Source organism: Odontesthes bonariensis, chromosome 11 (assembly GCF_027942865.1).
Source record: "Odontesthes bonariensis isolate fOdoBon6 chromosome 11, fOdoBon6.hap1, whole genome shotgun sequence".
In the NCBI taxonomy this organism is placed as follows: Eukaryota; Metazoa; Chordata; class Actinopteri; order Atheriniformes; family Atherinopsidae; genus Odontesthes; species Odontesthes bonariensis.
The window spans coordinates 22549365-22777492 of NC_134516.1; the positions used below are offsets into that span (position 1 = coordinate 22549365).

At 42.0% G+C, this 228128-nt stretch overlaps 1 protein-coding gene across 4 annotated transcripts; it reads left to right on the plus strand.

Annotated features, from left to right (window-relative positions):
- The first annotated feature begins 29716 nt into the window (after positions 1-29716).
- Positions 29717-194556, plus strand: pard3ba (par-3 family cell polarity regulator beta a). 4 transcript variants are annotated; one of them, XM_075477934.1, is made up of 24 exons: positions 29717-30153; positions 38813-38914; positions 61663-62020; positions 73993-74099; positions 78586-78668; positions 82667-82753; positions 82881-83006; positions 84813-85261; positions 87332-87471; positions 88843-88971; positions 95343-95528; positions 100751-100921; positions 102954-103040; positions 108239-108362; positions 109413-109548; positions 110834-110934; positions 114202-114246; positions 126081-126296; positions 126853-127063; positions 143731-143841; positions 144133-144423; positions 155354-155465; positions 178425-178501; positions 193292-194556. In XM_075477934.1, exons 1-24 carry the CDS (start codon positions 30037-30039, stop codon positions 193719-193721), a joined length of 3996 nt encoding a protein of 1331 aa, XP_075334049.1. In that variant the 5' UTR covers positions 29717-30036; the 3' UTR covers positions 193722-194556. The 4 variants fall into 4 exon arrangements, with proteins under 4 accessions (XP_075334049.1, XP_075334051.1, XP_075334053.1 ...); XM_075477936.1 differs by having other exon boundaries at positions 144136-144423; XM_075477938.1 differs by lacking the exon at positions 29717-30153 and adding an exon at positions 31921-31971.
- The last annotated feature ends 33572 nt before the right edge of the window (positions 194557-228128 follow it).

A 228128-nucleotide genomic window follows, 5' to 3' on the forward strand; every position in this document is an offset into this window, starting at 1 on the left:
AAAGGAGGGAAAGAAGAAAAATATGGTCGGGGTCAGAGAACTTGAGGGTGTGGGATAACAGACAGCAGCTCGGATGGTACTCTGCTCGTCCCGGTGGGAGCGATTGGAAATAACAGCACGCTGGGCTCTGATTCACGGCCCATCAGCGGCCACATCCAACACATCTTCGCACAAGGACGCTCATTCTGTTTTCACACACCCGGGAACGTGCACTAACCCCTGCACGCACAAGCACGTCCAGATACAGGAACACAGGAGACGCACATGCAGGGAGCTAATGGACTGTTATGAAAGACATGCATCACACTGTGTCACCTACGGACCCCCACACAAAGCCTCGCTCCCATCTGCACTTTGCTCGTGCACACCCGAGTGAAACAATGATCTCCCAGCACTACAATAGCAGCTGATGTATCATTTAGCAAAAAAGCCACAGTGACACAGACACACTCCTAACTCTAACAAAAAAATGCTTCATGCTGCCCACACTCCACACAAGGTTGATATATTTTTTTTATCACAACATCCATGACATTTCTCATGAATGGATCGTCGTCTTTGGCAATAACCCCTCAATGGCCCTTGTCACGCTATAAAGGTCTTCAGTGCAGTTTGATTGACACACGTCCTCATCTCGAACAGAGGAACAATGGAGCAGCAGGAGAGAGAGGAGCTGACCTTAAGCCTCAACTGTTCAACTACACCAAAGGCTCCAAAGTTTCCCTCAGGGGCGAAACTTCATTTTTCCTCTTTTCTGATTGTATTCTTTTGCTTTTGCAGAACTAATCTGATGATATTTAGCTATTTGTTGGCAGAACAAGCTTTGTTTACTTTGCTTATTGTTGTGCATCAACTCTTTTATGACTACAATTTCATACATACACATCATCAAATCAAATGTATCTTCTTTCATTTTCTTGCACGGATGCAATTTTCTACTATAAAATTTGGATCTTTATTGTATAAAAGTTCTCCTCGATCAAACATGGCTGCGTTCCGATTTCTCAGAGGTTCATTGTCAAAACTGACTGCAAAGAGTATTCAGTCGTGTGAAGTGAAAACCACGAGGAGATGGTACACGTAGTGCAAAGAGAACTTTGTAGAGAAGAACTGAACAACAGTTCAGCACATTCAATAAGTTGAACAGCAAGATTATGTAATGACTGCCGCTCGATTGAGTTTGGTTCGAGGTGAGGTCGCCTCAAAACAATGTTTAAAAGTGTATAGCCTGGTTGTGGAACTGTTAATGCTAGCTTTTGGTGCTAAACAGATATTTTAGAAAATTCACCTCCTGTCATCTTCTCCAAATTTCTTTTCCTAGACCTCGTTGAGAAACTTGTAAAGATTTCGTAAAAGGCAACTGCACTGCAATGAGAATCCAACCACAGTTTAGACTCGGCTGTGACTTGGGTCTGCGTCACTAAAACTATAGCTGCTCAATAAATATTATCCAAAAAGAGCTCATATCATGTTGTTACATGGAGTGGATGTGAGTGTGCGTGGCTGTTTGTCTCTGTGTGACCCTGTGATGGACTGGCAACCTGTCCAAGGTTTACGCTGCCTCTCGCCCAATGGCAGCTGGGATAGACTCAACCCCCCCCCCCCCGCGACCCTGAGTTGGATTAAGCGGGTATAGAAAATTACCTGGATGGATGGAGTCACAAAAGAGACGGATATTGTTGTCACAGACTGCTTACGCTCACCCTCGATACTTATCTGTGCAAATCAGTTATAGTAGGACTGTATGAAATGTATTCTAGCAGTGCTTTGAAAGGCCACAATGAATTGTGGGACAGAATTATTTCCTTTCTTTTATAAAGGATGGTCCAGTGTTGGCTGTGCTCAAGGAGAAAACAAAGGAAGCATTGAAGCTCCTCTCTTCACAGAATTTTGAACAACTCTTTTCATGGCTGCTACCTAGATTCTTCTGGCTCATTGTTTTAATTCAGGAACCCTGTTAAGCAAAAAAAAAAAGAAAGAAAAAAGACTATTCAACCAGACCTCCAAAGCGGGGAGCAGGGGCTGGGGAGTCATGTTTTTTTCCTCATCAGTCCCTCACAGTGCATAATTACAGTGTGTGTGCAAAGTCTGACACCAGAACACAGTTTTCACATTCATCTACAGCTGTAAGATTGTTTCCCTTCTCTGTTCTTTAACATATCTCGCCATGTGTCTGACTGGCCTTGTCACCATACAGTAAACACTTTACGGACCACCAGCACTGTGATTTATCACAACCAGCGATAGACACTTGCATGAGGGGTGGACAATTTATTATTTTTGGGGGGTATTTTAAATAAGACTGATTACTATCTCTCATCTGTAAGGGGGGAGTCCAGTCTCAAGTGACATTAATTTACTAAACACATCGACCGGCAGACGTAGAGTCCCCAGGAATACAAGTGTCAAAACTAAACAAGACATCCATTGAAACCTCTCAAACAGCTCCTGCACCACTGCCAAATTGTCACTCTTTCACCAAAAAAAATCACCTTGCTGGGTGGAGCTTTATGATATTTAATAAATGTGAAACCACTTTTGTAAAACTGCAGCCATCATGTGTCCACCCATCGCCCATCAGCGATCTGTTAACTATACTTGCTTTATGAAATTCAAGGTTTGAGTCTTCGAGTCCACCACAGGGCCACACAGAGACACATGAGATAAGCATGCAGCAAGAAACAGCAGTTAACCTAACATACATATTTTTGGGCGTTGTGAGGCAGCGTGGAAACGACCCACGTGTGCACAGGCAGAACATGCAAACTCCTCACAGAAACCAGGAACCCTCTTCTCTTGCTGTGATGCGACAGTGCCAACCACCACAACTGTGACGAACCCACAGCATGATTCAACCTCCACCGTGTTTTACTGTAGGTAAGCTGTTCTTTTCCTTATGGGCTTAACTTTGTTGCCTCGAAACAAAGCGATGCACAGCAACCCGAAAGAACTTTCCTCTGGTTTGATCTTTTCATATAACGAAGGAGAACAGCGTGCAAAACTCAATAAGAAGGAAAAAGGTAACGCTATTCTATAAATATTGATCTCTTCATGTAACAATTTCAACACACTTGGTTTCTCTACAAAAGTTTTTTATTTTTTATTTTTAAATAGAAGCGCATTTCTCGGCCTTCACCCATGGAGCCCTTCATGGTTCAGTTTGCAGCAAACAGTATGGATTGAAACAAGCTCTCCAGACTGCTTCAGATCAGTATAAAAGTCTTTAAAAGTTTGGAAGTTATTGTTTCTACAAGTGCAGCAATTTTTTGTAAACTTCTCTAATTTAATTTCTTCTTACAGCCACACGCTGGAAGCCATTTCTCAGTTTTATGAGTGTGAAACTTTTTGATGACATTACAACGCGTCGAAAGAGGGGAAGGATCTTCAACAATTGCTTTGTAACCTTTGGAGTTATTGTGCATTTTGAACTGTTATTTCATTTCACCTTTGTGAGAAAGAAACTGGAAACAATCAACCAGTTTTTTACGCAGGTTCCTTCTGTTCATGTGAAATCAAGCGCAGGGAAGCCTGATTTGTATTTTGTTTGAAGGATTGATTTAAATTAGTTGTGCAAGTAATTATGTGCAGATATGTTTTGTCATTTTTATTTCATTATGTGAAACTTTTAGCAAAATATAATAACAAAAAATTGAAGATACTTCAAATAACGTACTAACAGTCCGAGGCACTGATGACTCTGATGCGTATAAGGAGGTAAATGCACAACAGAGAAGTAGCTCGAACAGCTTTCTTGCAACAGATACCTGTGAGAGCCATTATTTAATATGTATTCATGCAGCTTGACATCTGCTTTATTGTAATGCCTTGTCAGAAATGGCACAGTAAATACATGCATGCTGTGCAGCATCTTGTTACACACTAAATTCTTCTGCTCGCAGAGCTCCACTTACAACTGTGCCCTTGCCTAAAAATGCCTGCTGCAAAATAACACATATGAATTATTCCTCAGTGTGACATGCTGCTTCTTGACTTTTAAATACATGAGATGACAGGGAACAAATGATATGAGCGTATTAACATAACATATGGTGGATGCTTTTAACCAAAGTGCCACAAGACCGTGGGTGGCCCCACTGGGAATCAAACACTGACAGTGTTAATAGTGTAAGGACCCAGCTCCACTCATGACCTCACTGACATTGTTTTATTCGAGTGTTTATGTCCCTGCAGAATGTCTCCAATGATTACCGTGACTCAGGCCTCCTTTGTAAAAATGGACATAAATGGTGTGTTTGCGAGAATGAGAGCAACACAAAAGCTGCCTTCCTTACATGGGTATATAACACGCACATGAAGTCACGCTCAAATAAAATTCTCGCAGCCCCCAGCTCTCCTTCCCTCTTGTGAATCTTTCTCAGTTATGCTGCAATTCAAGCCTTTTGTTTAATAAACAATTTGTCAGTGATGTATCGAACGCCAACTCTAATTTGATTGTCCGTGAAATGTGTATCGAGGTGCTGCCTGTCTGCAGATCCAGCGCTGATATTCTACCCTTTCTTTCCCCTGCAGGTGTGTATTTGTGTCTTTGTTGTGTGATGTGTGTGCATGGGAAATTTGTCTATGTGTGCAGGGATGAGGAAGGGAAGAGCAATCCTTAAGGGTTTGCAATTATATCTAAGCAGTGTAATCAGACATGATGGATGGCTGTTGCTTTTGCACAATGTCTAGACCTCTGTTCTGCTAGTGCAACAAGGTTATAAGAGATTTGGAAATGATGAAAGATTTAATAGTTTCGCTCTGCTTTGCTCCCCTTTTCTCTGTTTAATTCCCCCTTCAGGTGACCCGGGCCAACATTTGAAAAATTTTCCCACAGACAAATTGGACGGTTTTCTGGGCAAAATGGGCTAAATAACTTCATTCGGCCATTTTACAGCAAATCAGGGAAAAGATTCAGGAGGGGGATTCTTGTTTTTTATTGTTTTGTGCTATAAAACAAGAAACAGAGCAAGAATCAACTCTCTGCTGCAAACATTTTAAAGAGAAACAAAACTAATTTGGCGAGCTCAAGCTTGAAAAAGACAATACTGGACTAAAGTGACCACATTTATGCACATTTTACTGTAATTTGTTGAATTTGTTTTCAACAATAGGTGGCACTGTGGGACCAAAAGTTCATTGCACAGCACCTGTTAGATCCACACAGCAGCTTAGGTTGAAAAAGCCACAAGTAAAAACCTTAAGACGAAGGGTAAAGTCGCTCTTATAGTTTGGTTCCTTCTTGTCCATGCTCAGGGCTCGTCACCCGGAGTGACACGGTTTATTCTACACATCAGCCTTGCAAATGAATGCTGTGGAGAGGGTCAAATTGGGATCTGATGTAAAATGTTAAATGGACAGAATAATTGGGAGATTTCATTCTGACTACTTCTCGAAAGGTTCTTGCAATTATCTGCGACAATTGCGTCCTTTGACTCACCAGGTGCTTAAATTGAAATGTGAGCAGTTATAATATAAGACAGTGATTGTGAATGAAAAAAAAAAACAACTAAAAACGTTCATCTGTGAAAGGGTGGTTGATAAAAGCTTAAGATTGTTCGACAGGTTCACAGACGGATCTTGTCTGTGCTGTCGACAAGCTGAGTGGTAAATAATGAGAGAAAGGCAGCTTTGTCAGATGTACCTCTTAATCATCCAGATGGTCTAAAAAGCGGGAAGGTGCAGTGGGAAAAACAGCAGGTAAATGTGAGGCGAAGACAAGAGGCTGTCAGAGACATCTTTCCTTTCAAAGACAACAGTGAGTCGGGTCATTCAGGAGCTGCTGTCACCGGCATTGTTACCAACCACGAAGACAGGAAGGAGAGATATTTTAGATAAGCACCACCCGCACTCTTTGAATCTTTGATTATTATTCTTGTCCATTTTTGGCATTGTTACACCACCAAAGTGGAGGCGCCTGCCTAACACCCCGTGAGAGCCGTTTTGCCCACAATCCCAGAAAGCTGACCATGAATGAAATCCTTCTCTTCCTCGTCTTTCTGCTTCACCGGTCGGCCACGAGAAGCTGTCGTTTCGGAGGCATCTCACAGATGTTCAGTGAGGAGAGAAAAACAAGCAGCTCGGAAATAGACACGATCCCTGGGTGTCCTTGCTGAGGCTGCTGTTGCAGCTGTGAGACTCATTCCCTTTCTCCTCTGACCAGCAGGCCCATGGTGCAGCTGATCACACCTTACACAACTTGAAATGAGCTCTAACCCAACCTCAGAACCTGCTATGAACTATTCCTGAACACATCCTGTCCATGTTTACCACAGTCCTTTGATCAGATCTATAGCCCTCCAGACATGATTGTCATCCACCTGATTTACTCACCGCAGGGATGCAAGGCTTGTGCATGGCAGAGTGTAGATGGGAAAGATGCAGCCTCATTGCTTTGTCTTATTGTTGGAACGTATCTGCTGCGATGGCCTCAGGCAGTTGTGGCTATGTACAAAAACATCCATGAACAACATTTCACACCGCTGTAATCTTTTCCCCTGGTGCTGCTCTGATATTCACTGTATTTATCTTAAAGGTTCTCAGTGTTAAAAACGAGTGGCTCCTCGTTTTCAACCAGCCATTAAAATGCAAACACCCACGCCAATATGATCATTGAAAACACGGCAGTAACAAACGACTTTGTGAAATAGCCGCTGGCAGAGAAATCACTCTTGCCCTATAATGTCGGCAGCTCACAGTTCTGACAGAGAAAAACAGAGCCGGGAAGAAAAGTAGTTTCACCCCCTCGACTCTCCCCGTGACATTCGGAGAGATATTTACCTTGTAAAGATCTTGACATTTCACTGTGCGCTCTAATAACATCCTGAAATATGAATAAGAGCGCGGAGAGTGGAGTGGAGCCCTGCAGAGCTTTTGTTAACAGGTATTGATTGATACTGAGGGGAGAGGAAGGAAGGAGCCAGGCTATGGGAGGGTGACGGGGAGCCACTCTTTACTGATCATCTGTTAACCTTGTCATAAAAAATAAAAAATCTCACCAGCTACCTCACACTGGCCAGGAGCATCGTTGGGCTCATCACAGTGTCTCTGATTTCCTTATCAAAGTGAAAATTCAGCCTAAAGCATAATTCACATGGAAGGCCGATGATTTAAGACTGCTACGTCGATATTTGGACGCAGCAGCCGCGACATTGATGCTGCGAGACAGGAACAACTGACTTTCTTTGAGAAAAGCCAATAGCTCTCTCATCTGCACGGCTCAACCAATCTAAAGGGCATGTGATTCTTTAAACAAGACAGGACTCATTACTGGAGTAAAAAAAAGAAAAAAAGTCATTTCTTTAGCTTATAACTTATCTTCATATTGATATTATGAGACTTGATATGCAATTATCCCTCATGTGTGCTTGCTGTATGCTGTGATTTGGCATGCACATTGATTATACTTTTCATTGATGCAAATCTGTCTTCAAAGCAAACGATTTGCTTTTATTGGCTGTAACATTTAGAAGTTAAACAAGCTGAGCACATAATTGTTTTTAAATCGAGTTTATCTGAGAGTCTGTATTTACCACTGCTCCTGTGCTCCTAATTGCATCCAAACATGGATGATTGAACAGAACAAATATCAAATTTCTTTCAACTTGAAAGTAGTCATTTTTTGCTTGGTTTAGTTCAATTTTCAACATTGAAGAAGGCTACCTACACAGCTGGTGGACTTCCAGTTCGCTTTACAGTTCGGCTCCATGAAACTGAATATTGCAAAAAGTAAGGCAAACATTCATGCAACTTTTTTTTTCTTGCACAACAGATATTCTGTAATAAGCAAACATTATTAATTTGACAGTATTGTGCAAAAATCTGGAGCCACCCATCTTTTTTTTTTTTTTGCTTCCAGGCAGCCAGACTTTCGTGGCCTTGAACAATAGTTCCATTCCTGAGGACTATTAGGAAAAATGACAAGAAAGCTTGTCTAAGAAGGTTCAGACTGCGATAAACAATTGAGATACTCATACCAAATATTGACTTTCAAGCTTGTTATAATTGTACAAACTCTGTTTTTTTAGCTTATATTTTAGTTTCCATTTATATTTGCACATGTTGCAGTAAATTGCATCAACTATTCCTGTTTACCTGGAAACAAATAAAGAAGTGAAGGATGGCTTAAAGGGATAGTTCGCCTCTTTTGACATGAAGCTGTATGACATCCCATATTAGCAATATCGTTTATGAACATTGACTTACCCCCTGCGAAGTCCTGTGAGCCGAGTTCCAGCCTCGTTTGGTGTTGACGAAGGTAGTCAAGGAAGTCAGCTAGTTGGCTGGGGTTTAAAAAATAAAGCGTTTTGCTTCTCAAAATAGTATGTGTTCAAAAGAGTAATACATTTGCATCACAAAATCGTTCTCCAGGAAAAAGTCAGACCTCACAATCGAGAGGAGAGAAAATAGCGCCAAGCGTTTGTGAGGTCTTTTGCGCAGTAGTCAAGATCTGACACGTGATCCATGAAGCAATTTGATTGGTTGAACTTAGAAGTTGAACTATTCTAAACTTTCCACCACAAGCTACATTAACAAAGCCAAGCAAAGAGACAGACCCAGAATTCATTTAGGCAATGCAACGAGACACCACATTCAAAATGAATGATAATGGAGACCGCTGATGCCCATAATGCGTACATGTGAATCTTGCCTTATAATGCAGTCATATGTTGTGGGAATAACCAGAAAACTGTGGCGTCCTCAAATGGGGTTGTGTGTAGTGTGTTTATGAGACAACCAGATGTCTAGAAACACACTTTTAAATGGAACTAATTAATTTATACCACATTTTGTGGCAATAAATCCAAAAGCAGTTGAGATGTTTCAGTTTGTCACGGCACACCAACAGTCTGGCACTGTCACACTGAGAGCTACAACACTAGTGTATAGTTAACCTGGCTATTTGAATGCTTGCCAAAAGCTTGTTCGTGAATGCACAAACAGTTTACGAGCTCACTGTTCACACTTTTCATCCTGCAAACACAGACCTGAATATAAAAACAGAATGTACAGCTTCCAATTTAAACTGTGCTATCCTGCAGAGCTAAATACAAAAAGCCAATTTCTGAGTACCTGAAGGTGTTTTTTCGAATTCCATAAGAACACTTCCCCACTGAGGTGGAAGTGCAGGGCTTGAACGAAGAAGAACTGCAGCCCAACTGCAAAAGCTGATCTTTATGATTGCTGTGATCAAGGGGAACCTCAGGGAATTCAAAATGAGCGCATACATTACTGCACTTTATCCAGAACCTCCAGGAGCTCATGATGAGTGCATACATTAATATATTTTATTTTAATGACATGTAATTTGTTGCACCCAGTAGCTCTGGATAATTTCTCCTTAAACCAGTTTGAGGCAATTAGAAGAGATTGTTTCAAATGGAAGCTAAATGTCTTACTGCAGGCTGCAGCTGAATCAATACTTTACTACAGTTTGAAATGGTGCTGCATCATTTGCTGAAATTACAACCATTGATTGGGTGTTATCAGTCATTTTAATTCAATTTTAAATGACTGTAAGTAAAGATGGAGATCTGACTGGGACATTTCTCTGTTTGACAGAATATTGCTTTTTTTTTTTACGGAGGAATACGGGAGAGGAGCTACAGAAAAACAAAGTGAAATTCGCCCCTGAAGCAACAGCGAATAAACCAGAGTAATGAGTGAGCTTCAATTTTGGTTCAATAACTGTAATGTAATGACCATGGGGGTTGTTTTCCTGTTTTCTTTCGAGTCTCTTCAGTCGAGTTTGATTTGCTCTACTGAGGCTGAAAGTATCACAAACTGCCATACTTAACAGGTGAGTCTGTTCAACTGAACAATGCCTGCATTACTTGTTATTTGTCAAAAGTTCTACCACATAGGCTTCAAGCTGTGAGAGTGGGATGGTCGAGCATAAGGTCAAACACTCAAGTCAAATGCTGTGCTAATGAGCTTGAATCATGCCATTAACTACCCACGCGTTGTTGACTCTCAGGCATTGATTTTTTTTTCTTTTTTGTTTTTGGCTCGGACATGTTGTTCCTCCTCTGCCCACTCATCAACCTTCCGCATACATCTTTCTTTTGATCCTTTTGCTTTTCTTTTAAGGCTTTCACTGACATTTCGTGCCTCTGTTTCATCTTACTTTACACAAGACAGTTCTGCTCTCTTGCAGGACTTGACTTTGCGAGGAGATCAGATAAAACAAAAGGTGCTGATTCAGTCCATGGAACCAGCAGTGTGCTGAATCTGGGATCACCTGGAGGGCAGCTAGTCTTACAGCAGTACTGGTGAAGTAATCGAGCGTAGCACTGGAGTCTCAGCAACACTGTGAGCTCTGATCTCGAATGAAATATGAGAGACTACAACTTTTCCTAAAGGACCAAAGCGGATAGGGCAGCCCCTAATCATCAGTGAACATCACAAGGGGACACAGGGGGGTTTCCTGGGATAGAAGTAGTCAGTTGTTCCCTTCAACATATCATTGTTAAATCTATATCTACTATTTTACAGAAGTAAAACAAAGCCTTGTGAGTACTAAAATTATGTATAACCCCTCCTAATTCTGGCAATGGTTTGGTTATCCTCAGAGGCTCTCATGTTGCATTCAGTGTGTCTCGGAAGTGAGATGTTGGAAATAAAAGAAAAAAAATTATGTAATTTTCCACGTTCAAGGTAAGGAAATTAACATTGCTGCCTCCAGGTTTGCTCACTTGATTTAATTCCCCGCCTGAAAGAGGTTCTGGTGGGGCTCGTGCAAAAATTGCTTTAAAAACTGCCAATTAGAAGAGAGGGCTGCACAAAAGGCAAGTACAAAACAGCAAACAGATGGAAACAATAGAATGAATACTGCATAACCTTACACTTTCCTTATAGAGATAACAGGAATGTAAAAGCGATCAGTTATTTCTGAGGGTTTTATTTACCTTAAAGGCATTTACGTTGCCATAAAACTCCCTTTGATCAAATCTGCAGCAGGAATTTAGTCATGCGTGTCTCTCTTTATAGTTTTTTTCATAAATAGTTTTATGAAAAAGCAAATGGAGACATTTGTCAGTTCACCTATATGCTAATGTTACCTGTTACTTGGCCTCTTGGAAGTCGTTGTGTTTCTGTGTTTGAGGATGTGTGTGTGTGTGTGTGTGTGTGTGTGTGTGAGTGAGTGTTGCTGTGACAGCCTGATTTACAGGCCACTGGTGTGTTTAATGGAGCTGATGAAGCAATGATCGCTCATCCAATCCTTTCTCTTCCTCTACCCTTTCTGCCTGGGCCTGATACTACCAACCATTTCTTCACACACACACACACACACACACACACTCACACGTACTATGTGATGCGAGGCAGTGGTCACACACATATCCAAAAGTCTATCCGTGCACGCACAAATCCTGCTTTATAGGGGATAATCCAATGACAGCCAATTTGCTGGGGGGATATACTTTTTTATTTCATTCTTTATTTATCCATCGCTTCTGCTTTTACAAGGCAATTTGTTAGGTGGCCGGCTGGAGGAGGGAAGTATTAACCTAGACTTCCATTACCATGACACCCACCCCCCCACCACCCCCCTTCTCCACCTCCTCTCCTACTCTCCTTTCACCCGTTCATCCTTTTAAGATTAAGCCGACTCCCCCCAAAAAAGAGGGTCCAGTGTAATCACAAAAGTGTCACATTTCAGCTGAGAGAAGAAGAAATGGTGGCTTTAGGGTCACTCAGAAATTCTTCAGCGTTACTTCTGTTCTTTTTTCTTTCTCTCTGCCTCTGCCAACCAATCTCTTTATTTCCTTCCAGCTCACTCGCTCCTGTTCCTTCTTTCTTCTTTTCCCTCTGTATCGCTCCTCTTCGCCCTTTCCTACCCCTCCCCTTTCTTCTTGATTTTGTCTTCACTTTGTCTTTCCATCTTCTCTTCCTTTCCTCTCCTGCCTTGTTATGCCTCCACCTTCCTTCTCTGTGACAGTGGTTCAATAAGCAGTGCCTCCAGAGTGGTCTTGCTCAGTCAGTGGCCAATTACCCAGTCGCACTGCTTGTCCTCTGGGACCGTCAGGATTAGCAGGATCTGTCGCCTGACCAGCCACACACACACACACACACACACACACACACACACACACACACACACACACACACACTCAGCTTTGGACACCTGTCACTTAGACATGGACACACAACCTGTGGGCTCTTTTTTGTCTGTGTCTCAGGCTCCGCCATCTTTTTCTCCAACAGCCAATTTGACAGGTGAGTGGAGAGGAGCACAGGGAGAGGAGGGTATGCTGTATCAAATGCATAAAAGCACAGTCCAAGCTCCAGTGGAGCAGGTGGTCAGTGTGTGCTATGGCTGCAGAGCAGCACTGAAGGATAAAACCTCACCTGGAGCAGGTTTTTACTTGAGGACAGCTAGTCCAGGACATTTTGGGTTTACAACCCGATGACCACAGCAGTATAGCCAGTTAAAGCAGCAACAGGAACCAAACGTTGTACACTACTTCCCCTACAGCCCCAGCTTCCTCCTTGGTGTAAGCGTTTCATTTCTGCACGGTGTGTTTCAGAACTGGTTTGTCAGCTATATGTTCATGTAACACTCATATGGTTTTAGAAGCAACTATTTGAAGACGCACATTTGTCTACGTGGTTCTTTGGCAGTCTTTTGAACCACTGCACAAGACTGATATTCCAAAGAGCTCCACACACAGCATGAGGTTTTTAAAATGTCATTTATGCCTGAAAACCAGCCCGAAGGAGATTGCATTGATCGGTATCTCACACAGGAATAATGATCAAAATGCTGTGACCTGGCTTTTTACTGCCTGCAAATATTATTTTTTTGTTGTTTAAAATCTGATCAACAGAGATAACAATGCAGTGATTATGTTTTTTCTTTTCTTTTATTGACTACTATCTGATGACTCAGTCACTAATATGGTATCATTTGTGCGTGCCAACCGTTACAGCGTTAATAAATGAAACACTAAGGTTAGAGTAACATTACGTTTAGGGAAAAGTAACTTTGGGTTTTAAAAAAAGCACTAAGTTAGGGTTAAAAGAAATTCTTTTGTTATCATAATAAACATTGCAAGGTATCGTGAATTTCCATGGGATCAAAACCAAGGAAATTGGTGTTGCTACTGTATTTCCGTGCTGTGAGCAGAATTAATTAAAATCCATTCCTATGCCCTGGAGTCTGGAGAGAATCTCAGATATCCGACCTACACATTGAACCAACAAAAAAAAAGTTACAGTATCTGCATGGTTAAGCCTTTCATGCTTGGTTTCCAACAAAGCGGATAGTTTTGAACTAAAACCACATTTTTTGCAATAATCACATAAAAAAGCAAAGTGCACAGAATCTCTTCAACCCTCCGCTACTCGTGGACCTCTTGTGAAGGCCCAAATGCAGAATACAGGAGCCAGGTAGAGAAAAACAAAAGCAAGCTTTAATTAAAGCTGATGAGAAAAAGCAAACATTTCAGGAATGCACAAAAAAACACAGGCAGGTCACAAACAGGGTTGGAAATGGGACGATTCAAAGTAAAAACTCTCTGAAGCTCAACTAGAAACTAAGACTAAGAGAATAAATACAGCGGGTGACATAGCTGGACCATATGGGGAAGGTTAGCAGAGGGACTAACAAAACATACAGTAAGATACTAAGAACACACTGAGAACTAACTGGATAACAAAGCAGAGGTGAAACCACTGAGGACAGGAAAACACACGGGGACACGCAGGGACAATTAGCAGCAAAATAAGACAGAAACTATAGCAAAACCTACTTGACACAAAAGAAGAGGTTCACAAAGCAACAAGGAAGAAAGGAAGCAGTAAGCAGTAAGGAAACCAAAGAAAAGAGTAGTTTTTTTGGCTTAGGAAGGTTCCTAATTGAGTGAAATGGCCTGGACGTATCTAAAGAAAGGAGCTTCAGTGCTGCAATGGACTGGCGACCCCTCCAGGGTGTATCCCCCCTTTTGCCCAATGTCAGCTGGAACAGACTCCAGCCCACCTGAGACATCGAAGTCAAAGTTATTCCCCCTGAATTCCGGTTTCCAGTAAAAATGATTCCCACACTCTGAGCCAGAAAAGTGGCAAACCTTTGAGTTTTATTCCCATATTGAGTAGTTGCTTTTTTTAAATGCCTTATTTATAGAAACATTTTCCCCCTGAAAAACAAGACAATAATTCATTTCTTCAGGCTGCTGACAATGTTTTTTAATGTGCGGGATCATAAAAACAGATCACCTCTGTAATAGCCTTTCACTCTGACATCTCAATAAATCGAAGCAAGGATTTTGAACCTTGCTTTCTTCTCATGGGATTTCAGAAAACCTTAATGCAGGAAACCTAAACATAAAGTTCATACATATTTATAAATGACAACTATCAGTTATCTTTGTGAATGATGTTTTTGCCTTTGAGGACTTTGAAGAATAGTCTGTGTTTTTGTTGATACAACACTGAAGAAGTATCAGAAGCATCAGCCCATTATTAGTTACAGATGCAAACTCCTCTCCTGACTCCTGTACGAACCAGGCCTTTAGCCAAATATTATTCATGCACCTAAACCTCCCAACAATAACACAATATTTTACTGCTCCGCTTTTAGCTGGAAAGAGCTGCGAGCCTGGCTGTACCTTAACCTCCTCAGCCCACACAGATTCACCACAGGGAAAGCATATGGCGCACAACCCAGCTTCGTTCAAACCCACTGAACTCCATTTGAAATTCTTGTCAAGACCCTGAAGTTTCCAAAGATACCAAATGTGTCAGGCTGAATTACAATGAAATGTGTGTACAGTGATGCTCAAGGCGCAAGGAATTGACCATCTTGGAGGTTTGTCTCACAGGTTTTAATGTTTGCAGACCTGCGGGTGATACGCCGCACATACAGAATCTGTTTGTCCGACTTTGTGGGGCAACTGAAAAGCAGTTTCACTCAATTTGGAAAAAAAAGCTTTTAAATGAGTCCAGATGCAGGGAAAATGTTATGCCGCTGGATTCACGGTGACTTCTTGGCTCCCGGTGGTCAAGGCCAGATTTCCCCTCTGATCTGTGAGAATACTGCTTTGGCGCCTGTAGTTCTTGAACTATCTGCACTTTTTGTAACTACTGAGGGAGATAAGTGATGACAGAGGCATTACTAATCTTACTGCTGGGAGAGGAGAATGATTAGATGGGGAGAAAAAAGGAACACCGCAAGGAAGTTTGGACAATCATGTTCTCCAGAGGATGTTTTGTACTGACCCTGATAATCCCCTGATTTTTCCCAATGTAACCTTAATCAGGTCTTCATGGTCAATAAAAGAGCCCATAATGTGCCCTTTAACAGGATTTCAACTAAGTTTGGGGGGTTTGACGAAAAGTTTATATACTTTAATGTTCAAAGGAGGTCAAATTTTGCAAAACTTTTTGCTACTATTTGTCTGAAATGGTTCACTTTAGCTCAAGGCCCCCTCCCAAAGGATCTATTTTGCTCTGTCGGCTCATTGGTAAAAGTGGCACAGTGCACTTAGCTGAACTAACCACGAGGCAGGTATTCTCAAAACGTATTAAATTGTCATATTGTTACAGTTCTAATATTTTAAACCTTGATGGAGCTACTACAACAACTAATTACCATCTAAAGATACAACAGCACGTTGATGCTTTTTCTGCACAGCCTCCCTCCCTCTGTGTGCCTCGTGTTTCCTGCTGTCAAGCTCCTTCTTTTCTTATGTTTAGGATGCCCATGCATGCCTATTGGTAATGTTAATGGAAAGTTCTATATTTTCCTCCACTGCCTGACACACTTTCCTCATCTAAAAAGGACTCACAAAAAGAGGAATTGGATCTGATTCCACGTTGAATCAGAATCAGCAGAAGGATACGCTATGCAGCCGCAGTGCAGCCAGAGACGTGGAGCAATATGCTCACCTTGTGACCTGGTAGTTGAGAGAACTGGTAGTTTCTCTCCCCAGCTTCTTTCCCTCATGTTTGTCAAAATATTGCACGCTTGAAATATTAATTCACCAAGTGAATTTATATTTGTTTTGTATGTTTGTTATTGTTCTCTTATAGATTCTTTCCCAAACTCATGCCACTTAATCCCACTTTTGCACTCTTGTTGGGAAAAACAATCCCAGATTAGCCTTCAATCTGGATTCATCCAACATTTGTCTCCAACAAGAAAATAGAGGTTTAAAACTGGTCGTGTGAATTAAGCTAAAAGGAAGAAAAGCCTGGACTACAAAAGACATTTAAAGAGCAGTGTCTTCGACATTTGTGGGAGAGAATAATTCCTTCTGGTGTGCACTCTGATCTTTGTAACTCTGCAAAGCCTTTACATGCACAAAAGCTACCAAAGAAACAGAAAAACCCTAAAAGCATGATATCACCTCTTTAACATCTACCAGATGCTTTAAGACGAATCTGTGTCTTCGACACAGATGGATTAAATGTGACAGGGTAGGTCAGAAAGAATTACTTGTCATTCTCTCTGAGTAAAAAAAAAAAGATCTTGAAATGTAGAAATTGTGAGATTTGTCTCTCTTTGTCTGCTGCCCTCCCAGAAAAAAAGAAAACCACATGTCTGAGTCATTCGCCAACAAACCTTCCACGATTTTTTCCCCTGCTGTCTCAGCCTGTTTGCTGACACGGTGGGAAATGAGGCTGGAAATGATCTGAGGAAAAGCTGGATGTCTTCCTCTGTTTTAAAATCCCTCCGTGGGCCCTTCTGAACTTGCCCGCGTCCAAGGCCGGCTTATCCAGCCACTTCAAAGACGCTGGGGACTGCGTGTTACATCAGGGCCGCAGTGACCATTCACGCGCTCCCTACACGAGTGGAAACAGAGAGGAATGTCCTCTAATCTCAGTCCTGCAGAGAGAGGCTTTCAAGTTAGGCCTGCCATTTTTCTTCTCGGGTTGGAGTGAAAAAAAATACTTGGAGGGTTTTCAGCAGGTAAGTGGCCCCCTGCTTTTTCGTGCCACAAGAATCCTGTAGAGACATCTTACAAATCCCTGAAGTTCACCTAATATTTTGTTTTAAACACTTGAGTTTCAACAGAATCGTGTTTTCTCTTTTTTCAAAAAGTATTTTTCTGTAAAAAAAAATATCACCATTTCTAAAGTGTAAGGATGCACCAATCTCTGTCTCCTCTGTCACAATTTCACTTCAAATTTACCTTTGGAATTAAATAAATATAACGCAAATTGCACTCATTTCAAGTCTCCACAATAGCTGAGAGAAGTTAGACAGACAGAATGATGGGATCATCTGGTTCTCAATTCTAAATCGCTCTTTCACTGAGTGAAAAAGGCACAACAGACATATTTGACAACCTTTCAGCTATTATCATTTTATTGCTCTTCTTACAGCAGCGAATGGGAACCAAACTGCTTCAAAATTACTATCATTCCCTACCCTCCATCTGAAAAGCTTCTTTTGATATTGACTGAATCAAAGAGGCGTCCCTGAGTAATTAAGTGAATTATGGCTCTGTAGAATTGTAGACTTGGTTGAGAAACTACACTGTATGGATTCCTCACTAATTACAAAGGAGAGCTGGGCAGAAATAGCTCTCTCTTTCATCCGAAACCTTGGTGTAGTCTACTTAAAGCATCCGTAAACCCAGACTTAACCCAGAGATCGACCTGCGAGCCTCGAGACTGGGCCAAGAGTTTATTTCCATGCCTTGACAGCTCTTACTCCATCCATATTTATACTGCTGCTTGGGAAAGTGTAGTTTGGATTTAGAGAGGTGAGAAAGGAAGATACCGGACAGAATATGATTGAATTAATAGGCGTACATGGGCCTGATATTGGAGAAAACAAAGTAAGGTGAAGCCTCAACTTTATAAGAGGCAGGGCTCGATACAGGACTTGAAGCCACCCTGCTTGTTGAATAGTTTCAGAAACCCGATGTGCTCAAACCTTTGAGGCCTCAGGTCAGTGTGTTTCAGTGCATCCTCTGTCTTCCTCATCTTTTGGAATTGTTTAGATTTCTTACAATGTATATACTTCATCAGTTGGTGGCAAAATTCCTCATCATTTACTATTTTACTCTGGGATACATCTGACTAATAGCCCCATCTCCTAAAATGGACTCTTTTCAACAGCAGTGACAGGATATGTTATAACCATTATCTTCTCCTCACCTGATCAAAGGCTTTTGTTGACCAAACTTAACCCACACACAGAGACAGAAAGAGACATGCATTTCTGGACCCAAAGGTAGAGTTGTAACATGCAGATATAGTCATGAAGGTAAACTTTGTTTAGTTTTAAAACTACCAAATCATTACTGACAACTAAAGGGTACATCATGGGTGTCACACAGCGGTGAGGTGGTTTTATTTATTTTTTTATTTTTGTCTTGTGATTTCCTGTTTTGTTTTGAAGAGTAACTCTCCTCTCGTTTCACTTGCCCTTCCTCATGTGTCACCTGTTGGAGTGTCTTCCCTGTTTCCTGATTGTTTCCACCTGTTTCCCATTTACCCTCATGTGTCTTATAGTCTGCGTCTCCCTTTGTCTTGTTGCCAGTGTGTTTCGATCCCTTCGTTCATGCCAGGCCTTTTCCATAGCTCACAGCCACAGAAATCGTCCGCTATTGTTGTAGCTCATTGTTATAGCCTCCAGCCTTTTTTGGAGTGTTTTTGGTTCATAGCCCATTAGCCTTAGAATATAGCCTCCAGTTTTTAAGGAGAGATTTTCAGTTTAGCTTTTCTTTCAGATCGTCTTCTTCCTCCATCTGGAGCGAATTTTTGTTGTAACTTGTCATAGTCAGTTTAGTTTCCCTTTTTTGTTCTGGAGTAATTTTCATAGTCCCTTTTGTTTGTTACTTAATAAAAGCCTGTCTGAATTACGCGACCCTCTGCATCTGAGTCCTGCGATTCATTGGTCTTTGTCAATGGGACTGGAAAGCGTATTAGCTTATCTTTTCCTTTTCCAAACATTAAACTTACTGGCAAGATCAGTTTTACAGTATTTTTTTTTTTTGTTGTCATCATAGTTATTTCCTATTTGACAATTTTATTTTTTTTAATCAACATTTTGACAGTTTCATTCAATCTTTATTCATTGTGTTTCTTCATCGTTATTCCTTGTTCTCTGTATCAGTTGTACAGACTGCTTGGCGGTGTACTGGTGTGCTCTTCCACCTCACAACAAAAAGGCTGCCGTTTCAAACCTCTGTTGTGATCTTTCTGCACTCTGGCTCCCTCCTTTAGGCCTCAAACCTTCATGTTCGGTTTACTGGGGATTCTGTGAGTGTGCATGGTTGTTTGTCTCTGTGTTGACCTTGTAATGGACGCTTCCTGCCTGTTGTCCAGTGACAAATGGGATAGCTCCAGCTCCCACGTAACCCTGAACAGGATGAAGCTATAAGATGACATAGAAACTGGATGAAATAAATGTATGTTTTCTGCCTCCTACAAAGTGCAGTTTAGAACTAGAACATGGTGTGACATTTTTATCACTAGGGGGGGGAAAAATGGATTTTTCAAAAGGTACAGACGAGAAAAAGTGCAGATTTTCAAGCTACAGTGCTCATAACCCACTACAGTACAGCTGGAGTGACAAAGCATATGCACCTTTTTGGGATGATTCATGCGCCTTGACTCTCAGAGTGTGTCCCCAAAGAAACTTGTTGTGTTTTCTGTATGGTGTGAGAACATAATACATCCCTGACAGCCCAAAAAAATAGAGCTTATGTTGACGTTATCAACAGAATCATCAAACATAGTCTCGTATGTCAAAAACAAAAACAGAGTCAGTGTGTTTATTTGGGCTTCACCTCTGCTCCACAAAGGCTCTCTGTGGATGACTCTTTGGCACTGAATGATACTTTTTCCCCCCCAGAATCAAAATCTGCATGTAAATCACCTCGCTCCAAAAAGCATGGCGCCAATCAAAATTGTACGGTCTCTATAGCAACCGCTCTCCCAAATGAAACGGTAGAGCAGCTAGCTGTGTAGCTGCTGCTGGGTGGTGTCTGTCAAACCACACAGTCATTACCTGTGCCCCCCATCCTTTTGTATTGCAGGCAATCACAGCCCATTCACCGTCTGCAGAAAGCAGGACGCCTTTTCTCTCCTGGAAAGTGATCGAGTCTCGATTTTTGAAAGAAAACCCAGCATGGTGCTTTCATTGTGACAAGCGCAGACCACTTTCTTTCTGCTCGTCATTGATCAGGGCTCCTTTCACCACACTGAGCAGCACCTCGATAAAGAATCAGGTCCAGACTGGTCAAGTGAATAACAACCTCTGTCCCGCAATCATGTGCCGCGGCGAGTCTTTGTAATGAAGGGAGAGACAGCCCCATCACCAAAAAACCTTCACTTACAGTATGGAGGAAGATTCAAATTGGGGGCACTTAGGTTAAAAAAGAGAATCATCAATCCGTAGTATGTTAGTTGGAGGGACACAAAAGTAATTTCTCAACTCCCTGATCCCCTGTCTTCTCCTAAAGTATAAATCAGTGCAAAAGTTCCAATAACATGTGTAACAGAGCGATTGAACTCTTCTCGGAGTGAGACATTTTTTTCCTTTCTGATTCCTTTTTCCATTGTCAAACTGCTCCTCTCTCAGACACTTGCACCCTTTTTTCAGCTGCCAGCAACCTGCATTTCAGTCAGTGTGGCGGGAGCATCTTATGGATGCTTAAACCCAGGCTGTTCTCTGACCCAGTTCTGCATGCAAATCAAAGTTGAATCAATTTCGGGTTGTCTGATGAACTAATTATGTAGTAATTGTTCTGGTCTAGACCAGCAATCCTTTTGTATGAGGGGGACTCTTTGTGTCTTCTCCGTGCTGATTTAGAATGATAATTAGGTTTTTTGATTGGCAGGAGGACGATTTTGATCTCTCTTTTCCTTTTTGCCCCTCCCTTTCCATGCTGCCTCCCAAAAAACCCACCTCCTATTCATCCTCTATTGAGTGCCACAGATGAGTCCATCTTGCCAGCCAAACTGTAAGCTTGAAACCTTTAAACAGGTTACTCTGGGTTAAGTGATGAGGCTGCACTGTTATGCATTTGCAATTAGTATATTTGCATAACTTAATTGAGTGTTTGGTTGATGGATTGTCATTTGTGCTCTCATCACTGCTGGCACATGCTTGGAAGGGATGCGATGACGGCCACCTCACACACCTGCACCCACAAGCGAGACCCAGTGGACCTTTGTTCATGCCCCACCACAACACAGCAGCTCCATGTGTTTCCCTCTCTCTCTCTCATTTGCTGACTTAACCTCATTGTGTTCTTCTCTATATGAGCCCGGTCATAATCACCATGACCCAGAATTCCCACAATTTGACCAGGGTCACAGAGCAGCAACAAAGCGCGGTCGTGCCCCTTTGAAGCCGGGTCAGCCAAAAACAAACGCCTGACCCTGCTTGAAAGGTAATGATACTCCATAATGAGGTGGTGTTATTACAGTAAAGCCTTTCTCAACTTTCTGACTTCTTGACCTTTGACCTGTGGAGCTGCAACCAATCGGATGACCTCTCGAGCTTGTAATAAAGTCCAGGTGGTTTGCGTGTAGCGGTATCGCTGACAGAGGCTTGATGCGGGCAAATGAAGTCGCTGGCCAGGGGGAAGTGGGTCATTTTGAACAAATCACAGACGTAAATATCTTTTATTTACATTTTGTTGGTGTGTAGCCATGAAGAAAGTGTCTGCTCTAAAGTCTGGAACCTTTTTTCAATTAGTTTTTAATTAGAAGTTCAACTGAGATTAAAAAAGAAGACACAATATGGGGCTAAATTCCAGCAGGAATTTTTATTTTGTGCCTATTTCACACGTCATGAGAATATCTTGCGTATTGCTTTAAAAAAAACTAAAAAAAACAATACAGTTTAATCTTTGTTCAACTTTCAGTTTAACATAAGTTTAATATGATTGCATTTAATTTTTATTCACAGTTTATACAGCATCACTTTGCTGGAAAAACTAGTTGTATATAAACCTCAGAGGCTAAAAATCAAGTTTTTGATGTTGTTAGCTTGTCTATAAGATGTTTTTTATGTGTTCCAAAACATATCCGTCTTAGAAATCCAAAAGTCAAAGCCAGTCAGCTTACATGTCCCACATAAAAGATCAGTGGCTACTAGCAGGGTGGGGCTTTGCAACTATTTTGCATTCACTGTGATTAACAGATGAAATAAAAGGAGAGAGCCAGCAACGTAGAGAAGATAGAGGGGAGCTAGCAGCAGCTAAAGGCAAGCATCTGCACCACTCTAATATTGTGATGGAAAGTCAACACATAAAATTTTTGATACTTCCAGCTGCATGTGATCTTGCATAACTCAGCTCCCTTTTGCCTGAGAAGGCAAACGTGTCAGGCTGAATTATCCCAGTAGAAGTGCTGGCCAGTGGGCATTGTAGAGCACAGCTGAGACAGTGTTATCTGTTGTGGGTGGAGTTTTGAGTGTGCTAGATAAGCATATTCATAAGATCCCTGTGAACGAGGAAGAGGGTCTAGAGTCATGCCTCAAGCCATGGTCATTTCATTGCAAAAACTTTGAAATGTAGAATTTTGAGCAACACTGAAGCGTTTAGGTGATTGATAACTGCTAGACTGGGTTTTAAAAGCCTGAAATACATGACAAGTGTTTGTGGAAATATCCTTTATGTACTGGTGCCTGCTCGAAATACAAAGATTGATGGAGCATAGCACAAAGGCTTGTGAGGCAAAGTGGCAAAGATGACAGTAAGATTAAAAAGAATGACATTATGGAGACATTTATAAAATGCAAAGAACAAGGTGCCATTTCAAAGCCATTAAACTGTTTAGATATAGCCTCACCATGCTGCTCCCTCTCCTCTACCTTCACTTTCATTTCCCCTGTAAGCACTTAAGACCCCCTCCCCACTTCACCTTTTCTAGCCATTGCTCCTGCCTGCTTTGCTTTTGTTGCAAATATAGCCCCATAATTGTCCAAATCAATGTTCAGCAGTCTTTCTTGCTGTGATTTGGCAGAAAATGAGGTTATGTGGCAGTTGCCATGGTTTCAAAGCAGCAAATTTCTAAAGAAGATCTCCTGCAAATCCTGTGACTGGCATGGTATAATGAACTTAAATTAAAGCAACTTTTGTCTCAGCGTAGATTTTAATTACCCGGCGGCTGTCTCTGACAGAAGGAACTGCAAAGAAAATAAGAAGAAAATGGAGAGAGAGAACAAGTGAGCGCGTGAAAGAATGAGTGGAAAACAGGGTTTATGTGCCAGAGTGCTAATTTGATCCATTAGGATGTGTATGTGTGTGTGTGTGTGTGTGTGTGAGAGAGAGTGTGATATGTACCTGCCTGCTGAATATAAAGTCTCATTCTCACCCATCACTGATCGTGGTGCAGAGGGTGAGAGTCATGTCTTGTCACACTCAGGCTTCAGCTGAGAAAAATCTAATTAGCCTAATTAGGTGTATGCAACAGTCAAAGAAGGAATGACTTCTCCTTTGTGGCTTCCTTGCAGAGAAAAGTGAGAAAATATGTTTCCGCTTCGGAAATGGCGTGAAAATATGTGAAGACGGATTGGAGTAATCGACAAATCCACATCCTATATCTGATCACCTGTGGTCTGATTTCTTCCTTTTTGCACGTGCTCCATCATCATCTGTGCTGCTGCTGATCGTAAAACTCATTCTGGCTTTGTGCCAGTGGAGCATCTCCAAAAGCAAATAATTAACAAAATGCTTTAATCATCTGCTTGCACTACAAGATGCACGGAGTCAGCCAAGAAGGATTCAGTTATCACCAAACTGATCCTTCACAAGAACGTCACACACGCAGGCACCCAGACAAAGACGTTTTGAACGGCTTGTGCTGACAGTAAGTTACATCTGAGTTAAGCTACTTTTTGGGAATCAAGCAACTGCTCTTATTTTCGGTGAAATCTAGCACAAGGATCACTAGAACACAACTTCTTGGTTTAACAAAATTACAAAGGACCAATAGATTTTCTTTCACAGTAAGAGATCAGTCTCCTGGTGTTCTACACATGTTCAAAACATCTTACTTGTTCATCTGTTTTCCACAAAATAAACAAGTTTTTAAATTGATAGGTTATTCTTAGCTTCGTAATGGACAAAACAAATGCAACATACAGTAAGTCTTATGGACTAAGGCTGGACTTAAGTTAGAAGTGACTTGTTGATACACAATGAAAAGCGGAGATGCGTCCCTGGAATTATGAAGTACAAATGATTAAGTAGAAGTAACCGTATTTGAAGCTGGAGAGTGATTTTTAAAACCTGACTAGACAAAAATGTATATTTTCGATGACTCACATCTATTCAATCATGTAGTTATTGTTGGGAAACTTTACTGTCTCTGTAATTCATGATAGAAGTTGAAATCTTGACACCCTTACCTGGCCCAAATGAATCTTCTTATAGAATCATCCAGATTTTCTTTGTCTCTCCTCCAATCTTTTTTTTTTTTACGTGTTGTGCATGAAATTCTAGAGTTGTTCATATTGTCTAAATACCATAAAGTGGATCTGTGAAGACGCTGAAAATAATTTACTTTGTGCTTGTGCTTCTAAGCTAAAGGTTCAAATGAAATTAACAAACAAACAATTTACTTTTTTTGTTCAATTTTAGTAGAAAAATGTCAACTTGATATGATAAATACCTTTTTCAGGAATTTTTGTATTTTGCACATTTTTAACTTACAGTACATGATGTGAATATCTGAGTTAGTAACACAAGTGTATGTACTTTGTGTTCACCACATTGATTTACAGGACCGGAGAGGATCAGTGCCTCCAACTTCCTTTTACAGTCTGCACACTTCTCTTTGTACTGTACCTTTAGACAAACTCCAAAAAGGAAGTGGACCACCAGCAGCGCTTAACAAGGATTCTCTGAGCTCTACAGTATAATATGCATCTCCCTGAGCCATCTCATGATGGCGGATGATGGTTATTTTGCTTTGAATAACTGTGATCATTCCAGACAACAATTTGGGCAGCTTTGAAAGCTCTCATAATTCTCACACGAGTGCCTTCAGCTGTTTGATTGGAGCTTTTTTCAGCAGTTGCACACAATAGAATTGCAATTTTGCTGCATGAATATTATGCCCGCTGTCTGAAATAAAATCCGTATGCTGAACGAAAGTCATGTTTTGTGATTGCAAACACTATCTCTCCTGCCTTACTCGCTATGCACGCTCGCTGAGAGCCAGAGGCGTTTTTTATGAGTAATCCCTGATACTGATTCAGGGTCCGTAATTGTAAGCAGCGCAACAGGAAGTGAAGCAAGTCTCAGCTATTGACCAGCCTCATACTGAGCTAAAACACAGGGGTTGTGGCACTGCCGCTGAGAACATGTCAATTTTGCTCTTTAGAAAAGGGGCACTGCTTGAAGACTGAAAGCAAATCAACATGGCTATCGACCCAGACATCCCAGCCCTGTAAATTGCACTCAAAGAGACGGAGAACACAACAAAAACCATTGCTGGGCTGTTATCGACGACCAACACTTTGACTAGCACGCCTTACTTCCAAATGAGGGAGATATTGAAAAGACTAAAAAGAAATGAAAAAAAAAGACGCTTGATGGACCACTTAGAGTATTCGCTTCTGACAGCGTTTCTGCTCAAAGATGACTGTAAAACTAAGCATTTTTGATTCTTATGTGAGCAACAAAGTCTTTAAAACTCTTGGTGCTGCTGTTGCCTCATACCTGCCCGGGTGGAGGCATGCTTAAAACATACCGCTCTAATTATAGAGGAAGTGACATCACAGAGTCAACAACAGTAAAGATATGCAAAGTCTGTTGTAAGACCAGTTGAACTAGTCCAACAATGTGGTCTGGCAAGCTTCTGCTTCACTCATATTCAAGCAGATCACATTTTGTGCCTGTGTCTTCTGTTACAGCACTGCATTTATGACCTTTTTGTCATTCTGTTCTTTCACACGGGAAAGTGTGAAGATATGTTGAGGCCTCAAACACGTCTTGTTCAAATTGCTATGATGAAAATGCTTAATCTTCTCCATACAATCCAGTAATCTGAGAAACATACGGGCCTGTGTGTTTATGCAGGCATATGATATCCAGTCAGTCAAGGTTTTATGTATCAGGAAATTATAAAAAATTAAAAAAATCGTGGCCCTAAAAGGTCTTAAAATTTGGACAAATACAATCTCGGATAAACAACAACACACGATCCACACTTCAAAATGGAAAATCTTTTTTTCACATGACTCTACGTGCATGCGTGGGTGTCATTTCTCACAGTGTGCAAAATCACGAGCTTAATTTGGAAAGTTTTGATAATGGCACTTAATCATTTTAACTCTCAAAAAGAAGATTCAGCTGAGCTCAGACGCAAAGCTTTTCCGAAACACAGGGGAAACAGCAAAACATTAAAAAGGAAGTTTCTTTCTATTTTTAGCTTCAAGATATAAAAGGGTAACTGAACATTAACATTTAAAAGAAGATGTATTTTTAATGACTGTTTGCTGCAGGGGTTCTTTTTGCTGCGGAAATCAATTAAATATGTACAAACTCTGTTCGGTGAAGTGCAAAAAGTTTGCAAATGAGCACAGATCTAACGCAGAGAAGGGATCATTCTGGAGCCACTTTGAGTGATTTCTGGGTCCTCCAATCTTTCAACCTAAAATCTGTAATTACCACTTAAAGCTGTTGAGTGCAGGACAGACAAAGTGATGTCAAAAATGCACCATCGGCTCCTTTGACAAGACCTCGCATGTGTCAGTGTGATGTAGGGTGTCAGTCTCTCAACACATCAGGCTTTAAAGAACAGGACAGGCAGCTTTTTATACTAAAAACAAACAGTTCTATATCTAATTTCTCCACCTTTCACTCTCAGCTTTTAGGAGTACAGTGTGTAAATACACACATCCAGCTGCTGATTAACTAGGAGTGCGGTAGGCAGTGGAACGTGTGTGTTTCCAAGTGCTGGCAACAGTGATGAGTCAGCAACCGGGGGCACATTACCAGCCTCGTGCACTCTCAGGGGCTCTGAAAACAGCGCTAAACCAGGCCTGTGCGATAATTATGTTCCGTCAGGAAAATCAGAGCTCAGGGATCACGGACAAGGACGCAGGCATTGTCGGATTTAGTAATTAGAGATCATCTCTTTCTTTCTCTTTTCCCATTTACTTTCTGTTGTTTAGTTCTCCAGTTCCCTCTCAGCCACTCACCTTGTTTGAGACGAAACAAGAGGCGGAAGAGGCCGCCATCCCCTTTCATTGTCCCGTTCCATGCATTTCAGGTGAATTGCAGTGGCGGTGGAAATAATTGCTCGTCCCAATTATGACTCCATCCGTCGTGGTGTGCTCTGTGATTTGATAGAGAGGAAATCCCAGAGAGAAAAACCAAACAACGGGAGAAATTCAGGCGCGGGAGCGTTTCAGTGGCTGTTTATATCCATAAAGGCAATTTCACAACACACCTAATAGCATAAAATGACAGAGAATAATGGTAAGGCAATTAGTATTTGTTATGAGTGTGAAGAGCGACGAGCTGCTGGGATTAAAGTACGGTGTGAGTTGAGCAAACACATTCTCTTTAAAAACACGTGGGCTGCTTACTTCTTGGTCCGTGTGAAGAAAATACTACTTTAAACACAACAAAATCTGTCTTTTAGGAAAAGTACGTCCAACTGTGACCTCAGTAATGGGCATAACACTGAAATATTACCTTTATGACCATGAAAACAAAAACTAGAGAAAAAAAAGTAGAGTTATATTACATGGCAGATTCATGCTGTACGTGCTCGGTGTATGTTTTCATTAAAAAGTCCCTCAGAGCAGTGAAAGAAGAGAAGGGAGCTCCTCCGGAGGGATCAAACACCATCATTCCAAAAAACTTTCCAAAATCTTTCTTGGGGGTTCAAGATCCAGTCAGTGTAAAGGCCACAGCATACACCAATCAGTCGCAACATTATAACCACCCAAAAATTATTAAGCAAATCCCCTTTTGTTTTGTTTGTCAAAATATTCCCTATGCATCAAAGCATGGCCTCCACCAGGCCTCTGCAGGTGTGCTGTGTTATATCTGGCAACCAAGCCCTCAGTAGTAGATCCTCTCAGTCCTGTAAGGACTCAGGCCAGCTGGTCCAGTCCAGAGTCCAGACTGAACACGGAGAAGCAGCATTTAGCTGTTATGCTGCAAACAAGTGGAACAAACTGCCAGTGGAGATTAAACTTTCACCAAATGGAGACATTTTTAAATCCAGGTTAAAAACATTTCTTTTCTCATGTGTCTATGCATGAAATCTGCATGATATCTTTTAACTTATCTAGACTGTTGCTTGTTTTTAATCATTTTAATTATTTTCTTTCTTTCTTTTTATATTCTTTTATGTATTTCTGATGCTTCTTCCACTCCCCGCTGCAATGCTTTTATTTTATTTTATGTAAAGCACTTTGAATTGTTTTGTACACGAAATGTGCTATACAGATAAATTTGACTTTGACTTTGTAAGGTGCGAGGTCCGGCCTCCATGAATTGGACTAGTTTTTCCAGTACATTCTACAGATGCTTAACTGGACTGAGATCTGGTGAATTTGGAGGTCAAAGCAGCATCTTAACTTTGCTGTTGTGTTTCTCAAACCTTCTGAAAGAGGCCACTGCGGCTGCCATGTCCTCCTCAGGTAAGTGATGCACACAGACCCCTCCATCCAAAATGATGTCAAAGAAACACGATTTGCCAGTCCAGACCTCCTTTTCCTGTTGCTTTGTTGTCCAGTTCAAATGTTCCCATTGTGCACTTTAGGAAGAAGAGACAGGTCACCCTGACTGTTTTTTCTACTGGAGCCAGCATTACTCTTTCCAGTAATTTCCGCTACAGTAGCCATTCCATGGGAATGGACAACACGGGTCAGCTTTCACTCCCCATATACATCAATGAGCCTTGGCCACCTTGTTGCCAGTTTACTGCACTGCAGACGCATCCCACAAAAGCTGCTGTAGTAGATATATCCAATAACCCAGCTGTTTAGCCATCAAGCCACTCAAATTCTTATGCCCGCCTGTTATTCTTTACATAAAAGACTAAATGTTTACTTTCTTCTTAATATATCCCACCTCTGCTGGGTGCCATTGGATGGAGGCAATCAATGTGTTTCACTTCACCTGTCAGTGGTGATAATGTTATGGCCCATCAGTGAATGATTTATTCCCTTTTCAAACTTCATAAAGCCTTTAAGTGGACCTGCTGTAGGGATAAACGGTTTTGCTTTAATGTGTCCGCTTTTTTAGAACGCAGGTTGAATCTTTACCCTCTGAATTTCAAGGAAGTTTTGATATTAGATGGAAGCTCTAGAAAGATTGGAAGTATAGCAGCACCAAATGTCTCAAAATCTGTCGGTGGTTTGCAGCTGATTATGGCGTTTTAAGCGCAAACTGCGCGACTGAAAGGTTTCACGACGTGCCTCTTTATCAGTAATTGTTACTTTGTGCTTATTCACTAAATAAAAAAACTCTTCATGAAAAATCTGGTCTGGTCTGGTTATTTCAAACCACAGTATAGCTTAAGAGGAGACAGAGGCATATGCAGGTAGTGACAACAAATAAATAAAAAGCGTTTATTTGGATAATCATTTATGATAATTATCACTCTATATCGTCGACTTTCAACGTTACATGTAACACATGCAATTGCAAGTTCCCCCTCTGTACAGCTGTGTCATATACAATAAAAAACGAGTCACATAAAATGATTTATTATCATGCAGGTGTGGAAATGTTCCTTTCCTGGAGCGCCAGAGTCGCTGTGATTTCTTCCGGGTTCCTGTCTCACTTTGTTTTGTTTGGGTGTATCAGCGGGCAGCTCAACTCTTTCTGTGGCTGTATTTGCTGCTTTCTGCAAGCTTTCATGACGGCTCGGTTGAAAATAAGATGTCTCCTGCGGCCGGATACGTCATTTTAACTCTTTGACGTCGGAGGAGTAAAAGTTCACCGCGATTTCATCTCGACCAGAGACACCTGTTGCTCCAGTTTCGACAGACAGGTGCCTTCGCCTCAAACAAGGGAGCAGCTGCGGCTCCGCACACTTCTCAAACTTGGACTAATTTCTTAACTTTCTCTCTGTTGAGGAACATTTGGAGGTTGAACTACGATGAAAGTTACAGTAACTTTCGGGGACACCGCAGTGGTGGTGCCCTGCAAAGGTGGGTGGACGGTCCGGGATTTAGTCGAACAAGCCACGCGAAGGTACCACAAGGTTTTGGAGCAGGTAAGCACTCTTTAAAAAAAAAAAACACACAACGTAACAATACTTCTTTTAATTACCTAATACACATTTGGAAATAGTTTTAAAGCTCACTCTTCTCATTTTGTAAATGACAGCTCCCATACCTCGGCTGAGTTGTGTGGGTCACGTGACACACCTACGTCAGTGGTTATGATATCCCTATCAGAGCTAACGCTAGCTGCTAGCTTAAATCACCATGGTAACTCTGTAGAGATAAGTTGTTTATATAATTTTTTTTTTGTCTCTCTTTTCCCCAACAACCTGTCCTTGTCATTTAATTTATTTTTAGTTTGATAAGAAAATGGAAAAAAAATCCCGTCCTCTCTTGCTGAAAACACCTTGTATTGTACTGTAGAATTAACCCATAATTTACTTGTGGGAAGCTGAGCCTTTGTAATTGTGTTGCATTTGATGGGTCTGTTGTATTATTTGTGGTGCAGAATGCAGAGAATAGTTTAGGATTTACAAGACGTTTAAGAACAGTTATTTTCACAAGAGGCTGAAACCAAACACTGCAGATCATCATGGAATAAACAGTCTTTAGTCTAGCCTTTATTGAATATAGCAAAGTAACCATAACTATCTGCGTGAGAGTTAACCTAAACATGTAAAACTATACGCAAATGGATACAAAAGATACCCCAAAACAAAAATGCTCCACCCCACCACCTGGTTTCATTCCACCTGGCAAGGTAAAGTGGGGGAAAAAAAATGCTCAACTCTCTACAAAAAAATAAGATAATTCAAAGGGAGCACATTGATTATGTAAGACCAATGCTTTATTTTGCTGTAAGAAAAGTATTTTTGTTTTGCCTTGAAATTCAATGGATTCTTTCATTGTCCCTCCTCGATCATACCATTGAATCTGTCTCACCACAGATATGTTTATTCTTAACTTCTCTCAACCTCAGTTACGCTTAAGTACCAACATGACTTTGTTGGTGTCAGGTGAAGATTATTTCCCTCAAGGCATGAGTCACTTTTTCCATTAATCAAGCCTGAACAAATTCTAATATTATAACATGCAGTCTGTGTATATTGCGCTCCAGCTGCACTCCAGCTTCACTGCCTCACTTCCAGACAGGCAGCTGCTTTTTGCACCGTTAATAAAGAACCTTGATGATTACTTATTGAATGTAGAATGCAAAAAAAACAACTACTCACTGCCTCTCAGATGCATCCATTTTGTTTTTGTTTTTTTTTTTGTGCCCAGGTCTGCCGTTCCTGAAAGTCTTCTCCATTCTAGTCGTAAACATCATAAAATTTTATAACTGGTATATCAACGGGGCATTTGCCAGGTTAGTTTGTAGCGTTTCTTCTGCTGAATCATAAAGCAGATTACTGCAGCGAGTCTGTTATGAATTTTATTGGATAATTCAACTTGAAATGGGTCCCAGATTTGAAAGAAAGTTTCAGAGTTAAAGTATGTAATGAGTTTTGAGTGACATCACGCTCTGTGGGTTGAAAAATGTTCAACATGTTTTTTTTTTTATTGTCTTGCTTACAAACAAACAGTGAACCCATACAGCTGTCTCAGCTCTTCCATTGGCAGAGGAGGGAGATGACTAAATAGGCAAACAAAACCATCACGATTAACAGCTATTCAGTTTGGATATAGTGGAGGAAAATCTGCTAGGTCCTCCTAAACCCTCTTAACATTGTTTTCCTTTAAGATGAGTCATAATCTTCTACGCCCACCACTTGTGGGAGGGTTGTGAAACCTTTTTTCCATTTTTTGCAGGATGAGCTGCCGTGCGTGCCACATGGAGATGGTCACTTCCAGCGTGGAGCTGTTTTCCTGTGATTTTTCTCATTGACACTTTCCAAACATGTTCACGTACACACCCTCTGCTTTCTGCTCTCCAATGTCACAATCAGCCGAACATTAATCATTCTGCTGTGCTGACCTTTTTATTAATCAGCAGCTTATGTGCATGCTGTCCTTGCATGATAGCGTGCTCATGTGTGTCTCTTTGAGGAAGTGAGCAGTGCTGGCTGCAGCCTTGGCTGTCTACCTGTACAATGGCGCTCTGTTTAAGCTCTGGTATCTCCGCGGGCAGGTGGAAGTTTACCGTTTGATGTCTTCAATGTGGCCACATTCGGGGAAGTGCGTGCTGGACAGGAGGCTTTGTCCTGTGAGTGATTGGGGATTAGGATTGGTGACAGGCCCCGGTCTTATCGGTTGGCTGGTCCCCTCCTTTCAGCCTGCCCACACATCCTCCCTCGGGGTGAGGCAAGAAGCTGCCTTTTGGGGGTAAGAGAAGCCACGGAGGCATGGATGGAGAGTGATTTGGTGCCTGGATGGCTCGATGGATCGCTTCCCCTCAGTGGAGAGGAGCACACAAACACCTTGATGCCCACAGACGCACACACAGGGAGACTCTTCTCATGCAGCGATCCCCTGAGCTGTCAAGTATTTGCTTCACCGATAGCCGCAGCCATGCCCACTCTGCCCGGCAGCGGTCCCTGTTGATTCTCAGTGTGACACGCTGCGCTACACAAGCTGTAGGAGGCTAAATGTGACTGTGTGATTGGAATACACCCGGGCCTTGATTGCTTTTCACAAAGCATGTTAATTAGGAGCTGATGCTCGACACTGACTCAGCAGTGTGTGGCCACCTCTTAATAGAGGCAGATCATCATGCGGACAGTCCAACTTTGTAGCTGCCAGAGAGGGCCGACTAGATTTGACCAGATGAGCTGGCTGCTCCTGCCAGCAGAATCCACTTAGCACCCACATTAACTGCACATTTCTCCACTTGCCGGCCTCTCTGCTGTCAGCAGGGACGGTGTCAAAAACCCGGGTTTAATCACCGAGTGTGTGTGTGTGTGTGTGTGTGTGTGTGTGTGTGTGTGTGTGTGTGTGTGTGTGTGTGTGTGTTTATGTGCAGGATGAACTGGTTTCTGCTCAGTTTCACTCTGCATCGCAATAATAGCCCGTAGACCTTCCTAATTGGTAGTTTATTTAAATGAAATTGCAACTGTTTTTGTTCAGCTGCTTTCATCTCCACTGTTACCAAAAGAGACCTGTAACTTACTGCATGGAGAAAATGGCTGCTTATTATAGAATGTCATTTGTAAGATATGGAAGGACACGTGATGTGGATTATGATAAAATGTATAGAAGTACTGCTGTTGCTGCTTTAAATGAAGAAAGTAGAGGAATGTGGCAACACATTGCAGAAAAGGATTTTCTGTTTCCTCTAAGGCTGCAACAAACAGTTGGTTTTGATCAAATATTTAAAAAAAACATAGTGAGTTTGCTCAATAGTACCCCCAAAGGCCATCTGAAATATCTTGTTTGCTTTAGTGACAGTTCAAAACCCAAAGATATGCTTGTCAAGAGCAGCTGTTTTTCATATTAGAGACACTTGAACCAGATACTATTGTAGCTTGATAGCTTCTCCTGTAAACTGTAAAGAAAGTCCTAAGTTGCAGGAGTGAGGCGTCTTAATCGAAGCCGACTGACCTCTCTTTGGTTTAATCACTGTATTGGAATGGCTCTTTAGCCTGGTAGGATGGAGACTCTCTGTGTTGTGAATCCTCAGAGGAAACAGTCTGTACTGTAGCCGTCTCTACCTTCCTCATGGTCTGTCTGTACAGACTCAGTTCAGATTAGAGACCGTATACCGACTCTGCCCCGACAGCTCACTAAACAAGCTGAAAGCACTTTGCCCTCCTTCCTATGCATGCAGGAGGGAGGCAAATTGTCCATTGTGGGCTGGCGTGTGCGTTGCAACTCGCAGCAATATGGAAAAAGACATTTTTAAATTTTAATGCAACTGTTCCGATCCGCTGTTTCCCTTCCTCTGCATGTTTGTGACTTTGGTTTTTCGCCCCCTTCTCTGCATGTCAAAAGTGTTCATGGAGATGTGTTAATAAAACTGCTGAAGTTGTGTTTTGGAAATAAGCCCAAGGGCCTCAATACTGTTGCAGGGCAGATGGCTGGGGGCATGTGATATTAAAAATCAGATGCGATTCCTTGTAGGTTGTTAGTCACAGGTCATATATATTTTTAATCTATCTGCCACTCTTCCTTATATCAGTGAGCGCTACTTTGCAGAAGTTTGCACTTGGTATCTCTTCACAGTGAGCCTTTGAAAGCAGCATATGCACAAAAATAATAAGAATAATTGTTGAATTTGAAGGAAACACAAGCTTTAGCGAACCTTGTTATTGGTTAATGACGTATTAACATTTTTGTTAATGCTCTTCCTAAAAGATTTAATGGATCCTTGTAAAAAAAAAATGCCTAAAATAAAGTGTTTCCCATGACTTTACTCTATAGATAGACTTATTTATATATAGTTTTTATGTATTAAATGGATACACAGTCTCTATTCATTGATATAATTCCAGTGTTTTTATAATTAATTGAGCTTATTAAACCTATTATAGTTTAGGCAACTACTAAATTCTCCATTTCCGTGTGTCCTCCTCCACCAAAGAGAAAAGCCTTTTCATCTCTCTTTCCTTTTACTCGCACCATTTGATCCGACTTAAAGACGGCTCCTCGTCGACATGTTCATTAAAACATTTTTTTTAATCACAGTCTAAGCCCACACCGTGCTCACACAGCTTCGTAATGACACATTCTTCTGAGGATCAGAGTGTGAAAAAGCGCCCCCCCTCCCCTCCACCCCAACGCCGCCGCACCAGCCCCACTGAATTCAGCTTCACTAATCGCCCCACCGCTTCACCACTCTCGAGTGGTGGCGTGTTTGCTCACCAGTGTGTGGGGGAGGGCGAGGAGGGAGAGATATCACTTTAAATGATGGGGGACTTAGCAGTGTAATTTGCAGGGAATTTACTCTTCTAACTGTCACGGTAATTCTGCTCTGCTGTTGACTTACTCCCAGCTGCTTCTGTTATTTACTTCATGGGAAGAGTGAAGGTATTACCTGGGACTGAAAGTCAGGGTCTTACAGAAGATCTTCTTTTCTTTGTCGTCTTTCCTCTTTACAGATTATTTTCCCTCTGAAGGTTCATTCATCTCTCAGGGCCTATAGTATACCAGGTGTGCATACACTCTGCTGCAGAGGTGATGTTAATTAGCACTTTGGTATTCTTGTGCTTTAGTCCAGCGGTCCCGTGGCAGTGATCAATCAATCCCTCTCCCTGAAAATCACCCTCATGCCTCCAATTTCATTAAGGTGTGTCATCATCATCCCAGCAGAAGCAGTTACCCCGCCTTTCCTTTCTTTGCTGTTGCAGTCACATGCACAAACTCTCCCTGCGCGTAAACAGAGTCGTGAGAAGCAGAAGAATGCAGGGAGGCTGTCGGGTTGGACTGGCTTTTCTGGTGAGGTGTAAATGCAATGCATTGACATCTTTGCAAAAACATCTGCTCCTTTGTTTTTGTTGTTGAAGTGTTTCTGTTTTTACAACTTTACAATCTCACAGTGAATCTTCCACTTGTTTCAATGCACTGTGGGTATTTGTACATTGTATGTGGACACTTGGTCCTCGGCCGGAAAAGGGTGGAATGCTCTCACCGGGTCGGGAATGAGATCCTTCCCCAAGTGGAGGAGTTCAAGTATCTCGGGGTCTTGTTCACGAGTGAGGGATGAATGGAGCAGGAGATTGACAGACGGATCGGTGCGGCGTCTGCAGTGATGCGGGCTCTGCACCGGCCCGTCGTGGTGAAGAAGGAGCTGAGCCAGAAGGCGAAGCTCTCGATTTACCGGTCAATCTATGTTCCTACCCTCACCTATGGTCACGAGCTGTGGGTAGCGACCGAAAGAATGAGATCGCGAATACAAGCAGCCGAAATGAGTTTCCTCCGCAGGGTGTCTGGGCTCTCCCTTAGAGATAGGGTGAGAAGCTCGGTCATCCGGGAGGGGCTCGGAGTAGAACCGCTGCTCCTCCGCATCGAGAGTCAGATGAGGTGGCTCGGGCATCTGGTTAGGATGCCTCCTGGACGCCTCCCTGGTGAGGTGTTCCGGGCCCGTCCCACTGGGAGGAGGCCCCGGGGAAGACCCAGGACACGTTGGAGAGACTATGTCTCTCGGCTGGCCTGGGAACGCCTCGGGGTCCCCCCAGAAGAGCTGGATGAAGTGGCTGGGGACAGGGACATCTGGGTTTCACTGCTAAAACTGCTGCCCCCACGACCCGATCCCCGGAGCAGCGGAAGATGATGGATGGATGGATGTGGACACTTAAAAAGGCTTAATATTATAAGGTTAAAACAGGAGTTGATGAATGCAGAAGCTATAACAGTTGCAACAGTCAGACCAAATTGGATTTGAAAGCTTAAAAAGTTGAGTTTAAAGGGGGTTTCCTCGTCTATCAGATGAGAATTAAGCAGAGCCCAGAGAGAGGGGTCCGTCCAACAGTTAAAAAGTTGATTAGCAAGAATGCTTTTTTCTTAATGATTAAAAAATGTGTTAGAAAGTTAGTAAATCATAGAAAGAGCGGAAATGATAAAAAGTTTTCTGTGATGTTTTAGTGTCAAACAGTGCTGCACTGCAAGTATCTGCAGCAGTGAACTGAACCAGATTGTCATCTTCATTTTGTAAAGTACTGCAACTTCTGTAGGTGGACAGTTCCTTCGCAAGAATTTTGTCTAAAAATGTCCAAAAACCATCTTAAAACCTGAACAAATTTTCAACAAGAATGACCTACTTATGATGAGGGCCCATCCTCATTTCCTTTGTCTCTCAAATTTGTATGGTGGCACAGTGCTGTGACTCTGAGCTATGAGCTCTGCATCACTGCATTGGATGTCTGTTTGCATGGCAAACAGTATCATCGCATTGTGTGAAAGCTTCAGGGTATTTGTGTGCTTGACGTAGATGGACCCTCCACTTGTTTTCTCTCACTGGTCTGTCTTTGGTATAATTGCCTCTTCTGAAGAAAGGGTGGCTCTGGCTTTATTCCCGTGATTGAAATCCCAGGCTCTCCTGCCCATTTTAAGAGAATGGACTTGGCCAATTGTGAAAGGAAGACACCCTCTTTTTGTGCCCTGTACTTTGCATTCGGACGCAGCCGAGCAAAAAGAAGCCAAAACAGAAGACGGCCCAGTCATACAGCCGAAGCCGCTCACGGGTCTCAGCCAGTCGTTCCAACCTCCGAGACTAATAGCCCAAAGCCAGTAATTTAGCTGCTAATGTAGTCTTATTGTATTGTTCTATTTATTTGTGTGTGCCATTTTCTCACGCACATATTGTTAAGAACAACAAGGCTGTCAAACATTTATTTTCTCTTCCTACAACTTGTTTCTACTAGACAAAAATAACAGGAATCGAGCCACAAATGTTTTCTCAAAAAGACAACATTTAACCCATCCAGAGAGCTGGAATTACATGTGGTTTATTTTGTATTTATAATTTGTCCAAATTTCTCATCAGCCTCACTCTTGGCTCCACCAAGCAGCTCCACAACGGACTGTACGTGTATCCTCTGGGTCACAAAAAGGGGAAGATGGCATTGTTAATTTGCTTCTCTGTTTATTTTGTTGTGTAAACGGCAGACAGATTGTGGCTCGGTCAGAAGTTGATGTCTTTGTCTGTGAATGGGGTACAGGGCTCCGTGTAGTTCCTGTCGAGCGGGGTGTGTTCCCTCTGACCTCTTGATGGTGGTGGTAAAAGTGACCAGGAATTTGCCCACCACTTCCCATAGATCAGCAAAAAAACTGAAAAAGTTTCCTGTCCTCGCCCAACTCGCTGTCACTGTGTTGTTCAGCGAAATCTAGGTCATCTATTCCCTCTGTGCCCGACCCGTCCGGTGGACTGAATGTTGTCATATATCTGCTGTTGAAGCTATAGAGCGACTTATTTAAGCCAAGTTATTTCTCACGATATTTGAAACGGTTGCTAAACTCATGCAGATCTTTGTTTGCAGAGTTTATATCACTTTATGTCGGCGTCTCCCAGTCTTCTCTCAGTCGCCTTCAACTTGTGCAGAACGCTGCTGCCCGTCTTTTAACCAACACCAACAGACGTGTGCACATCACTCCTGTTCTTAACTCCCTCCATTGGCTTCCTGTCCTTTTATAGAATTGATTTTAAACTTTTAATGTTTGTTTTTAAAGCTCTTAAGGGCCTCGCCCCATCATTTATCTGAGCTTTTAACAGTCCGCAATCCTGGTAGAGCTCTGAGGTCAACAGATCAGTTTCTGCTGGAAGTGCCCAGGTCAGAATACAAACCCTGGGGTGACCGAGCCTTTTCCGTCGCTGCCCCCAGGCTCTGGAATAAGCTCCCCGTCCAGCTGCGTCTTATTTCTGACCTGGCCCTCTTCAAATCTAGGCTAAAAACCTACTTATTTAGGATTGCTTTTAATACCCAGTGGTATGATGACACTTTTATCTTATTCGATTTTGTTATATTTTATTGCTTTCACTGTTCTTTTATTGTTTTTACTTATTCTTCTCTTTATTTATTACCTGCTGTAAAGCACTTTGGTACACCGTAAGGATTGTCTGTAAAGGGCTGTATAAATAAAGTACATTTACATTTGCATATCAAAATGTGGCGTTGGCGGAGTTTGCAAGTGTCCTTTTCAGCTATTTAAGTGTACTGAACTCTCTTATACAGGAATCGTTAGTTTAATTATTAACTATAAAATGTAAATCTGTAAGGGGTGTTGGCTTTTCAGTCAGTGTGAATTCATAATGAACACTCACTTTGTGTCTGTATCCAGCATGGGGAGCATTCAGTGAGGATTCACCACCTGGAGTACACTGAGGGAGGCATTCTGGACATGGACGACCTGCTGACTGATCTGGTGGAGGACAGAGACAAGGTGAGGAAGGGAGGAATGTTTTCCCGTCTAAAGCCAAGCACAGTGAAAGTTAGCTTTGTTATTCATATACATGTTTTTTTATTAGTATTATGAAAACTGGAAACATTTGACAGACGGCCGTTTGTCACGGTTGGACAGCTCAGCACAACAATATTGAGCTGTTCCTGATTGTTCTCGAGCCTCTCTGTGTGTGAGGGACAGGAAATGGCTGCAGAGAATCTGTCATTCTCAGCAATGCTCAGAGTCTTGCAGATGATTTGTTTGGACTCGCTCCGAACATCTCCATTCTGACAGAATGACAGCTTGTCCATTAAGCAAGATATTCGTTAATTCACACAGCGGTTTCCATGTAAATGTTGCTCAGGAGCTGGAAGCCAGCTTAATGCAAAATGTGACGAGTTTGGACTGCATACCTGGAATGAAGGTCCCCTTTCTGATTTCCAGACTGCCTTCCCTCTGGTTCTTCAGTTAGCAAAATAAATCCTTTTTGTGACGGTGCCACACCATTAAGTCTTTCAGAAAGGGAACAACTTCAGATTTAGAAAACAGGTTATGTGTAGATGGATGTTTTTCAAATATACTTTGAATTTTTCCACATGCACAGTGGCCTGAATTTCAGTGAAAAGCAAATTTCATTCCCCTTGCTAATTTGCCATAATGCATTCCTAAGATGTGCTAATAAACTGCCCAGAATCCATATTCATAAGCCGGCGTCCAGACGAATGATGAAGTACCAACACTTAGTCAGCAGGAAGGCCAAATGAAATGGAAATGGAATATTCAGCAGATCCTGTGCCACAGTAATAACTGGTGTTTTAAGCTGCATGATCAGTTGTGTGTGTTTGTGTGTGTGTGCGTGTGTGTGTGTGTGTGTGTGTGTGTGTGTGTGTGTGTGTGCGCTCCCACCTGGCATTGTATGCATGTGGGACTGCTCGATTGGCAAAATACTCTGTGAGAAAGAGGACAGAACTGAATTATAGATGTGTAAACTCGGTGTGAATCTTCAGTTGAGAAATAACTGTATTTGCAATCGCAGAGAACAGAGGCTTCATTTTCTGGGATGATGGAGTTCTAATCATGAGATCTGCACCTTATTGGTGCATACGAGTGTGATTCGTAGATTTTAATGACACTTTTTTTTTTTTTTTTTCCCAGCCTAAACCTGCCTCGTCTCAGAGTGATGATGAAGTGTCAAAGTCAAATCTGGCTCTGGCATTTGATCATATTCTCTCGCTGCTAGGTTAACCTGATGTCGGCTCTCCTTTTCTTGCTGTGGGGCTTTTCATTTAGTGATTACAGGCTCTGCTGAACAAATGCGTCACTAGAACTTGCACAGTGCAGGAACTGTCCTATTTACCTTTTTAGTTTTATCATTGTTTTTTTTTTTTTTTACTCTTGCAGCTTTCACCCAACTCTCAGAGCGCCCTTCCCCCTTTCATCACGCTTCTCATTCTGTCCTTTTGTTTTTGCTGCTGATGAAAAGATAGCAGGCAGAATAGGATGAGTGCGTGATCTTCACAACGTGCCAGCCGTTCGACTTATCTCCGGGCTTCCAAACAGCATTGGCTCTCGTAGATTAACGAGCTGCGCCTGGCATTCTTGATTAGTCTGACTTCCTTTTGTTTGTCTACATTTTTATTACCTCGCCTCAGCCGGCAGATTCTATCTTTAGTGTTTTTTTTTTGTTTTGTTTTTTTTGTTATGTTATTGTGGCTGACGCTGTTTCACCATCAATCATACAGAAGTGGTCCTATTGTGAGGGTCCTCACGGCACAGCATGGGCCCTCTGTTAGCTGCGGATGCTAATGAGAGATAATGGTGAGCTATTTGTACGTCTAGTGGTTAGCTTAGCCACGAGTCCAGACCTCTTTATGTGGGCCAGCCCCTGACTATTATTCACCACACACACACACACACACACATACACTTGGACTCTCGCTCACACACTAATATAAGCTGTCCCTGCCGTCTGTGCCGAACCACAGGCAGGCGTGTAGCGTGGCATGTTGATGTGTACGGAAGGAGCGCCACTGGTGGTTGATGAGGGCGGAGATGAGGGGTTGGCTGTGATTTGATTACTGCTCTGCCCCCCTGCATCTGTGACACGAGCGCACTCGCATACACACCAACGTGCTCTCACACTGTTCGTTAGCCCCCCCATCTTGAGACGCAGGCCACCAACCTCCTCATGAATATTAATATCAATCTGATGAATGTGGAGAAGACCAAGGGTTGTCGGTTTTGGTGTGACCGCACATACACGGTACACACAAAGGAGCACAGTACAAAGAGACCACTCCAGGTCGTGCTTGAGTCTATTATACTCACCTCATCTTTGATGCTAAACTGTGGGTGTGTTATGTGCGCTCGTGTGGCCCGTGGGTCTCAATTGGCAGTTTGAGTTTTATTGGTTGACGCCGTCACTCCGCTATTTTGTTAATGTCGAAGAGCGGGGAAGATGTGACTTCTTACATGATATTTTTATTTTTTGCATGTAGTATTTCAATTCGTCGGGTGATGATTCTGCCAAAAGGAGATATTTCTACCAGCTTTACCTGTAAACATTTCCTGAGTAGAGTTTCCAGTGAATTTTTTCTGTCATTGAATACAAAAGCTGGGCAGATGAGAAGGAGAACACATTGTTCCATACTGTGCACGGCAGTGAATGGTTTGATTTACATACAAATTATATTGATATGCTGTGGCCCTTGCAGTTACTAGACCCTAATACCCTTGGGTTAATTAGCCACCAATACAGTACAGTGCAAATGTTTTTAGGTACAGCAAGAATAAGTGTTAATAATGTCCATATTTTGCTTCGTTGTTCCCCTGCACCGAGCTGGACCTTTCCCCTAATGTCTTCGTCTCCTCCCTCTTGTTATTCACAGTTCTTTTGGGTCTTTCATTTGTTGCAGCCATTATTCTCATATATCCCCATGGTACAGAAAAGCTTTCAGGCAAACTGTCCACTGCCAACATGCTACCCCTTTGATCCATTTTTTTGGAAATTTTGTTGGATTTGGGGTATAATACTCCACTGAAGAGTCCATAGTTCTCTTTGGCTTCTGGAGGCTATACAGGGTTCAGATATGGAGTCTTCCTTTTTATGTTTACAGTACTGTGCTAAAGCCTTTTCTCTTTATATGTTGCCAGGAAATTCTGGAAATGGGTGCAGTGATTGATTGAAACATTTATCAGCTTAGATGGAAATACAGTATTGGAATCATTGCCATGCTGAAAAATGATTATAGCAGATCAGTGCACTGGTGATCACGAGGAAGACGTGAGGAGTTTATTGGAAATGGAGCCTGAGTGTGGAACACTTCTTTTATGCAGAAAAATGAGGCCATTGCCAGCCAGATGTATTTCAAGTGGTAATGCAAGGTGGATCACAATCTGAAGTTACATTTCTGTGATCATAAACACAATTACATCAACCGCAAGAATTGGAAAAATAAATAACGATAGTGTTTTACAGAAGGTTGTAGACAGACTGATGACGATCTGAACTTTGAATTAGAGATTTAGATCAAGTTAAGACCTGGCACCTCTGATTTTTAGTCCAGTTTTTGTGTGTCATTTGGGAAACCTCAGGCTTTTCTCGCCGTCTCCCCTCCTGAAGAATGTTCTTGTGTCATTTCTTACACTGTTCATCTGCTGTTTTTTAGGCCTGCCCCCACTTTTTACTTCCACTTGTCCAGTTGGAAACGGGAACAATTTTTGTGTCTTTGTGATAGGCTGCTAATGTAAATGTAAATGTACTTTATTTATACAGCTCTTTACAGACAATCCTTACGGTGTACCAAAGTGCTTTACAGCAGGTAATAAATAAAGAGAAGAATAAGTAAAAACAATAAAAGAACAGTGAAAGCAATAAAATATAACAAAATCGATCAAGATAAAATAAGATAAAAGTGCCATCATACTACTGGGTATTAAAAGCAATCCTAAATAAGTAGGTTTTTAGCCTAGATTTGAAGAGGCCCAGGTCAGAAATAAGACGCAGCTGGACGGGGAGCTTATTCCAGAGCCTGGGGGCAGCGACGGAAAAGGCTCGGTCACCCCAGTGTTTGTATTCTGACCTGGGCACTTCCAGCAGAAACTGATCTGTTGACCTCAGAACTCTACCAGGATTGCGGACTGTTAAAAGCTCAGATAAATATGATGGGGCGAGGCTGTTAAGAGCTTTAAAAACAAACATTAAAAGTTTAAAACCAATTCTATAAAGGATAGGAATCCAATGGAGGGAGTTAAGAACAGGAGTGATGTGCAGACGTCTGTTGGTGTTGGTTAAAAGACGGGCAGCAGCGTTCTGCACAAGTTCAAGGCGACTGAGAGAAGACTGGGAGACGCCAACATAAAGCGCATTGCAATAGTCTGACCTTGGACTTATTAGGGAATGGATGGCTTTCTCAAGGTCATGACGACTTAAAAACATTTTAACTTTGGCCAGGAGACGCAACTGAAAAAAACTAGTCCTGACGACATTGTTAATTTGTTTGTCCAACCGCAGATGACTGTCAAAGGTCAAAGGTTACTCCCAGATTTCTGACGGTTGAACTAAGCTTTGAAGACGAGGTGCCAAAGCCAGCCGTCACAGTATCCCCAAACATAATGCAATAACACTAATAATTTAACACTAATAACAAAGTGCCTAATGTTTGAATTTATAATTTGCTCCTGACCAAGTCTGTTTTGTGTAGATGCAACGCTGATTCATCCCTTCAGTTAGGTTTCTCCTTTTAGCATGAATGATTCACAGGTCGGTGTTAATCATGGACTGAGTGAAAGAAAAAAAAGCAAAAGGAAAAAAAGCAGCCAATATCCAAAGAAAAACTTTGAAAGACCTTCAGAAAGCCTGAAGAACTATTGCTCAAGACCTCTTTAAAAGATCACAAGAAACTCTGGCTCCTTGGAAGCAGATTACCGGTATAAGGAAGTGAGGGGTGGCTCAAGCCTTTCGCTCTGTAATAAAACACATGCAGGATTGCTGCTGTTGGCTGTGTTTTGTTGAGATTTGCTGTCTGGTGAACATGCGACACAAGTGAAACCCTGTAAAGATGCTGCTTGATTAGAAAGCCATCTCTCTCATCATTCTTCTCCTTCACAGTCCTGCAGTTCAAATTTGAATGTTCTACATGTGTGAGCGTCCTCTCTTGTTACGCCGATTTCCTCCAGAAAAGAGATTAAACTCAGGGAGCATAACATCTCCCCATAAGTGGACTGTCACTCCTCGTTCCACGTACACACATACGCATTAATCAACACACTTTTTTTTTCTTCAAGAGAAAAGCATTTAAAAAAAAAAAACCTTAACCCTCCATGTCATGCATTCAAATAATATAAAAAAAAAATCTAATTTCATGGGAAATCTAATGGAGAAAAGAGATCTCCTCCATCTCTCTCTCTTTAATTGGCCCATTTAATCACTGCGTCTAAAAGACACCCCCAAAACCCCAGTGGCTCTGTCTGTTTGCCGGATTGTAAATGTAAAGGTGCACATCCCAGCTCACCTTCCTCTGAAATGTCAGCCGTTTGATTACGAGACCATCTTTCATCATCCGTCTCCTCTGCCTGCGTGCAACAGAACGGTGCCATGATGGAAAATTACTTGGTCGCATGATCTTTCAAGTAGGTCTGCGGTCAAGAGTGCTTATGATTTACTTTATAGAAAAAGATAACCCCACAATAACACCATGTAAGTTTGATGGATGCATATTCAATTCAATTCAATTCATTTTTATTTATATAGCGCCAAATACAACAAATGTCATCTCAAGGCACTTAGGTAATAAAGTCCAATTCAAGCCAATTGGAATTCAATTCATTGTAATCATAATTATTCATAAAAAATATATATATACATATATATAATGGTGGAAAAGTGAAGAGATTTGCTGTTACAGTGGGTCTTCTGAAACAAATTAAAGGACAGTTTTGAAAGTTTAGGAGAATAAATGTGCCATTTTATCTTTTTTTTTATTTATTTTTTTATTCATTTTTTTACGTTAGCATTTAACAGGTGTTTATGGGGATTATTCTTTAATCTGAGTCTTGATGGCACGCCTGCTTCTTTTCCCTCTGTAATTCTCTTGTGTTTTTGTTGTCAATCTACATTGAGCACAGGGATAGCACCAGACTAATGAAAAATACTATTACTGAATGCAAATACGTTCAGTCGCTATTAGCATTAAAATGCAGAACAGGATCAGCATTAAAACTGGGGTTGATTTATTTTTTTTAAATGAAAATTTAAAGGATTATATTACCAAAGAATTGTATTTCTATGGAAAGTTTTCTCATGAGGGAGCCAAAAAGAGCCTAAATATTTGGAATACTGTGTTTTTTACATTCACTGGCTTGCGGACTTCTTCTAACCCATCTTTTGTGCCACAGTGCACCTTATCTTTTCTATTTGTTGTTTTACTGCAATGTTTGATCCGGGAAATATTTGTTTTTGTTAAAAAAGAAAAGCATTACAACATAATATCCCACGATTAACTTTCAATGAGATGATACAGGCCAGTTTGGATCTAATGTATAAAGCAACACTGGGAAGTGTGAGAACCTTCAAACGATTTGAGTCTTTTTGAAGTACACTAACTGTTGTTTAACACATTCTGGGCCTGAATCTACAATAATTTAGATGAAAACCAACTTGCATAGTCACTTAAGACCAATCTCTAGCTTCTGATCTCAAAACTCACAATAAAATGAATGTTTAAAAAAAAAGAAATGTATGTTGCAAATTATGCCAGGAGATTTGCCTCATAGTTATAAATTGCATGTCAGATGTCAGCCCCCCTGACAGACTGCAATAAAACATCACTTAAGCCGTGCTAACCTGCTGGAAGAAAAGTTTAGTGAATGGGACGTGATTGCGAGGCGCAGATGTGCTGATTAGCCTTTGACGTTCTACAACATCTCGCTCTCTCACCTCCTTTCCCCTCATTCACGGCTGCGTTTGACTGGCATCTGAATAGTCCCGTATTGCTGCACGCTGCGTGAATGGCCAGTGATGAACGGGAGCTTGAGGTTCAAGTGTGCTGATTTTATATATATATATATATATATATAAAAAAAAAAAAAAAAGTGTGACACGAATGCCAGCCCAATCAGAATATATACCCGCTCCACAATTTTAATCATGATCCATATATCTTTACATGTTAAGTTGGAGTGAGCAACACAACGTCTGACTCGCACTTTGAGGTTCAGTGAGAGGTCTTGGGTGTATTCTGCCCTGATGAACTGAGTGACTCACCTGAGAACTCACCTGTCGGCAGTCATTAAGCTTCCATAGTGCATGTTTTTAAAAAAAAAAAAACTTTTATGGGGGCTAGAGAGGGAGCAGAATACAGATAAAATGTTGTGGTTCCATATTGTTTTTGTAAGCTTTGGCGGTAGGTTAAATGCTGCATATATCCAGTAAACAAACAACACATTAGAGTTGGATTATATCTGTGACAGACAGTTTCCTGCAGATCAGATCAGATTGGAGCGCTTTGCCCGACGGGATTTGGTCACTTTAGCTGATTTGATCATATCTTATCAGCCTCGACCTTGATGCAGCCCTTCCATCTGTGCACCACAACAGCTCTTCTTCTGATTATATTCAATTAACAAAACCCCCCTCCACACACTCTCACACGCTCTTTCCCCAAACCCGGTTTGATTGTAATTAGGTCGAGAGCTCAATAAAGGCTTAAGGAGAAATAATTCTTGCTTTTCCCATCTGCATGTTGTTTTTTTTTTTTTCTCACAAAGTTGCACTTTTGAATTTTAATTTCTTTACATGATCCATTGCTCTACCTTTTTGACTTTGAATAATGGAACCTCTCCAAAGTGATTTGTCAGTTCAGTGAAGCAAAAGACCGGGATTCAGTCAGGATAAGGCTATTTTCAATTTTCTCTGCATAAATTTCTATGACCCATCGAAGCTATGTTAGTCCATCGCATCCTCAGATCTTGCTCTGTGGTGCCTCTCCCTCTGTAAAACACTGACATTCTGTGTTGCCCTCTGTGTCCCAATCACACCACCCATTAGCCTCTAATGGAGCGAGACGGTCAGACAGTGACCTGACCTTCCTGCGCCTGCTGTGGTCTGGCAGGAGGAACCTGAGGGGGCGGCCTCACGTTGGGCTCACTTTCCAAATATCACATGCATGTAAGCAATGTGGAAGGAGTAGGCTGTGGAAGAGGCGCTTTGTGTCATGATCTGTTCAAGGTAATGTGTGCCGTCCAGCGCAGCAGCCATTTACCTGTGACCCAGTTGAGCTCAGTTGCAGTAATATTGTTCAGAGGCTGCAGCTTATGTTTGCTGTCAGTTTTAGCTTCGCCAGTTAGCTGTGATTTTGGCAGAGAAGCTAATCACATCGAGCTAATGATCTATTATAGATCAAATTGTTTACAGCAAATCTGCTCTCTGACCTCACCAGCCTCACGCCATCTGTTATCCTACATGGCATTGCCCCAGAGAACCATTTATATATGTATGTGTGTGTGTGTGGGGGGGGAGTGTGTGCGTTTCCCTCTGCTCGCTGAGACTCTGCTCAGTCCAACTGCTAATAACTCATATCAGCAGAAAGTCACACTCCCTGGCGCATGTGTGGGAGTGTGTGTGTGTGTGTGTGTGTGTGTGTGTGTTGCAGCGTGTAATTTCACAGCAACCAGAGGATAAACACTTGCAAATTCTATTCATTTAGGTTAAATATTTAATGATTCCTATTGAAATGACAGAGCTTAACCACATCTGTGTCCATTGTATTGGACACAAAAACACACTTTAGGTCACAAAACACACACGATCTGTTGTTGTTATCATTCAATTTCCCTGCCTCTCAACCTCATAACCCAGCTGATTGGGATAATGAATGAGTTCTCTGGACAGTGACGGCGGAATAGGCCTCTTGAATTAGTAGTGCACCTACATCTGACACGAGAAGGGACATATGGAAAGGAAATGGGATTGTTTCTATATGAAGAGTTTGCATTCTGGGGGGGGAATTTGCAGTCTACTCATAGAAGACAAAATTATTCATGACACTTCTAATAAGTGAAAATAAAGTACTTAAAAGACCCGTTTGTAAGACTCAATTTTTCAACAGTTAGTAAGCTGTCGAAACCATCAAGTTAGAATATTACCAACAAATATCTATTTATTTTAGGATCGTTTGATATTTTAAAATGTCCTTATTATCATTTTCCATTGCACCATTTTCTACTATATATCCTCCAATGGGTCGCTGGGGCAAGAGTCTAACCAGAGATCCCCAGGCCTTCCTTTTTCCAGCCATCTCCTTCATTTTGAGGAATACCTAGTTGTTTCCAGGCCAGCTGAAAGATGGTCTCTCCAGCTGGTCCTGGGTTTGCCTCAAGGCCTCCTCCTGGAGGGACATGTCCAAGACCCCTCAACTGGGAGGTGTCGGAAAGCCATCCTGACCAGATGCCCAAACCACCATCGGCCATTTTTTGACGTGCAGACGGCGATTCTACTCTGAGCCTCTCCCCCTATCTCTGAGGTCGAGCCCAGACATCCTTTGGATGAAGCTAATTTCTGCTGCTTGTGTTTGCTGTTTCACTCTTTTGGTCACTTCCCACAGCGCATGACTATAGGTGAAGGATGGGATGTAGATTAACTGGTAAATCAACTGCTTTGCCTCAGAACTCGGCTCTCGCTTCACCCCGACAGATCAGTGAAACATCTGCATCACTGCAGACACTTCCCCAAGCAACATGTCTGTGTCCCACTCATTTCTACTGTCACTCTTGAACAAAACACATACACTCCTTCACTCGAGGCAGGGACTCACCTGTTCTATCTATAAAGATTTTGAAAAGAATTTCTGACAAAAGGCGGCCCCTGCAGAGTCCAGCACAAACCGGAAATGAGTGACTTACTGCCGTCAATGTGAACCCAGCTCTCACTTCAGTTGTACAGGGACCGACTGGAATGAAGCCCGATGCCTCTGAGGACCCCACGTCGAATATGGTTGTTAGCCACATGAAGGCTGACAAAACTCTTTCCCGCCCCTCACAGTATCCCTGCAAGGCTAAAGAGCTGGTTATTGAAATGTATTTATTTTCTAAATAAAGATGGTAGTTAGTCTGCCCAATGACATCTGATTGGAGTCATTAGTCCAGTAGCCCCGAGTCAAATCATCATCATTTAACATCTTTATGTCCTTCTCTGTGCTCTTAAAACATTTTCTAAAGATTTTAGTCTCGAGGCAGAATTTTGTTTGCCAGTGTGGTGTGTAGATGAAGTTTTCTCAGGCAGGAAGACATGCTCTAAGGTGGTGAACTCAGATTTGACTTGGACAGATTTTAATATTTTAAATTTTTGCATTCATCTCGGATAGCTTGTTTTGGTTGTCTAAAAACGCCAGTTATTCCCTGTAAAGTGATAGAAATCTCCTCAACAGCAAAGCAGGAAGCTGATGTTGGAGAATTTGTTGCAGTTCGGCATTTTCAACGTCCTTTTTATCCAAGTGCAGCAGTTAGTGTCAGTGGCCAAAAGGAAAAGGAACAAATGATAAGGAAAAGGAATTGTTTATCTTTTTTTTTTTTTCTGGATGAATCATCTTATTCTTTCAGCGGTCTGACTAAAAGTCTTGTGACGGTTTAATTCTGATGAGAGGGGGAACCATGTAGTGGGCTTTTTCAGTCTGCTTAGATCTATATGTGGATGGATGGGACTGTCGTCTGGTGTGCTGTGGGGCTTGCAGTATAATGCCGCACAAATCTCACTTTTCCCCTCCAGGCTTTAATGTTGAGTCAATAACTATCTAATAAGGCCTGTTGGAGAGAACACACGTGTTGGATGGGTGTAAAAGAAGAAAACTGAAGGTGGAAGCGCTTTTTTTTTTTTTTTCTCTCTCCTCGAAACACCTTCAGGAGTGATGCTGGATCTCCATGGCGACCGCAAGTACCAAATGTCAACAATAAATGGTTCATATATATCTATGCCAGCAGGCTCGGCTGGAAACCAGAATGTTGATCTCTAAAGAAGTAATCTGAGCTGTAAAATACAGCCGAATGAGAAAAATCACACGTTTGCGTCGTGATCTGATTGGATAGCCAGCACATTATTTATAGTTTATGGTTATACCATGTCTATTCAAAGCTCTGTCTACATAAGGAGGAGAGTGAAAGGCAGAAAGAATAGGATGACATGTTGTATGAAGGTCTAATATCGAGGGAAGGCAGATGGAAAGGGGAGGAGGAGGAGGAGGAGGAGGAGGAGGGAGAAGCAGCCTGTGGAGGAGAGAGCCACAGGTGAGAGGGCGCCAGCCTCACAGCTCTGAGTTAATCACTCCTTCCATTTCTCTGTCAGATCCCGAGAGGAAGAAAGGAAGGAGGGAGGATGAGGAGGGGAGGCTGGGGGAGCAGCTGGCCGTACGATGGCCACAGGGAAAAGAAAGCTGATTATTACTCTCGGGTTGTGACTTTTGGGGAGGAGATTTGAAACATATGTTATTTTCCTTTCAGTGTTTGTGTGCATTTGTGGGAATCTTGTTGTGTGAAAGAGGTCACGACTTCCAATATGCGGAGCGACTACTTGTTCCTGTATGCGTTTGTGGACAAAGGTGTGAGTGTGTGTCATGTCCACAGATGTGGCTCGAGATTTGTGAAACCAACACTGATGTGTTTGCACTGCGGGAATGATGAACGAGCTGGTTTGATATTTGTGTTGCTGACCTGAGAAATACGAGGCCTGGAGCTTTCCTTGTCACCCACATCCCTCGCTGTCTTGCTCCCCTCCTTCCCATTACCTCCTGCTCCCTCCCTCCCTTCATCTCTCTCGCAGCCTTTCGGGGACGTGTGATTTATGAAGAGTTTACCCTCTCCCTTTATGAGTGTGCATAAATAATAATGTGGCCTGTCACTGTGCATAGCCGGCTCCGCAATACTTCAGCTGGTGTCTCGCTTTGTGTGGATGTGCGTTTATTGGGGGTGTCTGCTTTCAGTTGGCCCACACGTGCTCCATCACTATGGCCGATGTGAGTGCTTAGACGTACCGAAACGGAGAGAACTCAACCATTTACAGTTCCTACGAGAACGTTAGTCTGAACAATAAGCAGTTTTTAAAATATTCTTTTTTTCTTCCTAACCTTTCAAATCTTTATTTGTGGATATGTTGCCAAAAACAGACTTTTATTTCAAGCACAGCGCTGTAAAGAGGCTATTGATATGTAATTTTAACAAAAAGTAACAGTCTCTGTCATGTGTCTGAGTCACAATTTGAATATGTACATTTCTTCTTATCAGTTCTGCGAACTGAAAATCATTCAGTGTTGCCAACTTGGCAAAGTTCCTGCCAGATTTAGCTGAGAAGTGAGAAGCAGCAGGATTGCTGAGCATGCAAACGCAACGAAATAACAACATGAATATGCTAATCGGCGCATGACTTCATCCTTTTTTCCAACTTTTTTTTGCAGACTTTAGCTACGTTCTGCTGGACACAGTTGGCAACGCTGAAAGAAACTCTCGTGCCTTTATTGTTCCACTTGTTGCTCTCCACTCAGATTGAGTGTAAAGTCTCGTTAAACTTGTTGTGCTGCTGTAATAACTGTCGCTAAGTCGGACACATTGTCGTCGTTCAATATGTTCGTGTCCCTCGTGCTGCGATCTGAAATCTAAGGCTTTCTCCCCAACTCTGATCCTTCCATGTCTGAACAACGTGCAACTTAGAATAGATATACTCAGAACTACCGAACACGATATTCAGCACAACACCAGGACTGTGATGTTTATATGTTTGGGCTCTATACTGAAGTGAAAACTCTCCATATTTCATAAAAGTGGTACAAGATGAACAAACTTACCTGAGACTCGCTCTTGCTTTGCCTGTCTCTAAGTTGAGCTCTGTTGTCTCATAAGAACGTCACTCCTTTCTGATTTTACTGGGGGTATTTATGTTGGTGTTTTAGGTGCACTGAAAAATGAAAAGTTGTCCTAAATAGACACAAACGCATATCCAGACATTTTATACAGTAATAAGAGACGCAACACTTCTTAACTGAGCTAAAACGTCATGAAGCCAGCTGGAGCTTGTTTAATATTTCAACTAAGTGTGTGTGTGTGTGTGTGTGTGTGTGTGTGCGCTCATCCAAGCAGTTGTGTCCTGTCGAGTTGAGAGTGAAAGGTTGTCTTCGGTGTCTGACACATGTGAACAGTAAGTAACTGAGGATATAACTCATCACGAGTTGCTTTGATTTCTCAGACAAAGGACATCCTCATGTGACGGGATCATTCAGAGAACAGCACACCACCGCAGCGGCATGATGGCTAAATCATGAAATCATGTATGAGCTAAATGAATGGATGGTTTTGTTGTGCATTTCACAGCAGAGCTTTCTCTCAGGCCATTAAACGCACTCTAAGATGGACAAAGTGCAAACCCAGAAATGATTTGATCAGATAAAACTTTTTACTTTCGTAGTGCACTTGGCTTGAAAGTCGAGTCGAATCAAATTGAATATGTTAATTTGCATCAACCGACTGGATGTTGCTAAATAAACACTGAAATTTCTTTGCACTAGTGCGAAAGAATGCATGTTATGAGAGCGAAATATCCCGAAGCCTAACAACTGGCCTGGTGTTTGTGTGTGATATGTAGTGGAAATCAATATTCTCTGACAGGCATCTTAAAGAAAAAGCAGCTGATTGAAAATGCCTGCTTTCTTACTTTGTACTGAATTGCAAAATGAACTCTTCTTTACATTAATTCAGCACAGGTTTATGATATGATTGACCATCTCATCAAAGTAGGCAGTAAATTAGAATGTTCCAGAGCTGAAATGTTTCCTTTGGCTTCTTTTTGCTCCTGGCCGTGTTCCTGCTTTTCTCCACGGAAAGCCCTTCATCAACCCAACCTTTTAACGTAAATGGTTCGGCTCGGTTTTCCTGGTGCACCAGTTTGCTCATTTTATATTTCCAAACTAGTGTGGGAACTGGGTCATGGTCATGCGTTGGATTTGGATGAAGGCAGATGCTTTAGACTGCTGCACCGACTGAGCGAGGGAGTTATTTTGGTGGATTGTTATGTTTTCGATCAGTTTGTCGGAAACATCAAAGAGGATATAATGTTCAGTGTGAAAGTACCAGACACCTCTTTAAACACGAAGACGGAAAGAAACGGTCGGGTTTCCACGAGCAATGCTTCTGTATACGATTCATTATTTCTAAGCAGTCCCTCAACATAGGCTGGCAATTTTGATTATGAATTCGCTTGTGTGCTTCAGTTTGGGAGTGGAAGTCTGTGTGTTTCTTCAGCTGCCTTTGTGTCTTTGTAGTTGCACCTCTTCTTCTCTACTTTGTCTGCAATCTTTTCCGTGTGTGTGTGTGTGTGTGTGTGTGTGTGTGTGTGTGTGTGTGTGTGTGTGTGTGTGTGTGTGTGAGAGCGAGCAGGCCCAGAGCCAGGTGTGTGGGTTTCTGAGAGGTAATCCCCACATCTGGTGCGTGAGCTGTATAGATTCAGACTGGAATAGAAGCAGGATTAGCCCTGTTCTCCCCGGTAATACAACCAATTTTCTACTTGTTTAAATTACACAGGCCAAACATTCCACTCATGGCCCCCGTGCTCTGCTCTGTGTTTGTTCGGGTTGAGCGTGTACATTATGTGCTCTGTCACATGGATTCAGTTTTTTGGTGTATTTTGTGTGGTTTAATGTACTTCCTTGTGTTGAATACAGAGTTGATACATCACTGTGAGATTTGGTGCAATTTAAGTGGGAAAACCTATAATTCAGACAGTGAAAAAAGGATTGAGGGATGAGCCTTTTAATGGAAAAAAGCTGACTTTACAGTCAATCAGTCAGTCGGGTTTGTGTGCTATTTATTCTATAAGTTCTATCATTTAAACATGTACACTGGTCATTTTTTGAGGCAGGTCTCATCATGTTTAAACTAATTGTGTTTGAATTTAAAACGTTTAAGGCCAACGATAGATAATTCACTGCAGGCTTGGAGAGCATAAACATATTTGAACTTGTTTCTTTTATCCTAGTTTTTTGGAAAACTTGTGCAAATTGAATTATGCCAAGAATAAGACTGTTTTCTGAATTTAAATCAGAAATTGCATGCATCTACTGAAATGATCTCCAGCCATGTTGATGAACACAGACTACAGAGATATTTTGGTTGCCTTTCAAATTGTATCAGCTTTGATTATCTCAAATATGAACCCTGCCAATCCTCAGAATGCATCAGCGCTTCTTTTCTTATTTTAAAACTGAAGATAATAGCTCCGTGTTATTTCTTTACTTGAACTACCATCAACTACAACATTAAAACCAGCTCCAGTCATACTTGCAGTATGGTGGTGAGATTACATCGTCTGCAGAACCTCTTGAAGGAACCAGCTTCTTTTTCCACGACCCACTCCACCACAGGAATGGGGGTGATGGTTTCCCCCTGAAAATTAATTTTAGGGGCGGGACTTGAAGTTTGACGATGTCTCATTGGTCCCTTCTGTGTCAGCAGTTCCACATTGAATCTCCACCATAGCCTGTTTAGTCTGTTAACTTCAGGTTGTTTTGAGATGCTTTCATTAGGTTGTCTACTTTTAAACTTAGTCTTATCCCAACAATATGACAATTTCCCACTTCGGGCACATCGACTAAGTGTTCTCTCTCTGCCTGAAATGTCCCACCCCCTGACAGATTTTAATTGTAATGGGATAATTAATGTTATTTCCTTTACCTGTCACTGGCTATAGTGTTGTGGCTGACGGTTGTATGTGTGCTTTATAATTCAGCTAGCAACTGCAACTGAATCACTGCTCTTCACACTAAATGCTGTCACTAATTACAATTACCTGATAGTCGATTTCCAGAAGTGCAAATAACCGTCTATGCCTTGTTTCTTATTCATTGGCGTTTCTAACGCGATGTCACAGATATCACCAGCCAAATTTCTTCTCAGTCTGGGTCAGACACCTCGCCCCTCTGTGCATACGCACTGTCAATATTCATCACACTTTGCAGGCGTGGAGAATTACATTCTCTCCACATCCTGTGCTGCTCTCTGTTGAACAGCATCTAATTCGTACACAGAGGGGAAACTGCTGTTGTGGCAAACGCTCGGCTTTCAGGAGCTTTCAGGAGCTTTCACACCGCTGCCGCCTGAAATTTGGAGAACAAGAAGACGACACCAGATGCAGTTAAGAGACGGAACAGTGCTCAAATAGAAACCCCATCAGTTGACCGTGATGACAGCGATTGTATGATCACAAATAAATACACCACGTCAGATTGTCAGGAAGTGCGGCTTTCATGCTCCGCAGTCTAGTCTAGACACTGAGGATTAGGACGGTTTCTCTCTGTGGTTCATTTTGTAATGCTTTAAAAACAAACAAAAAAAAAACTGTCTTCACAACCCTGTTGTTTTGTAAAGAAAGTGTGCTTGTGTGTAAGTCAGAAGTCTTGTGTGTGTGAGGGAGATGATTGGGTTACCATACTACTGTCAGGATGCTGCGCTCCCCTTCTGAATTATGCATCTCTCGTTCAAAGAAAGAATGAAGAATAGTGTGAGGCGGAAAACGGAGGAGAGGAGGGCAGTCGTAAGATAAATGACAACAGCACAAAAGCATCTCAATAGACTGGTGCCACACACACACACACACACACACACACACACACACACTGAGGCAGAAACACACGCAGCAGTGCTAGACAGCAATGAGAGAGGAGAAGAAAAATGGGTTGATTAGTACCAGTGGATGGAATAAAGAAGTGTGTATGTTTGTTTGTGAGGTTGTGTGTGTGTGTGTGTGTGTGTGTGTGTGTGTGTGTGTGTGTGTTGGTGATGCTTATGTAAAGTTTAGAGGCTGGAGTGGTACCAGCATGCAGTAGCCTTTGGCAAAGACAAGGTGGCACTGTTCCTCCTCAGTAACCGTGTGTGTGTGTGTCTTAGACTGTGGCCACATATACATAAAGCGGTTGTGTGTTTTTGTTTTATTTTGGATTGCATCTTTTTCCGAATGGGGAGAAAAAGAAAAAAGGCTTTATATAATGTGTGCACAGCCCTAGTTTTCTCGTACACTGCAATGCATCTGTCCTCTCTTGTGTGTTCCACACAGGACCGGCTGCGTTTGAATAATTTATTCTTTGCAAGTGCATCAGTAATTAAAAGCGTTATAGTCGTCTGGTCCATCTGTGAGTTGCAGCATGTAAACTTAATCTACTCTTTACAGCAACAGGATATTTTTCATATCCTGGCTGTTAATAAATTTTGCAATAATTGTTGTGATCCGTGCAGCTTGTGAAAATGAAGAGTCGGTGATAGTCGGCATAATGATCTGCAGCTTTATTGATCCCTGTAAATAAAACCCCTGTTTGCTTTAGCCTGCCCCAAGAGGAGGGTCACAAGTCAAGCTCGGCGACCGCGGTACAGCAGCCCTTAAGCCGCTCGTGTTGATACACATAATTGCGATGAACAGTTTTATTGTCTTCCTCTGTTTATCTGATGTTACTGTTATTGTATAAACATGCAATTAATTCATACGACTCAATTAAAGACGGGTGCTTTATTGCAGTTGAATCTAAGTACAGAGATGGAATAAAAAACACAGACTGTTTGCTTTTTGGCCATGTAAACAAAAATTACACTTGGCTGTTATGCCTTGTCCACAGCTAAAGAAGAGGCACAGTGAGGAAATAAGCATAAACTCGATCTGACTGAATCAGTTTGTGATAACCAAAGTGGAATACGACATTTCTGTCGTCAAACAGGCAACTGAAGACTATTCTGCAGGCACGGTCATGATTATTTCAGAAATTTGTGGTTATATGATTGATTTTTTTTTTTTCAGAGCTAAACCATCAAAAGTATCACAGGGGGAATCATTTATTTTCTTTGTGACAGCAGAATCGCCAAATTGCGAAGTGAATTAAAAGATTAACAGTATGTACTGTGATGTTTGCTGGTGGTACCAGACGACTGACCTTTGATTCAGCTCGGAGAGAAACAGCCGTAGTGTTTCTCCTGTAATTTAATTGTGTGACAGTAAAACAATGTAATGATTCTAACAGTTTTAAAACTAGTTTAGATGATGGACATTTGTCTGTTTTTGTCCTGCAGATTTTAGATGCCTTTTTATCATTTATAACCTTATTATTGATCTTTTTTTTTCTTTTTTGAACCTCACTTTTGGTACATGGATAAAAAAAAGACTCCAGTTAAGAGAATTGTGGAACATCAGAAAGTCTTTGGGATCAGTTCTGTAAGTGCTCTAAAGCATTTTGAGCGACAGAGACACTTGTCTTCAGATTGCATTTTGCTGGCGATATTTGAGAGAACACCACCGACTATCTGTGTTCGTGTGCACTTCGCCTTCATACTAAAAGAAAGTCAGAGACGTCCTTAAAGACCTTCTGAAACTTTTTAAAACTGAAAAGCTACTAATTGAATTCATCATGTAGTGTAGTTTCATATCTATTCCAATTTCCTCAAGACACATCGGTGCAGAAAAATCTCAGTTGCAGAAGAGGACGTGATTACTGAGTGTGAAAGTTCACTGGGTGGTTTGATGAAAAGTCTCAACATCTCCTCGTACAAGCGTCATGACAGCCCGTGTGGGATCACAATCCTTTAGATACTGCCCAGTCATTCCTTCTTCTGCAGGCTTGTTGCATTCTTGGTTATTTAAATCTCCTCTCACAGAGAAAAAGGGCTATATGATTTGAAGGGGTACAATAAAGTAAGAATAAACTAACATAACAGTCTGTTAATGTAACATGGATCAGATGTCGGTGTGGGCTTACTCCTCGTTAAATCTGAGAATTAATCCCCTTTTTGCTGTACTCCAGATATATTTTCAAATCCCATAATTATTCACCTCGAGGCCGTGTGCATGGACAAGAATACACCGACAGAATGCTTATCTATGTTTATGCTTCACACCTGGAACTGAATTTGGCTTTCATGTATGTCAGGGTAATCGCCTTGGCTGTGCAACACACACAGTCCTCCCAGCGAGTGTGGTCGCGTTGGAGATGCACACCGTGTCATGGCTGCAAGAAGATCATAACATGACAGCACAAGGGCAGGATTTAGCTTTTTGTATTTGCCATGCGGTATCAGTTTGTGTTTGTGAGGGTGTTATGGAAATGAGACAAAGGGGTCACATTATTCAGCAGCAGTTGACATGCAGCCTCCCCAGGTCCATATCAATATCCCCCCGTGGACGCGGTGGGGAAAATAAGGCAATTTGTTTCTTGGAATGCTAATCGCAGTCGGGGAAAGACTAAGAAAAACTGTGTGTTGAGTAAACACACTGTGAACCAAGCAAGGCGTTTCTCTTCACACAGGGGCAGAGGGTCCTCTAAGGGAACGTGTTGGGGATGTATTTAAAGGACTCAATTTCAAGCAGCTGTGTGCTTTTGAAAACGAAGCTTTTCCCAGAGTTATTTTTACAAAATGAACGTTCTGTTTTGTATGAAAAGGCTGGCTGAGGTTTGAACATGGTCTGGAAAGATATGATTGAAGCACTGTCATGGCTTGACTGTGGCTTTGCGTAACTAAAACAAATGTGCTTTTACCTTTACTGAGCTGGTGGAACCCATCTCTTAACCTGCAAGAAAATAAACCCAAAAAATGCAGGGGTTAAAGGAATAGTTCACCTCTTTTGACATGAAGCTGTGTGACATCCCATATTAGCAATATCATTTATGAACATTGACTTACCCCCCGCTGCGTCCTGTGAGCCGAGTTCCAGCCTCGTTTTGGCGTTGACGAAGGTAGTCCGGCTAGTTTGCTGGGGCTAGAAAAATAAAGCGTCTTGCTTCTCAAAACAATATGCGTCGAAAAGAGTAGTACATTTGCATCACAAAATCGTCCCTCCAGAAAAGTCAGACCTCACAATCGCTTGGCGCTATTTCTCTCTCCCTTCGTATCACTACGGGCTGTGTAAACTGTGCAGACCGAAGTGCAGACCGAGCAGTCCCCTGCTTCCGAGCAGCAAACACCGTAACAGGTGCAGCTATCGGCAGGTGGCTGAACGCATTGATATGAAGAGGCAAAAATAGCGCCAAGCGATTGTGAGGTCTGACTTTTTCTGGATGAACGATTTTGTGATGCAAAAATGTATTACTCTTTTGAACGCATATTGTTTTGAGAAGCAAGACGCTTTATTTTTTAAACCCCAGCCAACTAGCCGGACTACCTTCGTCAACGCCAAAACGAGGCTGGAACTCTGCTCACAGGGCTCAGCAGGGGGTAAGTCGAATTTAATAAATGATATTGCTAATATGGAATGTCATACAACTTCAGGTCAAAAGAGGCGAACTATCCCTTTAAGTGAGAGTAAGGCCTGTGAGGGGGGGGGGTCGATCCTTTAAACATGTCAAAACAACAACTAAACTGACTGCTTTGGATGTAAACTCTTGCTGTCTGTTCAGTTTATAGAATGGATGTATCCATCCGCGTTTTAACCTGCTGACACACTCTCTGACTCCAGTTTGACTTCTGGCAGCACCAACAACATTCTCCCTCCCAACAGTCTGACACCTGATCAGGAGTGCTTGATGCTACATGTTGATTTTCAACATGTACGCTACTTATCTCCCTGAGCAGTGTGCAGGGTAAAGATTAATTAGCCAGACAACGTCCACTTTAGGAGGCTGGAGTTTGCAGCCCGCGCGGGGATATTATTGTCACACTGTTATGTTTCATCACCAAAATGATCACTCGGGTGAAGAAAATGCAGGGATTTGGGTTAAAAACCTCACTTTTTGCAAAAGTTAACCTATACACCGTATATACATGCGTTAAGTTCTCCATTTGGCTTTTGCAGTCTTTGTTTTGTTTTGTTTTTAAGCCAGAAGTGACCATATTTGGTCAAATGGGTGGAGCTTGAGAGTGATGAATATGTGTGTATGAAGTCTAAAATCCATTTATCATGAATTTTTATACAAGAATGCTGCTTGCACTCTGATTGTAAGGACCTATTTTAGCTAATGAATTTATTGATTTATTGACGCAGTGTTTCATAAGGGAAGTTGATGTTTATTGCGATGGAGTCAGCATCCAGGAGCCCTGATTTTTCTCTCAACAATAAGCGTCAGTGGAAAAATCCCTTATGCAGTGACAACATCACCAAGAAGATTAGGCTGTGGTGTCATATTGTCCATCTCAGAAGTCGAGCTCCTTCTGTTGGAGTCTGTTTGGCTTCCCTGCATAATGGAAACACTCAGGGTGCACTGTGTGTTTTAATGGCTTCCAGAGTGTGTGTGATCAATGGAAAGCCTTCAACATGGCTCCAATACAAAACCCCCAAATGTTAACATCCAATTGAAACATTGATTCATTTTGTTAATATTCCGTGTTTGATTGAGCGACGAGTGGAAGCAGCAGGGCGGCCCTCATCAGCATCACTCCCTGTCGGTGCCAGCCATAAAAAGAATATACTCCGGAAAAGCAAGTCATCATCTCCCCTCCACACATTGAAATAAGTTGTTCAAAACAACTAAATTGTTTTTGAGGGTAACTCGTAGCTGTGTCTTTGTGCGCGCTCGCCTTGGTGCACGCACATCACGTTATGCTCCGAGAGTACTTCTTTGATTGATGCTGTCAGCGAGTTTGGCGAAGGAGACTGAGGCTCGGGAAGGAAAGAGATAAGGGGAGAAAAAGGAAAGCAGATAAAGAGGAGAGAAAGAGAGCGCGAGAAGCATCCATCAGCTGCCGCAATCAGATTTGTTTGCTGGCATTCTGTCTTTTCTTTTCTCTCTTCTTTTCATCTGCCAGCCCTTCAGTTCCTCATCTTTCCTCTCGCACGCTCTCTGATGCTCATGCATATATATACACATGAATAAAGTTGATGGATCTCCTTTTCATGGCATTGGCCAGGTGTCATGAGGATATTGAATCATGAAAAGTTTAGGTGAGAGTTGGTGTCACAACGTGATGGATGATGCATATCTCGCCGCCGCCCCCGTGCTTATTGTTTACACTCGCACAAACGCACTCGCACAGCTACCTCGTTCCGTCGTTGTTAATTGACGTTTTCTACTCATCTGTTGTTTTATTTCCATCCCTCCTTCCACTGCGGTTATTGCTTTTCATTAAGTGGTCATTTCCGTCGCTAGCATTGTCTAATGAGAGCGTCACGCCGCCACGCGCCCATTTATCAAACCTCGCACCCGCAATGGCGTGGCCCGCAGTCAACACACACAAACGCGCTCATTCCCCTCTCCTCAATCTGCCATCGTGTCCCTGTCTCAATTAGGATTGTTTGTCATTCTGCTGCCCTCCATCCCCTGTTCATTTGGCTGCCCCATCTCTTCCCACCGTCTCATTGTGGCAGGCGTGTCATTGTGTTTGACAGCTTCTCATTCTCTTGTCAGATCTCATTTGACTGCTAATTTCATACATGCACACCTCGGCATGCGTTAATTCCTCTGAACCGGCCATCAGCAGGATCGCTGCTCGGATTTTCTACTTTGTTATCAAAGAAAAAAAGTTCCTAAATGCTCATCTGCTCGTCTGTAAATCCTGCTCCTCACACACTGTCACATCTGCACACTTGGCAGAATGAAGGAGGTTTATCCTCAATGTTGGCAAGATAAATGACACGAGAGCCTTACTGTGGTCATGGCACAGTGGCGATACGATTTAACCCAACTGTGTGTTTCCAGCTTGTCTAAACACCAGAATTTACCTTGAGGACAGCTTGTTCATTTCTGATTGTGTACACCTCATGTTTGATACTTTTAGAGCACAGTTTTGACTTTGTGTATCTCTTTCAGCTGATGGCTGTGTTTCATGAGGACCAGCGTCGGGGGACAGACAGTCCCAGAGATACCAGAGATGCCATGTCTTTGTTTCACGAGGACCAGCGTCGGGGGACAGACAGTCCCAGAGATACCAGAGATGCCATGTCTTTGTTTCACGAGGACCAGCGTCGGGGGACAGACAGTCCCAGAGACGCCATGTCTTTGTTTCACAAGGACCAGCGTCGGGAGGCAGACAGTCCCAGAGATACCATGTCTAACGGCTTCTCCAGTGCGGCTGAAAGTCCAGAATCCATGCACTACTATCCCCACCTGGAGTACGAGGATCCAGCCAGAGGAGAGATCGAAGTCAACGAGGCCATCCTCAAAGCCAGTATGTAAAATCTGCTGCACGTCGACCTCATCTCACGAAAATGCATTTTCGATTAGATTGTAAAATCCACATTTGACCTCATACAAAGCCCTCTGATGTGTGGATCAAAACAGATGTTCGTAAGGGAGGGTCACAGAAAAATCTCATAAACTAAAGCCAGGCTCAATCAACACTTTCACTTTTTGAACATGTGATGGTGTCGTGGTGTGTTTGTATGAAAGTGTATGAGTCAGACAACATTTATGGAGCAGATGTGAGCTGAACATACTGTGAAAAGAGAGAATTTATGCCGTTACTCAGCTGCGTGTGAAAACGGATCCAGTGTTGACGCAGCGTCCTCACTCAGCGCTCCTTACGCGGTTTGCTCTTGTTTTCACACGTCGCTGAGACGGAGAACCAGCTTCATGACACAGTTCACTTATCTGTATGTTGAGTGTTGAGGATTGACGAGAGTTTCACTAAAATGTAATTGGCATTGGCCCACTTACACATTTGACAGAGAGCCATCTTATATCTGGCTATGCTATCACGTTTCGGAAGGGTTCAGTCTTTTAAGATACTCGACTGAGCATCCTGATGACCAGAATAGGCCTGTGTAATTCTGTGATTTTGTCTTTGTTGAGTTTTTATTGTTCCTGTCTTTCCTTTGTGCACCATTAAAGGCGGGGTAGGGGATCTTTTTCTGGAACATTTTTTTACATATTGCTTGAAATACTCTTCACACCCCCATTGCAACCAATTAATTAAAGGTTTTGACACAAATATGAAAAGTTTTAGTGGCCTCTAGAACGTACAATCTAGGAAAAACAGTATCCAATCATTGTGAACAGACCGTTCACAATGATTGGATTCTGATGCCGTCTATCAAACTGCAATCTGCTCCTCCCTCCCCCTCCTTCCCCCTGTGCGCGTACCCTGCTCCGTGAACGAATTACACGTCCAGAAGCTTGGCAGGAAGCTAAACTAGAGCCAGCTTGGCTAGCACCTAGCATTATTAAACGTATAGTTAGCATAAACTAACTTACTAAATACGGCAACGATCGATGCTTGCTGTCAGAACAGCGCTCGTGCACCTTCGTGCTCGTGCGCGTTCATGTACTCTAGAGGCGTGCCTTCGGGGGGAAAGTGAAGAAAAGGGTTGGGACTTTTTACCTGTGTATTTTCAAAATGCAGCTTCGCTGGACTCAAAATCCAGGATCTCCTACCCTACCTTTAACTCTTTAATGTCCTGCTTTATCTTTTGGTAGGGGACATTTTTCAGTGATAGTACTGTCTTCTGTCTGTCTTATTCCAAATCTGTGTGAGTAAACCAGCCTGAGACACGTCCATTCAGTCGAATTGAGATAAGGTGATTGACTTAGCTGCTGCAGAATATCACATCTCTATGAGTTGCTTTCATGGTATGTTTAGGATCATTGTGCATCTATTCTGTGAGTTTGCTGTCCGATCAACTTTGCTGCTTTTGGATGATTGGATAGATTTTCTTTGCATGACATTGGCCAGGTGTCATTCTGAGCAAACAGTACGTCACTCTACACTTCTGTCTGTGCCCCTGGAAGTCATCAGACTTATGCCGCCAGTCTCTGTCCATCTCTGCACTCGATCATGAACGGTTCCAAACCTCCTCCACATTTTTGTCTTCTCATTCTGGCACAGATTGAAAATTCTTTGAAGAGAAAGCTGTCTGAGAGCTCGCCTCTCTATTCTCTATGTAGCATACTCCATGGAGAGTGTTGGCTGGATGTTGTGAAGGGGTTTATCATGAACATTGAAAAGCTCCTGTAATCATCCTCCACTTTTTGACTTGCAGCCGAGCCTTTTGCTGATGTCACAAACTCATTTTTACACATATTGCTCCAAAATGATCTGGCCTCTCCCATTTCTTCTTCTCAGATAGATGTTTTTTTTTTTTTTTTTTTTTTTTTGTTTTTTTTTCTAGCTTAAAGTTGCCACGTTTGGGAACATTGCTTGATCTTTTACCTGGAATATTAAAAATTTATCACTGAAACGGCATTTACCAGCTGCAACAAGGAGGGTCCTACACATCAAAGAGATGCAACTCCTAAACCCCTCCACCAGTTTGGGTGTGAATACCCTCGCATTAAAGCTGAGAATCTGCACTTTAAGACCATTTTTAATGTGAGTTTATCCTTGCTGAATGTTGTGCCGGTGTTCTCAACCCAGCTGCATTGATTCTTTAACACAGTCGTGTCTGTAAAATATCATTCGATTGGGATAGTTTCTCACACAGCTGAGAGAAAAGTCTTGTGCGTATTGATTATAAAACCTGGTTTCAGAAATCTCTGGACACAGTCCGAGAATAAGGCCACAAAAAACAAAGCTTGCTCCATTGATCTGAATTATCGTCTCTATTTAATTGTTACCATATTCATGCACATTTTTTTCATTTATAAATGCAACCTTGAATGAGTGAGTCAAATGTGACTTTTCCCTCTCTTCGGTCCTGCTCTTACAGGGATAACTGCAAAAGCAGCAATCTCTCCAAAGTTGTAAGAAGTTCGGTGACTTGATTGTTCCGCACTCTGTCAGATCCATTTCATACATACTCACCTGTTTAGAGTGGCGAGTGTGTGAAGTGTGCTTGGTATTAAAAAGCTGTAAAACGTGCCGTGCATTTTCTTTTTCTTTCTTTGAGTCAGAAAATAAAGTAAATGAGTTACAGGGTCACAGTGCATTCATAGAGGAGAATGTCATAACTGGAGTGTTCAGTCAGAGGCCTCAGGGAGCCTCTGGGGAAATATGTGCTCTGTCTGGGCTGCAGTCTGTTCTAGCTGTAGATACATTTACTGCAAGTAATCTAAAGCAGTATTTTTCTTTCTCTCTCTACATCTCTTTCATGGGCCTTGGACTGATTAGTATTTCAATAGAGCCCAAATGAAAGATAAAGAGCGAGATAAAAGATGAAATGAGCCTGGATGGGATTTAATAAGATGCTGTCTGATCACTGAGTCACCCCTCAGCCCCTTCCATTCTCCTCTCTCCATCTGTTGACCGTAGAGGAGCAGTGTGACACCCCGCGTACACGCACAACTGCCCTTGGCCATCCCTCTCCCCGGGCCCACTTTCACCCCATGTCCCATCGTCTGCCTCCTCGCCATCCAGCCATCGCTTGCCTACTCTGCTATTCAGCTCCAGCCACCTGCCGTCCAGCTCCATACCCACAGCTGTAGACCTTGACCCCACCAACTCCCAGGAAACCTTCTCTACCCCCCACTTAACACCCGACTCTGCTTCCCCTGTCTCTGTGTGGCTTCCACCTCTAACTAGATTAGCACTGTAGCCTGTTAGCATGCCCAAGGTCCAGCCAAGCATGAATGGACTAATTCCAGTCCCCCCCTCCTACACACTCGCACACGCCTGTTCCACCCTGTGTTTAACCCAGTGGGAACTCTTCCTGCTTCCACCCCCAACCTCCTCTCGAGCCCTGTTGAAGCTTGACTAACTTAGTTATGATGTGACCCTGTGACGCCCCTCATATGGACACAGACCGATGCAGTAAAGGCAGCTTCTGTCATTCAGACATGCATGCGTAGGCACACACACACACACACACACACACACACACACACACACACACACACACACACACACACGCACAGAGACACGATGACAAAAGAATCCAGATTCAACTTAAACCAAATTCCCACCCAAACCAATGAACTATGCAGTGTGGTGTGTGTGTGTGTGTGTGTGTGTGTGTGTGTGTGTGTATGTATGTGTGTTTGCTCATCTTTTTGCTACAGCAAGTTGATTTATTAACCGGGTGTTGCATCCTCCATGTGAATCAGATGCAGCAGCATCATTGTGGTTTCTGAAAATGTAGACAGACCTAGTACAGAATGTTTAATTCACAGGATTTCATTTATTTACTTTTTTTTTTTTTTACTTGAGTTGGTCACATTTTCTGCAGGTTATTAAAGTTCTCTTTATGTACGGATTAACCCTTTATTCCCTCACCCAGTGCAGAACATCTCTGAAAATCTGACCAGAAATGGGAGCAAGTTGTAGAAGTGATGAATCTTTTTTGTTTGTCTATATCTAGATCTTTTTTTATAAATGAAGGCATGGTAGAGGTACAGTGCTGTGTCTTAAGTCAACCCTCATTTATTCACAGACGGTCCAGAAAACAGGAAACTGGGATAACTGTTTCTTAAAATAATGTGCAATCTTAAAAGGAAATACAGTGTGTATATATAAGGCAAAAACTGTGTTTTTAGTATTCCAACAAGCTCAAAAGTCAGTATTTGATTCTACCACCTTTGTTGTTCATCATAGCCTGAACCCTCTCAGACAAGCTTTCTGTCCTTTCTTTAAGTAGTCTTCAGGAATAGTTCTCCAGGCTTCCTGAAGGACATCCCAAAGCTCTTCTTTGGATGTCAGCTGCCTTTTGTTCCGTTCTCTGCCAAGATGATCCCACACTGCAATAATGTTGAGGTCTGGGCTCTGGGGAGGATTCATTTGGCATCAGCCTTTTCTGGCCCGTTTCCCTTCTTTATGAATATCTGAGACCATTTCTGATGAAGCTTGGGCCAACAGATGGATCAACTGAAGGTCCAGATGCATCTCTCAGGTCTTTGCAGGATTCTTTTGTTATTTCTTCAGGGCATCTAACTGTCCCTCTGCTGTAAATAGTTTTCTCAGCCTGACAGTTCTTCTTTTGTCCTCCACTTGTCCAGGTTCTTGAAATTATTTAAGGACACACTGCACGCCATGCTGAAATATGCCAACTTTCCCACTCAGGTCTTTATGAATACCTTTTTTGGTGTAAAAATACTTTTTTTTTTTTTCCTCAGTAAAATTGTGTTAACTTTGTTTTTTTTTGTTTTTTTTCAGAGATACAACTAATTAAATTCAAACAAATAATCTTTGTGACAGGCTGCTAAAATTAGTTCTTTGCTCATAAACACATCACTGTTTCATCCCTTAAGTCAAGTGTTTTTTTTTATGCTGAAATGATTCTTAGTTCAGTGTTCCAATCCAATTTTATTTATAAAGCACTTTAAAACAACCTCAGTTGACTAAAGTGCTGTACAGAAAAATAAAAACGAATATTAAAAGAATAAAATACAAGAATGGATTAAAAGACATAAAATAGCTATATAATTTAAAACAATAATAATACTAAAATAAATAGAAATAAATCAAAATAATGATACATTCAACATCTCACATCGTGTCGAAAGCCAAGGAGAAGAGGCGTTTTAAGATGGTGGAGAGGCAGATCGTTCCACAGTTGCCACAGCAAAGGCACGGTCACCTCTGAGCTTGCACTTTGTTTTTGGTACACTCAGGAGCAGCGGATCAGCTGACCTGAGAGAGCGGGGGGTGGCTGTAGCAGCTCGGAGAGGTAGGATGGGGCAAGACCATTTAGGGATTTAAAAGTAAATAAAAATAATTTTAAAACTGATCCTAAAATGTATGGGCAGCCAGTGAAGTAAGGCTAAAATGGGGGAAATATGCTCGTATTTACGTGTGCCAGTTAAAAGACGTGCGGCAGCATTTTGCACCTTCTGAAGACGGGCGATGGAGGACCCACTAACCCCCACATGAAGTGCTTTACAATAATCCACGCCTTTGTGACCACTAGGCTGGATTACTGTTTCAAAGTATTGCTTTGAAAGAATAGGTTTTATTTTGGCAAGCTGCCTCAAGTGGAAGAAACTCGATTTAACGACCGAATTTATCTGACAGTCGAGCTTGAGATCAGTATCCACTTTCACCCCAAGGTTAGTGACAGTTGGGTTAATGAACTGGGCCAAGGAGCCCAGATCTACAAAGGGGGCCCCAGTAGTGCCACCAAGAACCATCACCTCTGTTTTTTTTCTCATTAAAATTTAAAAAGTTTATACTCATCCAGGCCTTTATGTTTTCCAGACACCTCAGTAGGGGTTTCACAGAATAAGCGTCTTTCTTTTTAAGGGGGACATAAATCTAGCTGTCATCCGCATAACAGTGGAAGGAGATACCATGCCTTCTTAGAATGGAACCAAGTGGTAGCAGGTAAAGAGAGAAGAGAAGAGGGCCTAAAACTGAGTCTTGGGGTACCCCACATGAGAGATGAGCAGAGGAGGACACAGAGTCACCAATGCTGACACAGAATATCAGTGTTGGCTGACTTGAACAAAGAACTCTTTCCTCTGAAAATGGTCGGCTATGAAAACTGGACCAAAAACTACAAAAAAACAACAACCAATGTCCAAACAAAAACTTTGAAAGACCTTCAGAAAACCTGGAGAACTGTTGCTCAAGACCACTTTAAAATATTACAAGAAAGTTAGGCTTCATGCAAGCAAAATATGAACCACAGTTGATGAATATTTCGAACCGCTCGAATGGGACACTCCTTGTTGCTTTAGATATTTATTCCTTTATTCCTTTTTAGATGTGTATATTTAGAAAAGACTAAAGAAATTTAGGTTGGGGAAAAGGTTTTAATAAATCTGTCTTTTTGCATGATCTGGCTAACACACAGGTGAACTGCAGTGATCACATGCCTCCACCTCAGCTCTGAATAAGAACAACTCTCAGGCTTATCGTGTCTCATCCACATGATTCTATTCTGCAGAATCCAACACTAACCTCTGTCATTTATCTCAGATATCTTGTGCTAAAAGGCTTATAGCTCAGGGATAATATGTGTCAGTAAGGCTTCAAAACATCTGTCCAGACCTTCAGCCATTCATCAACAAATCATGCAAACTAGGGTGAGTGAGAATTTAGGTTACTGCACACCATGTGAATGCTTAATCACACTATTACCTTAATCGTGTTATTCAAAATAATCCGGTTAAAGAGTGCATGTAATCGCTCTGAGTGGTGGTGGACAGGAAAAGAGGTAATTCAGCAATCAGCCAGGCATCGGAGTGTTTGTGTGTCGGGTTTGGATCAGGTGTTTGAACAGGGTGATTGGACTTCACACTTGCCCCAGTGGGACGATTAGACCCGCATTGATCTGCTGCAACACTTACACGCACACACTTCGAGGAAGAGAGTCCTTATCGCATCATCCCATGAGCAGCCTGAGCGGGCCCGCTCAATCGATTGAGAGAAAAACAGGACCCCCCCCCCCCGGCCTGTAACGTAGAAACACACTGGCACACACTCACAAATAGAAGTGTGCACACGAGCAAAACACTGTCTTGTAAGAAATGTAACATGCATGATATGCCTGCTTTCACATGCAAACTGTGGTATAAACAAAGTAATGTACACCGACTCGTGTACACACACGACACACAAAGTTGCACACAATCAGCCAGAAACATGATGCTTTCTTGTTTTCATCCCGCCCCGGGGGTGAGCTAATGCTGCAGCATTGTACAACTTTCACATTACCGAAAAACAAGAGGAAATGCTTGAAATAAACCAGTGTGTTTCCAGAACTGCATAAGCAGCCTAGTTAAGCAAAGAGCTGCAGATGGAGAGTCTGAGGCAGATAAACAACAAAAGCAGCAAAGTTTACAAAGCCTCGTCATGTCTGCAGTTGCACAGATTTCGATGGAAAAATAAGGGGAAGAACATAACAAGGATGTGCTTCGATCTGTCGCTGTTTGTTGGTGCTGAGATGAATTTCATGGGTGGGCTCTGCTTGCAGATTATTTTGTGTCATGGGTTCACAGCTCGGTCAAACTGTCAAACCTGAATGTTTAGAGGGAGATTTAAAGTTAAAGTGGATGAAGTGCTGGATGATTGCAGGACTCTCTACTTGATAAAGAAAAAGATCCTGACACAACATCCAGAAAAGGCCTCACAAGAACAAAGTATTCACATCAGCAAAATTCATACAAATTCTATTTGCATTGCTCGATTTGCTGAGTTGCTGCCCTGATTTTGCTTTCAGATTGACTTTCAGATCACATATTTCTCCACAAACTCCGCAGAATTTTGCCGAATGGCACTTTTTACTCAGCGATTTGAACTAAACTTCCATCTGTTATGGAAACTGATTTTAACATTTAAGTATTTCATCCATGACCATATTATAGTCATCAAGCTAATAATTCGATCTAAATGAAATAAGCAGGATAACTTGAATCCTAAAACACACCCATTGTCATCCAAGAGTCATCAGCGGGCTGACGAATTACTTCCATTTTTTTGTTTTTAATAGTTGGAGAGAAACTACTGTATGTCTTGCGTTAACAGAAGCGGGTCCTATTCTTTGCGGTTCGCCGTGTTTTCCTGGTTTGTCTCTGCTGAGCTACAGTGGAAACAGTGGCTTTTAAGAGGAGTATGAAAAAGGTGCTAATTAGTTGCTTGCAGTCTGCAACTTTGCCTTTAAATGTCACCGAATCCTCCATATCAGACTTATTAAGATGGCGGCATTGATTGTTTACCACAAGCTGCAGCAGATATCGTTTGCTTTTCGTTGACGTTTACACATTTCACTTGTCAAAACTCTTATGATCCACGCTTGGACGATCTGGAGCCGAGTTGTGGAATATGATGTTTGATTTGCCATCTGTTTGTGAGAACAGCTCATTTCTCTGGCAGAACAGGCCTCAGGTCACTAGATCCAGATGTTTCAGTTTATTTTGGTTTATGTGGAAACATGCCATTACTATTCTGGCTTGTTAGTACTCTGTATACTCCACTGTGCAACACTGAGCCCCTTTTTCTTCAAGCTCAGCCACTCTTGATAAAGAATTCCTGCGAGGTAATCCTGTTTATGGTCATTCAAATGGTTGCTGACCTGAGAGAGTCACATGTCACTCTAATCAATGTCCCCGGCTCTCCGTGGCCCTGCTTGACCCGCCTGGGGTCAGCACAGGTCAGAGGTCAATGCTCGTGACTCTCAGGTTCCTTCACATGGCTGGACTGGCGCTCTCAGAACTATTTAAGTGGTGGGAGGATTGATTGAGGCAGATTTGACTCCGTGGATAAATGGAGGAGGATTTATGGGGCTGACCGCTGGGTAATGGACCCTGACTGTGACCATGGAGCAGCCTCAGTCACTTCACAAAGTCGTGTCATTGACATTGCAGTGAGGAACAACTGCGTTCGTGGGTGGGTCACGACTGAGCTTTCTCAACGATGTCGCCTATTTGTTGAGCTCATTTAGAAAAGCCATTACAGCCACTTTGGAAATCTGTTCCTCATTCAGTATCTGAAACATCTAACTGGAGTCAGCAGTTAAATGTGCAGCGAGCCCAGCTGTCCTTGTAGCTGTAGAGCGATTTTGGCACTTAATGTTATTATTGTCCTTGCAGTTTGACTGATTTACAGGTTATTATTGTGTTAACTTTTTTTTCCCATAGAGTGGAAATATTTCTCAACCTGACCCCAATCATCTGGCTCCGAACCAGTTTGCATGTGTAATAGAGTTCTGGTATACTTTTTTAAAACCAGACAAAAGTTTTACTGTCAGATTATGTGTGTGTGTGTGTGTGTTCCTGTGCATCTGTGTACATCTGCATTTACTGCGCATGATTCCACCAGAAAGGTGGACACAGCAGGGAGAGCCAAAAACCTTAATTAGGTTTCACTTCTTTTCATACAAGGCTTTTCTAAACTTAAGACACTTCCCAAGAGCACGCGAGTGCTTTCACTGGTCTGTGTGAATGAGGTCGTCTCTCTATTACAACGTTTGCCTGAAATGATTAAAAAGGTGGAAGAATCTACCCATAAAGTTTGAAAATAATATTTAAATGACTCTTTTAGCAGCGATGTAATCCGTTTGAACTTACATTATTTGCCCAGACAGCATCCGTGTTAATTCCAGCTCTAAGTTGGACTGCTTTCGAGCCTAATCGGTCAGTCAGAGCTTTTGGACCTTTCAGATTGATCCGGAGCGACTTGCCAATTGCTAAACCAACCAAAAAAGCAAACGATCGCAATCGATAGGTGAGCCGTGGTTCAGATTGTTTGGATTGTCTGAATGTATATGACGACAATTTCAGTGTGAAACGAAAAGCTAAACCGGATCAGATGTGAAAGGTTTGACAAAAATCTAAACAATGTTTCAGACTTGGAGTTTTGAAAACATCCTGAGACACCACAGCAGCCCGCACACTCACGCTGTGTCTGCGGATGAAATATGTTTTTTATCTTGCTCAGACAGGTTTATATCTGAGGCAGCATCAACTTCTATCAAAATGTGTTTTTGCATATGAAATTCTAAAATTCACTTTGTTCAGTCAGCAACTTCACCGAGGAGCTTTCTTAATAACGATGACAAGTGTCTGCAAGTGGCTTGACCTAGTTTAGATGCGCGCCAAATTTATCAGATAATAGAAGAGAAAAATAAAGATCAGCATCTGATATTTGAGTTCTCTGATGCCTTTTGATGCCAGCTCAGAGAGATGCAGTTTGTTTCTATGTTGAATCAAAGGCTGTGTCATTATTGCAAATCATGCAGTTTTCTATGGAGCTTCTGTCTAACATTTCTGCACAATTCCTATATTTCTAAATCAAATTGGGCTACATGTTGTTTGTTTCCTAAAAGAAGCCCTTTGGACTATGAGAGCAACAACTCGAGGAAGCGTGTGTCCTGATTATAAGCAAACTATATTTTGAGACCAATTTGCATTGGCTTAGTTGTATTGATTTAAGTTTATGCCCATAAATGACAGTGACTCAGCACTATATGGTCTGATACTGACTCTATAAGAAGATGTAGAAAGCGTGTGTGACACATGGAAGGTGGGATTGGCTACCAGAGAATACCTGAAAGTTTATGACAGATGGTCAAAATGACGAGACAAACCTGAACCCAAAGCTGAATTGGCTGAACACAGGGTTTAGTTTGTTTGAGGCAGAGAGGCTATTTGTATGTGTGTCAGGAAGGTTTGGTATGATCGTTTTTCATCTGTCTTTAATCACAAACCACACACGCGCGCACACACAGGGACCCCTGCTAGTTCCTCCTCGCCCACTTGTTTTCTGCCTCTGCTCTCTTTATTCTGACCACGTCAGACCAGGACCCTGTCGCTGACCCTCCAAAGAGAGATTGATTACAGGAAAAGACGAGAATTTTGTTTGCTTTCTCTTTCTGTGTCTCAATTTTCTGGGTTTTACCCTCCTTTCCCTCTGTCACTATCTCTTGGCTCTTTTCTTAGCTTTTTGTTTATCCCACACTTTGCCTTTTTTTCTCTCGCCCATCTTTATTTTCTCCTCTGTTCCACTGAATTTGGAAACACCCCTCCTTCTCCCTTTGGGGTGCACATTAAAAGCGAGGCGCAGAGGCTCAAATTAGATTCTTTTGAATGGTTTTATTGTGGCTTCAGACCTGCACATGTTCGCTCTGCCTTTCCCAGCACTGGTTGGTTGTGGGGACGGACTGTGGTGAGGGTGCACATGTGAATGTGTACGTTTGGGGGGCGTGGAGGTAGCAGCTGGTCATATGTTGGTGTACACTGTGGGAAGTTTTGTGGTTGGGCGTGTAGCTGAATAATGGGGGAGTCGCTGGTCTTTCTCCCAGGGTGGAGCCATCCTTAAATAAATGTTAGAAAATGGGATGCCGTGTTTACTGCAGTGTTTACTTTTCTCCCTACCACACAGATTGATTTTTTTTTTTTTTTTTTTTTCTTTTTTTTTTTTTTCTCCATCAAATAACTTACCATTTTCCCAAATTTAATTGTCAGGTACCAAAAGATGCCCTGATTTCTTTGTATTTTCATTGTTTTTGTCTGATTCTTCCTGAGCGCACAGAGCGCCTCAGGGTCTGTCTCAACCTCCAGCTTTCCTGATGCTCATTTAAAAAAAACAAAACAAAAAAAAAAAAACCTGGTCAACTGCTTCATGTGAAAGTTGCCAAAAGACAAAAGGCAACACTGTTTTCCATTGTCTTTTAATGCCTTTGCTCCTCTGTCTCCACCCATTCCCATCGTTCTCTGTGGGTTTTGGATTTAATCTATTTTTATCAACAGTGAGGAATATAGAAGACGAAAAAAATAGATTGACTGGCATCCCCTCACAGCTTTTAGCTCTAACTCTGGTCTTTCTCATCTTAGATACTCCCCTGATGGTGAGAAGCAGCAGTGACTCTGCGTTGGCACCACCCCATGAGACGAAACCCACACCTCCACCTGTTGACCCAAGTGATGGGTCTCCTGAACCAGTGAGTATCGCAGTGAGAAGGAAAAAAAAAAAATGTTAATTTTCCATTGACTTTCAACCTCTTCGGTTCAAAGTAGTTGCTCATGGGGAGCAAAAAGAAAATAAATGATAAGAGAGGTGGACATAGTACATTTCCAGTTCCATCTTTGTGTTCCATTTCCACAAAACAAACAGGGAGGCCAGTGAGTGTTCCTCTTGTGGTCCAGCTCTGAGCTCCAGGCTGCACTTTAAAAGGGTCGGGCTTTCAAGTGCTCTCCTTCTTTTTGAAACAGGCCGCCATTAAGGAGGCTTTTGTTTGCTGCCTTTTCTTGTCCCTCCGTGGGTGATTGTACATGTGTGAGGGGCAGGATGGAGGCAGTACGAGGTCACACTTAGAAAGGCTGTGAGAGAAGCTCGGGTAGAGGGAGGGAGTGAAGAGAAGGAGTCCTGTTGTTTGCTCCCGCTGTGCTCAGCTCAGCGGTGACTAAGCAGAACACAGGCATCAGCGGGCGGCAAGTAAACACAATGACAGAGTCCATATTGCCTGTCCAAAAAACACTGGGACTTCATGTACTTCAAACAGTGCAGCCGGATCAGAGGGAACAGGCTCATTATATATGATTTGAGTTATCCTTACAACTGTTTACGAAATCACCGTCTCTGCCTGATAAATGAGCAGCAACTTCAGGCCCCGGTAGCCTTGTTAAACATAGACAAAATCTGTCAGTAGAGATATTGTATTTAAAAATAAATAAATAAATCACAATCTTAACTCCTGAGAGCTGTTACCAGTGTAAAAATGTGGAAGTTTGCACAAGCCTTTTTCAAAGTTTTCCTGCTTATTTGGGCTGGTTTTTCTGAGTTTATTCACATTGGGGGGATGGAAATGCCTGGCGTGAATCGTTTCTGAAGTGTCTGTTCACTCACACGACTGAGCGCATAACCTTGAATAAACATAGCCAATACTTGCAAATATAAAGGAGTAATTCCCCAAGACCTCTCTCCATTTTTCTTTTGTAAATACCAAGGCAACTGGTTTGAAAATAAAACTTAACATTAGCCCAAATAAGCAAATTTCAGTTTGGCATTTTAGAACAATTCATGCATAACACCAATCCTGTGAGAATGCATCTATCAGACTAGTGCTGAGGTTGTTTTCATCATTGTGGTGCATGTTTCTGAATAAAGCCTTGAGGAACATCCTCATAAAAGTGACCACTGTCTGAATGACAGAGTTAAGCTGCTTTGATAGATCAATGAAACCATTAATGTCAAAGATAACTGGGTAGAAACAGTTCTGGTAAACATCAGCATATCAGCAAGTCATTACATCCCTGCAAGCCACTTTACAAAAGAAGGGATACAACGGGGAGTTGACCCTTGTCATCAATTTTTAACTGCAGGAATGGTTTTAGTACACATAGGTAAGCATCATTAGTCACATTTGACTCATCACTGTGTACCTTAGCATGTCATCCTTAAGGTATCGTGTTTCTGTGCTGCCTGTTGGAAGAAGTTTACCTTCCTAATCCAACTGAACTGGATAATATCAGAAAAAAGTTTTGTTTTCTATTACTGACCCTCTGAAAATACAAGGTTTTTATTTGTACTTTTGAGCAAGGAACCGAAAACCTTAACGCCTGCTCATCCACCCGTGAACCTTTTTTAATCTTTCGCGAGATTAGAAACCTAAACATCGACAATCAATTTTTAAAGTAATTGTTTGTTCACCGCAAAAAGTAAACTGTCCTCTGTACAGTGCGATCAAAATTTGGGAAGCAGACTGTGTGATCTAAATATGAGAACAAAGAGTCTAAGTTTGTGTGTACTTGTGCGAGCGTGTATGCTTGAGAGGCTTAGAGGCCGTCACAGCTCATGGGCTTATTGAGTCGTGGACCTGATGGACTACCTAGATCAATACACTATCACTTCATCGCTCCTCCACCGCGCCAGTCGTCGGCAAACCCCAACTCCCCGTCTCCACGCTCGCACAAATAAACGCACACTTACAAATTACATACACGCACACTTTTATCCATTTCATCTTGAAGGAGGTATTGAAAGCCAGATAAAGTGTACTTCAGGCTGATACAGTGATGAATATGCGTCCTGCCCCTTTAATTGATTCCACTGCCTCCGTAGTGAAGGCCAAGGTTGGCTCTCTTCTTTCAGCACATAGTCGTCCTTGCAGAGGAGCTAACGGAACTGGCAAAGGGCTGAAGAGTGCTAAACACACAGTTGCTCTTTTCATGGACTTGGACTTGCTGCCACATTAGAGCCCAATAAATAAGCCTTTAACTTTACCAGCGTACTGCAGGAGATGCTGAATGCCTCTCTCTTGCTCCTCTCGCCTCTTCCCACTCAACTTTTTGATTTTTTTCCTCCCACATTGTAGCTGTTTTTTTTTTTTTAATACTTTCAGGTGTAATAACACTGCAGAAAGTTTGACCTGAGTGTGCTATACTGTGTGCAGTCCTGAGGCTTTCCTGAGCTGTGAAGTGTCGAGCTATAACCCCGTCCAGCTAAACCGAATTCTCTTCTATGTTCTCCTAATGCTAGCACCTGGAAGTTATGTACGACTGTGTGTCCCTCGAGGATTGCCGGGCATTTGTGTGCGACTGTGTTTTCTAACATACGTGAAAGCGTGTGAGCATGACAGCCAGTTGATGTGATGTATATGATGGGGGGTCTGGGAGCCCCGGTGTGACTGGCAGATGACTGTCGCACTCAGGAAATACACAAAGAAACACACACCTCATTACTCACCTGTCTGACGACAAAATTTCACACATGCTCACAACGTGGCAAACATCTCATCTCACATGTCGACTCGCCTCCGTGTCACTTGTACATGTCCAACACTCAAAAACAGGGATGGCTGTGTAGAACTCAGAAACAGAGCAGACGTGTTATTTGTCATCCTCATTCGTGTTTTCAGTTGTAAAACATATAACTACAATCAGTCAAACATTGTAGGAATATGAGTTGTACCGAATCGATGTTATCACCGATAATAGTAAATCAAATCAGACGGTAATGAAAAAGTTTTAAGGTTTGTGTGTTGAAAGCTGCACATGGCAGGATCTCACCATCCAAGTTTCACTTTTCCGTCATACTTTGAGTGGCTGAGACTGTACTAGTGTTTCTTTAATGTTTTTTTTTTTTTAGGGGAAAGCAGTAAGAGAGGTGAGCTGATTGGCTGAGCACGGCATGGATTCTGAGGATTGAAGCTGCTGTTTACGCACGTTGGAGATCAGACTCATGCAGGGCATTAAGGCGTAATCCCGTGATGTTAAAGCATTCATTTCAGACAGGTTTATGGTTTTCTATGAGTGTGTGTCTGCACATGCTTACACGTCGTCTCGTACATGATACATTCACTTTGTAGACGAGCGGGTATCTTACAGTGCATCATATGTGCTTTGCTGCCGTACAGTTTCACGGCACGGTTCCTGTGTTTTTTGGGTGTTCCCCAAGTCTTGGTGTCACTGCCTTATTCTGTCTGAGCCGCAGGGGCAGAAGTCACTTTCATGTGCTGTTGCTCATGGCGTTGGAGGAAGATGCACAGCGACAATAGAGCCTTCAGCTCGTCTCTCTGTCCCCCTGCCCCCCCCCCCCCCCCCCCCCCCCCCCCCCCCCCACACACACACACACACACACACATATGCACTCTATTGTGGGGTAATCTCACACTGCCCAGAAAAGTGGGTCACTATTTGTGCTCTCAGCGAATGCTTGTGTGTTCATAAATATGTCTTATTTGTATTTTTTTCAGCACTAGAGACTATATGTGGTGGTAATATTTTACAGTTAACTTATGCATGTGTGTGTGAGTTCCAAATCATGACAGTTATTGTTTGGCAGAGAGGGTTCGCTGAGGGGTTGGGCGTGGTGGGGGGTTGCTAAAGAGTTGGCTGGTGGGCGGGAGCTTGTTAGTCATTAGTACTGGTGACACAATGAAAGTGACAAGGCAGAAGGACCTAATTGCACCCTTCTTGTCTTTAGTGATTTGGGGCAGTTTCTCCGTCCCACCCCTCGCTTGTGTTTGAGCGTCTCGCAACAGTTTGACGCCATTGCCGTCTTCCCCTCTTTCCACGTTTCTCTCTCCGTCCTCCTTTTCATTCGTTTGCCCCGCGGTTGTTGATTTTGTTGACTTAAAAATAGAGCCCTGCCTAACACGGGGCAGGGATGAATGGATGGATGGAGGGAGGGAGTGAGGGTGAGGTAGATTGATGGATATGCAGTGTATAGAGTGGAAGAGGGACAGCGAGGAGTTGCAGGGTCTCGCTGCTCAGCGGTCATTCTCATCAGTATCTGCAAAGGTGATTGACGGCGGCATTGGATTGTTTTTCTAATTGGCGACGGGCCTCCTCGTGTTAGCTGCAAGCTACTGCTTGTTTGGTGTGAGTGTGTGTAAAGGTTGGAAACTATTAATGTCACCGCAGCTTTTATCAACATGTTGACTCGGCTGATCTGTTTGTGTTTCTTTTTTCTCTCCTTTTTTAAAGGAACTCAACAATGTTCTGAAAGGAGCCTTGGACAGACTGCACACAAGCAGCCCCTCAGCCAAAATGAGCCAGGTTAACTTCAGGTAAGTGTGTGTGAGCAGGTTTATGCCAGCCGACAGATCATCGTATAGCTGCATACGACGCAGTGATGGAGACGAGGATTAGCAATACAGTCTTTGTTTGACAGCCTGACAATCTGACTGGATTAAACACTCATGAGTAAGTGTGACAGTCTTTGTATGTGTGTGTCGACGTGTCACTTGTTGTTATTGGTAGAATAGTCTCTATATGAGGTTAATTCCTTCACCACTTTTATGCATGTCGGCCATAGCTTGTTATTTTTGAGAAAATCAAAGACTAAAACATTGTAAAACGGAGAGTCTCTTACAGATTTCAGGAGTCCTTCTTAAGATGGAACTTGTGATCCCAGTGACATTTGCATACACTTTAGTTTGATCAATTTCCCTTCACAGGGAGTTTAGAGGATCAAACAAAAATCAATTTATTGAAAATACAGATTTTCTCTTTTAAATTTAGCTGTGTATCAGCAGTTTTAAGTAGACCCTGGATGCTTCAGCAGCATCACTGTCCCCGTTTACTTGCTAGATTCATCTGTTAAGAATGTTTGGGCATTTCTGTGCACATTAGTACAATTGTACAGTATGTGGGCACGAACATATGTGTCACTATGGCAACCTTGACCTTTATTTTTCACCACATCACACGCAGAACTCTGCCTACATCTTTCCCTATGCTGTCAGTCACTCAGTAACCATGACAACATTGTATCCCTCCACCACAGCCCTTCACCTGTCTCTTCCGGGAAGCCCGTGAGTGCAGACCGTTTTGCGCACATCCTCCGCAGCCGAGTGATTTCCTGATTGAAAAATAGTTATTTTAAAAATAACGCCGGAGGAAATCACAGGTGCTCGGAAAAGGAGTTGGCTGAAGTGACAGATGGGGGATTTTTGGGGAGATGGGGAGTTTTACAGTACAGTGGTGTCTCGACAGCACTGTGATACAATGGCGGCATGGCTCTTACACATAGTTTGCCATGGTAACAGATGGTTGGCAGTTGAAGAAACCCCAGTAAGCGAGTGAGGGCACATTTTCCGGGGTCCCGGCCTCGAGTTTGTCAGGCGCTCCTCCTGCGTTGATGTAGAGGAAGTCAACCAGGAGTGGGAGCTCCATCTGTCTCACTCTTCGTTGCTCTTTTCATCCACCCCACTGTCCCTCGTCTCACAACCCCCCCCCCATCCCAGAGGAATAACTGTGTTTGTTTGTGTTTGTGTCAGTGGGATGCTAAAATGGGTGAGCGGAGCTATTCTGCATATTAGCGTGCAGCGCTAACAAGCCACAGTTCCCTCTGATGAGCTTGTTTGTGCCAGAGTTTGTTTTTTATGCGAATGTAAATGGGCTGAAGCTGCATGCGTGTTTGTTTTTATCACTCGCAATGTGCGAATGCGTTTCCATCATTCAGGAGTAGCTGTGTACCTGTGTGTTGTGTCATGTGCGTGCCTCCTATTCTGCCTTGATTGTTTATCATCACTAAAGTAAATTCAGACTGTTAGTGTGAGTTTGTGCATGTGCTATTCACGGGCTTTGCACATGTGTAATTTAAATGTAACTATGTTCTCTAATAGATGTAAATGTGATGCATGTGTGTATCTGAATTTTCAATTTAGAGAAATGTGACTGATGGTGTTTGTGAGCATGCAATAGATGTACCAATAAGAATGCAAATTGGATGCGTGTGCCTGTGGATGTGTGTGTACAGTATGTGTGTGACCCTGGCAGAGGTTAACGAGAGCAGCGCGACAGTGACAGAGCAGTGTGTTATAATGATCCCAGCTAGTCCTTGGGCTTGTGAACGTGTGCAAAACACATAAACCTTGAACCACAGTGTTTTTGTTCTTGGACTTTTTTTTTAACTGCCACATGCGGCTTCCTTTTGTTTGCCTTGCAGCTTTGTAACATCTCTGCAGAAAACTTTAGGGGAGAATACCGTCACGCTCCAGGCCTCTGTTTGTGATTGCTCTTTTTCGACCATTTTTTGTCATCCTCCAATGATTAAAGAATGAGAAAAACTCTCTTTCTGCTCTTCACTGGACCCACATCGTCAAGAATAGGCCGTGTTAACTCACTCTGTGACCACTGCTTTTATTGGTGACTCTTATAGTTCCTGTGTTAAACACAAAACAAACTCCTAGTTTATTTGCGAGTGTTGACCTTCTCATTAGGTCCCTGAGACATATAAATCTGAGCCTCCAAATAGTGATTTATAAAACTAATCTTTTGACAAGTTTAAACCTTTTCTTACTATTTTTCAGTAGTATTCCTTCATTCAGATGTTTAAAGTCACAAAATTCAGTCTGATCCCTCATTTATTTCTAGTTTAAAATGATAATTATACATTTTAGGATCAATTGAGCCTTTAGTGTCTTGCCAAAAAGTGTTAAAGCACATAGGTGGCTGACATCATCACTTGCTACAGCTAACTGTTTGCATTGGAGCTGCAGTGAAGCCGAGAAAATGGTTTTATGATTGATGTCATTCTCTGAAGTTGGAGCTTTAACCGTCCTAATATGGGAAGCGGGATGGAGCACACAGAGCTTCAGGACTGTGCTGGTTAACAGACTAGGTGCTTTGTACTGTACACATTCAACTCAAGGCTAACATTTCATGTGAAAAGCATTCAAACTGGAAAACAATTAGGCAGAAAAACAATATTTACTTATAGGAAAAAATAGGCAGCAGGATCCCTTGAGTGTTTGTTCGTCTAATTAACTGAAGAACAAGCCTTAATTACAGTAAGTGGAAAAGTCATTAAAACCAGCTATCAAACAGCTTTAGAAATGGTTTTTGCCTGCTCCATCTGTGAATGAGGACAAAATAACAGTCATGAATTATAACAGTGAACACTCAACCAGTCAGTGTAGCTTTATTAAAGGCTATTATTCACCTAATGACATTGCTGTGACTTGAATTAATTAGGGTTCATGAATGAAGTTGGCTCTTTTTGTATGAGAGTTTCTTTTTGGAGGGATTTTCGGCACATAGTTAGGGAGCATCACTGATACTTCAAGTCATGGTTTTTACTTCCTGTGACTAACCCACAGGCTCCACAGTTTCTTGCCCGCATTATCAAGTACCAGGACACGGAATCATCATTTAAACTTGCCACTAATACAGTTCTACCTTTCAGTCGGTATTCTGACATCATCCTACTAGGCCAATAATGTGCTTGCCTCTGATATTTAGCTAAATTTTGGCTCATTTGTTGGAAAAAGAAGCTTTTTTTTTTTATCACTGGGACAAAGCTGTATGGCTGTACACAGAGGAGGCAAAAATGATCAAGTAGATTTGATTTGACTCAATCAAATTTAACTAATTTCTTTGTATAATATATTCAAGATATGATTTTGAAGACTATAGTAAAATACTGCAAATGTCAGATTATCATTTAGAGCAGCTTCATATAATGAGTCTGACTTTCAATCGGCTGTACACATGTTATTGTAAGATGCTTAATTGTTGACAGGAAGGATCGATGAATTAACTTGTTTTATTAGACTTACAGACAGAAATGGTCCACTGTGTCCCGTAGTGCTTTTCCCAATCTCCAACTAATATCCAATGCAGCCTTCCGTCTGTTTATCTTTTGGGGTATTGTCCTTGTTTCTCTGCTGCTAAAAGCACCAGTTCAGGACTCGGCAGAGATTATTAGAGAAGCTCATTCCGTTTCATCTCGATCTGCTCTTCTGTCTGTCTCCCTTTTATCTCCTGCGCTTTTCTTTTGTCCACTGGCTAGATTGGCTAGTCGAGAAGCAGCTAGATAAGGTGAAGTAGCCACCTGAGTCCCAGTCGCGCGCACACGCACCCAAACACACACCCACGTATTGTGTTTGGCAGGACTACCTGTAAACTCATTTGTATCCCTATCTATGTAGCCTGGGGGGAAATGCTAATGGATTTGAGGAGTTTGCACATAGATCGGTTGAGAGTGATCGTGCGGTTGTGTTTTTTGGATTGTTTCTGTCATACTATTTACGTTATGATATCCTGTGTATTTTCTTGACAGTGGTCTGACGAGGAAAGTTGAGTTCCCAGGGGACCGGGGCGCCCTGGGTATCCACGTGGTCCCCTACTGCTCCTCTCTCAGTGGACGGTAAGCAAACATACAGAATGACTCGTGTTATGACCTATATAAAGATAGGCAGATGGCACTGCTAAAGAAAAACCTTGGTCTTGGAATTCAGTCATCTGCATGTTTACCTCTGAATTCATATTGCCAGAACTCTGGGCCTCCAAATTAAAGGCATCGAGGAAAACAGTCGTTCCAAGAAGGAGAATCTCTTCAGGGAGGATGAATGTATCGTCCACATCAACGACACGCCACTCCAGGACAAAACCTTCGCACAGTAAGCAGCTTGTGGTGTGGATGTTTCGGTGCATGTCTGCAAGCTGTCAACACAGAACACAAAGTCACAGAAAAGCGTTGATAAATCTAATCTGAGACAAGTGGGGTTAAGTAGTAGGTGTGAAACAATTCTCCAAGTCCAGTGTTTATTCTTCTTTTTTTGTTTTTCTTGAGCAAAAGGTAAAAACTGTGGATGCTTTGAAAGTGATTTCTTTTAATAGGATTTAATCACATCTAAATGGAAGGAAGATCACCGACAGATGACTTTAAAGAATATGTATTTATTGGCAAAAGTCAAATCAAATATGAATTTGCTGCAACGTTGAACACACAGGCTTAGCCGTTTGTGATCATGATGCCATCCGCAAAGAGAAAACACCTCACCGCAGGCGATGTACACCCAGATTTATAAATGCTTCCTCCAAAACTCAATCAAAACTACAGGAGGCAGAAGAGGGGAGGGACATGCATGGGAAAAACTCTGGCAGGGATTCAGAGTGATTAAAGATATATACCATGTGGTGGCACCAGACTACCCACAGAGAGTTCCAATATGTTGATCACTTTAAGTCTTGAATATAATGAGCAAACAGTCACTTGAACACAAATGTAAAGTGTATAAAGCCCGCTGTGCCATCTGAACAAAGTCAGCTGTGCACGACTATGCTTTCCCATGTGCCTCGTCTGTTCAGGTTTTTTAGATTTAGGCCTGAAAATAAATGTGAGAGGCGCCCCTGGATATTGAATGCGCTGAATCCTTTTGAATTCCCTATTTTTGGAGTTTTCAGCAAAGGGCTAGATTTTGATTGATAAAACCCAAAGATTTAGGAGAGAGTTTAGGTAGCTTTTCTTTGGCCTGAGAAAAGAGAAATGGGATAATTTTGAGCATGAAATCTACTTTTTTATTTTAAAACTAACAGTGCTGCCTCAATGGGGAAAAACCTTTAGGTTAGTAAGCACAGAAGTGACAGTGGCAGTTATAACCGCTGGGAGTTTATAGATGGATGGTAATGAAAAATATAATTCAGATAAGATTCTTATCCTGACATAACCCAGGAAATGAGGGTGTATACAGTTAGTTGGGGATGTGATTAGGAGCTGAAGCAAAAGCTCAGAAATATAACGTCTTGAGTGCGTGTGTGCGTGCTCGTGTGGATATTCCTGCTTATCCTGTCACCATTACAATTATTGTAAAGACACCCCACCTGTCACTCAGTTTGCTTCCTATCAAACAAGAAATTCTCTCACATTCTCTGCCCTATCCTATCTCACCACATCTCCATTTTTTTTTTTATTATCTGTTCCTAATTTCATCCTCTTTTCAAAATACACACTGCCAACTCCTGTCCCTATTCTTTCCGTTTTCTCCATCCTCCTCCCTGAGCTGGAGCTGAATAGTTCTATTTAACTGCATGCGCCCCACTGTGATGTCTGTTTTGCTGATAGTAGTCTATTAAAGCTGCAGTGGGAGCCTGCTGCAAGGTTTTTCCATCTGATAGGGACCACAGTGTCCCACACCAGCTGGAGGAGTCGCTCAGTTCTTGATCCAAACTGAAATACAGCTCCATTAGTGGCACACAAGCCTCAGTCACCTTCCTCATTCTTTGCTTTCCAACTCTGTGTGTTCTCCATCTGTGTTGTGCTCGAGCTCTGTGGTTTCTTTAATGCTCGTATAGTCACACAAAGCAGAACTGGCTGAGGAGTCAGGATGGTCAACATATATTATTCATGTCTTCTTGCAGATGGTAGAACGTATAGGTAGAAATGCTAATTTTACCTACTTAACCATTCAATTATACCCCCCCAGGTCTCAGGAGGTATTCCGACAAGCCATGATGTCATCCACTGTTTGTCTTGAGGTCCTCCCCTCAGCCAACAAGCCACGCTATGAGAAGAGCTTGATTGGTCAGCTTTTCACCGGCGACGGCAAAGACTCCCCTCCGAAAACAAGGAGTCCGATGGTGGCCCGTGCTCTCACTGACCTCCAGCCAGAGCCCAAACTAGACTTCAAACTGAACGCCAGAGCAGAAGCAAGGCGTGCCAAGACCCCAGAGCCACCGCAGGTTCAGCCTCTGTCTGGGCCAGGCTCCTTGGAAAGAGTTTCTGCTACACCTCCAGCTCGGGCAGCAAGCTCCTCCCCAACACCCAGAACCCACAGCCAGAGCCCACGGACCAGTAAGAGTCCTCCTCTGCCTGGCCTGTCCAACCTGACAAGCAGGAAGGGTGGCAAAAGGATAAAGATTGACCTTAAAAAAGGTAAATGCTCAACTGATTTCTCATGCAGTATTTCATTCACTCATAACAAAATATTAGATATATGCAAAGTGGGACAATGCTAACCCAATGGTTATTTAAATTAAACAAAACAACACCAACTAGATGTGGCTGAGAGCTGGGGATACTGTACATGGCCTGAGGGTCGCTTTGTCAAACACAATTTACTAAAGAAACATAATGCTGTGTGAAATAAATCTCAATATTAATCCCTAAGATGATTAATCAGGAATGTGTTCACTTAAGCTGAGCGGGGGTCATTTTTCTTTTCTTTTGTAATCTATACAATCAGACTGCTTTTTACAACATCCGTAGGGGCACTTCTCCATCAGCTTCATCTTCTCAGATCAGCAGGCTGTGTCCATCCTTTACATCTCGAGCTGTCTATGATTGAAGCCTGTATTTGTGAAAGGACATATTTCATCACTGGAGTGCTCTTTTAAATGTAGAACAGACGCCGCGTTGCATTTTTTCTCTTGTTCTTAAAAGAAGAGGTGTAACAGAGTAACAGAGATTGTTGCAATTTCAGTTTCCTTTGAAAGACGTCTATGCCTTCTTCTAATAAATTGACTTTTTCATACATAATAGCTGTTTAGATTTAGTCCTATTTTCAGACATTCATTCAAATGCACATTTCAAAACTTTGGCCCACTGTGGATAGTTTTCTCTGTATAGAAAGAAACTTTTCATCCTGATGATGTCTTTTTTTTTTGGATTCCTGGATATCCATACAAAAGCGGCTGTTATGCATTTCGATTTGAACCCAAACGGAATCAGTCTGGCCTTGCTGCCACCTTATCTCTTATCCTTCAGTGGTGGAGTGCTGATGTGTCGATAGCAGGGGAATAGATTCTTATGCCTGTGAATAGACTCTATTCTAGCAACCTGTAGCGTCGTGGGCCATTGAAAGGATGACTGTAATTGGGTGACATGCATACAGACACCCACACACACATGCTCACTACAGGTATAAGGCAAGGCAAGACACACTGATGAAAGGATTGAAGAAATTGAGCTCCGCACTCACCATCTTCGGCTGAAAGCCCTTTTCACCACTGCTTCATTGTTGGCTCCTTTTCATTCCTCCCATTTCTTCTCCTTTTCCCTCCATCCTTCTTTTGTTTGTTGTTTTCTCCCTCCCCTGTCTTCCTTCTATCCCTTTCACTTGATGCAAGATCAGAGCAAAGGATATTATTGGGTTTCTAACACCCTCTCCCTCGGCAACAGGCTCTTTCTCTGTGATTGACAGGCGGCGAGGTTGAGGTGCGCTAATGTAGGGCAGGCAGAGGCTTAGCTTGGAGACCAGATAGCATCGTTCACCGCCTTTAGTATGCTACGCCGGCTTTGCTTTCCCTGCACACACACACACACACACAATCTCACACAGAGCATGGCACATTTCACTCATGGCTTGGGGCTTGTGGGGCCGTGAAAAAGGGAGAGGGTGGAGGCTCTGGGGCTGACAGTTTATATGTGTGTGCGTGTGTGGCCTTTAAATCACACACACATTTGTAAACTAATGCACATAGCAAGTCAGGATAGGCTCACAAGTATAAGGAAAATCTTTATGGAATCACATCGCATCCCCAGGGACGAAAGCCAGAAAAAGGAATAATGTCTTTCAGCGTCTCTCCTTCTCTTTTCCTCCTTTCCATCTTCTCCCTCTACCTCCCTTCGTCAGCCACTGTTCAGCCTGCTCACACGTGAAATTAAAGGCAGAGTCTGTCTAATCCGGTAGGAGAGAAGCCTTTTCCCGGTGGCTCTGAGGCTGAGCCAGGCAACTAACCCCCATAGGGAAACAGGCACTTAAATAGTAGTTAATGTGGAGGATGATGCTAAAACCGCAAACTGGGTTTAGGAGGACAAAAGAGGAACTAAGAGGGGAAAAGTATGCGGGGAGCGTCTAAGAAGGAAGAAAGAAGCAAATTGACACAACAGGGAGAAGAGGAAAAATTAAATTAAAAAGTCTTCAAATTCATAATTAAGTCTCATTTTCAAGGGGCATAAATTTCCCTAATGCACACTGTGACGCAGGTTGCCTTGTTCCCCCAGGTACACAAGGTCTGGGCTTCACTGTGGTAACCAGGGACTCTACTGTCCATGGACCAGGGCCAATTTTGGTGAAAAATATCCTGCAGCGCGGTGCCGCAGTGGAGGACGGACGCCTGCAACCTGGAGATCGCATCCTGGAGGTAAGACCGACCTCAGCCAAGTGATCTCCTACAAGGTAGAAAACAAACAGTCGCAAATGTTGCCAAAAAAGCCAAATTTACTGATGAGACGTGGAGCTCTGTGCCCTCCCTGCAGGCTAAAATGAGTCACTGCTTTTCCTCGAGAAATCGCCTCCATGCAGTTCCACCTCAGGAGTACTTTTTAGACGAAGCAAGAGCTTTTATAGATGTTAATATGAAGGCAAGAACAGTGAAAGTTTGCTCACTTTAAATGCTGTAGAGCAGAGGTTTGTTTTCAGAGTGTGAGGGAGGCCTCCCCAAGGGGACTCCAAACCATTGCAGGAGGGCTGTGTGCAGAAATATTATTTTAGCTGTTGAATTAGTTATCAAAGGGAGATCACATTGAATTGCCTATGTTTGTAAGATTTTGAGAAAGAGACAGTTGATAGAAACAATTGTTTTTTGGTGGAATTTTACTCATTTTCCCAAAGCGATGCAAAACAACACAAACAGTCCAAACATCCACTGAATCGAAAGAACCTACAATAATGTAAAACAACCAGAAAGACTTGAATCGTTTCCACAGTGAAACACAAATTGACTAAGACACTCTAAGAAACTACTGATACATAAAGCAACTGTAACAAGACATAAAAAAACCCAAAAGAATTTCACAACAACCAACATAAGACACAGAATGATCACTGAAGAGTTGGAAACTAATAAAAACCTTTGGACAGACACATTGTTTCATGTTTAGTCTACTCTGAACGTAAGTCATGCAACAAATTTTGGCTTTGCTTTATGTTTTATCTATGAGATCAAATAAAATGATCTAAAGCATCCCGTCAGCATCTGGGGATTGAGCAAAATTAAAGGAGGACATCTTACTCCTGTCTCAAATTGGTTTTTTCCTCATGTTTCAAGTGTTTTCTCACTCCAGGCTTAATTTTGGCGTCTCCTCTGACACACTGGAGATCAATAGAGGTCCAGAGACAGACCAGAGGCACTTAAAGCCACATGGTCAACATCCTTCAATCCCAGGTCACCATGACAACTTTCAAATGAAAACCAAAAAGATTTTCGAGCGACGTTGTTGAACAGTTCTTTGTGGAGCTACTTTCTATCAAAGATGTATACCTTGTTAAAACAAAAAAAACAGAAGTTGAAGCAGAAATATCTGAGAAAATTAGCTGTAAAAAAGAGAAATGGGAATAAACTTTCTGTGTAGATGAGGATAGAAGTTTAGGGGAAACTGACGCCTACACAGAAGCAGCTGCATCTGATCCTCTTCGAGGTTCATTCGAGATGTGTGGTACAAAGCGCTGCCAGTGGATAATACACTCCACTTTAATCTACTCCTGTGTGCGCATCTTCTTTTTCTGTGTGTAGGTGAACGGAGTAGACATGACAGGCCGTAGCCAGGAGGAACTCGTGGCCATGCTGCGCAGCACCAAGCAGGGAGAGGGCGTGTGTGTGGTGGTGGCACGGCAGGAGGACTTCTTCCCGCCGCGGGAGCTGGTAAGAGTGTTCCAACACGCAACAACACAGCCTGCTGCACCTTCACATGGTGTCCCTTTACTCTTTTGAGTCAACTCTGTGTCTTTTGCTGATCATTTGTCGTCCAGCGTCCTCTTTTTGTGCCTCTTCTTCATCCGTGTTTGTTTTTTTAAAACATTTCCTTTGCATTTTTTTTCCTTTTTCACAAAGGATTGAACCCCTTTACGTCGATGCCCTTTAGTACCACACTTAGACCAACACACAAAAACAATCGGGGCACGCTGCGGCCTTCCTGTCCCTCTCTGGTTTGTTGACACAGTGATGCCAGAGGAAGTCACGCACGCAAGGCACAGCGGCCTCACAGGAAGCATGCGAGTGTGTCCCGCTCGTCGGCACGCCGGGGCTGTTAAGCGACCGTTTACCTGCAGCGGCTGACGGGGTCAGAAGCCGGCGTCAGGGCTGTGAAACTCACACACTTTGACCTTTCCTCACAGGGGACATTTAATCAATAAACACACACTTTAAAGCGCACATACACACAGCCAGGTGGCCTCCTGAAAATCACTGACGCTGTAAATGATGATTTCCCGTGTGCACTTCTGTTCTCACCCTTCTGTCCTCTGTGGTTACTCTGATTACTTCAAAGTGCTGAGAGAGAGAGAGAGACGTGTAGGGCTTTGTAGTGACTGATACATATTCACACCTCGAGTGGCTGTACACACATGCACAAAGTCCTAGTTCTTGATGGAAAACTTGAACACAAGTGCCCTCCATCACACACAAACACATGAAAACGCCACAAATCTTTAAACGGCTAAGTTACTGCTTCCGAAAATAGTTTGCCCTCATTAATGACCCAGCAGTCTTGGCATAACAAGTGCACTTTGAAGAGCCTCTTCAGCCTCCATCTAACACTTGCTTGTATTTGCGCATAAGTGAGAGACTTAAAGAGTTGGGGGGGAGGTATGGGAGGTGCAGTAGAAAGACGGAGAGCCTTCGCTCCTGTCTCTGTCGGGGTTGTTGAAGTTGCTGGTGCCCCATGTGATCTGGCCCTTATCTTCAGCCCAGTCCTCTACCTCAAAGATGTTTTGATGTCGCCCTAAGCACACACGGACGCACACACAAGCACCACACAACACCACGCACAGGCACTCCAGAGATTCTGTGTCGCTGAATTTACCAAAAGCAGAGGATGCGGAAAGCTCATTATTAAAAGCAGTCCAAATTATGACAAATAAGCACACACACAGCAAAGTTCCTGTCTGTGTGTCTGCAGCACCCACAACCCAGCAGAAAAAATGCATGCAGCTGACTGCTTCCCGGCCAAATAAAACGACATTTACACCTTTCCACAATCTGCTTACCGCTCTGAAGCAAGCATCTCTTTCTTTCTGTCCCTCTTTGCTTTCATCTTTGGCAGGTTTTAATAGCTTTCCCCAGTTACGAAAACTTTTTGTAGAGTTCTATAGGAGCACCTCGGTACAAGGAGGAACAGAAGATGTAATTAAGATACACTTAAGTCAGTGAGGTCATCTGCCTCTTCCATCTAAAGGAGATTGTTTTATGTAGGTGTCCCTCTACATGCCTGTGTGCACTGCGCATGTCTGACACACAAGTGTTGATGCGCCTTCTAGGAACGACCTTTATGTATCCACAGATGCGTCTGTATTTGTTTATGTAATATTCTGATGCTAATCAGTTTATTACAGCAGTTTGAAATTGAGTAGCTGTTGAGATTAATGGCTCTATCACAACAATATGTTTTCCTTGACTAACTTCACTGTCGCTGCTAAAGATAATTGATCTGCAGCGTAAGCTATAGTATCAATCAAGCCCTGATTATTATTCTTATAATTATTTTCTGCAGGCACGCATCATGTATTTGTTGTCACTAGTGTTTGTTTGTGGGGATGCTTAGCTGGACATCAGAATCATTTCTTTAAATTTGTTCTTAGAATCAAAAGCCATTTGGGAAAAGTTTGAATTTTGTTCTCGTTTAAATTCTTTGAGCAGCAGACTTGTGATGGAAGGACAACAATTAACTCTTTGCTTCTATATAACTCATCGTCTAAGTGTTGATGTGTTCTTTTATATAAGTGTAGTTCAGAAAGACTACAGATAAATTTACTCCCTGATATTTCTTTCTTTTCACATCTCTCATGAGCTGTGGTTAATACTCAGCCATTACGACGGACAAAAGCTGATGACAATCGAACGTAAAGCTCATGCTACAGGATTATTGCCAAAGACGTGCTATTTTATTTTGCAAACAGGCCTTAATGTCTCTCCCGCAATTTAGCCGCAGTCTACTGAGCAGCTGCCAAGATATTTCAAACAAAACAAAAGTTGTTGCATCAGGGGTGACCATAGACGGTCACATGTATCCTCTCAGGAATGTTTGAAATAGAAAATTTCATTGCAGTCTGTGAAGTTTTTATGTGAATATTTCAGCCTGATATATCCATCTCCAGAGCTCTGCTGCTGCTAGATTGGATGTCAGAGGCCAGCTCAGCTATAGAGCAGCTGCCCTGAAGCTGATCAGGGTTCAGCGTTTTGCCGAGCAACACTTTAACAGCGCAGGCACTTTTTGTACAGCAAGTTCAACTGTTAGTCATCCGACTAAACGGCTAGTTTTTACACCCACTGCGCCACTCTGCTGCCAACGTACAAGATTCATTTTCTCACCGCAGCACTCAGAGACTGCTTTTTTTATATCCCTTGTACAAGTAAAGTAGACTTTTAGAGGAACAAGCTGAGCTGCTGATTGATTAGTTTCATTGGACAAGGTATTGATGTGTCATGAGGAGCGCGTGGTTCTGTGAAAGTGTTTGGCTTTGCTCGGAGGCACACCGGCCTCTCTCAGACAAAAGAATAACAATAAAGCCTTTGAATTGGCCTCATAATGAGGATGCAAACAGACAGTGGTTTTCTACTCCATCTCCTGCACTCACCCACACTCCCTAAGTAATTAAAAAGTGATAACTTTCAATCAAGATTTCACTCCTGTCAGCGTTTCTGCATCTCGTCTGCTCAGTGCCCTCATTGTTTCAGGAGTGTGGGGTGGGGGGTGGGGGGGGGGGGGGTTGGATGAATACTTTTGAAGTTTTTTATTTTTCTGTTGAGTTTTGTTGAGGGCACGATATATGGGCTTTTGTCTGAGTGAAAGTGTGGGACAGGATGGTAGGGTCAATCTGCACATGGCTGACCTGTTATTGCCAGCAACCCTAGGCCAGCTCACAGGAAAAGGGGTTGTCGGGCAGAAAACAACTTTCCTGTGTTGCTGTTGCCTCTTCCATCCAACCGTCAACTGATGGTATATCCGTCCCTTCATTTTTTTGTCATTGTGTCGGTCTTTAAGCTGGCGCTTCTTCAGTATGTCCCCTTTTCCACCAGAATCGGCCCTCAATCAATCTTTTGATTTTCCTTTCTTGTCATTGTGAGGTAAAGGTGTAAAGCTGCAAAGAGGCAGACATTAAGGCGATTAATTGGCTGCTCCATCGTCGCCGTGCAGCACAGTGAGATCTCATCTTAATTGAATGTCGCTCTCACCGCTAATCCCCCCTGCTTTGAAACCCCCATTTAGAAATCCTCAGCAACAAAAGGCTCTGTGTGTAATCGCTGTGTATCACCCCCTCCTCGCCGCCCACCCCGGGGTAAGAAAAAGCTCCTTTTGTCTCCTCATTTGGGTGTTGAAGAGGGTGGTCTCTCTCCTGGCTAAAAGCTTGTTAAAGAGCCATCGCTGAGGGCTAACAGTGGAGGGAGGAGGGGTCGCAGAGTGGCGCTGAGGGGTCCCAGCCACTCCGAGGATGCAATCTGCCCCCAAGGAAAGGGCATTAGTGGGGATACGGCTGAGTGGGAGAGTGTGTCTGTGTTTGGACCACCACTGAGATTCAATTGGTTGTGTAAATAGATGCAAATCAGCAATAAAATGAAGTAAATAAACACATTTTTGAATAACTTCTCAACATCTTTGTTTCTTCCAATGCCTTGAAAGCATGCAGCACTCTGATCTGGCCTCCTTCAGTCACTGCAGCTCGATCACAGAGGTATTTAAAACCTCCCAGGTTGCTATCTGAGTCCTCAAGTGTCTCTCAAGCAGGATGAAGCAGATTGCCTTTTTAATACCTCTGGTTTTGGATAACAGCACCCTGAAATGCCTTGTTGATAAAAACAAGCATTGACTGAAAACCTGTAATTATACCAAAGTAGAAAATAGATTCTGTTTTTGAGGGACGGATTTTGCCAGATTGATCTTGTTATCATCTAATCGTAGAAATGAATGAGAACACCACCTGAAAGATGTCAGTAAAGCCAACATTTGGCTGCTGCATGTATGGTAGCAAAAATGCTAAATAATTCAATCTATTTTGGCAGCGTTTCTTTGTATTTGATTGTAACTCTATACACTTTCTTTGTTACTTAAGTTGTACGTTTGATCTTGTTCGTATGGTAGAAAATCTGTTCTGTGCTTTGTTCAGTAGGTTTACACAGGCAGGAGTTTGTTAAAAGTGTGACGCAAAAAGCGTGAACATCTTCTACAAACACACTTGGAATGAAAGAAAACAAGCGGTTAGTAATAGTTTAATCCTTGAATTAATTTGCGAATCATATTCACAGGATAACCGTTTACTTTTTACACCCCTTAGATTTGAACTCTGTGTCTTTTTTTTTTTTGCTCTATACACTATTTGAAACCATAACATCTTTTTTTTGTTGCTTTTCCTCATTGTCAAGACTCAATGGTGGAGGATCTAAATATTTCTGGAACAATATCGAAGTGCCTTTTTTTCGTAGCCCTGCCAAACTTCAGTTACTTCACACAGTCTGTCAGCCTACATTTAATAAGCATCCGAATGTCATCTGTTTTGTATAAAAGTGAAAGCACTGACTAAATGTAGTGTGTTGGATCGGCGTGTCAAAGCTCTTCAGGATTTACTTTCGCTCCATTACCTTTTTCTCACTTGAGAGCTATGACTCACGCTTTGGAGCCGAGGATCTCTCTCGGCCTGAAGGCTTCAACAGCCTGTTGTTTTAATTAAGACAAAGCAGCTCAGAGTAGAGCTGACAGAAGGGAGACTACATTTTTGGGGCTGGAGGATCATAGCAAGCTGGCGAGTGAGCTCCTGCAGTTGTGAGTTTTTACAGAATGACGCTGGAGGACGTGTTTGACTCTCTCATCCTTCAGCGTTGTGCCATGATGAGAGAGGAACGGGAATTTCTGATTCAGTGCGCCTGATGCAAGACGCTGGCAATCTTACTGTGTAGGTACTCAGATCTTTAAAGCCACGACAAGTGTTACGGGTGCTTTTAATGGATCCATATTCCTTTTGTCATAAGTCAGAGTGGAGTACGAGCGGCTGTTATCTTTATGGTATGTCACGACCTCCATATGGATACTTTCTGGCTCTATCAGAGCAAGACGAGCAGAATTTAAAAAGATGTGTACATGCATAAACGCACGAAAGTTTAGTTCCCTCAGAAAATAGGTAGATGTGAAAGCGCCTCCACTCCACAGGCCTTTGTTCTTTGGCTGACTAAAGCTGCCATTTTTTCCCTGCCGTCCTTCAATGATTGACATTTTTACTTTTCTCTCTTGTTGCCTTTTCCTTTTCCTTCCCCCTCCCCCCCCATCTAATTTTCAGAGCAGCGCTGCCACTATGGTCCTTTTCTTCCCATCAAGTATCAGACGATGAGTGTGGTGGGTGGGTGAAAGATGTCGAGAGAGGCCTGTAGGAAGCAGAGACAAAGATGGAGATGGGAGAGATGTACAGGAAAGATTGAGAGTTTAGGATGAAATGTAGAGAGAGTGTGTGTTTGTGTGCATGAATGAGAGAAGAAGTGGTTATACGTACCTCAGGGACAGGTTATTACTTTTAAATGCTCCTCCACTTTTAAATGCTCCACCATCCTCCCCTCCGCCTCTCTTTTTTTCCTCCCCCTTCATCCCCCACTGCGCTCCAGGAGTAGGTATGAAAAGGTTATTATGTTTCCTTTAGAAATGACTCACTTTCCGTCGGCGCCTTTCATCTCCAAATGGAATAACCTCTCTACAGTAGCTTTCTTCTTTTTCTCGCTGCACCTCCATCTCTCTTTCCTGTACACTTCTTTCTTCTTTTTTCCTCCCTGCAGCCACCTTCCATCTGACTATTTAATCCTACTCTCTTCTCCTTTCTTTTATTCTGGCTTTTGGTGTTGAGTATTATCAATTCAGTGTAGGCACACACCTTATCAGTAATATATGGTGCTCCCACATCACTCATCAGCTATCATGCGCAGCAGATGGGATGTTAAGTCGGCATTAGGTTATGCATTAACAGGCTTTTAGTCTCCAGATTTGTGGCTTGTTTGCATAACATTTCAGTCTCCATCCTTTTTTTTTTTTTCTTTTTCAGAAAGGTGAGGACACAAGTAGTCAGATGCTGGAGGACGGCAGGGAGCAGCTGATGTATGAGATCCCGCTGAACGAAACCGGCTCAGCCGGCCTTGGGGTCAGTCTGAAGGGGAACAAGTCCAGAGAGACTGGAGAGGACCTGGGAATTTTTATCAAGTCCATCATCCACGGAGGGGCTGCTAACAAGGTAGAGTCTATGTGTGTTGTTTGCACTGGGTGCAACAGGATCCTTCAGCAGCCATTTCTGTGGGCCTTCAGTTAAAAAAGATGATCTAATTAGAAAATATATACATTACCAAATTAAAACTATACATTGAATACACCTTACCAGCGTACCCAAGCTTTGGACTTTGGACTGGCCTCCTATAAACTAATGTGTGTTTTTTTTGTTTTTTTCGTAGAGAGAAAAATTTTAGCTTTTTCTTCACTGAATAAGGCTCTTCTTCATCTTCATCATCTTCTGAAAAAGACTCCCAAAAAGACAGAAATAATAATTGAGTCCAAGTCCAGTTTTATTCGAGATAAAGGGAAGTTCAAGCTGCATGTTTCTTTTGCTCTGAGTCACTGCAGCTCACAATAGTTTTTCTAAGGTCCTATATTAAGGCCTGTGGCATGTTAATATGTTGAGCAATGTTACTGTGTTCTGAAATCTCAATGCACAGTGTTATCACAAACAATAGGAATGATGCTCAAAGCTACAAAAAAGGAGTGAAGGTCTAATATTTCTTCTCAATTTGAATAATTTTATTTCAGCGTTGTGTCAACGATGATGAATGTTCTGGATGCACGAGAATCGCCTCTCTGGCTTCTGTGTGCTACTTTAAACCAATCAAAGTCATCTTTAGGGGTGACAGTGCCTCTGCTAAGGAATTCTTATGGAATTAACAAAGCAGTCAGTCATGCATCAAAACACAACCCTGACCATCCAGAGAACTTGACGTTTTCAACTGTTTTAGGTCAGATGTGTTTCTTGTAAAAGCGTTGAAAATAGTAAAAAGCAGAGAAACAGGCTTCTTAGGATCTTTTAAAATGGTCTCAAGCAATAGTTCTCCGAGCTTTCTGAAGGTCTTTCAAAGTTTTTCTTTGGACGTTGGCTGCTTTTTACTCATTTCATTCAGGCTTTTTTACCCGACTATATTCAGAAGAATGTTTTTTCTTAATATGTTAAGCCACTTAAAACTGACCGATGAATCATTCAAGCATAAAAAAAGCACCTAACTCCAGGGATGAACCAGTGTTGTCTACTCATAACAGACAACTTAGCAAAGAATCTTTTGGCATTTTGTTATTGACCGCCTGTCGCAAGGAAATATGATTTTCTTCCCCCATCTTTTATGTTGTATCGATAAAAAATACCAAAGATAACACAGTTTGACAGACATGAAATAGTATTTTTGCACCAACAAGCTGATTCCCAAAGAACGATTGGCGAAAACTTGGCATATCTTTGCATGGTGGGCAGTGTTTTCTGAAAATATTTTTGAGGAAAAAGTGGAGGACAGACGAAGAAGTGAAAAGCGTAAAAGATTATCTACAGCAGACAAACCGTATCCAAAAAGTGTTGTCCTTGAGAGATGGGAAAGAAATCCAACAAAGACCTGACACAGGACCTGAGAGATGCATCTGGAACTTCAGTTGATCCATCTACTGTTGGCCCAAGCATCATCAGAAATGGTCTCCATGGAAGGGAAACGGGGAGAAAAGGCTGAGCTGTGCCAAATGACACAAGAAGAGGACTGAAAATCAGTGGCAACAGGTCTGATGGAGGGATGAATCCTCCCCAGAGCCCGGAGCTCAACATTACTGAAGCAGTGTGGGATCAGAGAATGGGGGGAAAACAAGGCAGCTGACATCCAAAGAAGAGTTTTGGGATGTCCTTCAAGAAGCCTGGAGAACTATTCCTGAAGACTACTTAAAGAGATGACAGAAAGCTTCTCTAAGAGGGTTCAGGCTGTGTTGGACAATAAAGGTGCTCATGCCAAATATTGACTTTCGAATCCGCTAGAATTGTACAATCTCTGTTTTTGCTTATATACTTTATTTCTCTTTAGGTTAGGCCTTCATTTCATTAAATCATTGCCCATATTTCCTGTTTATTGGCAATATATAAAGGAATGAGGGATGGTTAAAAATCTTTTGACATTACTGTAGAATACTTGAGATTATAAGAGAATTCCTAAATCATTATTATGTGCCCCAAGTCAAATTCAAGAGCACGTTACTACTAAAACAAATTCACTTTCATACTTCATCATTTGAAATTTTGAACAAAGTTCACCGTCCCAAAATGAACTAGTTTACGTTTATTTCTCACTTTTTTTTTCTTTTTTTCCCCCCAATGACCGCCCCTGAATCGTCCTCCTTATAGGAAACATGGAGTTATGGAGTTCTATGTAGTGCAGGAACTGCACACAGCCGCCTGAGCAGATGAAAGCACATCTGTGCCTTTGTCTGTCTTTTCAACCATCAAGATGCTCAAAATCAAACTGTTTTAGTGGACAGCTTACTTTCCGTGATCATTTTCACACACCGATGACGGCATATTGGCCACCAGGTGGAGTGAAGAAAAAAAACTTTAAAAACAACCAGCAGTAACGCATAGGATGCCTAAAAGCAACTAAGAAATAAACTCATTATCCATGTGAAAAAATCTGGTGTGGGAACCCGTCAATGTGCACCACACAGGTGGGGGCACAGCTGGTGTGCGGTGCAGCTGTCTGCGTCAACGGCCAAAACAAAAGTTCAGCTTCCATTACAGGTTCTCTCCTCTGGATTTCTGCTGTCCAAAGTGGTTCTCCATGTCTCCAACTACTGTACACGTGTCTTTAGCCGTCCTAAGTGGTTGTACGTATGGTATTTAAGCCTGTGGCTGGTGTAGAAATCAGTGCAAGGTCCCTGGCTGCCTCTGGAGCACAAACCTGTGGCGTGTGTGCCGGCACATTTCATCATGACATGTTCAATGTCAACAAGAATGTTGTACAATGCCACGCGAGAGAGCTGCGCTTACTTCATTGTTCAGTTAAAAACAGCCTTGTTAAGTTCAAAATTCACCGAAAATTTAGTATTTTTATCATTTTCATGCACAACACTGTACAAGAGTGGCTTTATTCAAAGTGCACATGACAAATCCAAAACACATTTGCACAAATGATGAGAAAATATATATTTTTTTTTTCTGTCACACATTGGGTTTTTACCATCACAGAACTCAACTGGTGTTTAAAGCTCTGCTCCCATCGATCGGATCTTACAAAATCGACACGCTGCAGAACGTTTTGAGGACCTAATTATGTGGTTCATTCAGCTTTTTATGATTCATTTTCTATCATGAACTCATCAGAAATGTTTTAAACCAACAGCAGTTTCTCTGCAACAGACTTATTTCAAGCTTCATGACACCTTTTCCTTTTATTCCCTACCTAGTTTAATTTGTGTTTACTCATTCCCCTTCTATCTTACTTGTTTTTCTGTCATTTCCTCGCATCTCCTCTGCCTCATTTCCTGTCTTTCTCCAAGACTGGAACCCCTCCCTTTTTGCTTCCCTTGATCTTTGACACCCATTGACCCCAAGTGGCCTTGTCACATAAGCACTGCAGCCTTCTTATCTATATCACTCAGTACTCACTTCAAGTTGTGAGTGCATCAGGGGGAAAAAAAACACCCCGTTTCAGCACTTTGGAGATTCTACTGCTTGGCCTCGATATCTGGCCCCCCTTCACACGTCAGAACTTCTTCTGCCCCTCGCTGCCGCTTCCAGATCTGCTCTGCACCACAAGGAGCTGCAGAGATGAGTGTGCCGTTGTAGATAAATGGCTGGTCTGGGATCAGGAAGGCCAGACAGCAGCTCCCAGAAGTGCCTTCAGAAGTAGGTTTCCGACAGCTGCTGAAGCGGATAGCGCTCAGACAGAATGGCCTAGTAAGATCTCTCGCTGGCTGCAAAACAGGTCTCAGGGACAAGATACCACATAAGAGGAAGAAAGACACGAAGGAAGAGAGACAGACGGCAGCAAGCGAGGGGAGGAAGCATGCAGAAAGAAAACAGCGGGTGAACGCAAGTAAGAGGGAACAGGAGACATGAGCAGTATCTAACAGCAAAGAGATGGAGAAAGGAAAGGGGTGGAATAAGATGGGGGGGAAAAAGAAAAAGAAAATTGGAAACTCAGGAGAAATACAATACATATGGGTGCATGTGTCACTTCCATAGAGTTGATGCATGCTAAATAAAACCTGCTAAGGGGCCTGATGAGATTTTGCAAAGCCAGGGTGCCACAAAAGGAGGGAACAGGGGTGTCTCCTGAGTCTGACTGAAACACACAATCACAAAGAAGGCAATAACAGGGAGGGGATGAGGAAGAGTCGTGGAGAGATCTAACCTATTTCCATTAAAGAGATTTTGGGGCTGTTGGGCCCGAGGCCTCAATTATATTGAAAAAAAAATGCTTTTTGACTTCATCCCTGATCCTGTCATGCGATCATTTCAAAGAGCATGCTCAGAAAACAAATTAAAATGACATGTAGCGAGAATGAAGACATTGATGGGGAGAATCAGACGCCTGCTGACTTTTTTTCCGTGGACTTCAATTTTTGATGACCTCCTTGGATTTGATGCCGGCACCAGCATGCTCATGTGTGTGTGTGGTGTGTGTGTGCTCTTGGTGCCATCCCAGTATGGATTTGAGGTCAGCCCAGGCGGTGCCTTGTTAATGAGCTGGGGTCAGAGGGCAGTGCTGACCGTAATGGGATGCTCATGACTCCACACACATTCCAACAGGAACTTTAGTTGGTCTGAAAGTCTCTCTATCATTATCATTCTTTTTTTCACTTTGCCTTCCTCGTGGCTTCCCTCATCAGATCTCCTCCTCCTCCTCCTCTACTTCTCTTGCTCCATCCCTCCAGGGCAATATTCTACGTTGCCTCTCTACAAGAGGCTGCTATTTAAAACACTTAGAAGTGATTTAGTGCCCACAGAGGCTATTCCATTAGCTGCTCTATGTATTTATCATGGCCCCCCCCTCTCAGTAGATTGCTAACTCCACATTTTTCTTGCCTTCTCCCTTTTTTCATTTTCTTCTCTCTCACTAATACCAATTTCACTCCCCTTAGCTTATCTCACTTCCTTGTCCTTTCTACTTTTAAAACTCTCTAAGTGTCCAGTCTTGTTTTTTTTTATTTTTTTTGGCTCATGTAACAATAACACTTTGCATCTTCTGTACCCGAGAGATTAATATTTTTCAGACTTTAGCATAAATGGAATAAAGAAAGCTGCATTTATATCATTCTAGTTTAGATAAAATAAAGATTAATCTTCTTATGACATGGGGGGGAAAAAAAATGTTCTCCTCTTTCTGATTTATGCAGGGACCTTATTATGATGACTAAGAGTAATTCCTGCTTATTTCTTCCCAACAGGATGGCCGTTTGAGCGTAAACGACCAACTGATAGCTGTGAACGGCGAGTCGCTGATCGGACGGTCCAACCACTCTGCCATGGAGACGCTGAGGAGGTCCATGTCGTCTGAGGGAAATGCCAGAGGCACCATCCAGCTTGTAGTCCTCCGAGCTCCTAGACAGTTACAGCAGGTATCACTTTAGCTGCTTTCCGTTGACCTGAAAGCAACTGAATGTGTCGGTGTGACGTGTGATCGAGCACCGTGGTGCTTTTTTTAGGACATTTTGCGATGGCAACTGAATAACAAAAACCACACGTATTACACCTGTCCAACCTGCTGCCGTCGCATTCATTGACTGGCATGTGGTTGGTTGAATTCGCTTCTATTCAGAATAATCCGACACGTTGCTTTGTGGAAGTAGCGCCTCTGTCCAAACTTTCCAGCATTGATTATCTGTGGCACAGAGTCGTTTTTATCAGCTTCCGTGACGAGTTATGAAAACAATTGAGCTCCAGCTTCTGCTCTCTGTCTGATTACATAGTATTTTCGACTGCTTCCCATCCGCCGCCGTTTTACCACAATACAGCGTGCTTGTTAGTGTTTTTTGGCATCACAACATGTTGTTATAAGAAAGCTGTAACTCTAAAAGGGTTGACAGAGTGTTGTGTGGTGGTGCTGCTTCTAATCTCAAACTCACATGACAAAGATTGTGTCCTCGCCTGAAGTAAAAGATCGTGCATTAACATGGAGAAAAGTAATATTTTGGCTACTTTCATTCATTGCAGCTACGTTATGCAAGCGCTGCCCACTCAGCATGCTGATATGAGTAGTTATGGGGATATGATGGGTTGTGTCTGTATGAGGACTTGAGTGATTTATCTCAGTTATAACACTGCACTGGCATGTTCAAATGACACCTAGAAGACCAAAAATGCTAAATTGACCAACGTGTGAATGACCGAATGCCTTTAACACACTGATGAAGTCGTCAAAAACACAACACATCTCAAGTTTGAAAAGCGCTTATCTAGTTGAAAAGTTTTCAAGGATAAAATTTCTGTCACTATAAAGTTGCTTTTACGTGTTTCTTAATTCATAAGTTAGTTTCAGCTCATCTGGATCAGAGGAAGAAAGAGAAAAGCATCATTAGTGGGAAAGAATGACATTTCTAGGGCTTGGGAAAGCTCAGGCTTAATTTTTTAATTCTTTGGAGTCTGTAGTGGTGAAAAGGGCAGAGGGGAGCTTGCATAAGCACCTGGTTCTACTTAGAATTCTACATAAATCAAATTGGACTACAAGAATAGATCGTTATTACCAGGCTGCTGTGTTCATATCGTGCAATATAGCCTCAAGTAAGACAGAATTGTGTTTTTACATTTGTAATAATAAAAACATGTCAAATTCAATGTTAATGTCAGTCAATTCAGGAACATTTAAGTGTTTTCATATTTTTTTCTGATTCACGAGCTGCCTCCCAGTCATTTCCTCCCTTTAAACGCTTTGGTGGATGTGGAGCAACATCTTAAAATCTTTAGTTTGGTGGGATGAAGTTGATTGCATGAAACATTGAGGACTGCACATTTATTGCGAAATCCTCTGCACAGCCGTGCGATGTAACTACCTCACTTTTGGCAGCAAAATCAGCCATGTTTATGTTTTGCATCAGAATTGTTTTTCTCTCATGTTATGATCATTTGAGCCCTGCCAAAAAAAAAGAAAAATAAACCCCTCTCTCCTCTGCTTATACATTAAGCAGCTGCCCTACATATCAGTTGGCAGTCTGAAATAAAGCCCGATCTTTCCACAAAACCCATTTGAATTAATGGTGCTCTTTTTCTCTGACAAACCGAACCTCTTCCACTTTTCAGAAAGCCTTCTGCTCACTGATTGCAGCTAACGCCGTCGCTGCTTTTCTTAATATGAGCATGTTTGGATAAAGAAAATGAGGGAAAGTCTTCCTTTGTGACCGTGACAGTCATGATGGGTGATTTGTTTGGGTGTTAAGCCTGCATGGATAAAAAGTAATTTAATAGTTTTTAAATTGACAACCAAACAAGGAGAAGCAGGTAACAGTTCAGTTTTTTTTTAATCAGGAGCTCTCAGATAAGGAGTGTGACTGTTAATTAACGCGGTAATGGCTTTTGCAAAGGATGGAAATAATTTAAACGCTATACACTAGTCAAAGTGACACATTCTTTATTTGACTTCTTTTTTTTTCCCAGGGAGGTAATGCCAACTCTGGACCAAGCACAGGAACTAATTTCTCCTCCATGCATCAACACAGCATTCAAACAGAGTCCAGCAATCAGGTACGACTGGGTGACGCCTGCCACCGACTGCAGCCAGCTCTGCCTCGCCGCTCCCCCTCCCTCCTCCCCATGCTGAGGAGGCGAGCGTCTGAGCCGCTGTGTCACAGCCACAGGCAGCGTTACACACAAAGGCCTGGGGAGACGCACACCAGATACACGTATGGGTCTAACCAAACCGACAGAGGCAGCGGCTGCACAAGTGACTTTACACAGAGAAAATGTAGCGATAATGAAGGGAGGAATCCACAAAAGGCTGTACAAAGGGCATGTACAAGGTACAAGTTTGGGTTGGTGTCAAACAGTCAGACACTGAGCAGCTTGAACACGGCCGCTGAAAGTAACTTAAACAAACAAAGGTCTGAATATAGATGCACACAGGGACACACTCGCAGCCATGCGTTCGGTGACATGCAGGGTCACGTCAGACTCGCTAACACACACGGTCATTCTGTGGCCGACAGTCAGAGCAACGCGCAGTTTTACGTAGACACGCACAGACGCAATGCCAGGCACGCACGCAGCCGCACGCTGGACGACGTCCACAGACGAGACGGTTGTCAGAGCGGCAGTTACACAGCAAACATCCGAGCGATGGCAGGGCAGATGTACGGAGACGCGCCTGCACACAGCAGGATTCCTGCTCGCAGTCATGCCAACAGAAACGCACACGGATACGCCGACGCACACTCGCACAACTATGCACACGACCGGGCCCTGACAGGGCAACACCATCGGCTCTCAGATGGGCTCTGATATGGAGTGCGTGTGTGACTGAATAGTAAAGGTTGAAGGCGCGTTTTTTTTAAGTTGCGATCAGCCAAACCCAGATTTGAGACGAGTTGCATCATTTTTATTTGTTTAAATTTGTATAAGGGTTTCTGTGATGTTAATGGTGAAATATTGGCTTAAATGAAATGACCTACAGTAAATATTTAGTGATTGATCATGTGGAAGCGTACAGTATTAATCTGTCTGAAAGCTTTCCCAGTGCCAACACCACCGACAAGATTAAAAAAATAACTTGCTGCAGTGCTGAATTTTTCACTCCCTGCTCAGTCGAACCACGTTGGCGTCTAAAGACCATGAGGGCTAAATCTACTGTTTTTTCCTGCTTTGTCTATTTTTTTTGTGAAGTTTCAAAATGACATTTCCTGCTCAATTTCAGTTATTATTATTTTTTTAAAGGAATATGCTCTTGTTTTCCTGTTGCACCTGCTTGTTTCTTCTCTAAATAAAGCTAATCTAAAGTCTCCCGCATGCCTGTCTGTCTGCATTCCAGCTGCTTCCTTCTCCTTTATTTGTACTCTCTGTTTATTAAATGATTTTTGGTTTTCCATTCCGTCTATTCTGGCTTGGGTGTCTCTTTTCTTTTCTACCTTGTCTTTAGTCCTCTTTACTTTGACTTTGACTCTAACATAATAAAATTATATAAAATTTCCACCAGAAAACTCCAGCAAATCCAAACTTCTATATGAACACACTTGACATGTTGCCAGTTGATAGAATGGGGAGCGTTCTTCAAGAATATCTGATGAAAACTGTCGACTAACTACAAAAATAGGTTTTTTACCTGTTAATCTTTTATGTTTCAGCATGCTCTTCTAAAAAGTTTACACGAATAGTTTTATTCTGCTAAATTAACTTTTGCTAAAGATGTAGTTGAGCTCCTGCACGGACCAACTGAGCGGGAAGATATCGTGCATCAAAAAAGAAATGGTCACCTTTTGGTTCCATCTCTCTGCTGAACTCTGCGTTGAACCCTGAATGATTATTTCAAAAGCTTGAAAAGAGTGTGTCACGGCAGATAAAGCAGATGCTTAGTAATAATGTGTGGAAGTGAGAGGTAAAATGGGAGGGTCCCAGGGTTGACTGCAGTTGACCTGCCCCATTGTGGCATTTTACATCTCATCTATGCCTCACTCCCACTGTGTGTGTTTGCGTCTTTGTTAGTCATTCAAGCCTGTGGATAAATGCTCTCGAACGCAGTTCAAAGTTCAGCAAATATCTACATAGTCCCTCTCATCTTTAAACAACCAGTTAGGGGGACACTCTTGGACCATGAGATAAAACACACTCATGCGAAATAACCTGAACCTCTCTGCATTCCTGTTTGGAAGGAGCTTTAAGTTGGGGGGCCTTAAATCCTTATTTTTTTCATTTATTTTTCGACACATCCCTATATTCTCTTTACTTGCTAATTTAGGTTGGACTGTGGTGTTTTTAAAAAAGAGCTTTAACTAACGGACTAGTTTGTGTTGTGATTTACTGACTAACCTTCTGTACAGATGCACCAGGAGGCTGCAATATCATGTCGATTTAGGCAAATGATAAATCCATATCATTGATGTGACATTCTTCTCACATCAGAGAAATAAGCTTATGAAGTAGTTTTGGTAACATTTCCACAAACTATCTGGTGTCCCGTCACCGTTTTATTATTATTATCGCTCTTGCTGCTTCCATCTTTAATAAAAATGCATCCTGATATCAGGTATTGCTTTATTTTGCATAGAAATGACAGTAACCTAGTATTTATAGGTCTAAGTAAAAGGATAAACGGGAGACTGATGCACACACGAGTTGAAATTTTAGACAAATAAATAATATTTTTCTCCATCTTGCCCTTCATTCTGAGCAGAAGGATAAGTGGCTGACACCGTAGTCTGAGGAAGGAAATCTCCCAGAAAGAAGTGTATTGTATGCAGCTGTAGGTTAAGACCAGCTGCATGGATGGACCCCCCCCCCCCCCCCCCCCCCCTTCTCCTGGTCCACATTTATTTATTGTTGTGGGATTAAGATATCTGACTGCCTGTCTGCCACAATGCTTCAAAAGCCTCCGGCTGGGGGGTGGATGGAAAGATGGAGGAATAGATGGAGGGATGGGGGTTACAACGGGATTTATGTCACTGACGCATGCAGAAGCCCTGTCAGAAGAATGTGTGTAAAATCATTCTGCACATATATGAGCTCTCTGTGATTGACAGCAGAGTCATATGGTGGTATATTAAGACGTATGGTAGCTACTAATGATACCCCAGGGACTGTGTGACATTGTGGAAACGCCCCCACCCACTGCTTTGATATGAGGAAAATACTGGAACACCTTTTATTATTGCTGTTTTTTTTTGTTTTTTTTTGCTGCGCTCAAATAAGTGTGTATAGATGTGTTTGTGTGTGTGAGACAGCTGTAGCTCCCATCTCTTTGACCAGAGAAAGCTTCTTTCATCTTCTTGTACTGATTCCCATTAGTGCCGCTAGTCCCTATCTCCATTTGTGGGGTGGGGGGTCCTTTGTAGTGCTGCATGGCTGTTTGATAATATGCCTGTCAGTGCTCTAAGGAGTTCTCAGGTGGAATACATACATACATGTATATTTTTGGATATGTATTTTGCAGTTACACATTGTACGAATTTTTAAAAGAGCAGCAAAAACAATGACTAAATTGTTGTATGTGTGTATATGTGCATATATACATATATATATATATATATATATATATATATGTATATATATACATACACACACACACACACACACACACAGGCTCTTTAGCTGTTGGGTCATTGCTATTAGGGAAGCAGTGATCTGGCCCAGATTTATTTTGCAGCATGGCAACAACAGCATACTGCTTGCTGTCAAATATCAAAGGCAAAAACACTGCCAAATGTTGATTGATATGTTGGCATGGTCACACTCAAGTTGACGAAGGGGCATTGGGGGGGTCATTGAGGACAAAAAGTAGAGGAGTTTATTTGGTTGTTTTTTTTAAATTCATGTTGAATATAATCTCTGGTTCATCAAATCAATATTGGAGGCTGCCCGTGTGTGCAGATTCACATCATGTGAAAGTGTGTTAATCGACTAGTACAACTGTTAGCTGCCACCCACACAACACAACAACTGAAAACCATCAATACGACCCTCAATGACAGCGCTGTAAGGCTGCAGCTCATCTTAATAATCCATACACGATGGCACGCTGGGATCGTGGTTGTGGTACGTCTCAGACACCACCCACACGCTCGAGCTCCACACCGCTATGATCAAACAGCTTGATCAGCCTTTTTGTGTTTGTCCACGATCGGCTACTTCAGAGGATTATGGCTACTTTTTCAAAGTTTGTTGAATTTCCGGCACAATCTCCTTAAAAGTGCATCTACCTGAAACCTTATTGTGTTTCACGTCTTAAAAATACTAAAACCTGTCCTGAAGTACAATTCTTTTACGCAGTAAAGCTGGTTGGATTTAATCCCGATGATTCACCTTTAAACTTGTAAGGTTGCGTTTCGTTTTGATGTTTCAACTTAAAAATTCAGTATTTTTTAACTTATAACTTTTGTTTCCATTTTTGTTCTCGTCAGTCTGACTCAACAATTTGACTTTATTTTTTAATTTTGGAAAAAAGGACTCCCTTCACCGATTGTTTTTTACTCCTATTGTTTCTTCGTGTGGCTCTAATGTACAAGCCTGGGAAAGGATGGGTGACAAATATCCTCCTCAGTCATCATCAGCTTGACTATTGTGTGATCATTCTCTTCTTTTCCTGCGAGTCAGATCCTTTCATGTTCTTTTCCAAGCTCTCCTGCTGTGTTTTCCAATATTTGTTTAATCATTGATATTCATTTGCAAGAGGCGATTATACAGAACAAAATTAGATGTGAAAACAGGCCTGTTTTTGTGTTTGCCTGTTTGTCATTTTCTTTGTCACATGAAAGGAAAGATTTGAGAGTCATGGTCTGAATTTGAAAGCTTAACTAGCATTTGTCGCTTTGCAGGAGATAAACTGTGACAAGAAATAGTTTAATAATAATAATTTTCCCCGTTTGTGTGTCCATGATCGAGGTTAACATCTCTTAACTTGCATGACTTTGTTTATAATGTGAAAAAGACTAAACGGCCCAAATGAAATATTTAGTTTTCACTCTAAATTTGCACCACTTGAAACAGAAATCAGACTCTCTGAAAGAGCGATTATACAGACCTCACTTTTAAATTCTGCTGATATTTGGTGCCTCTGCAATACATAAACGGCGTCTTCTATGGAGTAAAGACACTAGTCCAATCCTTCTGGGTAATAAAAGAAATAACTTTAATCTTCTGCTGTATGAGGCTGCATCATCCATTTTTCATATGACACAATTATGAGTGGAGTTTGGCACATTTTCTTGCATATGAAGCCCTCTCGTCTTTGTTGACAGGAGCCTCGGGGCCATGATGCATACCAGAGACCTACTGGAACTCCTAATCTTGAGTTCACCGCGAATGGCCCAAGTCACACTCCAGTGACGACCAACAGTTATGCATACAGCGACTCTGGAGATGGTGAGCACACAGCTGCGCACACGCGACAACACGCCGCTGTTTGTCCATTTGAACTGGCAGATAGTCAACATTAGGCTTGGAGTGTTTGTGTTCTCCTGTTATCTGCAGCTGGATGTGTACACACAGTATGTCTGTGTCTGTTTGTATATTTTATATATATGTGTGTGTGTGTGTGTGCATGACACAGGTCACTGGAGCAGCCACCCTTTGTATTTGATGGGATTGCATTACAAAATTGTCCCATTTTTTTTTTCCCCTCGCTCCGTCTTTGTATGTCTTTTCCGTCTCACCCCTACATATTCATAGCAGGAGGAAGGGAAGTCATTAACTATGTTTTTCTAATGCTTGCTTTTCATGTGCAAAAGATCTGACCTTGGAATCATTACGCTGATGAAACGGCTCCAAAGTGGGGCAGATTTGCATTCAGGGTATTGTGCAGCATGTGTGCTGTGGTGTTAAGAAAAGAAAGAAAAAGACTGACAAACTGTTTTGAATTCATTCTTGAGCTCCCTCTCTTGTCTCCCCCTCCCTCACCCCTGGGATGCAGGGAGTTGGAAACACTTTTCTCACTAGAGGCTCTGTCAGCTCTCTTCCACACATTTTACAGAGTGTATGAAGAGTTGAAAGGACGTTAGAATCATTTGTGGAGCTGATTATTTTGTGTGTGAATTGGTTTACTTTAATGTACATTGCACACGGGCAGGATGCATTTCCCTTTGACGTGCTTTTCTCTTTGCTAAGATCTTTATTGACAGTATTGATCTTCAGTCAAAGAGCGGTTTTTCGTTGTCTGATGTGTGCATATATTTCTGAATGATAGTTTTTATGGGTCTTAATTAACTGCTTTCAGGTTTTAAAATGGGTAGCTTTATTTTTGATGTTGTTGACCGTTCAATCAAGGGGAAAAGCTGAAAGCAAACCAAAAAAAGGTGTTAAAATGAACAATAAAGTCGGCACTTTTACACGTTTTACACATCGCTCAAAACGAGAGCTTTGAGCAAAGTCTTTGTTTCTCAATTTCTGGGCTGTTTTTTTTTTTTCCCTCCTCAGCTCCTGCTGCCACCACCAACGGAAGCTACGGTCACTACAGCAACGATGATGACGAGCAAGGTTTCCCCCCGCCACCGTCCCCCGGCGCTGTGGAGGAAATGAATAGAGAATTGCCTTTTACTCCCCCGCACCGCAGGTACCTTCCCTCCTCCAAAACACAAACATAATGCACAGACCTCTGCATCATCAACACCCCATTAAACTACACACAGGACTGGATTTATTGCATTGTAATGAGCGCCTTAATTTGGCGTTCAGTGTTATGAGATAAAGAACAGTTATTTCACTAAATGTTACAGGATGCAAAGGCATTATTTAGACTATGTGGGTTAATTGCAGTGCTTAACTAATGATTGTTGTATCACATTTAAGTGAAGTCTGTTAGAGTCTGAGGGCTTTGAAAAAGCTTTATTACTCCTGCTGAATGTCCCATTGACAAGAGAAACGCCTTTGAGTTGAGACACAAATTTCCTGCAGGGTTTATTAGGTTCAGTTTGTCAACTCAGATGTCGGATGTTTTAAAGAAGAATGTTTGTCAGGAATATTTGGAGATGGCTTTAAAGGTTTTTAACATTGTATCATACTTCATCATCAGACCAACCTTTGTTTAGGGGTAAAATCTTTTGGGATGCACCATTCGTTCAGTATCTAATTCCTTGTCTGTTAGATTTGGAACAAATGCTTCCGTTCGGGAACTTGGAGCACGTTGTTTTTAGCAAAGTGGCATTTTAGAGAAAATGTGAAAGGTATTTATGGTCAATATTTGTGACTGTGTTCAAATAAAACAAAAATTACCAAAAATATTTGATGTTGGTTGAATATAGTTCTCAGAGAGAAAATCAAAATCGTCTAAAATCTGTCTAAAATCGGGGGGGGGGGGGCGCATCTCTAATGAACTCATGAAACCCATGAGGTCTTTGTACTTTAGCAAAAAGTTGATCTGTTAGCCAAAACTAACAGTTTGTCCTTTTTGCATTGTGTTGTGGAAAGTCGTCCTTGCAGACTTTGTTTACATAACTCTGTTGTCGTGGTAACCCAGACTAAACTAGTTTAGAGTTAATAAGTGTTACATTGTGGAAATGGGACACAGCTTCATGTCTTGGAAAATATTATGAATTTAGTCTTGGATCTTTATTCCACTGAAGAAACTACCAGGTAACTGTTTTAAAAAGTGTGTGTGTGTGTGTGGGTGTGTATGTGTGCAGTATCTCATTGATGCCAGAGTCAGAATCTGGCATCAGTAAACTTGCTTTCCTGTAAACTGAATGGAGACAGTACATGCTATTGTTTTACTGAATCATACCATCTGGATCGGGGGGGAATTAAATGATCTGTTCTTTGTGTGAGATTCTGTTTGCTCTTACTTGTGTGCGTGATCTAACCAACAAATGGTCTGTAAATAACTTTTTTCTGTTTCGCAGGGAGTTGGCGCATATGCCCGCAAATGTGTCCACAAACGGCCATCATGCCGACGATGAGGACAACATGCCTCGCAGCAGAGCGTCCAAGAGCATGGACCTGGGTAAGCTCACGATCACACACAGATCTCCTCATCACTTCTCAGCAGTGTGTGCGCGTTCTGCGGCAGAAAAATCCAAATCATGTTGTTGTGTCGGCCATCACAAACCAGCCTGAACTGCCAGTCTAATCATGAACCCACTCTACAAACACACACGCAGCCTCGGCAGTGATCACATGCTTCTTATCAGTACATTTCTTTGCTGTGATATGTAGCCATCTCCTATTATCCCCAGCCTAGGGAGGGGTTTGACCTCCTGAACTCATAAGTCCAGGGGCTTTCCGACAAACCGGGACAACACACTATCTGCCGTGTGCGTGTGTGTGTGTCCTCTGTTTTTGTGAGTGAATGAAGCGCATGAGGTTTGCAGTCCCGTGGCCTGCTGTGTGTGTGTGTGTGTGTGTGTGTGTGTGTGTGTGTGTGTGTGAAAGGTGAGAATGAACGGGCTGATTTCCTCATTTTAACCCCAGCTGACCTTCCTTCCCTTTTTTTTTTTTTTTTTCTCTCCATCTCTCAGATCTCTTCATCCCTCTTTGCGTCTCACTTTTCTCTTTTTGGAACTTCTCTTCAGACTTCTTGTTATCTGTTTTTTTTTTTTTTTTTCTTTGATAATATCAGTGCTCCGTTTTTTTTTTCCCTCATCCCCCATCCCTGCTCTTATTTCAGTTTTTCAGCGTTCCCTTCATCTTTGTTCATCTCCTCTCTCCTTTCAACACTTTGTTTCCCGGCAGATGAGTTCATTGCTGTCGCTCCCTTCTATCCACCTCTTTCTTCTCTGCCTCTCTCTGATTTCCAATCCCGGTTCATTAGGTTCAGTGGATTGGCTTTCTTCCTGCAGCACGCGCCTCTGCCACCCAAGCTGATTGGCTTTCATTATGGACACGGGTGGTCTGCACACGCGGTCACACACACACAAACGCACACTCTCAGCTCTATCCCACTGAGGACCCACTCCAATACCCACCACTATCTGTCGCCCCTCGATGGCTTCCATCTCCGTCTCGGCCCTTCCACCATTTCAATCTGTTTTTTTTTCTTCTCCAGTGTTATCACTCTGGTTCTATTCATCCCTTCCCTCTCCAAAGTACTCAGAGCTGAAATAAGATGGTTAGCTGATCTTTGTTGTGTGTGTGTGTGTGTGTATCTGTGATTGTGTAAGAATGGCTGTAGCTCTGAACACATACAAGGCCTCAGACACTGACCCTCTCTGGACGTGTTTTATTTAAAGAGACAAATGCGTTTTTCTCCTCCGGAGAGGTTCCCGTAGGTCAGTCTTAAGGCTCAAATGTATCTGAGCTTTATTTGCACCGCAGAGCAGGTTAGCTGTTATTAAACACCACTTGACGAAGGTGAGCAGCTTTCATTGACCCCAGATGCCTGTGCAAACAGTCTGTTGACTCAGGGCTTTCACTCAAGCACAGAAATCCTTCGGCTGCCCTTGACAAGATGAATGCTGGAGTCACTGATTCTCAGCTCAAAACTCTGAATTTTCTGAGAGGTTCACCCAAGTGGTTTGGATATGATCCAGTGTATCAGCCACTGTTTCACAAATGTCCACAAGTGCTACAAGAGGAGAGTTTGGCTCTCAATTCAACAAGGTAAAATATAAGAAAACTAATGTAAACCATTAGTTTTTCTCACTAATGGATCAGTCTGAAAAGCTATAATGTTGGATGGAAAATGGTCTACATGGATCTCCTTTTAGATGCTTAAAGTGCCCCCTCAGACCTTTCAGAACTTTGTAGTCTGTAAACAACTCTTTGAATTCTAAGTGCTTTTGTGCTCAGTGACTCATTACATTTTCAAAATCGTCTTCGTCTTTTGTCCAAGTTTTAGCTGAGTGTCTCTTCACCAAAATCTATAAAAGTTGTCCTTACAGAGCAGAGGAAAGGAAGACATTTTCCACACATCTGGGTGCAGTGGGGGTCCTGTACAGAGTTCCGTCTTTAGTCGAATTGGCCTTTTTAATGATGATGCAGAAGTCTGTATGCATAACAGTGCAAACTGGGACGAGAAGCCATACCCATACTGATGGTAATAAAGGGTAAATCGGCTTCTCACCCTGAATCCTTCGTTTATTTATTTCCCTGTGTGTCCCTTTCTCTCCCACCCGTGCAGTCTTTGATGCTTCCTTACTTTCCATGCCAGTCTCTGCCCTTCACTTTTTGCCTTTTTTTGTTTCTTTTTCTGCTTTATTCACTTCTTTTAAGCTCTTCCAAATAACTGTTAACACCGGTTATACACAGAAATACTATGCCTCTGCAAGACTGCATAACTACACTGACATTGTGTAGTTATTATCAGGTACTCCACTCAGAATAACTGTATGTAACACTATAAGGTTTCTGACTGGAGGTTAAAAGAAGGATTTTTACATTTTAGCTGGAGCAGGACAGACCAACTCGGCTGATGGCCATGCAAAATGATATCTTTCCTCCGCAGAAAAGGAATTTTTCTTTTAAATGTTCTCCCAGGGATATATGGCCTGAATTTTTTTTTTCCCCTCCTAAACTTTGAAAGTATTTTATTTTTATCCCTTCAGACGACGCATAAGCACAAGGAAGGTATTTCTCTTTCATTGTCTTGCTACAGATGAGTCGCTGCAGGGTTTTATGAATCAACTTTTTTTGGATTTGCGCTTTGCTGTCATCGTTGAGGTTTTTCTCTCCTTCTGTTTTTCCAACAGAAGCAGTCACACCGCATCTCCCCACTGCTTAGTTCACTCTCCTTTTCCGTCTTTCTAATATTCTCCCCTATCATCATTTTCTCTCTGCCTCGCCCCTCATCTGTCTGCTGGGAAAATTGACCTCATAAAAAATGAAAAGGATTATTTAAGAGAAATGGCAGCCTAATGAAAACTCATTATTGTATCCTATGGTGCACCGCCTGTGGTGGCAGCCGCTGGCCGCCGCGGTCCTAGTTAGATTAGGTGGTGTGAGTTTTTGCTTGTTTTCTTTTGTCCTTTTATTATTTGTCTCATTGTCTCATATTTATCTTTTCTCATTTTCTTGCACAATCACAATCTTTCTCCTGCTTTTCTTATACTTTCTCTTTTTCATTTCCTCTCTGTCTGTGTTGTCGCTTGTCCTGTGCTGTGTTATGCAGGGATTCATTTCCAGCATATGCCAGCACCATTATGTACAAGTAAAGCCACTTATGAAGTGGCACAAAGCGCTGGAATGACCTGTATACTGCATTGTGTTTCAGCGTATATTGCTTGTATAATACTGGTTATTTATTGTGTGTTTGTGGCTCCTTTCTGTCTCCTAGTTGCTGATGAGAGCAACGTGGGATCACTGGTCGGGCACAGGGACGGTGAGTGTTTAATAAAATCATAATGAAAATGCATAAACTTCAAGAAAATGTTCCTTTTAATTTCCTCGAGTCACCATTGTACCACATTTCATCTTGTTTATCTCATTTCAACAAATCAACTGTGTCTGAAGATTCTCATTCTGTTTTTTTTTTTTTTCCCACCTTTTTACCTAGCATTACTTTATTTTTTATTTCCCTGTTGTGGCTCCCCCTCCCTCCACTGCCCAGCTGACAAAGTTGAGTTGTGAAGCACTTAGTGTGTGAGCTCTCGCTGCTTTATAGCTGCACAGGTCAGCAAGCCCACAGCGTTCAATCCTCACCCAGTTGACAGTGGCTGTATTAAATGACAATTGCCTCAGCTTCAGTTATTTCTTCCCACTCTGTTCTGCCTTGTTTTATTTGAGAAATGTCTGTTTAAAGGTGAAAAAGAACAAAGATGTTGCGGTTTTTGCTCGCATTGCACAGTGATGATTTCAAGGAAGAATTGTCAGTCTGCTGTACTGTACAAAAACCTGAGCCACCCCTCATTTATTTACATATTCATTCCCTGGAATATGGGAATAAAGTGTTGCAGTTTATTGAAACATGTGAAAACATAAATTTAAATACAGTCTATAGGACAAAAACAGAGTTTTTACAATTATAACAAGCTTGAATGCCAGCATGACCACCTTTATTCTTTAACAGAGTCTGAACCCTCTTAGACAAGCTTTCTTTCTAAGCTTCATCCCAAAGCTCTTCTTTGGATGTGGGCTGCCTTTTGTTCCGTTCTCTGTCAACATGATCCCACACTGCTTCAATAATGTTGAGCTCCGGGCTCTGGGGAGGATTCATCCCTCCATCAGACCTGTTGCCACTGATTTTCAGCCCACTTCTTGTGTCATTTGGCATAGCTCAGCCTTTTCTCCCTGTTTCCCTTCCTTAAAAATGGCTTCCTGACAGCCACCCTTCCATAGACACCATTTCTGATGAGGCTTGTCCTTTTATTATAAACAGAAGATGGATCAATAAAAGGTCCAGATGCATCTCTCAGGTCCATAGTCCTTTGAAAATGTTCGGTCACATGGACTGGACTGAAAGTGAGTGAAAAAGCAGCAAGAAAACTTTGAAAGACCTTTGGAAAGCCTGGAGAACTATTGCTCTAGACCACTTTTAAATATTACAAGAAAGCCTGGCTCCTTGGAAGCAAAATGTAAGGACATAAGGCTCGAGACTTTGCACAGTACTATATGTTTCTGACTGCAACAGGTTCTCATACTTATTAATTCAAAGACAGACATTACAATACCATGTAGAAAAAAATTGGGCGACATGATCTCTGGCCAATGTAGCATTGAGAAACAGCAACAAACGGTGAGAAAAACTGAATATGTATCAAGTAGTTTTACTTTTATCTTGATATTGTCAGTGAGGTGATGGATTTCAAACTGAGGATAAGGTTTTGCTGGTATTTTATTCTCAATATAATATTTTTTTCAAGTGATGCTTTCAGTCAGGGTGTGACTTGCCACCTGGGCTTATTGAGACTTATAAACTCGTGTTCCAGGAGAGATTTATGCTGCGACTGCAGAGGACCGCAGTGAATTTCCACTGACTCAGATGTAACTGCTGCAGCCTCGCCTCTCAGATCTGGACAACTACTGTATGAATTTGAGTTTGCATGCTCATCTGACAGTCTTTGTAGACATTGTGATTTAAATTTGTGAGTTCAGCAGGGAAATGGCAATATTTCACCTTTAGGACACCCACCAGCATTGTAATTCTGGGTGTAAGCTGGTCTGGCTTCCCTTCTGCCTCTGTTTCTATCTATCTCTCACACACACACACACACACACACACACACACCTACACTGATCTCTTAAATCCACCTGCAACTGCCAACTAAGCCTGTTGCCAGTGGAATACAAATGGCCTAAACACTGTTTCTGACCTCAAATCCCCCACACTCAGCATTCCCACAAGTGGCTGCAGCTCTACCCTCCTTTTCCTGTCCCTGACTCCCACCCCACCCCACCCCTGTCCTATTCTGCTATGATAATTCCAGTATTTGTAAGCGCCTATAAACCTGGCCCATGATAAATAAAGTGATCCATTTCTTCACTGCAGCATTTCTTTCTTCTCGCATTTTTCTTTTTTCATCTCCTCTCCCGTTGACGTCTTGGCTAATGCGTATTGACAGGGCTTTTGCGTGCGTTTCATTTTTGCTGATGCAGCGTATTTGCCCAGCTTCCTGCGCCATACCCCACCCCACACGAGCACCGCTACCCGCCTTCTTAAATAGCCTCAGTGTTTCTTTATGGGCTTTGACATATTTCATTAGGCGGATGGTCTTAAGAGGCCTGCCTGGCTTCTTTAATCTGGCTAAAACCCTTTTCCTCTCTGGCTGAAGCTGCTCCGAGGTTCGCTTCACTCCTCTAACTCTCCCCGACTTTCTTCTCGCTCCATCTTTCTCTCTGTCACTTATTCAAGCTGTCCCATCCTTTTTCTTCTTCTGTTTTGAATCTTCAGTCCTGTGATGTTCCATTTCAACTAGAGCTTTGAGTTTTATGGGTTTTTTTTGTTGCTTTTATCTTCGCCACCATTTGTCATTTCTCACTTCTTCCCAGTGGCGTCTCTCTTCATTATTCTCTGTCTCTTGCTCTTTGTCACCAAGCTCATCCCCATTCTAGATCCCAAAACGTCATCTTTCTTTTTCCTTTTCCATTCTTCTCTCTGCCCTTCATCCAATTCCCTCTTTATTCTCGCTTTGGTCCTCTTTCTCTCAGGCTGATCCTTTTTTAGTAACTCTTTCCCTTTCTGCCGCTCAGCCGCAGCTGTGTCTGTTCCAGCCTTATGTGATTATGGTGAACACGCTCCAGTCTTGGAGTTTCCTCTACCTACTCAGCCCCAGCCCAGCTTTTTGCTGTGCGTTTTTGTGAGAATGAATACGTGTGTGTGTGTGTATGTGTGCGCCCGAACGTGCACGCGAACACCCTGCAGACAGCCAGAAGAGTAATGAACAGATATCCCTTCATTCATCCCTCCAGTTCTCCCCCTCAGAGTCTTAACATCTCCCCTGGCAGCAGGCTGCACTCTTACAACACACCTGGGAGCTCATCCAGCAGAAACACCCACTCTCTCTCTCACACACAGAGCAGCATCTCAGCCTCATGCATACTGGCTGTTTTTCTAAATCTTTTAAGTTTCATGCTTTACATGTCAGCACTTTCTAATGATCATTTGAAGACTGTAGTTCTTTGGATGTTTAGTGCTTCATGAGCAAATGGGCTGACCCTGCAGCAATGCCACCAGTCCCACGGCCCTGTGTGACCATTTGTCCTTCTGCACAATAAGACTTTAAAAATCAATCAGCGCTAAAAGCCTCTGCTTTGTTTTCATACTCTCTGTTGCTGTGACTCTTGCAGTCATTTGCAACTTACATTACTTAAGGTCTCCCTTATTCCTTCGTCTGACTTCTTTGTATCCGTTGTGTCGTTAAGTTCAAGTTCATTTATTATCTTTGTGTGCCCAGCAGGGTAAACAGTCAACGTTTAATGTCTCTGCAACCCGCAAATATGTACACACCATATCTGTGGTTCTGATCCTCTGAGATGTGCACAGATTGTCCTTTGGTGTCAGTGCTGTAACACATCAGCTTTAACAGCAACGTGTGCCTCATCAGCTGGCAGCAAAGTCCTCATTTGGAAGTTGGAGGGTCTGTGGTTTGATAACCTTTGAGACCGCAGGTTAAGTCACTTGTTAGTCCTGTATGAGACTTGTTTTTGTTATGTGCTCGTTTTCTGTTTGGTTTAGTTCAGGTTCCCAAAGCTGGGACTTTGTTAGGAAAGGTTCTACATCCCTATTCAGCCCATTCTGGACAGCATGTGATGAAGTTCTGAAATACTGACGTCATGGTCTGCAAAGTGTTTTTACGAACGACTTAATGGTTAAAAACATCCCATTTTCTTTCTTAAGTTTATGATTATAAACCTCAGATATAGAGACACCTGATATTTGTCTATGATGTGTTTCCTATTTAGTCTCTATATTAATGTATTTTCAACCCATTCTCACTCCTAACTCGGCGGACCACTGAATGTGGTACCAATTTTCTTGGTATGTTGTTGTTCTTGGCAATGCTGGAAATGCCAGCAAAGCTTTATTTATTAAAAAGTATTTTCTTTTTGTTTTAATGCCAGACCATGATATTTTCCTAACCATATCCAGGTACTTTTAATGCTGAACAAAGTAAAAATTAAGCAGAGTAAGTCAAAATAAAGACCAAAGTGAATGTTAAGGCTGGTGTTAACATGAGTCTCATGTTTAGGACACGGGTGAGTATCCCCCACCTCCACTCGGACTTTCTCACACAAGCCACGCTTGTTGTTGATAATTGAGCATTTTCGAACGAAACTTCTTGCTGGTTTTGGTGCCTTTAACTGCTGTAGAAGAGCTGGCAATATGCAGCCGTGCATCGGAAGGTGACATTTGAAGGGCATGTTGGGAATGAGGATGAGTTGGAATCTTTTCCTTTATTTGATAGCTGCTAAACAGACTCTTATCAGTGATGCTGCATTTACGTTATCAACATGTTAGATCTCTTGGCAACCGGGTGTGAACTATGCAGTAAAGGAAACGGTGCTTGAATTGCTGAAGCTTTTATATGCAGCTGACCATTAACTGGTGGAGCATCAGGGTGTTCCCAGTGTTCCCTCTCTCGTTGGTTGTGTTTAAGTGTCGTGCTTTTTGCATCTCCTCTAATTGTCTTGTTGCGACTGGGTCGCATCCTTAAAGTAGGCTTTTTCATGAGTCGCTGCAATGCCAGGTCCTTAAAAGAACCCTCATTTAGGAAGCTTCAAGACATCCTAATGCATCAAGTCTTTGTGGATGGCTTATTGGCCACTAAAGATCTTCACAGGTATGTGTTTATGTGTGTGTGTAAGGACCCTACAGTTCTCCCTTGCACAAGCATTTTTTATCAGCCACGCCTTTACAAATGGCACTTGTCCCACTCCCCACACTTCTCCTCAGCCTTCATCCATACTCTGCCACCCCCCCCCCCACTGTGGAGCTGTAATCCAGTAGAGGTAGGCAGTAATTATGAAATGGCCTTTTAAGTCCCCTCCTGTTATTAAAGCGATTCATCTAGGTCGAGGCTAAATACATATAGCCCATATGTCTCCTTTCTCTCCTAGATCTAAACAGCTAAACACAATTACTGCCAAAGCAACGCCTCAATTCAGCCTCTTCCTCCGCTTCTGATATAGCTGAGTGCATCCAGACAGTGACGGGGGGGATGCTTAATGATTGAACTGGTCTTTAAGTGGAATAGAGTTTTGATTGGCCATAACGTGAATTCGATTTGCTTTTACTTGCTGTACAGCTGTATAAAGTAATGTAATTTGAAGTCAGGTTTGTCAGATGATTAGACAACAGATGCTCTGTTGCAACATTTAGAGGATATGGCAGGTGATCTTTTGTATTTTTCTTACTGTCACTCAGTCCAAAGGAAATAAATAAATGGATAATCAAAGTTTGAAAACGGTCCTAACGTATTTTTGGCCCATTCTTCACTAGGAACTGATGAGCTTTGGACTGAGTACCTAACACATTGTTGACTTTGGGGTTTGTTTTTAGTCTAAGTGGAAAAAAAATCACCCACATTCTTTGTGTGATGAAAGCCTCATGCCGGATGCCACGTGTAATCACAGATATGCTCAAATAAAAGCTTTAAAGCTCCATATTAAGTGCATTTAATCCACAGAAGCAATGAAAATGTGATCTGTTCTTTGTTTACTACTGGGTTTAAGTTCTTCAGACTTCACATTTATTGAGCTGGGATTGTTCAAATCTATTGTAATGTAATTATTGAAAGAGTGCGGCACCAGAGGAAACCTTTCAATCCATTCCAACTCTGTATTTAATGCTTTATTCAGTAACCTTTTGTTGAGCGGGGCGATGCTGAGATCAGGCTTACTTTTACAGGTGTGTCGAGTTTATGTGTGTTTGTATGCGCTGCGTTTTTACAGCAGAGTGCAGGTCGGGGCCTGTTTTACTGGTTTCCAGAACAACGACTTCAGGTTTTATTGGCTGATCCTGAGATTAGTTCTAAGATTGAAAATTGTGTGTGTCTTACATGTGTCTTTCTTTAAGCTTTGTTGTGATTTGTGTGCGCGTGCACTTTCAGTACCTAATTTAAAAAAACATCGCCAGAAGCAGCAAGCTCCTAGTCACTGGCTTAAGTGTCTCCTTGGTAACTCAATGTCAACCATCTCTAACGCACTCTCAGACCTCGTCACCAATGCCACCTCTAGCAGTCTTAATGGAGGGGGCACTTCCCTGTAACCGTGGCAACCTTTTTGCCAGTCTGCTACAAAGCTGTGTGCTGTGGAGCACATTGTAGTCCTGTTGATGGGTAAGTGTTAAGATCCTGCTGAGACTTGGTGGGGGAGGGAGTTCAGAATTGTTCCAGGGATGTTTGCCAGTGTGTATGTGTGTGTTTTTTTTTTTTTTTGTTTGTTTTTCTTCTCCCCTTTGTTTCGACTGTACTAGAACAAAAATGTCAGCTTTAATATGAATAGGTCAACATGTGCAGTTAAGTGTGTTTGCCTGCTGAGTCAAAATGAGTCAATATTTTAATGCTTGACTGGGCGAGAGTGCTCAGCAGTTTTATATCATTATTTACAGAAAATGCACAAATATATGTTAATGTATATTTGCTTATGTATATTCCACAACAAAGCAGCATCGCAGAGTAGTGCTCGTCCTTTCAGTCCCACATGGCAAAATGACATCCAGAGGCTCCGTTCCAGGTAAAACGAGATGCACCAGCATCAACATCGTTGATGTGTGTGAGTTGGCAGGGGTTCACGTGCACACGTGTGCTACTGTGCAGGCAGGGGGGAACTTCGGTAAATGTTGATGTATGGATACTTTTATGTGTTCAGTGTAGACCACATGTACCGTTTTACTGCGATAATTGGCAGGTTCTTTGCTTTCAGCAGCGTTTTTCCCACACCGAAGCTCTTTCTCTACATTCCTAAGACGTCACATACTAATCCTGAGTTGAATAATTTGTGTTTTATTGTAAACATAACCACTGAAATGATTGTTTTAGGCTTTTTTTGCCTAAAAACAGGCTGATTATAGCCTTTCCCACATACACAGGACTAGAGTTACATCCAGCAACAATGACTACCTCCCAGAGAACATGCAATTAAAAAATACAACATGAAGAGATGGCTCTGGATCATAACTCGCAGGTTGTGTTGGGCCACAATTTTAGATAAGCACACCCTCAGAATGCAGATGTCAGCCCCACACAGCAGGATTGAGGGTGAGCAGCCAGCTGTGTTTCTGAAAAGAAAAAAGCAGCTGTGTCCATTCTTGTATCCACACGTGCAGCACCGTTATTGGAAATTAGCATGTGCTCCCACTAATGGTGATCGAAGACGGAGCCAATAAAGACCTCCGACCACTGCATTTGAAGCTGAACTAAGTGCAGATTTCACTTTGCACTCAAAAGCCAGATGTGGCTCAAATTATATTTGTGTTGTGGACCTGAGGTCCTATGAGAAACTGTACTTTCAGCTGAGAAAATTAGCCGAGGAATCAGACTTTTTCTTTCACTAGTTCTGCTGAAGATGACACCAATGAGCCACAAGCTCCGCTTTAAAGACACAAATCCAACAGTGAAAATATGTCAGCAAGGCATGATAGAACACATGTTGATCATATTACAAATAGTAATACAAGTCAAATGTTCTGCAATGTTTTGTAGTAGTTTAGTTGATGAAGCTTCCACTTTGTGCAACAACCATTAAGATGGGACCCATGTTGTTTTTGATGGTAAAGTTTGAAGCATAAATTTCTTTCACTCCAGTGAGTGACTTTGGATTTTGTGGACAAAACTTAAATGAACTCCTGGAACTTTGATATAAAAAGCAGAATTCAAGTTTTTGTATTTGTCTTCTTCTACGATGTTTTCTTTTTCTTTCTTTCTTGAAAATGTTCTGAAATGCACCTGAAGCCTTCTCCGTGCTCACAGTGTGAGATCAAAGCACCGTAACAAAGTGAAGTCGTGATGTTCTAGCTCCATCTCGGATTGAGGGGTGTTACAGCTGTGAAGGGCATTGCCCATCATCTTGGCCTTTTCGGCTGTTAGGTTGTTTGTCAAATATGTGCACCAGCTTGAATCGGTGGCAGTCAGGCGGTCGTGATGCGAACGGATCTGCGAGAGCATCTGCTGGCACAGCGGGCAGAGATATGTGATAAACGCTGATTTCACCCTCCATTGGATCGAGCTGGCGTTGATAGCCACCTCTCCCCCACTCATCCATCCTATTAAACCCTCATTATTCATTTACCTCCAGCCTCAACCGCCTGACATGCATGGAATGAGTGCTCTCACAGCACACAAAACACGCTCCGGCAAAAGTAAATTGCGCTCATATTTCTTCTCCTTTTTCATCTAAGGCGGTCAAGGACGCACACCACTATCATATCATACAGGCCGTATCATGACAAATTTTTCTCACTTGGAACAAAATTCCCTCATTTTATAATAAATGCACAAGTGCCCATGAGCTGAGACCCACACAGTTTCTCTGTATAGTGCTGCAGTGCACTGGCAAGGAGCTTAATTCTATCAGGCTGTGAGCTGGACAGCCATAATTACATTTGTGACACAAATCCTGTCTCTCAAATTGAGCGTTTTATTCCTGAGCGCTCCCCCCTCTCTATTTATAACCCCTTATTCCCCATAAATCCCACTTCCTCTCAGAAAGTCAATTTGGGACTTAAAAGGCAGCAACGCTCTGCTTACTTTTCCTCCTCTTTTGACTCTTATCACTGCTTCAGTTTCACTTCCCTTATTTTCCTACACACCACACATTTGAAGCCTCTGAAATGATATGAAAAGTAAGTCTTTAGCAGTGAGTGCGCTGAAAGTCATTCCTATAGAAAAGTTTCAGAGGGAGAAACTATAAGCTGAGATGAGTTGGTTGTTTCTGGGTGTTGAAGGAGTTTCTTCTTAAACCTTTTTGCCCGCCTGTCCTTCAGTTCCTCCCAGAGCCGGTATGTCTGAAGCCTTTCTGGCAGCAGATTATTCTTCATGACATTTACTCTCTTTTCTCCTTTGTCTATTTTTTCCCTCCTTCCTACAGCTCTGTTTCCTCCGTGTTGTCCTGGTGCCTCCTCCCCCCTGTTCTCCAATCCTCTGCTGAATCAGCTGTGGCCTTCACTGTGTTCCTGTCTTTTCTCTCCCCTTTCCATCTCCCTCCAGTTGGAGGCCAAACCCAAGCAGAGTTCAATGGCAGTTCATTTATTCCCCCTCTCTCTTGCTTATGCATCAGTTTCCATACTGCTATTGCTCACCTGTCTATTTACCACTCCACCTCATTCATTCTTTTCCCTCTCTTTCTCCTGTAGGACCAGAGCATTTCTGTCAAACCTGTTTTCCATGCTCTCTCCTCTGCGTCCCTTCTCTCATAGTCCATCTTCGTGGCTTCATATTTTTGGGTTTTAACCTTGTCGTTGTTGTAACCACAAACTGGAAAGCGTGTCTAAGCTGATACGTCAGGCTATTTCAAAGCCTGAAGAAACATCAAGGCCTTTATAGAGCAATATTCTTAACCCCTTCCCAATACGGTGAAACATTTTCCGAGAACACCCGCGGCGTATCCAAACTACCATATGAAGGGAACGCGAAATTTTGGTGTGTTTTTATAAGCCAAACTTTTTCCCACACACCAGCGTTACGAGAACTGAATAAAACATGTTTGAAAGCACTAAATATGTCCACAGATGCTTGCAGATGACACAATCGGACTGTGCCTTTCAAAACAACAGCACAAAAATGGAATGTTTTACAGCTTTTCTTTAAACATATGTCCTGAGGCTCTCTAAAGATGGCTCCATGCGGTCCACAGAACTCTTGCTGTCTTTGTCTGATATTCCTCTCCCCAGACTCATCGCTGTCAGGAAGACTGCATGTCTCCACTACGTCTTGAAGTGTAGCTTTGGTTTCGCTGTCAATTGTGCTAGATTCCAATCTCAGAAACTTAAAGAAAATATCCAGAACGCAGTTTAAACTTCTTACACATTTCTGCGCACAAATGACTCACTGCTGTACGCAGGGCTTTTCCCGTGTAAAGCACATGGAAAAATGGAAGAATTGAATGTTCTGTTTGATGCATCAGTTCTCAGCGAGCTCTCTTCCTGCTGGTTCAGTGTATGCACGGCAGCAGAATGACGAGCACTTTCTTGCAGCTGACTCTCATTGCTTATTGTAGCCTGTGGACGTGACATTGTGTTTCAGGTAGGTTAAGAAGGTTCGCTATATTTCTAAATAACCATGTGAAAATATTTATATGCTCAACGGGTTTATAGGTTAGATGATGCAATGTTTGTATCCTAGGTGGTGTTTTGTATTAATCTTTGTATTAATCACATCACAAGAAACACCAGTGATGTGTAACATGTGCTCCCACTTCTGTGCAGCACTTTTACACAGCAGAGTTGAGGCTTGGGAATCACTTTATATTTCAATCTATTTTTACATTGTATAAGTTTAGATGGATATTAGTTGATCCCATGGAGCATTGAACCAGACTCCATGTGATTTATCTTTAGGTTAATATTTTCTTTGATATCAAACCCTGCTTTGATATCGGCGTTAATGGCCTCATCTCGCAACATTAATTTATGTTTGTAGAAATTTTGATTCCATTATATTCAGTGCACATGAGCAAGATCAAAGAAATATAGATTCTGAGCACAGTACAACAAACATACACCTACCGCGTAAAGACCAGACTTTACATGGCAAAACAAGACGAATAAAGGGAAGAAGGGATTGCCCTAAATTCAGAGCTACAGTTTTGTTGCACTTCACTGGGATCCTTCTGTAGAAAAGAGGTGTTACTGTGAAATGAGAAAATCAAATTTTAAAGTTTGAAGATGTGTCGAGGGCTTGACTTTAAATAATGCAATATGAGTATTTGAGCTTGACGACAGTTGTGAACAAAATGTCATTTTTAAAGGATGTGGGGCTCAGCAATTTGCCGGAGATTAATTACACCTGCACCTTTGAGTTAATGCTGCCAGTAGACACGGTGACAACATTAAACATAAACGGCATGAATTATTAAAGTCAGAACCCCTCTTTGCTTTCTCCTCCACTCATCTGAAATTTGTTCTCCCAACTTCTTCGGTTCTTATAGAAACCAAACTTCTCCTTAATTGGATTATAGAGAGCATTATTTTCTAGAGAGTTTAATGCAGATGCCCTTTGATTGAATAAGGAAATATAACTCCAGGAGATGTGTATAATTTTAATGTTTTGTAAGCAGTGGGCTAAGTTTTGCTAAAAGCCAATGATCTCAATAAGATTATTCCGTCTCATTTTAGCAGTGGCTGCATATCTAATTTGGAGAATTACTCCCTCCCTCATCCATCAGCCAGGCTTCTTGTTGTCCCCTCTCTCTTCTTCCTTCTCCTTTTATTTAATTTTATGTGCAGAATATCTGGAAAAAAACAAGCTGAACTTTGAATGAGGGTGATGGTGGGCACCATCATGTGCTGTAAAAGCTGTATCAGAAGCAGTATTGTCCTTCCTTTTGAAGAGGAAGCAGTATTTAGGGGGTGCCTCAAGTTACGACAATCCCTTATGAATGACACAGGTAGTGAAGCTCGGCCCACGTTAACCAATCAATTTAGGTCTGTAACATGCAAATGGAGTGAAACCTCCACAACTCTCTTCTTTCTTAAAATTATCTGAAGGAAAAGTGCATCCAATGCCAGATCTTTCACCTCCTCACTCACTGTTCCTTCCTCTTGTTTCCATTATCTCACAGAGCCCTCAGCTGGAGGAGCGCTGGGTCCAACCCTGGGCCTCTCCAAGTCCAGCTCCTTGGAGAGCCTCCTGACCGCTGTTTCAGAGGCCAGGCAGAGTCACATCAAAGCTCAGGTGCCCTTCCATCGCCCACGGCCGCACATGGTCCGGGGGCGAGGATGCAACCAGAGTTTCCGCCACGCCATCGACAAATCCTATGACGGGCCTTCTGAAGATGGTGAGCCTGCTCAGATGCGTTTTAATAATGGCGATATTGAGATTCAGGTCTGAAAGAAAGTCGTGAGCTGCTACACCAACAATGTTGTTGCTGCTGCTGTAATATAGGATACTTTTGTAGACACTGTATCCATTTTAAATTAGAGAGCCCGCTGCTGATGCACATCCCTGAGGCTTTATAACACACTGGCACTCAAAAAGAGCCAGAGGCCTGCCAAGAGACAGTGCTTAGTTTAAGTACCTTAATGAAATGCTGCATGATTTTCTCCACTCAGCAATTTAGAAAGAACAACTTTATATCTTACAGCAGCATATTTTTAATGCTCCACCTTGTAACCACACATACATGTGGAAGATTTCCATGTGAGACTGGAAATGATTTGGACCGTTTGATTTTAGCATAAATTGTAGACAACCCCCCCATAATCTGTCATTTTAATACTTTAAATCAAACTTGACATACACATATGCAGTTACACTTGTGAAAAGATGTGTATGTGCGCCTTCCTTCACACCTCCATATCTACCAATGTGACCTGTTTACCTCCTACCTGCAGACGATGACATGTCAGACCAAAGCTCTGGCCACGAAACACCCGCCAGCACTTCTTCTCGCCAGGAACTGGATGAAGACGATGGAAAGAAGAAGAAGAAGAAGAAAACCAAAGCAAAGAAGAAGGACAAGAAGACCAAGGGGAAGAAGAAAACGGATGACTCTGTTGAGGACCTGGAGAAGAAGACCAAAAAGAAAGGATTTGGCCTCTTAAGGTAGGACATCATTAAAAAAAAAAGTTATTTTTTCAACATTAAGCTGCATTTTGCAGTTTTTGGTTTCTCCATTATGATGCTGTTTAAATAAAGGTACAGATCCCTACTCCCAAAATGAACAGATTTATTATTTTTTTTACAGAAGAACTTGTGTGGTTTGACCTTTTTACCGACTTTTTAAATTGAAACTGGCTAAGCTGGTTTAAGGTGAAACAAAAATATCATCCCTTCTGCAAATGTATATGTCAATGGAAATGAACAGCACCCTGTCCTACTGTCCTCCGGTTAACTTCGAAAATGACTCCACTGAGCGCAGGAGGATTATGGGACATTGAATGATTGGATATGAACACGAGCTTCTCGGTAATGGAGAGGATCCATTATTTCTCAATCTAAGCAAAGTCCCACAGACACAGTTCCAACCCAAACCGCTTGTCACTCCTTTATCAACATGTCCCCATCGTGATTTGTGGTGGTCCAATCCTGCAGCAGCAATCCTTATCTATTGGCAGTGACACGGTGTGGTCAGTGTATCACCACACTTCCAACATTTGAGATTCAATTAGGCTGTGACGAGAGATAGCGCAGGCTGAGCGTCGGACTACAGATGGCTGATAAGAATCCAATCGGCCACAGTGTCAAGGGCAGTAATGGAAGAGATGTTCACATGCTGAGGCTGGAAAGGCAGCAGCGAGAGGAGGGCAGGGATGGGAAGGGCAGCATGAAGGACACACACCCAGAGAAGCAAAGGAGGAGCTGGATTTCAGGGGAGCTAAAAATCCAGTTTGCGAAGATCTGGAATTGCCTAATACTCTGGCTTGTTGTGTCTAAAATAGTTCAATTTATTAGAAACATCAACCTTCTGCTGTTTCTCTCCAACACAAACAGGCAAATATGTAGAAGGTGACACTGCCAGCTGTGCTACAAATAGTGTGTTTATGAGTTTTGAAGGAAATCTCTGTGTCCATGCTGCAAAAGCGCTATTTTTCCCCCCCTAATTTCTCTTTTTTGTATTTATGAGTTTGGATCTTTTTTGAACTGTTCCTTTCACTGATACTCTTCACACCTACCCCTCCCAGAGTCTGCTTGTCTTGGTCATTTTCTTCCAATGTTATATATTTTAACAAAAGTGAAAGACATGTGATCAAAGCCTTGAATCAGATGGCACAGCTTCTCTGCTGCTGTCCAGTCCAGGAAAAGTACAACGGAATGTCTTTATGTGATCATTTTCCTGCTTTTTTCCCTGTTATTTGTAAACACAACACTGGCTCATCCCTTTAGTTAGGTGTCTTTTTCATGCTTGAATGATTCAGACGTCAGTATATTAAGTGGCACAACTATTTACGTAGATATGAATGCGCCAACAGCCTTCTTTGTAGTCCAGGGATGTCCAAAGTCGGTCCTCGAGGGCTGTTGTCCTGCAGGTTTCAGATGTTCCCCTGCTTCCCCTGATGCATTGATCTGAATCAGGTGTGCTGAAGCAGGGAAACATCTGAAACCTGCAGCACCGCGGCCCCAAATACACAAATTGTCTGTTCAGTTTTCTACAGTAGCCAGAAACATTCAAATCCAGCCCCCCCGCTCATACACTGACTTTGTCTCTAAGTCAACAATGGACTGAGGGCTGTAAAAGCTTCCAGATTGTTGCACCACACACTGGCCTCTCTCCGCCTGGCCTTTATCTGGCCAACCTGATTGTTATTGAACTTGAAATATGACTTAATTAGCTGGAGCATTGCTCTGTTCAATCTGATTGCCGCTCTCAAATGTTATTTTACTCCAATGGCAGCATTAGGAAAAGGGCAAATTATAAACATATGACCTCAATTTACCGCAGCAGTGAAAGTGTGTGCAATAACAGCCAGCACGGCGAATGTTGGAAGTCAGCCCTGTCATTTCAGTGGCTGCAAATATTTAGTTTATCGGCTCCACTATTTGAAGAGCCAGTTGAGTTCCAACAGCTGGGTATATGGTGACCTCTGGAAATCCCATATTTGTTGCAGGAATATTTGTTTTTCTTCTCCCAGATTCTCGTGTGAGCAACATTTCGAAGCTCTGCAATGGTTTGATTTGAAAAAATTCTTTTTACTTTCCAGTTTCAGGTAAAGAAATACGCTGTGTCGTGCTCCCTAAAACTCTCTTTCCTAGTCTGAGCCCGTTGAATCCTGGCATTGGCATCTTGGAATATGTCTACACCATCAGAAATTTAAAAAATCTATCGAATGAAAAACCATTTCATGACTAAATTTCACCGTCATTTTGTATATTCAGGTAGTCAGGTGACGTCATATTTTCAGCTCATAGCTGAGACCACCTGAGGCAACCCCAAATCACAATACTTCCCCCACAGGCTGAACATCAGGCACCAAACACAATGGGTGGAGCACTTGATCCACCACTATTCTTACCCTGATGTGCACTCCACCTAAGGACTGGCCCGTCTTTATGCTCCCTTGCAAAGTGAAGCCCTGTTTTTTACATTAGCCTCACCGATTAGTGGTTTTCTTAAAGCTACATCGCTGTTTAGCCCCAATATCTTGAGTTCTCATTCCCTTATGGGTGTGGAAATGCTGATGTGATCACTGATCAAGATCATTTAAGATTTTCTTCCAACCACATCTCATGCTTATTGATGATGTTCACCGTTATCCCTCCAGTTTTAAGAATTGGACAGTTCTTAACCCTGTTTTAGTTGTTACTGGAATCTTCTTAGCTTTGTTTGCTTGATGCAGACCAATAACTTGCCCCTTCGGAAACAGTACATGTCAGACATGTCTTTTTCAGGAATAAGAAGCTGCTCACCGCATCTGTTCAGGTTAAAGCATCTCATTGCCAGCCGAAAACTGCAGTACTTCTCCGATGGATGGCGGTCTCTTACACACTTGCTTAAATCTAGGTGGTGACTTTTTGGCCATTTTGGTCATAATTCAGATGACTCTTGGAGGTAGTGTGGGTGTTTTGTCATACAAACTGTGATTAAAAGTTCATTTGGAGGAATGCTGGTTTCTGTATAATGAAATAAAGTGTGGAAAATAAGACTGAAATTAAACACTGTGTTGCTTTTTGCCAACAACTTGCTCCAGCTTAAAATGAAATGGCACATTTCAGTCTGCTCTGAACATGTCCAGGCTGCTCTGCAGTGAGATGGCATCAGATGCGACTACTCCTTTTTTTCCATCAGCAAGCTCTCAAAGTCTCATTCCCATCCTCTCTCCCTGATTGCTAAATAAGTCAAGACAAATGGCAGCGCCCCTCAGACCTTCCTCAGCCTGTCTTGTCTGTATGCAGCAGACAGTGGAGAAGTCTTTGCCTCGAACGTCGCCTCAGGGGCCGTGCTGCTGACAGACCGTACGAAGACGAACACTGGAACTCGGGCTGCTCTTGTGTTTTCTCTTGAAGTCAGGCTGACCTGGTCAGGAGTTTCAGATGGGTATTTACATTACATGTTTGGGATGAAGTAAAGTCTTTGCCAACATGATTTTATGTTCAAAGTAAACGCCAGAGTTCCCTCTGCTTCATACCACAAAGTGATGTTTTCCTCATCCACAGCATGTTAATCGTGACATTAATTCTCGTGTGGACAGCTTATACTTGAGCTCACAGTCTCTTGTGTTTTTGTAAGGATTAAGTTTCTTTTTTAGAACATGACTTTATCAAGAGGTCAGGATTTGAAGGCTATAGCTTGTGAATAACATTCTTTGATTGTGTCATCAAATGAGTGACATTCGACATGCACTGAACGGTGAAGCTGTGTGTTTTGGTTTTTTTCTCACTGTGCTCAGCTTACAGATGCATGCGACTCCCTCTGCTTGAGTGAGTGTCTGCGATCACTGGGTGTGTCATTGCTGAACCGCTCCACCAGCTCTGCTGGGCACTGACACATCCCGTCCGTCCCGCATCTCATCACTCACTCTCTCGGCGAGGATCAATGTAGAGCTGTCGCTATTAGCGGGCGTCCCACTGCGGCAGCACAGCAACACCCTTAACCAGTTTATGGGACATGAAAGGCAACGTCCTGATCTGCTGTTTACAAATCCAAATACAACATCATACAACCCCCCCCCCCCCCCCGCTCTCTGTTTGCAGAGCTGGAGGAATCCGACAGGAAAGCAAGCCAATTAGCACCATCCGTTCCGCTCCTATCCTATCGCAGAGCAGCAGAATGTGTGGGGTTGAGAGGTTGTCACTGGTGGGCTGAACTCTGCAGAACTAAAGTCTTGATGTCAAACCAGAGGGTCCCACTGCTGGATGATTTCTGATGGATTACTGCTGTTATTGTGTGCTCCTCCTCCTCCTTCTTACTCCCTTATCTTGAGCCCTTGCTCTTCCCGTTTTAGCTTCATGATGATCCCCCCTCTCTTAATATCCTGAAATGCCTGCTTTTCCTTTCTGTTCAGCTTTCATCATGGCTGTCCTTCTCATCCTTTTTCACCTTATTTTATCTCTTCAGTGAGCGTTCCATCTGAACTGTTCCTTTCCCGCTTCATCTCTCATTCTCTCCTGTAATAAGCTCGTGATTTAACCAAGCAACATTAGGGATAAAATGCTTTCATGTCCTGCATGAATTCACGCATGATTTTCTAGTTTTACGTTTGTTAGTACGTGTCTCAAAGACCTCTTCCCAGTTAAACAAGGACAGGAAGTGTTTTTTTCCCTCGTTATGGCTTGGATTTAGGTTTTGTTGATGCTTTTTTTTCTTCATCTACAGTGTGGCATCATGGCTGATGCTGCTTGTGATACTGCAGCATACCTCATTTCTTACTTTCTATAAATTCAAACACATACACTGTCACAGATTATGATAAACGGGTAAGATCAGCAGCACGAGGAAAGGAAAGGCTGGGCACCAAGGAGGGAACGGGCCCTGGTTGTCATCTGTGTTGGAAGGCATACAAAAATCCCTCTGACATGTTTGTGTGGGCGTCTTAGCAGTGACTCTAAGCTGCGATGGGGTAAATTGGAGGTGCATTACCTAATCCCACCATTGGTTAATACACTGCAGGTGGATTTCTTTGATCTGACATTTCATTTGGCATTTAAGGGCTCTTAGCTGTGCTGATGTGAAGCGGAATTTTCGAGAGGATAGTTACTGATGTTAGTGCTCTCTTTTGTAAAATATGCATAAGGTCATTTATTTGGCCCACAGGAGAAGCCCATCTCTTGTGTTTTATCACATTACTATTCATCTCTTTAGCCTGAATAATGTATGCGAAACCACAAGATACTTTCGTTGCGACACTTGACAAAACACACGGCTACGGCTTACTAATCAGAGCTGCCTTAACGGCATCTTCCTAAAGAATGTTTACCTTGTCGCTTTCTTTATGTTTGTACATTTGTACACATGTTTTTTACTGTCCCAGTTGTTCAAAGGAATCATGGGTCTCAAAGCTATGTGCTATTATTATTTTTAAGTTTTCCATTCAGCCCCCGAGATGTACCATCATGTTGAAATAGTGTTAACAATAACCAGTGAATCAGCCTTCACAGGGGAATAAAATGACAGCTATTTCCGCTTTCTTTTCATAATTCAGATTTGTGTGCAATTTGCTCCCCGCAAGACTCCTGACGCCCTACATATGAAAAGCTGCCAAGTATTTTTATTTATTTTTTCACCTTAGCTGGAAATGAGCTTTCACACAGCCAAAGCAGCTTCCTGTACTCACTATTGAGGCACAAGTCTAATTTACAACTTTGCCGTCGAGGCAAACAGACGCAGGCGATATCACTGTCAGCAGCCACTGGAAAACAAATTAGCTTTTTTCCTCCATTTCTCCCCTCCATTCACTGCAATGAGCTGCTTTCCTGAAATGATGTGCAGGTTTATTGGGGTTGATGTGAGCTGTCAATCAAATATCAGAGCGACCCGGCATTGACAGTGGAGATGAGGAAATCCTCATGCATATATATCAGCTGATAAAGGGGGCACAGAGGCTCTGCCATTCTGTCCCTGCCCTTCCCTCTTTGGCTTTTTTTCGTCACTTTAATTCTCCTCACCGCTCCTGCCTTCCCCTTGAAATTCCTCCTTCTCGTCTCACACGAAAGGCTTTTATGTTTCTTGTCTTTCATACCCCATCCACCGGCCTTCAACCAGACTGCTTGACTCAGAGCTGCTCCCTCCGATTTACGGCTCTGGTATTCGGTGAGGAGGGGAGGATTGAGGCAGGGACTCAGCAGTTTGACCATGAAGTAGCTCCACTGGAGCAGTTGAAGAATTAATTACTTTGTTCATAGCCTGCTAACAACTTGTTTACCTTCTCCCTCTGGACGCCATAAGGCGTTTTACTCCTTGATTATATGGCCTTTTCTTCAATCACCCAAATGATTAAGGTCAATTTTTTATCAGCTCATTCTCAAACCGTTCATTACTGATTTTATTCAGAGTAAGAAGCGAACTTCAGAGTGCTAATCACTCTGTAATTTCCTCATTTTTTGTTGCTCGAGTTAATGTCATTTTCTCAAATGCCATACAGCAGTTCATTTTTATTTCTGATAGTCACATCTGACTCATCCAGCAGCGGAAAACAATCCTCCTCATTTGTGCACTCTGAATCATTGCCCATACTCTAATTACTAATTGAGACTGTGAGTCAAGGCCTCCATTTCTGTTGATCAGTTTCATGATCCATCAGTTCCTATCGAGTTATGACATTTGAATTGACCCTGAGGGATGGACCGTTTGAAGTGCAGACACATTTGTATTGGCCAGACGGCTCTGCGGCATTTCAGGGCCAACTGCTCATCACTCACCGGCCAATTAAAGGCATTCATATGGCCACAGGAAACAGTCATGACCTATTAGCATATGATTCTACCTACCCTCGGACACACGTTCACTCATGGCACAGGGCGCCAGGAAATGATTACGCTTCCGATAGCAATTGTGTCCTATCCAGTCATCTTCATGCCATTTGTGATGGATGGACTTCCTCTGTCACTTAATGTCCGCTAATGACAGACACATGCAAGAACACACGCACGCATCCCTCTCTACTTGAGTCTTTCTTTGACCCCTCATGTATCTCACAGTAACCCCCCCACCCCCCCACACAAACACACACACACATGCACACACAGTGTGACCTTTGCTGTCCAGACATAGACGATTAACTGTGCCTTGTACGAGGATGTGTGGCCTGGCCAGAGGAGCCAGGAGTCTAACCTTTCCTCGTCTGCCAGTGGCTATCTGGAGCCATGGTGACCGAGCCTTCTTCTCAGACTTTGCATGCTGTAGCTTTTTGTAGAGGTAAAAAAAAAAAAACTCTGCAAGACTCAAAGCTCAAAGTCTACACCAAAGGGAGTTCTGCTCGTTAGGCGCCTGAAATTCTGCCTTTTGTTGTTTGTGACATCACCATGAAAAATATCCCTATCATGTCTCCCTGGTTACCAGTTTGGCACGACTCAAACACGATTCAAAAGCCGTCTTGTATTCAGCCATTTTCAAACAATTAGCTGACTAATCGGAACGGCTCAGACCCTTTTGAGTGACATTGAAGCTTGTATATCTATTCTAGGAGACGCCCAAATGATGAACCTATGAGTGAACCTAATTTTGCAGCAAACAATGATGGAGCATGATACATTTTGAATGGAGGCTGTTTTATGTTTCCGTGAGGCTCTGCTGGGGATTTTAGCACAGAGGATGTGCACAAGGCGGCCGTATACCCACATGATTGTAGTGCGCTTAATATGTCTTTGTGTACATGATGATCTTCAGAAATCCAAAGAACTTCAATCACGAACATAACACCAAGATTATCTGCTTACATCAAAAATATTTGAGTGATAAAGTTAGCATTTGCTTTTATTTTGTGTGAACTGATCCTTTAAATAGAAAGCTTAGTCTTAGTTTGGTAAATTCTTTCACAAACGACTTCCAGGCTTTAAGGTTCGTCTAAATGTGCCTGTCTTTTATATGACTCCCATTTGCTCTTAGCAACTCTATGTTCACAGAGCAGAGGCAACTGCTGAAACCACTGATGTAAAGAGCAGACAGTAGAGAAGTCACTTCCAGTTTGTTTGGACTATATTTACTGTCCAGACATAGATCCAGCACATACACAACACCTTCCACAAAGGCAGAGCGAGACATGAGGCATATTGCCCAGTGGTCTCGTTAAATATTAACGGCTCCCCCGACAAAAGCTGGGAGGGAAGAGGAAACATGAGACAAATTGCAGGGAGCGACAGCTTTTATGTGGCATTTTTAGAATATGCCACATATCAGAATGCAAACAATTAAAGGGAGGCCCTATTTCACCTGACGGCCCCTGGTCGGCGCAGCACTCTCACAATTCAGACCTCTCCTCTGTTTGTGTCTTCTCTCCATCCTTTTCTTCCTTTCGCCCTTTCTTCTTACCTCATTTTTCCTCACTATTTGCTTCCTTCTTTCTCTCCAGTTTTCACATCCATTTATTCTCTTAACCTTTGCCTTGTCGCATCGATTACTTCATCACAGTCATCCTCCCTTATATCCCTCCTCTCTGCTTCGGTCCACCTTCTCCTCCATCTTTCTCTTATTTCGGCCTTTTTCGTCCCACTTGCATCCGTCTCCCTCTTCTTCCCTTTCTTTTTCTCTCTGTCTCTGCTTTCAGCTCTCTTTGTCCTTTCCTAGACCATCATTCCCTAGCACCTTATTTCCCTCCTTCCCTCTCTCCCTTTCGTCACTTTTTCTTTTGTTTGGCTGGAGTATCAGTACTCAAGAGACTGGTAAGGCTGTGATTAAGACGAGCTTTCCATAACTGCCTCTAGTTCCCCTGGGAACAACTTGCTGTGCGTTCATACCTGTCTACCTCAATCTTCTCTCCTCAAGGCGTTAAATTAGTTTTATTTAAGGACCGTTTTAAAATGATTCCTCTCCTTTCTACCATTATGTATTTGCGGTGGGGTTTCTGAGTACACCAGTGCTTCGTTGGCAAGGTGAATTGGCAAGAATTTTCATCTCCAAAAGTCTCATTATTAGGTTGAATTTCTCATTCTCTCTTAATTTTATGCTCCTCTTCTTTTCTTTTCTTTACTGTGTTGTTCAAGATCTAGATATTGAGTTCTGAACCAGAGGATATATCCTCCACTCGCATCTGCCTCCCTGCATCACTACATTATTAATACCTTCTAAGTGAATCTTTTTAAACTGCGATTAGCATCGGGTGGATCAAGCTGCAGTTTCTGTCTTTTTCATCCCACCAATGCTCATGTCTGCCATTAATATGATCTGATTCAAGCCAAATTGCTGGTATGTTTTGCTGTGCAGAAATTCCGATAAATGGATAGAAATTCTGCCCGGTTGGTTTCAAGTCGAGGGCCCGGCTGAGTGTTTTAAATGATCAAGGAAAGGTGAGAATTGTCTCTTGTTGTTGTCAGTCAAAGCCACCTTTCAGTGGCCCGTTGTGACCTTGTTGTCGGGGTGACAGTCCTCTTGTAGCCTGATCTTCACTATCACAAGGAAACCGCTCCAATTTTAAAGGGAGCTTGACGTCTATTTTTTGCCACGGATGTTATTCTGTCTATTTGAAGCCTGGAATATTTTCCGACCAGTCTCACCGTGAAGCAGCAGCACAGTGCCAGAGCAGGAGACGGCATGGTGTTACATCACAACTCTCTATGGTGTTAATCTCTGTCTCTCTTCCTGTCTGTTTCTCCATTTGTTTCTCTTCCACCCCCACCCCCCTCTCTGTCCCCCTTCTTTTCTGTCTTTACTGGAAGCTCCACTGAGATATATGTGTGCTCTTCTCCAAATACATACAGAGCAATCTAATTACTGCGATAACATTTCTGCTTGGCTGATTAACTGTTCTCCCTGTGCCTCTGAACGTAGCAGCATTCCTTCTATATATTCCTAAGCTCCTTACTCCTCCCCAGCCAGTGTGCATTTTCACAGGAGCTTTGGCTCACCAATCCATCTCTCTTCTTTTCTTTCCTATTTTTATCTTTCTCTCATTCTTCTCTTTCTTACTTTAAACTCTTTTACAGTTGTTCTCAGAGGCACATAGGCTATTTAGCCAGCTCTCACCCTTTCAGCCTTGTTCATTTAATTCCCTTTTTTCTTACTTACTCATTCTATTCTCTGCTTTTCTCCTGCTTTCTTTTTTTATTTCATTCACTCTGCTTCTTTATACTTTCATTCTCCAAGGCAAAGGATGTTTGGCCAGTTCTTTCATTTGCTCTGAGCCATCTGTGGCCTCTTCCTTTCACATAACAACAGTTAAATAACATTTGATGGGAAACATCTCGAGTTTTAGCTCAATCTTGCATTATTTTTTACCTTCTCATGCTTTCATTTTTAAAACATCTTCATAGTCTTACTTGATAGTAACACCACACGCAGACTGAATGGAGCATCCTACCAATCTTGATGTTTTTACCAACATGTAGGCAGTAAGCTGCATTGTACATGTCATAGCTCACATGCTTGTTTCTGTAGTTTGTATGCAGATAGAGGATTGGAAATATATCGGTTGGATGGTAGATCTTCTTTTGCTAAAACTGGAGTATCTTCAGAATATCCTATTTGGATCAACGTAAACATATAAGCAACAGGCGGGTTGATTATCTGGTAAAAAGATGCAGGGATGACTTTTTTTTTCTTGAAGCAGCATTTCTGAAGTTTTCATCTTTTATCAGTGGCTCACAATGTGATTTAAAATGTATGAGGAGATATTACTGGTAAACCTTAAGGCTGCCCTTGGTTTGATTTGTTAACATTTCCAAAGTTGTGATACATATGAGCCAGATTGTAGCTTTGAGTCCTCAGCTTGATGTCTTGGGGCCATTTGAGTTTTATCTTTAAATCAAAGATGGGAAGAGACGTTCAAATCAAAATGTTCTCTTTTGTTATTATGCTTGTTTTTTTTTAATTTTGTTTTCCCCTTCATTCTTTTTTCATTAATAAGTTTATAATTACAACCCTAAATTGGAAAAAGTAGGAATGCAGTGATTATTACATTTAATTTGGCTTTTATTTGATTGCTGATATGAACCCAAGATATTTCATATAATTAATCTTTTGTCTTATCAACTTAATTTGATTTATTAATATTCATCCAGGTCTCTAAGACAGAGGCAATTTGGATTTAGTGATGAGATAACCAAATTGATGATAATGCTCTGTTGAACAGGGGATTTTAATCATGATTTTGCACAAAATTGGTATCGATATCTGATTTAAGCAATCTGGAAGAATTTTGGTGCAAACAGAGCCTCACCTGAACACCCTGATCTATAATCCCTCAAACGGCACCGCATCAAGAAAGGTCATTCATCAACAGCTGAAAAAAACCCATTTGCTAGGGATTGCTGTTGGAAAACTTTTTCAAGCACTTCAGAACAGAGTTTCAGTCACAAATGCCACTTAAATAAAAAAAAATGACACCTTGTGTTAACCTTGTCCCGAGGGGGTGTTGACTTCTCTGTGCTCAAGGACATCTGAGGTGGCTTGTATCTGTGTTCTTGGCAAAGTTAATTTCCACTTCCGCAATGGCAGCATTAATGTAGAAAAGTTCAGAGAGATTTTGGAGCAACATGTGCTGCCTTCAAGACCACATAATTTCCAGGGACTTCCATGCATTTTTCAACAAGACAATGCAAAACCACATTCGGATGCGGATACAGGACTGACCTTCCTGCAGCCCTGACCCGTCCCCAGTAGAGAATGTGCGGATATTTTTAAATGATGAATGTGACGATGACGACGACCCCGAACTGTTGCACACCTTAAGATGTGTTTGCAGGAAGAAACCTAATAAAGGTTATCATGATGGCAGCAGTTTTTCTTCTCTCCTTATTTTCGGATTTACTCTTCCCCTCTTCCCTGCCTCTTTTCTTCAATTTCAACGGCTTATTTAGTGGTAGACAAGATGTTAAACCATCCCATGATGCCTTGCCATCATGTGTCACAGGCTGAATGGAGTGTTAGCTTGCCTGCGTACGCGCTTGTGCTTTTCCCCAGTCACTGCATGGCAAGGTGTTCAGGAATGTTCAGAAAAGTCTGCAAGCGCGTGAGCTCGCACAAATATTGCATACGTACACGCGAGTTATTTAATTCCTTGTCCTCCAACTGAAAAAATACCTCCTTCACACACCCACCCACACACTCACATACACACAAATACACTCCCAGCACCACCAGACCTCATTCTCACATCCTTCGTTATGCTGGCGATAACCAACAACACACTGACTCTGTTGCACCAGATAGGAAATCTTATTAAGACTGCACACAGCTGCACACCTTCAGAGCTGTTCTCACTGGTGCAGTGAACAAAGAACCCCCATTACTGCGAACAGAAGTGAGGAGAAGATTTATAAGATAGTCGCGGTGCTATTTTAGTCTCCATAGATGAGCTGATATTCAGTTTGTAGCTCAACTGTTGTTAAGAAAATGACATTTAATAGTTTGTCTAGTTTGATAGTTTAAGCTCCTCTGCTCCCTTTGGCCCTTCCTCTCCTTCCCAGAGGGCTAATTGTGCAGGTCAGGTTGGTGACATCACCACACTTGGCTCAGTGTGATCTCAGTTGCACATAGAGCCTCATTAGAGCGCGGTTAACTGTGCGCGTTTAATCCTACAGTAATGAGAGTGACAGTAGCTGTAGTTATTATCTAGTCTCACTGAAGCTGGCTTTGCAGTGAGTTTCTCGTGCAGCTGTTTGCTTATGCACAAATCAGTGTTGATTTTGGGGAGTGCATTCATCTATGATGGCTGAAGTGTCACAGGAAATTTGGTAGAAAAAGCGTTAAAGACACTTTTCCTTAAAGCGATATCACTGAGGAAAATTCAGAATTGTGTGTTAAAAGTGTGGTTATTTTAACAACCTTTATAGATTAGATCTAAACGCAAGCTTTGAAAATGGCAACAAACTTAGGATATAGCAGCACATATATCGGCAAAAGGCTCCCATGTGCATGAACAGATCAGCGCCGTCTCCCTCTCGGCCTGCTGAGGTGACGTCGGGGCGACGGTTGGAGCAGCAGACTAATGATGACAGCGGCGCGCTAATAATGGTTCCCAGTAGCTCCTGTGACAGTGGGGAGTGTATTAAATGGGACACCAGAGCAGCCTCACTCACCCGGACCCCTACTTCCCTCTAATGAGAGTTTGATAGAGTGGTTGTGTAGGTAGATAATGCTAAGTTAATGAGATGTCCTATTCCATGAGACTGTTTGCAGTTCCCTACAGAGTTACAATGTGTGTTGCAGGGGTTGATCCATATTGCTGTCTTGTTGAGTAGGTATCGCTGCTTGCCTGTGTTTGTGCGTTTTTTCCTCATAGTTTCTTGTGTTCTTGTTTTTTGTATCTTTTGTGGGTGTTGGTGCACGCAGTCTGGCACTCAACAGGATATTAAGTGTCAGATTTCTGAGTGACGGAGTGAAACGGGTCCAAAGAAAAGATGGAGTTAATAAGCTAAACAAAGAATTGTGTGAAAATAATAATAATTTATAATAAAAAAAGTGAACTTAGAAAGAGGAAATAAAGGCAGTGCGACGCGTTTAACAAACTCTGCTCACAGCAGTGGGAAAATATGTGAGCCTTTGGTGATGAATAAGGGATAAGGTAATGGGAGAGTGGGGGATAACCGCCTCTCATGGCAGGTATATGTCTCTAATTGGGCGTCCCACCCATATTCTGTCATCCCCCCTCTTTTTTCCCTTTCCATCTCCTCTTAAACAATACAGTGAGAAAAAGAGTCTTTCCTAATTAATGCAGATATAATGATGGGTCCAACTGTGGACCTCTGCCCCCTCAGAATGTTGATTAAGGCGCCATGTGTGTGTGGAGGCGGGGTGAATCTACCAGGAAACTCAGCCAGATTATCCTGGGGAATATTGGTCAATCATATCCCGTATTTTTACGTTCTATAATTATGTCTATTGTTGCGTAGGAGGTGAATAATGCTGATATGTCTTTTCCAACATTACTGATTTCTATACGGTTTTCACTGAGGTAATTGGTAGTCTGCTTTTGGCGACAGCATGATGTGGGAGTGCTTAAATCAAAATAGTTCCAAGAAAAAAGAGGGGAAAAAAAATCTGCAGGAGGAAAAGATGCTGCAGCAGCGCCCACACTGTTTCTGTGGCATGATTTTAAGGAAGTGAGGTGGAAAAACATTAAAGCAACAAGGGCTTAGCACCAGCGATATCGCTGTGAGAAAAATTAAAATAAGATGAGGATTGTACTGTTTGAAACCTCCCTAAACACCTCAAAGATCCAAGGGGAAATGTAAAAGGTCCCACTTTTGCTTAAAGGGGCACTCCACAGATTTTACATTTCAATCCCAGTTTACCAGTCATGGTTAGAGGTACTGTGCCTCTTCTTATCTGCACTGATGATGTAACTATAGTGATCTGGGTGTGCTTCTATAAAGGCCCCACACCCACAGGTACTTGCACGTTTTCAGGCTGATTAATAAATACAGAGACTCAATGAGGTCACTAGAGTTCTAGTAGGAATATTGAAGATAAAGGTGGAATTAGACTTTCCTTCATAGATGCTGATTGGTCCAAACTCCATTTGCTACCTTGCAAAGTAATCAGCTCTCTTCGTGACTTACAACCTTTATTTATTTCTCCTTATTCAGCTGGACTCCAATACTAAATAACTTCAGCATGTCTATACTTTGTTGCTGAAGTCGCTGCTGCAGTAGTTCAGTGCTTATAGTTGTATAGGTCAGTGGCGTTTCTTTAAAGTTTCCTATTAATTTGCCTGCAGGGTGCTTTGCTTCTACATTTTTATGCATTTCCACGCTGCTCTGCGGCAGGGACACTAAAGTCTGCAAAAGCATTTCATTAGACGGATAGTTAATATATGCCTGTGAAGGCAGGATGAATCTAAGTGCAGTATGAACAGCAGTATGAAAGGACCCACAGATCCCAAAATATGACTTTATTTGTTAGTGAGCTTTACACTTTGCCATAACTAAGCATAGAATTCTGCTAGTTTCCTTCAGCGAGAGCTGATTTATCATTAACAACATAATGGGAGCTCTATGGGAGGCTGAGGAAGTAGACAAGATGTTTAAGGTTGACAAAAGCAGTGATTTTCTCACTAAATGAAAGAATGATATATGAATCGGGTGGAAAATAGGACAGAGATAAATCCTGATTCCGCACCAGTGGTGAAGGAAACGGATTTTTGTGGGTGTATTGATATATATAATCTATCATACAGATGGGGTGTGTGGTGACCTGAAGGATGATAACTGCATCCCATAGAAAGAAATGCTTGCTTGGAGCTCAAAAGACTCCTAAATGCTTAATCAAAAGAGGATAATTTGATTGTCTACCCCTCTTTGCCTTCTTTTCAGGAAAACATAATCAATGGGCACGTCTGACCTGTCGTTGGCAACAATGGCCACACACAGGTAGAGATGGAGCAAGTAGATGAGTTAAAAACAACACTAATTGGTTTGCAGGATGGTGCCAGGCCAATGTGGCATCCCTGTCCAGGTTTCCACTTGTCCAGGCCAGCGGGTTGCCATTCAAGCCACGTATCTGCCTGTAGCAGTAATGAGAAGTGCCTCGCTGTTAATGAGATAAACACAGACATTAGATTGGCTCAGCAGGAGCTCCGAGGAACGAAGAGGGCGAGAAGAAAAGAGAAGTGGGTTGGAAGCTGGGACGGAGGAGGCGATGTGAAGGAAGGATGGAAGAATGGGATATTTTCAGCAGCAAAGGCTCACGTAATTTCTTAAAAATGTGAAGCAGAGTTTCATTAGAACTTGAGAAGAGGTGACGAGAATATTTCGACTGCAAAAAGAGAGAATAAGCGGCTCCAAACGATAATGATGATGACGACGGTCGTAATGGTAACATTGATCAGGAAAGCATAACACACTGTGGTGTAACAGCTATTTCACTGAAGAAAATGTTCAAATATTCATGCTCCATATGCTGTCAGACAACTGTTCCCTTTTTTCATGTCCCCCACACACACACTCATACACTCGTACTGAGGACTGTCGGTGCATGCTGTGACATTATAACCGTATCTATCATTAAGCAGTCTTTTTCCAGGCAGAGGGGCTAATGAACACACAATACTTGGGAAGAGTTTGTCTCACAGTGGGGATGTGTGCATGTGTCTGTCAACATTTGGAAAGCTGATGCAAGGTGGAGAATGTGTGTTGTTTGTATGTTGTACCAGTTAGAGAGCCTCTTTCATCAAATCATGCAAGTTCTGTCGCCCGTGTGATGTTTGTTTCATTAAAAAAAAAGTCTCCATTAAAGCACCTGACCTTTATAAATATAAGTACTTTGAGCAGATTGTGTTGTTATCTGCCTGAGGCTTTGAGATCATAAGGATGAGCATGAAGTTGCATAAAGAAGCTCACACGGGGGCTTTGTTGGCTTGTTCATTGCTGTTATGCAAAACACAACAAAGGAAAGTGAAAGAACTAATGATGTCAACAGAACACACCCTTTTTAAGGAAAAATACTAACCGCTCCGAAAAGACATTTCAGAACGCGCGACTCTTAAAAACAGAAATTATTTAAACATTTCAGAAATGTACGACCAGAAAACACATTTAGAAAACATTTCCCAAAACACAAACATTAGGTATAAGAAGATACTTGGGAAGACACGGCGATGTTTCAGAAAACTAAACACCACTTTGCTCATCATTTTGGTCATTTGAAATTCACTTTCTTGTTTGTATTTGTGTGTCTCGTCCAGGTTTGGTAAGAAGAAAGATGACAAGAGCAAAGATGCAGCAAAATCGTCCAAAAACAAGCTGGAAGCCCTGAGTGAGGAGGAGCTGGACAGGATCCCTGACAACAGAGACGGGTAAGAGAGAGTCTGTGTCGGTTTTTCACAGTTTAAAGTGTCAGAGGAGTTTGCAACACTGACTGAGGCAGAAAATTCACTGAATGGTAGAAAAGCATTTTCACAGCAGCGAAGCGCTCTGATTGACACCTTACCTGACAGGTTGTGAATCATCATGATGCAGCGACACACACCCACCTGGTTTTCCAAAACAACTCCTCACTTGAATGTTCAGAGCAACTGTTAGTAGGAATGCCTGTGCTATTTGCACCGCCCACATGTGTGACTGTCTCCTCCCCTTCTCTCCGACAGCAGAGAGCCACGTTACACCGAGGTGCGCTCTGGCCACGCCACCCCTGACCTGGCCTCTCTTCCTGATGTGGAAGACGACGACAGCGATCCCAACTACGCCCGCATCAGCAATTTCCGCCAGCCACCCTCACCGCAGTCCTTCGTCAGTCGCACGCCCTCCCCGGTAGTGCCAACCGGGGGGCCCAGCCAGCTTCGGGTGTCCTCTGAGGAGGTCGAAGGGCTCTACGCCAAAGTTAACAAGCACAGACCTGCGCCTACGTTGCAGAACCAGCACCAGACGCAGGCAGACAGGTCAGAATGGGGAACAGGGTGGGCAGATGGGCAAGATTATAAGTTTTTCTTATTACAAGGACCCAGCTGCTGGTCCTCTGTTGCTTCGGAGCTCACAAGTGTTATCATACATATGTGTTTTTTAATGGGTGTGTAGCATTTGCACCTGTGATTCTTAGTAGATGCACAACAGTTGTGTGTGTGTGTAGCGTACACACAAGGTCACCTGCTGTGGCATGACTGGCATGAGTGAGAAAGTATTACCACATATCTACATTTATGGTCTGCCAAGCTGGAGGATGCATAAAACATGAGGGCACGCTCGTATTGTGGTAACAAACTCGGACTGCGTATGCACATACACACATCCACAGTAATAGAATGCATGATTTATGCAAATCTTAAAAATAAAATCATTTCTGGGTTGTCATGAAAGTTTTCCATAATATTCAGAGCAAGAACTGGTTGGCATGAATCAGTGCATGGTGACATGCAGAAAAGGTTTAGGGCTATTTTAGTGCCACGCACAAAATGTGGACAAAAGTGTGTGTTTTTCCCTCTTTTTGAATTTTTTTACTCAGGAGCTCAGTCGGTGCATTGAGACCACGCTCTGCAACTAGAATACACCCCCCTCCCCTTCTCCCTGTCTCATTCTCTGACCCACCCACACACACCCTGCTGACACACTCACACACAAAGATACATACAGGGTACAGGTGCAGGAGTGCACATCTCTGAAAGCACAAGGTTGCCTCCACTCAGCCCCCTCTTCAGTTTAATGTTCTTTGAATTTTAAGCCACCGCAGCCCCCAACCACCAGCTGGAACTTTAATGTTCATGCTTGGTACTAAATCATGCAATCACTGTGGGCACCTCTTGATACGGATACAAATACTAAATTAATGTGACTGGAAGACCTTCAGACCATTGTAGGGATTCCTGGATGCCATGTGATGAATGGTCTACAGTGACATGCAAAGGTTTGGGCACTACATGAGCTGATCTCTGAAAAACTATTTATTTTAAATAAGATGATGATATCATTTTTATTTAGAGTAAAGATTTTTTTTAAAGGCACCTGATGAGCTTGCTTTGTCTGTCTTTTTCTATATTCTGACTCCTAAAAACTCATCCCAACAACAGCAGCCATAGGCTCATCTGAGCAGCTGCAGCACACTCTGAAAATTAAGATGATTTACGTCCACAAGGCAAAGATGAAGCTGTGAGAAGATGACATAGCTTTTTAAGTGGCTGTGCCGTCATTTTTCCACGTAATTATGAGGCTGCACTGAAACGGGACCGGCGCAGTTTGAGTTGTGGTCTGGGAAACAAACAAAACATACAAGAGCATTGTTTAAAGGACTTCCAGAAAGCCAAATCAAAACCCGTGTTTAACTGCAAAAGACCTTCAGGGACAAGCCATCAGAGGAAAACCTTCTCTTCATCCTCACTGCGAAAATCAGCGTCCAAAGTTTGCAAATGAATATCTAAACAAGTGTGATACATTTAGGAAACGAGTTCTTTGAAGTGATCTTGCATGAAATTTTAAAGAGATGTGCCATCCTTATGTCTTTTAAATCAACCCCATTTTTTGGCTGTTCACAGTGAAAAGGAATCATTTTTCTTGTTTGTGGACAATCTGGTCAGGTAACCGTGTTGTCCAGTCGAAACATTACATTTGCCTACAAAAAGCTGGTTAGAGTTGAGTTTTTACATGTAGCTTTCAAAAAGAAATCCTTAACACAACTTGAATAGACTCGTAGCTCGGTGCAAAAGAAGAATGATGGAGGTTTGAGTGGTTTAAAGTGGTTTAGTAATAAAATGTATTTGAATTAGAAAAAAAAAGCTTCATTTTTAAGTCCAACAAAAGCTTCATGCTTGCTGAAATTTACTGCTTCTCAGTGTTGTCATTCCCCAGCCATATTATATATTATTACTGCTGAAGTTTTTGAAACCTTAACTCAGCTTTTGTGTTGGAGGGAGGAAAAAAAATTAGAAAATCTAGAGAGGATTCTAATGCAAATTTATCACTTCCTTTGTGAAATAATACAGGCCACATTAAAACTTTGCTCAACTTAAACTCTGACAGAAATTACTATTGACTTGCAAATCAAACACTAAGCCCCAGACACCCAATCTCATCCAGAAATAGAGGATTCAGAGAAAGACTGAGAGAGGTTGGGCACGGAAAGGAGACAGATGGGAATGGAGAGAAGCGACAGACGGCGGGAGAGAGAGACAAGAGAACGCAGGAGAAGAGTGGAGAGAAAGAAGAAAGAGACAAAGCCAAAATATAGACAAAAAAAAACATGTAAGGCAAAGGAAATTCGAGAGAGGAGAAGTGACAGAGGAGTGGATGCAGACAAAGAGGAGGAGGGATAATTAGCCACAGTCTAACAGCCTGACAGACCACTTTAGCTCTCATCCACTAGTGGTGGGTACTTCATTACCAGCCTGTTTTCTCCCTGTCCCCCATTTCTCCCTCACTTTGTCTCTGTTTCAGCATCTCTCGCACTCATGGCGTTTCACCTGTCCATTCTATCCGCCCTATTTTACTCATAATGTGTTTAAGATCGTCTACATCGGCATGATGGATGACAAGCCCTCGCAGGCTTGTTAACTCTGCATGTAAGGGTGTCTCCAGAGACGAGCAAAGATGCATAGATGTCTAATAATGTCATTAGTGGACAGTCATACTGCACATGTTCATGGTAATTAAACTAAATTGTGGTTGCCAAAAAAGGTACAACCCATTTGTATGCAGAGTTTTTAAGTGCTTTACAATGTAAGAGATAATTATAAGATCGGGTTGACAAAAATCTAGTGTGCCCCGTGACAGTATGGCAGTTTTTCTGTTTAGTTTCAGGGATTTTATGTGACTTGCACAAAATATTCCAAATTTAAAGCATCACTAGAGAATTTGGATGTTTGTTTTTTTTTTTTCTTTGGCTTTCCTTACAGTCATGAGGGAGAACAGCACTGTCATGAAATCAAACCTCAGTCTGAACCCTGTGCATGCACAGCTATACCTGAGAACTCGTAACCATGCTTTTAAAGCTGACAAACCCCTCCAGACGCCTCCCATTATGTCAAGCAAGGGTAATATTACAGGGCCGAAGAAGAGTAAAACAGCATAGTTGTTTATGTATTAGGATAAATGATGAACTAACATGCTCACAAAAGGACCTCGACCAAGATATGATCATCTAGAGGGGATCTGCGTCATTTCACACCTCAGAGGCCCATTCCAGATTCCTCCACTTGGCCCTAACCCCTCAATTTTACAGCAGCAAAATGTCCCTTTTCTGTTGGGGATCATGGAGTAGTGGTCATCTGGCCCTTAAAGCGAGGCTTTTGGGGCAGTTGGATGAAAGACTAGGGTCAAAGGGAGGAATTAGTCTGCTGTCAGATGCCAAAACATCATCTGGTGTGGTCTAATGAGACGCCACCTCGTTATCTCTACTTGAGGTTAACTGCTGAATGCTACATTTGCTGCGATTCCATAAAAAAATAAATATCCTTATGTGTGTGTGTGTGTGTGTTGTTAGAACCCAACAGTTTAATCATCAGATGCAATCATTTATTGTTGCATTGTCTTCTCTTCAGTATTGTATCGTTATCCCGATTGTGTCGGGCTGTGTAAGAAAACTCTAATGTTGTTATCGACAAGCTGGAGTGACTGTTATGGTTTGTGTTTTAGGTGATTATAGAGCTACTAAATTCCAAGATTTTGGTGTGAAATTAGCCATACATTTTTACATAAACACTATGTTAGTCTGATACAGACCTGAGTGCTAACTGAGGCTCATCTGGGAGCCTCCCTGGACCCACCTGTATTTGTGAAGCCAGGTTTCCAAGCCGACACGTTCACTTAAGATCGCACCGATTACTACTTTCAATTAAATGTACTGTGCCATGACATCATGCAGTACAGTTTCCCTGCAGATAGTATCCCCTCAGAGTAGGCATGATCATTGTGAAGCTGCAGCGACACAAAGATGAAACGCACAACTTCCCTGTGTGTGTTTATCACATTACTTTGATTAAGCAGACACTTTTATACACAAATACCAGCCTCATTCAGTGGTTATTTAACTGAATTGTCATTTACAGTTTTAATTAGGCTGGGGTAAAAATGTCAACTTGTCCAGGAGTTTCTTAAACCTTACTCTGGTCCGGTTCTAAGGAAGGAAGGAAGGACTCGCCTTACAGTTAAGGAGTTGCTCCTGACTGAATTTGGGGAAGTTTCTGCTGTGAAAGTTTAAAAAGTGTAACACAGCGACTCCTGCAAGACTCCTTGATCCGTGTCTGACTCTGGTTACAACATTTCCTGTTGAATTGGAGGATTTTCCCAGTAGCTGAGTTAAGCCAATTGCTCTTGGGGGATTTGGAGCAAGGGATACCATATGTACTCAGTGTTGTCCCCTGTTAGCTGGGCGAGCTGACCAAGAGCAGGAAAAATACTGCAACACTGTACGGTATGAGAACAATAACATTAAGCTATTTAAAGCTACCCTAGTAGAGCATTAGATACCCGAGCTGGCTGAGTGACCTCATTGATGTACTCTATTTTTAATTCACCTTTTACCACCTGCATATTGCACAGGGGCGCTCATTCACAAAGTGAGTACATCTGTTAAAACACATGAGCTAACCATGAGGCTCAGACAGACAGTTAAACACGCGTGGTCAGAAATAGACCCACAAGGTGCCACCCACATTAAATATTTCAATGAGGAAGCCTAGCAACAATGCTGTGTGTGGTCTGGTGAGTTTTAAACTATCGCACAAAAAGTACAGGTGTACATCCTTCTGTTTGTGTGTACTGTAATTCAATAAGTTGAAGTGCAAACGGGCCTGATTTTTATTCTATGGTCCACAAAGTAGCTCTTTATAGATGTGGCATGCAAGATTTTTATTGTTTCCAAGAGAACGACATGTCTGTTTCTTTTATCTCTTACATTATACATTTTTAATGATGCTGTAACGAAATGTGCTCATTATACATGTGGGAGATGGCGTGTGTGCTTTTGAAATACTGAAGCTGGTACAGTATGTCTTTGTCCAAATATTTTTGAAGGTGTGCCTCTGCGTTGTTTGTCTGTGTTTGCATAGTTTTGCCGACTGAAACATGCAAGCCTCCCTCCCTCCCTCCCTCGCCGTCAAGGCCTTCGACAGTGGACTTCCAGCACTGTCATCCTAATTTACTGTCGGACATTTTCATTAGACCTTCAATGGCAGGTGTGTGCGGTGATGAGCGTCACATTTGATTAGATCTATGCAAGAAGCTGACCTGTGGAGAAAAAAGGTTAGCTATGCTTGTCAAATTTTATTAGCCAGAAGGCAGTCTTTGTAGCTCGAGCAAGAAACGGGGAGATGAGATGAAAGAGGAGTGAGAAAATAAGAGGCCAAAGAGCAGAGATGTGAAGACTTGTGAGAGGTGTGTTGTAAAATGCAGCACTGTACTAAAAAAAAGGGAGACAAAGGTGAGCTTGTACGCCAAGTAAATGACACTTCTGTGAGGGTGTTGTCGGAATTTTGCCATGGCTCCTGTAATGCCATTAGGATTACATGCGTCTAAGTTTATCTGACACTGCAGCAAAGTGAAATCTTAAATCACTCCAGACAGGCTTGACTAATTATTGAATTCTTCCAGGAGGATGCTGCACAATCTATTTGATCTGGATTTGTTCGGTCATTTTACACCTACTGAATGGACTCTGTTTCCCTCTGATTTTCTCCATTTTGGTGCGACTCATAAGACACATTTTGCTCCCCTGTAGACAGAAGCAGCACAAAGGAGCATCACTTATGCTTTAATGTGAAGAGAATTCCTATTGCGACAGATGCTGAAACTTTTTGAGTTACATCTTGTTTTCTGCCATGGATGTAGCTGTCAGACAGCATCTGCTTGAGGCACGTCATTAATGTAGACTGTACATTAAGCTGTGCTCGTCTTTTGTGCCTTTAAAGTGCTTTTTATTGGCACTCTGTCAAAGCAAATCAAATGTTTTTCTGTTTTTAAGCAGCTTCCAGCCTTTATTTGGTCTGTTGTCTGTTACACAGAGGAAACAGAATTTTACTGAAGGCTAGTGTCCTACAACTGAAAACAGATACATGATAAGTAATGTGTCAGAAGCAGGGATTGATAGCTATTAAATGTACATGGGCTGAGCTGCGATCAGTTTATCCATAAAGCAACAAATTCTGAGAGTTTGAGAGTGACCTAATGTTTTTGGAGCTTGACCTGCCCTGAAAACATTATGGCACTCTTCGACGAAGGTGAATGAACTTGATTTAGTTGATTCATTTAAAGATGATACATGACACAGATGACATGATGCATCTACCCACATGACACAAAATAGCAAATGAAAGGGTCCCATTGTAAAGCTTTAAGCACCCTTCATGGTGAGTGCTTGATAATATCATTTGTTGACAGCTAAGCCATCCAGTTTATGTTTGAGGGATATTCACCCATCATTATTGCAAAAGGTGTCTAGTTCAGTCATATTTTGGAGGGATTCCTGTTGCACCGATCTCTTGAGCCCTATACACAGATGTTTAGTATGGGGCATCTATGGGATGTATCTCATTATCTCGATCATTATTTTTTCCATCCTCTTTCCATCCTTCGGCTCTTTGTAGATGGTGAGACGTTTGCTTCCTAAATTTACTGATGGTAAATAGAGTCATGATTCCCTCTGACAGTGCAGTGATATTTGTCTTGTTGGTTAAAAAACGGGCCCAAACCATGGCCAGTCCACCACCGTGCTTAACAGTTGGATAGATGTTCTTTTCATGGAATTGTACTCCCATTTTTGTCCAAATATAACTATAAAAAAGTTCTGATTTAACTTTATCATTATGCAGGATTTGTTTCTGAAATCCATTAAAGATGGTGTTGAAGTGTCATCTTTAACTTCATGCACTTTGGATATCTGCATGGGCGGCGGGTAATGAAGGCTAGGGTAGGCTGTGCCTTCCCAAAAGTTATGCTGGGAATTTTGCTAATTATTATGCTAAATAACTCATTTTTACACCATTTTTGGTTTAAAAAAAACAAACAAAAAAAAATTTCGGTGCCTTGCCAAATGTCGGGCTCACCTGCCGCCTATGCAGGTGTACCTAATAAAGTGGCCTGTGAGTGTATAATGAATATATGTTTCATAAGTGCTGGGACCACTGATGAATGTCAGTGGTCCCAGCATTGAGCCCTTAGACAGTCCTACACGAATAGGTCTAAATAACGTTTAACATTGTAGGATTCACTATGTCACAAGCTTCATGTAAACCTAGAAAAAGGGCTGCAAAGTGTTGCTTGTTGTCCAAGGATTCTATTAATTCAGGCTCACCCGCTGCCTATCGATATCTGCTCATCTTCTATCTTACTCAATTATTCAAGAAAACAAAATTTTGAGTTATCATATCCAAACTTTACATTGTCGCATTACTACGGCATCTGCTGCTTCACTTATGAACATTATTTTTAATGTTTTGAGTCCTTAAATTTCTTACAAAACCCCTTTATGAAAATACCACATTCACTTTGCATTATGAGTTTAAGGTAGACCTCTAAGAAAGCAATTACCTTTATCCTTTCAAAAACAACAGGTTTCAGTGTGATTCAAAATGAACTCGTAGCAGTCAGGATTGGAAGTCATCAATAAAATCCCCATTTCCCTGTCACTCTCACTTTGGTGCTTCACTGATTTTCTCTCTGAGTCAATTCCCAATATTGCACCAGGAAACTAAACACTGACCGAGCTTTTTGATGTGTACTTACTTCCATCATACAAGCAAAGACGAATGTCAGCCTGAGCTTCTCCCCCAGTGTGTTCTGCTATAATCAGCCGGCCACAGCAAGAACAAGTCACCAAACCAGCCGGCGGCAGTGCACACTTCCTAATTAGTCTGCCCTCACACTGGCTGACACTGCAGGATAGTTGTTTGTTCTCACACATTTTCTCTGCCTCACTTTCATATAAGCAGCAGTTTTGTTCTCATTCCAGCTCCCCTGTTCTGTCTTTTACTCCTGTCCAAGTTTCCATCTTGCTCTTTACGTTGCTTTTGCTCCCATTCTGTCTTCTGTTCCCTTTTCTTTTCTTGCTCTTCTGTCTCATCATCTCCCTCTCCACCTTCCATCTCCATCTCCCGAACATCTCTCAACACACTCTTAGATCAACCGCACATTGAGGCATTGTGAAATATGGATGAAATAAGATATTTGATGAAAATTATTTGATACTTAAGTGATGTCAAATTATGTGGTTGAGTTAATGTAGCAAAATATCACTAAAAGGATAAATTGCTTTGATGTAGTCAATCGTATTTTCTTGTCAAGCACTAAAAGTGAAATGTTTTTGTGAAGAGGATGATTATGGAGTGCTGTTCCCTCATACATTCTTTTATTTTGAGAGATTTCTTTATCTTTTACAACTAAATTATAATTGATTTCTTTTTATATAACAGATCTGGCAGCCCTGTTTTTCAGCTGACACCTGCAGCTCAAACTCAGTTCTCTTGTCATTAACTGTCTCGAATCACACGAGTCAATTAAAATTGTTGTAGATCACTAAAGCGTACAACAGTTTTGTTTACACATCTGGCCTCGGGCTGGCAGACAGCAGCATTTATTAGCAGCTGATGACAACAGGGTAGCCTACCTGCCTCTACTTTAACACACATAGGACGCCCACATTCACACACACTCATTTATCCCTCTGTCAGTGTTTGGAAAGCAGCCTGCTGGATTTTCAACCCGTCAAAATGCTACTTTACAAACCTCAAGCCCACCTCATTCCGCCCCCCACTAATGTTTTATCTAGAATCAGCCTCCGTCTTCAGCCGTTAATATGATAATATTTGGCATTGTCAGTGATGGAGGCCGGGGCATAATGAGATAATTACGGTGTTGTTTCATTTGGAGAGCGACACGCACGCTCAATCAAAATGGCAGGCCTAATTACGAGCCCGGGGATTGGCTAATGGGATCGCTAGAAGAGGTTGTGTCGTTAGAAAAGGGGGAAAAAAAGTTTGCATCTGTTCTCAAAGGATGTGTCTGACTATTTGTGTGAGTGGGTGGGGGGTAAGAATGAGTAATAAAAAAAACAGGAAGAAGTAAGTCGATTAATAAATAATACAAAAGATTAAATGGGAACCTTCTTACAGCGTGGTTGTTAGCAGAATGCAGCACTGGAGGAGGTAACAGGGATTACTATTGATTAGCTGTGTGTTGACACCAGCCATTAAACCAGTCTCAGGAAGCAACAATTAGAACAATATTCCGCCTACTGCCACCACAGATATCAATCTTTGTAAAACAAAAGCATCTCTGCTGGCATTTCACTGCAACACAGAAACTTTTGGAAAGTTGTTCCCACATGGCTGAAAAATCGGGATTAAGTTTTGTGCCAACTGGTACTCTGAAGCGAGGGGTGCACGCACAGACGTTTGTGCTGTGTTGCGCAGAACACTTGGCAAACTGGCACAGAAGTTTGAGTGACTCAGCCGTCTGTCCCCAATGAGATGAATAGAAGACGGGCTGCATTAAATTGGGGGTGTCATAAAACACATTGTCACAGTGTGTCCCACATAGCAAAGTTACAAGGATTGATTGTACAGTACGCACACAGGAATGCCCTCTATCATGTAGCCCTGAGATTGAAGTCACACACACACACACACACACACACACACAGAAAGGTCTTCTGATTAAAGAAGGGATCACAGGAGAGACTTAAACATGTAGGCTGTGTACTGCACTAATGAACCTCTCTATCTGCTCTCCCCTTTTTCACTGGGGTTCGGTCAATAGCTGCCTGCAGGTCAGATTGTTAGCGCGTGAGGTACAAGGCATGCGTCACAGAGGCTGTGAGGCTGTTTATGGAGAATAATGGCCATCCTGGTCTGAAGGTGTAATGAGTGTTCTACAGATGCAGAGGGAGCATGGACGGTGTGTTTTTTGTCCATGTATCCCATTTTCTTTTTTCCTCCTTAGTTTGAATATTTCTATGCGGTGTGTATCTCCCGAGGGGGCGAAATAGCAGACGAACGTCATATCGCTATCAATATTAGATACCCGTTTCAACAGCAGCCAGTAAACACAGATAAAAGACAGCACTATGTCATACTTTGGTCGCACATCTTTGGGGATTGTGCTCACTCAGGCGCACAATGTTTGTCTTTTGCTTTGGTGGGTCTGTGTGTGTGTGTGTGTGTGTGTGTGTGTGTGTGTGTGTGTGTGTGTGTGTGTGTGTGTGTGTGTGTGTATCCGCACCCTTGTTTATGTGTGCCCAGCTGTGTACTCTGAGGTGTGTGTAGTTTATCTGGTATTAGGGTCCAGTGAGCATGATGATGTTTCTCTTTAAATTTTGTCCCCATTCTGTCCTGTTCTTATCTCTTCACCGGCACGTTTTTCCCTTTTATGCTGGCGTATTCTTCATTTTCACGCCTTGGTCTCAAAAAAGTCCAGTTCAGCTCCAGCATTTTGGTGTTGACATGTTGATCTAACTGTCTGTCTGTAATTCAGTAAAAGATAACAGTCCATTGGTCGGTGTAAATTTTCAGTTTGAAGGCTCATCCATCAAATGTTTTCTGCTGTTCCAGTTTCAGTTTTTTTCCACCTTTGTTTTCTCTGTTAGCTGGAAAGTTCTGTTCACACAATGATGTCTTCTGAGAGGCGCTTCTTTGTGGATATTATCTGTCTGCTTTTGAGTCTTACCCTGCTGTCAAGGGTTGTCATTGTGAAGCCAAAGAATACCGCTGGATTTGATAAATCATGATGCATCTTGAGCCTTTCTAATTGCTTTACCTCTTAATTCTGTGACTGTGGTGAACATCTCCACAGCCACAGAACTGACATTAATGCCGTTCATTTTGTGTCTTGCCTAAATTTTTGCCAAATGCCATTAACTTTATTATTTCAACCACCTGCTGTGTCTCTCTGCAGTGATCAGAGGCTCCAGGGACTTCGCAGGGAATACCCGCCGGCCCGTGCTGCTCCGAGTTATGATGAGCTGGACGCCGCAAGACGCAGAGCCCTGGAGTACGACCCAAGCCGGGTAAGGTTTATTGCCTGTGGGCTTGTAGACTAGAGAGGGCAGCCAGTGAGCGCTCATTTGGAAAAACAAAAGCAGTCAAATGTTCTCCGGCAGAGCCTTCATTTGAAACCAAATTAAAATGTTCAACTGATGCTCTTGTTTCCAGAGCACTCGGGTGTTCCTGTGAGACCAGACTTTTCCCCTTGTGCTTTTCTCAGCCTATTTTCTGCTTCCTTGTTAACATTTTGAGGTTTGCTCCTCATTTACGTTTATGGAGAGATCTACCAGACCGTATGGACCTTTCCAAACACCTATTCTTTTAGTTCTACGCCACAACTTTCTTTCCCTTCTTGCGGCCTTTTTATTTCTCCATTCGTCTCACGTTTACCGCTACATCATCCCCCCTTTCTGGTCTTTCTTGTTTTGGCAAGAGCAACAGTGGCCCTGAAACCCCAGACTGCAGTCGATGGCTCTCTTAACCAAGCTGCACAGCTAAATGTCGCTGAACTTGTATTGATCCAGCCTGAGGAATCATTTCATTTACCTCTGTACACTCGCAAACTCAGCATACTCAGCCTGGAAATCAATAGCCATTTATCAGCCATTTTAGAACGGGGATATTTTTCATAGCGAGCCCAAACATGCAGAAAATCACGCTTTGATCCAAAGCAAAGTCTCTGCATCTACCCACAGTGATTTGTAATGGCGTTAGATTTATTTTTCATTATGCAATACACCTGAGCAAAGAGAGATGCAGCGGCATCTGGGAAATATGGGATGGATTTACTGACAACGTTGCCGATATATAATCAGTTGACACAACCTGCCTCCTGCTGTGCTCACCTCCTCACTTATTGCAGTTTGTGTTTATTGAGCAATGAAGCCATGTGAATCAGTCTTCATTAGGCACTCGCCGGCACACGGAACACTTGCTGCCTTTCAGGCCCGCAGCGCTTTGTTACATAAACCCGTGTTCCTTTTTCAGTTGGCCACAACTCAGCCGGTACCCGAAACTCTGATACAATTACAGCGCAGCAGGTACGCGGCGCAGCCTCTGATCTGATTTTTATTTTCCAGTTTAAAAAAGACGGCCGTCTCTACAGTACAAACCAGCAGCGGGTTCCTCTCCTGGAGAGCCCGATAATGAAACACCCCACCCACAATCACACACATGTGTTCACTGTGTGAACGGAAACACTGAAAGAGTAAAATTATATTAGGTGCATAAAAGGAGAAAAGATTGTAATGCAATGTTCATTTCTTTAGCTTTCATCTCCACCTTTGTGGTTATATCATATATCAATTCACAGAAATCTTACATTTAGGTCTAATCTGATCTATAATGAGATGGAACGGAGTGCTACAGTGCCTACACTGAGGGCTGTTCTTCAGCTGCTGTTAGAGTGGAGTTATTGGTGCCCACACCTTTTGATTCACCGGGATATTACTCCACATTTTCCTATTTTCTTTCTGTGTGTGGTATGAGAGGAAATGCAGACCACTTGAGCGAGGCTCTCACATCGGCCTTGTTTGATCAGCCTTTTAGCTGTCACCTCCGCCGCCACCTCCATAGTGCCGCGCTGCGCTTTTATGCTCAACTGTATCCGTAACCTTGAATAGTTAAAAAGGTTTTCCAAGCTCTCCACGCGAGGCCAGGAGCACCATTCTGCCTCTGAGTGGTTTCTGTGTGCTTGAAAGAGAAGCTGAGTGTGTGTCTACATATGCTCTCCTGAGATAGAAGGTATGGTTAGCACTAACATAAACAAGGAAGGAATAAAAGTCTGTGACTACAGTATCTATTCATGTCTCTGTTTATTCTTCTCGTGGCCATCTGTCTGCATAATGTGGAGGTGGAGATTTGTGTGAGGGTGTGTGTGTGTGGTGAACCACAGTGAAGTGGGTGTGTGCGTCACTGACTTTTCCCTCAGAAATGACTTCATGTGCCGTCCTCATTTTCTTCCTCTTACCTCGCTCTCTCTGTCTCTTTCTGTCTATCTGTCTCTAATTTGACCCCTCCACCATGTTCTCTGTCTGTGGATAGGTCACCCTTGTAATTATGCCAATCTTTCTGTCCCGCTCTCCGTCTATTTTCTCTATATGCTAATGATAGGCTCTCTGTATTGTCTTGATGGCCAATTAAGCCTCAGAAGCACATGAGAAGTTTCTGTTCATTGACTTCTTTGAACTATATGATGACTTGGAAAGAACTTTTAAAATGAGACGCCATGGTGTTGTCGCAGTGACTGATATTATTTCAGTTCAGCATATGACTGCAGTGGTTCTTTGGGACTTTTTTAAAGATTTATGCCCGATTTTGAGAACTTGAGAACAGTGTCAAAATCTATCAAATCAAACCAACATGGGTCGAGATTGTAATCCAAACTGTTTCTTATATGCAACCAGTAGCTTATTGTTGGCATTTACCTGAATGTCGGTTCTTTTAATCTTCATTTTGAGTAAACGTTTGTGCATTTTTGTCCAGCTAAAATATATGGTGGTGACATCCGTCTAAACTGAGTTTTCCAGAAGATCTTTATGGTCCTCTTCTTGTAATATCTGAAACATAAGTCAGGTTTAGTCCAATTTATCTTCAGTTTAATTAGTTATTGTATAATAACAATTATTAAATAATATTTGTAGGTCTATGTGTGTTTCTCTATTTTGCACTTATCAATAAATGCCTTCAAATACATTGGGATTTAAGTAAAAAGCCTATTTCGAAAAGCGAAGGAGTAGAAAGCACAGATATTTATTTGCATCGTCTCGAGCAGAGTGAGTTATAATGGTGTAGATGAAATGAGATGTTATTTAACTGGGTGAAACGAGTCGATTCTAATTACATGCTGATTAAAATCAAGACTACAACTGTTGGAAGACAATTGAAGGATTTAGTTGAAGAAAAGTATTTGACACCCAGATCTGAACTCGTTTGATGATGTTTTTTTACTCTCTGTTTCTTTGAGTATTTACACAAAGGTGCCAGTGTCATTTTGTAATTTAACTTTAGATGAGCCAATCTGCTTGCCCTCTAGTGGCTGTTATTGGACATCAGTAATGTCTGCAGCAGGAGGAGTTGCTAAAGTGAGGCGCACATACACACATGAGCATCTTGTGGAGTGACCTCAGGGCATTACATTGACTTGACTGACTGTCACCTTTACCATAACTAACCTAACTTTTAAACTTTTCTACCCATGAATTACATTTTGCCCCATTATCTGTCTCGGAACAACAGATTTAGGTCCCCGGAATATACACAATACCTGGACCATTCACACACACACACACACACACACAGTGTGAACTCATGCATCTTATCTTCAACTCATTACCCCGTGAATCGTAAACAACCGTGGCAGCACATGCGACACCTTAATGAACACAGAAGTCATAGAAAACCCACACACGCAGCTACACACTCCGAGTCATTATAAAACACACGCAGTGCCACACTCACACAAGTCCAGATACGACTTGTCATCCGTCGCGCAGCTGTTTTTGTACTTTTCTCTAATGTTGTGTGTGCGGACATCCATCACCTTGATGATATTTTAATGTCACATCCTCAGGCTGTCTCAATCTCTCCCCTCTCTCACTCTTTCTCCCCCCCCTCCCACACATTGGCCATCACTTCATAAATAAACCCCCACATCATTAAGTAAACACGCACCCGCCTGTCACAGTGATAGATGGCCTACACACACTTACGCACACACATACAGGCACTGGGATCTGAGCAGGGTGCGTCGTGCCCATAGGCGGAAGCCCCCCGATGGGTTTTGCGCCCACTGTCCTAACGAAGGCCCGTTTAATCATCAGTGAACATGTGCTGATCACCTCGGTTTTGGAGAGAAAGTCAGAAAGTAAGCATGAGTGGCAGTTTTCCAGATGTGGCGTTCACACTTATGCCAATGTGTCTGCAGGTCCTCTGAGGCTCTATATCAATACGTTTTCTGCTTACCGATTCCCCTTGTGCCTCAGTGACCGGCCATCAGTGCTTTTCTGTGACAAGTGCATGGTCTCACCGCTCATCACACACACACACACACACACACACACACACACACACACACACACACAGCAGAGGTGTAATGGATGTGCTGGCAGGCCCCGCTGTGTGCTTACTGTTTGAGAAGCTGCCACCACAGAGGTGCTGTAGCTCAGCAGAAAGCTGATTACAACCTCTGGCAAAAAATATTGAATCACCATGATTGTTGATTCGGATTTTTTTTTTTTTTTTTGGAAAACAAGATATGATACAAAACGATTTTATTCAGGAGCTAAACATTCTGCCTAAAATACAAACAAACAAATAGCTGTAATTTTCTGGACTTCACAAATGAAAAGCAATTCTGTTAATCACTCAGCTTCCAACTTTCCAGTGAAGGAGCTGACTGATGAGCTTTGCAGGATACAGCGTTGTCATGGACCTTTTTTCTTTTTCTCCCCAGTTTCCACCAAACATTTTCAATCGGGTTCAAATCTGGGCTGTTTGCTGGTCATGTCACTGAGTTGATGCGTCTTTCCTGACAAGAAGGTCGAAACCCTCTGTGCTCTGTTGGAAGGTGCATTATTATCCTGAAAAATGACTTAATTATCGCCAAAAACCTTCTTTTGATTGATGGAATGTGAAACGTATCCATAATTTCAGAGTCCACCTGCGCCTTTGCTGCAGAGGTAATGGCTGCCATCTCCCCCGGTGCTTTACCTGACATCAACCCCCTGTGGAAATGTGCTTGTTTTCTTCAGGCAGTCATCTTTCTGTTTCTTTGGACTGCACCAAACTAAAGTTCCAGCTTCATCTCCTTGTTCAGTGCAAACTGATGATCCATCCCGTTCATCCACAGACCATGACTGCTTCCCTTTAGCGCACTGTCATCTCGTTGGTGTTGGTTTACGTTTGGCTTCTCTGGATGGAAATCCCGTTTCCTCCAAACGGTTTCTTGCAGTTTGGCGACATGCATCGACTCCTGTTTCGGCCCTCATTCTGCACATTTTTTCATTTCAAGCTATAATGCTTTTAGTTTTCTGTTCTTGGTCGACCTTTTACAACCTTCCCATTTTGTTTGTACTTTTATACATCTGAATGGGGACATCCAACATTGTCTGCCACACCGAGTAGAATTACCTTCTTCAAGGGGTTTAATAATCCATCCCATTGTTTCTGCTGACAGTTCTGTTGTTGGAGCCATGTGTCCTGTCAGTCCGCTCTGTGCAACAGTTTAAGCTCTGCAAACACTCCCTCTTAACTGAATGCTCATTTGCATATTCAGACTTGTGTGGGTATTTGTTTTTTAGGTGATTGTATCATTTTCTTCTCTAATACATCTGAGAAAAAAATGGAAACTTTTTAGATGTGTTTTACAAAGCCAGAATGTTCAAATGAAAGATTAAAAATAGAAATGCGTGTGGTGATTCCATCATTTTTGCCAGCGGTTTTATAAGGACATGACCCAAGCAAGAGGAAGGAGGAACCAGGGGAGAGAATGCAGGTGCCAGTGTGGAAATAAGGAGCAGTTTGTGTTGACAGCAGAGAAAAACAGGAACTGTGCAGATTTGAAGCAAGGCTTTAAAGATAGAATGGAGGAACCAAAAGAGTTTTGCAGACATTTACATAAAAAAAATAAAGCAATGCAGAGTTGAAGAGTGACGTTTCAGGTGTTAAAATGAAGCACTGCTGGAGTGTCCTTGAGCATACTGATTAAAGGACAAAGTTTCCATTAGTGATGCATTAACACTAACACCTGAGGATTCATTTCAACATTTAGTGCATACATTTTCTTTTCTACCACAAAAAAGAAATTACCACATAAATTATTTGCTCTGTGGTTCATTTGAGGAGAATCGGAACATAAAAGGTAAAAATATATATTGGTAAGTGATGGCTTTGATAACTGCGTCTCCTATCTGTGCATTAACCGGTTCACATGCTCCTGTTATGCTCTCTGCATAGATTGAGAACAAACATTTTGGCTTGGAGCCAGTCCAAACATTTCATTTGGGATACAGCAGTACACATCATCTTTCTGTCATTGGCTGATGGTGACATTGGCTACGAGCCATGCAGCAGCCTGTTTAGGAAGAAGAAAAACCACACACACAAAATTACCCTCAAGATCTAAACTACAATCCAAATTAGCATTGTCACGTCTCCTTTTTATTCCCAGAGATGGACGTGTATCTGGTCCTGCACCTGAGCTTGTTGAACAGCCAAGCAAATGAGCATCAACGGGCAGGAAAAACAAACTGCTGCCAGAAGTTGGTATGGATGGTAAATTGTGTGGATTTTAATATTCAGTATCACCTCTAACAGATTGGGTTTGTCTTTGGCTTGTAAGCCACAGTTACATGGTTATTGTGCCCCTGCTGGCTTTGCTGTCAATCAAAGTCCTAGATCAGCACACCCGCCCAACACACAGACGCTTTCTCACAGTTTTATCATAAATATAATAAGCACAGCAAAAACACATTTACATATCGTTTACACAATCATGTTTATTAAACCCTCCAGTAGTCCCAGATTCTCACTGTAGGACTCATCTTTCAGCTTTTCCAGCCACCTGCCCAAGCAAGTATAAATAAAGATAATTGAGAAAATTAACGGGGATTTGGCCAGTTATTATTATTAAACACACAACATTTGACGATTTAAGATTGTCAACATGAACATCTGATTATTAATAAAACATAACTCTAAAAATGACAGTTTTGAGCAAATGTGATCTGAATTAAAGCTTCTATCTGGCATAATTCTCAAAAGTATTTGAATGCAATTGCCCTTTTATAAGTTTGGAACATTGGTTCTACACGCACAACAACATAGTTACAGATGTTTACTTCAATAAAAAGTCAGTTAGCTGCTCTGCTGGTCGAAATAAGCTATTAAAAGCTGTTGCTGTAACTTTATGCTGAAACTGTCAGCACTGATGAATACATTTAGTGGCAACGTTAACAGTGCAGTGCAGCTGACGTGCTAAAGGACCCAAAGCCGTCCAAGTTATAGGAATCTTTCACTTGAGCATGCCTTATTAATGCTGCCACACACAACTGAACAGCCATCATTCAACTGATAAATTCCAAAATGTATTCAAACTTAAATGTTTGGTTTCTTTGGGATCTCTTTATGACTTCATTCAAGGTAAACACAAGAAACTTGTGCTAAAGAAAAAAATAGTGGAAAAATTCCCTATACTCCCTATATAGATCAGTGAGCAGTGCTGGCCAACATGTCATTGGGGTCATCAGGTGGGAACCTCCTTTCATCAGTGTTTTGTCTAGTTGGGCCCACAACACCTCCAGGAGGCTAAACAATGACCACTGGCGTCCCAGAGTCACCCCCCTAATGCCAGCCAACACTGCCCCTCACACCACAGCAACCATCTTTTACAGCCACAAGCTACCTCAGCCTCTCACCAACTGCACACCAGTCACAGCGGGGTGGGGATGCAAACCCTGGTTCGGGTAGGGGGAGAAATAAAGAGGTAGGATAAGCAGGAATGGGATTCAAACCCTGGTTTGGGTAGGCGGTAATGAAAATATAGAGGGTGCCAGAGGTGAAGGCAGGACAAGACACACTAGCAGATTCAGCAGACAAACTCACCTAAACAGTCAGCAAAAACAAAGCCATACAACTCACTCAAATTAGCCCCTTTCACACTGCGACCCGCTACCTTTAGCGGGTCCAAATTGCACCTTCGACCCGCGTCGAGCAATGGTATTAGGTGACCCGTGTCGCCTGAAGCCGAGTTCAGGGGAAGTTGCCTAGTGGCAGAGCGTCACACGAAACACATAAAATGCTGGGTGTGTACAATGACGTAGGCACAAGCCATGCGTCGGAGGAAGGGTTAAATACACCTTGAGGACTCGTTTTTGCAATTGTATATGCAGTTCATGGAGATGTTATTTTACGGGGTGTGGATGGTTACAACGTGGGATGCCGCCGAAGAACATATGCGGAGAATACAAGAGCACTATAGTCCCCGAAATGTGGCGGTAAATAACGTCCTCTGCTCGGAGGCTGAGGAGCTCGCGGACCTCCTTGTCTCCCCAGTTGGCCATCTTCAAAAATGTCTCGAACTTGATGTAGGCTAAAACAGAGTAAAACTTGTCCTCACCTGTCGCTGTTGTTCTGAATCAGCTGTCCATTCTGTCTTTTAAACTCCTCACGTCACGCCACGCCCACGTCCGACCCGCGTCGATTGCGTTCACACCAAACTCGGCTCGGCAAAAAGACTAGGGTCCGACGCGGGTCGAAAGGCGAGTCGAGTTGACGCGGCAGCCCGGGTCGGCAGTGTGAACGCAACAGCGGACACGCTAAATTCGCGGATTAAACGCGGGTTATTCCTCAGTGTGAAAGGGGCTAAAGCCAACTCATCCAAAATGGCCGCCTGATTTCAAAAGGATCACATGGGCCAAGCCCTCCACTTAAATATCCTGAATTTCTTCTTTGCTTCTTCCAAGAGTCTGTTTACTCTAAGTGCCCCCAGCTGCTATTGCTAATAGATAATGATGTGTCGTTCTCCTCATGGCAGCAGAAACGAGGAAGCTTTTCCTAACAATTACGTTGGAATTTCTTTTGTCGTTTGGCCTCTTTCGCCAAGTTCTTTGTGTATTATAGTGATTATTAGTTTTGTTGGCTTCTTTCCCCACAAGCTTCAGTAAACTTATATGGGTGGGAAAAAAAGAACCTTCCAATTGTAAATCCCACAGCATGAGAACAACAGAATCCGGCTGGAAAACATTCTGTGATTGGTGGACCGACTCGGCACAAAGCATCGTGGACAGCCAGTGGATGACGAGCAATAATAAAATTTTTCAGTGTTTCTTTTTTCTTATTTGTTTTTCCTTGCCTGATTGGAAAGCCGTGTGAGTTTTCACCTGCCTGAGTTTAGATTACACGCATAATATTTAGCCTTTTTTCTGACGCGGCGTCCCATGATCTGCAGAGACGATCATGGACTTCTGCAAATCTGTCTCTATTCTCTTCTCTAATGTCTCTATTTTCTATTCTTTTATCATAAATTCTATCCATCTTTGCTTAAAAAAAGCTCAAACATAACGAGACTGAGGATATAAAAGAGTAAATATGGTCTATCAAAAAAAATAAATGTTAATGAAAAATAAAAATAAACTCTTTTCTTTCTCTCTTCATCCCGCTCTGCTCCATGCTGGTCAGTTAATTGGCAACTTTTTCCAATTAAAAGTAAGATCGATTTATAAAGATGAATTGGAAAGAGTGAGTGAGTGGGAGGCTGAGATGCTACTTTGTGCAGATGGAAGAAGGTGAGAAAGAGAGAGCAGCTGCTCTGGGGGTGTTTCTCTAAGGGAGGCAGCACTAATGTTAGTCTAATGTTAGTGTTAATCAGGTTAGCATATGCCCTGTGTGTGTGTGTGTGTGTGGGAGCGTGCTCATGTCGTGTATGTGTGTGTGTTGAGGATTTAAGGATGCACCTGCAGCGTTTTTAATGAGGAAAGACTAACTGGCTACCACACAGTCGGTCAACATTTTTCATGCAGTTTCCTCCTTACTTTCTGTCTCTTTTACACACAAACACACAGCCAAAATCCTCGAGGGAGAAACCATGTTTGGAGCTTTTGGATCACCAAGAAACTTGGATAAAATTCTCTTATGCAAGTGTTATATAGTCCTCACTTTACACACACACACACACACACATACCTGTGCAGTCATGTAAGAGCACACAAAGTAAGCGCTTAGCGTATAATTGAATGTGAACACAAACTACACACAAGTCGACGTGTTCTTATATATAGATGTATGTACAGCCATCTCCACATGTTTTATAGCACATTTTTAAGAGGCAACATACCACAGACACATAAAAGCACACATATTGCAATCAAGTAGGGAAAGGCAACATGTGCACACATGCACAAACACACACCCACTCAGCCATCATCAAAGGGCTGTAAACCTCAGCTTTGGCCAAAGTGAAGCTGTTTTCAGAGTTCATTTCACTGCAGGAGTCCCTAGCCAAATCCATGCTGGCAGCTGACACACACTCAAATTTTTAGAGGAAAATCTCATAATTCAGTAATTACAAGAAATGCAGTCTCCTGATCCCGGCTGAGTCCTCTCTGAGATCGCCCTCACACCCTGAACATAGAGCACACGCCGCAGAGTTTCCTGTCGCTCACGCTCCCTTGCCAAACTCCACTCGTGCAGCATTTGAGTCCTGCTCTGATTAAAGGCTGCTGGGCCTGGACTCTATAGACTAGGCTGCTATTTTGGCCTGAGAAATTACACAGGTCCCACCACAAGCTAGAGTTTAGATCATACACCCCAGAATAACTCTGAAAAAGCTACTGTGTGACCAGTTCCTGGAAAGCAGGCTGAGGGAAAATTCTCTGTTCATGTCGGATTGAGGCGATAATTATGAAGTGAAAGTCCTGCTACAGATTGTCCCTACTTATTAGGCGTTTAGTCTAGCATTCAGTCTTCATTTTATTCTTTTCCACTGAGGTGAGATAATTCCATGCTTTGCATTGCAAATGTAATTGTGTCTTGCACCAATACCTTGAAGCCTTCCGGAGTAAGGCATTATCTGGAAATGATTGCTCATGAATATTCTCAAAACAAATTGATTTACTCTTGAAACAAGTCAAATTGCCTCATCGCATTTGGGCATTGTTTGCAGATCAAAAGCCTTTAAACCGCGGCAGTAAGTCGTGTTTTTCACTGACACGGAAAAGTAGCTTTTGTCAGCTGGAAATGAGTCAATTCACCAACCCTTCCACAGCAGAGAAAAGAGATGGAGTGCTGAGTAAAAATGTCCAAACCACGCCTGCATCTTCATCTTCTTCTCTGCACATGTGTTTGCACACGTATAGATGAACAGAAGGATGCCATTGCCGTTGGATTTCGTCGTAAACTGGTGAAACTAGAAACAGACAAAAAACATGTCCCTCCCAACCCAGGTTCCTCCAATCGGCAGGAGCTGTGCAGCTAATGAAGTCAACACATAATCCACCCTCCAATGCATATTCAGGTTTCCTGTTATTTCTCTCTCATTGATTGAAACACAGTGGCTAATCCTCTTATTTCAGCTTAAAAGTGTTGACGCTGTCACGTTGATGGCTGACAAACTTGTTCAGAAGTCTTTTTGCATCTGTTATGATGAAGATGACCTCCATCATGATCAGCGCCATCTTATCATGGCTGGCTCTTCTCAGATCCTCTCCGGTCTCACATGTAATGTGATATATAGCTATTTTATACATTTTCACATCACAAGGAATTTGGCTCATAATAACACATCTGCCGACCAATTATGCTGTGTTATATTGTCTCTCCTTCACTGGCGTTCATCAGTGTTTTCTGGAGCACACACTGTTTCACTCGGGCTCAGGCTGAACCCTTCTTCTCACTCCTGGGAGACGAAGACGAGTGTGAACATCATTTGAGCGTTATGTGTTTACCCATCGCTATCAAGAGTTTTCACACTCACGTATTGCACCTTTCTCCCTCTTTTCTCTTTGCAAAGTCACAATGAGTGATTCCATCCACGGACTCCTCCTCTCTGTCCTTGTTTCTCCAGCTCATCCCAGAGGCTTCGTACTCCTCTCCCTTCTTCTTTGTTTTAAGTCGCTTCATTCCAATGCTGCACAGCAACTGGGTGTTTTTTTTTCTTCTTTTTCTTTTTTCCCCTCCACCTTCTCTCCATCTGGGCCAACACCGGCCTACAGGGACTTATTTGGTGCCTGTCTTTATCCCCAAAGCTCGTCTCTGGCCTACGGCAAACTGCAGAGTGTGATCTGTCTGCAAGTTTATAGGGATCTCCAATTCTTCTCCTTACGTGTGCTGTTCTCACTTCAAAGCACTTCACAATGCGATGTATGGATTCATGGTGAGGCGGTTCGTCCAGGTCGGCGGTGTGTTTTTTTTTTTTTTTTGTCTATTCCAGCTGAGATCACACTTTGTAAGAAAAGAATAAAATCAAGTCTAGCTTTAATCATTTCTTTTAATCATTAATACTGTATTTTCAAGTTTTGTAAAGGTTTTTTCTTAATGTTGTGTGTTTTATTTGCATTCGAGCATCGTATTTATACAGTTATAAACGATGATGTATGACTTACTTTTTACCATTTGAAAGGAGACATTTATTTGGAACTCTTTTTATTCACAGTTCATAACAGAAGTCCAAACGTTGACTTTATTTCTTTATTGAAGACTCAGAGTGTCTTCAAAATTGCATGTTGAATTGAGTGGCTGGAACATTAAACAGGCCTCTTTATCACACCGAGGAGGAAAACGAGTGCTAGACAAATCTGGGTTTTTCTCAGTTGGCTGTGCTTCATAAAGAAAGCCACAGCCAGCAGCAGGCTTTGAGGCAAGGATACCTCATGGGCCAAGAGGCTGCAGAGCTGGCAAACATCTGCAAGCACTGCATGCTGCAGAGGGAGAGGCCTGGTGGTTAAATTGCCAGAAGGAGTTGAAGTGACTTGTCCAGGTAGAGGTCGTACCTCTGTTGCCTAGAACGTAAGAGATTTTTCATTTTGAACACAACAATTATTTTTTAACCTAAAAATACTGTTTTTCGCTGCAGGCTATTTTAAGTTGCATCTTTTGTGTGATCCAGCTGCAGCATGTAAAAGCAAAGTGAAGTTTGAATGGGTTCATATGGCTCTGCTTATATCTCTGATTAGACTTGGTTTTTATGTTTGCTTCTTGGATGAAGCCACTCAGGGAACAGGGACAGTGAGGGGGAAGAAAGAGAGGAAGATGATGGTGAGGAGGTGAACAGAGATGGCTGTAATGCCAAGGCAGCGTCTGTTTCACCCACTTCACAGCAGACGATTTCTCAATTATCTCATAATTAGGCAGTGTGTTGAAATTATGTTACAAATGATATAAATTGATGGAGGACATAGTTCATTAGATTCTGTTTTAGATGTTGACAGACAGAGGAGTCGAAAACCAGAGGAGGGAGAGGGAGATGGATGAACTGCGACGGACGAGGCAGGAGAGATAGTTTTTTTTAATCGTGTGATGGTATGACTTTTGTGCTTCTAAATGTTAGAAATGGATACCTTTCCCTGTTGATGCAAGGTCTGCAACAGAAGCAGGAAAAAAGGCCTGAGATGAATTCATAATTAAGGTCAAGGTAGATTTATTTATATCGCACACTTCAAGAACTAGGTGATTAGAAGTGCTTTACATAGAACATAAAAGCATTGAAACATAATTTAAAGCGGGAGAGTGCTACAGTGCAGTGAATGTTTTTTAATCAAAGTCATTCAATTAAATCATTTAATTAAATGCATTGGTGAACAGGAAAGTTTTATGGTTTGATTTAAAGGAAGCAAGAGTTGATGCAGACCTACAGTTCTCTGGTAGTTCATTCCACTTGTGTGGTGCATAACAACTGAAAGCAGCTTCTTCATGTTTAGTTTTAACTTTGTGGACAGAAAAAGCAAACCTGTTCCAGACAACCTGGTATGTCTGCAAAGTTTGTAACGTAACCAGAAGATCTCCGATGTACTTTGGCTCTGAAGATAAATGCAGTGTGTATCAGTTTTGTTTATCAAAGATTGAGCCATAGTGCTTGAAAATCGAAGTAAATCTAAAATTGTTTTCAGTCGCTTGTCAAACCCCCCTCAGCATCGCTAACTTGAAGTAGTGTTTTCTGTCTCATGTGATCAGTTACTTGCAGCATTGTGGAGGAATTTAAGCTGTGCTGCTCTAAAAGTTCTTTTTTAGAGAGAAGAGGCTTTCTTCTGACAATCCCTCCAAACAAGTCTTACTTGTTCAGCCTTTTTCTAATTGTACTGTCACGAACTTTAACATTGAACATGCTAACTGAGATCTGAGATGTAGCATTTGGGATTTCTGCAGTTTCTCTGAGCATTGTACGGTCTGACCTTGGGCTGAACTTGCTGGGACGTCCACTTCTGGGAAGATTGCCAACTGTCTTGGATTTTGTTTCACTTGTGAATAATCTTTCTCACTGTAAAATGATGGACACCAGATAGTTTGGAAATGGCCTTATAAGCCTTCCCAGATTGATGCGCAGCAACAATTGCTTCTCTAAGATCAGTGCTGATGTCTTTCCTCCGTGACCTTGTGTTAACACATATTCGAATGTTCCAGACCAGCAAACTGACAACATTGCTGCTGTTATAGAGATGTTCACACTTGCTGATGGTTACCTAATCAAGTACAATTGATTAGCAGCACTTGGCTGCAGCTTACCCACTCAGCTCTTACAGAAGCAGTAAGGGTGGACTTCTGCTTCTACTTTTTGGTTTAGTTTTTGTTGAATGAATAATGTTGCGCTGTAACATATTCCAAGGGTCGTTGTTAATCTCTATGTATATTTTCTACCTAGTTTCGACGCCTGGCAAGGACAAGATTATTTTACGTCCTGATATATAAAACCTTTGAATTGAAGGATGTAGTTTATTTTTCACATAACTGTCAGACCTCTTATTCGCACTCACTATTTGGTTGGTCTTATGAGTAACCCTGAAAAATGTGTTGCTAATTGGTTAAATTCATAGAAGTCAACAAAATTATTTCCCCCAAACCCAGTCTTTTTTATTTTTATTTTTTTCAAACATTGACATTAACACCTTAAATCTAACAAACCAACACAGCAATTAGCATGCAGCAACCATCTTTCTCCCCTTAATTATTCCCCTTGGTTTTTTTAGGCTCTCAGAATTGAAGATGCAGTATTATTTGTGACTTGTGAGGGTTCTACACCACAGTCGAAATGGAAAAGCTGATGGGACCAGTTAGGACCTGTAAACAAAAGTGTTACCTCACACTTGACCTGAGCTGACTGACAGAAAGCCTGGATCAATAAAACCAAAGAAGTGGAACAAAAGATTTTTAGATTTGGGTGAAATGACCCTTTAAAGCCACTGCAGCTGTCTCGGAGCTGCTGAAGAGCTCACAGAAGTCCCATCAAAGCATCTGCGGGTCAAACGGATCAACCTCATAACATTTGGAGAGCTCAAGGTGCCGGGTTCAGGCATCAAAGACCTGATCGCTTGCGGTGGTAGGGACCCCCACATGTTAAAATCTGTGACTGGAAGGAAGGGGCCACAAACTGTTTAACCTGTGCTGCACAGCTGATGATGTAATCACATGACTTGACGGTCATGGAGGGAGAAGCTGTTAGAGGGTGTTTTACCGTGTGTGTGTGTGTGTGTGTGTGTGTGTGTGTGTGCGTGTGTGTGTGTGCGTGTGTGTGTGTGTGTGTGTGTGCGGTAGACATCAAAGCTGTGCCCAGACTCCTGCGTGTGCACACGTTGTATTGTTGTATCACAGCTTAGTACAAAACAAGCTGCAACTCTTTCAGTGCCGTACTATCCCACCCTATGACATACCTTTGGGGGCATCAAAACAAGCAGAGGGAAGCTCGAGACCAGCCGCACACATGCGCCTACTCACACTCACAGGCGTATTTGGATGTTATTACAGTGAACAGCGGGGAGACAAACAGACTCATAGAGGAAGGCTGGAACAGGGAAACGGCCCCCGGTAAGAAAAACAACACCCCGTGGTCACTGCCGTGGCCCCACACACTGACACACATGGAACAGGTTTAAGATGCATGTCCCTTCCACATTCATGAGATGGTTTGTTAGATGTAAGTGGGGATTTTAAAAGTCACTTATTGGGTGCGGTGGCCCCTTATCAACAGTTGTGTGAAAGAGCCATACAGTGCTTTAGTGTTTTCTCTTTGCTCATTGACACTTTGTAAACGCATTCAGTGAGATTAGAGTTCATACAAACCGTTTAAACCAGAGAAAATGAATTCAGACAGATGAAGGAGTGTGCATAGCAAATTAAGTCAGCACTGTGACTTCATGTGTTTCAGGCAGCTTTGAGAAATATCACTCTTTCCACCTCGTCCATTTTATCCTTACATGGAGAGATTAATCCACAGGTGCGCACACACTCATGCACGCGCATTTAGCCAAAGTCTGAACCCAACTGTATGGAAATGTGAAAAGCCACATTCGGGTCAAGAGTGGAGGCCTAAACAAACACTAACAATGAGGAGAATTACCAGCAGATTGGCCTATTACCGAAGTCGACTGCATTCCACTCTGAATATGTGTAACCCTTGGTCCCCTTGTGTGTGTGTGTATGCGTACCATCTGCTGCTAACGAGCTCAGAGTGAGCCCAGTCCAGGTGTGGGAGTGTTTAGTGTACACTGGAGGGCAAGTGAGCCTCCTGTTTGAGATACACACACGGTCTCCTAATTTGACATAATCCTGTGTGCCAACGGGCTCGACTTGACTTGCGTGAAAGAGGCATTTAGATCTATTTAAGTGTGAGTTGGTTACTATGCCAACAAGCCGTGTCACAAGAACTTTTGAAATGTCAGAATTATTACCAAGAAAGTTTTGGTGGAGGAGCCGATGGCTTGATCATGAAAACAGGCCAATAAAAGCTGAAAGAAAACTGGGAGGGGACAGATATTTATTGTGACAATTTACACTGACAAATTCCCTTTGAGGCAATTTCTGAAAACAAACGAATCGCTTACTCCTCCTTATCCTTCATAGCCATAGCATCTGTTCAGCAGTGGGCATTTTTGCTTCTTAAACAGTGCTTAACAGGAGGAATGTACGCTCTTACAGCTAAATGTCACCATGGTCCAGGTGAAAGAACGAGTTGTCCATTAATTGCGAGGTTTGCAGTTTAGTCCCCAGTATCGCCATAGGTTGTGTTAGCTCAATTCTTTCATTGGAAGCTCAAGAACAAGCCGGAGTAATCTCAAGTTAAATAAAGTCTTTATTGCTGGTAACAAATGAAGTATATCAGCGCTGGACCCAGTACGACAGACCTCTCGCAGGAAATCCGTCAGACCGAGTCTCGATTTCTGGGTATATTTTGTATTTATAGCCTCATTATTTCACATAGGTTGGACTCGCACTCGACCGAGTATGATTGGACATGAGTAGGTTCAACATGCTTCGTCATATTCTCTGGATCAGCCAAACGATGTGTGTGTGTGTAATTGTTTTGTCTCACTATGCCTGGATCATTTAAGGTCATCATTTATAATGTCTAAGAACTAAGCCAATTTTAACAGTTGAGTTGTCTATGGACAAGACACAAAGCCCCATGCTGCTCGTACAAAAGCTGTATTTTTACTCTTCATTGGACCACAGTTTTATCAAATTAACATCGTATTGTGACTTAAAACTAATCAGAAAAATGGGTTAAAAAAAATATAATAATAGCAAAATGGCTCAGTCTGTGGTTTTCATGGTGAAGCCTCAGCATTGTCAGACAGATGGTGGGTCAAAATGAGCATGAATGTCACTGGAAGATTTACATTTGGGTTCTTTATGGACTTCACTAATACTCAGAGGAAACAAGACTAAACAGACACACAAAGGTAACAGGAGAACATGGGGTCTCAGTTAGTTTACTAGGTGCTTCTCCTTGTTACTATCCTGTACATTGGTTTGGTAGTTGATTCATATGAGCTACGGTAACAAATATTTAGCAGAATAATGGCATACATGGTCAGAATTTGACATGCATCTTGTAAATTTTTGCACATAGAGGTACAAGAAAAGAAAAGCTAAAACATCAACTGAAAATGTGGAATTTTCAAATGGAAGATATGCAGAAACCTTGGTTTTGTAAAAGAAAAAAGTATGTATAGTGAATACAGATTAACAATGACGCAAATAAGGTGATGTCCCCTGCTGACATTTAAGATGACGTGTAACTAAGAACATTAGAGTCGGTAGAAAGCCATCTTAACATAACCCTCAGTGCAAATAGGATTATGTATTAAAATACAGTTATGCCTGTCTGCATCAAAAAGTTTTCCTTGAATTTGATGAGTTTTTTCAAAAACCTCTATTTTTAGACAGAGGGGGAGAGAAAAATGTTAGGCTTAGTTCATTTAGAGATTTCTTCAAATCATTTTGGATGCAGCTTCTTGATGCTGTTGGAGATGATGCATGTGCCTGCGTGCATTTAGAGATGTGAGGATTTTTCTATATTTCTGCATTGCAAATAGTGGCAGCAGTACTTAGAGTCACTGCGGCTCACAAGTTCCTCTGTTGTTTTGTGTTCTTCTATGCTCATGCCAAATATTTACAGCCTCTGTGTCAGTTTTCACATCTGTGCCAGCTCACTTTTGTTTTTTTTGGTTTTATTCATTCCATCTCCTCCCATGAGGGAGACGGCAAATATCTTATCGCAGTCATTTTTTAGGGAGGGGGGTTGGATGAATATCGGATGGCTTTCGCCTCATGGTGCCAGTCGGATGCAGGGCACAGGGGTGAGGCTGCCAACAGGAGGTGGGCATGGGGTGCCAGGCAGAGGCTCCACACTGAGACACATGCTTAATTAGCATCCGAGATGGATGGAGGGAGGAGGAAGAGGATGGAGGGATGGCAGAACAGGAGACTAATTATGCCGTTTGAAAAGAGACTGGGAGTAAAGCGCTTTGGAAAATCTTAGCATCTCAGTCAGAGAATGAAAGCGCTGCTCAGGCATTGTGTCAAAGCGCTTCGATTCTCATTTGAGGCTTATTGTATATATGAACACACAAATTTACAGCGCAGTCAAAAAGTGCTCCAAGAAATTCATTTCCTGAGCCTTGGCAATACTCTCAGATGAATGTGACAGCTGTGCCGCTAAAGCTGAGTGGTGTGTGTGAGTGTGTTTCAATGCAAATCATCCGGCACTGTCGAGGCAGAGCTTTCTAATTTGAAAAAATGCAAAAGTGACATTCTGCTCATTCACACTCGCGCACGCATGCCAAGAATTCTATTGGAGCATCAGCAAGTGGTGAATTTCAGCGCAGCCAATGACTCGACACAAATATTGTTGTGTGTGATCTCATTTGCTTTCGCTGCTGAAAAATGATTCAAATCGGTCCAGTCTGAAAGCTGTGTGACTTTGGTTAAAGAGTCTGAAAGCTTTAGAGTTTTGCCACATGATACTCATGAGAAATAGGAAATTCCCCATCATGTATGCGGTCTGCTGGGAAGTCCAAAGAGACTTTGGCTTTTGGTCAACGACGGTCTGCAGAAGATATTAATGTTTCCACTGCTAATCACACACACGGAGCACACAGACCCATCCTGCAGACTCACACGCCGCCATGTATGATATCACCAGGTTCAGGGTGAGGACTTGAACTTGCGTGTTTCACTACCCTCCACCAAATGAGGCTCTGTGCTCGACGTCTGTATTTTTACTCTCACTGGATGAATTTTCATGTTGCTGTTTTACCAGTTGCCATGGTGAGACTGAGGCTTGTTTTTGTGCGTTTGTTTACTTGCGTGTGCGCCTGTGTTCGCCACAGCAGTATTTCAAGGCACATCATTTGGCACCGAAGCTGGCTGTCTAATTTAGGGGAAATGGGCTTCTGCTTGAAAAGCATCCAAATGACAGACATCCATAATGTGTGTGTGTGGGGGGGGGGGAGTTAATAAAAGGATCATCCAGACCTATGGCTGCAGGCTATTATGTTAATACAATCAAAGGACAAAGAATTTAAATCATTTTATCTAAACACGCATTTCCTTCTCTCCTCATCATGCTCTTCCTTTTGCCCCCGCTCTGTACTGAGCGACATCATACTTAGAAGATTTATTAGGCCATGTTCAACACTCACACAAACACTAAACACACACACACACACACACAGAAGGTCCTCCACCTGAGTCCCTGCTTCTTGCTGAGACTAATGCCCCCTTTTGTGCGTCTCTTTGCATAATGGCCCCTATCTAACACACAGCAGCATCCAAAGACGGTGCGTTCACCTCCTGACATCACATTAAAACTGCACACACAGATACACGCGACCCCCAAAGAGTGAGCATAAACATACTGTATACACATAAACACAAAGCCACCTCAGTGAATGGAGCAGCAGCCACGGCTCTGATGTGCTCTCACTTCCTGGCTCCCATTCAGAGGCATTAGAGCTGCCTACATTACACAGACATGCTAATGATATCTGGTAATGTGCCACAGCTGCATTGACATGCAGAATGATTTTGAGCTCATACGTATGAGCAAAACAGCAATAGACTGATGCTGCACAGTCTCATTTGGGGTCTTTATAGTGTGTGTGTGTGTGTGGTTGGGTGTTTGCTGGGTCGTCTCGCTTTGATAGCCTGCATCAAACACACGACTGTTTGGCTCTTTAGCTATCTGCACATGTGTCTGTCAAACCCAAGAGTCCTTGTTTATGAACAAATGTGCCTGTCAGTTATCGTATGTCTATAGATCTGCTGCATAGTGTTTGACCAGTGTTCTAGTGTGTTCATGTCACACTCCATTTGTGTATTAATGTGTTACTGTAGAGATGGCCACAGAGTAAACGCCCTGCATTTGTATGTGAAAACTCAGAACCCCGATGATGGATAAGCTTTGTGTTTTTTCTCTTTCTAACCCCTCCTCCTCTGCCTTCAGGGATAACTTGTTTGAGCCTCTTTTCATGGTCACAATCTTAAACCATGTCCACTTTTATAATACTGAATTTAAAGTTAAATGTTAGTTTTACATTAAGTCTTGTATTTTTCACATTTAAAAAGAAGGATTGGGGTGGTCAGTGGTGTAGTGGGTTAAGCAGGCACCTCATGTACAGAGGCTACAGTCCTTGCTGCAGCTGGCCCCGGTTCGAGTCCCGCATCGGATGGCCCCCTGCTTCCTGTCTCTCTTCATCTGTCCTGTCCATTAAAGGCATAAAAAAAAGGATTGAGGTGATGTTCCAGTGACAAATAAAATATATTTTTTAAAGTGTGTCGAAGCATTTTGACACTCAATAAAAGGTGACCTAAGGTCTCAATTCTAAAATATACTCAAGTTTATCAACCTGTGAGTGAGTAGTTGTTTTTCAAAAATCTTACTTTGCAGTGGAAATTATCTTATCAAGCAAAGTCTGGACAAATCTTATTCTAAAGGAGCTCACTGCGTCTTACTCCTGTGGCTGTTTCCGTACGAGATTATGTCAAAGCTGTGCAAATCTGACTGTCGGACCAGGAAGAATAAGACAGTTTTCTAACACTTTGGTGACTTCAGTGTGGATGCAAAATGCCATTGTTACCCTTGGTCTTTTTCGATGTAAACAGTATTTCTAGGTTTCTATTGATAATGGGTCATTTGGCTTTGACTCTTTTACCCAAAGCAACTCACAAATTAACAGCGTTCAAAGTTCAGTTTCGTAAAAAACCTTGGCATAAGCATTTAGAGTTGCTTCTTTCTGAAGTATAACAGGTAAACAAGTCCAAATCTGATTGTTAGTTATGGGAAGAAGCGAGTCCTCAAGAGATTATAGAAAGTAGAGAGTGACGCCCCTGTACTAACAGCTTCTGGTAGATCACTCACAATCTGAGCCCCAAATGGCATCATCCTGGACTTCTCCTGCCTTGTGTGTCTCTGGGACGCCAGTGGTCATTGTCTAGCCTCCTGGAGGTGTCGTGGGCCCAACTAGACGAAACACTGATGGAAGGAGGTTCCCACCTGATGACCCCAATGATATGTTGGTCAGCACTGCTCACTGATCTATATAATGGGGAGTGTAGGGAATTATTCACTGAGTCTGGTCCTTTATTTTATTTTATTTTTTTATTTTCTTTAGCACAAGTTTCTTGTGTTTATATTGAATCCTAAATTGTCTTTGTTTTCTAAATTGTCTTCCCATCTGTCTAGGTATCTGACTTATTGCACTTACTCTAGCACTAGTTTTGCTCTTAGCTGTTTGGTTTTGGAAGGAAATGCACTTATGATTTCTTGTGACCTGAAGTTCTTTTGCCTACCGATGTTGAACGCACTTATTGTAAGTCGCTTTGGTTAAAAGCGTCTGCAAAATGACCGTAATCCTGCAAGTAATGGCTGTCATACTGAGTTAGCAAAGCAGCATGGCTGAGAAACAGATGCATCAAGGCTAGATAAGGATAAGTGCTCATCAGTCATGACTCAATTTATGGAACTAAACACATTCATACTTTGGTTTGCTCACTTCCGAGTGTTTGGTGAGCAACATAAGAAATTTGCTCTCAAAACACAAAGTGATTTTACTTCTTTTTATTTTTTTACACGACTGGTATGTTTCCATGAACCAAATAAATGTTTATCTGAGGGCTACAGTGCTTCGTGGCACTACACATGTGTAGTGTAGTGAAACCTTAAAGGTAGGGTAGGAGATCCTGGATTTTGAGTCCAGCGAAGCTGCATTTTGAAAATACACAGGTAAAAAGTCCCAACCCTTTTCTTTACTTTTCCCCCGAAGGCACGCCTCTAGAGTACATGAACGAGCACGAAGGTGCACGAGCGCTGTTCTGACAGCAAGCATCGATCGTTGCCGTATTTAGTATTTAGTATTTAGTTTATGCTAACTATACGTTTAATAATGCTAGGTGCTAGCCAAGCTGGCTCTAGTTTAGCTTCCTGCCAAGCTTCTGGACGTTCACGGAGCAGGGTACGCGCACAGGGGGAAGGAGGGGGAGGGAGGAGCAGATTGCAGTTTGATAGACGGCATCAGAATCCAATCATTGTGAACGGTCTGTTCACAATGATTGGATACTGTTTTTCCTAGATTGTACGTTCTAGAGGCCACTAAAACTTTTCATATTTGTGTCAAAACTTTTAATTAATTGGTTGCAATGGGGGTGTGAAGAGTATTTCAAGCAATATGTAAAAAAATGTTCCAGAAAAAGATCCCCTACCCCGCCTTTAAGGCATGCATTCTCAGAAAACATGATATGCATCCAGTGACTTCATTTTCCATCGGTCTCCTGAAATATAAATGAGGTTAAACATAGAGCCTTTGGATATGTGGTTTTTAGAAAGGCCTAAAACCCGTAAACAGCTCGATTGACACATTTTTTCTTTCCGTCTCTACCTGAATGACTTCCATTACAACACATAAGGGCTCTGGGCATTTTTGACCATTCAGCGTTTGAATATGGGAGTCTTTTTTTTCCAAAAACATTTACATTACTTGCCCTGTGTTTCCTTACAGATGGCATCACGAGGAGCAGAATCTCGTCCTGAGCCCCGGTATGCAGAGGTAGACCGACATCACCCTTCACAACCCAGGTGAGATTGTTGTATGTGTACGCGCATACATGTTTTTTATTCCTCACTGCAGGAAATAAAGGGATAACTTCTTGCCACTCCCTCCTATTGTGTCTGCCCCACTCACACAGGCACACACAGACACACAAGCAGCACTGACTAATCCTCTTTGGAGCTTATAATTAAATCTGGAGTGTTTGCCTTGGGAGTGTCTACTCATCCCAGGAATAGGACTGATCAGCTCTCCAGAGAGCAGGGCACAAGCAGGATCTCTCTCTCTCACACACACACACACACACACACACACACACACACACACACACACACACACACACACGCACAGAGGTTGGTTTGCTAGGATGAAAGATGTATAACCTCGGGTGTGGCTTTGACAGAACTGCGTATTCCTTTTGTTTGTTTAACCATTCTCTTGTCAAATTATATGGCACACGTGCATCTGTCCAACCTCGACAGAATATTCACTGTCTTTTCCCCTGTAAGTTTGTGTATGCGCAAGCTGAGCAAACGGCATCTTCATGGCCCGACAGCCAAGTGGAGCGTGGAGTGGCGTGGGGCGAGGAAAGCGAGAGCAGGAGAATGAGGAAAAGAGGGGACACCAGGATGGAGAGGAGGAGCACAGAAAAAGAACAGTCATTTCACGGGTTATTGCCCCTCCTGATATGACAGGCACCAGGGAGCGCAGACATCAGCACTGGCTCGGGTCGGTTGGGGGGGGGGGGGCACTGAGAATGTAGGAAGGAGAAGCAAAGAGGAGGAAGACGGAGAGCCGAGACTTGACCAAGACAGAGAGATTAGTCAGCTGTAACTGTGAAGACGAACTCAAATGGAGACGGACAACCTGAGGGAGATTTGGAGAAACTACTCAAACCCAACCTGCGGTATCATTCAGACGGCTGGGAAAGTGTTCCCAGCCTCTCAAATCTGTGTTTTATTTATTTAAGAAAAAGTTAAATACTTTTGCTCGTGGATGACAAATTTATAAATTAGAAATGATACACATCTCACCTTCTTAAATAGGAGGTTTTTCTGCTTTTGTGATTGGATGAAATGCTGTTGTTTTCACTGTTGGTCAACAACAAGCAGTTTTGGAGGTCATGCTTAGCATTTCTCTCAGATTTCTAAAATAATGTCCTCAACAATAAAGATATAAGCTTTGGATCAGTTTGTAACGTAAAATAGTACATTACCAATTTATTGTTAATTTGTGTTTCAGTATCTTGAGAATAACTGCAGCCATCAAAATATCTGTTTACATGATTAGATGAATCGGGTTCAAATAATGCTCGTTACCTCGATAAATTTCGCTCTTTCTTACTGTTCATCTCCTCTTTGAGATATTTTTAGGCCTAAAACCCAGAGGATAGAATCTGCTTGAAATGCATGTTATACAGTCAACTTGCTTCTGGGGACATTTGCTTCAACAGAAAAGCAAAAGCAAGAGGAACAAAAGGCAGGAGAAGTGCCAGTCAAAGTTTGAATACTGTTCAGACTCACATGTGCGCGTTCTTGTTTCTGATGTTTCTGTAAAGATAAATCACAATTGCTCAGCCCCTTCAAACTCCTCTGACTCTGACTAGTATAAACTCGGGCGAGAAGAGGATGGGATGCAAGTATATTCTGAGAAAGATATTTTTTTTTCTTTTCCTTTTCATGGACTGGGGGAAAAACAGGAGAAAAAAAAGAGATCAGACACTGCAGAGAATTGAATGCATTTTTCAAAGTGGAGCTAACTTTGTGCAAAATCCCCCCAGGGGCCGCCATTATTGAAAGCCATTTCCTCTCAAAATGAGTGCGGCTCCACCATTGGCCTGGCTCTCATTAGCATACATTTGGCCTGCCTTTGTGTGGAGCCGGCTGGGGCTGCAGCTGGAGGGGTGGGAGTGAAAGAGGTGAGTGTGTGCATGTGTTTGTGCACGCATAGATAGAACAGGAGACGCAGTAAAGCGTCTCACAGATGGGAGCATATGGAGAGAGGTGGAGAGTAAAGAAGAGGTACGAGTTAGAGACGTGGGGAGCAAATTGAGGCAGAATCAGAGGTGTTCATGCAGAATTAAAATATTTTACTTCTAAAATGTTGTTGCTAATTGCCAATGTGCCATCACTGTTTCCCCAATGAAAACAGTAAAGAAAGAAAAATGCCATTTTGCAAACTGAATTAGAGATCTGCATTCAGGATACTCTACCTAATCGCCCACATAATCGTTTGCGCATGCCAGTTTGTTTACATGCGGTTGGCTGTGGATTGCTCTACATTTTGTGTGTGTTTGCACATCGTAGGTGGTAGCACAACAGATAACACGTTTCAGTGGTGGCAAGTGTCCAGATTTAGGCACCAAGCCCCAACAACTAGCCACCAGGAGCATCTGCAAACATCTGTCTCTGTTGTCTCTTCAGAGAGTAACACACCGTTGGCACTGTCAAACCCCATCAACACCTTTTTTTCTTTTTTTAGGCCAATTCAGCATTTTGAATATATTAGCCAATGCATGTAGGATAAGATATATAGAGAGAGATCACTCTGATGCACTCTGCAGCACAGTCGGGTAAAATTTCCTCTTTTATTTTTTTATCCATGCAGCTGAAATTCTCTCTAAAACATACATGTACAAAACAATCTATATGATCTGTCAGTTTCAACTGATCTGCAGATTTTTTTAATCGATACGCATACAAAACACACCCAACTCAACTAGTACTCTGTTGGATACTAGAAACTTAACTAATAATGACCTGACTTCATAGAAATAGTGTTTTGTTCATGTTTTTTACTGAAAAATGGATAAACCTCTGCTCCCCTTGTGCACTGCAAAGTTATGCCTTCGTGCCCAGGCTGACATTGTGTGTCACAGTCATAATAAGCAATGTGAGGGGACACAGAAGGAGTCTAGAAGAAGCTCTAAACACAAACACCATGTAGTTTTACTGACTGCACGGAGAGCTCAGTGCCCCGTCTGGGCAGTCTTGGTCTTTCTTTCCATTGACATTTGGAGAGTTTCCAATTGCTGAATAGGTCCAACTCTTTGCAACAAAAGTTGTTTGATATGCGCAGAACAACCAGCAGGTTTCGAAGGTGCCTAACCTTTCAGGAGTATTGTGTTGTTTTTCCACCTGTGTTTCCATCTTTCATGCACCGTCCCACATTCGGCGTATCTCTTGGTCGGTGCACTCGGGTTCAAACAAATACAGACAACCATCAAATTGTTAAGCATCTGCTATCATTCCTGTCATGGTCCATAGGGAAAAACACTATTGCATGTAACAGCTGAGTTTCCAGAGAGTCAGTCTCAGCCTGTGAACAAACTGGCATGCACACCAGAATATAAGGTGATAGCTATACTGGTGATTCGATCTGCAGGTGAGTGGTCTCACTTTACTGTTTGTAAAATGCCAGGTGGCTAATTTTTGTGTTTGCCTTCAGTCAGATAATTGTCTCAGGTTGTCAACGACAATCACAAGCACTTGTACTTTGAAAATTGCCTCGTGGTATTCCATTGCAGCTGTCTGATGGTTGCATTTCATCACATTCTTCCAAAATATGAGACCATTTCCAAAAATCGTTGTTGATTTAGACCCAAAACAAAGGAATAAAGGGTCAAGTTTCACAACTATTGATTTTTCCTTTATGAAATTGGCCTATGAAAAAGTCAGTATTTCTCACAGTCAAACAAAAACAGACCAGAAAGTTAAAGTAAACCCTTCTGACATGTTTTTTTTGTTTGTTTTACTGGAAAATATTACTCGTTTTATTATGGCAGCCCAACTTTTGATCCATTAAATCAGGTTCTGTCTGGCTATTCCCACCTCTCAAATCAAGAGACCTGAAGAAGTCGATGCCAAAATAGGTCTGATGGAAAGAAACCTCGGACCTCAGCCCAAGACATACTGCTGAGGGCCGCTGCGCCGCAGCCAGCAAGAGAAACTCGAGTTGGAGAGAGAAAATTTGGAAAGGGGACTGCAAGTTGCAACACTGAGAGGTTTGCCCCAGGGAGGGTGATGGTACTACTTTGGCTCTGGCCTCACTCTCCACCAGCCATTAACACAGGGGGGGCAGCTCAGCCCCCGGATAGGCTCCACGCTTTGGGACACACTCAATTACACACGCACAAACACAAACTCACACAAGCACAAGGCCATATGGAGAATATTAACATCATTACCAATTCAAAGCAGCGGGTCAACGGCGAGGTGACCCAGCCCCTGGTTATCCAATCAGAGCAACCCCTGATCCACTCCCCTAAGGTGATTGGATTAGGGGGCCAGGTTGGCACAGCAACGTTGCTGGCCAGGGATGATAATTGGCTGATTAATGTGCAGCTGATGGCCACTGAGTCCGAGAGCACAGAGGTTCAATCGGAGACTGGCCTCATGAAGGTCTTGTCACATCCGAACAATGGGAATGACCCACAGAGAAGGACACAAGTGTTGGGTTTTTGGCTACTAAAGTCTGACTGGATACACACACACACACACACACATCTCAGGTCCCCATATCAATTTCTAACTTATATGTCATATATCAAGATGGCTCCAAATAGACTTTGACTTGTGAGGACCTCAAGCAATTACCATTTTCTGCATGTGTTTTTACAGTCAGTCATTCTGAGGAGCCTCTCGTGTTCATTGTTTGGAGAGTGACCAAATGCTCAGCGCCCTCATCCAGAACTCTCTGCCCTCCTTAAAAAAAAAACACAGGACAACTTCTTGATTGTCCACAGCATGTCAAGTATCCACTAGTATGTGGGAAAGTGTCCCTTAAGGACTCAAGTGACCTTCCTGAAAAGTGCAGGCACATTCTCCCCAGACTTACAGCCACTTAGCTCTCTCCGTCATGTCCCAGCAGATGAACCCTTTCACCCAGGCTGTGTTAGCTCCGGTCCTAATTGGAGACGCTACATCCCTATTGGACACACCTGAAAACATGGGACAGAAAAGAAGACAGGACTCTGCCCCCCTTGCATTGAAACAAACATATTAATTCGAGTTAAATCCATACATTGTTTCATTTCTGGTCCACTCTTTTATTTTCCCAACTGGAAAAAAGCTCCCGGAATATTTTCCCAGTCATACCTCATATCGTAAGACTGCCACATTTATTGCAAAGGTCTGTTATCATTTTAGCTCTGTAATATTGTTTGGCCTGTAGTTTGAAGCTTGCAATGAATTCATATGTTTGCTTTTTTTAAGGTCAGTAGAGAAATCATATCGTTGCTGCTCTGGTCCCATCTTTATTAAAGCCCAGTCCTGCTTCTCTCAGCTTCATATATGATCAACTTTTTCCCTGCCTGCTGCTGTCCAGCTGCCAAATGACTCACTTTAAACTCATCCAACTCAGTTAAAGTTATTGTCTCTCTAAGTCGTTTCATTTCTCCAGAGCGCAGAAGCCTTTCTTGCTTTCTTGCCGTGTAATTGCTCGTAATGGTTCAGGAATCCTAGATAATTTGGTTTAAAAGTTTATTCAACCCCCTTTATTGTAAAATAATAACAATAAATGAGGAGTTCAGGAGTATCTAAGGCAGTGCGATTTCCTGCGAGGTGTCCTGACCCTTCTCCTTTTTGCTGGCCCTTTATGAAGGAGAAGGGTGTGCAATAGTAGCGGTGTTTGTCCATCCAACACTGTTTGCGCTCAGACATAGAAAAATGTAATGGAATCAGCAGAAGGAAATGAAAGGGCTTTAACCAGCTCTGTCACATGCACAGCTGAGGCACCGGTGGCCCTACCCGTTTACAATAACTCCTCATTCGCTGCTTTTCACTGATTCCATCAATCCTTCTGTCTGCATTTCTCTGTCACTTTTGTTTATATCTCTCTTTGTCTCTTTGTATCTCGTCTTCGCCATCCGTCTCATAGGTCCATGTACGAGAAAATGAAATCAGCGCGTTATAAATAAAACAAAAGGAATACACTTTGAGGCCTCGGCGCGCCCTGTGAGCTCAACGAAAAATACGAAGCCTGGCATGTAGACGTCTGCATGACAAATACAAGTCCACAAATATAGATGAGCGGGCAGGAGTCTGTGAGACGAAGGAGTCTCCATGAATTCAAATGTTGTCTTCTTTGCTTTGATCGAAACGGAATACAATAGCCATGGAGTGAACTTATTTTGCACTGTTCAGAATCTGAATATGTACAGCGGAGGAAAAAAGTTTGAGAAAAAAAACTCCCATATGTTTCCATCATCAGCTCCTACTCAACTGTTTTTCCCTCGGCACGTCTCTGTTCCATGATTGCTCTCCTTCTTGGAGTACTGTCCAAGAGGTAAATCTGACCTTTGACTTTGTTATTAAGGCTGGCTCTGCTTTGAATCGCACAATCGAAGACATTTTTGCTGTCGTTTTGGAGCTAAAGCACCTAAATGCTTTGAAATTCTTCTCATTAGTAGATAAATATGACAATATATTGTGGTAGAAGACTTGAATGAATATTTATTGATATTTAGTTCAAGCAGGACATCATTAAGATAATGACTGGAGCTTTAAATGTTTCTTTAAGCTGCATCTACTCCTAATTTACATACAAGCTGTTTGCCCCGGTGCCTCCCGTCTCTCCTCACCTTCTCATTTCTAACTCAAAGCTGCCGCTGTTACCTGCCATTGATACTGTACACACTCCCCATCATAGCTCAGTATATAGTAGCAGAGAGTGTAAACATAAGTCCATTTACATGAGGCACGTGCATCTAGGTGAGAGCCTATTTCCACTGCTGTTGTTTACATAAGCCAGTTTGATTCGTAGAGCTGCCTTGATGGCCGGGGTCAGAACAGCTCGTGGTTCCCTCTGAGACTGAGCCACTCAGGTCTGTTCTGTGTCTTTGGCACTCAGCACGCACAGTGCCGTTACCAATATGACTTTATACCCGCTTGTGTGTTTGTGAACATGGATGAATTTGGACAGTCTGGACAATTTCTCATACACTAATGAGTATGTCAGCTTACTGAACACACAGCATTACGTTGATAAAATAAGTCATTTCTCCAGTGATTGAGGTCCGCTCTCCTCAGATTACAGGAAATGTTCATGCTCTGGCTTTACTTATCATCTAGAAACCATGAAAACACACAGCCGTATCACTAACTTCAACCACAGATTGAATAAAGTACAGGCAGACTGTGCTGATAAGCATATGACTGAATATGTGTGTGGGAGTGTTTGGTAGCAGGATGCAGCAGCTGTTTTTTGCTGAGCAGTTAATATATTTTGCATGCAAGGTGAGCATATAATTGGCAGATGTGCTCACATATGTATCCATATGCTCCCTCCATCTTTGCAATCAGAACATTAATGAATTGAATGAGCAAATGTCATTCAGTTGACATTAGTGTCGGTTACATGTCTGAGCATTTGCACTAATTTCTTTGTGTATGGATGAGAACACAAACCTGTCGACCTGCTTATCCATCTACCCCCATGTTTACAAAAACCTGTGGACGTGGTGCAGTGACTACAGTCAAACCCTATGTTTAATGAAAATAATACAAACTTTAAAGGTAACTTTACTTGTTCGTTCTATTTCATTTGATGCCAGCAATAAGTAAAAAAAAAAAATAAATAAATGTTACCAGGGATTGCGACTAATTGTCTCCATGACTTCCACAAAGAATTTCAGATATTTATTAGTTTTTTACTTTGACTTTATCATCTTAAATTGACTCGGCCCAGCGAAAGTGGTAGTGTGTCTATATATTTATATATTTGTCTTCTTTTCATTGCCTGGTTCAAGCTTGAATTCTTAGTTGTGTTTTGTTATAATATTACAAGAGCTGATTAAATCCCCCTTTGCATCTTTCTGTTGTTTTTCTGCCATTCGCACAACTTTTTCTTCTCACCTGAACCCTCCAGAGTTGCTAAGTCCACTTAGAATAAGCGACTTTGCGGTTTTTTTTTTTTTTTTTTTTTTTAAGAACATCGTTGCCTGTTTTGGGATTGTTTTCAGAGATCAGGTTGCTTGTCTGGTCATGAGATCTGGCAACACTGGCTCCAGTGGAGTTTAGTGCAGAACAGGATGCTGTGGTGAAAAGAAAACACACTTTTGGAACAAAACCCTAATGCTTTTAGCTGATAGATTGACTTTGAATGGGTGCATTAGAGTCATTTAAGTGTGTGGGTGTACTCTGCAACATGTAAGCAGGAATAAGAATGGGATATTCTGTTTGCAACTCATTTAGCACTCTTATTGGAATAATAATTTTCTTATTTACATTAAGGACAATAGCCAGAATACGTTTATCCATGTGCCATTGTTTCCCTTAGAAAAGAAGAACAATTATAAATCTTTTATTTTCCACAGCTGTAGCTTGTATTTTTAACTAATGTGTTCAAAAGATGCATCCTATTTACATTAAATTGTTTATTTATGTTGTTATCTAATATAGTTCTAAAGCAAAAGATGTAAAATTTGTCATAAACAATACAAAAACTTTGTCTTCCATAGTGTGTATGTGTGTGTCTATGTTCTGACAAAGACACATGGTAGTTTTCCAGCTGTTGGGGGGTATTCAGGGGACCCGGGTGGTGAGACTGGGGGTCTAATGAGGAATTGGGGATGGTGGTGTGGGGTTACTAATTTTCTCCGTCCATTTCCTGGGGGCAGGTGCAGGACAACCACCATACACACAGATTCCTCACTGTCATAAGGCGGAAGCTGTGCCTAAACAGCAACACACACTCTGGCCGTCCCAGATGGATACTGACACGTTTTATTTTTTTTTTCCACTGCTGAGTGTGTAATCATATACTCTCCCAACACATATTCACATGCATAGCTGTGGATGTAATATTGGGTCTATCATTTGCTCTTCCACATACTCTCACAGGCTCTCAGAGGGTGGTTGGGAGTGTGGTATATGGTGATGATGTTCTCAGAGTGTGAGTCAGATGTATTAGACAGCGTGTCATTACAGCTTTCCACTCTAGTTGGTCCCTGTGGTTCACATCACACCTTGCACTGTTGCTCAATATAGACCTATGAGCGGCACACGGGAGTCTCATCTGTCTCGTGCTAAACTCAGCCTCTTTTTTTTTTTTTTTTTTTTTTTTTTTCCGTGTGCATCTCGTTCGCTTTCTTTACACCGTCTCCATTTTTCCGCCTTGACTTCTGCAAATCATTTACGCATCAAATTCAAAGAAAGAAGAAGCTGGAAAATTGAATAAATCCGCCGCTGTTTTCCAAAGTATTTGACACACTCGCTGAAACGGAAAAAGAGCATCCACAGAAATTACAAGAGAAGTCAGGTTAGAAATACATTTGACAATTACTTCAGTCCAATTCGAGTACTTCTCAGTACTGTCATACCATCTGTGAATCCCATAGAGACAAATAGTAACTTCTGTAATCATTGCTGTATTATACTATCACAAATACACAAGCTACTCTATAAAGGAGGAGAATAAGGACCTATCGAATACTAAATCATTCCCGAGAGTCGCTCTATTTTCCTTTTTTGACCTGACTCATTCAGGTGTATTTATTTGTCTGAGCACTGCTCATGAAAACCTTTAATTTCCATGAGATGTTTTAAGAAATAAAACGTTTGGTTTTGAAATTTCAAAAAGTGTGTGTGAAATGTTCTTGGCAGGAGAATGAGAGCACACCTACTGTCTGCTTGTCCCCAGCTGCCACATGCTCTTTTCAAACGAGATTAGTGGGTACAGGTGAGCTCCTCTAACTGTCATCACCAACGCAAACAACGTTTTAATCCAACAGGAATGAGTTTTTTGGGGTTTTTTTTTTTTCATCACTCAAAAGTAAACTTTCACCCTGCCCTCGGGATATTGTTTTGTTTTAGAAGGGGATGGATAGAGACTACACAACATGATCTTTTCTTTCTGGGTTAGGATTAGAGGCAGGTGCAATGCATTTAAAACCTACATTACAGCACTGTTTCTTTACTGGTGTTTACTCTCCATGTCTTTCGTGCAAATATATTTCATTCCCTTGTTCCCTCTTCCTGTTCCTCTTAGTTAGTCAGTAAGACTCTGTGCTATTTAGCATATAACTGAGTTATGTAAGTCAGCAAGTAAACAGAGATCTCATTCTGACACTTTGAATATACAAACACAGGCATGGACTCTTGTCTGGCTCGCTCTGTGACTCACTCAGTTGTACTGGAAATGCTCTACTTGGCTCCTCTAGATTCACTCAGAATTTATCGAAAATTCAAGCACTGCAGGCTTTCGACATGGGTTGAGGACATTTTGCGTCACCCAAAAAACATACAGAATAAACATGTTCCCATTTCCCTCCAACTGCCAACCAGGCTGAAGCCAGCTGTGTGACCCAGCCTATGAGGAGCTCTGGATGGGTCACCGAGACCTGTGGACCCCCTAATCCCCCAGCTGCTTGACCGGGACACACACACAGTTACTCATATGGCTGTAGGCAGTCATGCCATTAGCCGCAATACCTCACAACCGCCCCCATGTTTGATTTATACACATATGTATTTATATTTATATATATGCAGCTTTATTTTGACCACTAAGAAAAAGAAAACGCACATGAGACCTTCCTTTTCTTGAGAAGCTAGGCATTCCCCTCTTTAACCTATTTCCTTATAAGCATAAAAATACTGTTATTTCAGGGTTAGAGGTCATCATGATGTATGAAACACCTCTAAACGGTTAATCCTAATCGGTTTTACACTTGGTCATCCACAAAATGGGTAAAAGGAAAATTTGGTCTAGCGCTATGCGTCAACCTTTGTACACTAATTCAAGTAGATGTGTTTATCAGGAGCTATGCACCAAACTTGTACGCTTTTTTTCCCTACAAGTCTTGAATTTGTGCAGATGATGCTATATTGTTGAATGGTTGCTCCTCACTAAAATGTATTGCTTGTCATTTGACTGCTTTGCCCTCATTATTACCCTTCCTACAACGGTGAGGAGAAGAAAGGAAGAAATTATAAGACTCACAGAGGATGGAGGGAATTAAAAGAGTGAGTGCAAGAGGGGATGTACTGATATTAAGGAGAGAGGTTGGAGGGGTGATGGAGAGACAAGTGGAGCAGAAAGGAGAAGGAGACAGCAATTAATATGGAAGTGGGAAAGAGGAGGGAATTAAAGATCGCAGAGGGGGACATATAAGGCGAATGGTGAAAGAATTAAGGGGAAGCCAAAGGAGGCTCCTGTCTGTTTGGGTGGCCCTGAGTCGGGTTAAGGACCCAGGTGTTCCCCCTCCTCTATCTCCGCATCACTCCATCCCTCTTTATTTCCCTCTCAGTGCCTCCCCTGGTGGCCTTCACCATTTAATCTGGATTAATGAGGAGTTTGACCTTCGCCTCTCTTTTTCTCCCGTGCTCTTTCCACTCCTGCTTTTCCTCCTCACAGAGCTGCTTCTTGGCAGGAATATATTGTATTTACCCAGACTCCACATCTGCTTCTGTCTCCCCACATCTTCATTTCAGATAGGTTCTCATTTCCCTCAGACTCCTCCTTTTTTCGTCATGGTCTTTTTGCTTCTTCGACTCACTTTATTCCTTATCTGAAGCCTTGGCAGTGCACGTGTGCATATCGGTATGTGTGTGGAACTCCATCTTCTGTGCTCTGCTGACTGACAAGGCAGTGCTGTTCACTTTTGAGACCACCTGTGCATCCTGTCCCACCGCTCTGTTTGGGTGGTCAGGCCTCCCAGTCCTCAGAAAACACACATACTGGTACGTGGGACACACACACACACAGATATATAGAAGTTCACATCACCACAGTCCGGGAATATCCTCAAGGGAAGTCTGCAGACACAAACTCACAACCAAGCTGTGTGCTACATAATCTGTGGTGAGTGAGTCATTCTAATTGGCCAGTCAACAGGTGCTGAGCTCGACTCGAGGGACTGAATGGAGGAGACGTGGGGATATGATTACAGAACAAGAGAGAAGCTAAGCTCAAAGCTTCTGTATAATAATGCCACTGCTAGAAATTGTTGAAGGGTGGGAAGTAAATGTCTAAATCTGTTATTCTCTTCTTTATTGGTGACTGACGTACTTTTATAGCAGTTTGAACTATAGCCAGACATTTGCTATTAGGCGGTTTTCAGGGTCAGACCAACAACAGCACTGCCTCACAAATGTGTGTTTATATGCATTTAAATGACCAGGTCAATGTTCGTATCTGTTAACAAATTATTCTGAAATATTATCCATTAAAGGGATTCATTTTTCCATAATCTGAGAAGGAGCTGAGGTATATTTTAGTTTTACTCCTTCCTGCTCTGTACAAACATAAAAAGGTGATTATCACCTATGTCCATGTACTTAATTCTTCATACTTGTAATATATAGCAATATATTCAGTTTTTTTGGGGGGAATCGTGGAGGTCACGCCCCCCAGGCCAAAGAGTTGGAGGTCCAGCCAGCTTTTTATTAGCATGAAATTCAAAAGCCAGCTTTTGTGATGGTATGAGGGCGCATTAGTGCACATGGCTTGTGTAACAGGCACAACAGTGAAGGCTCCATTATTGCTGGCTGAGATGTACAAGTTTTCCCATCCAGATGGCGTCTTTTTCACAAAAGGCCACACTTATTTCAGCTAGAGTGCCAAGCCACATTTTCCATGTATTACAACATATGGCTCCTGAACTGTTGTGCATCTGAAATCAACTCGAGCAAAAATTAGGCAAATTACACTTTAAAAAAAGGGGAAAGCAGCAGTGCTTTGCACTGTTATTCTAAACTCTGCCACATTTAGACTGACTGCAAACGTGAAAGCAAAGATAATTAATGAGGAAGCAGCACTGTGGATCCCCAGCACACTGTTGAATACCTTGAAATACACCATTAAAAGTCAGGTCAGGGTTTCTCTTTAGCATTTAGTCAGGGACAACATATGAAATGTTGTGTTGTGGTTTAATGGCTGATGAGCACTTCTCAGTTTTCCTGTCAAATAATGACAAAATAAATCAAATAACGTTTGATATTACTATAATAAAGTTATAACGATGCGTTAAACAAGTTGTCTGGTGTTCTGCTAAAGTTGAGGCCCACAGTTACCTGTTTTTCTTATGTCATCAAATGTTAAGCACTAAGCTGGGCCGTGCCCCACCTCTGGTAAAAGTCTGTATGGAAATCCTTCCATATCTTATTTGAGTAATCCTGCTTAAAGACAGACAAACAAACCAAAGGAACCGCATAATTTATTTGCAGGGGGTATAAAAGAAAATGTGCATGTGACTCACATGTGCAGCAGCTCCACTTGTCTCTTGGAAAGCATGTGATCTCCCAAAACTCAGATGTTGTGAGACGATGGTGACACTTTTTCACTCATCAACAGATGTATTCATTAAAGTTTTTCATGTCAAAAAATCCTCTAATCCTGCCTGACTAACACTGTAATATATGTCATCTCATATTTAAGCCCAAAGATCGTTTCTTAGTTGAATTTATTGTTGTGCCTACATTGCACTGTTAAATCTTTATCCATGAAATGAAGCTTTGTTTCCAGCTTGAACCAAAGGCTAATTCTTGGCCTCTATTGGGAGGGGCAAATGGAAATCAGTGCTTTTTACAACCATGTTTATAAATGCCTACCGGTGGTTTTAGAATATCATGTTGAACCCAAGATGAGGTTGAAAAGATGTTTTTATTTAACCATAAACCAGCTCATGATCTCCCTGAGCTCAGTGGTTCTTGGTGAATTGGTGCCTCTCTGGAACAAGGTTTCCTGGCCTGGAGCCAGTTCTCTGCTTACTGAAACACAAAAAACTGGCACAGTCTCTAAGTCAGCACGAGAAGCGGCTGCGGCGAGAAGAACTCACTGACAGCATGGAGTTATCTATCATAACCCCTCGTTGTCAGTGAGTTTGAATTTATCATTTTTGCCGGCACCAGTGGAAGGAGGTGATAAGCTGAGTGGCATGTGATTTTGATCTGTTGGGCACTTTGGAACCGGTTCCATAGTTTTTGACATCTTACTATAAATGGTGGAAAAGAGCTCCAGTAAGATAGCGATGCGTTTAACACAGAAGTTGGCAGGAAAGTTTGTTTGGAATCAACAGAAGAGCATTTGTGTGTGTGAGAGCAAAGCTATTTGACTAAAGGATTTTGAATGAGTTGAATGCCAAAAGTTCGACTTTATAATGTGGACGGGAATTTTGCAGCCGACCACTTTTGAAAACTTTTACACTCACATTAGCTGGACTTGTTTGTCACTCAACTCTGGAAACATCACATAAGATGGAAAACATGTGGGTGTGAATGAAAGGTGAGCTGCCTTCCCTTTTCTTTGCTCCTTTCCCTTTTTCATTCCTCTCTTTCACCCTGTCCCCTCTCTAGCCTCACTCTTTCTCCCCCTCCGCCCCTCCGAAGCCCCCGTGTCGCCTTACCCAGGGGTTTAGCCCCTAATCACCCACAGCTAGTGGGAGGGAACCGGAGACTTCCAGCTGGCTGCCTCGTTACTGCACACCCCTGAGACGCACACATTCCTCCACACACAAGCTGAACGCACACACAACCTGATATATGCTTACCAAGGCATTCGCTGTTATCTCTTGGCATCTCTCCATCCACGTCCCCCCCACAACTCAATCCTGTCAAGGCCACTGCCTCACCACGTAAACTGAATAACAGAAGGAGGCTTACCACAGGGGAGGGCCAAATCTCTGGCACATACTCTACTCCAAACCAGTTCAAACCTGTATTAAATATTGCCATCAACTGTATTTTAAAGCCTCCATCTATAAGAGCACGTGATTTTGCGTCTGTGAATCTTTACTGATACTTTCTGGCAGTCCTACAGTCCAAATCCTGGCTATTGTCAGTTGAAAAAAGTTCTCATAGACAACCATCTTTCTGTTTCAGGAGGGACCCATATGATTATCCCACTCACTCCAGACCTGTGCCAAGAGACCCAGGCCCATACCCGAGCCACCACCAGGACCCTCCAGGTTCCAGTCACCCTGGACGATTGCCACTCCCTCAGTCGTCCAGCCAGCCCCAGCCAGCACCCAGCTACACACGCTACAACCCGCCGTCTTCAGGTCAGAAGCACCATGCGGCACTGAGGCAGGACGTCCCTCCCTCTCCCAGCACGGCTCACAGAGGGCAGCCCTACCACAACGCCATCGGGGGGAGAGGAGACGGCTACCGGCAGGCCAGCCCCGGCCGCTACACCAGCCCGGAGAGGTACCCCGCCGCCAGGGATCGCTACACAAGCCCCGATCACTACCGCGATGGAGATGAAAGACAGCCTGACCCAAGACGAAAGAACCCTTTGATAAATGCTGTGTAAAAACGTAGTCCCTCCTCTAACTCCTTAAATATAAAGAAGATTAAAATTCAACTTAATTTAAGTGCATTTGGATTAGTGTAACATAATAAGTAACAAGGTTAAAGATTGAGTTGTGTATATACATATGTATTTTTGGTAGAAATGCTTGTGTACTGAGGTATATAACAGCAAGACAAAGATTTTATAAGATGAGATTAAACTAAGAACAAATTATTGTACTGATATATTGTGAAAACCCGGTGCCAAATGTTGTATAGGATGAAGTTATATGCATTAAATGTAGTGCAGATTTGCATTTTGCACAAACAGATCACACTGAAGGAAATTAAGTCGGATCACCTTGACTAGCCAGACTGCTGCAGCACAAGAGAAACAGGAAGTCAACAAGCAGGAAAAAGGAAGTAACTGCCCTTCTTGTGTCTTCTAGTCCTTGATGTTTTGTTGCTTGGACTTCCTTCACATCCTGCTATCATGCTGGAAGTTTTGGGTGTTTTTTGCCTTTGATTATTTGTTGTGACCGATACATTTACTGGGCTTTTATTAAGTGTATAATTGCATTGCAGACACACACACATATATATATTATCTTGTGCTTCTAATAAAATGTAGAAATCTTTGATCAGCACAAATGTTGTGGGTTATAAAGGTAAGCTATGTGACACCTCGTGTTTTGTTCCAGCTAAAAAAGAATTAAATTAAAATTATTATCTTTTAACATCAGACCTAAAAGTCGTTGCATTGAAAATGTGTCAGTTGTGGTTTGATTTGAATATGTTGTCAAATAAGTATATGATTTCTTTTTTTACACTTTGCAATAAATATTTTGAGGTTTTCATCCTATTCCTCTCCAACTTCATTTACTTCGTCCTATTTCACCCCACCGGTTAGTCAGGATATGCATATTTGAACTATTCAGTCAAACACCATGACTCATCACTTTAAAACTGCATAAGGATATTAAGCTTAATTTTTGTGAGCACAATCTCCAGATAAATTTGCCCTGTGAGATGACTGATAAGAGTAGCCAGTTTTCTGATAATGACTGAATTATCTCCAACAATTAGAGGCAGGAAAATCTCCTCTAGAAAATGATTAATACCCAATTTGCTCTCAGATGTAAAGATGGCACTGATTGGTGAAATTAGCCCTGATATGGGGTATAATTGTGTGTGTGGAGAAGGCTTTTTCTATCTGTTAATGTTTAATTAGCATCCAGGCCAGTAGGGAGCAGGCATATGCTGATCTGTCTGGTCTCTGCATTGGCATGACCCTCCCCTGTCTGAGCCGAAATAGACCTCAAACCAACCAGCACAGACAGATAAGTGTTAATCAGCTGCTTTATTTAAAGCAGTTAGACTCATGGCACATATGCTCCTGACCTATTTCAGAGGAGACGCTGCCTGTTTGATCAAGTGATAAGCACACGCTTACTATTACACATTTCTATGCACGTAGTGCTTTCGAAAGAACGGGAAATACAATGTTTTTCACAAACCAAAATAGCTAAATCAACAAGAAAAGGAAAAAGGAGCTGTCTGCTGGTCATCCTGTGATAACAAAAACCAAGGAAATTACTTGCTGATATCGTAAACCAATCAAGCACGTGTAAACAAGCAAACTCAGTGCATCTGGGAAACATTTTGAAATAAAAACTATGATTTTAAAAAAAAATGGGATGAGTAAATAAGAGTAAAGAGTCTGTGTTACCAAAATCCCATTTTCAGTCTCATTTCACACTTTGAAATAGCCACAAGGGAGTTATGGGTGATTTAGTTAATTAGTAGTCACATCCACTGTACACCACAAGTCTTTAACGTTATGAGAAGCATGCTGTGATGATACCAACATGATGGTATGTTAATGCACGCGTGGAACACAGAAAAAGCGTGGATATGGAGCACCAGATAGGACTTAAGCTTTCGTTTTCCGTTATCTCATAAAACACCATATTGCGAGTGAAGAGATATGAAAGTCATTGTTGAATGTGCAGCAGCTACATGTCAGAGAAAAAGAGCTTGTGTATGTATATTAGCTTTAATAATCTTCCACTTGTCAGTATAATAGCCAGTGAGGCAACATATTGCAATCACAGCAAGGGACTTATTATCACTATATGTTTTCAGGGATGGGATTATTATGAAAATTTTAACAAAGGCAACAAAATTACTTCATTTGTATTAAGAGTGCTCACGGGACTATCTGTGTGACTGCTTTAATGAGACACAAAGTGGGAGAAAAAAGCTAATAAACAGTTCATTACTGCAGCTAAGACCACTTTCTTATGTGCAGGGCAGCCATGTTGGACCTGAAGGTCATGTGGTGCGGTGAGGTTTCTCTGACTTTCAGAGTCTGAAATCTGACACTGGGGAAATCCCAGTTGATCATTCAGGGCCGAAAGAGGGAAACGTCCACATCTGACTTGAAATGGAACGCACTCCATCAAACATGGACTCCGTTGGATTTCAAAGCCATTCAGTGAAAACCCCAGATGTCAAAAATGGCCCGAGAGGTCAAAAGTCAAAGAGAATTAAGGAAATTTGAGCAGTTTAATTTCGAAAAGGAAATTCTTTTGGAATATTTAGGTTATATAGCACAGAAACATAATTTATACATCATATACAACATTGTTCATATCTACAACATTGACTCATTAATGAAGAATCTAACAGGCTTCTTTATATAACTCTCATTCTATTATCACATGTACTTGTCCCTGAGTAAGATGACTGTGGCTTAACAACATACTGTAGCACCCAAAGGCTTTGCATTGAGTCCGTCGATCCCATCTAAACCTGTGGTAAAAGTTCCCTTTGCTAGGCTTATAGCCCCTTGAGCCCTGATGTACTTTGTGAAATTCAATTCACTCAGTAACTGTGAGGACAGAGCTAAATAACCTTTGTCTCTATGGCTAAAACACACTTGGGCAGAATCAGAAAAAAATAAATAATAATATTTCCTTATCTTCATCGTGAGGCCTGAGGGAGAGTTGAACATTTCTCTACATTTTCACTCCCACCAAGAACTGAACACAGTACAGAGGGTTCCACGCTGAGATAGATTGAAGACATATATTTTAGAGTTGTTAATTGATTGTAATGTTCAGTGTCATGACTCTGTAGGTAATTGCAAATCTATTTTGGTTTGTAATCCGTTGAAATGTTACCCAAATGTGAGATTTTTCCATTCAAATGTGCTATTACCAGTTCCCTTTGAGAAGGTTGTGCTGTACATGCTATTTAATTAAGTTTGTCAAGACAAACCAACAGAGGGAAGCAACAAATGCATGCAGACAGATGGAAATAGATGATTTAGTGTCTAGGTGGTGTCCATCCTCAAACATCCACAAACCAAATTGGACTTTTCACCCACAGGACAAAAATATCTACGTTTGTTTCCAGGGTCCAACATTAACAATCCAGCATAACTTTAAAGGGAAAACAAAGTCGACTCTTTTTAACGGATGGCTACATTTAATACGTTTGCGCAAGATTTGGGGGGGATTCAAAAGGAATTCCAAGCTAAACCTCCAGTTCCTGGAAGAAGGAATGCAGTCTGCCAATATCTCCTGTGGTCCAGCAAGGCCGGTGTCTTCTCTCATTTACAATGAGGGCAACACAACTTAGAGCACTTAAGCTGGCCTCCCCGGCTCCTCACTGTACTTAAAGAATAAGTAGGCTGTAAACAGCTTCCTTCAAGCGCTTGTGGTCAGTTTGCTGCCAAAGATAATAAACAACAGCAACTTAATATCCAGGAATTAATTGCACTTTATGTCCATTAAACAAAAGCTTAGACAAGGCTGTCAGGGGTACTTGGCTGTAACACCCATCTCACTGAAAAGACTCTTCCATCCACACTTTATGTAATTAGTTACAGTCTGCATGCGTCTTGTGAGTGTCTCCTCTTTGTTCGTGGTCATCCAGAAGGAATTTGCTGGTTCAATCACATGATACACTTGCTCCGGCTGGATGCGGTCACGGCCGTTGATTTGTTGATGGACATATTTTCATGCTTCATATCAGCTGAGATAAAACTCTCCATGTGAAGAAGTTTTCCTCTCTGGCTGCGTGACCTTTGATTTCAAGAAAGACCACGGCCTTTCCTTAATAGCTGTTTATCTGCTGCTGCCCTCACCCATCATCCTGCTCGGATCTCTTTGTTTTTAAGAAGAAGAAAAAAAATCCCCCTCACATCAACACCCTCCGGTTTATGACACAGAGTTTTGCGAGAATTAATTGGACACCCATAAGCCCACATTTTTGTTTGAAAAACCGAGACGCACATGTTGTTCCCCAGTCGATTGTCGTGAATCGCGCGGGTTGAGGAAGAGTTCCCCGATTAAGTTCTATTATCATTACCTATTCTGCCGGTGCCCCTGTGGAACACCTTTCCTTGTTAGCATGTGTCAATCAAAGCCCGTGCTCCTGGGAGGGCAAAGTGGAGAACTGAAACAGTTATCTGCCTCCTGCAATGCTCCACAGAAAGAGAGTGTGGGGTGTGTGTACAGTAGACATCCATCCACCGCAGAATGAAGACACGGCTGAGTGCCCACGTTGACCTCGGCCTGCTCTCGCCTCCCCACTTTCATGCTCTTCATTAAAGGCACATTCCACTGTATTAGCCCTCTGTCCTTCTGTCCTTCACCTGCTGCCATTTGTTTCAATTCAGCCCTCGTTAAGGCATCATGGTCTCGAGTTTAGTCGGAGCGGGCCGAGCGGAGCTTCTCATTTAATTATACAGTTCATTAGAAAGCTGGCCCACTCTCTTTCTTACTAACTATGAGGCAGATGATGGGGATAACTGGTGGCTAATGTGCAGTTTAAACAGCCTGAATATGGAGATCGGCCGAATTATGGATTACCATTTGCCGTTAGCCTGCCCTTCACCCTCCTCATTCGCTTTTATGTCTGCTGTGTATCCTTTTGATACGGTATCACTCAAGTTGGAGTGTGCTCTTTCAGCCAGTGTGTTTGTTTGATATTGTTCACGAACTGTGAAATTGAATTTCTACAGCTGGGCTGATATTGGAAATAATTTCATATCCTCTGCAATATTCTTGCTCGGTTTCACCTTGTGTTTAAGACGCCCATTTGTGCTTAATGCCTTTTTTCTCTTCTTCTTCTTCTTCTTTTGCAAAGTCGATACAGCAGCGCTGTTAATTTAGAACATATTTACCCAAGAAGCAGTGCTGGCCTCGCTGGTCGCCCACACACCACAGCCTAACCGGCAGCCACTGTCTTTTACACCAGCTGTCGCCATGGCAACGTGGCCGCCGCTCCTGGCACAGCAGCCCCTTTCAGAGCTGATGACATCGTCTTGGCAACAATGTAAGGTTCATATGTCCCATTATGATGAAGAATCAGTTGCCCCCCACACTTTTTTTGGGGGGGTAAGGGTCACTAGGTTCCTTAAACCTCAGATACAGTAAAATCCTTCATCAAAAACAATAAGATGCTTTACTCTTTGTATCTATAGGAAGCTGGCAGCTGAGAAGTGGGTGCAGTGTGGGTGCTGTCAGTTACCATGAACACAAACCTGCTCTCTGAAGACACTTCTTGAGGTGCTTCTAAGATATTTTCATTTGAAATCCAGTTCCTCTTTAAATCAGCCAGAGTGACACGGGATAGTCCTCTGTAGGCCTGCTCCCTGTGGACTCCCTCCTCTGCAGAGCATCAGTGTGTCACTGCATTGTTGTTTTTGCCTCCTTGGCTGAGGAGGCTCAGAGCTGTTGGACCAATCAGACCCCTGCCAGCCTGGCATCCAAACCCTTCCATACTGTCCTCTTCAGATGTCCCACCAGGTTTCTCAGCTGTCCTACCACTCTGACAATGAAAAAGAGCAAAAAAGCACTGTGCACTCTGGTTGCAAGCAGCGTGGTTTGAACGGGTTGCGATGTTACCGGCAACAGCTGAAATCCATGACCTCTGGACCCCATCCATCAGGCTTTCAGCACCAGCTATGGCCTCTGACACACACAAAACTTCAGCCAGGGAATAGATGCACACAGCTGGGAAATGCATCAATGTCAGTGAGACACTGGTACCTTATAAAATTATATATATCCACTCTATCCGGCACTTGACATGTATGCAAGTTAACACACACCAGTGTGGTTGAGCATGCGGATATAAAGCTATAAATGTTTCCAAAAGCACAGAGGTTGCCAAACTGTGGTTTTTGTGTGTGTCCAGACTGAGCTGTCTGTCACTGCTTGCATATTACGCTCATATTCTAACACATACTTTCACTGCTGTGTCTCACACACACACACACACACACCTGCTCCCACACACACAAATCCTCCGCACATCCGTAGCGCTCCATGCTTGCACACATGTTACTAATACATGTGTGTCAGAGACTCAGCTGACCGCCTGGCAGTCACTGTGAAATTGGCACCCTTCTCATACAGATGCCAGGTGTTTTGCTTGGCCATCAGGGGTGCTGGGGGCGAGCTTGTGTCAAAAGTGTTGGGTTGCTTTGAATGGCAGGGAAAGGATGGGGGGTAATATGTTATGTGTCCCTGTTAGCCCGGCCGCCTGGCTAAGATGAAACGATGCCAGGCCCAAGAGGAATTAGAGACTGCTTAGTTTTCCGTGTGAGATTGAGAACAGTGTGTGATGTATTGTCTTTACGATCAGCAGGTGATTTCCCAAATGCCACGGAAACGTGAAGTTATGAGGCATCATTATTTTTCAATTAGCCATACTTCCCTCACTGATACATGCGGGTGTCAAATATGATATTCCAGACAAACTGCTGTACTCAGTTTTTGACCCAGAGCTGCATTAATCTCCAGCTTTGAGATGTTTTCGATGGTACTGTTGCTGCAGAGCTTGATGCAAATAATTCTCACATGTTGTGGGAATGTAAAAATAACTTTAAATTAGTTTGAAAGTGAGCCTCAGGGCAAATACCTTTTCTCAGTGTTGCAAGGTGCATTTGTCCTGATCAATCAGAAGAAATTCAGAACTTACCCATAAATTGAGATAAACAGACCTGCTTTTAATTTGGATACCATTGCCATCAAAGTGCTCACCTTATGCTCTGCTTGGGTTACTCCAATATGTCAAAACTGAGACTCTGACACTTAAAACTTGAAACTGAAAGCTCAATCTAGGTTGTAAAGTCATTTTAAAAGAATTACAATTCAACTCTGACTGATGGCTTTTCCTTCAAACAAAAAGCAGCCCTTTATGACTTCATGTCACAGTCAAAAGATTTAGTGACTCTTATAAAAGCCTGATTTTATAACTGCAGCATTATCTGACAAAATTACCATCCAAAGTTAATGGCAGCATGCATGCAGTGATTTCAGCTCCATCTTATTTATGATGATCTGAAGAGACTTGAGACCCTGATGAATCAGTGATGAGTGTCAAAGCAGTTATTTGACTGGAAGTCTCTAATTCAGTTGCAGAAAATTACACGAAAGGATCAACACCCGCCACAGTCAGTTAGCTTAGCTTAGCACAAAGACTGTAAACCGTGACAAACAGCTAATTGCTTGCTGGCAGGAGCTTCCTCTTTATTGAGATTAAAGTGGTTTTAGTCTTTTCATTTAACTCTTTACTGGAAAGCAAGTAAGTGTTCACCAAGATGTCTTTAAGTGGCCAAACTATTTAGTTTTAGATGACAATCTGTTGATTTTTGCCTCTGTAAATTCAGTGTGCTGGGACAGAGACTCAAACCAGTGAAGTACAGACTTTGTGTGGTTTTCATTCACAATGAGAAGTTCAGGGTCTGGGTTTAATTACTGATCATGAAGCAGAGACTAAATTGTAAACTGACTTTCATCCAAAATGCCTGGCGTCTCTCTTTAATATTCTGTATCTCACCTGTTCACAACATATTTGTGTTCTACTCTGCATTTCTTCTTGAAGTCGAACTTGTAAGTTTCCATTTGCACTCAGTGATACGATACATGCATATCAATATGGGATGCAAATTACATTTTCCTGAACAGACTTAATTTTCCGACCAAGTGGAGTTTATTTTCTCAAATCACAATGTAAGAAACAAGCAAGACACCTGACTTGGGGGGGCCCCTCCTATTCAGTTTGCAGGGATGGTCATTCCAGCGTGGATTAGATAAGGGTAAAGACAAAGTGGAGCCTGATTGGAAAGTCACTGTGGCAGCCAGCAGTGTAATCCATCCACGCATTCCTTCCAGAGAATGCCAAACAGCTCGCTGAAAATGAGCTGCCGACCTGACTACATTAGATCTCCGCTGTGTCTCTCCGATTTCTCTTTTAAAAACATGCACACACCTCGTACACGCACAGACCTCGTACACACACACACACATACACACACACACACACTCTCTGCGCCTGCCACCGGCTTCATTAGCAGTAAGAAATGTCCAACTCATTAAGGCGATGCAATTAGTGGCTAATTGAGAAGCTTTTTGCAGTGAAGACAAACTTGCTTCCTTGTGGTGTGTGTTTGCATTTTCACTGTGTACATCTGGATTTCCACCTATTCCACCTGGCTCATAATCTCGTAATTTTCCACTACAGAGCGTCTGCCTGAAGGAGATGTGGAGCAAAACAGTTTTGATGCAAGAGTCTTCAGTAAAGGATTTTTTGTGCATGCAAAAAAAAAAACGCGTTATCTTTATATGTAATTGTTTATTTTTTTCAAAATTTTTTCATTTCGCTGAGACAGTCTTTTGGAGAGTCGTGTCACCCGATACAGAGAGAAAAGACTTAATGGGAAGTTTTACCCGCTCATTTAAAAGTTCCTTCCCCTTCATTATGGCTCCGTTTTAGACATAACAGTGAAACTGCCTCGACTGCACTCACAAAAGCACAAGTTACCAACTGCCTGCCCTTCTCACTCCACAGCTTGACTTTCCATCCCTCGCTCTGTTTCTCTCTGCCACACTCTTCCATCTCCTCTTTCCATTCTGTCATTCCTCACCCCCAATTCTTTGCAGTCCAGAGATAAGCTCCATGATAGAGAGGAAATGAGAACGACACACACACTCAGAGAGTCTGCCAATCTTGTTCACAAATTACTTATTTAAAACTCATCTGGAGATAAAGTAGATGAAAGAATAGACATGCAGCCAAATTTAGGTTTTTTATTTGTTTTTTTTACGCAGGCTGCAACAACACTGAATCAAACTTTGTCCTACAGGGGGCAGAATCCTTGTTACCCCAATGTACTTGGGTGACCTCTTGCCCAGTTTAAAGTACACATTCCCTGGCTCAGCCTTGCACTCATGTCTTACCTTGATCTTTCCCTGACAAATGGGGATAGAAATGATGACTATCCAGCTCTGTGTAACTAAATAAACCACACGCATGCAGATCTGTCTCTCTGTGCAAGTTCACATCATGGATTTCCTCTGTAATCAGCAGAGATATGTGACCTGTCTGCTCTGACCACCCTCCCAGAGTGTGTTTTCCTAACACGCCTTATCTCAGCCCACCCCACTTCAGAGGGTGAAGGACAGTGGAGGGAGCAGAGCCGGGGATTCCCTTTTGAATTTAGCTTGATTCCCAGCTAGCATTCACAGGAAATGGCATTTTGCACATACATTAACCAGTTTTCATGCTTTATAGTGGAATAGAGTTGCCATTGTGGTGTGAAGATGCACGAACTGTGAGGCGAGGGCCTGGCTACACGAATGCCCAAGGCTGACTTGACTCATGAAGGACACACACACATGAATAGTGGAGACACCCTGGAGGGATGAAGGCCTGTGGGTGTCCACGCGGACAAATCACATCCTATTCCCCCTCTTTAGTGGAGAGCAAAGAGAGAAACAGCTCTGTCTGTGCCAATTTTTCTTGTCTGTCTCCATTCATAATGGGTGAGAGAAATGCGGGGGTCATGCTGCTTCTTCTTTTATCTCAGATACTGCAGATGTGATATCAGCTGTTGGATGGATTGTTTAGAAATCTGTGTTTGATAAGAATCAAAGGAACATGGGTAGAGTCAGTGGAGAGTTCATTTAGAGAGATGTAAAAGAAGAAAATACAACCTCCATCAATTCAACTCATAATTTCATTTTGTATTTTGACATAATCAATAAAAATAATATTTAGGCATTAGTAATTTTCAACATCTGATTGGAAGGTAGCTGCTGCTTTGCCTCAGCCTGTGGTTCAAGGAATGTAAAAAGATGAGCAGCTAGCTTTCTGTAAGATTCAATTAACCACTATGATGATGACTAACCAAGTCACTTTTAACAAAGACTTAGACAAAAGGCATTGCTTATTTGATAACACATTCATTAATTTGTTCTGTTAAAGTTGAAATCTCCATGTTTTTGAGATTACTTGTCTCTTTTGTGTTGTTGTTTTTTATTTATTTAATCTGGGTGGAACAGATACATGCTGTGTTCAAACTGTTCACGATATAGTCCTCTATGATATACTGTTGTAATGAAACTTGTTTATTAAATTTGTGCATGGGAACACCTTTTGATGCAATGATTTGTGTGGTTTACGGTTGCTCTAATCGTTCTAACCAAGAAAAAGAAAAAGGGTTTTATAGAGTACCGAAGATAGTCGTTCACAAAGGTGAGAAATGTAAAAAGCTCACAGAACACCGCCGTAAAAAAGGGGATTTTAAACCTCCGTCTGCGGTCGGGAGGAGCAGAGAACGCTAATGCCCGTGTCTGCAGCGACCACTTCGTCAGAAGTATGTTAGCTCGCTAAACTTGGTTTTTGTGGCTGTGTTCATATAACATTAGTTTGTCGTTAACTTCTCGTTTACTTAGTAATTATTATGAAGTTACCGGTGGTCTAATATGGATTTAAGGATTTTTTAGGCTGCCCTAGCACTTTGGGTGACGTTGAGTCGGTAGACTGGTCTCCAACGGTCAACCTCGGTTACCAAAAAACTACGACCAAATCAGAGTCATCTCTCCAACAAGAGCAGAAGATGAAGCTCAAGGAAGACCAACGAAGACGGTTGGAATGTGCAGAGGCCATGTTGGATCTCCAACAGACGAGAGCTCCGAACCGTCAGGCTAACGTCCGCTACTGCTAGCTGCTAGCATCTTAACACATAAAACAATACAAGAACAAACACCCTGGCGAAGACCAAATGATAATCATCCTGGAGCCGTTTGGAACCGAGATTGTGGACCCACCTGCTGACAAAAATATTATATGCGTCCAGACTTTTATATGCTTTCATCTGCTGTTTGTAGTAGGATGTCTGAAGGACCAGATAGTTTGTGATGCCTAACAGCCTCGAAAAGTCACTCATGAGATGCGGGTTACGTCCAACATATTTTTTGATTAATTGTTTGTATCTTTGTCTCGAAACTGTCTCTAAATCAGGTAAAATACGGACTCTCTAGAACGGTTTCCTTCATATTCTCCATTTTTACTTCCTGCCCTCCATCTGAACTCGCGCCGCCTTCGCGCGTCATCATAATCACGTGACTGAAACCCTCATTGAATCCTCTTTGGTCACAATGGAGAATATTAATAAATACTGCTCTTACAAGCGTCATTATATACGACTCACAGCGGTTCAGACATGGGTGTTAACGCTTTCGGTTAAGAAGCTATAAAGTTCTAATTTATAAAAGAGAAGACGTCAATGGATACGGCTAGACTGACATACGACCAATAACTTAAATAGTTTACTTAAATATCTAACACTTTTCTTACTTTGTGGTGGGATTTAGGTAATATCATTACTTGTTTAGGGACACAAAACGATTATGGTTTAATAAACTATCAGAATGCTTTATTTTTCTTGAGTTATTTACTTCTACGACTTTTACAGTCTAAGCCTTAGACGTTTGTTCATGCCTTAGACTCTAAGGCATGAACAAACACCACATATTTTTGAGAGGAGGACATTTTCTTTAAAGCAATGCATGATTCTTTGTATCCAGTTGGTATATGATTTGTATAGATGAATATGAGGACTCTTAAATACTGTAGAAGCTGTAAGTATAACTTAAGTTTTTTTCACACTGTGCTTCTGTATTTTGACTGTTTTAGGTTGTTGGTAATAAAACATGGTAATACATTGTGTGCTGTTCATCTGAAGTTGTATTTCCCCCATCTTCAAGACCTGGAAAGCACCAGGTTATTTTCTTTAATGTCCTAATATATAAAATCTTAAAGTTGACAGAGTTTACTTTCCTTTTTACATAACTGCAGCTCTCTGTGAAGCTCTTTGTTCAGGAGCCAAGACTCCTGGATTTATTGGACTGTAGAAGCATCTGGAGGACTCGCATATCTGTGGCTGCCTTACATGTTCTTCCCAATAGCAGTAAAGTAGTTCACCGTACTTCGGAAACAACGTGCAACTGAACTGAGCCTCTGCGAGATGCTAGAAGTACAATGGCAGTCATTTTCAACATGGGCAGGATTTTCTTGTTTCCACCGTCAGGATGATCAAAAGTTCAAATCAGATCGCTGCTGCAGCCGTTGAGAGTCACTTTGATAACACTTGAGCGCCGTCAACACTCTCTCGTTGCTCGTTGGCGGATTCACATTTCACACAAGCCACTTGTCAAGCTAAACACTGATATCAGATTAATCTGCAAAACCACAGATTAGTTTCACAGTCGATGAACGTCATGTCAGTGGACAAAAGGAAAAAGCCAACAAACTTGCCTTTCTTCTTTCTGTTTTTATACCCACATCACACCTCTCACTTAGCAGTTTGCTGACTTGGCGCAAAGATTCTTGATAAATGATTCTTCTTTACTTTGTGATGTCTGTCAGTTCCACATATCTCACGTGGATGCTGCTTTGTAGTTCCTCAAGTCATAAATGGACTCAGCTGATGCCAGTCAAACTTAATGCTAAAGCATGTGCAGTAATCTGTCAGGTTATACTGCAGTGTGACTATTCAGAGGAAAGGTTTTAATTGCTTCTTGGCAATTGTTCTGTATATGTGTGTGTGGGTGTGTATACTCAGCGCATAGCAGCCCACTAAGTCAACTTTTACACTGCAATACCCGATTAAATCTTTATTCTGAACTGATAACTAAGCCAGCAAACAGAGAAAGTATGGTGCAAGTTGAAATGAATCAATCGTCCTATTCTAGATCCCAGAGCACACGTGTAAACATCCGCAACCACAGTGCCATGCAAAACTTTCAAGAGGTAAAAAATTACCCGAGAATCCCACCGTCTGTCTTGATCTAATAATCAGTAATAATGATTTGATCTTTGGACAAAGTATTGGTGGAACATTGTTAGCTAGTTTCTTTCTGAAATGAACAATAGGTGCTAATCTGCTCATAACGTAGCAAAAGTGTTCCGACTTCTCACTTCTGAGGTCCATCCAATGCAGCATCATGTGGAGACACCGATGGGGAAGCTGGATAATTCAACTCTGAACTGAAACTGTGATTTAACGTTGCCCTGCAAATCATAACTGCTCTCTGGATGACATATTTACAGACCGAAGCAGCCTCAAACCAAGTGACATGGTTGTGTTTTTTTAAATTCTAACTCTCAAGTATGTATGCTCTCATGTTAATAACGGGGATTTGTTTTTCCATGATATGCTCCATTTAAGTGACATCTCCAGATTACTTTACAAACTGTGACAACTTTCCATTGGTGCTGATTGTGAGGATAAGTTTAGGAAAGCCAGAGTTTTTTGGATTAGAGTTTGAAGCTTTTGAATTAGCGTCCTACTCTTAGCCCTGACAAGCTAATTCAGACCTTAGTAAAAAGTTATGGTAAAGCTTAAATCCATTTTTGTGTCCAGATTTTGGAGATTTATTCATCTTCCACACACCTAAGTATTCAGAGGAACGGATATTTTTGCACAGGGGTGCTCAAATCTTTACATGCCACTGTTATTGCTTTCGGACTCAAATAGTGTGTGACCACTAAATATGCACAGTAAGCACACGCTCTCAGTCTGCAGCAGCATCCAGACCCTCCTTGTCCTTCCCAGTCTGGAGAGGCATATTGATGCAGTGTGAGGAGGTTAAGCCGTTAGTTCAGTGTCTGGGTGCTTGTGACATTCTGCCACGCCGGGCTGTAATTGACTCATCTGTGTGTGTATCAGCTAAACCTCGGCTCACCTGCTCTGAGGGTGTCGAGGGGGATGTGATTGACAAGCTACTTTAATGCCCCGGCTCTGCAATGTGGAGTGTGTTAGGTATTTCTCCCACTCTGTCTTTTCTGGCAGGTCCTCCAACAGTCGATGATTTTTTTTTTCCCCCACCTTTCACGGTGTTTTGTTTCATTTCATCCGTCCGCTACATGGATTTCTCGGGCTGTTTGCCTGTCTGTCTCTTGTCTCTTCCACTACAATTCTCCATCACCATCTCTGATTTCATCATCCTCAGGTCCTCCTCCTTCCTGCTGGATCCACAGTGTCAGTTCACGTAAGTGTACTGTAGTGGTCTTTAAGTTATACCGTACAGTGGAGACCAGCTGGGGGGGGGGGGGGGGGGTCTCACTTTCTCTGGAAAGTTTGCTGCTCATGCTTCAGGCATGCCGCTCTGCCTTTGGCTTGGTTTCAGCTGTCTACTCCTGTATATATACACACATGTACCCTCTCACTCTCCATCTCTTTCTCACACACACACACACACACACACACACACCATATGCTCAGCCTCCCCAGTGACTGGACCCCGGTACAGGAGCATTATCTTTTTAAGGCCACTAACACTGTGGATTAGATCAAAATTCAGCCCCATAATGGCTAGTCTGGCACAGCACCCTGCTTCAATTATGGCCCCGACATGTCACACACAGACGCCCCTGTCAAAATAATGTGATCTCACTCACACCCAGATGTGATCACCATATAAATGGCACATACACTTTAAAACATCTTTCACTCTAATTGCATTTTTATGGCTTTCACTTTTTCCTTCCAAAGCGACATTTACGTCATTTGGAAAAATCTATCCTCGCACATATAAGATGACAACTGGCAGGGAAGTAAAGCTGATTACAGGTCATTATTAGCTTTACGGCACACATAGACACCTTCCATTTAAAAGAAGGAAGGGTTTGGGGAATATTCATTTAGGCTTTTTCAAAGTTCTCATAAAAGTGATACAGATCACATAATGCAGAGAGCAGATGTTTAAAAGGTGTAAGTGAGAGAAATAACCAATGTAAGGTGAGAATGACTTCATGCCACACGCATGTGGAAAAACAGAGAAATGGAATCGTGATAATGATATTTATTGTGTTCATGATTTTGTGTATGTGGGCTTTTTTTCTCCAGACTTTTAAGCCGCCGTGAATAGACATGAGTGAAAGCAGCCTTTTGGAAGAACACAAATGTCTAAATCAGTCAGAGCGGACTTCGCCTGGACCTTGCGCTGCCAGCCCCTCTGTACAAAGGTCAGGTCAAATCTAAACTTTAGATAAGTTGTGGTGAACACTCAGTGGGGTTACATGGCACTGAAAGGATCAGATAATCGGCTAAATTACAATAAGATTGAGTTATTAAGTGCATGTAGACACCTTAATCTGACACGAAATTGGATTAGATTACTCGCAATCGGATTAAGACCCCGAGATAACTCGGTTGAAAGTCAAATTAAACGTGTTTGCAGACGGGTGAAGCACGGGGTGAATTAGACTTTGCGTTCTGCACATGCTCGAGATTTTTTCCCGGGGTTGGAACCGAAGGCTGGAGAGACGATGTTACAATTGTTGTCGCCGTCAGAAAGAAAGAAACAATGCGATGGAGAATGTGCATCGCGTTTGTGCGACAAGCAGCTCATCACAAACGAAATGTAGAGGGACGTCCCTTCATCTTGCTCTTCATTCGCCATTTTTTCAAATGCCTGAGTTTGATTCGATTCATTCACCGCCATATATCCAAGGATAATTACCCTTGCTCAACTCATTCTTCTTGTAATTTAGCCAATTATCTGATCCTTTCAGTGCCATGTAACCCCACTGACTGTTGTGGATCTGTCTAAATGCCAGGGGTGTGTATCTGTCCCATTTAAGAAAATTAGATGCGTATCGAGATATACGGTGGACGATAAGATTACGCAGCGATACATTTTCATACAGAAAGATTAGTTTTGATTCGGTTCGGTTCAGTTCGGTTCAGTTAAATTCGGTGCAGTCTGATACAGTTCTTAACATTTCTTTCAAGTAGATATCAATTTTTCACAGTCACTGAAAAGAAGGTATTTGTGTAAATGTGGAACTGGTTTTAAACCATGTTAGCAAGCATCAGTGAATGCATGTGTATCTGACCACTAGTCTGAGCAGGTGACCCAGCATACAGGCAGGTTAAACCTCTTTTAAATGGTGCACAGACCCTGTCACATGAGGCAGAATGTTGGGGGCCCACTCTTACATTTACTCTGCCACTTTCGTCAACAGGATTTTAAATGTGGAATTGGGTCCAGTTTATTGTATGTTTTATTCTTTCCAGGCGTCCACACACAGATGTAAAAGCATCTTTGACATAAAATTGGGTGATAATTTATGTTGGTTAACCTTTACACCACAACTAGTCATCATTACATGGACTACCTTTGCTGTATGTATAGCACTTTTAGTCCATTTAACATACAGCATCCATTTTTGCCTTTGCTGTGCTTTTTTTCCCCTCAATCATCCACACATTTTCATATTGGGGGCAATTTGGGATTCAGTGTCCTGCCCAAGGACACATCGATGTGTGGACTAGGCAAGCCAGGGATCAAACCTCCAACATTTTGATTGGCTGTTCTACCTCCTGAGCCACAGTCTCCTTATTATGGATGTATTGGAAGCGACCCGTCATGTGATCCATTTTAGTGAACAGAACCTGTCTGCAGCCTGCAGGGTGAGGCAGGGTTTGACATCCACGATGACTGAATTTGTTTAACTGTTGAATTGATTATGCATCATGGGAAGTAACTTGTGATTGGATGCTAGCTTTGAGTGCCGAGGGTCACTAAGTCAGACATTTAACGACAATATTTGAATTATTGTCCTTTAGTTCAGTTCCACAACTGTGGAGTATACTTTGTGAACGTGATTCCTCTCTGGATGACAGCAAAGTGCTAAAAAATCATATTCACACCATTTAAACTGTGTATTAGATGATATACGTGCTGGAAGTGACGTACTGTATGTTCTCTATCAAACATGATTGACATGATGGCAGCAACAATGTGCTGTATTATCAAATGGTTCATTTAAGTCAGTTTATCTTCTGAACACCCTGTAGTCCAGGCTGTGTAATAACCAACAGGTGATTGCTGGTATATACACTATTTTCTAGGCATCTCGATCTTGTCAATGATAAATGATGCAATAAAGTCTGGCAGATCTGTGTTTCTTTGAGGTGACGCTTTCTCCCAATGGCAAACGTTCTCCCCCTACATTTAAAAAGACCATTTGTAATCACTTGTTGCTGGCCTGTGTGGCAGCAATAGGAAAAACAGTGTAGAACCCAGTAGTGTGTACAGGTGGGTCTTTTTCCTTTTATTATATTTTATTTCAAAACCCTGAGCGAGCCAAGTCCAAACCACATATGTCATGAGCTAACTGGTTGTTTGTTTTGTGAAAAATCCAGAAAAAATTGTCAAAACTCTGAATAGCACAGTCAGAATGCTGATTTTCTCCAACCAACAACTGAAAATAAAATTTATGAAAAATGTAGCTATAACAAATACCCCAGTTTTGTACTTTCAGCTCTCAGTAACCCATATATACATATATACATATATATATCAGCCTCCAAGCACACTTTTTCAGTTATGGTCTGCCCCAAACATTATCGCTGACTGCTTTTACATACTGTGACACTTGTAAAAGATAATGTAAACCCTAACCCACACAGAACCACACACCATCTTCCCCTTAATGATGAAGTCGGTCCATTTGGTATTCTGGGCTCTGAATTTTATTTGTTTCTATCATGGAAGCAGCTCTGTGGAGTACTTAGAGTTGGAAATGTTGGAATAATGAGGTTGGCCTGTAAATAATGAAACAGAGGATGCAGTGCATCAATTAAAAGCCATTTACTGCTTTGCATCCATCTCATCTTCATGCATATGTGTGTTCTTGTTTCATGTGTGAGTTTTTGCACACGTTCCTCTGAAAACACATTAATCACACTGTGAAACATCACGGCCTCCCCTGATATGAAAATGAGCCATCCTGTACCACATTGAGGGAATTGTCACTGTAATTGCTCTTTGACAGATAGGCACACATGCACACACATGCATATAATCTTTAATTGCCTCCAAAAATGTTGATGTCAAGATGGCGTTGCTAAGATAATGGCTGGAGACTGTGTGGCCCACACTAATGGCATCCCCATTTTTAGCGCTTCACATCAGCACGAAATTGGCAGTACATCAGATATTTAGTGGTGTGCAATGGCTGCTATTGTTGGGGTAATATTCTGTTACTGGAAGCTGGCCAAATCATTAAATTCCTTACCTCACCAGAGGGAAATCTCAAGTAAAGCAAGGCCTATCAGGATGATTTTTAATGAATATAGCTAATGTGACATTTTCAATTTAGAAAGTCTTTGTTTACATGCCTGAACTTTATTCTTTGTGTTGCTTTGTGCAGCTTTTTTCTACCGACCTCCAAAATGTGAAACTTGTGATCCAGAATTCATGAAGGCATCTTTTTTTTATTTCTATGGCAAAGACAATAATGTAAAATTAAAGATGTCATTAACACCTCAAAGCCAAAATGTGTCCATGCACCACTTATACAGAGGTGCAACAAATATATGTGTTAGGGTAATAAATCATCCCACCTTAAAAAACCATGTTAGTCTTTAAATGGGAACCATGTATAAAGAGCTGTCAGGGACATCATTCAGCATTACCGTGCATATTTTCCTCTCACATGTAAATATAAAACCAAACTCATTCACATACCACACTGAAAATGACACAAAACCAAAGTGTTTTTTATATAAACATAAACTGCACTGACATACATGACTGAAAGGCTCAGATAAAATAAAAAAAAACAGTTGAAAAGCTTTTACACATACAAATAAAGTGTGCTTATGTTCAGAGCTGAAAGATGTCAATTCACACATATGCAGCCACAAATCACACACTCCCACGTACATGTAACTCAGCAGCTCTGGTTAAAACTGAAAAGAGAGTGTGTTTAGAAGTTGTCTAACTGGAGCAGCTGCATTATAAATATTATATTGGGCTCAACGGTGTCAGTAGGTGACAGTTGCAACTTCAAGTGTGCACAAGCTGTACAGGATTATGATACTGTTTTACAATCCCAGTCCCCAAGAAGTTGGGGTTCTGTGTAAAATGTCATTAATACAGAAAACAATGATTTGCAAAACTAATAAACCAATAAGGCAAATCAAATGTTGTAAGTGAGACATTTTAGCATGTGAAAATGATCAGCTCATCTTGAATTTGATGGCAGTATCATGTCTGAAAAGTGTGAAACAAAGGGCTGGAGAAGTAAGTGGTACTAAAACAATAAACAGCTCGAGGAACATGTTCTAACCAGTAAGCTTAATTGGCAACAGGTCAGTAACATGATTGGGTAAAATAAGAGCCCCTTTGAGAGGCAAAGTTCCTCAGAAGTAAAGATAGGCAGAGGTTCAGCAATCTGCAGAAAAAATGCATCTGTGGAGCAATTTCTGAACAATGTTTCTCAACAAAAAAGACTGAATAATGCATCATATACAGTACAGTACATATACAGTACATTATATAATCAAAATATTCAGAGATTGTATGTAAGGATGTAAGGAACATGGCAGCACTGCATTAAAAACAGGCATCATTCTGTCATGGGCTCAGGAACACTTCCAGAATACATTTGTATATATTTGGTTTAGTGCAGGGACCTGAATGAATATCTTCTAAACAGTGAAATCACAAGCTATAGATATTCTTAAACATAGTTCAGTTTCTTTCAAATGTAGTTTGTAGGGTATCCAAGAGGCTTAGTCACGAAAACATACTGTACTGTGAGCTTAAAACCAATTCAACACCATCAATATGAACAATATTTTTGCATGGCACCTTCAATTCAATTTCCATGAATCAAAGCACCTTGTAACCAGAAACAGTAATGGTTTAAGGTGGTACTTTGGTTTGTATGAGTCATTATGATGATTGATTGCACATTCCCAGTTTGAGTTTGGCAGCAAAACAAATATTAACTGTACAAAAGGGGCCCACTTTAATCTGTTTCAGTTTAAGTGTATGTTATGTTTATTTCTGTTCATCTATCTTGCATCAGACAACCCTCTCTACTGGGTCACTGAAACATTGGTATCAGTCAATGCTCCTTTCAAAGCCAATGCCGTCCAACAACAAAAAGAGCACCCAGAAAAACTTCAATTCTTTGCCTAAACAGCACTTTTTAAGGGTTTGTGTTTGCACCTCTGACCAGTTGGAAGATCATTTGTGTAGAATTATGCAGAGTGTGACTTCACCGTGTCATTAAAAAGAGCCGCTTTGAATTTTTGGGCCTGTGGTGGAAATTTCTGGAAGCAAAGCACAGTGAGATCGTACCAACGTTTCCAAAGTTTAATTCTACTTCATGGAGGAGAGTAACAGCGCTCGGCCAGAGCTCTAAAGAAGTCTCAAATTCATGACTATTTATGCATTCAAAGATCGGGCCTAACACCAAAGTGGACAACCTGAGTGGGACAGATACGTTCTTCAGTTGCTATCTTGACCTCTAAAGCCACCTCAGTTGCAAACAACTGATGTAACCAAGGAACCCATCCTATCGATAAATATGTTTTTATCATAGGAAAAATACCGAATGACATACCCAATTCTCTGAACTAGAAAAACAACACCCAGCACATGCTAAAGGAAAATTAATAATTTTCCATCACAGGCCAGAATTTCATCACTTGATCAAACCAAATTAATATCAGCCTTATGCTAGTGACTACTGACTTGTCCACAAAGAAGTGTAATTTATTGCACCCTGTACAGACAGGCTGCTGTTAGGGGAGAGCTTCTCTGAGCTTGAATGATGCAGTAAAAAAATACATTCCCGTGTAATGTATAAGTTTCAGTTTGCTTGTGATCAAACCAAAGGGAAGATGTTAAACCAACAAAGGGCAGTGAAAACAAGACTTCCAGCAGTTGTTAAGGTTAAAACTAGGGCTGGGTGAGTTAACTCGTTATTATAACGTTAACTCAGTAATTATTTAACGCCGACAAATATTTTATTGCGCATTAGCGCAGGTTTTATTATTTATTTTATTATTGTAAAAGTCTGTTGCTCACAGGCTTTTATTTTGTAAAAGTCTGTTGCTGTCTGCTGCGGAACCGGAAAAGAAAGTAATCGGCGGATCCACCAAACATGGAGAAGGGTACGGAACTTTTACTCGGCCATTTTCATTTTAAAGTTCTTCCAGACGGCGGAGTCGACAGAACCAAAGTCATCTGTAAACACTGCCAAGTTGAATTTCCTTATCACTGTAGTAGTTCCAGTCTAAAATATCACTTAAAGGCAAAACACACAACTGATAGCAGCAAGTCATTCAAGGAAACAGACAGTGGAGCGAGGCTTCTACATAAAAACTACAGAAAGATGCTGATGTTAAAAGTGTGTTTGCACAACAAATGTTATGACACTTTCATTCATATGGCAGCACATTTAAAATAAAACTAAATGCTAAAAGCTATACACTACTTTTGAATTCATTTTTGGATTTTGCGTACAAATGCGATTAATCGTGATTAATCAGGGAATTAATTAGATTAAAAATTTTAATCGTTTAATCGTTTTAATCTAGTTCAAACCAAACGTGAGCCTCAGTTTGCTTCTACGTCTGACCCACCAACAAGGAAAAGAATGCAAGATGGGAGCCTGACTTGCAGGGGTCTGACTCTCCACCACTGAGGAAAAACCCCTGAATAACAACAACCTGATAATCTGTCAGCATCAGCTTTCGCAGGTACAGTCTGTTCCTCTGTTTATGCACACTCCTCTCTATTTACACTTTCACAGCCCACTCACACACTGGCCAGATTTCCAGAATTTGTTTTTTTGCACATCACGAAGTGTGCACGTTATTCCTGCTCCTGTCTGTTTTTGCTTTTGTTCGTGAGGGTTTTTAGCTTTAAGTAAGTGCCATAACGGACAGGTAAAAGGACTGATGTGTGGCTTTGGCTGCTTTTCTAGACAACATGAAATTAGATATTGCAGCATTAAAAAGAAAAGTGCTTTAACAACATGACCTCTTATCAATGGCTCCTTTAATTTTTCTGTTTTGCTTTGTTTCTCTAACTTAGCTTTCTTATTATTATGCACATTCAGCCTCACTCCCTTAGTGAAGATATTTTTATATACTTCCACAAAGTTGCAGGAAATGTATTTAATTGGAGTTTGTTAGGAAAACTAAGAAAATTTGTAGCTGTGTTCACATACTTGCCAACTCCATCACCATAGCTCTCTCACACACACACATTATCACACTCTCAGTAGTGATGGCCTCGCTATCGTTTATAGCAGCTGCCAGTCCATTGTGTGCTGTGGATCAGCTCGATGCCCACCCCCACCACAAGCACTCACAAACGCAAATACAAATGGTATCCCAGTTTAGCCTTTCTCTCCAGCCTCTGCCTAATCATCACAGAGCTGAAACTGTCATAAAAAACTCATTGTGGCCTCATGACAGCAAGTCTCTTCACAAACCTCAGAGAGGCTGACATTTGCAGAGATGGAAACTTGTACTGGTAGTTCCTTTCCCAGCTGCACAGAGGTTGGATATAATGTGGGATAGGAGGCTGATGACTGCGATGCATTTGTCTATTCCAAATCTAGGTTGCAGGATAACAAGTGAATGATTTATGAACGTGAGTGCTCTCCTACAGCGGCTGAGGATTTGAAGTGGAAGTGAAATGACAGTGGGCTCAGACAGATTGTTGGATTTACTCAGCAGGAAGTCAGGGTGTGAACCACATTGGTGCAAAGCAATGACACATTTGCTGTTATTGTTTATTTCTTCATTTAATAACATGTAATCATTATAAATAAATGTGCAGGTCCTTTTGTTTTTATGATGCTGGTGCAAAAAGATGAATACCATTAAACACTTGCAATCTAGCATCTGTGATAAGCAAGTGGCAACCAGCTGGGCTGTACATTGAAATCCCCACTGAAGTGCCAGAAATGGCAGTTTTTCAAGTGGCTTCAAAATTGTGTTAGAAAAAAGGAAATAGGTGACATCAATCACAGTGGCATGTCCGTCTTTTACATATCATCTGTGGGGATTACAGAGGAACAGAAGAACTGAAACTTTCTGCTTCTATTGACACCTTTAAACACACTCTGAGACAGACAGGAAAATAAGATTGACTTATTCTCTCATTCCGCCTTACAAATAAACACATTTAACACAAATAAACAAATACTGTATGCTCCATGGGGTTCCACAAGGTTCAATCCTTGGTCCTTTTCTCTTAAATCTCTTGCCTCAAAGACTGCTGAGAATTATACTGATGACAGCCAAATACATGCAACTGTTTCCATAAAGGTCATTTAAAAAAAAGCAATGGTATTTGTGACTAAATTAAGGTTTCATTGTGCCAGTAAAGTTTTGGACCCGAGGGACATTTTGCATTTCTGAGGAGCTTCTGATACTTCTTGGTGTATTTATTGTTTAAGGCTACATTTTAATGGCCATATCAAGTAAATGAAAATGTACTTTTCTTAATAGAATGTAGGCAGAATCAGTTAGAATAGAACATTTTTAAGTCTGTGAAGTGTCACCAGAGGGTGGCAGTATCTGTTGCCTTGCTTGTGGTTGTAATTCGGTAGAAGAAGCAATTGTGTTAACATGAAGGAAACTTAAGATGGACAAAACGGCTACAATGAGCATCCACATAAAGAAAATGGAAACAACACTTCCTCAGGAGCTGCTTTCATCTCTGGGAATATCTGGGAAGATGCTGGAGTTTATTGTTTTTCCTGCTTAGGCCAGAAACAGCTGGTGAGACATTTTAATCTTTGGCAGGTCAAAAAACTATCTGCAAAGTAGTTTCCATTTCCCCCCAAAGTACATGAAGTCTTCTCTGAAACAGGGAAGAGCCACATCGATTCTCATCATTCCCACCTATTCTATGCAGCTTTTCCTGTTCTATATCTTTTAAATGTGAATCAGAAACAACAATGGAAACTTGGTCGTCGTCTTCCTCTATGTCTATCCTCACAACTTTACCAACACATTTTCAGATTTCAGGTCATGTAGAAGAACTCCAAGCTAAACATATGGAGGAAAAGTAGTAAATAGGTCTGGGAGATAGACTTGATTTTGAATTAGTTTCTTGAGTCTTCATGCCACATGGTGCATTTCTTCATTCTAGGCTTGTGTGCATTATAAAAAGCATTCTTAATTACCTTTGTTTATGGCATGTCCTTTATATATAAACTTGCTTTGGCTCGCCTATAAATAGATGTTCATTTTGCACCTTCCTCTTTCCAGACAAGTGGATCAGCCTATATAGCCTTCTTAATTCCTAGTGTCTGACTGGTGGCTATTTTCTTGGGATGTACTTTGGCACACATGTAGTGAAAGATGTTTTGCATTACATAGAGGAGCTAGTTTGTTGGCACAAAAGCTGAGGAGACTACAAAGACTACACAAATCCAGTTTGTTACTTGAAAAATTCGAGGAAACAAAACTGTTGACTGACAGTATTGTGAATGGGAAAGAAAACACACCCATAAGCCAAAAAACACTCAGTGTCTAACAATGATCCTTTTCGATACAGTTGTACAGTAGCGTGGCTATTAGACCCAGCACATCCATCATTCTGTTGCTGCGTTGCTTTTTAGCTGCATGGCAACCAGCCTGCTCCCACACCATCTTCAGCTTTGAAGCTTGACTTGCTGAAATTGAAAGCACGTTGACCCCGAGCCGGGCGTGACATGCTGCAGCACTGTGGCCATTATTAATAATAAGCAGGACATGCAAGGTGCTTTTTGACAAACAAGTGTGTGACCCCTGAAGACATTTAGAAGCTACTGCTACGACCTTTAGATGGTGACCACCCTGAAACCTGCGATTGAAAATAATGAGTCTGGTTGCAGTCATTACCTGTAAGGGAGGCGTCTACGTGTGTGTGTGTGTCAGAGAGAGAGTGTGTGTTTACTGCTGTCAGCAGTTGGATCAACAATATTTTCAATATGATTCAGATTTAGTATGTTTTCCCCAGCGAGAGCCCACACAGTGCTGTTACAAGTGAGATTTTCTGTGTTTACCTTCAACACAGTCTAACACATTTTGTGAAAGAAATGTATTTAATCAATTCTTGGGGGGGGGGGTTCCAACTTTTTCTCTCTCTCTTTTGGTTTGTGGACCAACACAGCTATTTTCCAATCTGTCATGAGACTGTGTTGAAAAAAGCCTTTTTCCTTTATTTTCTATTTTTTTTTTAGCTTGCATAGAGACAAGCAGTTCTGTTTGTCTTCTTCTCTGACGTTTTGTTTCCGGTTAATTATAACAGACGTATGCAGGCCTCTGTGCCTGTGCAAAAACAAGTTCAGGAAAATGTTTCCTTTTCCATTTTCTGTGACATTTTAAACATTTCCCTTAGATCAACATCTCCCTTTCTATATCTGTCTGCTGCCCGTTTTCATACGAACACCCCCTTTGCTCATTTGCCTCCGACAGCACAGATAATCCCACAAGCAGATCGCCGATTTTAACATCCATCTCTGCCGTTCTCACATACAGATACACGCACGCACGCAAACAAACATTTCCAGATGCTCAGAAGCACTTACACAAAACCTCTCTCACACAAATACAATCATACACCCATAAACCCACATTCTAGGTGCCAACCATCACCATGGCAACTCCAATCAGGAAAGGTTCCCTTTCCCCCTATTACAGCAAAGATATGACAGTTTCTCTCTCCTTCCTCTTGCCCTCCTTGAAATATGATTGTTTGTTCTCCCTTCTCTCTTTTCCTCCTCTCTGTTTCTCTGTCTTTTCCCTTATTTCCCATCTTCCATATCCCTTTCCTCCACATTTGCTCTTATGCACAAACACCGATACAAATCATCGCCAAAACGCAATTTGTATTCATTTCAGATTTGTTTTCTGTTTTCTGCCTTGGGTCCTTGTCTAAAAAGAATTCCGTTCAAACCAAGATCTTACTTTTGTCCTTTTTGTCCCATTCTCACAGCTATTCTGTCAAAACGGGTCACATCTTGAAGATGGCATAAGATGGATGTAGATTCCGAACTAAAACCCTACAAAGTACAGACTACAAAGGCGGAAAGTATGCATGAGTTCTTCCAGCCATATTTTCAAAGCCCTGCACATGCGTTGTCCTCAAACATAAATTTTAACAATCTCGGATAACAATTTTTGAATTAAAATTGGACTGACAAACACACCCAGATAATGCAGTTTTGATGGCAGATTTCTGCATGTATACCCTTATTTGTTCTCAAACTGGCCAAGACTTCCCATCCTGATCATAGGTCGACTTAACTCTACTTTTAAGTGTACTTAATTTAAATACAACACTTAAGAGTAACATGCGCATTGCAATGTGACGTCAGTGGGACAAAATAATGATATTTAAAGTGTTGTAAGTGAGACCCAGACTCCTAACTGCCGTGGATTTCTCCTCTGAAGCATTAATGCAGAACATAGTCTAACATAGAATGTCTCTGGATGATGAAGCATATTGTTGGATTCCCCGACCTCTTATGAATAAAGTGATTTCCCTCAGTCTGTCACAAAACACAGTGAAAACATATGGTACGTATCACAGTATTTTTCAGAATACTGCTCTCTGCTGATTATGGTTGATAGACTGCACATCTGAATGATTGGCAGCTTATTTCTATTTTATTGACAGCTGCTTGCTTGTTGGCTGGTGACTTCGGGCAATTTTTTGACACAGCTTGATGAAGTACAGGAGATGGATCTGCAGTGGGAAATTATACTTAATTTGGAGAAAAGAGCCGAGGGTGTGAAGTTAGGATATTTAACATTTATCAATCAAAATGATTGTCAGATGATTTTCCCCTCCAAAAAATGATTTGAAACTAATACAGAGCTACAGACTTTCATGTTACTGATATGCATTGTTATTAGGACTTCTTATACATCTAAAGCTGGTGTTAAGACTAAAGCATCTAAAAGCGTGTTCACTGACAAGTTAGAGATTGTATTGATTGTCCTTAATTGTTACTGGATGTATAAAGAAGCATTTAAGGACCATTTACATAAAAGACCCCTGTAAATGCTTAAAAGTGCCATTGTTGTTTTGTCTTCAAAGGGACCAGAGGAAGTACTGTACAAGTGAAAGGGAGATTTCACTCTCTTCCACACACATACACACACTGCAAGAGATAAAAGTTGGCAAGTCACTTAGTTTTGTACTGACTCTTCCCATCATATACTTAAAGCAGCTGAAATATTCAGTTAATTGGATGATAGTTCCTCTGTTTCCTAATCAAGCCAACTGTAGAAAGGAACTTTCTTCACTCGTGTGACATTATCTTCTTCAAAGATGGCCGCTGGGTTAGCCAGCCACTGAACCACATCTGATTCTCAACGGGGCTCGTCACCATAAAACCCCACACTGTTCCCATGCAGATGGTGTGCGCACACGCCCGAGCCAGCGAACCCGAGCCAAAGCAACAGAGATGCTTCCAGTTCACAGCTCAGTTACAGCATTAATCCCAAAAAGCACCCAGAGTGAACACTGACATGCATCAGACCCCTCTCAATGGATTTAAAGTGTATATTTAGCAGCTTTTCACTAATGAGGATACTAATTCGCAACTGTCTGTGATGTTGAAGTGTCACGGGATTCAGAGAGGAAGTGTTTTACAGTTCTTATGTAAGTAAAATATATTCAAAGTGAACACAATTTCAAACATTTTCAATGCGCTGACTGTTCTGAGATGATTGCAGGGTGGCTGAAAACAGCAATTGAGCTGATAGAACAATGGTTCCTATCAAAAAAGGAATCAGGAAAGCTTTCATCACAATGCTTCACTCAGAAATTGAGAATCGTCCTGAATAAGGTGATGAACTCTTAACCCATTTTACGTGAGCAGTTGTGGTCGTAAAAGGCAGTGATGGAAATAAAGGCTTGAAATGCATTCAACCTTCAATGTTACAAATAGTAACTCACCAGAAATCCCATCTTTTCCCAATAAAAAGCTCAGCAAACTTGATATTAGGTCAAACAATCAGTAAAAAAGCTGCCTGAGGAAACCCCTTAAATTGCTAATTAATTGATATTTTATTATTTACTATTATCTCACTAGACTTTTGACCTCAGGCTAAACTCAAAATGAACCAATTTTCCACTATAAGTGTTATTTTAGTGTGTCGTCTCATCAGATTTATCAACCCAGTCTCACAAAAAAAAGGGAAAATTGGTACAGAGAGTAACAGCTATTTTTGAAATTGTCACATTTGGACTGTTGCAAAATGTAATAGGTAATGTAATAGGCAGTAAATCCGATTACAGTTTAAAGATTTAAAACAAAACACTGTAAAGGCTGGCTATTAGAAACTACATGGTTAAGTTTAGGTGTTGAAGAGCATTTGGTTAAGGTTATGAAAACATTGTGGCTTGCATTAAAACTGACCTCATTATAAAATTTGGCATCAAAATATCCTTTTTCTGTACTGTCTGACGAGTCCGACCCCTTCGTCTAAACACCCAAACGTTTTAGACACATGAACCAGACATGCAAATGAAGAACATTACTTATTACAGATTTTTCTCTCCATCAGCACAAACACATTTTGTTCTGTTACATTTTTCACGTTTTCCACATCTTAAACTCCCCTGTCAGTTTCTGGCTCCTGTTGTCATTTTGGGTCATGCTCTAATGTTGACAACAGCAATTTACAAGACTGTCCAACATCATGCTGAGCTGTGACTACATGGCTGATATACTAATATCAGAATTAAATGTAATCGCAAACACTACAATAAAACACCTCTAAATAAACCATTTCTTGAGTAAGATTTGTTCAGAAATCAAGAGAAAAAAGATAGATGAACTATCATAATTATATCTAATTATTAAAAGCCATAGAGACATTTAATGCTGCTCTTACTGCTTAACAAAGCTCTACATTGGAAAGAAAAGTTTAGTTTTGACACAAATTCAAACACAAATATGGGATTTCCCCTTTAAATTAGGGCTTAGAATTGGAATTTGACTTTTTAGACATAAGACCTCACACGAGGTTCTTGATTGGAGAATTGATTATACTTCAGTGTAAGGTCACTAAGACACAGAGTGGGCGATAATGTCAGTAAAGTGTACATCACCATTTATCTAGGTCATTCACCATCTACATCTACACTGCTGTAATTAAAATAAAACCATAACAATGTAGCCACAGTGAGGTCAGTGTGAGGCACCAGGCCAGGTCTGGTACCCACTCTTCCGTCTCCTCTCCAGTCTGGCAGAAGCTCACTTTTTTTAATGATATAATCATGTTTCTCAGTATGCTTCAGAGTTATCTACAAGAAAGTTGGTGAAATGCCACTGATCCCGACGTGGGTGGTAAAGGAAAAAGCTGGCAACAAACGCCGTCTACCTACGCCAACTGAAGATTTTAAGTGCTATCATTTCCTTCTTGTAAAAACAAAATCAATTCCTCTTGGAAGCTGAGATGAGTTTTCAAGTTGGTCCGTGGTCAAAATCAAAATTCCAACTTGCTGGTTGGAAGACCTCTGTGGAGAGGACAAATGAGACAAAAAAAACCCAGAAAATCCAAGACTAAGAGAGGCTTTACTTATTTGGTTAATACTTAAAGGGGACATATTATGCAAAACTCACTTTTTGCGGGTCTTTGTGTTCATATTTGGGCCTCTACTGTTCCTTTAAACACTCCAAGCGCAAAAAAAACCCATCCATCCATTTTCTGTAGGTCAGTAGAAAGACTTTGGTGTCAAGAAAAAAATGCTTCTGTGAGCCATTTGGATGGCTCCCTTATTGTGACGTCACAACAAGGGAATTTGCATATACCTGTCAAGTCCCCACCCTCTATATTAGTTGAAGATCTTCCATCTTGTATCGAGCATCGAGCATACGAGCGCAATGTCTACGAAAGGAAAATCACACATGAAGTGTTGTGTTGTTGGCTGCACCTGTGGTGCGTTTCTGGAGACCCAGGTGTCCAGCAGCAGCTCCAGTCTCTGCCGGTGATACGTCCCAGCGGTTTTCACAGGAATGCACCACAGGTGAGTCAGGCTGGAGACTACAGAAGCTCTGCACTGAAAACAAATTAACCCTTAATTCATAGGGAACAGATAGATAGATAGATAGATAGATAGATAGATAGATAGATAGATAGATAGATAGATAGATAGATAGATAGATAGATAGATAGATACTTTATTGATCCCGAAGGAAATTCAAGCATCCAGTAGCAAGACATAATAAAGCAATAAAAATGTTTATACAATTATAAACACATTAAAAACAATCTAAGAATTTAAAAAAAACCGTTTAAAAATACACTCTCAGAAAATAAAGTACAGAATTGTAACTTTAGGGGTACGATGGCTTGTCACTGGGGCAGTACCCTCTGAAAGTATAGTTTTGTACCCTTATACTGAAGTAGCCTAACACAGACTGTCTATTGTACCCCAGCATGTAGAAAAAAAGGTACATATATGTACCTTTTACCACTTGAGCATATATATGTACCTTTTGGACCCTCAAAACAAAAGGGTAAACAGTACACGCAGCCGGAGGCTTCTCATGAGCGGGGCGGGTCGTGGCCAGCAGCAGCTTATTTGCATAAAAGTGACAGAGCCCTTTAAACGGCTCAATTTGGGAGAGACTGAAACTGGCAAGAATAGAGCTGGTGAAATCTCTTTATATGAGAGTGATTTTGTGCAAAGAACTTCATGAACATGTTTTGTATAGCCCATAGACCAATTCTAACTTGTTTAAAGAGGTAAAATATGTCTCCTTTAAGTAAGTAAGAACACACCCATATTAACATATAACTGTCCTTAACCTGTAAGACTGTGCAGGTGAATTGCAGGTGCATGTAGCTGAGAGGCACATTATAAAGAATGTTTCCAATCTGAAACAACTTCCAGATGTTTGTTCCCTCTCGGTTTATCAAGTTTCTTGAGGTAAGCAGAATAAACCAGACTGAGTCATACCAGCTGTGCCTGTCAGAATGGAACATTCATTTATTTTGACAAGCTTTGTTTTTTTGCTAAATGTGCTGGTCTGATTAGTTGTATTTCCATCTGTCTTTTATGCATTTTTTTTTTAATATTACGTTATAAAAGGTTGATGGAGAAGGCAAATTAAGAAAATATGTATATTTTGTCACTTTAAAAAAAAAATCTAATTACTGCAAGGATAGACTTTAACAAGAAACATGGTCATTATGAATATTATTCAAGAGCAATCTCTAATTATCACTAAAATACAAAAACTAGCTTAGATTGTTTCTTTCTTATTTATTCTTTATTTTCCTGTTAAACTTTTCTGCATATCACACCCCTGACTAACGTTCTGACCCTGTGCAACCTAGTTTATTAGCTCCAAACCTGTGAATAAAAACGTCCATGCTTCTAATTTACTGGCAGAGCCTTCTGTAACAACAACTTCAGCCTTGCAAATACTCAAATCTTTTCACTCAGCTATCCATTTTGTCACCTTTTTAAAGTGGCAGATTGTGGTTGCTAACGAGCTAGTTTTCTATTGACTCCTTCAACTTTTAAACTACAGTAGTGTACCACAGTGCAATCTCAGAAATATATCATACGCGACATGCCGCCATCACTTTTAGCAGTTTTAAGCAGTTAAATGCTTGTGTGAACAGTTTGTTTGGAGGAGTTTTAGGAACTTTTTTATTTTCCATGGTCATTTGGTCAGTCATCATTAAAATATATATTTCACAGCCACTTTAAGCTTTCAACCTTTCAAACACTAATCAAGGGACTTCCCATCTACCAAATTATTCTTCACTACATTTTGCCATGACTTTAAGACCCAAGCTTCTCATTATCATGCATCCAATAAAAGAAAGCTGAGCTGGTGTTGTCAGGATTACTCAGACAGTGTTAAAGATTGTACTGATTTAGCTCTCTTTTTTTCTCAATGTCAAAATATCCAGCGAGTTGATTTCCATTATTCCAGACTTACACAGGTCCTCACGGGGGTGAGAGTATTATGTTGATTTTGATCTACGGCTTCGTTAATTTTGTTTTATCTTGATCTTGACCAAAGGTCCTGATTCTGACATTCCCTGTGAAAATTAGGTTGCAGAACCAGTATTTGCAGACTAACCCAGGTGTAAGAAATCAGTTTGCATACGTATGTTTTGTAATGTGGGTTGATACGAGGCCCACTGATTGAATGTTGTTTGCATTCAGTGTTGTGGGACCAGACAAGACATGGGTGTATCTTTAATATTAAAGATAAACTCTGAGCCAGTTTCTCTAAAACTGGCGCCGAAGGACAGTATTGTGTTTGCTATCAAGGTGTGAGACGTCCTACCCCTATCCCTGATAAACTTGTTTGTTGTGTTTCCCTTGTCAGACAAGGTTCAACACCCATCTGCACTCTGGTTGGGCTTTGTTTCGCCTCCTTATCGCTATCTAAATTACCACCAGCCCAGGTCACTGTGGGGAGCTACCAGTGTGCATACCAAACATACCTTTGTCACCCTTCTCTTCGTCCTTGCAGTGCGAGCTGAGACTCGGCCAAGTTTGATAAACACTGACAGTTGAAGCTAGATATTTGCATGACTGACGGTTATTGACTCAGCGATATGGTGATTTGTTTCTCTGCTGCGGCACAATTGATTAGCCATAAGGAAACTCAGGAGACGTTATTGGATTGCTATTCAGAAAGATTGAGTGTCAGTCTCCATTGGATTCCATATCTCATCCATCTATCTTTCACTCTAACTTTCTCTCTTCAGAATATATTAGTCATTTTCAATAATAACAGGCTGATGTGGAGGCGTCTCCCGTCCTCTATTTGATATTCTATATCCATGGCTAAATAATGATGGATCCCCGGGCTTGTCTTGTTCACCTGTCATCCTTTTCCCTCTTTCCTCCTCTTTGTCCGTGTCAGTGCTTCGCTACTGTCATGCCTGTCTTTCTTCCTTCCTGTGTGTTGGCTGATTTGAGTGTCGTATCCTGTGTGCACTAAAATGAAGGTGGCGCTCCCCAGATTGAATGCATCAAGACCTTTTACTTGAAAGAAACCAACCAAAAGTGTTGAACAAATCTGATACGTAATAAACCGAATGCATGACACAATCAGACGGTGTGAGATGACTCATAGCTTTGGGATACTAAAGGGGCAAAAAGTGAAAATTAAAAATGTAGTTTTCATATGTGCATCTGCAATGATTTATGCGACTCCCTTTTTAGAAGCTACGCCCTACCCTATCTCATTTCAAGGAGACTAGAGTACAGTCCATATTGCATCCACTGGTGCTTATCAAGGTCAGTTGGGGGCGGAGTGATTCACAATGAAGCAAATGTCATTTTAAAAATGTGTGTGTCTGTGGGTGTGCGTGAGGTGACACGGGGCATTCACTTACACGGCTAACGCAGATGTTACCTTTGTGGTCAGAAGGCTGTAAGTCAATTAGGTTTTGCTAATGGGGCCAAGTGCTTGGCTGTATCCAACACATGCACTAACACACAAACACACACACACACAATATATTGATAAGATTACCATGGTAATGTGAATGCATTAGGGTTAAACTGAATTAAGGGAGCCGCCTTTCTCAAAGACATTTGTTTTTTTTTTAATAATCAGTCATCTTATCCTCAGTGGGACTGCTGCTCTTTCTCTGCCTTTTCACATTTTTGTTCATGGAACCTCTCCACTTATTTCTGCCCCTCGTTTCCTCTTTCTTCTTCCAGTTTCTCCCACAGCAGATGCACAGCAAATCTCCTTCTCTGTGACTCTTTACATCTCTAACTTCGTCTTCCCATCTGTCTCCCGCTCTCTTCATCTCTCTCCATTTAATTGGAAATGCTGGCATGGTTTTTCCTCAGAAACAAATATTCTAATTCCAACTACTTTGTAGAGTCAAACTCAAAGTTTCTCTCTTTCCTCGAATCTCAATCTGTTTGGCCTGCTTCTTTTTATGTGGTGGCAAATCATCGTGGACAAAATCTTGGATAAACAAATGGGAAAATAAAGGAGAAAAAGCTTTCTATGGGTGTGGAAAGGTTACAAGTTTGCATGGTTTTATACATTTCCCCATTTGAGTTAATTAACTCAGCCACAAACTAGACTTTCATCCTTAAATAGAAGGTGGGAAAATTAAAAAGTACTTCTGCAAACTAGTGCTTACTCCCTGCATGGAATTTGTTAACAATTTGGAAAGTATGAGATAACGCCAGTTTAATCCTTTGAAGAAGATGCATCATGCTGAAAATTTGCGCATTTATTTTTTCCCTCTATAACTGCAAAGCAACCATAGATGATGTAATATCACAATTAGAGCATGTAC

Coding starts and splice junctions, on each gene's coding strand:
- pard3ba (XM_075477934.1), top strand. CDS start 30,037: ATGAAAGTTACAGTAACTTTCGGGGACACCGCAGTGGTGGTGCCCTGC. Junction 88,972..95,342: donor TCTTCCCGCCGCGGGAGCTG/GTAAGAGTGTTC, acceptor TTTCTTTTTCAG/AAAGGTGAGGACACAAGTAG. Junction 178,502..193,291: donor CATCACCCTTCACAACCCAG/GTGAGATTGTTG, acceptor TTTCTGTTTCAG/GAGGGACCCATATGATTATC.